Source organism: Oncorhynchus gorbuscha, linkage group LG16 (genome assembly GCF_021184085.1).
Source record: "Oncorhynchus gorbuscha isolate QuinsamMale2020 ecotype Even-year linkage group LG16, OgorEven_v1.0, whole genome shotgun sequence".
Lineage (NCBI taxonomy): Eukaryota > Metazoa > Chordata > Actinopteri > Salmoniformes > Salmonidae > Oncorhynchus > Oncorhynchus gorbuscha.
Genome location: NC_060188.1, coordinates 17,403,881 through 17,692,238, shown reverse-complemented (window position 1 = coordinate 17,692,238; position 288,358 = coordinate 17,403,881). Strand labels below are relative to the sequence as shown.

The 288,358-nt window shown below is 43.9% G+C and overlaps 11 protein-coding genes, 1 non-coding gene and 1 pseudogene across 24 annotated transcripts; 9 read left to right on the top strand and 4 right to left on the bottom strand.

Annotated features, from left to right (window-relative positions):
• Positions 1 to 8,881: 8,881 nt before the first annotated feature.
• On the bottom strand, positions 8,882 to 24,392 carry LOC123999497 (protein Hook homolog 2-like). 3 transcript variants are annotated; one of them, XM_046305354.1, is made up of 23 exons: positions 24,155 to 24,392; positions 23,246 to 23,328; positions 22,267 to 22,339; positions 22,060 to 22,110; positions 21,729 to 21,861; positions 21,334 to 21,401; positions 19,470 to 19,532; positions 19,196 to 19,276; positions 17,103 to 17,266; positions 16,862 to 17,002; positions 16,548 to 16,749; positions 16,315 to 16,425; positions 16,057 to 16,144; positions 15,846 to 15,912; positions 14,868 to 15,005; positions 14,115 to 14,202; positions 13,659 to 13,664; positions 13,479 to 13,513; positions 13,290 to 13,372; positions 11,756 to 11,859; positions 11,485 to 11,592; positions 11,326 to 11,401; positions 8,882 to 11,164 (listed from the first exon to the last, which is right to left on the bottom strand). In XM_046305354.1, the coding sequence occupies exons 1-23, from the start codon at positions 24,197 to 24,199 to the stop codon at positions 10,911 to 10,913; spliced, it is 2,262 nt and encodes a 753-aa protein (XP_046161310.1). In that variant the 5' UTR covers positions 24,200 to 24,392; the 3' UTR covers positions 8,882 to 10,910. The 3 variants fall into 3 exon arrangements, with proteins under 3 accessions (XP_046161310.1, XP_046161311.1, XP_046161312.1); XM_046305355.1 differs by having other exon boundaries at positions 11,330 to 11,401; positions 24,155 to 24,390; XM_046305356.1 differs by lacking the exon at positions 13,659 to 13,664 and having other exon boundaries at positions 11,330 to 11,401; positions 24,155 to 24,389.
• Positions 24,393 to 77,505: 53,113 nt separating this feature from the next.
• LOC124000711 (transcription factor jun-B-like) lies at positions 77,506 to 79,352 on the top strand. Its single transcript, XM_046307283.1, is given in 2 exon segments — positions 77,506 to 78,361; positions 78,364 to 79,352. Coding segments are annotated over 2 exon segments (978 nt in total). The 5' UTR covers positions 77,506 to 77,865; the 3' UTR covers positions 78,846 to 79,352.
• A 10,745-nt stretch (positions 79,353 to 90,097) lies between these two features.
• LOC123998714 (riboflavin-binding protein-like) lies at positions 90,098 to 97,435 on the bottom strand. The gene is made up of 6 exons (XM_046303810.1): positions 97,270 to 97,435; positions 96,306 to 96,513; positions 96,046 to 96,139; positions 95,719 to 95,847; positions 95,493 to 95,589; positions 90,098 to 91,745 (listed from the first exon to the last, which is right to left on the bottom strand). Exons 2-6 carry the CDS (start codon positions 96,466 to 96,468, stop codon positions 91,380 to 91,382), a joined length of 849 nt encoding a protein of 282 aa, XP_046159766.1. The 5' UTR covers positions 96,469 to 96,513; positions 97,270 to 97,435; the 3' UTR covers positions 90,098 to 91,379.
• An 18,657-nt stretch (positions 97,436 to 116,092) lies between these two features.
• On the top strand, positions 116,093 to 194,276 carry LOC123998812 (microtubule-associated serine/threonine-protein kinase 1-like). Of its 5 annotated transcripts, none has more exons than XM_046303983.1 (27): positions 116,093 to 116,897; positions 125,273 to 125,301; positions 154,253 to 154,350; positions 154,471 to 154,546; positions 155,130 to 155,202; positions 157,404 to 157,640; positions 158,013 to 158,222; positions 158,817 to 158,918; positions 165,131 to 165,263; positions 165,370 to 165,437; positions 165,843 to 165,919; positions 166,106 to 166,314; positions 166,439 to 166,577; positions 166,703 to 166,835; positions 167,464 to 167,629; positions 167,743 to 167,844; positions 168,106 to 168,228; positions 180,438 to 180,547; positions 181,993 to 182,153; positions 182,317 to 182,588; positions 182,687 to 182,917; positions 183,129 to 183,358; positions 183,546 to 183,668; positions 189,927 to 190,063; positions 190,199 to 190,386; positions 190,508 to 192,163; positions 192,710 to 194,276. In XM_046303983.1, exons 1-27 carry the CDS (start codon positions 116,859 to 116,861, stop codon positions 192,751 to 192,753), a joined length of 5,166 nt encoding a protein of 1,721 aa, XP_046159939.1. In that variant the 5' UTR covers positions 116,093 to 116,858; the 3' UTR covers positions 192,754 to 194,276. The 5 variants fall into 5 exon arrangements, with proteins under 5 accessions (XP_046159939.1, XP_046159938.1, XP_046159941.1 ...); XM_046303982.1 differs by having other exon boundaries at positions 125,270 to 125,301; XM_046303984.1 differs by lacking the exons at positions 116,093 to 116,897; positions 125,273 to 125,301 and adding exons at positions 148,104 to 148,311; positions 148,922 to 148,948.
• A 288-nt stretch (positions 194,277 to 194,564) lies between these two features.
• Positions 194,565 to 206,069, top strand: LOC123999059 (cysteine protease ATG4D-like). Of its 2 annotated transcripts, XR_006832386.1 has the most exons (12): positions 194,565 to 194,772; positions 197,360 to 197,600; positions 197,689 to 197,772; positions 197,903 to 198,076; positions 198,233 to 198,509; positions 198,599 to 198,666; positions 198,760 to 198,908; positions 199,014 to 199,092; positions 199,179 to 199,255; positions 199,534 to 199,653; positions 200,139 to 205,624; positions 205,661 to 206,069. XR_006832386.1 is itself a non-coding variant. In XM_046304414.1 (11 exons), the coding sequence occupies exons 2-11, from the start codon at positions 197,366 to 197,368 to the stop codon at positions 200,322 to 200,324; spliced, it is 1,449 nt and encodes a 482-aa protein (XP_046160370.1). In that variant the 5' UTR covers positions 194,565 to 194,772; positions 197,360 to 197,365; the 3' UTR covers positions 200,325 to 206,069. The 2 variants fall into 2 exon arrangements, 1 of the variants encoding a protein (XP_046160370.1); XM_046304414.1 differs by having other exon boundaries at positions 200,139 to 206,069.
• Positions 201,881 to 207,721, bottom strand: LOC123999060 (galactose-3-O-sulfotransferase 2-like). The gene is made up of 3 exons (XM_046304415.1): positions 203,675 to 207,721; positions 203,075 to 203,389; positions 201,881 to 202,877 (listed from the first exon to the last, which is right to left on the bottom strand). Exons 1-3 carry the CDS (start codon positions 203,791 to 203,793, stop codon positions 201,968 to 201,970), a joined length of 1,344 nt encoding a protein of 447 aa, XP_046160371.1. The 5' UTR covers positions 203,794 to 207,721; the 3' UTR covers positions 201,881 to 201,967.
• LOC123999037 lies at positions 207,237 to 221,620 on the top strand (annotated as a pseudogene).
• LOC123998649 (transcription activator BRG1-like) lies at positions 219,292 to 237,966 on the top strand. Of its 5 annotated transcripts, none has more exons than XM_046303715.1 (31): positions 219,292 to 219,466; positions 222,655 to 222,912; positions 223,099 to 223,234; positions 223,951 to 224,376; positions 224,622 to 224,720; positions 225,019 to 225,575; positions 227,643 to 227,816; positions 227,930 to 228,103; positions 228,261 to 228,308; positions 228,648 to 228,778; positions 229,017 to 229,071; positions 229,522 to 229,785; positions 229,981 to 230,144; positions 230,386 to 230,452; positions 230,597 to 230,707; positions 230,829 to 231,071; positions 231,168 to 231,281; positions 231,383 to 231,490; positions 231,618 to 231,704; positions 231,824 to 231,870; positions 231,988 to 232,154; positions 232,418 to 232,581; positions 232,784 to 233,050; positions 233,487 to 233,564; positions 233,838 to 234,056; positions 234,172 to 234,434; positions 234,581 to 234,686; positions 235,948 to 236,049; positions 236,262 to 236,400; positions 236,863 to 236,999; positions 237,306 to 237,966. In XM_046303715.1, the coding sequence occupies exons 2-31, from the start codon at positions 222,697 to 222,699 to the stop codon at positions 237,336 to 237,338; spliced, it is 4,896 nt and encodes a 1,631-aa protein (XP_046159671.1). In that variant the 5' UTR covers positions 219,292 to 219,466; positions 222,655 to 222,696; the 3' UTR covers positions 237,339 to 237,966. The 5 variants fall into 5 exon arrangements, with proteins under 5 accessions (XP_046159671.1, XP_046159670.1, XP_046159669.1 ...); XM_046303714.1 differs by having other exon boundaries at positions 228,258 to 228,308; XM_046303713.1 differs by having other exon boundaries at positions 219,293 to 219,466; positions 234,578 to 234,686.
• Positions 237,967 to 244,464: 6,498 nt separating this feature from the next.
• LOC123998650 (low-density lipoprotein receptor-like) lies at positions 244,465 to 255,930 on the top strand. 2 transcript variants are annotated; one of them, XM_046303717.1, is made up of 18 exons: positions 244,465 to 244,720; positions 249,481 to 249,606; positions 249,731 to 249,853; positions 250,031 to 250,408; positions 250,533 to 250,655; positions 250,764 to 250,886; positions 251,071 to 251,190; positions 251,557 to 251,682; positions 252,503 to 252,674; positions 252,828 to 253,055; positions 253,169 to 253,287; positions 253,403 to 253,542; positions 253,668 to 253,809; positions 254,091 to 254,234; positions 254,367 to 254,597; positions 254,738 to 254,812; positions 254,930 to 255,093; positions 255,243 to 255,930. In XM_046303717.1, the coding sequence occupies exons 1-18, from the start codon at positions 244,663 to 244,665 to the stop codon at positions 255,273 to 255,275; spliced, it is 2,625 nt and encodes an 874-aa protein (XP_046159673.1). In that variant the 5' UTR covers positions 244,465 to 244,662; the 3' UTR covers positions 255,276 to 255,930. The 2 variants fall into 2 exon arrangements, with proteins under 2 accessions (XP_046159673.1, XP_046159672.1); XM_046303716.1 differs by having other exon boundaries at positions 254,349 to 254,597.
• A 7,371-nt stretch (positions 255,931 to 263,301) lies between these two features.
• Positions 263,302 to 268,503, top strand: LOC123998928 (protein KRI1 homolog). The gene is made up of 19 exons (XM_046304171.1): positions 263,302 to 263,478; positions 263,786 to 263,862; positions 264,031 to 264,136; positions 264,259 to 264,364; positions 264,454 to 264,514; positions 264,601 to 264,650; positions 264,797 to 264,887; positions 264,989 to 265,066; positions 265,158 to 265,264; positions 265,395 to 265,527; positions 265,619 to 265,714; positions 265,818 to 265,988; positions 266,079 to 266,154; positions 266,249 to 266,367; positions 266,511 to 266,664; positions 266,790 to 266,920; positions 267,404 to 267,468; positions 267,578 to 267,673; positions 267,775 to 268,503. The coding sequence occupies exons 1-19, from the start codon at positions 263,394 to 263,396 to the stop codon at positions 268,262 to 268,264; spliced, it is 2,292 nt and encodes a 763-aa protein (XP_046160127.1). The 5' UTR covers positions 263,302 to 263,393; the 3' UTR covers positions 268,265 to 268,503.
• LOC124000956 lies at positions 267,125 to 267,222 on the top strand. Its single transcript, XR_006832719.1, has one exon. It is a non-coding gene; the product is annotated as a Z30 small nucleolar RNA (small nucleolar RNA).
• Positions 268,504 to 268,642: 139 nt separating the features above from the next.
• LOC123998930 (kinetochore protein Spc24-like) lies at positions 268,643 to 272,632 on the top strand. Its single transcript, XM_046304173.1, has 6 exons — positions 268,643 to 268,780; positions 270,008 to 270,176; positions 270,279 to 270,423; positions 271,620 to 271,724; positions 271,864 to 271,940; positions 272,068 to 272,632. The coding sequence occupies exons 2-6, from the start codon at positions 270,023 to 270,025 to the stop codon at positions 272,172 to 272,174; spliced, it is 588 nt and encodes a 195-aa protein (XP_046160129.1). The 5' UTR covers positions 268,643 to 268,780; positions 270,008 to 270,022; the 3' UTR covers positions 272,175 to 272,632.
• A 977-nt stretch (positions 272,633 to 273,609) lies between these two features.
• Positions 273,610 to 278,484, bottom strand: LOC123998929 (sphingosine 1-phosphate receptor 1-like). The gene is made up of 2 exons (XM_046304172.1): positions 278,318 to 278,484; positions 273,610 to 276,577 (listed from the first exon to the last, which is right to left on the bottom strand). The coding sequence occupies exon 2, from the start codon at positions 276,297 to 276,299 to the stop codon at positions 275,094 to 275,096; it is 1,206 nt and encodes a 401-aa protein (XP_046160128.1). The 5' UTR covers positions 276,300 to 276,577; positions 278,318 to 278,484; the 3' UTR covers positions 273,610 to 275,093.
• Positions 278,485 to 288,358: the final 9,874 nt, after the last annotated feature.

Genomic DNA, 288,358 nt, shown 5'->3' with positions numbered 1-288,358 from the left:
TGAGATTGTTTGTGTGTATAGTCGATTACTGGAGATTTGATGAAGTAATAATAGTAATAATATACAAACTTGCACACCCAAACATAGACATATGTAAGGGGTGAAAAAAGTATCCTGAGTTGGTCACTTTATGGAGTATATAGAGTCAGAACATCTGTTTTCTCAGCCACTGCCTGTCACCAAGGGAGTACACCAGGGCTCGATCCTATGCCCCACACTCTTTTCAATTTATATCTGCAACATAGCTCAGGCAGTAGGAAGTTCTCTCATCCATTTATATGCAGATGATAAAGTCTTGTACTCAGCTGGCACCTCCCAGGATTTTGTGTTAAATGCTCTACAACAAAGCTTCCTTCGTGTCCAACAAGCTTTCTCTACCTTTAACCTAGTTCTGAACACCTATAAAACAAAGGTAATGTGGTTTGGTAAGAAGAATGCCACTCTCCCCACCGGTATGACCTCTGAGGGTTTAGAGCTTGAGGTAGTCACCTCATTCAAGTACTTGGAGTATGACTAGACGGTACACTGTCCTTCTCTCGGCACATATCACAGCTGTAGGCTAAAGTTAAATCTAGACTCGGGTTCCTCTTATCGTAATCGTTCTTCTTTCACCCCAGCTGCCAAACTAACCCTGATCCCTGATTCCTACCCATGCTAGATTACAGACATAATTTATAGGGTACTCTCGTGCGGCTAGATGTGCTTTACCATTCGGCCATCAGATTTGCCACCAATGCTCCTTAAAGGACACATCACTGCACTCTATACTCCTCTGTAAACTAGTCATCTCTATACACCCATCGCAAGACCCATTGGTTGATGCTTATTTATAAAAACCCTCTTAGGCCTCACTCCCCCCTATCTGAGATATCTACAGCAGCCCTCATCCTCCACATACAACACCCGTTCTGCCAGTTACATTCTGTTAAAGGTCCCCATTGCACACACATCCATGGGTTGCTCGTCTTTTCAGTTCGCTGCAGCTAGCGACTAGAACGAGCTGGAACAAGCACTCAAACTGTTTATCTCAATCTCTTCATTCAAAGACTCAATCATGGACACTCTTACTAACAGTTGTGGCTGCTTTGCATGATGAATTGTTCTCTCTACCTTCTTGTCCTTTTTGCTATTGTCTGTGCCCAATTCATGTTTGTACCATGTTGTGCTGCTACCATGTTGTTGTCATGTGTTACTACCATGCGGTGTTGTCATATGAAGCTGCCTTGCTATGTTGTTGTTTTAGGTCTCTTTTTATGTAGTGTTGTGTTGTGTTGTCTCTTGTCGTGATGTGTGTTTTATATGTATTATAATTTTTAAAAATCCCAGCCCTGTTCTTGCAGGAGACCTTTGCCTTCTGGTAGGCCTTCATTGTAAATAAGAATGTGTTGTTAACTACATTTACATTTACGTCATTTAGCAGACGCTCTTATCCAGAGCGACTTACAGTAGTGAGTGCAGACATATTTTCATATTTTTTCAAACTGGTCACCCCGTGAGAATCGAACCCACAACTCTGGCATGGCCACCGCCATGCTCTACCAAATGAGCCACACAGGACCATGTTAACTGACATGCCAAGCTAAATAAATGTTCAATAAAAATACAAAAATGGATCATTTGACAGAGATAAGGTTAAAACATTACATGATTGTCTATACAGGGTCTGGGAAATAGTCGCACAAAAATATTGGCATATGTCCACTTTGGGTAAAAGTAAGGGGAAGTGATTTACCCCCTAACCAATAGAACTATAAATACATGGGATGCCCTCCGTCCTGGTAATACATTTTGAAACAAAACCTATGCTCTGTTAAATAGTACCATTGAAATGTTGAACATGTATAGATTTGGTTTTAAACTTAAGGCTATAATTTATTGTAGTCCCGATGGGGTTTTTGTTGATATTCTAAAGGTTTGCGTTCTAAACCAAATCGTGATAGGCCAAATGGAAAGTGTCTTTCTTATCTACGCCACCTCAGGCGCCAAACATATTATGGACAGAGAGCGCCATCTACAGGGGACTGGTGGATAGTGCCAGGCATGATATGATAACGAAATCTCGTCTCGAGAGCTACTTTAGAAATGTATATTTCCCCTTCTGAAATTGGCCGATGTAGTTTATAAATTCGGAGCATTACATAAAATAGACATTTAATGAGTCTGAAGCAAATAGTGAATATCCAACGGAGTTTGGTTATTTTATATATAGTAAATGTTGGAGTGGATTAAAACACAAATTATTAAAAAGTGGAGGGAGGACAGTGACCTCCCTTTTAACATAAATTATCATGTTTGTTTTGTCTATATTTTAAAACTTTTTGTTCACCTGGTAAAGTAATGTTAGACAGAGAGATTGTAGAGGGAAACAAGTATTTGAATGGAAGAGAAATGTACAGGGTGATAGTGATTAACCTTTTTTCAGGGCTTCTGAGTTAAAGTAAACAGATATGTAGACTAGGAAAAGTAACAAAGAAAGTGGGAAAGAAAGGAAATGGGAAGTTAACTAGAAAGTAAAATAGAAAATAAGAATTCAAATGTTTAATTGCTTGGACAGATTAAGATTTAACAACATTTTTATTTTCTCCGTCAGGAGAGGATGGGGTGTCCCTATCTCTCCCTTTAAAATTGTTCCATTATTGCAATAATTAATAAATATCAAATAAAGATTGATTGTTTGAAGAAATGACAAGTCTCTCTCACTTGACTAGAATTTCCACGACACTATGTACACTAAAGAAGCCAATCTTACTGAAGCGCCTTATTCATTTCACTCTCTATTGGTCTCACCCTGGATCCATCTTCCTCTTATACTCTCTTCACTGCTGCAGCATACAACACCTTCTGTACTACTCTGACCCTTGCAAATTTACACACAGCTTTTCCCACCAATACTACATATTCCCTTGTCTCATGCCCTCCTGCACACTAATCACATCTCCTTCCTACACACTGCTGCAACATTACCATAAGCTTGGCACCTAAAACACTAATGGTTTTGGGACAAAAGCGGTCACGAAATAACTGACATTTCCTAACTTGACTTTGTCGAGTCAATACTTCATCAAAACTCAGCAGGATAGACCGTCTTCTCTGTTTCACAACGCTCTCCACTGGGCTTGCGTTGCACCAAACGGCGGGTGCCAGAACCTAACGCCACCCCAGTTAGCGCTCCATTGAAAGAAACCCTGCTCCCGAGAGCAAAGCAAGTCACAGGTCTTTTCACGAGTCCACTTCGAGTTCCTTTCACAGATTCAACAGTCCCCAACCCCTTCTCCACCCAACTTGACACCACATATGGATCAGCCAAAAGGAAAATATCTCACTCGCACTGGGCCAGAATCATTGGGGCGAGGCTCGAACTCGGTGGTCTTCACCACACCTGCCACCGCAGGTAATTCACCCTCACCCTCGTCACATTCAATTTGAGCTACCAGGGTATTTTTAAATAGTTTTTGTACTTGACGCCAATCTTCCACACCATACCGCTTCCCTAATGTCATTTCCTTCTTCCTCGCTGTCAATATCCACATCTTCACGATCTTTCCACTCCTCCATACACTGTCAAACTGTTCAAATGGTTACTGTAACCATGTCGCATCAACTCAAAAAGCTCTTCACCTCAGTCACGTCAATCGTCAGTTAGCCTAGTAAATTAATGCATATGTCATCGTCTACCGCACTGGAGGCCAATTTACAAAAACAATATCCTCATCACTAGCTTTTTCAAATACAGGTGTCCCCATTTTATTTGTAGTGCAAAATACTAGAATAGACTGGACTACAAACTTGTCCTTCACATATTTCTTTTTATATAACCTTTTATGCACTGATTAAAACGTTATACAAAGAAACAGACAGATATAAAAATAAAAAACACAAAGCCCTTCACACCATGCATGCTAGAGTTACAAAACAAAGTGTTGAGTCATTCATTTAGGAGGGTGTTTTGCTTTTGCCTGACACTTCAGCAAATGGTTACAGTGTCTTAGTACAAGGCGTGGAGATGGGTTGCATGGTAGGTCTGTCCGGGCCGGCCAGGTAGGTCCGTCCAGCCTGATAGCTAAGTATCTAGTACCAGTCGGCCGGCTGGTCCAATCCGGCTGACCAGTCCTATCTATCCGGACCTTATTTTGTAACAGTTGGCCGGACAGATTGGATTAGATGGTCCACCTGGCCGGACCTAGCTATCTGGCTGACCGGACATAGCTATCTAGTCGGCCTGCCTATCTGGTTCTATCGACAAATAAAATATCCTTATCATGCTTCCACCACCTACTAACGTTGTTCAAGATGTACCCAACATGTTGAACATCTCAATCTAAAATCATGGGCATTTATATAGAGTTGGTCCCCCCCTTTGCAGCTATAACAGCCTCCACTCTTCTGGGAAGGCTTTCCACTAGATGATAATTTAATGTAGTTATTTTAAAAATTATGCAAATAGTGGTTTAGTCAACTAAATGTCCTTTTATTTTAGTCACATCACATTTGTATTGCCTCATTAACTTATAGTAAGCATAAACCACTTACTTCCATGTGCACATACATAGCCTTGCCCTACCAACATATATTTCTGCTGTTGAGTAGGATGTTATGCAGAAAAATGACAAACATAAGAATACATAACAAATTCAGCCTACGAAGATACTGCACATTACATTTTTTAAAACTGAAACACGCTTGACAGTAGCAAAATCACCAGTGTTACAGGATTTGGTTTTTCCATTTCATATTTAAAGGTTGGACATTAGCAAGTCGGGTGCACCGATTGGTGTCACCTTTGTTAGTCAGTCTGTATTACACCTGTGCTGGTTGGTCATCTCATTAGAAGGAAGGTGTTCCACCTGTGCTGGCCTAGGGGCTATTTAAGAATGGCTGGCCCAGCATTCCAGTTGTCTTGCGAGACCTCCCTATTTGATTTGATTTCTAGACAAACAATCCTTTATCTGATCTTCCCTGATTTCGTTGTGCTTCACCTTTTTTGGCCAGTTTGGATTAGTCGGCCCAACAGGTAGGTAGGTCTGGCCGACTGGTCCTACCTATCTGGCAGGCAGGACCTATGCTATAAAATCTCAGCAAAAAAAAGAAGCGTCCCTTTTTCAAGACCCTGTCTTTCAAAGATAATTAGTAAAAATCCAAGTAACTTCACTGCTCTTCATTGTAAAGGGTTTAAACACGGTTTCCAATGCTTGTTCAATGAACCACAAACAATTCATGAACATGCACCTGTGAAACAGTCGTTAAGACACTAACAGCTTACAGACGGTTGGCAATTAAGGTCACAGTTATGAAAACTTAGGACACTAAAGGGGTCTTTCTACTGACTCCTAAAGAAAGCTGCCCAGGGTCCCTGTTCGTCTGCGTGAATGTGCTATAGGCATGCTGCAAGGAGGCATGCAGATGTGGCCAGGACAATAAATTGCAATGTCCGTACTGTGAGACGCCTAAGACCGTGCTATAGGGAGCCAGGATGGACAGCAGATAGTCCTCGCAGTGGCAGCCCACGTGTAACACCTGCACAGGATTGGTACATCCGAACATCACACCTGCGGGACAGGTACAGGATGGAAACAACTGCCCGAATTACACCAGGAATGCACAATCCCTCCATCAGTGCTCAGACTGTCCGCAATAGGCTGAGAGAGGCTGGACTGAGGGCTTGTAGAGCTGTTGTAAGGCAGGTCCTCACCAGACATCACTGGGAACAACGTCGCCCATGGGCACAAACCCACCTTCGCTGGACCAGACAAGACTGGCAAAAAGTGCTCTTCACCGGCGAGTAATGAGCGTTATACAGAGGCATGTACTCTGGAGCTGGATCGATTTGGAGGTGGAGAGCCCGTCATGGTCTGGGGCGGTGTGTCACAGCATCATCGGACTGAGCTTGTTGTCATTGCAGGCAATCTCAAAGCTGTGTGTTACAGGGAAGACAACCTCCTCCCTCATGTGGTACCCTTCCTGCAGGTTCATCCTTACATGACCCTCCAGCATGACAATGCCACCAGCCATACTGCTCGTTCTGTGCGTGATTTCCTGCAAGATAGGAATATCAGTGTTCTACCATGTGCAGCGAAGAGCCCGGATCTCAATCCCATTGAGTACGTCTGGGACCTGTTGGATCGAAGGGTGAGGGCTAGGGCCATTCCCCCCAGAAATGTCCGGGCACAGATGTGCAGGTACCTTGGTGGAAGAGTGGGGTAACATCTCACAGCAAACACTGGCAAATCTGGTGGTCCATATGGAAGAGATGCACTGCAGTACTTCATGCAGCTGGTGGCCACACTAGATACTGACTATTACTTTAGATTTTGACCCCCCCTTTGTTCAGGGACACATTCAATTTCTGTTAGTCACATGTCTATGTAACTTGTTCAGTTTATTTCTCAGTTGTTGATACTTATGTTCATACATTTACACTAAGTTTGCTGGAAATAAAACGCAGTTGACAGAGGTTTCTTTTTTTTGCTGAGTTTATACACAAAAGTATGTGGACACACCTTCAAATTAGTGGCTCCGGGCCATTTAATTTGTAAGTCGCTCTGGATAAGAGCGTCTGCTAAATGACTTAAATGTAAATGTAAATTTAAGCCACACCCGTTGCTGACAGGTTTATAAATTCGAGCACATAGCCATGAAATCTCCATAGACAAACATTGGCAGTAGAATGGCCTAACAGAAGTGCTCAGGGACTTTCAACGTGGCACCATCATAGGATGCACCTTTCCAACAAGTCTGAGATCACCATGGACAATGCCAAGCGTCGGATGGAGTGGTGTAAAGGGTAGGGCCATTGGACTCTGGAGCAGTAAAAACACATTCTCTGGAGTGATGAATCAAACGTCACCATCTGGCAGTCAGACAGCCAAATCTGGGTTTTGCAGATACCAGGAGAACGCTACCTGCCCCACTTCATAGTGAATAATGGTCTTGGGCTGTTTTTCCTGGTTCGGGTTAGACCCCTTGGTTCCAGTGAAGGGACATCTTAATACTACAGCATACAAATTACATTCTAAAAGATCCTGTGCGTCCAAGTTTGTCAAAGGCCCTTTCCTGTTTTAGCATGACAAAGCCCCTGTGCAAAGTGAGGTCCATACAGAAATGGTTTGTTGAGATCAGTGTGGAAGAACCTGGCTGGCCTGCACAATCTGACCTCAACCCCATCAAACACCTTTGGGATTAATTGGAATGCAGACTGCGAGCCAGGCCTAATTGGCCAACATCGGTACCCAACCTCACTAATGCTCGTGGCTGAATGGAAGCCAGTTCATTCAGCAATGTTACAACATCTAGTGAAAAGGCTTCATAGAAGAGTGGAGGCTGTATAGCAAATGGGGGGACCAAGTTCATATTAATGCCCATGATTTTGGAATGAGATGTTTGATGAGCAGGTGTCCACAGTTTTGTAGTGTATATTGCCAGTGCCAACATTTCATACTGCAAATGTTGGTACTGGCTTTATATCATGTCTAAAAGACACTGTCCATTTCCAATATATTTAAGCAGTGATTTACCATCATCAAAATGACAGGCTGAAATCAACACCAACAAACGAGGGAGAGGAATCTCTAGCACTGTTAGGCCATCCAGAGTTCAACGGGTCGGCGTTTCAGCAATGTAACAGCATGTCCAATTAGTGATGGTAAATGCCCATTGCGATATGTCCATTACATTTACAGTATATTGCCAGTTTCAACATGTTATACTGCAATTGGACAGTGTCCATTGCCAGTATATTTGAATAGGGATTTACTATCACAAAATGGACAGACTGAAATGACCACCTAAGAGTGAGGGAGAGGAAACACTGTTTGACTCATACTGTATATTGTTAATGGACATGTGTGATGTTGCTGGATATTGGGCGGGAACTGGAACACGCTGTTGTACCTGTCAATCCAGAGCTTCCAAACATGCTTAATGGGTGACATGTTTGGTGAGTATGCAGGCCATGGAAGAACGGGGACATGTTCAGCTTCCAGGAATTGAATCTACAGATCCTTGCAACGTGGGGCCGAGCATTATTATGCTGAAACATGAGGTGATGGCGGCTGAATGGCACAACAATGGTCTCAGGATCTCGTCACGGTATCTCTGTGCATTCAAATTGCCATTGATAAAATGCAATTGTGTTCATTGTCCGTAGCTTATGCCTGCCCCTACCATAACCCCACCACAGGGCACTCTGTTCACAAAGTTGTCATCAGTAAACTGCTCACCCACACATCAACATACACGTGGTCTGCTGTTATGAGGCCTGTTGGACAGACTGCCAAATTGTCTAAAACAACATTGGTAGAAAAATGTACATTCAATTCTCTGGCAAAAGCTCTGTAGGACATTCCTGCAGTAAGCATGCCAATTGCACGCTCCCTCAAAACTTGAGACATCTATGGCATTGTGTTGTCACAAAACTGTACATTTTAGTGGCCTTTTCTTGTCCCCAGGACAAGGTGCACCTTTGTAATGATCATGCACTTTAATCAGCTTCTTGATATCCCACCCCTGTCAGGTGGATGGATTGTCTTGGCAAAGGAGAAATGTTTACTAACAGGAATGTAAACAAATTTGTGCACAACATTTGAGAGATGTGCGTATTGAACATATGGGATCTTTTATTTCAGCTCATGAAACCAACACTTTGCATGTGGCGTTTATATTTGTTCAGTAGAGTTTAAGCCCTTTAACTGCATGTCCAATTTGTGAAGGTAAATACCAATTGTAATATATTGCTAATGGACAGTGTCAAGTTATACTGCAATTGGACAGTACATTGACAGATTTCCAGTCACGACAACGACAGGTTGAATTGCGCATGCCCCATCTCAGTACTAGAACATAACAGTTCAGTTGGAATGTTGATTTACTACTTTGAAATTAAAAGTCAGACTTCCTGATTTAATACCAAATAAACACCAAATCTACTTAAAAGAGTAAAACACTAAGTGAAGTTAAATGTACACACAGTTGTGGTTTCATAGCCTGGTAAATAACATTGCACAGATAGTTACACACTTAAGAGGGTTAGGTACAAGTCATAGAGAGCAGTTTGGGTACCAAAAAGAAGTTCCATGTTTAAGTGGATACTGTCAAAGTAATCAGATAGATGTGTTCAACAATAGCACTGTTCTTCACAGGTTCATCTTGAGAAAATGATAGGTAAAAATGTACATAAATTCAGTTGTAAATAATTCTGACATTAAAAGAGCACACATTGTCTGTTCATTAGCTAGGCAAGTTCCAGTGTCAGCGAACAGAAGCGTCTATAGTTGAGTGTTTCTGCTGAGAACGAGAGAAAAGCTACATACCATTGCTACCTTGAAACCTTATTTCCCTTCAGGATTACACAGTAACAACCTCCAGTGTGGCCAGATTTCCCCCACATATCCATTAAATGTGAATCAATAACCCCACATTCTGGTTCTCACAAGCACCAGCATTTTCCTACATTCACATCAGTCTAAAGTGATGTGTGCAACCAATTATAATTCTTAAAAACACCCTGTAACTCTTTAGAGGGGATAAATTAAAGTTAAAAAGAACAACATCTAGTCCATCATTCAAATAATAAATTCCCATATTACAGCTTTAAACAAAACCTTGTTCAATAGTCTGTGTGAATACTACCAGTCAAACGGTCCTGACAGAAGAGGACCCATATATTCTAGTCTTTCTGAACTTCTACCATTACACGTGAACACCACACAGGAATTTGATACAAAAGTCTTTAAAAGTAGATCGGTTAACAGAGGAAATTAACCATAATCAAAAGGGAGGGAGTGCTTTTCTGTACATTATTATACAGACTAACTACAAAATGCAGAGGTTCATTTAGAAAAAGAAAAAAAATGTCAAGAAAGCTATTCTTCCTGCTCTTCAAACAATAAAACAACTCATAACAAATTAAGAAAAATCAAGTAGATGATACAGCTTGAAAGAGTAAACACAGAGAAATAAAGAGGTCATGACTGTGTGTGCAGAGAAAATGTGTTCCTCTCATATCTAAGACGTATTATTGAGCTCTTCTAGATCAGGGGCGCCAAACCCATTTTTCCCCGGGGGCCACATTCAGTCTTCAACAACATTTCCTCGCCATCAAAATTGGCAAAAAGTGATGCTCCCTGACTGTCATTTTGATGATTATTAGTGAGCTGGACAGTCAATAAACTGTATGAATGTAAGTCCATTATCATTTCTACAGTTTCAAACTTGGTTTTAATCATTGAAAAATAATAGAGTACACACCCCCCCCTGGATCCAGATGACACCCCTGTTCTAGCGCTTCACCAGTCTCTCTCCCCAAGTACATTTAAAAGTGTCAGAGACACAGCACAAGACAGAATCTCCAAATGACTTGGGCACAAATTAATACAAATCGCACAAATTCACCATGATCTCAACCCATAGGTCTCTCTTATTAGTGTTTCTATTTCAGAGTAAGAGGATAATATCTATTTAGCCTGGCAGTGGGCTGGACAATAAGGGTAAAAATATATAGTAGTAGTAGTAGTAGGGGGAAGGTAAAGACCCCTGCCCTATTGACAGCAGAAATCATCTCTTTCCATCTCGGTCATCATTGTGGCCTTTCAAAGCATTAATTTTCATAATGTCCTAATCTAAACCTTAAGAAAACATCAAATACATTATAGCTAAAAAGAGGGCTTGAAAGAAATGGAGGGACTGAATGACAAACATTGTCTAAGAATTCATTGACAAAGGATTAGTCACTCAGCTTCTTTCTATCCACTTCATGTTCCTTCATTCCAGCTCTCATTTAGACCCAAGACTCATCTTTGTTCAAAAGTCCTGGCAGCTTTGAAAGCACTTGAAGGTGCATTAAGTAGCTCTGCATTACGGACACTCCAGAAAATCATGTAATAGAGATGCCCAGCAGGGAGCAGCAGCAGCAATCGTCACAAAACACCAAGAGGAGAAGGCATCAGAGCAGTGAGAGTGGGAGTACGGAAGAAGTGAACACTAAGATATAGACAATGTTTTGCCTCATTTTCACATCCTCCCCCAGAGTTGATATGTCTTATCTGGGCTGGTGGCGGGCTGCGAGGCCTCTCCTGGCGTGGGTGGACTGCCTCTGCTGGGCCAAGAAGGACTGGGCCTGGTTGGACGGACCCGACCGCTCTCCCACCACCTTCTGATGCAGGGCCATACCCTGGGGAGGGAGACAGAGAAATAAAGCCATAAGACAGGTAAATGTCTTACTACCATAAAAACCAAGACTATTATACAAGTCATTGCACAGCATTGTAGCACCTATCATGCCAACTGCTTTAATACTATGTAGATTAGGCAGATACGGAGAGGTTTACTTACTCACCATGTTGTACCAGGCACTGATGAGGAGTTTCTCCTCCTGGTCATGTCTGGACCTGCTCTTCTCACAGTCATGCTGCACACAGGAGTTGTTCATGCATATGGAGGGTCAGAAATGCACTACTCATCTGCATCTCGTCAATGTAGAGTGGCTCTTACCTCCAGGTGCTGGATCTTCCGGTCTCTCTCAGTCAACTGGTTCTTGAGGGCCTGAACATCAGGAGACACAGTCAGAGGCGGCTGCTTGGGGTCCAGAGTCTTGATCACCTTCACAATGAACACAAACACACATATACTTGGTGCGGAAATTCTCAACTATGTCACAATGTGCATGACAATCTTTGACGATATCTGCAACTCAGATTTAAGGCAGCGGCCAAGCACCGTGGTGCTGTACTGATGAGTTTAGTGTCAGGCAGTGTTGACTGACCGTCCTGGCCTTCTCCACATAGCGCTTGTAGCGTTGCTCCATCAGCTTCATATCCTCATCCTTCTTCTTCAGGATCTCCTGCAGCTCATCGATCTTCTTCGCCACTGACAGGAGGGAGGTTGAAGAGGAAATATTAACGGCATTTTCAGGCGCTCCGCACTGCTAAAGCTAACTCTCTCTCCTCTGCTCTCATCCTTCTAGACCTATCGGCTGCCTTCGATACTGTGAACCATCAGATCCTCCTCTCCACCCTCTCCGAGTTGGGCATCTCCGGCGCGGCCCACGCTTGGATTGCGTCCTACCTGACAGGTCGCTCCTACCAGGTGGCGTGGCGAGAATCTGTCTCCTCACCACGTGCTCTCACCACTGGTGTCCCCCAGGGCTCTGTTCTAGGCCCTCTCCTATTCTCGCTATACACCAAGTCACTTGGCTCTGTCATAACCTCACATGGTCTCTCCTATCATTGCTATGCAGACGACACACAATTAATCTTCTCCTTTCCCCCTTCTGATGACCAGGTGGCGAATCGCATCTCTGCATGTCTGGCAGACATATCAGTGTGGATGACGGATCACCACCTCAAGCTGAACCTCGGCAAGACGGAGCTGCTCTTCCTCCCGGGGAAGGACTGCCCGTTCCATGATCTCGCCATCACGGTTGACAACTCCATTGTGTCCTCCTCCCAGAGCGCTAAGAACCTTGGCGTGATCCTGGACAACACCCTGTCGTTCTCAACTAACATCAAGGCGGTGGCCCGTTCCTGTAGGTTCATGCTCTACAACATCCGCAGAGTACGACCCTGTCTCACACAGGAAGTGGCGCAGGTCCTAATCCAGGCACTTGTCATCTCCCGTCTGGATTACTGCAACTCGCTGTTGGCTGGGCTCCCTGCCTGTGCCATTAAACCCCTACAACTCATCCAGAACGCCGCAGCCCGTCTGGTGTTCAACCTTCCCAAGTTCTCTCACGTCACCCCGCTCCTCCGCTCTCTCCACTGGCTTCCAGTTGAAGCTCGCATCCGCTACAAGACCATGGTGCTTGCCTACGGAGCTGTGAGGGGAACGGCACCTCAGTACCTCCAGGCTCTGATCAGGCCCTACACCCAAACAAGGGCACTGCGTTCATCCACCTCTGGCCTGCTCACCTCCCTACCACTGAGGAAGTACAGTTCCCGCTCAGCCCAGTCAAAACTGTTCGCTGCCCTGGCCCCCCAATGGTGGAACAAACTCCCTCACGACGCCAGGACAGCGGAGTCAATCACCACCTTCCGGAGACACCTGAAACCCCACCCCTTTAAGGAATACCTAGGATAGGATAAGTAATCCTTCTCACCCCCCCCTTTAAGATTTAGATGCACTATTGTAAAGTGACTGCACTATGCACTATTGTAAAGGTGAATGCACCAATTTGTAAGTCGCTCTGGATAAGAGCGTCTGCTAAATGACTTAAATGTAAATGTAAGCTTGAAAGTGCTCTTAGATTGATACTATTTGATAGCACTGCTCCCAAGGGCAGCAAATGAGAGACTACTTACTGTTGCCGTCCGCTTTTGGCTCCAGGTCATCAATGACCTCTCTCTTCTTCTGCAGGTCTGAGTGGGCCTCATGGAGCTTCTCCCTGGGACGAGGACAGAGGAAAAGCCGGACGTGTAAGAATCTACAGAGCGGTAATAATACTCCCTTCACAGGTGCAGTGTGCAAGCATCAGTGATAATAGTACTCACAGGTGCTCCTCAAGCTTCTTCTTCAGCAAGGAGGACTGAACGGAGAGGAAGAAAGTCAGTCAACACTCAAACTACAGAGAAAAAGACTTCTGTCAGACAGAGACACAAATAATAAGCATAATACACAACTGAAGTAGTCAAAGTCAAATCAGAGCCCAGGCAGGGATGGGCTGTACTTACGATGGCCTGATTGGCCGAATGTCGGTCGGTGGGGGAAGGCGGAGAGACAGAAGGGTAGGCGTTAATGGTGAATCAACACAGCAAACAAGGGTTAAAGTTCCCACACAAAATCTCAGAGAGCAGTCACAGGCAGGCAGTCAACGGAGGGGAGAGAAGGATACAGTCTACAACAGTCCTCAAGGACTATATTGAGGTCTAGGTCTCTTTTTCCAATTATAATGACTACAAAATAAATGATTAAAAACAAAAAAAAACATACTTGAACTAAGATGGTCAACCGATTAAGAGAGATGGGTCCTTTCATTCTTGATTCCTATACATTTTCAGTATACTGTCGTCTTTGATTGGAGAAGACTGGCTCCACTCAGTGATTGGTATGGACAAGGTAACAGGAGTAACAGGATGTTTAGAGGAGCAGGAGAGGGGTAAATGAGGAGGGTCTGTCTCTCCACTCACATCCTCAGCCTTGCTGCCCTGCTCCTGTAGAGCCTTCTGGAGATCCTCCACCTGGGACCGCAGCTCAGAGATCTGCTGCTGGTTCAACCTGGAAGGAGGAGAGACAGAACAAATAAGAAAAGCAGGAGGGAGAGAAGGGGAAAGGAAGAGAAAATGAGGAAATTATATTAAGCTGGTTTTGATGAGTGAGTGGGAGAGGCTGGCGATGCATGCAATGTCACATCAGCCGCTGCATTAGTCCACTCTAGAGGTGTCCCACCCACCCACTCCCCTCTGTGTGTTGTGGTTAATTAGGGGAAGACGGAGCTACTTCAGCCATACTCCACAGCTCAGGAAGCTCTCATCCTGCTGCTGAAGACGGCTGCCTGCCTCCCACACTCTGGATCTATCGTCACACACACGATCCACTCAGAAAAACCGCCCACCCACACACGTGCGCTGTACGGACAGCCGGGGGACAATCTGGCTCATTGCTGTCCATCCTCTGCTCCGGCCCACACAACACAACACACAGACCAGAGTAAGCTGACATTTAGCTAGATCGCTCCTCCGTTTAGCCAAATGTGAAACTCATAACAGAAACTCTGGCAATATATACTGTGACTAATATCGTCACGGACTGACCTTGATACATACAATCAAATCACAATGTGCATAACTAAAAACGCTTTATTTTACTTTTGTGGATGAGATGCAGTGGTATTCGTATAGAACGTATCTTTTATTTTTACGCATGCCTACACACACACACACCTGTTTTGTGTCTCCAGGGTGTTCTGGCTGCGTTGAGACTCCTCCAGCTGACCCTGTACCTCCACCAGTCTCTGTCTGTAGCTCTCCTCCTGGACACACAGCATCTTGTTCTCACTCTGCAGACGCACCACCGTCTCCCTGTGGAGGAAGCAGAAGGGATGAGGTCAAAGAGAGAAGGCAGGAAAGTGGGGCAGAGAGGCAAAGGTCTGTACACTACACACCAACATAAGTATTCAACTCCACCTCAGCCAATTTAACAGCGGTGCCATCTGACAGAGCCATTCTATTCATGGAGCCAATGGCACATTCTGGTTCTAAAAATAGTGTGGCTGAGGAATAAGACCTTTGCCATTTATCACAGCTGAACACTAGGTTTGGGCGGATCCAGATTTCCATATCATTCCTGAAGCATACCGAAGTACTAGCGAATTCCCATAGCGAACGTTAGCTAAATGCTAACAAGCGCAAGCGAACATAAACTAAAAGCAAAGACAGTTCTATAACTTTATGAGCTGGGTTCTATCTCAAAAGGCTACTCACACTTAATCTAGGAGGGGATTTATTGTCTCTGCTGTAACCAAGAAGCTTGATCTTGCAAGCTAGCCACCTACAGCTAGCAGGTTAGCAAACCAAATGCATAGCTGGAGAAAATGTTTTTGGCATTAAAGATCGTTAACGTATAGATATATTTACCTGGCAAACATTAGGAGAGAATTTAAAGTCTAACTTGATCAGCTCTTGTACTGCGACAGTGGACGTCATGAAACTTCAGTTTGATCCACATGCGCTTAATAAACAAATATACCATGTGACTGGCTCAACTGAATTGTAGTTTAAAAATAAAACAATCTAAACACCCCGGTACCGCCCAAGCCTACAGTTGAAAATGAGCAATTGAATTCTGACACCACTGTATGTCTATTGATAGGTCAGTTAGATAACACCTAACAGATGAATCTTTCACTCAGTCTCACATACTTGAACTCTGTGGGCATCATCTCAGAGGCCAGGTTTCCCACTGTGCCAGAGTCCTCACATAATCCACCTGAAGGGGAGAATATATCACATTTGTTTTCACAGTAGTCTTATCAACTGCCACAAAAGGTCAAACAACCCACCTCTACCATCTTGTCATTTAGAAAAACAAAGGCTGAAGGTTCAGGATGTTAGCTGTGTCCATTGGACTCACCTGGTTGATTGAGGCCCTTCTGTTGGACCTGTGCACACCTGAGCTCATCATTGGTTTCCCGCAGTGTGTCTCGCTCTGAGATCAAACGCTGGAAAACACATTGGGATAACGTGGGGATTAGACTGCACTCAATCTGATCCTACCAGAAGTGTTCAAAGTGACTGCCTCAGAATTTCAGAGATTTTAAATCCACATCATGCCCTTTTAAGTAATAAATCTTTGTCTGGAAAGGAGTCGTCCCCGGCCATCCTCTCTCACCTCTTTCTCCTTAAGCAGGGCGTCATACTTGTCCTGAAGGTTCTTGTACTCAAACTGCCACTTCTCAGCCTTCAGTGCCTCTGACGAATGCTTGGTGTGAAGCTCATGGACCTGACAGCAGGGAGGCAAACACATTCAGGGTCTGAAGAGAGTTCATACCATCATGTGTCATACACACATCCATCTCCACACCTTTGTTAACCCTCCCCCATTCTGTAGCCCTCTCTGCCCACCTGTCTCTTGTAGGTATCCAGCTGGGTGCGGACTGAGTTGGCCCTGCGTAGCTCCTCCTCCAGCTCACATGTGCGCTGCATGTAGACAGTGTTGCGCTCCTCCAGCAGACGCACCTGTCTGCGCAGGTCCCCCAGGTCCTCCAGCTTGCGCTTGTACGTCTCTACCAGCGCCTCCAGCCGGCTCACTCGGTCAGACGAATGCCTGTAGGAGGGGAGAGGGTGAGATGGGGAAGCCGTTTTGAGGATGGGACAGGAAAGGAGAGAAGGATAGGAGGCCACAGACTGCTGAGAGGCTGCTCTCCCCCTGGGCTCACCGGAGGATGTCCATCTCATCTTTGAGAGACTGGGCCTCCTGGGCGAGGCTGGTCAGTTCATCATTACGGTGAGTGAGGTCCAAAACGTCACGCTCCAGAATCTCCCCTCGCACACGCATGTCATCTCGGCTGTTCTCTAGTCTGTCACAAACAGGGGGCAAACAGAAAATGCTAAATTAATTGTATCAAAAGAGTAGAATGCATTTAGTTTGGAAGTTTGTGTTGAGGATATGACTGTGACCTGTAATTCTCCTCCTGTAGCTGCTCCATCTGGCTCTGCAGCAGCAGCAGCTTCTTGCCAGTGATGGTGGTAGAAGCATCCTGTGGGTCACTGAGGCTGAGCTTCTCCCTCAGGGACTGTGTCTCCACCTGCAGGGATGACTTCTCCTCCAGGACGGCTGCCAACTGAGGACCAAACACACACACAGACATAGTCAGGGGTGGAGTGGCAGAGAGAACCAGACAAAGTTGCATGTAACAAAGGCTAGAGAGGGAGGAGACCTAGAGACAAATGAACAAACAGTCACACATTGAGTCATAGAAAGTGCTGAGCACAGAAAAAGGACACACTTCAAAATGCAGAACACCGCCAAAAACCCCACATATTTACTCATAATATAATAATAATAATATAATATAATAATAATAATATAATACTAATAAATAACAATATAATTTATGCCATTTAGCAGACGCTTTTATCCAAAGCGACTTACAGTCATGTGTGCATACATTCTACGTATGGGTGGTCCCAGGGATCGAACCCACTACCCTGGCGTTACAAGCGCCATGCTCTACCAACTGAGCTACAGAAGGACCACAATAGAAAAAATAGAAAAAAGACACTCCACAAATGCTGAAGAAAAAAGAAGCACACTCACATATCCAGCAATAGACACTGTACATTGCTTGCAAAACATGCAATGTTTTCCCATGAGGGTTGGTGGTAACTTCACATGCACAAACATCAACACAGTTAGTCAGCTGGTCTGCTATGTTCTCAGTCGGGTGGGCCACTTTCTCAATGGAGCAGTTGTTAGCATTACCCCTCAAGGAGGGGAATAGAAAACCAGATGTCTGAGTCAGTCTGACTAACAGTTACAAAGTGGGGAGACTGGGGAGTGGGCTCAGAAAGGGATGTTGATTAAGGATTCAAGCTAGTGAGGCTTGATGAAAGATTAACTATCCTTGGGGTTATCATGGACAAGAATGTTGGTTGGTGGTTTAGGGTAAAACACCCACCCTGAATATGTTTGTGGGTTAGGCAAGCAGGCATGCCAATATTAAAAGGGGGCGTCTATTACTAACCTGTTGGACATCGTTCCACTTTGAGCACAGCAAAACTCTACACTGAACTTTAAGGACAAATGGCTTGCTTTAGCATCATACCAGGGAGAAAGTCAAGAACTACATAAACTACTGAGAATTTCTTAATGTGTTTAATGTTTACATATTAAGAAATATGCTGAAAACATAAGTGGTAATTGCCTTCTAATCCTAAATACTATACAATGTAATTATTGGGGATCAATGACTTAAGTCTTTGTACCCAATGACATTGCCTAATCAGAGGCAGCATTAACAGCACAGTTAGCACTGTTTCATAGAGAATAAGAGGATTCTAGTACCCAAAAGCCCATTTTAGAATGTGTAGAGCCAATGAGAACTTTCACCATTTTGAAGTAGTCAACTGGGTGTGGCTTCCTATTGGTTAAGAACGGATCACATAATTCCATCCAGGACATCAGGAAGGATCAGCCATTTAATTATTTGTGAGCAACAATTCCATAACTGCAGGTGGCAGTACATCGCCCACCGTGGCTTTATACCTGTTCAAACAACACACTCCAGGTGGCAGTATGCATCATTTTAGTTTGTTTACCAACTCAGAAGTAGTAGAACAAAATTGACTACTTCAAAATCAGCGGAGGCTGGTGGGAGGAGCTATAGGAGGACAGGCTCATTGTAATGGCTGGAATGGAATGGCATCAATAATATGGTAACCACATGTTTGACTCCGTTCCTTTAATTCCATAACAGGCATTACAATTAGCCCATCATCATATAGCTCCTCCCACCAGTCTCCACTGTTCAAAATGGAGATGGCTTCAATGGTGCTGGCTGTGCACTAACAGAAGCCATAATGGGACAGATACAGAAAAAAAGTGTCCCATCACTCTCTATGCACCGTTTACACAACAAAGCATCAGGGGGAATCAGTCAGACTGGACAACAATCCTCAGCTAAGCGAATAAATAGGGTCACTTCACTCATGGCAAAGAGCTGCAGATACACCATCAACATGCTAACTAACAAACAGTCCCCTCTGCCCACCTGGTGCTCCAGGTCCCGACAGCGCTGGCCCAGATCCTCCTTCGCCTCCACCTCCTCACTGAGAAAATAATACTTCCTGGACTGCAGACACGGAGAGAGGCACAAGGAAGGTTATAGACAGCACAGTGAGAGGTAGAGAACGAGAGAGAGCGAGAGATACCACGAAAGACAAGTATATGAGACGGCAATTGAGGAATAGCGATAAAACCAACTTGCAGGGGAGTGAAAGTTTAATGTATTCAGAGAAGCAGAGTAAGAAGTGAGCGGGTCCCACCTGGTAGTCGAAGTCCCCGTAGGTCTCAGGACTTCCTGGAACAGTTGGCTCTTTAGCTAGGAGCTACACCACAACAAAACAGTCAATTGCTGGTTCAAACTCCAGAAAAGACAGATCACATGGTGAAACCCATTGTCAATATAGAGGTAAGCAGGACAATAAGTCAGCTATTGCCTGTTTTAGTGTATATTGCTGTTAAATACAGAAAGGTTTCAGGGAGCAAAGAATTGTGCTTGAACAGTTTTAGACAAAAATGTTGAGAATGACACAAATATTAATTTTCAAAGTCTGCTGTCTCAGTTTGTATGATGCCAATTTGCATATACTCCAGAATGTTACGAAGAGTGATCAGATGAATTGCAATTAATTGTAAAGTCCCTCTTTGCCATGCAAATGAACTGAATCCCCCAAAAACAGTTCCACTGCATTTCAGCCCTGCCACAAAAGGACCAGCTGACATCATGTCAGTGATTCCCTCGTTAACACAGGTGTGAGTGCTGACGAGGACAAGGCTGGAGATTACTCTGTTATGCTGATTGAGTTCAAATAACAGACTGGAAGTTTCAAAAGGAGGGTGGTGCTTGGAATCATTGTTCTTCCTCTTTCAACCATGGTTACCTGCAAGGAAACATGTGCCGTCCTCATTGCTTTGCACAAAAAGGGCTTCACAGGCAAGGATATCGCTGCCAGTAAGATTGATTTATGTACAAGCATTTATCGGATCATCAAGAACTTCAAGGACAGCGGTTCAAATGTTGTGAAGAAGGCTTCAGGGCGCCCAAGAAAGTCCAGCAAGTGCCAGGACCGTCTCTTAAAGTTGATTCAGCTGCGTGATCGGGACACCACCAGTACAGAGCTTGCTCAGGAATGGCAGCAGGCAGGTGTGAGTGCATCTGCACGCACAGTGAGGCAAAGACTTTGAGGATGGCCTGGTGTCAAGAAGGGCAGCAAAGAAGCCACTTCTCTCCAGGAGAAATAACAGGGACAACAGGGACTGATATTCTGCAAAAGGTACAGGTATTGGACAGCTGAGGACTGGGGTAATGTCATTTGATAAATACCCTTTCCAATTGTTTGGGGCATCCGGGAAAAAAGCTTGTCCGGAGAAGACAAGGTGAGCGCTACCATCAGTCCTGTGTCTTGCCAACATTAAAGCATCCTGAGACCATTCATGTGTGGGGTTGCTTCTCAGCCAAGGGAGTGGGCTCACTCACAATTTTGCCTATGAACACAGGTTTGAATAAAGAATGGTACCAACACATCCTCTGAGAGCAACTTCTCCCAACCATCCAGGAACAGTTCGGTGACGAACAATGCCTTTTCCAGCATGATGGAGCACCTTGCCATAAGGCAAAAGTGATAACTAAGTGGCTCGGGGAACAAAATATCGATATTTTGGGTCCATGGCCAGGAAACTCCCCAGACCTTTCTTCCCATTGAGAACTTGTGGTCAATCAAGAGGCAGGTGGACAAACAAAAACCCACAGATTCTGACAAACTTCAAGCATTGATTATGCAAGAATGGGCTGCCATCAGTCAGGATGTGGCCCAGAAGTTAATTGACAGCATGCCAGGGCGGATTGCAGAGGTCTTGAAAAAGAAGGGTCAACACTGCAAATATTGACACTTTGAATCAACTTCATGTAATTGTCAATAAAAGCCTTTGACACTTATGAAATGCTTGTAGTTATACTTCAGTATTCCATAGTAACATGTGACAAAAATATCTAAAGCAGCAAACTTTGGGGAAATTAATATTTGTGTCATTCATTCTCAAAACTTTTGGCCACGACTGTAGGTGTAATCTCACAAAAGGACAGACATATCTACAAAGAGGATAATATCAAAAAGACTGATCACTCACCTCCTGTATGGCGGTCATGACAACATGCTGGACAGACTCCTCCAGGGTTATTATCTGCTGGATTTGCTCTATGAGAAAAAACACAGGAGGAGTCCACTGAATATCACATTCACATCTGACAGTCAGACACTCAAACACACTGCTTTACACACAGTGCAACAGTTTCTCCTGCATTCACATCAAACCCACTAGCTTGTTCATCTGAGGATCACATTGTCTTTTAAAACTCTGTTTTATCATAATATGTATACAGTACATGGTTGGGGCTTTGTAGGAACAAACCAATGAATGCTGAGTTTATCAACTCGTGATAATCAGGTCATTGCATTAATCCTGCATTTTCTCTATAGGTGATTTCCTGTTACCCAGCATGGCCTCTAGCCCAGCTAGCTCACCTTGCTTCTTCTCACAGCTGACAGCACAGCCAAGCACCAACTGCACCAGCTTCCCAAGTTCAGTCACATCTCCAAACTCCCCAATCAGATTGATGTCTGGCAGGTGCACGTCTGCTACCTGGTGGCCAAGCACCTGTTCATAGAAGGATGGAGACAATGGGGATTGTGAAAAAATATATGCATTGAGCAATGTTATTTCAAATGGACTAAGACAGATGCAAACACTGAGGAACAATTGGAGGAGATTGAGCTCTTAAAAGAAATGCTGGAAACGTGCATATACCATCCATCCCTTCCTTCCGATCTTTAATGAGGAAAAGCCTTTACTCACATCATGGTAATACTCAAGCATGCTCTGAAGAATCTTCTTCAGGTTGCTGACCTGGAGGAAAATGAAATAAATCTGAGCTGGAGAACACAGGCATCTTTGCCTTGGTGAAAATACACCATCTTTAAACAGTAAGGCCAGTGGTCACTCTAGGTTGCCTAGGTGACAACATAGAAGGATATAACACAGTGCCTCTATCTCATACTGCACCTTGAGGCGCCAGTTGGCCTCACTCTCCTCCTTGATCCTGCCCAGCCATGCCTCATTAAACCAGGAGGGGTCTCTGTTAACGAGATGAAACACTTATCAAGACATATTCTAGGGACATACAACACACAGGAAGCCACAGGGCAGAGTATTTCTAAACTGGAAAACGCAAACTCCCTAATGTGACACTCAATGAATGTCACAACAAGCAAGCAATCATTGGAAACTTGCTTGAGGCCAGAATTGCCATGACCCAATTCAACGAACCTTCAGATAAAAGCACTTGCTTGTTTCCAGTTCGATACATTTCTATGTGTGTGTGGACAGAAAGACACAAATACTACAGCAGATGAGGTATGAAGGTAATTTGGCTTGGACAGACAGTACCCTTAAATGGACAGGCCCTTGCACAAAATCCCACCTGGGCACAATCTGCAAGACCCAGGCCTTGAGAAATATGGACCTATTCCTTATCAAGCGTAGGAATATAAATAAAAACAGACTAACAGCCCATCCTCTACCTTTACAAAAAGGCTTTTGAATAGATGATTGAATTTGCTCTAATCAGATTCTACTCAAAGTAGTTCAAGGCCCAGAACAAAATGTCAGTGTGCAACTGATAAGCAAATCGGTCTGTGAATTGAGAATGACTGGGATTGAACGTACTCCACAAATCTCTTACTATTGCCATTTGCTACTGTGACAGGGTAATGGGTTCTGCAAGTAAGGACCTTTTTCTGCGTACACATGCTAGTCAGAACTAGGAAATTCGGAAATGTACAACTCTCTAACTGGTTGCAGTTATACATGTGCCACGTTCATCGTATCAGCAAGTCAGACATTTCTGAGTTTCCTAGTTCCGACTAACATGTGAACACTGCATACATCTCCCAGTTCTCCTACGCTTAGTGGTTGTCTACTCTTGTGTTAACCCACCACCACCATCAACCTCAAAACACACAAAAAAATGTTGTGCCCTTACATCCTGTGTAGAACGTGTGCAATAGCCACTCCGCTCATCAGGTCCTGCTTGCTGGTGCATGAAGGCACCTGAAATGTCTGTAGCTGGAAGGGTTGGACATGATGAATGAACAGAAAATGTGTTAGTGTGTCATTTATTATACTTCACGTCAATCAATTAGAAATCAACTGATCGAGAAGAGGAACAATGCAAATGCTACTGCCAACACGTTGGGCAAATTGCTTGCTATTTGGGGTTTTAGGATGGGTATCTATTAAGCACTTTTTGACAACTGTTGATAAAGAGGGCTTTATAAAATACATTTGATTGATTGTGCGGTCTAGAAGTGCTGGAAAGCCATTCTACTAATGTGCTGTACAGCTAAAGTGTTTGCTAACCACTAAATGATAGACCTCAGCTAGCGACTTAGCTGGCAATTTGTTTGTAAGAGATCATTACACATTTCTAGCTAGTTTTAATATAGCCTAAACAACCTATATTTGGAGGGTTCATGCCTGAGTTTTTCAACTATGTACCATCTTAATGGTACTTATCGTGGAGTTGAGAAACTTAGAGGCTAGCTAGGAGTGTGAATGGCTTGCTGGGGCTTGGCTAGACCTTCGTACTGATTGCATAAGATAGTGGCTAGCTCAGTTGCTGGCTGGAAACTTTGGAGCTTGTCCAAGACGACCATTTCTGATGTTTACAGTAGACCACCAAAACAATTTAGTTAGCTTTATTTGACAGTGACAGCTAGTTAATTGTTATTTTTATTTGAGCTGGTTCAAGGCACTACTAACTATAAAATGCCTAGTTACATTTAATTGTAAAAACACCTAATTTATTTTCGCTAACTGCAAGCGAGAGGTCCTTTTGGATGACGACCGGCTAGCAAGACTTCCCAGTTCCCTATAACTTTGTAAAACTTACCCAATTTAGTAACGAATCGCATAGCTTTGCTTTATCCAGACTCATTTTGGTTTGTTTGACCGACACTCTGCAGTTAGCACACTAGCAATCGATTGGGAGACTTTCAGCTTCAAGTTTATTTTTAGCTTGCACTATCACGTCAGCAAACCATGGCCTCCTGTTAGCTAGCTTGACTTTCGCGTTTTAGCTCCATAAACCATACGAATGAGACTCCGTATTAAGAACATTGGCATGGCAACAGATGACCGTGTTTACGTGTTGTTGTCACAGAGTTTCTAAACCCAGAGACGCGCGCAACCTACTTGTTAACAAAATTAAGGAAGTTTCCTTTAAAATTATTCATAAATATTATCCTGCCAACCACTATATGAAGAAGTTTAAGGAAAACATCAACTCAAATTGCTCCTTTTGTAATGACCACCCAGAAACAGCTGTGCATCTTTTTTGGCATTGTATGCATGTAAGAGAACTGTGGCAAGACATCAGTAGGTTTATAATTGAACACATTTATGAAGATTTTACACTATTGTGGAGAGATGTACTGTTTGGATTCTTTACATACAATAGAAATAAGCGCAGTCATTTTTACGTAATTAATTTCATTATTCTTTTGGTCAAATTTCATGTACAGAAATGTAAATTTACAAACAGAAAACCAGATTTTCGTACCCTACAAAAATAAATTGAACTGTATTTTAAGACGGTTAAATGCTCTACTAACAAAAAAGCTGTTAGAATTGTAAGTATATGCATGTCCCTTAAGGTCCTTGTGTAATTGTAATGTGATATTGTACCCCCTAGCTCTATTGTCTATTGTTTGTAATCTATGTATGCTTGTGTTCCCTCATGTGCTTTATGTATTGATTTGATATTGATAAAAAATAAAATAAAAGCACGCAACATCGCGAGACTTCCGGAACGCTTAGGAAGCAGACCAGGCCAGTGTTTGAGAAGTGACAAATTATTCCTTAGTTGTTCATTTTCTCTAAATCTAAAGGCACAACCTAGATTCGAGACAATGTACTAAGTATTTGAACATGTTATTACTCCAACCTCATGAAAGTGACAAACGGACAGGTTTAGATTTATTGCACATGCGCAGCTTGGCGCGAGACAACCGTTACGCCCTATTACGTATTTCTGCGCATGAGCAGTTGTCGTGGTCACGTGCTAGTTGAAACGATGAAACTCTGATATTTCTAACATACTGATTCGTTGAACGCGGCACGTGTATAACTACAACCAGTTAGGAGGTCGGACATTTCCGAGTTTCCGAGGCCAGACGAGCACTTGCACGCGGCACCAGCTATCCAACGTCGCCATGACATCGCCGACCAGCGTGATCAGGGGATTCTATTTGTTGTTGTTTCGCCTGTATGTTGCTCAAAACAGAGCGCGGTATTTTAGAGATAATTTGTGGGTGTTATGTTGTGTATGTTTCGAAAACCTTTTGAGCATGCGTTTTTGGAATTAAAAAAGGAATTTGTTCGAAAATGTTCCACAAAAGAACAGTAGATGGCTCAAGTTGACAAAATGACACAGAACTGAGGAGTGAAGGTGTCTCGAGTCCTAACAAAATTTATCATGTAGCTAGCCTAGCATAAACAAGTAAATAAATCAATTACGTTAAGCAATTAAAATAGAAAAACACTTCCCTCCAGTTGAAATATAAAAATGTAAAAAATACAATCTCACATTGTCAAAATGTGTTTATCTAGTGGCTGTAAAGTAAAGACACATTATGTATCACAGCAATTAGCCCAATGGTTTCACAATTATTCCAGGGTCTAAATTCACTGTGCCTAAATGATGATATATAGAGGCCATCTATTCTAGGCATATGCATAGCTCTCACATTGATCTGACTCCTGAGAAAATGTGCTTTATCAGCTCTGTGAAGGCCTCCCAGTGTCATAACATGCAGACATACACTTATTTTCCTAAGTACTCTATCTCCCTGTTAACACCTCTTCCTTCTCGCTCCAATACTCACAGTTCAACCTGATGTATTTGCCAACTTCCTATTTGCTCTGGCCAGCCCAACAAGTCAGGCTTCCTCCATGGCCCACCCACTGTAGGCTACCTGCTCTCTGAGAACACCTACCTACAGTGGCTTTGCGAAAGTATTCAAAAATCCCCCCTTCCCCCAAAGTCAATACTTTGTAGAGCCACCTTTTGCAGCAATTACAGCTGCAAGTCTCTTGGGGTATGTCTCTATAAACTTGGCACATCTAGCCACTGGGATTTTTGCCCATTCTTCAAGGCAAAACCGCTCCAGCTTCTTCAAGTTGGATGGGTTCTGTTGGTGTACAGCAATCTTTAAATCATACCACAGATTCTCAATTGGATTGAGGTCTGGGCTTTGACTAGGCCATTCCAAGACATTTAAATGTTTCCCCTTAAACCACTCAAGGGATGCTTTAACAGTATGCTTAAGGTCATTGTCCTGCTGGAAGGTGAACCCCCATCCCAGTCTCAAATCTCTGGAAGACAAAACAGGTTTCCCTCAAAAATTCCCCTGTATTTAGCTCCATCCATCATTTCTTAATTTCTGACCAGTTTCCCAGTCCCTGCCGATGAAAAACATCCCCACAGCATGATGCTGCCACCACCATGTTTCACTGTGGGGATGGTGTTCTCGGTGTGATGAGAGATGTTGGGTTTGTGCCAGACATAGCATTTTCCTTGATGGCAATAAAGCTCAATTTTAGTCTCATCTGACCAAAGTACCTTCTTCCATATGTTTGGGGAGTCTGCCACATGCTTTTTGGTGAACACCAAACATGTTTGCTTATTTTTTTTATTTTAGCAATAGCTTTTTTCTGTCCACTCTTCCGTAAAGCCCAGCTCTGAGGAGTGTACTGCTTAAAGTGATCCTATGGACAGATACTCCAGTCTCCGCTGTGGAGCTTTGCAGCTCCTTCAGGGTTATCTTTGGTCTCTTTGTTGCCTCTCTGATTAATGCCCTCCTTGCCTGGTCCATGAGTTTTCATGGGCGGCCTTCTCTTGGCAGGTTTGTTGTGGTGCCATATTCTATACATTTTTTAATAATGGATTTAATGGTGCCCCATGGGATGTGCAAAGTTTCTGATATTTTTTATAACCCAACTCTGATCTGTACTTCACAACTTTGTCCCTGACCTGTTTGGAGAGCTCCTTGGTCTTCATGGTGTCGCTTGCTTGGTGGTGCCCCTTGCTTAGTGGTGGTGTTGCAGACTCTGGGGCCTTTCAGAACAGGTGTGTATAAATATATATTTAAATGTATTTGGCTATGGTATATGTACACTTCCGACTTCAACTGTATATACAGTGCCTTGCAAAAGTATTCGGCCCCCTTGAACTTTGCGACCTTTTGCCACATTTCAGGCTTCAAACATAAAGATATAAAACCTTATTTTTTTGTGAAGAATCAACAACAAGTGGGACACAATCATGAAGTGGAACGACATTTATTGGATATTTCAAACTTTTTTTACAAATCAAAAACTGAAAAATTGGGCGTGCAAAATTATTCAGCCCCCTTAAGTTAATACTTTGTAGCGCCACCTTTTGTTGCGATTACAGCTGTAAGTCGCTTGGGGTATGTCTCTATCAGTTTTGCACAGTTTTTTCCCATCCCTCCTTGCAAAACAGCTCGAGCTCAGTGAGGTTAGATGGAGAGCATTTGTGAACAGCAGTTTTCAGTTCTTTCCACAGATTCTCGATTGGATTCAGGTCTGGACTTTGACTTGGCCATTCTAACACCTGGATATGTTTATTTTTGAACCATTGCATTGTAGATTTTGCTTTATGTTTTGGATCATTGTCTTGTTGGATGACAAATCTCCATCCCAGTCTCAGGTCTTTTGCAGACTCCATCAGGTTTTCTTCCAGAATGGTCCTGTATTTGGCTCCATCCATCTTCCCATCAATTTGAACCATCTTCCCTGTCCCTATTGAAGAAAAGCAGGCCCAAACCATGATGCTGCCACCACCATGTTTGACAGTGGGGATGGTGTGTTCAGGGTGATGAGCTGTGTTACTTTTATGCCAAACATAACGTTTAGCATTGTTGCCAAAAAGTTCAATTTTGGTTTCATCTGACCAGAGCACCTTCTTCCACATGTTTGGTGTGTCTCCCAGGTGGCTTGTGGCATACTTTAAACAACACTTTTTTATTTTATATCTTTAAGAAATGGCTTTCTTCTCGCCACTCTTCCATAAAGGCCAGATTTGTGCAATATACGACTGATTGTTGTCCTATGGACAGAGTCTCCCACCTCAGCTGTAGATCTCTGCAGTTCATCCAGAGTGATCATGGGCCTCTTGGCTGCATCTCTGATCAGTCTTCTCCTTGTATGAGCTGAAAGTTTAGAGGGACGGCCAGGTCTTGGTAGATTTGCAGTGGTCTGATTCTCCTTCCATTTCAATATTATCGCTTTCACAGTGCTCCTTGGGATGTTTAAAGCTTGGGAAATCTTTTTGTATCAAAATCCGGCTTTAAACTTCTTCACAACAGTATCTCGGACCTGCCTGGTGTGTTCCTTGTTCTTCATGATGCTCTCTGCGCTTTTAACGGACCTCTGAGACTATCACAGTGCAGGTGCATTTATACGGAGACTTGATTACACACAGGTGGATTGTATTTATCATCATTAGTCATTTAGGCCAACATTGGATCATTCAGAGATCCTCACTGAACTTCTGGAGAGAGTTTGCTGCACTGAAAGTAAAGGGGCTGAATAATTTTGCACACCCAATTTTTCAGTTTTTGATTTGTTAAAAAAGTTTGAAATATCCAATAAATATCGTTCCACTTCATGATTGTGTCCCACTTGTTGTTGATTCTTCACAATTTTTTTGTTATATAATATTATAATATAATATAATATTTTTATATAAAAAACAGTTTTATATCTTTATGTTTGAAGCCTGAAATGTGGCAAAAGGTTGCAAAGTTCAAGGGGGCCGAATACTTTCGCAAGGCACTGTATATACAGTTGAAGTCGGAAGTTTACATATACCATAGCCAAATACATTTAAACCCAGTTTCACAATTCCTGACATTTAATCCTTGTAAAAAATTCCCTGTTTTAGGTCAGTTAGGATCACAACTTTATTTTAAGAATGTGAAACGGCAGAATAATAGTAGAGAATGATTTATTTCAGCCTTATTTTCAACCTTTCATCACATTCCCAGTGAATCAGAAGTTTACATACACTTAATTAGTATTTGGTAGCATTGCCTTTCAATTGTTTAACTTGGGTCAAACGTTTCAGAGAGCCTTCCACAAGCTTCCCACAATAAGTTGGGTGAATTTTGGCCCATTCCTCCTGACAGAGCTGGTGTAACTAAGTCAGGTTTGTAGGCCTCCTTGCTCGCACACGCTTTTTCAGTTCTGCCCACAAATTTTCTATAGGATTGAGGTTAGGGCTTTGTGATGGCCACTCCAATACCTTGACTTTGTTGTCCTTAAGCCATTTTGCCACAACTTTGGAAGTATGCTTGGGGTTATTGTATATTTGGAAGACCCATTTGCGAAAAAGCTTTAACTGATGTCTTGAGATGTTGCTTCAATATATCCACATAATTCTCCATCCTCATGATACCATCTATTTTGTGAAGTGCACCAGTCCCTCCTACAGCAAAGCACCCCCACAACATGATGCTGCCACCCCCGTGCTTCACGGTTGGGATGGTGTTCTTCGGCTTGCAAGCCTCCCCCTTTTTCCTCCAAACATAATGATTGTCATTATGTCCAAACAGTTATATTACTGTTTCTTCAGACCAGAGGACATTTCTCCAAAAAAGTACAATCTTTGTCCTTATGTCCTTATGCAAACCGTAGTCGCTTTTTTTATGGCGGTTTTGGAGCAGTGGATTCTTCCTTGCTGTGAGCGGCCTTTCAGGTTATGTCGATGTAGGACTCATTTTACTGTGGACATACTTTTGTACCCGTTTCCTCCAGCATCTTCACAAGGTACTCTGCTGTTGTTCTGGGGTTGATTTGCACTTTTCACACCAAAGTACATTCATCTCTAGGAGACAGAACGTGTCTCCTTCCTGAGCGGTATGACGGCTGAGTGGTCCCATGGTGTTTATACTTGCGTACTATTGTTTGTACAGATGAATGTAGTACCTTCAGGTGTTTGGAAATTTCTCCCAGGGATGAACCAGACTTGTGGAGGTCTACAATTTATTTTGTGAGGTCTTGGCTGATTTCTTTTGGTTTTCCCATTATGTCAAGCAAAGAGGCACTAAGTTTGAAGGTAGGCCTTGAAATACATCCATAGGTACACCTCCAAATGACTAAAATTATGTCAATTAGCCTATCAGAAGCTTCTAAAGCCATGACATCATTTTCTGGAATTTTCCAAGCTGTTTAAAGGCACAGTCAACTTAGTGTATGTTAACTTCTGACCCACTGGAATTGTGATACAGTGAATTATAAGTGAAATAATCTGTCTGTAAACAATTGTTGGAAAAATGTATTGTGTCATGCACAAAGTAGATGTCCTAACCGACTTGCCAAAACTATAGTTTGTTCACAAGAAATTTGTGGAGTGGTTGAAAAATGAGTTTTAATGACTCCAAACTTCTGACTTCAACTGTATATATACACACATATATATTGATCATGTGACAGATCATGCACATGTTTATCCTCTGTCCGTTATAGACTACATTGCTACCCACCATCTACCAATATAGTCTCAAAAGAATGTGTTTAGATGTTATGAAGATAAGAGTATGATAAGAGTATGAGACCTGGGAGGAAGTAAGGTTCATGGCTGGGGGTTCAATGGTTTAGTCATCCACTGAGGGAGGGGTCTGCTGAGGATATTGGTGAGGCATAAGAGGAGGTTGACTATTTTTGGCCCGCTCCCCCTCCTTCACTCTAATTCTTTATACTTGTTCTTTCTTTCCTTATTCCCCAGATGTGTTTCCTTCCTGAAAGTCAGAAAGCAGTACTTCTCCTCTTTTCCGACCCCAGTCTGACGCACATGCATCCTCCAGTGAGGTGGGGAGGGGTGGAGGTGGGGAGGGAAAACAGAAAAAGATTGGGTAATTATATATATTTTTTTAAATGTTGTGGTTTCTTCGGTTGGAAAACTATTTGGTGATGGTTCCTTATTCACACTTCACGGACCTACATACTTCATGGTTTTCACATTATTGCCTTTTCCACACAGGTTTCAGTAACTTTATCCATGGCATAGACACACATAGACGCACATGATTCAGAATTCTTCTGTTGAAGTCTATCATAATGTCATGCTGATCTGGCACTGGTGTATAAGAAGAATAAAGAGCAAACATCTTAGCTCTCATGTTCTCCTTCATGTATTTAGCCTATCCCTGCACATGAATTAAGTTTATGGTCGTGAGAAACAATAGCACACTGCGCCTTTAAATAAAGGAATGTGAACAATCCACTGCTGTGCCCAAGCATTGGGGCTGGAATTTTTTGGAATGTTGTCAAAGTTTCATCTCCCCACACAGCTCTTTACCAGGCCAGGTGTTGGAAAGGCAGGAAAACAAAACTGAAAAGAGGGAATAGAGCAGTGAGGGTGAAAGAGGGAGTGCAGGGTTAGTGAGAGATACACAGAAGTCCAATTAGAACCCAAGCTCTCTAGACATGAAGTCATCCAGCCTATATAGTTCTACCGAAAATACATAAATGGGAGGGAAAAACCTGACTGAGATTTACTGCTCCTCCTTATCGGCCGTCTGCTGGGCCACTGACTGTAGTGATGCCTGTAGAACATCGTTCCGGGAGTAGCTAGTCTATACTTTATTATTGTGTAGTTCAGCCCTGTCTGGTGACTCAGTGATGGGTCAATGTAGTTTGGACCACTGAAGTTTTGTTAAAGGTTATGTTATGTAACAAAGATGAGATGACCCTCAATGTTATTGAAATAGATCTCGCTCTATGCAACAGCCACAATATACCAACCTCCTATTATAAAGCATGATCCACAGCATCAAACCAAGGGCATTAGCACTGGGTAATACCCTGGATTCAACTAATTGATGTAAGAGTACAAGTCTATCACTCCCATAGCATCTGGACATTAAAAACTAGGTGGGCCTCATTCCACTCACCTAGTTTTACATACAGAAAGACCATTTTGGTTGGCATTGCTAAGTGTAAAAGTCTCTCTCTCTCTCTCTCTCTCTCTCTCTCTCTCTCTCTCTCTCTCTCTCTCTCTCACAAACAAAAACACTCCCATGCAGAGGCAGCACACGGCCAGTGTAGGGTGAGTCACAGTGACCTGGCAGAGAGTGCCTCCCCTTGGGTGAGTCCTTACATGCATCCCTGTGATTATGGCCAAACCCCCTGAAGGCATCAGGTGGGCCTTCTCTCTGGGCAATGTGAGACCGCCGCCCATTGTTAGGTGCACAATGCTGAGCTCACTTGAAAGGTGATACAAAAATTCTGCAAGATGAAAAGGGTTTAGCAGTGTATATCAATTGATAGCTGTTTTTGGCCCCGTTCTCCTCCTTTATAGTGTTGTTGTGTTCCTGTTGTAGTCTAATATGACACCAGTATCGTATGGTTAAAAACATTTTCATGTTGAAGCGTATGCTATCAGGCATAGCAATCCTACACAAATCATCGCTGCATGCAGAACCAACTTTGTTTTGCTGCTGACAAAAGATATGCCTACAGTCCTCTCACCAGAGCCCCATACAGGGGCAGACTGGCCAACTGGCATTTCGGCAAATGGGCCAGTGTGGGGACCACAAGAAAAAAAAAGGTCCGGTATGTTAGAAATACCGGAGCCAATTTCTAGTCCCAATCCCCCCCTGGCACCATGGACACAGGATGGTTGACCTCCCTCCTCTGGAAAAAAGCATCTTAGTTCTGCACAACAAATGAAGAATATATTATACAACCACTATGTAATGTATAATGTATTTAACAATCTATAGGCTACATTATGACAAGACTGTTTTACATTTAACTGGCCCTCTGCATTTTTTCCATGTTGAATTTAGGCCCACTTTTCATGATATAGGCTGATCAGGTGAATCCAAGTGAAAGCAATGATCCCTTATTGATGTCACCTGTTAAATCCACTTCAATCATTGTAGATTAAGAGGAGGAAAAGTTTAAAGAAGGATTTTTAAGACGTGAGACAATTGAGACATGGATTGTGTATGTGTGTATGTGTTCAGAGGGTGAATGGGCAAGACAAAAGACTTAAGTGCCTTTGAACGGGGTATGGTAGTAGGTGCCAGGCGCACTGGTTTGGGTGTGTCAAGAACTGGAAAGCCGCTGGGTTTTTCATGCTCAACTGTTTCCTGTGTGTATCAAGACTGGTCCACCACTCAAAGGACATCCAGCCTACTTGACACAACTGTGGGAAGCATTGGAGTCAACATGGGCCAGAACGCTTTCGGCACCTTGTAGTCCGTGTCCCAACAAATTGAGGCTGTTCTGAGGGCAAAAGGGGGAGGGCAACTCAATATTAGGAAGGTATTTCTAATGTTTTGTGCACACAGTATATACAGAATGTCTTCAACTACAAATAACAAATGCTTGAATCTTGCTAAGAGGAGCTTGGGGACACTGTTTTTCAATTGTAATAGATGTAGTAATTGCAGAGTAAGACTAATAATAGGCTAGACTCCACCTGAACCTGTTTCTCCCAGCACGTGGTGAAATACTGCAAACACACACGTCGCCCACACAGCCTAAACAATGAAACACCCTGTACCACCCTGCACCAGCCTGCACCAGCCTGCACCAGCCTGCACCACCCTGCACCAGCCTGCACCATCCTGCACCAGCCTGGCCCTTGCCCTTTCAGACACATTCCATACGCCCTTTAACCAAATTATAGAGACCATTGAGATTGCCTGGTGGCATGGTTGGGGCCGTGAACCTGGGGATGTGTGCGTTTGTGTTGCTACGTGACTGTGCTTGCCGGCATAATGAAGTACTGTACCAGTAAAATTAAACACATCAAAATGGTGTGGAGAAAGTGGGAAATGATTAGCTTCCACAGTGTGACAGTGAGTGTAATTGTGTGTGTATATGTGGGGGTTGGGGGACAGGGGTTAGGTTTAGAGTTAAAAGTAGGTTTAGGAGTTAAGGTTAGAATAAAAAGTCCTCATAAGTATAGTAATACAGAGCTATGTGCGTGTGTGTGTGTGTGGTTACTTATCTATAAATGCAATCTCTATATGGTGTGAGACCAAATTCTGAAGATTATTTTCAAAAAGAGCCTGCCACACCTTCAAGCTTGCACAACTTCCCAATTTTTCTTGTCCACATTCTCCACAGACACACACACTCATATTCAGCCGTTTACCCTGCTGCAGATGGCTGCAGCTCTGCCAATTGATGCCCTTCCCTAACAACCTTAATTATACAGCAGGACTTGAGCTCTGCTTGTCAACAAGTGTGGCTTCAGAGTGAAGACACAGCCCTTCACCCAGAGTGACAAGCCACCTGACTCAGCAATCTGGCCCTGTTTACTGGACCTGTCCACCACAATCAACACGCCTGCATCTGGCCTGACTTTTAACCCTGTGAGTGCCCTCTCCCCTGTCCCCCCTCATCCTCATCATAGAGTCCACACAGAGCTGTCACACAAAGGACACACACACACATACATACATACTGAGAGAGAACTCTATAACTGAGCGGTCACACAACACACACACACACACACACACACACACACACACACACACACACACACACACACACACACACACACACACACACACACACACACACACACACACACACACACACACACACACACACACACACAATGTACAGGCAGGTCTGATGGACACTTGGACCATACAGGATGGCTAATTCTAGCTTTGAGCCTGTGTAGGCTAGTACTAATACATAACGTGAATATTTAGGAGACTTGTCTTGAGAAACGCTCCAGCCAAAACGTTGACAATAAAAAGCATTCCGTTTTGCATTTTCTTTCCTATACAGCCGAAGGGGAAATATTTTTACTCTGATGCACTGATTTATTATTTTTTATCATTGATATATACAAAACGAAGGAGCTGATTGTGGACTTCAGTAGACAGCAGAGGGAGCATGCTCTCATCTACATACATGAGGCTGCAGTGGAGAGGATCAACAGCTTTAAGTTCCATGGTGTGCACATCACTGGCAACCTGAAATGGTCCATCCACACAGTCTGGTGAAGGTGCAACAGTGCCTCTTCAACCTCAGGAGGCTGAAGAAATTCAGCTTTGTCCCTAAGCCCCTCCCAACTTCTACAGATGCACCATTGAGAGCATCCTGTCGGGCTGTATCACTTTCTGGTATGGCAATTGCACCATCCGCAACCGCAGGGTGGTGCAGTCAGCCCAACTCACCACCGGGGGCAAACTGCTTGCCCTCCAGGACATCTACAGCACCCGGTGTCACAGTAAGGCCAAGAAGATCATCAAGGGCCTCAGCCACCCGAGGCACGGCCTGCTCACCCCGCTACCATCTAGAAGTCGGAGACAGTACAGGTGCATCAAAGCTGGGACCGAGAGACTGAAAACAGCATCTATCTCTAGGCCATCAGACTGTCAAATACTCACTCATTAGCCAGCCACCGCCCAGTACCCTTCCCTGAACTTAGTCACTGTTACTAGCCGGGTACCATCTAGTACTGTACTCTGCAACTTAGAGACTGATGCCCTATGTACAGTATCAGTCAAAAGTTTGGACACACCTACTCGTTCAAGGGTTTTTCTTTATTTGTACTATTTTCTACATTGTAGAATAATAGTGAAGATATCAAAACTATGAAATAACACATATGGAATCATGTAGTAACCAAAAAAGTGTTAAACAAATAAAATTATATTTTATATTTGAGATTCTTCAAAGTAGCCACCATTTGCCTTGATGACAGCTTTGAACAATCTTGGCATTCTCTAAACCAGCTTCATGAGGTAGTCACCTGGAATGTATTTCAATTAACAGGTGTGCCTCGTTAAAAGTACATTTGTGGAATTTCTTTCCTTCTTAATTTGAGCCAATCAGTTGTGTTGTTTTAATTTTTAATTTTTAATTTCACCTTTATTTAACCAGGTAGGCTAGTTGAGAACAAGTTCTCATTTACAACTGCGACCTGGCCAAGATAAAGCATAGCAGTGGGAACAGACAACAACACAGAGTTACACATGGAGTAAACAATAAACAAGTCAATAACACAATATATATATTTTTTAAAGAGTCTATATACATTGTGTGCAAAAGGCGTGAGGAGGTAGGCAAATAATTACAATTTTGCAGATTAACACTGGAGTTATAAATTATCAGATGGTCATGTGCAGGTAGAGATACTGGTGTGCAAAAGAGCAGAAAAGTAAATAAATAAAAACAGTATGGGGATGAGGTAGGTAAATTGGGTGGGCTATTTACCGATGGACTATGTACAGCTGCAGCGATCGGTTAGTTGCTCAGACAGCAGATGTTTAAAGTTGGTGAGGGAGATAAAAGTCTCCAACTTCAGCAATTTTTGCAATTCGTTCCAGTCACAGGCAGCAGAGAACTGGAAGGAAAGGCGGCCAAATGAGGTGTTGGCTTTAGGGATGATCAGTGAGATACACCTGCTGGAGCGCGTGCTACGGGTGGGTGTTGCCATCGTGACCAGTGAACTGAGATAAGGTGGAGCTTTACCTAGCATGGACTTGTAGATGACCTGGAGCCAGTGGGTCTGGCGACGAGTATGTAGCGAGGGCCAGCCGACTAGAGCATACAGGTCGCAGTGGTGTGTGGTATAAGGTGCTTTAGTAACAAAACGGATGGCACTGTGATAAACTGCATCCAGTATGCTGAGTAGAGTATTGGAAGCTATTTTGTAGATGACATCGCTGAAGTCGAGGATCGGTAGGATAGTCAGTTTTACTAGGGTAAGTTTGGCGGTGTGAGTGAAGGAGGCTTTGTTGCAGAATAGAAAGCCGACTCTAGATTTGATTTTAGATTGGAGATGTTTGATATGATTCTGGAAGGAGAGTTTACAGTCTAGCCAGACACCTAGGTACTTATAGATGTCCCCATATTCTAGGTCGGAACCATCCAGAGTGGTGATGCTAGTCGGGCGTCCGGGTGCAGGAAGCGAACGGTTAAAAAGCATGCATTTGGTTTTACTAGCGTTTAAGAGCAGTTGGAGGCCACGGAAGGAGTGTTGTATGGCATTGAAGCTCATTTGGAGGTTAGATAGCACAGTGTCCAAGGAAGGGCCAGAAGTATACAGAATGGTGTCGTCTGCGTAGAGGTGGATCAGGGAATAGCCCACAACAAGAGCAACATAATTGATATATACAGAGAAAAGAGTCAGCCCAAGAATTGGCACCCCATAGAGACTGCCAGAGAACCGGACAACATGCACTCCGATTTGACACACTGAACTCTTTCTGCAATGTAGTTGGTGAACCAGGCAAGGCAGTCATTCGAAAAACCGAGGCTACTGAGTCTGCCGGTAAGAATATGGTGATTGACAGAGTCGAAAGCCTTGGCCAGGTCGATGAAGACGACTGCACAGTACTGTCTTTTATCGATGGCGGTTATGATATCATTTAGTACCTTGAGCGTGGCTGAGGTGCACCCGTGACCGGCTCGGAAACCAGATTGCACAGCGGAGAAGGTACGGTGGGATTCGAGATGGTCAGTGATCTGTTTGTTGACTTGGCTTTCAAAGACCTTAGATAGCCAGGGCAGGATGGATATAGGTCTGTAACAGTTTGGGTCCAGGGTGTCTCCCCCTTTGAAGAGGGGGAAGACTGCGGCAGCTTTCCAATCCTTGGGGATCTCAGATGATATGAAAGAGAGGTTGAACTGGTAATAGGGGTTGCGACAATGGCGGTGGATAGTTTCAGAAATAGAGGGTCCAGGGTCCAGATTTTCAAGACCAGCTGATTTGTACGGGTCCAGGTTTTGCAGCTCTTTCAGAACATCTGCTATTTGTATTTGGGTAAAGGAGAAGCTGGGGTGGAGCTGTTGGCCGAGGTTGGAGTAGCCAGGAGGAAGGCACGATCAGCCGTTGAGAAATGCTTGTTGAAGTTTTTGATTATCATGGATTTATCAGTGGTAACCGTGTTACCTAGCCTCAGTGCAGTGGGCAGCTGGGAGGAGGTGCTCTTGTTCTCCATGGACTTTACAGTGTCCCAGAACTTTTTGGAGTTAGAGCTACAGGATGCACATTTCTGCTTGAAAAAGCTGGCCTTTGGTTTCCTGACTGACTGCGTGTATTGGTACCTGACTTCCCTGAACAGTTGCATATCGCGGGGACTATTCGATGCTATTGCAGTCCGCCACAGGATGTTTTTGTGCTGGTCGAGGGCAGTCAGGTCTGGAGTTAGTTCTGCATTTTTTAATGGAGCATGCTTATCTAAGATGGTGAGGAAGTTACTTTTAAAGAATGACCAGGCATCCTCAACTGACGGGATGAGGTCAATATCCTGCCAGGTCGATTAGAAAGGCATGCTCGCAGAAGTGTTTTAGGGAGCGTTTGACAGTGATGATGGGTGGTCATTTGACTGCGGACCCGTAGCGGATACAGGCAATGAGGCAGTGATCGCTGAGATCCTGGTTGAAGACAGCTGAGGTGTATTTGGAGGGTCAGTTGGTCAGGAAAACGTCTATGAGGGTGCCCTTGTTTTCAGATTTAGGGTTGTACCTGGTGGGTTCCTTGATGATTTGTGTGAGATTGAGAACATCTAGCTTAGATTGTAGGAGTACCGGGGTATTAAGCATATCCTAGTTTAGGTCACCTAACAGAACAAACTCTGAAGCTAGATGGGGGCGATCAATTCACATATGGTATCCAGGGCACAGCTGGGAGCTGAGTGGGGTCGGTAGCAGGCGGCAACAGTGAGAGACTTATTTCTGTAGAGAGTGATTTTTAAAATTAGTAGTTCGAACTGTTTGAGTATGGACCAGGAAAGTATGACATTACATTACAGGCTCTCTATACAGTAGACTGCAACTCCCCTTTGGCAGTTCTATCTTGACGGAAAATGTTATAGTTGGGTATGGAAATCTCAGAATTTTTGGTGGCATTCCTAAGCCAGGATTCAGACACAGCAAGGACATCAGGGTTGGCAGAGTGTGCTAAAGCAGTGAGTAAAACAAACTTAGGGAGGAGGCTTCTGATGTTGACATGCATGAAACCAAGGCTTTTTCGATCACAGAAGTCAACAAATGAGGGTGCCTGGGGACATGCAGGGCCTGGGTTTACCTCCACATCATCCGCGGAACAGAGGAGGAGCAGTATGAGGGTGCAGCTAAAGGCTATCAAAACTGGTCGCCTAGAGTGTTGGGTACAAAGAATAAAAGGAGCAGATTTCTGGGCATGGTAGAATATATTCAGGGCATAATGCGCAGACAGGGGTATGTTGGGGTGCGGGTACAGCGGAGGTAAGCCCAGGCACTGGGTGATGATAAGAGAGGTTGTATCTCTGGACATGCTAGTTGTAATGGGTGAGGTCACCGCATGTGTGGGAGGTGGGACAAAGGAGGTATCCGAGGTATGAAGAGTGGAACTAGGGGCTCCATTGTAAACTAAAACAATGATAACTAACCTGAACAACAGTATACAAGGCATATTGACATTTGAGAGAGACATACAGCGAGGCATAAAGTAATCGCAGATGTTGATTGGGACAGCTAGCTAAAACAACAGGTGAGACAACAACCGCTAATCAGCTAACACAACAACAGCAGGTAAAATGGCGATGACTAGGCAGAGAGGGTCGGATTAATTACACACAGAGCCTGAGTTCGACGCTGGGGCCGACAGATAAAAAATAAATAAACAGAATGGAGTACCGTGATTAATGGACAGTCCAGCAGGCATCAGCTATGTAGCCAAGTGATCATAGTGTCCAGGGGGCAGCAGTAGATCGAAAAGGGAACCTGCCACTACGTTAGCAGGCGACAAGGCGTTTAAAGTTAGTAGCCCTCCGACGGAGGCCGGTTGAAGGCACAGCAGATGGAGTATTCGTCGGCAGACCAGTCGTGGTGGTGCGGTGGGGCGCCGTGTCGACAGAGAATCCAAGCCAGATGGCGAAAGAGGTATTGTAGAATTTAGTTTGCTGTCCGGGAGATGCGCCTGGATCATGGCTAACTGGTGCTAGCTTCGTGGCAGTGGCGTTAGCCACTATAGCCAATCGGTAGCAGTGGTAATCCGGTGACAAGGTCCAGAGTTTACAGCAAGGATCCGGTGGAGTATCGGGCTCTAGCCGTGTATGAGTGGGGTTCGGGTGAACAGCTGAGTAGGCCGGGAGGTGGGCCTCAGGGATAACTTTGGTACTGGGTGCCATGGTGAGCTAGCTAGCTGCAAGCTAGCTGTGAAGATCAGAAGTAGTGGTCCAGGGATTCCGGCAGGAATCCAGCGTTGTTGTGGAGAGACAGTCCGATACTAGTAGACTGGTGAGTATTATCCAGGCTAAGAACAGGGCTGGTATCTGTAAAGGTAAAAGCCGCTAGCAGTGGCTAACAATGACTGAATAGCTAATTAGCTTGTTAGCTTCTGGAGGTTCTTGAATGTGTTCTAAAATTTAAAATAATAGCGATACCGTATCACATTGGGTGAGGCAGGTTACCGGAAGGTATAATCGAATTAAAAATCGAAAAGAGATTGAAAATAAAATTGAAATATATATATATACAACAAATACGAAAAATACAAAAGTACACGAGACACGAACTTCCGGCACCGACAGAGATGGCCGCCTCGCTTCGCGTTCCTAGGAAACTATGCAGTTTTTTTTTTTTTTTTACATGTTATTTCTTACATTGGTACCCCAGGTCATCTTAGGTTTCATTACATACAGTCGAGAAGAACTACTGAATATAAGATCAGCGTCAACTCACCATCAGTACGACCAAGAATATGATTTTCACAAAGCGGATCCTGTGCTTCTGCCTTTCAACCAGGACAACGGAATGGATCCCAGCCGGCGACCCAAAAAAACGACTCCGTAAAAGAGGGAAACGAGGCGGTCTTCTGGTCAGACTCCGGAGACGGGCACATCGTGCACCACTCCCTAGCATTCTTCTCGCCAATGTCCAGTCTCTTGAGAACAAGGTTGATGAAATCCGAGCAAGGGTAGCATTCCAGAGGGACATCAGAGACTGTAACGTTCTTTGCTTCACGGAAACATGGCTCACTGGAGAGACGCTATAGGAGGCGGTGCAGCCAGCGGGTTTCTCCACGCATCGCGCCGACAGAAACAAACATCTTTCTGGTAAGAAGAGGGGCGGGGGTGTATGCCTTATGGCTAACGAGACGTGGTGTGATCACAGAAACATACAGAAACTCAAATCCTTCTGTTCACCTGATTTAGAATTCCACACAATTAAATGTCGACCGCATTATCTACCAAGAGAATTCTCTTCGATTATAATCACAGCCATATATATTTTCCCCCAAGCAGGCACATCGATGGCTCTGAACGAACTTTATTTGACTCTTTGCAAACTGGAATCCATACATCCTGAGGCTGCATTCATTGTAGCTGGGGATTTTAACAAGGCTAATCTGAAAACAAGACTCCCTAAATTGTATCAGCATATCGATTGCGCAACCAGGGCGGGAAAAACCTTGGATCATTGTTATTCTAACTTCCGCGACGCATATAAGGCCCTGCCCCGCCCTCCTTTCGGAAAAGCTGACCACGACTCCATTTTGCTGATCCCTGCCTACAGACAGAAACTAAAACAAGAAGCTCCCACGCTGAGGTCTGTCCAATGCTGGTCCGACCAAGCTGATTCCACACTCCAAGACTGCTTCCATCACGTGGACTGGGATATGTTTCATATTGCGTCATATAACAACATTGACGAATACGCTGATTCGGTGTGCGAGTTCATTTAGAACGTGCGTTGAAGATGTCGTTCCCATAGCAACGATTAAAACATTCCCTAACCAGAAACCGTGGATTGATGGCAGCATTCGCGTGAAACTGAAAGCGCAAACCTCTGCTTTTAATCAGGGCAAGGTGACTGGTAACATGACCGAATACAAACAGTGCAGCTATTCCCTCCGCAAGGCTATCAAACAAGCTAAGCGTCAGTATAGAGACAAAGTAGAATCTCAATTCAACGGCTCAGACACAAGAGGTATGTGGCCAGAGGGTAGTGAGGTCTGCACAATGCTTCACCGGGGGCAAACTACCTGCCCTCCAGGACACCTACACCACCCGATGTTACAGGAAGGCCATAAAGATCATCAAGGACAACAACCACCCGAGCCACTGCCTGTTCACCCCGCTATCATCCAGAAGGCGAGGTCAGTACAGGTGCATCAAAGCTGGGACCGAGAGACTGAAAAACAGCTTCTACCTCAAGGCCATCAGACTGTTAAACAGCCACCACTAACATTGAGTGGCTGCTGCCAACACACTGACTCAACTCCAGCCACTTTAATAATGGGAATTGATGGGAAATGGTTTAAAATATATCACTAGCCACTTTAAACAATACTACCTAATATAATGTTTACATACCCTACATTATTCATCTCATATGTATACGTATATACTGTACTCTATATCATCTACTGCATCCTTATGTAATACATGTATCACTAGCCACTTTAACTATGCCACTTTGTTTACATACTCATCTCATTTGTATATACTGTACTCAATACCATCTACTGTATCTTGCCTATGCTGCTCTGTACCATCACTCATTCATATATCTTTATGTACATATTCTTTATCCCCTTACACTGTGTATAAGACAGTAGTTTTGGAATTGTTAGTTAGATTACTTGTTGGTTATTACTGCATTGTCGGAACTAGAAGCACAAGCATTTCGCTACACTCGCATTAACATCTGCTAACCATGTGTATGTGACAAATAACATTTGATTCGATTTGAAACACACGATTGTGACAAGGTAGGGGTGGTATACAGAAGATAGCCCTATTTGGTAAAAGACCAAGTCCATATTATGGCAAGAACAGGTCAAATAAACAAAGAGAAATGACAGTCCATCATTACTTTCAGACATGAAGGTCAGTCAATGTAGAAAATTTCAAGAACTTTGAAAGTTTCTTCAAGTGCATTTGCAAAAAACATCAAGAGCTATGATGGATCTGTCTCTCATGAGGACCGCCACTGGAAAGGAAGACCCAGAGTTACCTCTGCTGCAGAGGATAAGTTCATTAGAGTTGCCAGCCTCAGAAATTGCAGCCCACATAAATGCTTCACAAAGTTCAAGTAACAGACACATCTCAACATCAACTTTTCAGAAAAGACTGTGTGAATCAGACCTTCATGGTCGAATTGCTGCAAAGAAACCACTACTGAAGGACACCAATAAGAAGAATAGACTTGATTGGGCCAAGAAACACGAGCAATGGGCATTAGACTGGTGGAAATCTGTCCTTTGGTCTGAGGAGTCCAAATTTGGGATTTTTTATTCTTTGTGAGATGCAGAGTAAGTGAACGGATGATCTCTGCATGTGTGGTTCCTACTGTGAAGCATGGAGGAGGAAGTGTGATGATGTGGGGGTGCTTTGCTGGTGATACTTTCAGTGATTTATTTAGAATTCAAGGCACGTTTAACCAGAATGGCTACCACAGCATTCTGTAGCGATATGCCATCCTATCTGGTTTGCGCTTAGTGGGACTATCATTTGTTTTTCAACAGGACAATGATCCAACACACCTCCAGGCTGTGTAAGGGCTATTTTACCAATAATGAGAGTGATGGAGTGCTGCATCAGATGAACTGGCCTCCACAATCACCAGACATCAACCCATTTGGGATGAGTTGGACCACAGAGTGAAGGAAAAGCAGCTAACAAGTGCTCAGAATATGTTTCAACTCCTTCAAGACTGTTGGAAAAGCATTCCAGGTGAAGCTGGTTGAGAGAATGTCAAGAGTGTGCAAAGCTGTCATCAAGGCAAAGGGTGAATCTCAAATCTCAAATATATTTTGATTTGTGTAACACTTTTTTTGGTTACTACATGATTCCATATATGTTATTTCATAGTTTTGATGTCTTCACTATTATTTTACAATGTAGAAAATAGTAAAAATAAAGAAAAATCCTTGAATGAGTAGGTGTGTCCAAACATTTGATTGGTACTGTACGGTACTGTCACTTTAATAATGTTTACATACTGTTTTACCCACTTTATATGTGTATACTGTATTTATAATCAACACATCTTAACAAAACATATTTGCTGTAGGAAATTAAAATTAAAACATTGATGTTCTGTCCTCCTCTATCCCAGCCTCTCCTCTCTGTTTGCCTGACTTGTTTGGCATCCTTCATTCCAGCTGTTCTCCAGATGCAATGTGGGAGGCCGGGGCTGCCTGCCCACCTGTTGCTCTCCCATCTATCTGCCTTTAGCACTGTTAACAGACCAGTCATTGTCTAGGCCTGGGGGTGCAGGGTGTCCTGTACCTCCAGACACTGATCCACTAAGACAGCGTCTAGTGACTGATCCAAGACCAGGTGAATTGCTGTCCACTCCGCGCACCCACACAGTGGGGGATGGACTGCTCCATTGACTGACATGGCAAACAAGTGACAGACTGACTGGTGACCATACAGACTGAGTGACTGCTGAGTCTCTCCTTCCAGCACAAACTCCTGTCATGTTCTAAACACATTGCATCAGTTTTCGTATCCTTTGAAGATGTTCAAGTCATGGTTACTGCCCTCAAATAAAGACGGCATAGGGGTAGTCAAAGAAGAATACTGTACAAAGAGGTAGTCAAAGAAGACTGCATAGAGGTAGTCAAAGAAGAATACTGTACAAAGTGGTAGTCAAAGAAGACTACAAAGAGGTAGTCAAAGAAGACTGCATAGAGGTAGTCAAAGAAGAATACTGTACAAAGTGGTAGTCAAAGAAGACTACAAAGAGGTAGTCAAAGAAGACTGCATAGAGGTAGTCAAAGAAGAATACTGTACAAAGTGGTAGTCAAAGAAGACTGCATAGAGGTAGTCAAAGAAGAATACTGTACAAAGTGGTAGTCAAAGAAGACTACAAAGAGGTAGTCAAAGAAGACTACAAAGAGGTAGTCAAAGAAGACTGCATAGAGGTAGTCAAAGAAGAATACTGTACAAAGTGGTAGTCAAAGAAGACTACAAAGAGGTAGTCAAAGAAGACTGCATAGAGGTAGTCAAAGAAGACTACAAAGAGGTAGTCAAAGAAGACTACAAAGAGGTAGTCAAAGAAGACTGCATAGAGGTAGTCAAAGAAGAATACTGTACAAAGTGGTAGTCAAAGAAGACTACAAAGAGGTAGTCAAGTAAGATAAGGATAGGAGAGTGCAGTAGAGCTGAGTAAGCAGGTACCCTCTGGAGGTGTTTGGAAAGGTTGGTGTTAGGATTAGAGCTTTGTTGAAAGCATGACCCCTGTGAACTTTCAACCTTTAATTCTCTGCAGGGCAGAGAAAAGCACACCTAATCTCAGGCAGCTCAACCTCACTACTCCACCACTCCCTATCACAATGCATTGCTTTTGTTATCTGTGGGGTGGGCCCTGGCCTTCAGTGTTCACTGATAAACAATACTTTGGTGTGTAAACTGCAGCCTAAAGTAGGCTACTGTACCTAGGCCCAATGTAATGGAACCTAATAACGCATAGATATCTCTTATGTGCATTTATTGGTTTAACATTGACTTGAAGAGTCAGCATGCCTATATACTGTATTAATATCTCATAGGCATCCGTATACATTTCTGTGATAAATAAATGTGTTATAAATGCCCATTGTCATCCATTGACATATCCCATCCAGACTCTCTCACCACTCACACAATGGAGAGGAAAAGTCCCCCAACTTCACAGTAGCTCTGGAAATGCCTGTTTAATTATGCCTGTTTTAAGAAAAAAACATGTAGGGCAACTGGACAGGATCCAATTAACCAAAAGCTAATTAACTAAAATTGTCTTATTAATGGTTATATGAACCAGTATAACCAGTATAATAACATAACCCTTTTTAAAAAGGTGGTAAATTAAGTTTTGGCAGTTGGTGAGCCCAGCTAAAGAAAAGCCAATGCTCTGGTTTTGGGTCCAAAACAAAAAGATATGTCTAACAAGCCTTCCTTCCCCCGCACTGTTAACAAACTTTCAAATGGCCATGTCCACAATTACCCATTCGCCTGAAGGAAAGATTAAACAGCCACACAGACAAACCCAGAGCCTGACCCCACAGCCTGTCAAAAAAAGATAAATGCCTGGGACTGGGAGAAAAAAAAAGGAAACAACATTCCTGTTCCCGTAAATCGTGAAGGAGGAGGGGGATTTTGGGAAGTTCGGTGAGTCATCACTTTTTCTTTTCTATCGGCGGTCCCCTCGGCGTTGGTCCACAGACTCTGAATACCTCCACTACAGTTTTCCCTGTCTTGCTTTGCAGCAGGCCGTATCGAATTTTGACAAGCGACTCACACGGTGCTCGTCCTGTGTTTGCAGCTGCCTAGCCGGCTGTGACTGCTGGCGGGAGCTCTTTGAAGTGTAGAACAGAGCAAGTAGCCTAGCAATCAACACTGAAACTTGGTTGGATAACAATAATGACCTCTAGCAGCTAGAGTGACCTGAAAAGGCCCCTAACTGCTACTGAACTATCATTTATTGTCACTCCAACCTGTCATTGAATGTGGTAAGTGTGTGCCAAGTGCTTGTCTAGACAGGGTCAAGAGGATATTTAAAACATGGTGGAGGTAAAACATGGTGGAGGTAAAACATGGTAGAGATAAGAGCGTCTGCTAAATGGCTTAAATGTAATGTAAATGTAGGTAAAACATGGTAGAGGTAAAACATGGTAGAGGTAAAACATGGTGGAGGTAAAATATGGTAGAGGTAAAACATGGTAGAGGTAAAACATGGTGGAGGTAAAATATGGTAGAGGTAAAACATGGTAGAGGTAAAACATGGTGGAGGTAAAACATGGTGGAGGTAAAACATGGTGGAGGTAAAACATGGTAGAGGTAAAACATGGTGGAGGTAAATCATGGTAGAGGTAAAACATGGTAGAGGTAAAACATGGTGGAGGTAAATCATGGTAGAGGTAAAACATGGTAGAGCTAAATCATGGTAGAGGTAAAACATGGTGAAGGTAAAATATGGTAGAGGTAAAACATGGTAGAGGTAAAACATGGTGGAGGTAAAACATGGTAGAGGTAAAACATGGTGGAGGTAAAACATGGTAGAGGTAAAGCATGGGAGAACCACACAATGGTAAGTATTTATATATCTCATGTAGAGAACCACATATTTTATTGCCATTATTTCCTCTATTTCTGGACAGCCTTTCTGTTTGACCATTCATCCACCCTCAAATTGGTTCATTTCACAAATGGTCTGACATCATTCTGCGGTTAGGTTTTTTTTCTCCCACAAGGACCCCTGGCCCCCTGCAACCACACAACACCCTCACCCTCCAATTAGAGAACATTTAGCCTGCAAACCAAGCACCTCTCCCCCATCTTCAATATATGGGACATTTATCACTCTTTAATGACAGACTCCGCAAGGGATGACGTCACCGTCCACAACACACCAACATACAACAAAAGGGCCCCGTCCCACTCTCCCTTCTGCTTCACCACAGTGACCTCACATGATGGATCGGCTTCAGTCTCACTGGACTCTTTGTGCCACAGTAACCACTGTGGTATGTGGCCCATGAGGCCACACTGCTGCTGCCACTGATGAGCAACACTGAGCAATAATAACAATTGGAAAGAAAAAGCCCCACTTCACAGCCACGGTTGTTAGGCTACCATGAAAGTGTCATCAGGTAGTTGATATAAAACAGAGATACTTCTAGGCTATGTTAAGTGCATGGTCTTCATTCGGCTGGCTGAGCTGTTTATTAGTGGTGGGAGTAAAGGCCTGTGTTTGTCAGTTGTGTTGTTGTGATGTGGGCCCATGCTCTCTCTGTGTCGCCTGCCTGTCAGGCTCCATTCGGCTGGCTGAGCTGTTTATTAGTGGTGGGAGTAAAGGCCTGTGTTTGTCAGTTGTGTTGTTGTGATGTGGGCCCATGCTCTCTCTGTGTCACCTGCCTGTCAGGCTCCATTCGGCTGGCTGAGCTGTTTATTAGTGGTGGGAGTAAAGGCCTGTGTTTGTCAGTTGTGTTGTTGTGATGTGGGCCCATGCTCTCTCTGTGTCGCCTGCCTGTCAGGCTCCATTCGGCTGGCTGAGCTGTTTATTAGTGGTGGGAGTAAAGGCCTGTGTTTGTCAGTTGTGTTGTGATGTGGGCCCATGCTCTCTCTGTGTCGCCTGCCTGTCAGGCTTCATTCGGAGGGTTGCCATTTGCTGTCGCAGGCCGTTTGTTCGTCATCAGTCAAACGCACATTGTGTTCAAAACAATAGCTGTCATGTCCATGCAAACCCTCCCTCCCCCTCTGTTGCTTTCACTTAGGAAGACAGGCGTAAAGTCACTTCCACACACTAATACATGAGCTGCTCTTTTCTGATTAAGATTAAGATTAAAAAAAAAACACACACACACACACACACACACACACACACACACACACACACACACACACACACACACACACACACACACACACACACACACACACACACATCATCAATATGTTTTCGTTAAACCACAATACACATCTCATAGCAATTACACACATAACTCCTGTTCAGTTTCCAGGGAGACTAAATAATTTTTAATAGCGTTTCTGTTAACGTGGTCCCCGGTGTAAACACACTGACACATACAGTATTTCAGTCAAGCACACAACTACAAAGACCTTCCATTTGAAACAGAAAAAAATAAACAACCTCAGCAGTGATTTATGAAAAACAAACTGCTTTACTTCTCCAAACCCCTGGTGTGGTTTTCCTTCAAAAGCGGCCTAGCGGGCTGACTCATTGACTGAAGTGCAGCGGATTTCCACATCCATTTAGTCCCGTTCCACTGAAATAATGCAGAAAAACAGGGAGCATAACAGAGGGAGGAAGAGATTGGCTGGATCTGGAAGCCATTAGCAGCTGGCAGCTGTGGCCCGGTGCGGCTGAATCACAGAGAGAAAGAATGAGAGATGGAGGGAGGGATCGGCACATGATTGCCATTATGATTTTAATATCATTCTGTGTGTGTGGATCGTTAGATCGTTATTTGCAGACTGGTTATTTTGCAGCAAGGGGGGAAGAACAGGAGGTGAAGAATCTAAACGTCTGGGACTAATCGCCTTTCTTTTTCAACTCTCGCTGCCTTGCCCACATTTCCACTGTCGAGTAATAAAGCCTTATCGGTCTGCATATCTGTTGTCTCGGTTCCGTTATCTCTCTCTTTCACGCTTCCTTCCTCTAAGCGTGCAGATACTACCGCCCCCCTCTCTGCCACCAGTATACTCTGATGGCACTTCTAGAATAATTTTCAAAATAAACATAATTGCTTTGAGACACATTTGGGCACAGATCCAACACTGAATTGTAGTTTTTTGTTAGACTGAGTGAATGGATCTAACCCTGGGCAGCCACAGACAGATTCCCCAGGAGCGAGTCCTGCTATCATGGGTCTGGCCTCTGGTCTAGCCGTCATGTCCATGAAGAGGCCCCCAGCACGAGGTGGTGGCTAGAGTGGGATGGGATTTTACTCATGACTCAGCCACACGAATCACAAGGGATGCTCAGTGTCCGACTCACCAAGAACCAAAAGCCACAGACAAACATCCACGCAAACCACACACACGTCCATAGATATTGACGCACACACAGACACACACAGACACACACGTACACACACACCCTGTGTGATGTGATTGACAGCAGCATTTGAAAACCATGCCAGTTATGTGGTGTGATTGACAGCCGTGCAAGGAGGACAGTATTCCTTACCCTGGCGCTGCTGCTCTGTGTCAGACTCCATGGGGAAATGTTATGTTCTGCTCTTATTCACGCCCACACACCTACAGACAGAGAGACACTGTAGGAGCAGTCTAGTTTTGGGTGAGAATGTGAGATCTAGACGCAGAAATAGGGACAACCCCATCCCCAATCAGGTTATTTTTTTTCTATCAGGTGGTTCACTCTCAGGAGAAGAACCATACTCTACAAGAAAGTGAGAATCAGTTACTTCATCAGTAATGTTCTACTAACACTTTCTGTACAAGTGCATTGATGGAAGTACATTGCATCATTCATCTAACAGTTTGAGGTGATTACAGATGTAGGATCTTAATTTGAGACAGTTTGCTACTGCAGGAAAATAATCCTGCTGCAACAGGAAATGTGAATTGTAATTCTTTGTTTTTTTGTAAGGTTTGACACATTTTTCGTTAGGGCAAATCAAGCCAGAAATGTTAAAGTGGAGGTATTTTTAAACATGGAATACACTAGGACGTTAGGAAAAAGTCCTGGAACAACAGGTTGATCAAATTAAGACATGGAATCTGTATACATGTTTATCATCCACACTCTAATACAGCACACCTTGTAAACTGTTACGATTTGATTGCTAATATTTCCATTGTGCAACTGTGATGGCCTCTCAGTCTAGATGCAGTGTAAATCAATAACTTGATACTGGTCTGATTCCAACCACCCACAGGATACTGGGCTTATTTTCCGATTGGTCTGGTCTGGTTCCTCATGTGAAAGAGATATGTGTTGGACTACAGCAGAGTTGTAGTGTGGGTGGTTTTGGCCCAGCGTCTCCTCTCCCTCTTCCCCTGTGGTCTGACACACCTGTAGTCCATCAGGTCAATCAGGAGAATATGGACATCACAGAGGGATTTCACCTTGAGATGAGTAACTCTCTTCTGCCTGCGTGGAAAGATCCCATTTCTGTCTGCCTCTATGTGAGGCCCTCCTAACTGTCACAATGACATTAGTGGTTATTAATCACCCGCTTGGCTGTTTGTTAAGACAAAAAGGACGAGGCGGGTGGGTGGGAGGACAGGTCATCAAGCATGTATGATGACCTGGCTTAGAGAGTGACCATGGAATATAAAAAAATAAAAGGTTTTACACAACACTTCCTTTCAAAGTATTATCATTAGCTCCTTGGTCATGGAATGTAAGCAGAAATGTGTAGTGTTGCACCCATGTAGGATAAGCTTTGAGGTGTAAGATGGGATGATTGGAGATGACTTTTTGAGTTCAAGATACTGATGCTCAACACTATAATACACACGCCACTGTTTTTGTTTTTATCACAGATGAACTTCACATGTTATCACCCTGAGGTCAGAGAGATGTCATACACTTTAAACGGATACTGGTCATTTGCAACAGACTTGCTTTTTTCTCAAAGGAGATTTATTGTTGTCTGGTCACAGACCTTAGCAGGTGAGGACTGTGTTTGTTTTCTGAGTGACACAAGGAACACTACAAAGGGAAATACCCCAAGTTATTAACAGGAAGTTATAACACCTTTGCTTCCATGTTAAAGTTCAGCAATATTGGTATTTCCTGTAGATATCACATACCGTACCATAACCATAAAGTACAATATAAGCTTACTGGATTCGCTCAAGTACATCTAAATACAAACACATATGGTTTGAAGCCATAAAGCTCATTATTGAATGAATGGAACGACATGGTTGGCAAAGACACTGACCACTTCACATGACTAACACCATCTGGCTCTTCCTTCCTCTCAACTCCTTAATGGAAATTTTGTGTCTGAGTGGAATGTTTTTAGCCTCCTAATATGTATCGTTAAGCCATTTCCCCTTGCTAATTCAAACAAATCTGAATGGTGAGGTCACAGCTTCCTTGCCTTGTGGTTTGGGAGGCGATTGTGCAACGTTTCTCACTGACGTACAACTTGTACTTAATGACTTGATTTGCTCAAAACGCCTGCCCTCCTGTGTGTACGTGTCTGGCTGTAAGTCTCTTGTAGAAGCACATTCAAATTGCTAGTATCACAGGATGCATCACCTTTACACCCCAAACAGACAAGAGACATGACAATATATTTGTGATTTAAATGAATTCACACAGTTTAGAAGACTCAGCAACAGGTTTGGGCAGAGAGCACTGCAAGCATGTAACCTCCTGGGCAACCTGCCACAGCTGCTGTTCCAGAACCTGTCTGGTAAATTCACTATGACTGGAAGAGGCTCTGACCAAGATAGGCTGAGAGAAAATGAGTCTGGATGGATGCCCTTTGACAGGTGGAGAAATACAATGACAGGAAGAGGAAAATACAATGACATTGTGTGGGAAAGTCCACACACTGTAGGCGAATGGCCACATTTCTCATTGGAGGCTTTGCATTCTGATTTCACCCCAAGGGAACAGACACAGATTCACCCATGTGTTAGCCATCTATCGGACACTTTTTGAATACACAGTTATTATATTTCAATGCAATGATTGGAAGGTGATATCTGATATGGTTGTGTGATGGTTAGATGAACTATGGTATGTATCAATTAATTGTATTTTCTGATTCCAAGCATTCCTTGTTCTCTCTTTCGCTCTGTGTGTGTGTGTGTGTGTGTGTTCAAACTAAGTGTTTGGGTGGGGCTGGATAGATTCACACATGTTTTTCCAGGCACAGGATCAAAGTCAGTCAGGTGGCCTGACTCTAGCTAGCTTGGGGGTTTATATGTCATTTTGAAGGAAATAGAGAATGGAAAGAAGACCAGGCGAACTCACAGGTCCCTTTCATGTTGGTCCACAAAACAGTTAACAGACTGCACACTCATGAATAACATTTTAGTAACGAGTCATGTCAAAGCCTGAGACTCTAGTTTTCTGGACACTATAAATGATATACAGTATACACACACTCAACAAAAATATAAAATGCAAGATGCAACCATTTCAAATATTTTACTGAGTTACAGTTCATATAATTCATTAGTCCCCAATCTATGGATTTCACATGACTGGGAATACAGATATGTGTGGATCAGAAAACAAGTCAGTATCTGGTGTGACCACCATGCAGTGTGACGCATCTCCTTTGCATAGAGTTGATCAGGCGGTTGATTGTGTCCTGTGGAATGTTCTCCCATTCCTCTTCAATGGCTGTGTGAAGTTTCTGGATATTGACAGAAACTGTAACACTCAGTGAAATATGGCAATCCAGAGCATCCCAAACATGCTCAATGGGTGACATGTCTGGTATGTAGGCCATGGAAGAACTGGGACACGACGCCATTTTTATTTTACCTTTATTTAACTAGGCAAGTCAGTTAAGAACAAATTCTTATTTTCAATGACGGTCTAGAAACAGTGGAGTTAACTGCCTTGTTCAGGGGCAGAACGACAGATTTGAACCTTGTCAGCTTGGGGATTCAATCTTGCAACCTTTCGGTTACTAGTCCAACGCTCTAACCACTAGGCTACCTGCTGCCATCTGCCTGGTACAGTTGAAAACGGGATTCCTCTCTAAAGAGCACACTTCTCCAGCATGCCAGTGGCCATCGAAGGTGAGCCTTTTCCCACAGAGGTTGGTTACAACACCAAACTGCAGTCAGGTCAAGACCCTGATGAGGATGATGAGTACGCAGATGAGCATCCCTGAGATGGTTTCTGACAGTTTTTGCAGACATTCTTCAGTTGTGCAAACCCGCAGTTTCATCAGCTGTCCGGGTGACTGGTCTCAGAAAGTCCCGCAGGTGAAGAAGCCAGATGTGGAGGTCCTGGGCTGGCATGGTTGCATGGGGTCTGTTCTCTAAAATGACGTTCGAGGCGGCTTATGGTATAGTATTTAAAATTAAATTATCTGGCAACAGCTTTAATGAACATTCCTGTAGTCAGCATGACAATTGCATGCTCCCTCACAACTTGAGACATCTGTGGCATTGTGTTGTGTGACAAAGCTGCACATTTTAGAGTGTCCTTTTATTGTCCCCGGCGCAAGGTGCACCTGTGTAATGATAATGCCGTTTAATCAGCTTCTTGATATGCCACACCTGTCAGTTGGATGGATTATCTTGGCAAAGGTGAAATGCTCACTAACAGGGATGAAATACAAATTTGAGAACAACATTTGAAATAAAATAAAAATTGTGTTTGGAACATTTCTGGGATCTTTTATTTCAGCCCATGAAACGTAGGAACAACACTTTACATGTTGTGTTTATGATTTTACTCAGTGTACATACATACAGTGCCTTGCGAAAGTATTAGGCCCCCTTGAACTTTGCGACCTTTTGCCACATTTCAGGCTTCAAACATAAAGATATAAAACTGTATTTTTTTGTGAAGAATCAACAACAAGTGGGACACAATCATGAAGTGGAACGACATTTATTGGATATTTCAAACTTTTTTAACAAATCAAAAACTGAAAAATTGGGCGTGCAAAATTATTCAGCCCCATTAAGTTAATACTTTGTAGCGCCACCTTTTGCTGCGATTACAGCTGTAAGTCGCTTGGGGTATGTCTCTATCAGTTTTGCACATCGAGAGACTGATTTTTTTTCCCATTCCTCCTTGCAAAACAGCTCGAGGTCAGTGAGGTTGGATGGAGAGCATTTGTGAACAGCAGTTTTCAGTTCTTTCAACAGATTCTCGATTGGATTCAGGTCTGGACTTTGACTTGGCCATTCTAACACCTTGATATGTTTATTTTTAAACCATTCCATTGTAGATTTTGCCTTATGTTTTGGATCATTGTCTTGTTGGAAGACAAATCTCCGTCCCAGTCTCAGGTCTTTTGCAGACTCCATCAGGTTTTCTTCCAGAATGGTCCTGTATTTGGCTCCATCCATCTTCCCATCAATTTTAACCATCTTCCCTGTCCCTGCTGAAGAAAAGCAGGCCCAAACCATGATGCTGCCACCACCATCTTTGACAGTGGGGATGGTGTGTTCAGGGTGATGAGCTGTGTTGCTTTTACGCCAAACATAATGTTTTGCATTGTTGCCAAAAAGTTCAATTTTCCTTTCATCTGACCAGAGCACCTTCTTCCACATGTTTGGTGTGTCTCCCAGGTGGCTTGTGGCAAACTTTAAACTACACTTTTTATGGATATCTTTAAGAAATGGCTTTCTTCTTGCCACTCTTCCATAAAGGCTAGATTTGTGCAATATATGACTGATTGTTGTCCTATGGACAGAGTCTCCCACCTCAGCTGTAGATCTCTGCAGTTCATCCAGAGTGATCATGGGCCTCTTGGCTGCATCTCTGATCAGTCTTCTCCTTGTATGAGCTGAACGTTTAGAGGGACGGCCAGGTCTTGGTAGATTTGCAGTGGTCTGATTCTCCTTCCATTTCAATATTATCGCTTGCACAGTGCTCCTTGGGATGTTGAAAGCTTGGGAAATATTTTTGTATCCAAATCCGGCTTTAAACTTCTTCACAACAGTATCTCGGACCTGCCTGGTGTGTTCCTTGTTCTTCATGATGCTCTCTGCGCTTTTAACGGACCTCTGAGACTATCACAGTGCAGGTGCATTTATACGGAGACATGATTACACACAGGTGGATTGTATTTATCATCATTAGTCATTTAGGTCAACATTGGATCATTCAGAGATCCTCACTGAACTTCTGTAGAGAGTTTGCTGCACTGATGAAAGTAAAGGGGCTGAATAATTTTGCACGCCCACTTTTTCCGTTTTTGGTTTGTTAAAAATGTTGAACTATCCAATAAATGTCGTTCCACTTCATGATTGTGTCCCACTTGTTGTTTATTCTTCACAAAAAAATACAGTTTTATATCTTTATGTTCGAAGCCTGAAATGTGGCAAAAGGTCGCAAAGTTCAAGGGGGACGAATACTTTCGCAAGACACTGTATATTATGCAGTCCAATCTGTTAATGTACATAGATAGCACTTGATAAAACCCAGTATTTAAGACTGCTATTCTCAGTGACAGAATCTGATTATATGATGTTCCATATGCAACCATTTCATGCCAAGAGAGCGAGAGAAGTGAAAGGGATGGTGGGAGAGAGTGAGAGGAGGACTGGGGGTGTAAGAGGAGGAGGCAGGAGGAGAGAGAGCAGGGTTGCCAGGTCTCTAAAGCCGGTCTGTAATGGCTTGCGTCAGTCAAGCTATTCTCAGGCACAGATGCACGCAGGTACATGCGCACATGGGTATGAACACACACACACACACACACACACACACACACACACACACACACACACACACACACACACACACACACACACACACACACACACACACACACACACACACACACACACACACACACACACACACACACACACACAGCTGTGCATGGGGGAAATATCCCTCTATATCCCTGTCAAAATCAAATTAGATTCCACCACCACTGTGGTCTTTTTTCCTTCCTCCATTTTAACAGTCTTTTTTCCCTCCTTCCTTACCTAACATCTCTCCCACGCCACTCTGCAGACCCTTGGGGTGTTGCCCTGGCAACAGCTGCTTCCTGTTTGTCTGTCTGTCTTTCCACAGGGGAGGGAGTGGACATTGATCATTAATGACCATGGGAGAGGAAAAGGCCTGGGGTATAGCATTAACTCCTCCAACCTGTGATGTAACATGTCCACTATCTCCCTTTAGGGTTTTCAATTGTAGTCTGTTATTCCTTAAGCTACCCTGGGTCACATATTTCATTACCATAGTGGGCATTAGCTGCTGTTTTTTTATTGGGGCCATCTGATGAAGCCAGTTAATGAGGGCTGTGATCCCTGACCTCTGTAAACATGGTTAATATGAGTTTTACTGACCTGTGAACACGGCTGCTCTCTTTGCCTGATTACTGTGAAGAAGGTCAATCACGCCAGCCATGCATAATGAGGCCTCAGAGCTAAGAGCAAAGGCAATTTATCTAATTGCCTCCACTGGTTCCCTTTACGATATGTTTAAAAACACTAGGAGATTGATAATAAAGCCATACTTTATGAAGCTTGATGTACTTATACTATGCTCTACTCAAGAGACCGTGTTTCAGTCAGGGTCGTAGTCCATTCCATAGAAATCCTAACCAATTCATATTAATTAATTCCCTTCATTAAAATATAAGGGAATACATCTAATAAATCCTCATGGTGCATTATGGGCAATTTTTCACTCATGAATTGACTGGAGCTGAAGTGGAATTGACTTTAACTCCTCTTGTCTCTGCAATTTAAAACAGACTTCAACAGGAACTAACTACCACAAATTGTTGCACCACCATCAAAGCAGTGTTGCTGACAAGACTGTGCTTTAGAACAAGGCAAGTTTCTATGGGTTTGCATCTTCCTGACAGCTGGTGAACTCTTAAAGTGGCAGCACACGGCGAAGGCTCCGTGCAGGATTTTCTCCACACTACAATGAGATGTCAAATCTGTCTTGTCACCACTTGAGAGTGAATTCCATGCTTTGTGAGTGGAGGATGTCAAGTCAAAAAGATAAATGCACTTTAGCTGCAGATGAAAGAGCTTTGAAGTAATTGTCTCTGCAGTGAAAAATCCTAAAATGACACCCGCTGTATTTGATTAAGCATACCATATCAAGACTTCAACCCTCATAACAGTGTTTGATAAATGTTTGGAATGACATCAAAACACTTCTCCCAAGGCTTTTGTATCAAAAGAAGCCAGTCAGTTAAAATCCCAGTGTTTGGTGACAGGAGGTGTGTAACCATTCCTTGACCAAACAATAGTTTCTTCTTGAGAAATGTCTCAAATTCATAACACAAGGTGAGCAGCGTATGTAGGACAGGTATCCAATTTCATGCCTGTTTGTTCTTTTCTCCCTCACAAACTACCAAAAGATAAAAAAAAGTAGAAAAATAGAGATAAAGAGAGTGAAAAGAGGGAGACTTCAAAGTGGGAGAAGAATTTCTTTAAACAGAGTTCTCCAAAGACCACATCAAACAAGGGAAGCCGAATGGGGGGAGGGAAAGTGTGTGTGAGGGGGCTGGCATCATAACATTGCACAACCTTGCAGAGCTGCATCTAGGCTACGCTAGTCCCTGCCGAGCAAGCAGACGAATAGAGCTCGTCAATTCTGATAAAGCGTTTAGTGTGTGTCTTTTCTTTCTTGTTCTGGGAGGCCCCTCAAACACCCAGAGTGCACTTCACCACAGCGGCTGCCAAGGAGACGATCAGAGGGTGGCCTTGCAGCCCACACACACACACTCACGCACACTCACCTACCCCATTAGGGCTCCATTGTACGCACATGCACACACACTCACACACACAAGCAGCACACACACACGTCAAACCAATGCTCTCTTATCTTGTTTAAAAGAGTGATGGTATTGATCGTTGCACACAGATATTTACAACACATTCTATTCCAAGGGTTCAGTACACGCCCACACACTCTGTCCCACTGAAGCACACACATACACACCACCCCTCAAACCAAACACACACACACCACTCCTCACACCAAACACACACAACACACACATACACAAAACTCCTCACACCAAACACACACACTATGTAAAAACAACATTCTTTTTGTTCTCTTCCCCCCAATATTTTCTACTGCTACTTACATCTATTTAGCTCACATGTGCATTACATGTAGTTAGATAATTATACGTACAGTATATTCCTAATCTCCAAGTGCTAGATTTTCACCTGCAGCAGCCAATCTTGACATTTCATGGGAACCCACTAATATCGTCCATGGCCAATACCATAGAATCAGCTCCAATACAAAGACCCATCGTTGAACAGGACCTGACTTTTGACCTATGCTCACCAAGCCTACCAGGGAGATTCAGCATGGGGTTTTCAGTCTGGTTCTGTGAAAATGGCAATGGAAAAAGGCCATTCAAATTAAACTGGTCTGAATAGAATACCATGTCAACCCACGGTCTGTCTGTCTGTCAGCCTGTCTGACCCTGTGTCTGCTGTCCTTCCTCCTGGTTTGGTGTCTCCTTGCCCTCTGGCAGAATACCCATTGTGTGTGTGTGTGTGTGTCCCTCCTCCTCTCTCTCTCTCTCTCTCTCTCTCTCTCTGTGTCTGACTATCTGTCTGCCCCTGGGGCTTTTCAGACTTCCTGGTTTCTGGTTATTGTGATGCCTCTCTTCCTTTCTAAGCTATCACAGCATCAGCTGGTGGGAATCACAACCAGAAGCAGGCTAAAGTCCTCCCACAAACTCTGGGTAAAAACCTGGTTAAATACCTTCCAGGAAAATCTGCTTTGTATTTTGTTGATTGCGTTCCCTATATTACCCACACATTCACAGATACACAATATACATTTACGTGTGTCGCTGTTGGCCACATTTACCCCACACACACACACACACACACACACACACACACACACACACACACACACACACACACACACACACACACACACACACACACACACACACACACACACACACACACACACACACAGGATATGATTAAAATGTGCGCATCCTATTTGACCTCTCCACATCCTGTGTGAGTGTGGCAACACTGCTGCGGCACAGGAAGTGTCCTCTGTAGAGAGTAGGACATGGGGGCTTGTGGGGATATGGTGGGGATTAAGACATTGAGCTGAGTGTACAATACCTGAGAGAGAGTAGTCAGTGATAATGTGATAATGTTTGATAGAGCAGATGACTTGCCGCAGGACATGGCCCCTCTCTGTGATCCTGATTGGATGTGCGGCGGTGTGAGTGGCTTCAGGGGGCTTCATGTTTGCAGGAGGGAGGACACCTGCGGAGTCCACATGGTTTCCAAGGGCCTGTCTAAGTAGCTCCATGCACGCACCAGCTTCATGTGCTGTGAGGCATAGTGGATGTGGTCAGTCTGGGCACACTGTGCCTCTGATGGCTGGACCAGGGCTGTTTCTGGGATGGCAGGGCCAACTGAACCCAAATCAGTGTTTCAAGGAGCCTCATAGTGCCAAGTGCAGGTGCAGGTTGTAAAAGAGAGAGAGGGCGAGAAGGAGAGAGAGTAGAAGAAAGAAATGGGCAGAGAGGGATAGAGAATAAGAGAGAGAACGGAAGAAAGAAAGAAAGAAAGAAAGAAAGAAAGAGGGAGGGAGGGAGGGAGGGAGGGAGGGAGGGAGGGAGGGAGGGAGGGAGGGAGGGAGGGAGGGAGGGAGGGAGGGAGGGAGGGAGGGAAGAGAGTGAGGCCTGTCATTAGAGTGAACTCTGAGTGGGCCGATTACACTCAGGTGCTCTTTAGGGCTCGTTAAGAGGGAGCTGTCTGATGTGGCCTGACAGGACAGATGCTCTACGCAATCTGAGCCTCACGTCTGGAACACAGAAAGACAGGCACGACAGCACACTGTCCTACAGGGACAGAACTCACCTATGAGCTGATGAGCTGATTGGGGGCGGCAGGTAGCCTAGTGGTTGGAGTGTTGGGCCAGTAACCAAAAGGTTGGTGGCTCGAATCCCAGAGCTGACAAGGTAAAAATCTGTTGTTCTGGCCCTGAACAAGGCAATTTACCACACACACAAACAGGATGTGATTAGAATGTGTGCATCCTATTTGCCCTCTCCACATCCTGTGTGACTGTCCAGGGGTAGAATGACAGATTTTTACCTTGTCAGCTCGGGGATTTGAGCCACCAACCTTTTGGTTACTGGCCCAACGCTCTAACTACTGAGCTACCTGCCGCCCCCAATCAGCTCATAGGTGAGTTCTGTCCCTGTAGGACAGTGTGCTGTCGTGCCTGTCTTTCTGTGTTCCAGACGTGAGGCTCAGATTGCGTAGAGCATCTGTCCTGTTCCTAGGCTGTCATTGTAAATAAGAATTTGTTTTTAACTGACTTGCCTGTTAAATGAAATAAATACCCTCATAGCAACACTTCATACTTTCATGTAGGTGCTTAATAATACTCACCGGAATACTTGAAGATTTCTTAAATGGCATGTATAAATTAATAAAGAGCACTTCTTGATATTTAGTTTGAGGTCTGAAATCTTCCGAAATGTCTGTCTCTTATGCTATGACCAATACTTAGTGTAAACATATGTATAGTTTATAGCCTCATAAGATCGTTCTTTTCTCAAATAAGTGCAACTGTGGGTGAACTGCAGTGTGAGAGTCATCTGAAGAACACCTGTGTGGATTAATGGAGGCTGCTGAGTATAAAGGCTGGAATGGAATAAATGGAACGGTATCAAACACATGAAAATCCCCCCCCAAAAAACGTGCCTGATTCCATTCCATTGACTCCATTCCAGCCATTATTATTAGCTATTGTCCCCTCAGCAGCCTCCACTGGTGAGGAGACACCTGCATGCAATCATCTACAACATCTGTGCTTGGAACTGAGTCAGCATAAAAAGACTAATCTAATTATCAACTGAAAAGTACTGAATGAGAAAACAGTTTTCCCCATACTGATATACCAGGCATATTCACATCAAAGAGATAGATTTAGTATTTAGGTATCATACATGGAAATGAGTCACAGGTTTTGAATACCATGGTTTTGGCAGAAGCCGTAACCAGATAACATCAAATAAACTAAGACTTGGACTGTCATCACACGGGGCATCTGTAAGGCAGTCTGTTACATGAGTAACTGCAATTGTGAGCAGTCAGGTTTTTGGGTGGTGGTGGAAGAAAATACATTTAACTGTTTAAATGCTGGTTGGAACTAAGCAGAATGTGGTCTCCTTGTCTGAAACTTTCTCTATCCTCCCGTCACTGTTTCGGGGCGTAGCTGTATGTCAGTTGGTGTTATTGAGGTTCTCACTGACAATCCTATCATAACCACACCACCATTTAGTAGACAGTCAATGGACTGGTGCATCACAAAGACGATGTGATGAGAGTACAACTCTCACTATTAGTCATTATTACAGTGGGAAAGTACAAGGATTTAATTAAACTAGTGCTGCTTTGTAAATAGTTTAATTGCGTTTTCATTAATAGGCCTGCAGTACAATATTTATTAGCAAATAATTCAGTGCTACTTCTGGTATTTTTATTTATTTATTTTATTTCACCTTTATTTAACCAGGTAGGCCAGTTGAGAACAAGTTCTCATTTAAAACTGCGACCTGGCCAAGATAAAGCAAAGCAGTGTGACAAAAACAACAACACAGAGTTACACATAAACAAACCTACAGTCAATAACACAATAGAAGAAAGAAAAAAGGATTTCAGTATTACTGTACTGAAATAAATATAAACGCAACATGCAACAATTTCAACAATTTGACTGAGTCACAGTTCATATAAGGAAATCAGTGAATTGAAAAACATTAATTAGGGCCTAATCTATGGATTTCATATGACTGGGCAGGTGCACAGCCATGGGTGGGCCTGGGAGGGCACAGGCCCACTCATTGGGGAGCCAGGCACAGCCAATCCAAATGAGTTTTTCGACACAGAGGGGCTTTATTACAGACGGAAATAATAATACTCAGTTTCATCAAATGTCCGGGTGGCTGGTCTCAGATTATTCCCACAGGTGAAGAAGCCAGATGTGGATGTGGCGTGGTTACACCTGGGCTGGCGTGGTTATACCTGGTCTGCGGTTGTGAGGTCGGTTGAACGTACTGCCAAATTCTTTAAAAAGGCATTGGAGGCAGATTATGGCAGAAATAATAACATTACATTTTGGTGGACTTTCCTGCAGTCAGCATGACAATTGCATGCTCCCTCACAACTTGAGACATCTGTGGCATTGTGTTGTGTGACAAAGCTGCACATTTTAGAGTTGCCTTTTATTGTCCTCAACACAAGGTGCACCTCAGCACAAGGTGCATCTGTGTAATGGTAATGTTGTTTAATCAGCTTCTTGATATGCCAAACCTGTTGGATGCATTATCTTGGCAAAGGAGAAATGCTCTCTAACAGGGATGTAAACCAATTTCTGCAAAAAAAAACTTTTAAAAAAGCTTTTTGTGTGTATGGAACATTTCTGGGATATTTTCTCTCAGCTCATGAAACATAGGACCAACACTTTACATGTTGTGTTTATATTTTTGTTCAGTATATAACGAAAAGTTATGGATCTTCAAAGGGATTAAATGTAGAGTCCATGCATCCGGTTCTACAGAAAGCAGGACTCTGGATGTGTGACGCAAGTAAGAGTTGTAATTATTATCATCAGTCCCTGAAGTAGGCTATTTTCTCCAACCGGAATCAGAAGAGTACAAACACAGTACAAACATGAATATATACACTGTCCCATAGAGAGACCCAAAAATAGAGCTCATCAAATGCTTTTGGGTAAAAGGATGCAAGAACGATAGTGGTTGATTTATTTCCATATGAGAACAGCAGGAATATAATTTCAGTCACCTTTAAATAACATCATTCACTTTCAGCAGAGAGAGAGTGAGAGGAGGAAGACATCTTAGAGAAGGAATCTGAGATGGTTTAGAGTTGTATTTTTTTTGTGCTTGTGCTTGTGCTTGCGTGAGAGAGAGAGAGAGAGAGAGAGAGAGAGAGAGAGAGAGAGAGAGAGAGAGAGAGAGAGAGAGAGAGAGAGAGAGAGAGAGAGAGAGAGAGAGAGAGAGAGAGAGACCATCAGTATTGTGTGTCTTTTAGAGACAGAAAACAAAGAACATGTTGTGGGGCAGCTGTGTGTGCATATGCAGGAGGATGCTGAGGGAGTTTGGAGACCACCTACACTCCCACCTGCTCAGCCTTTTAGAGGGGCCTCTTCAAACAACATAAGGGTCATTATAGATGTGAGCCTCTAGCCGCCAGGCATTGTTTAGCTATTTCTGTCCGCTCGCCTTACACTGAAAGATCCACCAGAGCCCCATTAAAACTGAGGATAAAAATGAACAGCTAGAGAGACAGCATTACTGTACCAGTACATCTTGTAGGGAAAATGTGAGCTGGCAGTGTTTTTTACTGAAAGAAAACTGGTTTGCTTTTAGTGTAAAATATTTTGGATCATTCAAATCAGATGTACATCTTATTTGGGTTGAATATAATGACAACCTTAGATACATCAAACATGTCCAGAGGTAAAACATAATAATGCTTCGATGAATTAGCATGTTTTTTTCTATATGTTCTTCAGATGTTTGGAAACCTCTTTATGCAGAATACAGTAGAGAGGGACACACAACAAATAAATGAATGATTAATTGCCAATCACAGCTCACTATCCATGATGACACGTAAACACTGTGTTTGATAGGCAATGAGAAGATGACTAACTTAACTTTCAGACTGAGGGATGAGTGGAGGTTCTGTCTCTTCTTCAGGGAAACCAAGTTGAGGAGGCTTTTGACGTCGCAGAGACCTTAACAAGCTTTTCTGGTGTGGTAGTTTTTCCTGTGGTGGGAGTTTTTATATTGTGGTAGTTTTTCCTGTGGTGATAGTTGTTTGTATGTTACGGTCTGCTCTGGTCTATTTAGTTTATAACATTTATGAGGGCAGTTGGGAGAGGAAGAAGGCTACAGGTACCTGCCAAAATAAAGGAAACACCAATAAGTGTCTTGATAGGACGTTGGGCACCACAAGCCACCAGAAAAGCTTCAATGTGCCTTGGCATAGATTCTAGAAGTGTCTGGAGGGATGCAATGCCATTCTTCAACGAGAAATTCCATAATATACTGGAAAAAGCCTTCTCAGAATCTCCTATAAGTGTTCAATTGGGTTGAGATCTGGTGAATAAGACACACACACACGTTTGGGTTTACTATCCTTGTGGAGACCTAGAATGTATTTTCATTCAAAATCCTATCCCTAAACCTTCAACCCTAACCCTACCTCCTAACCCTAATTGTAACCCTAAACTGAAACCTAGGCCTAAAATCTTTGTCCTGTGGGGACCTGGGAAATGTCTCCACGAGGGAGAATTGTCCTTGTTTTATTATTATTATTATTTATTTATATAGTAATACAAGCGCACACAGACACACTTTAAACCCCACATGCGCCTTTGAAACCCCTCTTTTAAAGTCACTGATATCTCTTCTTCTAGCCATGGTAACCAAAATAATGGGTAAGTGGGCATTTTTATACATGAGCATGGGACGTTAAGCATGAGACGTTAATTGCTTAATTAACTCAGGAACCACACCTGTTTGGAAGCACCTGCTTACAATATACTTTGTATCCCTCATTTACTCAAGTATTTTCCTTTATTTTGGCAGTTACCTGCCAAATGTGATTGTACATTATATATGTTATGTATTACTGTGGCCTATATACAGTGCATACAGTATATGCTGTATGTAAAGGACTTGTACTGGCCTCCAAATGTCCAAAACCAAAATATTTGCCACAAGTAAACAACGCACAAACACTTCAATTGTGATTTGTGCCAAAACGAGACCATGAAATTGCCAGAGAGAGTATATTTGGAGCGGAGCTTCCTAAATGCACTACTTAAGGTAAAATGTGAGGTAATTACCGTGCCACACACAGACCGCAGACTGCTAATTGAGCTGCATGTGGTAGTCCCAGTCCGTCTCCACCCTACAGAATCTCCACCGCTGTAAACACCAACCTTGGAGGGTAACCTTCACAACATCACCTCACTGAACCAAAGGCTCTGCCCAGGACTATCGTCTGATGTGAAATTTGAAAAAATGGAACATTGTGAAAGGCACAGAGTGGAGATGAGAGCAATAATTCTGAGCTTTAGTTTTTATGTGTGTTTGTGCTTGCGAAGCAGCAAATGGGTATATGCGTGTGTGGGTGTGGGAGGGGAATGGATTGTTTTTTACATGTACTACTTTACTTGAGGACAACCATGTCTGGGCTTGTTTAAGACATGCTCAATTCAAGGCCTTGGGAATGACACTCGGTTACAAAATCACACACGGCTCCCTTGGGCTTTTCAGGAGTTTCAGACGTGGCCAAAGTCAGATTTTTTTGGTTTTGTGTGTTGGCAAAAAAAACATGAGTGCTTTTGCCCCCAGAAACCGCTGGCACTGTGGTTCCATGTATAGGCCTACTGTTTCTAAACTATGATATTTTGTGAGACATTTCATTGCACATTATGTTTGTGGAATAATAAACTGAGTAATATGCCTGTCTTTAGATGTATGATGTGTTTACATTTGTTTTGAGTTTCCGGTTACAATGTGTGTGTGAGTTGTAACTTACTCACTGCACCGTCATCCCCTCTCACTCGTTATCGCTCCCTCTCCCCAGCCAATGACGTCTTCCCTTTGAAGGTCATGACCTCAAACTCTCTATCAACCATGAAGGGATTCCCTGGCCAGCAGGTCAATGCTATGATGATGAGTTAACACTGCCAACTTTCCACAGCAGCTCAGCCAGTTCAGACGGCCAAGGTGAGATATCAGGAAACAGACCAGACTCTGGGAGTGGATGTGACTCCACTAAACATCAACAACGGCTGACTGAGAACGAAGCCTCTCCACAGCGTGCCACAGATTGATCGTCAGGTCACACATACATTTTTGATTTGTCTAAGGGGCTCTTTGAGTTTTTTTTAAATTTATGAGATTTGGTTTGTAATGAAAGCCGTAAATCAGTAGGCTGCTGCTTTGAAAAGTGCCTGGGTCGGCAGAACCTCCTGAGGGAGAAATAACTCCCAGAGTGCTGTATAAATTATGTTATTATAAAACCCCACTTTATGAGCACCGTATGACCTGACATGGCAATAACCTTGTGGCATTCACTTTTAATAAAAAACAAAGGTTCATTTCAGCCATGTGGAAGATAGAGAACTAGCTAAACCAAACAGATGACATTCGTGCCGGGCCAAACCGTAACTAAGTGGACCAACTCAAAGGAAATCACAAAGAACCCAGAAAGAGTCAGCAGAAGAATAAGACAGAGATCAAACATGCGATTGGATTTGGAGGGAAGAGAAAAATCATCTTATCTTTGATTTGTCTTTTCTATGTCATGGGAACAAAATCTCGGCTCTCTCTCTCTCTCTCTCTCTCTCTCTCTCTCTCTCTCTCTCTCTCTCTCTCTCTCTCTCTCTCTCTCTCTCTCTCTCTCTCTCTCTCGTTCTCTCACTCACACACACCTCTATCTCTCTCACATGCATGCACACACACAGAAAAATCAGGAGACAATTGTTTTATCATGCCATGCTCGCTCACCCCCTCATTCCCGTGTTACAGTAAATGTTCCCTTGCGCTACAGGCTCTTTGCCTTTTAACTTGTAGTTCTGTATAGGCCAAGCTCATTAAGAGCACATTCAGCCTTCATTATAATGATTATACACCACTTCACTAACAGAATAATGAACGGAGAGAGCGCTACACGATAGAGCAGAGGAGGAGGGGGTGTACAGAGCCATGAGGTAAAGAGAATGTGTTGACCTCTGGTGCTGACATCACTGACCCCCACCTATAGCTGACTAACAGAACCTCTCCGTCCTGGTTGGCCGAGCAGAGGGACGGTTACCCTGGGGCATGCCCCCGATACCCTGGCCAACTACCTGACTCACTTCTCCTACAGGCTCCTTTAGGTTGAGAGAGCTTGGCGAGTGTGGTACTATGCAAAGGAGAAAGGCTGGCTAGATTTAGCTTTGCCCCATTAGCTGCTTTAGCCAGTGCTAAAGCATGGGGCTGCATTTCTGCCCAACAGGCTTTTCCCCTTTTATCAAAAAGATGTGAGCAAAAGGTTGTGACAGGCCTAGAATGGGCTGCAGAGGCTGCTGGTCTCCAGGGGTAAAGCCTGTCTTGTCCTTTCCTGACTTAAACAAGACTTGACTTTGCAGTAGTTGAACCTGAGAATTACAGAATCATGGAACCACCCATGAGTTAGTAAGCACGGTGAACGGCTGAGCAGATGAAACCGGGATTCTCTCGACAAGTGTTCAAGCTGTTTGGGTCAACAGTTTGGACTTGAGAAAAACACCATTCTAACCATCATGTGATGTTGTTGATGATGATAATGATGATGGATGGTTCTATTTATAGCCTCACAACACTGACCACAGAAGACAACAACAGCATGAGAGGCCCCATTGTGTCCTAATGGGAGAATCACCTACTCAGTCAAGAGTCAGCAGAGAGGGCATTCACAACCCCCATCCAACTAAGCATGTCTTTCTTTCCCTCTCTCTTCCCTCGCTCTCCCCTCTTTCCCTCACCACTCTCTTTTTACTGACTGGGTGTTCTGCAGAGTATGAAGGACAGTGAAAAGACTTTGAAGACTTGTTAGTATCAGGGCTTTGACCTCTGATTGGCACAGACTCCTCCAGACAGGGTGAGTCAGAGAGCGGGAGCTTCCAGCCAATCAGAGCCCAGGCCCGTGGCTGAGGCTGTTGTGAGCCGGGACTGACAATAGCAGGGTTGTGAGGAGGTGGAGAGGGACAATGGGATGGTTGTGAAGAGGTGGTGTGGAGGGCTGAAGACTCAGATCAGTGCCTTATTGTGAGAGCCTGCGTTGTCTGGGGTGCCTTTGGAAAAGTCCCAAATTCCCCATTTTCCAGGGATTTCTTCCCCTGGAGGTAATATTGCATAACATGGAGAATGGAAAAACTGAGGAAAAGAGTTATGCATGTCTACCTACTGGTTAGTAGGCTAGAGGTTATATCCAATATTATCACTGTATATGCGTCAATGACTATTAGGCTGATCCTAGTTCATGTTTTTCTCACAACCATTGTAAAGAAAAAAACAGATATTGTAATAGTTTGAACTATAGATAACTTTTGAGGTGAATGCTAACATGGACAACATCACACAGTCTCTCCATATGGTGGCAGTGAGCAAAAGCCCCGTTGCTTAGTTCATCATAGATAATTACACTCCTTGTAATAAAGCTCTTGAAAATGTCAACACAATAAAACAAGCAGATGTTATCATGTGCAGGAGTCATTTTCAATACTGAAAAACAATATATGCAGAAAGGAAATAATGATCACGTTATCCTCCTCTTTCCCTGCAGATGTTCACACAGCTGCATGGGCATCTGTTGTAACACATACTGTTGTACACACACTCCAGCCAATCACACACACACACACACACACACACACACACACACACACACACACACACACACACACACACACACACACACACACACACACACACACACACACACACACACACACACACACACACACACACACACACACACACACACACACACACACACACACACACACACTTTGAACTCTTACCGTAAATGACTTACACACCCCACCCCTTAAGGCTTGCCTTTCCCAAACTCACCCAGGAGAAACAGCAGGTAACGTTGAGTTGGCCTTCATCCATGAGATCCCAACCGTGTAAATCATGTTTCTTCCCAAGAGGCCTGCCACTCCTACCTCAGAGAGTTTACAGAAAAACACAATTACACATTGGCATAAGACAAGTACAAACACTGATAAAATAGAATAGAGATCTTCAGAAAGACACATTATAAAAAGGGTTGTTGAATCCAATCTCTATTGTAAACAGAGGTGGGGCTGATGAAGCACATTGTTCTGTTATAATGCTTTTTATTACAAGGGAGGGTGGTGTCCCTCTTGCACACGTTCATCCATCTTCCCCTTGGATAACCTGGGAGTGTTTTAGAGTAAGGTGTGGCAGTGGCATCATGTACTCTCATAGGTGTTATGAGAAACACTCACTACGCGGAACCCCACTGGGCTGCAGTCAATGCCAAATGCCACAGGAGCTGAGGTCCAAACTCTACCACAATGATGCATTAAACCAAAACCAACCTGACCAGAACTAGCAGAGACAGAATAGAATGTATGAGGGAGGTGGCAGTTTGGGAGTGTTAACGTTGCCAGTAACGGTTTTCCTCTGTTAAGGTCTATTCCCATGGATACTTACAAAAAGGCAGACTCAATAATAGTATTTAAATACTTTAAAATTACCAGAAAGACAGCCATTATATGGGCATCATTCAGGATACGAAATAAAGCAGTGGCAAGCCACAGCCTCAAGTTTCAGCATGGGCTCTGGATAATTCCATTTCAAGTGTCACGTAAAATCATGACAATAATGTGCAGTTTTTGAGTTTGTGTGCTAACATGACACAGTGATCAGTTATCCTCTAGCCTCGTGAGAAGTTGTACCACAGACTAAAACATGACAACAGTATTTTCTTAACAAATATATGTGCTGACTGTGCCATTCACATTAAATACATGTTGACGCAGGTTTCCTGTTTCTGGTTTGTTCCAAGACGGTAATTGTGTTGAAAGCTTAACCCAGCCCCTTCGCTCCAGCACAGCTCTACTAACCCGTGTGAATGAGGGTGTCAAGAATTGGGATATCAATACAACACAGAAATCTAGGTGTGAATATGCTTAAGATGAGGGATATGGATTTTTCAAGTAAGCACCTGATGCATGTATGAGTTAGTGAGGCAAAGCGGTTACATTTCACTGTCAAGTTCTTTGAACCACAATGTGATCTGCAGGTTTGAGCCGTGTTTGTGTGGGCGATGGAAAGATTACACACAAGAGACAAATGCACCCTTCTCATCAACCAAAGCTGGTGCACTGTGGGGGGAATCACATTTCCCTCCTCTCAAAATCCACTGAGTTGGGATGGGGAGTAAACAGAAACTGATCTGCAGAAACACAAATCAAATGTGGTTTATTGGGACAAACTAAGGGTCAAATTCAACCTGAGCACTGGAGCAATTTATGGAACAAGATTCTGCTTGTAGCCTGGCTTATCTTCCCATTGTTTGACATTGCCTCTGAATCCAATCTATGATGAAAGGAATAGAACTCGTGGCAAGATTCCAAATGAAACCCATCTGCAGGACAAAAAGTTCTAACACAGCAGGCTAGATGGAGTTATTCATTATATTAGTTACAGGTAGAAGGTGTCTTTTAGGTGATGGAGAGTGGCAAAAAAAACTATCCCATTCTCACACAGTCAATCAGCTCACACAGATACAATGACTCTGCTCTGTGTGACACTGACCGGTGGAGAAACCAATTAAACCCCAACAGTTGAGAGAAAGGTTGACTCCCTATGATCCTCGACTCCTGGGACAAATTGTATCCCTCTCTGAGCAGTCATGAAAGACATACAGGGTATTCGGAAAGTATTCATACCCCTTCCCTTTTCCACATTTTGTTACGTTACAGTCTTATTCTAAAATGGATCAAATAAAACATTTTCCACATCAATCTACACACAATACCCCATAATGACAAGGGAAAACAGGTTTTTGGACATTTTTGAAAACAGAAATACCTTATTTGCATAAGTATTCAGACCCTTTGCTATGAGATTCGAAATTGAGCTCAGGTGCATCCTGTTTCCATTGATCATCCTTGAGATATTTCTACAACTTGATTGGAATTCCTCTGTGGTAAATTGATTGGACATGATTTGGAAAGGCATACACCTGTCTATATAAGTTCCCACAGTTGACAATGCATGTCAGAGCAAAATCCATGCCCCGAGGTTGAAGGAATTGTCCGTAGAGCTCCGAGATAGGATTGTGTCAGGGGAAAAATCTGGGGAAGGGTATAAAAAATATCTGCAGAATTGAAGGTCCCCAAGAACACAGTGGCCTCTATCATTCTTAAATGGAAGAAGTTTGGAACCACCAAGACTTCCTAGAACTGGCCGCCCGGCCAAACTGAGCAATCGGGGGAGAAGGGCCTAGGTCAAGCAGGTGACCAAGAACCCGAGTTCCTCTGTGGAGATGGGAGAACCTTTCAGAAGGACAACCATCTCTGCAGGACTCCACCAATGAGCACTTTTTAGTAGAGTGGCCAGATGGAAGCCACTCCTTAGTAAAATGCACGACAGCCCGCTTGGAGTTTGGCCTGAATGCCAAGCGTCATGTATGAAGGAAACCTGGCACCATCCCTACGGTGGCAGCATCATACTGTTGGGATGTTTTTCAGCGGCAGGGACTGGGAGACTAGTCAGGATCGAGGGAAAGATCAACGGAGCAAAGTACAGAGAGATCCTTGATAAAAACCTGCTCCAGACTGCTCAGGACCTCAGACTGTGGTGAAGGTTCACCTTCCAAAAGGACAATGACCCTAAGCACACAGCCAAGACAACGCAGGAGTGGCTTTGGGACAAGCCTCTGAATGTCCTTGTGTGGCCCAGCCAGAACCTGGACTTGAACCAGATCGAACATCTCTGGAGAGAAAATAACTGTGCAGCAACGCTCCCCATCCAACCTGACAGAGCTTGAGAAGATATACTGCTATACCCAAAATGGCGTAGCAGTAGGACGTGTGTGTTTGTCTTTGTCTTATCCCGTGTAAATTGCCAGTCTTTTTCGTATATATCTTAATCTCACTTTCTATCTGCGAACTAAATATACTTTCCTGCAACCCGCCTCACCCAATGTGGCACACATCTGCTATTTTTATTCCTTATAACTCGAACTTCCATCAGGTGCTAGCCAGCTAACTAGCTACTAGTCTTTGTTAGCCACGGCTAGCGTTCTTCACCTTTTTCCCGGTCACCAGCCAGCCAGCCTTAGCTCGAACAACACGTGCCTGTCTGCACAGCGTGATATCAACCCAGAGCATATTGGACTGCTTCTCTCTACCACATCACCGGATTCCTGCTGCTCTGGATCATTGCACCAGATCCTCACAGCTAACTAGCTGAAAACGAGTGGCTACTGTTAGCTAACGCCACTGTCCCTAAGCAAGCACCAGCTAGCCTTGAGCTAGGCCCATATACCAGCTAATTCTAGGGCTTCAATACCTCCTTTGCCAATTGGCCTGGACCCATTATTGTCAACACGAAGCCCCGCCGATCCAGCACGACTGGACTGCTGACGTGATCGCCCGATGTGGTCTCATCAGGGTATTCTGTTACAATGTCGCCGAAGAACCATGTACTAGCCCCGGCCCACTAGTTTTTCTGAACGCTGTGTCCCCTGCTCGCCTAGCGTAGTAGTGACTACCGAACGGCATCCTGACTCGCCTATTGCTGCTCTTTTGACCCCATGATCACTCGGCTGCACAGCTGATGCCCCCTGGACTGTTTCAATAACACGGTACCTCATTTTGTTTACCTGTCGGCCCCAGCCTCGAACTAAGGTCCTGTATGTACTTAACTGACCCGCTCTGCCCATTCATCGCCATTTACCTGTTGTTGTCTTAGCACTCCTGATCAACACCTGTGTTTGCTTTATGCCTCTCTCTAATGTAAATATGCTTTGGCTAATGCTGTGTTGGCTAGTTCTTATTATTTTATTTCACTGCAGAGGCCTCAGTCCCACTCAAAATGCCTTAGATAGCTCTTTTGCCCCACCCCACACACATGGAGACCTCACCTGGCTTAACTGGTGCCTCGAGAGACGAAACCTCTCTCATCATCACTCAACACCTAGGTTGACCTCCACTTTACTCACATCCTACCATACTATTGTCTATACATTATGCCCTGAATCTATCCTACCACGCCCATAGATCTGCTCATATTATTCTCTGTCCCCAGCACACTAGACGATCAGTGCTTTTTCCTTTAGCCGTACCCTCATCCTATTCCTCCTCTGTTCCTCTGGTGATGTAGAGGTTAACCCAGGCCCTGTAGCCCCCAGGGCTAGGACCCTGATGTCCTAGCCACATCTGAATCCTGGATTAGGAAGGCTAACAAAAATTCTGAAATATTCATCCCCAACTACAACATTTTCCGCCAAGATAGAACTGCCAAAGGGGGTGGAGTTGCAATCTACTGCAGAGATAGCCTGCAGAGTTCTGTCATGTTATCCAGGTCTGTGACCAAACAGTTTGAGCTTCTACTTTTAAAAACCACCATTCCAGAAATAAGTCTCTCACTGTTGCCGCTTGTTATAGACCCCCCTCAGCCCCCAGTTGTGACCTGGACACCATATGTGAATTAATTGTCCCCCATTTATCTTTGGAGTTTGTACTCTTAGGTGACCTAAACTGGGATATGCTTAACACCCCAGCCATCCTACAATCTAAGATAGATGCCCTCAATCTCACACAAATTATCAAGGAACATACTAAGTACAACCCTAAATCCGTAAACACGGGCACCCTCATAGATATCATCCTGACCAACCTGCCCTTTAAATACACCTCTGCTGTCTTCAAACAGGATCTCAGCGATCACTGACTCATTGCCTGCATCCGTAATGGGTCCGTGGTCAAACGACCACCCCTCATCACTGTCAAAAGCTCCCTAAAACACTTCAGCGAGCAGGCCTTTCTAATTGACCTTGACCTCATTCCATCAGTAGAGGATACCTGGTTATTCTTTAAAAGTGCTTTCCTCACCATCTTAAATAAGCATGCCACGTTCAAAAAATTTAGAACTAAGAACAGATATAGCCCTTGGTTCACTCCAGACTTGACTGCCCTTGACCAGAACAAAAACATCCTGTAGCATACTGCATTAGCATCGAATAGCCCCCGCGATACGCAACTTTTCAGAGAAGTTAGGAACCAATATACACAAACTGTTAGGAGAGCAAAGGCTAGCTTTTCAAACAGAAATTTGCATCCTGTAGCAAACTCCAAAAAGTTCTGGGACACTGTAAAGTCCATGGAGAATAAGAGCACCTCCTCCCAGCTGCCCACTGCACTGAGGCTAGGAAACACTGTCACCACCGATAAATCTATGATAATCGAGAATTTCAGTAAGGATTTTTCTACGGCTGGATATGCTTTCCATCTGGCTACCCCTACCCCGGTCAACAGCTCTGCATCCCCCGAAACAACTTGCCCAAGCCTCCCCCATTTCTCCTTCACCCAAATCCAGATAGCTGATGTTCTGAAAGAGCTGTGAAATCTGGACCCCTACAAATCAGCTGGGTTAGACAATCTGGACCCTCTCTTTCTAAAATTATCTGCCGCAATTGTTGCAACCCCTTTTACTAGACAATTCAACCTCTCTTTCTTATCGTCTGAGATCCCTAAAAATAGGAAAGCTGCCGCGGTCACCCCCCTCTTCAAAGGGGGATACACTCGAGACGCAAACTGTTACAGACTTATATCCATCCTACCCTGTCTTTCTAAAGTCCTCGAATGCCATGTTACCAAACAGATCACCGACCATTTTGAATCCCACCGTACATTCCCTGCTATGCAATCTGGTTTCTGAGCAGGTCATAGGTGCACCTCAGCCACGCTCAAGGTCCTAAATGATACCATAACCACCATCGATAAAACACAATACTGTGCAACCGTCTTCATCGACCTGGCCAAGGCATTCGACTCTGTCAATCACCGCATTCTTATTGGCAGACTCAACAGCCTTGGTTTCTCAAATTGTCGGTACCTCTTTTTGTCTCTATGGGGGTTCCACAGGGTTCAATTCTCGGGCCGACTCTTTCTTTGTATACATCAATGATGTCGCTCTTGCTGCTGGTGATTCTCTGATCCACCTCTATGCAGACGACACCATTCGGTATACTTCTGGCCCTTCTTTGGACACTGTGTTAACAAACCTCCAGACGAGCTTCAATGCCATACAACACTCCTTCCATGGCCTCCAACTGCTCTTAAATGCAAGTAAAACTAAATGCATGCTCTTCAACCGATCGCTGCCCGCACCCGCCTGCCCGTCTAGTATCACTACTCTGGACGGTTCTGACTTAGAATATGTGGACAACTACAAATAGCTAGGTGTCTGGTTAGACTGTAAACTCTCCTTCCAGTCTCACATTAAGCATCTCCAATCCAAAATTAAATCTAGAATCTGCTTCTTATTTCGCAACAAAGAATCCTTCACTCATGCTGCCAAACATACCCTCGTAAAACTGACTATCCTACCGATCCTTGACTTCGGCGATGTCATTTACAAAATAGCCTCCAACACTCTACTTATCCATTTGGATGCAGTCTATCACAGTGCCATCAGATTTTGTCACCAAAGCCCCATATACTACCCGCCACTGTGACCTGTACGCTCTCGTTGGCTGGCCCTCGCTTCATATTCGTCGCCAAAGCCACTGGCTCTAGGTCACCTAAAAGTCTTTGCTAGGTAAAGCCCCGCCTTATCTCAGCTCACTGGTCACCATAGCAGCACCCACCCGTGGGACTCGCTCCAGCAGGTATATTTCACTGGTCATCGCCAAAGCCAACTCCTCGTTTGGCCGCCTTTCCTTCCAGTTCTCTGCTGCCAATGACTGGAACTAATTGCAAAAACCACTGAAGCTGGAGTCTTATATCTCCCTCACTAACTTTAAGCATCAGCTGTTAAAGCAGCTTACCGATCATTGCACCTGTACTCAGCCCATCTGTAAATAGCCCACCCAACTACCTCATCCCCATATTGTTATTTATTTTTTTGCTTTTTTTATTTCCTTACCTCCCTAATCTTACTACATTACTACATTTTAATACATTTGCAAACATTTCTAAAAACCTGTTTTGCTTTGTCATTATTGTGTGTTGATTGATGAAAAAAACAACAACAATTTAATACATTTTAGAATAAGGCTGTAATGTAACAAAATGTGGAAAAAGTCAAGGGGTCTGAATACTTTCCGAATGCACTGTACATAAGATGAGAAAGGGCAATAGCGCTGCTACAATTGGAAAACATTGAATTATTCATTTTAACTAATTAATTACAATTAAACAAGACTCATGTGGTACATTAAATCAATTGATAACCATGAACTCAGTAAAGGAGTTGCCTTCCAACAATACAAAATGTAGCTGAGAAATTTTAGCTTTCATCTAAAATTATTCAAACAAAAAGTCCCTAGCTCTCAGACGGATGAGCTTTATACAACAGGAATGTTGCTGGAATGAGGTTGAGGGGGGCAGCTTCCCCGTTCTCTCAGAGGAACTAACGCGTCGGCATGCCCAAATATGGAACGCGGATTTTCTCTTCAGAACTAAATACTCGATCCAACATTAGTATATCAATATATATATAGTTAATACATGGTGTACATTATGTGGTCTCCACGGTTACGTTAGCCCCATCGCGGCATTGTACATCACATTTGGACACGGAACAATCAAATATAATTTCAGCAGAAAATTAGGCTAATAGCTATCCATGCTACATGCAATTCATCAAACAAACTTGCTTTAAAATTAACAAGTGAATTGCAACTAATTGTATATGCCTACAAAATATGGCGTCCACATAATATGTAGGCCTAGGCAGCGCAGTTCAGTTGTCTGATGGACAATGCCTATCAATTTGTAACCATGTAACAATGTGGACCGTGCAACATCACAGTAACGTAGTCGTAGTGTAGTTACAATATAACAGTCAGATCACAAAACAACGTATATCAACAGCCTACAAACATGTTGACACATTAGTCTACACGTCCTTGTGTATTAGTCTGCACAGCGATTTCAATAAATTAGGTGAAGAATGTATAGAAGTATATTCTTAATACAGCCCTGCTTCACTGTTCACTTTTCTTGCCTTCATGAGCCTGTTAACGATAGGTTTACAATCAAAGTAGTTCCTGGCAATCGCGTCATAATCATGACGTTACGTTGTTGGGCGTGCACAAATAGTTTCTATCCAATCAATTCCCTTTGCCAATCTTGACAGCATACATGTGGGCTGATTCGTTTTCCATCGCCAGTGCACCGGGTGGGAGGAGATTTTATTAACGGACCAATGGAATAGTCTAAAATACACAGACTACGCTCACCCGTGGCACCGGGCCATGCAACACGAACTAGCCCAATGTTTGGTGTGTATATAAAAAGGCATGTTACAAGCTGCTCACTCAGAGTGAATTTATCATATAGAACAACATACCCTGAACGCAACCTTATGTGTGGGTATAAAGGTTTTTCTTTTAGAAGGTTGAAAAAGATCGCTCAAGACATTGGACCACGACAATACTGCGGTCATTCATCCGTTGACAGCCTTCGTGGACCACTGCTCTGTTCTACATCTTGGATTTTCCCTCACTTTTAGAAGTTAAATTCTTTTTAGTTTTGAACTTGGGTCATTGCTGAAAAAGAGGGGTGCTTGCGTTGATGCGCAGGCCTACGTTTTGCTGACACCGTCATTTGTTGACCAATATCCTGAGACTGTTTAAACAACTGGTAAGCTCACTTTCCTACGACTTTATGTCTACAAAAATGGAGCAGCCTTTTTATCATGACGACTCTTTTACCTCGGCTTATGGCCACTCTGATGCTGGATTGCACGACTACAAACTCCTAAAGCAGAATATGAATTTGAACATGACAGAGCCATATCGCAACCTCAAGTCTGACTTGTACCAAGCAGCGCACCAGGACGTCGGGTCACTGAAGCTTGCTTCCCCTGAACTCGAAAGGCTTATCATCCAAAACAGTAACGGTATAATTACTACTCCCACCCCAGGCCAGTACTTCTACAACCGGAGCATCACTGATGAGCAGGAGGGCTTTGCGGAGGGCTTCGTGAAAGCCCTGGACGAGCTCCACAAGATAAACCATATGCCCATGGCCCCGCCCAACGTGTCTATTGGAGCGGGTGGTGTGACGACCTGTTCGGCGGCGGCCTCTAGTGTCTTCGGCTCCTCCCTGCAGCCCGAGCCTCCAATCTACACAACACTGAACGCTTATTGCCCAAACACTAACCCTCTTCTACATCCAGTTACCCCAGTACCACTATCAACTACTTACCGCCGCACCACCAGCAGAGCCATCACCCACAGACGTTGACGCACGCGTCACACCCCTTTCAGTACTCTCTACCTGGCGCTGGGGTCCATCCACAGCGCCTTGTGGCTTTCAAAGAAGAACCACAAACCGTCCCTGATCTACACAGCAGCGACGGTTCCCCACCAATGTCCCCAATCGACATGGAAAACCAAGAGATAATCAAGGCCGAGCGGAAGAGGCTTAGAAATCGATTAGCAGCAACCAAATGCCGGCGCCGCAAACTGGAGCGCATCTCCAGGCTGGAGGACAAGGTGAAAGTTCTGAAGTCGGACAATGCTGGGCTCTCCAACACAGCGAATGTGCTTCGTGAACAAGTCGCCCAGCTCAAACAGAAAGTCCTGACACATGTTAGCAGCGGCTGTCAGCTGATGTTGACGAGCAAAATGGAGGCATTTTAAATGGAGAGGCGAGGGCATTACGCAGAGAAATTCATAATTTAGAAGTGACAACACTGGAGGAATGTTCTACATGAACCGCACTGGAGGAGGCCATATACCGGCAGGCTATTGTTGGTAATGACGATACGGCTGCAGGCTGTGTAGGCTGCTCTCATTTCGGGTAAAAGACTGACAAATGGTACTTCCGGATGCTGGACACCGCACAAGGGACCATATATCCATATACATGACAACAGGAACAGCATCCAGACTGAACATAGACACTGACACTGAGTGACTAGAAAAACAAACCAGAGACCACTTGATAGGCTGGTTTTGATACCTAATCAATGGAAATGTTATGGTATTGTTTGTAATTTTGCATATCGTCATGCAATGCTGCATTCATTAAATGTTTAAGTTATTGTTTGCCAGGTTGATCCTGACAAATTAATATTTTTGTCATGTTTACAATGTATTTTTTATTTGTGCGATGTATATTTAAGTAAAGTCTCATGTTCAAAACGATTTTGGCTTCATGTTTGTCTATTGGTGTCATTATGCCATTCATGGTGTTTGATAAAAAATGCGACATTGAAACTATATTGGTCGTTGAAGTATGATGGCTATATGCGCAGAGGATTTACTGAAGTCTAGTGTTATGCATAAACAACCACCTTACGCGTGTGAATCAAATGGCTAGTTTTCATTGAAGATGGGTTTAGGTCATGCTCCTTTACAATGAGAGATTCGATGCTATTAGACTACATTCAGGCCTTCATGTCCAGAACGTCAGCGCGTTACCTTTTACGCACAGCGTGTCCATATAAGGACTCTTCTGGTAGAGATTACGTCACTGTGAGCGAATCTTTATGGGAACTCCCGCCTTCCTCGCAAATTGGTTTCATTACACTTTGTATCAATAAGATGGTTTGGCACAATGGAATTTCCAATATTATTATTGAAACTACCTGGCGCATAGGGTCATTAAGTACTGAGCTAAGGAGCATAACAAGGATAAACTAACTTTGACCAGATATGGGCTTGGCACAGTCATAATTTCGCAAGGGTGATCAATAAATAACTACAAAGTTCAGCCACTAACTTGACTATTTTAAATTACAGTATGTTGTATATACATTTTTCATATGGCATGAAGTGGTCAACCACTAGACAAAAATATTCAGTCGTCCCATATTCAAGGTGTCTGTCCTCAGTCCATCAATTCTCTAGTTGAATCATCTATTTGTATAAAGACTTATGGCCACCAGCTCATTCTGGGCACATTGTTTCCCATGATGCCTAGCCAGGGTAACTTAACATGGTGGTTGCGTACACACCACAGACAGTTAAGACAGATTCGGGTCTTTATATTTGAATGAGTGCACATGGAAGTGACAGTGGCCTTTGGAATGCCGGGGGTGTTTAAAGATGCCACACCGCTTGGCAGAACAGTAGAAGCGAGTGGGCATCTGGTGTGTTAGCGCATCTGTGTGTATGGATGGGTTGAGTTGGCATTGCCAAGGACAAGAACATTGTGGCGACATCAGAAAAATATGTGAGGCCCTATTCTCTTTGAATTGAGTCAGGGATATAGGGAAAAGTCCCAGTAAAGTCGAGTTAATTGAAGATTAGTCATCATACATTATCTTCTTATCCAAACAGTTTTTTAAATTCAAGCCCTTCAAAGTTGGCAACAGTTGCAACTCCTGTTGTTTTGCGGTCTTTGGCAGACAGTGGAGTTATTGAGTATGCACAAGCTGCTCTCAGAAAAACAGGAGGGGAATTCTGTCCTGTTAAGCAGTTAATGATGTAGGCTACAGCAGCCAGCTAGGCAAACAACCCAGCCAGCCTGCTCTCCACATCCTTCAGCACACTTGAGAATAAAATAAAATAAAACCACTTCAAAAGAATCGCTGAACGCTGGGGTTTTGACACACTTTCTCACCTCAGCTGTTTTGGAGAGAGGTTAACACTTTAAAAAAAAATGATGCCCCAATATGGAAAATATCAGCTACGACACCTACGTGTATTCCATTTGTGTATCTTTCAGTTGAAATAGTCCTACTAGTATTCATAAAAACAAGTGCAGTTTCCACCATTTCAATGTTTTAGTACAAAAAACTTGTGTAAGATTTAATTATTTTGATTTTGTTATAACACATACATAATTAAAATGTGATAGTCAAGAGCTAAGGTGTCCTAATTTAACACTTCTCTTTCCTATACCAATTTCTTGTACTCTTCTATTGTTTTCACTTCTCGACACATTGGTGGGAACGTAAATGTTCCATTGCCAGATGGAACAATGTTTTTTGGATACTTGATTTCTCAGATCCCACCAAGGGGGAAATACATAAAAACATGGTGTTAACATGGTTATTTATGTATAGGCCTACACAACATGTATAAATACACACGCACAACCTGCCCATTTCAGCTTCTCGCTACCACAGTCCACAACCAACCATGTCTGTGGGAATATCTGTGATGCAAGTGATGACGTATGAAGATCTGGGGTGGGTTTATTTTCCTCCCCTCTAGCCCCCGTTCACTCCTACGGGCCTCACTCTCTCGCTCCATCTCCCACATTTCTCTCGCATCATACATATTCCTCCCACCTCACCATGGCCATCTGAGCTTCTTTCAATAATTACATAACTCATTTCCGAGACATTTAGACCTACGTAGGACAATGCAGATTGAATGGGATTTTGCATGCTGAATGTCTATCTAAAAGGCGACATGGGTCTTCAATAGGAATAATCTAAAACACTACTACAAACTTTTTCCATCTATCTCAAACCGAGGGAGGTAATCCCATAATCTTTTAAAGACAGTCAATTTGTGATAAGTAGGAGTCTACATAATGTCTGGTTTCTCAGTCCCATGTGTCACCAGAGGAGTGAGTTAAGTTGTAATAGAATGGAGGTGATATGCAGTGTACACTGTGCAGCTCACCATGAATGACCTCTGGAACACAGGGAACAGATTATAACCTCTTCTGAGACATGCAGGGTTCACTATCACCCTGGGAGATACAAGAAGCAGTTTCGTCATAACAAGTGGGGTCATTCAAAAATAGAGAATGTTTATAATCTATTACAATATAAACTCTTTAAAAGGGCAACTACACTTCCTGATCTGGCCTCGTTTTTAGATTACCATAGGTTAATTAAGAAATGCCAGCGGCCATGACTGAATTCAAAACATGAGTTGATATCAGGGTGTGGTTTGATGTGGGTGTCTTGTGTGTGTGTGTTCGCAGGTGGGAAGAGTTAACCAAACTATTTTGCCAATTAGCGGACTGTCAATAAATTACACAATGTAAATACAAATATTTTCATGTTGTACACCTGTTAGTTATCATCGTGTTTTACATTTTTGTATTATCATTTCTACAATTTATAGTTGGTTTGAGGTATTTAAGTCATTGACATTTGCAGCTATTGGATTTTTTACATATTGTCCCATGTACATTGTGTAATTTAGCCATGGTCCCTAACTAGCCCCATTGGTACAGCATATCCAAAGGCAACCCAAGCACAGGCATTACAATCTGGTAACTTGCAGCTGCACTCCGAATTAATGATTACTTGTGTACTGCCAGCTGTGGGCAGGATTGAAACAAACCCAACCTTAATTTACATTGTGATGCAATCACGACCACAAGTCCCACAAAACTCAGTTTTAGATGAGACTATGACCAAAATGATCCTATTTACACATTACACTAAATTTAGACAACAGACTGAATGTTTATGACTCGATGCCACTTAGGCTGTTTTCTAAATAAGAAGTTGTTTTTTAGGGGCAGTTGCTCTTTAAAACGAATTTGTTTTTATTGTATCAATTAACAAAACCTATACAAAACCAATGTGTTCCAGAAAAACAGTGACATTGCTTGTTGAATATGTGCATAGCACCATCTAGTGGTTAGTAACTAAAGCTTACTATTAACTCTATACCAGTGTTTATGTCATTTTCCAATATAAAAATACTGAATAAAATACTTGGTTTTAAACTATATTTTCTTTAAAAAGGCAAAAGCAACTTCCAAATGCCTCATCACTACAAACAAAACTAGAGAACAATTTAGCTAGAAATTCTGTTTTTTTCTTAACACCCCTGTTCATACTCACATGGCACGGTTTGAATTGTAATCAAAACAAATCAAATGTTATTTGTCACATGCACCGAATACAACATGTTTACCTTACAGTGAAATGCTTAATTACAAGCCCTTAACTAACAATGCAGTTTTCATAAAAATATGTGTTAAGTAGAAGTTAGATAAGTTAAAAATTAAAAAATAATTTGAGAACAGCAGTAAAATAAGCCCCGTGATGGAATCAACATCAAGCCTAATACACAAATGATATATACTTTTCAAGAACTCTCACAAAACACATCCTCACTGACAGTGTAGTTGACACAGAATCAATGCGATCAGCAGACTCAGTCAGTCAGCGATCCAGCTAACAACAGTAAGTGCTCAGTTAGTACCCTGTATAGACGTAGCACCTCTACGGAGATGTGGATGGATCAGTTCTGTTTGGAGAAAAACTCCTTGCTCTTCTGGATGTCTGGGACGATGGTGTCTCTCCCTGGTCTCCTTCCGGCTGGGCACACTGTAAAGAGAAACAAGTCACACATCTGCCCTGTGACCATACAGTGTATATCAAACACATTTGCTCACTAAATGTACTGTATATTCTAATAAGAATAGGAACTGAGGTGAAGAGGGGCTAGAGGTCAAGTAGCACTAGAGTGCATACAATGGAGGTCTATTGGTGTCTAACAATATGAGTCTCCTGCCATGTCCTAAGATGTCAGCACATGCTACTCTAAATCCCCAACCTGCTCTCTGTCCCCTCCTCCTCTTACCCTCTCCAAACTTGTCAGTGTGCTGGAAGGCCTGCACCAGGCACAGTGTCTCATCCACAGAGCACGCTACTGGCAAGTCATTGATGGGGATCTGCCTCAGGATTTCCTTGTCACCAATCAGAAACAGACCTCTGGACAGTAGTGTCATGACGTTGGCCTGGGGGTAGGTTTATGACAGTAATAAATACTCCCCCCCCCCTTTTCCTCTCTCTACCCTACTGATGTTACATTTTCAAAACCCTTGGTTAACATAGATATTCTGGGAACATCAGAAGGTGGGGGGAAATTAACTATATTCTGGTAATCCGACCAATTGAACATATGCAGTGGTACTAATGAATATGATGTCAGTTCGGTTGTCATCTGAGACATTCTCATCAATGATAAGATGACATAAACTCTACAGTGGAAAGTCTACACATCAGAGTTATCGGATTCACATGGAATTGTTGTTCAATGTAAATGTTTGAATATTAAATGATTTGTGATGGGATGAAATGTGATTTTAGCTTCTAAAATGTGAGATTTGGGTTTTCATAAGGTGAAGGGACATGGGCTATAAAACTTTTCAGACACGCCCTCCTCTTCCTTCCTATATAAAGCCTTGACGACAATATAACCTCCTGTTCCGAGGATGTGAGGATGACGGTCCGATGTAGAATGGTTAAGATAATAACTACAGAACGAAGCCAACATCAGCGTGAGCTTTGGTTAGAAATGGTATGAACTTTGAACTCTTATTCACTACAGAAGTGATACCTCCTAGCCGTTGAGTTAGCATCAGGCGCTGCAAACGAGGGTTTGGAGGAAACAGACAGAGTATCCTGTCTACCCCACAACAACGTTACTACAACGGATTCAATTTAACAGCAGAGACATTCTTCAAAGGACGAAGGACTCGGTTGGGCAACACGGCCTTCCATCTACCACCAACCTACCGAACCCCAGCTCAGAGTAAATATTTATTGCATTTTCCTTTTCCAAATGGGCAGTCATTTAGAATGCATAAGATACTGTATTTACGATAGCACAGCTTCGCCCTTTGTTCCTCATTCTTCCTGCTCTTTCACTCAAACCAAGCCCCTTTTCTTTTGTGTAACAAGCTGTCATATATGTTCCGCCCGTTAGGGACGTTTTCCTTTATGGCGTAATTTGTAATCAAGTTATGATTTAATTATGTGTAATTCTGTGTGATTAGTTAGGTATTTAGTAAATAAATAATTAAACCCAATTTTGTATTGCTGGTTCAACTTGTTAGCCAGGGTTCGTGCAGATAACCAAGAATTTACAACTTTCAGATGAGACTGAATTAAGATGACGATTAATATTGACTGCTATTGATGTAAAATATTACTAGGTCTTTAAGAGTTTATTCGGAAGATAACAGCTCTATAAATATTATTTTCTGGTGCCCGACTCTCTAGTTAATTACATTTACATGATTAGCTCAGGTAATATTCATTATGGAGAAATGATTTTATAGAATAGCATGTCATATCACTTAATCCGGCATAGCCAAAGACACGACAGTAGGGAGGAAGATTAGAACAGGTAAAGGGTTGAGCATATAGACTAGGCCATTACTGCTGTCAGAACACGGACATAGTAATAAAGTTGATCAACAACTGACCAGTAACTAAAAGCTGAGGAGATGCAAATCCCGCGAGAATAATCTGTCTCAGCTTTCTGTAAGTGAAGAATTTGATTGACGTTATCAATCGCGGAAAATGAATATCACAGAGTTTCTAAACCCAGACACACAACATTGCGAGACTTCCGAGAAAATGACCACGCAGACTAGGCGGGGGTTTGAGAAGTCAATGAGAGAACTAAAACGTTCTTCCTTAGTTGTTAATTTTCTAAATCTGAAGGCACAACCTAGATTCGAGTCAATGTCTTAAGTAATTTAACATATTATTACCTGAACTTCGTGCAAGTGTCGAACTGACACATTTACATTTTCGTCAAAAACATCTTTATATTCAAGGTGTGCCTTTGAACTGACGGCATGCACATGCGCAGTTTGGCGCGAGAAGAGCGTTAGACCCGGTTTCTGCACATGAGTTTAGCTAGCAAATGTCGCTATGACATCGCCTACCAGCGTGATCGGTATTTCTGTTGGAGAAGTAGTTTCTGCCAATCTTCCTACTGTAGGTTACTGTCTTTTTGGGGGATATGCCACACTCATCCTAATCGGTACTAGGAAACTCGGAAATCCGACTTGCTGATTCGTTGAACGCAACACGTCTATAACTACAACTACATTTAACAAAAATATGAATGCAACATTTAAAGTGTTGGTCCCATGTGTAATTAGCTGAAATAAAAAAATACCAGAAAACCTCAATGCCGCACAAACAAGTCAAGGACCGGTAGGATAGTCAGTTTTACGAGGGTATGTTTAGCAGCATGAGTGAAGGATGCTTTGTTGCGAAATAGGAAGTCGATTCTAGATTTAATTTTGGATTGGAGATTCTTCATGTGAGTCTGGAAAGAGCGTTTACAGTCTAACCAGACACCTAGGTATTTGTAGTTGTCCACGTATTCTAAGTCAGAACCGTCCAGAGTAGTGATGCTAGAGGGGCGGGCAGGTGCGGGTTGATCGGTTGAGGAGCATGCATTTAGTTTTACTTGCATTTAAGAGCAGTTGGAGGCCATGTAAGGAGTGTTGTATGGCATTGAAGCTCATCTGGAGGTTTGTTAACACAGTGTCCAAAGAAGGGCCAGAAGTATACCGAATGGTATTGTCTGCGTATAGGTGGATCAGAGAATCACCAGCAGCAAGAGTGACATCATTGATGTATACAGAGAAAAGAGTTGGCCTAAGAATTGAACCCTGTGGCACCCCCATAGAGACTGCCACAGGTCCGGACAACAGGCCCTCCGATTTGACACACTGAACTCTATCTGGGAAGTAGTTGGTGAACCAGGCGAGGCAGTCATTTGAGAAACCAAGGCTGTTGAGTCTGCCGATAAGAATGCTGTGATTGACGGAGTCGAAGGCCGTGGCCAGGTCGATGAAGATGGCTGCACAGTATTGTCTGTGTCTTTAGTTCAGATTATTTGTTTTAAAAATTCTATATGATCTATAGGCTTAGAGAGCTTCATAAGCCATTTATTGAATTGTGTTGTTTGAATAGTGTGAGAAGACCACAACATTGGTGAGAATCACAACATAGGGTACAACATCAATTCTAGCTCTTAAATGCATATTTCGGTATTTTGGCAGAGTCAAATGAACTCATGGATACCATTTTTATGCCTCTGTGTTCAGAATAAAGGAAGTTAAGAGGTAGTTTCGCACGCCAATGCTAACTAGCGTAACTAGTGTAAGTCTATGGGTATCTGCTAACATGCAGTAGCCTATATTGGATGTACAATTTTCAATTGCAGTACTATTTCATCTGCAGTTATTATTCGGTTATTTGTTCTGTTACCAATAATATTTAGATGTTAAATGTGTCTTCTGTTACAATTATTGTGTCTCATCTTTGAACTTTTAGGACAGAGACTTCAAAACCTTATTCCATATGATTTATTTTTTTGACTGTCTTTTTTTGTTGCCATTTATGAATGTGTAATTCAATTTGTTTCTATGGACAAAAGTAGTAAAGGCCAAATTCAATATCAAATTCTTAATCAAATAGCAAAATGATCCATGGTATCAGCGGCTTAGACTTTAAGAAATAAAGCATAGACAGGCCTAATGATTTTGAACAATGATTTGACGAGCAATGTATTCTACTGCTGGAGTTCAATGACACTGCCCCCTAACAATATTTTTAATAAAGCGCACAGGGGAAAAAACAGGCCTGTCAGAACTTAAAGACCCACTGTGTAAAATGATATAGAGCTACAGATAACTGCCAAAATAAAGGAAACACCGCCAACATAAAGTGTCTTAATAGGGCGTTGGGTCACCACGAGCAAGAACAGCTTCAATGCACCTTGACATAGATTCTACAAGTGTCTGGAACTCTATTGGAGTGATGCAACCCATTCTTCCACGAGAAACTCCATAATTTGGAGTTTTGTTTATGATGGTAGAAAACGCTGTCTCAGGCGTCACTCCATAATCTCCCATAAGTGTTCAATTGGGTTGAGATCTAGTGACTGTGGCGGCCATGGCATATGGTTTACATAGTTTTCATGCTCATCAAACCGTTCAGTGACCACTCGTGCCCTGTGGATAGGGGCATCGTCATCCTGTGGGGTCATAGCTATGGTAGACAAAATAAGGACGTGCCCAACATTTTTATTCATGACCCTAAGCAGGTGGAAAGTGTTAAGTTCCTCTGCGTACACATCACAGACAAACTGAAATGGTCCACCCACAGAGACAGTGTGGTGAAGAAGGCACAACAGCGCCTCTTCAACCTTAGGAGGCTGAAGAAATGTTACTTGTCACCTAAAACCCTGACAAACCTTTACTGGTGCACAATCAAGAGCATCCTGTCAGGCTGTATCACCGCCTGGTACGGCAATTGCACCGCCCTCAACCGCAAGGCTCTCCAGAGGGTGGTGCGGTCTGCACAACGCATCACAGAGGGCAAACTACCTGCCCTCCAAGACATCTACAGTACCCAATGTTACAGAAAGGCCAAAAAGATAATCTAGGACAACAACCACCCAAGCCACTGCCTGTTCACCGCTACCATCCAGAAGGCGAGGTCAGTACAGGTGCATCAAAGCTGGGACCGAGAGACTGAAAAACAGCAATCACTAACTCAGTGAGGCTGCTGCATACATACAGACTCATATCACAGGCCACTTTAATGAATGGATCACTAGTCACTTTAAACGAAGCCACTTTAATAATGTTTACTTATCTTACATTACTCATCTCATATGTACATACTGTACCTTATACCATCTACTGCACCATGCCTGTGCTGCTCATCCATATATTTATATGTACATATTCTTATTCCTCTCTTTAGATTTGTGTGTATTAGGTAGTTGTTGGGGAATTGTTAGATAGTACTGCACTGTCAGAACCAGAAGCACAAGCATTTCGCTACACTCGCATTAACATCTGCTAACCATGTGTATGTGACCAATATGATTTGATTTGATGGTGCAATGTTAAATGCTTAATTTAACTAATTACCACACCTATGTGAAAGTACCTGCTTTCAATATACTTTAAATCCTTAATTTACTCAAATATTTCCATTATTTTGGCAGTTGCCTGTACATTCTGTTTATAATCTCTCTATAATGTACTGTACATGGGCAGAAACAGGATCTATCAATCCTAGGAATTATACAGAAGAAGGAAGGGATGAGAGTGTGCCTTTATAATGTGCAGGAGAATTGGAGTGGGTGGAGCAGGCTGTGTTTTGCTGTCTATCCTTTAGGCAGCAGAATTGGAGAAGGTGGAGCAGGCTGTGTTTTGCTGTCTATCCTTTAGGCAGCAAAATTGAAGAGGGTGGAGCAGGCTGTGTTTCGCTGTCTATTCTTTAGGCAGCAGAATTGGAGAGGGTGGAGCAGGCTGTGTTTTGCTGTCTATCCTTTCGGCAGCAGAATTGGAGAGGGTGGAGCAGGCTGTGTTTTGCTGTCTATCCTTTAGGCAGCAGAATTGGAGAGGGTGGAGCAGGCTGTGTTTTGCTGACTATCCTTTAGGCAGGAAAATGTCAAGTAGTACATTGTGGTATTATTGATATGACTATAATGACACACAACTTTATTGTATTGTTTGTATTAGCCTCCTGCAAGTGCACACACACATTTTATTTATTTGACTTGACAAATAATAATATTAAACTTGACAAGTCAGTTAAGAACAAATTCTTGTTTACAATGATGGCCTACCCCGGCCAAACCTGGACGATGCTGTGCCAATTGTGCGCCCCCCTATGGGACTCCCAATCACGGCCGGTTGTGATACATCCTGGAATCGAACCAGGGTCTGTAGTGACGCCTCTAGCACTGAGATGCAGTGCCTTAGACCGCTGCGCCACTCAGGAGCCCCGAAAAAAAACCACACACCCACACCCACACACACACTGTGTGGTCTCATACTGCTAATTTGAGTGGGGCATTATTATTTTAAAACAACCATATTGAAGGCTGGTGGTGTGGTGCCTTTGTAATTTGAACAATACATACAGTATTTACCACATACTATATTTATTCACTCCCATAATCAAACTGTCAAGCTGTCTGCCAGCTTGAGCTGGAATGGTGAGAACATCAGAGGTGGACTGACCCTGCGACCATGTTTGGTGATGACATCATCCTTAAAATACACAGCGTTTTTATCCTGAGGTGACAGGTCAAACGGTTAGATAGTGCTAAATATGGAGAACACAGAACACATATTTGCTATGTCTTTTGATCTGGCAATGGCTCTAATAACAACACAATAGAAAATACCAATGGAATGCGTTTGAAATCCAGTGTTTATTGAGGATGTCAAGAAACAAAAGAACCCCAAATAGGTATTCATGTCACACTCAGACAAACAGGTTCCCTTTTGGTCCTCCCTTCTATAGACATTCTATAGAGTTTGGCTCTAATTCTACTTCACAGCATCTTGAATGGCATTGCCTGAATAGAGTTCTGATGCATTATCATACTAACACAAAAGCCTTACTGGCATGAGTCATGTTTCTACATCAGCAGTCTAAGTCTGTCCTTTGCGCAGATTCTCTTTCTGAAATTCAAGACTTCCTCCAGCTATATAAAATACTTCATCATTTTTAACAGCTGACTGACTCCTATGGTTGCAGGATGGCAACCACTCTAATGATGTGGCTGTGCACCACCATCACAAACACCCTACTTCCCTCCTCCACTATCAAACATTTCATGACAAGAAAACAGATTACGTTATATCACGATAGTAAAATATGCCAAGCATGTTGACAGTTGTACAGGTATGTCTAAAAAAAGGTGTGTAGGATTGAGGAATAGAGGAATTTTGGACGCTTCAGTATGGATATGTATATATCTCCTGTATGCCTAGTCTGATGGTAAAGTTACACAACTGCAGTTTAGAAACTACTGCAGTCCACTGATGGGTAAACACAACTCTACAGTATGATATGTACCGAGGCAGTCCCAGGCACCTCACAAGATGATAGATATTTTCATTTGTAGGCCTACTAATGTAGCTGCAAGACTGCATATGTTTATAATCAGCTTACATGACTGACAATTACATGCCAAACATTGATGGCGATCATGAATGGTGTCACCTGTTTTAGCAACTACTTTACTTTATTACATTTACTTTTACAGGGACAGTGGACATTAATCAACATTACTACTGTATAAATGTGCAAGTTTTAGCTAGCCGGCTCATTTTCAACTGCAGTCCCTGGGCCAAGTACCATGTAACAACAGACTGTAATACAACATGATGTCATACACTTTGATTGTAGCTGTTGATTGTTTAATCTTTCAGAATAATGTTACGGTCAATGTAACTATTCGTACATTATTTACACAGTGTTAAGGGCATGTCATGTCATAATGATTTATATGTTTGGTATTACTTCAAAATATGGTGCGTCTCTAAGCAACATTTGATTGATGGGTTATAATGGTGCGTAATGATGAGAGGTACAGTATGTGAGGTAAGGTTAGTTATAGGAGCAAGATATGACAACCCCAACTTGGGGACATAGCTACAGATTCAGAGATCAGATTCTGTCAGTTCATCTACAGCCCACTCCCACTACCCTCCACATCATCCACCACGACCGAGCGTTTCCGCATCACAGTGTTGCTCCTCCGCACCTGCAGGGGCAGTGTGGCAGACTTGGTCTTGGGCTGCTTGTGGCAGGGGGCACGGTACTGAGGCAAGCCACTCTTGGTGGTATCCAGCTCCTCTGGGTCTTCCTCCAGGGCCCTGAGGGCAGAGATCACCTCCCTGTCCGAGGGGCTGAGGGTCAGACATCCACAGGGACGTCCACCATTACCATTGCTAATACCCTCACCCCCCTCCCGTTCCTCCTCCTCATCCTCCACCGTCATGAAGGCGTCCCCCCACAGGCTCTCACACAGGTCCCGGCCGTGCTGGTACATCTGTGGTAGCAAAGAGCAAATCATTGGAGGTGTAGTTTGACATTAGATTCAATATGACCCTTATCTTCTCTGTGTGTTGCAAATTATACCTCTGATTAAGGCACTCGTTTTAATTGGGATAATTGATTACACAAAGATGTACCTTTTCTGAAAAAACAAAGCATTTGCCAGGCAGCAGCTGCCACTCCCACCTCTCTCTCACCCATCCATTAGTGCCCTCATCATACAGAGAAAGGCTTTTGGAGACATGGGGGACCAGCACACAAGGTCATGCTTCATCTGTCATCTAAAAGCCAGCTGATTGAGGGAAATAAATATGTTTTCCCCTTCACTTTAATCCAAATTCAGTTTTTAGGGCCAAAAAAAACATAATGAAGTCTAAGCCTACATTTCTCAGAAAAGCTTGATATTGGAAAAGCTTATTAGTAGAATGGTAGACACCGCGGGTCTACACATTTACAGATGTAGGATCTTAATTTGATCACTCTTTTTTGCTGAGAGTTTTCCTGTACCGCCAGCGGTGGGGGCTGTGCTTTGGCCAAGTGGGTGTTTTTTTTAACTTCCTGTTTGGCCCTGGCCCTCCCTCCCCCTATCATCGGATGGGGCCACAGTGTCACCTGACCCCTCCTGTCTCAGCCGCCAGTATTTATGCTGCAGTAGTTTATATGTCGGGGGGCTAGGGTCAGTTTGTTATATCTGGAGTATTTCTCCTGTCTTATCCGGTGTCCTGTGTGAATTTAAGTATGCTCTCTCTAATTCTCTCTCTCGGAGGATCTGAGCCCTAGGACCATGCCTCAGGACTACCTGGCATGTTGACTCCTTGCTGTCCCCAGTCCACCTGGCCGTGCTGCTGCTCCAGTTTCAACTGTTCTGCCTGCGGCTATGGAACCCTGACCTGTTCACCGGATGTGCTACCTGTCCCAGACCTGCTGTTTTCAACTCGCTAGAGACAGCAGGAGCGGTAGAGATACTCTTAATGATCGGCTATGAAAAGCAAACTGACATTTACTCCTGAGGTGCTGACTTGCTGCACCCTCGACAACTACTGTGAACATTTGAAAATCTTGGCCATGTTCTATTATAATATCCACCCGGCACAGCCAGAGGAGGACTGGCCACCCCTCATAGCCTGGTTCCTCTCTAGGTTTCTTCCTAGGTTTTGGCCTTTCTAGGGAGTTTTTCTTAGCCACCGTGCTTCTACAACTGCATTGCTTGCTGTTTGGGATTTTAGGCTGGGTTTCTGTACAGCACTTTGAGATATCAGCTGATGTAAGAAGGGCTATATAAATACATTCGATTTAATTTGAATGCAGATGAGCTTTCTTATTTAAATGAACTGATAACCCATTCTAACACACAATTATATTAACAGTATTACACTTTTCATGTTGCCTACTTTTGGCCAGATAATAGCTTAACCACAGCTCCAGCTACATTATGGGCTAAGCATTTAAATCCTGTTGCTGAATTATTATTTTGCTGTGACATTATAGGTCAAATTAAGATCCTATATCTGTAAGCTCTGATTCTCTGGGGAGTGAGTCATCACCACTTTGTAAGAAGTGCTACCGTTACAACTCTCCTCTCTCCTCCCTCTCCTCTCTCCTCCCTCCCCCTCTCCTCCCTCCTCTCTCCTCTCCCCCTCTCTCCTCTCTCCTCCCTCCCCCTCTTTTCTCTCCTCCCTCCCCCATCTCCTCTCCCCCTCTCTCCTCCCTCCCCCTCTCCTCTCCCCCTCCCCTCTCCTCCCTCCTCTCCCCCTCTCTCATCCTGTCTGTCTGAGGGATAAGAGATTCATCCCAATAAACGTCAACCTGCTGTTATCGCAACACAGGCTTGCCAGTCTGTGTGCATGTTAGTGCAGAGTCATTGCCCACTTCAGAACCAGTGTTTGAGTGGAGAGCGTGAAGAGAGTGTCGGTTTCCTTGTTGATGATGTTAAAAAGCCACAGAACATTTCTGTGGCCAGTGAGGCGATGGAGAGGAGCCAGCAGAGCTTACAGACGTTGAGGGAGAAAGCCAGAGAGGATCCTGGGAGAAGGGCCAGGGGGACGTTTTGATGGTTTGTACGTCTGTGTGCATGTACAAATGGTTTTGTGTGTGTCTAGCTTATGTGGGAATGCAGTATGTGCATGTGTTTGTTTGTGTGTGTGTAGCCTATATGTGAGTGCAGTAGTCAACGTGTAAGTGTGTGTGTTTCCGTGTATTTATTTGCAGCCTGCCTGTGCTGTGTACAGTGGCCCTGAGGCAGACTGAGGCATTGTCAGCTCGATAAGAGAGGACATGTGAATGGCTGAGGTGCAGTTAGATTCCCAATTCCTTTGTCTGATGAGGAATCAAACTGAACATTCCATTCTAACCTACAAACTGTTTACCTCAAACCTGTTTACTATCTTTGTTAAAATAATTGTTTTTTGAACAGCTGAAGATCATTCAAAGAGCCGTCATTAAAATGCCTGGACACAACTTGCTTCCAACCTCATTTGAGTTCCATTGCGTCAGTTGCTCTTAAGCAAAGGGTCAAACTAATGAATAGCATAAATCTGTGAACATATTTTTATTGTGTTAACAATATTTCTATTAGATGTGAGTTGTTTTGTTCAAACATTCTGACTCCTCCTTTTGGGGTCTTTTGAAGGTCTCCGTATAGCAGGACCCTCAAATTCAGAACAGCTTAACTTTAATTGAATGGCCTCACAATAATTACGTTTTTATTTGGTATATTTGTGGTTCCCTGACCTGCCTCTTCCACATAAACATATACACACTCCTGTCACCTCTCATCATCACATCCAACCACTGATTATGTGTGTGTGTGTGTGTGTCAGAGGGAGATGGTGTGGGGAGCTATAGGAGGATGGGCTCAGTGTAATGGCTGGAATGGCTGGAATGAAACCATTATTTTTTCATGTGTTTGATACCATTCCATTCATTCCAATACAGTCATTACACTGAGCACGTCCCCTTACATCTCCTCCCATCAGCCTCCTCTGGTGTGTGTGCATGTTTGTGTGTGACTGGGAGGTTCACAGTTGGTCCCAGCTGTGCACAAGCCCTGGGTCACTCTGCCTCTTTTTATATCCTCCTCTGTCCAGTGGAGCAGTACAGAGCAGAGCCCAGGGGCGGACTGGCCATCTGGCATTCTGAACAAATGCCAGATAGGCTGGACCATTTTTTATCACATTGGGCCTGTCTAACTTGGATTTTTTGGGCAAAATAATCATTATCTGGCTAATAATGGGGGCCTTGAGGAAAGAAATGGGCCGGTGTGGGGGCCTCAAATTAAAAACAATGGGCCAGTGTGGGGCCCTCAAGGAAAGAAATTGGCAGGTTTGTTAGAAATGCCAGGGCCAATTTCTGGTCCCAGTCCGCCCCTGGCAGAGCCCCTCCTTTATTCCACTGAGCCATGCTTTGTGTCCTTAACCCCTCACTGACCACTGAGACCAGCAGTACCAGTACAACTAACACTGACTCAGCTATACTACCATGATTATTTGCTATGCCAGGTGTCCTTGCATGCCAGGTTTCTCTATCTTCCTACAGCTCTATCATAAGAGACACAGCTGGAGAACGAGACTAGGACGGTTCTTAACTTCCTCAAAGAAACGAATCGTTGAGTCTAAATATCTCTTTAAAAAAATACATATATATTTATAGCAAGGTTAAAACACAGCTCAACACAGCATTACAGCCAACTCAACATGGCTCCCTCCCATGAGACTGGCTGCTGCCCATCCAATCAACAGCCTACCTGCTGATACGGCACACAGTTCCCAGTGCAGTTCTGTCCTCTGGGGTCTCTGGCCCAGTTACGAGCACATGTCATGTCCATCCGGCAGGCCTCATACCTGAAGAAAAATGTTATGTTGCAATGACCAGATGACAGATCAACATGTAATACTGCTGGATGATGTGATTAGCGCAGAGCCTTCACTACAGTTTACATTGGGGACCCTAGATTATTGTAGTGAGCTCACCAGTCACGGCAGAAGCTGTGGCACAGTGGCACGGCCTGCATGGAGGACTGGAGGTGAGAGTGTGGCCAGCGGGCTGCATCAGGGGAACAACGGTAGAAACAGGTCACACGCTTCAGGAAGTCCTCACACCTGGTCATAGAGATGGATGAGAGAGAGAGAGAGAGAGAGAGAGAGAGAGGGAGGGTATACCACAGCATGTAACTCTCTCTTTGCTCCAGCAGTGCAATGGTTTTGTCTCTGTTGGCTATTGGCTTTGATGTGATAGATTGGAAATATTGGTTATATCAGCTAGTCATGATCAAAGGCCGCTGTAAATCGCAGACTTACTTCGGGCTCAGTTTCCCACACTTGTCCCAGGGGCTGTTCTTCTCACTGGTCATGGGATTAAGATCCTGGATGTCATCCTCTGAACAACATGCATCTGATGAGAGAACAGATATGGATAGATTTATGACCATGGGGAGACACCTCATCTCATAGGAGGATTGAGGATTTAGATAGCAAACTTCCAACAGCAATTTTCTCTCTGTATCATGGTTTGACCGATGCATGTTGTTGTCTTTAAAAAGCACAGTGCTCTCACTCACTCTCAGCATAGATTGTGCACTCTTTCAGGTGAGGTTCCTGGCTGGGCGTGGTCTTCTGTCTACCGTCCTGTAGACACGCCCCCTCCAAACACAAAATGCGACCAATCAGGGTAGCCGCTAAATATGCACAGACCAATGGCAGGAAGTTTGACGTGATAGCCATTTCTTCAACCTGCGATACGTTCAGCTAGCCGGCTATAATCAGGACCTTGGACAGCGGAGCGGGAGACAAGCGGGTTCAGTGAACCATACAATATGAAGACCAGTTTTTTAAATAATGTGACATTTGAATGTTTCCCTATTGCCTATAGCACTAAAGAGAATGTTTCCCTCAAAAAGGAATAAGATCAACCACCACTGATCAAAAACTGTGTAGTCTGTCCGTAACATAGTTTGAATTCAATGACGTGCCGTGGAGCATCTAGAGGTTCAAGGATTGGTGTGATGTATGACACAGCCCGTGAAATCTTAAGCTATAGCCTATCTAGCCATTGGATAACGCTAGGCATGCATAACAAAACCTGATTAAATCCTAAATATGGTATTTTCTTATGAACTTCCATTTAACTATTTTATAGAACACGAGTTACAGCCATGTTTAACACATTTCAGAGTTTACTAATCGCGTTGTTAGATGTATAACAATGTAGGCTACTTATTGTAGGTCGTCTGTATGTAGGCTATCAGCTACAAACCTACAAATGACTGACTTTCTTTCAGTAAAACGATGACCATACCTGACAAACTCAACTATCAACTAATAATTTCACAACAAAATAATTAAGATTTGAACAAATGCAAAGATAGGCTACTGTAAACCATGTTTGATTAGCTTTAAACAAAATAACGGCAATGGCAAGATTTAACACCAAAACATCCCAACTGCGTAGTTTGCAATCTGTGTCCATATGTTTATTTTCCACTATCGACAAAAATACTTTACTCCTCGCCTGCCTTAGCCTACCTGTCGGTGGGAGAAAACGTTTTCCTTTTGATTCTGCTTGGTCTTGTGCGACGTGTCTCCTCAGCTTTGGAATCGTCGTCGAATCAGCACCACTCTACGCAGCTCTTCCTCCGGGCTGAATGCTTGTTATGATCTCTTCTTCCCAGGGGCAGCACGACAGTTTCTCACTGGTTTAACTGAAGGACATCTAAGCCCCTGGCCACCTCCCCCACCTCCTCCTCCGACCTCCCGCTTGCTGGTAATCCATATCACACACACACACACACACACACACACACACACACACACACACACACACACACACACACACACACACACACACACACACACACACACACACACACACACACACACACACACACACACACACACACACACACACACACACACACACACACACACACACACACACTAATTTATATCATATACATTAGAAAGATATGTGTGGAGGTATTCCCATCCAGTATTGTATCATGTAATATGATTTGGCCTGAGCATATTATGTCCAGGTAGTGTCATTCTGTATGAAACACCAGTTACTGAAAAACACCAGGATATGATTGTCATTGGATTCATCAAATTGATTGGGTCCTATATGAACATGTTGGCGCGGCGTTGTCCTTGGTATAAGTGCATCCTCCACAAGTGCTGAGTCACCTGTCCTCCCCTCCTCCCACAAACCCAGAGGTCAGGGCTTTGTGTGAAGGGGAGGTGAAGGATGAGATTTGATACTGTATGATATGCTGAGAGCATTGGAATACATCTCCCTTCTGACAACCATTGCCCCACAAATAACTTCAATCTGCCACTTGCAGCAAAATCCGCACTCCATTTATTTTTGCAATGAGCCATACATTTGTTCCAATGTTTTGATGTTTGGGCCTGTGTGACCTACTGTATGTTGGTGAAAATAGAGATCCGAACAGACACTTTGCCCAGTGCTCATCCTGTCCTGTACTCTTGTCCTGTAATCTCTCACCCCCTCAGACCCGGGGTGCCAACTAATCCCTGCCCCAGACTCCCTGTGTCGTCACTAGCCTTTTGGCCTCTTCACAGCAGATGGAGTTCCTTGTGGCCTAGATACGATTGCCTAAAACCAAGAACCTGAAATTATATAACAATAAGATATGACAATGAGATATGACAATAAGATATGGCAGTAAGATAATGACATTCTGATCCATTGACATTATTGGGTTTGGTAGCATTGGTGTGCAATACCTTGAGTCTTATATAAGTCCATTGTACAGTATTGAGTTCAAGTGTATTCATAGAAGAAAAGGATGGAGCTTCATGGAGCAATAACACATAGTAGACCTATAGAATGCCTAGATTCATATCATCCTATAGGAGGAGGATTCTACAGATTTGCCTCACATAAGCCCAAATTCATCAGACAGTTTCATAATCAGGGGATGAGGTGGCGAGGGGCAGACAGAAACAATTTCCATTTGGCTATTAGAAGGTGAATAATGATATCCTTTGTGTGGGAGCTATTCAGGGACCAATGAAATGGGGGACAGAGATTTGCATTGCTGTGAACTGTTGTTTTTAATTAACCGCGAGGTTGCCGGGAACCAGTCCTAGAGTTGGCAAACAGTGTAACGATCCTTGTTGTCTCGCTAATTGCAAGACATTCTTTGCTTTGATCCACTGACCCATTTCTTAGGCTTTTGTTTTCTGATTGGTTTAAGAGTGGTGGAAAACTAAAGGGTAAGACAACTCAAAATACTAATCTCATAGTCCCCCTTTTGAATTTCCAAACAAATAAAAAATATTTGTGTAGTCTGTGTTGCTTTGCAGAGGCTGTGTAGTGTGATTATGTAAGCTAAGAGAGGCGACACACAATCTGACCTCTCACGCAATGACAAGTGAAACACAGACGGATTGGAATTCCTTGCCAACAGAATGTGGCCTGAGTATTACTTCCTGAAGACTGGACCCTAGAAATAATCTGAAAAATATTATGTGAAATTACAGAATATTGATAGCGTTACTGTCACACCCTGACCATAGTTTGCTTTGTATGTTTCTATGTTTTGGTTGGTCAGGGTGTGAGCTGAGTGGGCATTCTATGTTACATGTCTAGTTTGTCTAGTTCTATGTTTGGCCTGATATGGTTCTCAATCAGAGGCAGGTGTTCGTCATTGTCTCTGTTTGGGAACCATATTTAGGTAGCCTGTTTGGTGTTGGGTTTTGTGGGTGATTGTCCTTGTTACTGTCTCTGTGTTACTTTGCACCAGTATTAGGCTGTTTCGGTTTTCGTGTTACGTTTATTGTTTTTGTATTTGATTCGTGTTTACTTTGTTTCATTAAACATGGATCGCAATAGCCACGCTGCATTTTGGTCTGACTCTCCTTCACATACAGAAAACCATTACAGTTACATACTTTATATGATCAAAAAAAGAAACTCGTTATATACAGTGACTTCGGAAAGTATTCAGACTCCTTGACTTTTTACACATTTTTGTAGGTTACAGTCTTATTTAAAAAATATGTAGTTTTTTTTACTCAACAATCTACACACAATACCCCATAATGACAAGACAACAACAGGTATAAAATGGTAATATCAAATTTACATAAGTATTCAGACCCTTTACTCAGTCTTCTTGGGTATGACGCTACAAGCTTGGCACACCTGTATTTGGGGAGTTTCTCCCATTCTCCTCTGCAGATCCTCTCAAGCTCTGTCAGGTTGGATGGGGAGCATTGCTGCACAGCTATTTTCAGTTCTCTCCAGAGATGTTCAATCGGGTTCAAGTCCGGGCTCTGGCTAGGCCACTCAAGGACATTCAGAGACTTGTCCCGAAGCAACTCTTGCCTGTGTGCTTAGGGTCAATGTCCTGTTGAAAGTTGAAGCTTTGCCCCAGTCTGTGGTCTTGAGTGCTCTGGTGCAGGTTTTCATCAAGGATCTCTCTGTACTTTGCTCCGTTCATCTTTGTCTCGATCCTGACTAGTCTCCCAGTCCCTGCCGCTGAAAAACATCCCACAGCATGATGCTGCCACCATCATGCTTCACCGTAGGGATGGTGCAAGGTTTCCTCGCGAAGTGACACTTGGCATTCAGGCCAAAAAGTTCAATCTTGGTTTTGCAAAACTCCAAGCGGGCTGTCATGTGCCTTTTACTGCGGAGTGGCTTCCATATGGCCATTCTACCACAAAGGCCTGATTGGTGGAGTGCTGCAGAGATGGTTGTCCTTCTGAAAGTTTCTCCCATTTCCACAGAGGAACTCTAGAGCTCTATCAGAGTGACCATCGGGTTCTTAGTCACCTTCCTGACTAAGGCTCTTTTCCCCCGATTACTCAGTTTGGCCAGGCAGCCAGCTCTAGGAAGAGTCTTGGTGTTTCCAAACTTCTTCCATTTAAGAATGATGGAGGCCACTGTGTTCTTGGGGACCTTCAATACTGCAGAAATGTTCTGGAACCCTTCCTCAGATCTCTGCCTCGACATAATTCTGTCTCGGAGCTCTACGGACAATTCTTTCGATCTCATGGCATGGTTTTTGCGTTGACATGCACGGTAATCTGTGGTGTGTGCCTTTCCAAATCATGTCCAATCAATTGATTGAGGACAACATCCTCCAGCATGACCGGTTTGGCGGTGGGTCAGTCATGGTGTGGGGTGGCATTTCTTTGGGGGGGCCGCACAGCCCTCCATGTGCTCGACAAAGGTAGCCTGACTGCTATTAGGTACCGAGATGAGATCCTCAGACCCCTTGTGAGACCATATGCTGGTGCGGTGGGCCCTGGGTTTCTCCTAATGCAAGACGATGCTAGACCTCATGTGGCTGGAGTGTGTCAGCAGTTCCTGCAAGAGGAAGGCATTGATGCTATGGAATGGCCCGCCCGTTCTCCAGACCTGAATCCAATTGAGCACATCTGGGACATCATGTCTCGCTCCATCCACCAACGCCACGTTGCACCACAGACTGTCCAGGAGTTGGCGGATGCTTTAATCCAGGTCTGCGAGGAGATCCCTCAGGAGACCATCCACCACCTCATCAGGAGCATGCCCAGGCATTGTAGGGAGGTCATACAGGCACGTGGAGGCCACACACACTACTGAGGCTCATTTTGACTTGTTTTAAGGACATTACATCAAAGTTGGATCATCCTGTTGTGTGGTTTTCCACTTTAATTTTGAGTGTGACTCCAAATCCAGACATCCATGGGTTGATCAATTTGATTTCCATTGATAATTTTTGTGTGATTTTGTTGTCAGCACATTCAACTATGTAAAGAAAAAAATATTTAATAAGAATATATAATTCATTCAGATCTAGGATGTGTTATTTTAGTGTTCCCTTTATTTTTTGGGGCAGTGTATAATTTAGGCTGTAAATTAAGGTCACAACAACCCGTTTGTAGAGCATGGCGCATTGGTTTGAAGCCCAACTGAAGCATAATCTAATGGCAAGACTCCCACCCTGTGGTTGTACTATGTTATTACACTTTGTAGGGTTATGCTCAGCCCGATGACCTCAAAAACACCTGAGGTCCATCAGGCCTTCATGAAGAACATAAAAAACAAACCATAAAATAGTACGTTAACATGTCATGCTCAATAGTAGGAGAGGGGTTAGGAGAGACACTTTTTAAATGGTTCAGTATAACGTTGAAATACATTGCTGTGTTAGTGCTCCCCACGAATTGGGAAGAGGCGCCCCGGGGTGCAATGTTCCAACCCCGCCTCTTGAAGTGGGTGTCGGAGCCAACGACGGATTGTGAGATGTGATCAATGTCTGCTCTCGGTGGTGGCTGAAGGTTTGTGGAGTGTCTGGACTGAAACGCTTCTTTCTTAGAGGCCTACCGGATTAGTAGCTCACCTGGCTAACTTGTAGACAGACACCTGTTCAGGACGGATGTGCTTCTAATGCTGCGTTAATGTCATGTCGGACTGATCGGAGAAATTACTTGTCAAATTCGGAGGCGTTGACGTGCTCGGGGTTCGGACAGTACGCAAGAACCATTCTCACGATTGACAGCAGAAATCGTGTTGACCGCGTAAACCATGTTTGTTGCCATTTTCAGTGGTGCATGCTGTTGGAAAGATCGCAGTCCAGACATCATACCATCATATATTGCCGCCTCTCCTTCCAGTTCTCTGCTGCCAGTGACTGGAACGAACTGCAAAAATCTCTGAAACTGGAAACACTTATCTCCCTCACTAGCTTTAAGCACCAACTGTCAGAGCATCTTACAGATTACTGCACCTGCACATAGCCCACCTATAATTTAGCCCAAACAACTACCTCTTTCCCAACTGTATTTTATTTATTTATTTATTTTGCTCCTTTGCACCCCATTATTTTTATGTCTACTTTGCACATTCTTCCATTGCAAAACTACCATTCCAGTGTTTTACTTGCTTTATTGTATTTACTTTGCCACCATGGCCTTTTTTGCCTTTACCTCCCTTCTCACCTCATTTGCTCACATTCTATATAGACTTGTTTATACTGTATTATTGACTGTATGTTTGTTTTACTCCATGTGTAACTCTGTGTCGTTGTATCTGTCGAACTGCTTTGCTTTATCTTGGCCAGGTCGCAATTGTAAATGAGAACTTGTTCTCAACTTGCCTACCTGGTTAAATAAAGGTGAAATAAAATAAAATAAATATAAGTGCATTTTTCCCAGTAGGAAGGATATATTTAGAGTCCCCGACATGATTTGAACGCGGCATAACTAACCCATTGTTTTATGTCAGATGGCGTCACTCCTACGCAACGCGTGCCCCTCAACCGATATCTTGCTGCGTTCAATACAACTCAGAACTCGGAAACGTAGAAATGTCCGACTTGGAAACACGTGGAAAGATGAGCTCAGAGTTTACCAATTGGAAAGTATCCGAAAAAAATCAACCAATATCAAAAAACAGACCCACATTTTAATTCAGAAGTTCAGAGTTTCCGAGTTGTCTAGAAAGTACCATTTGTGCATGTGAACTCAACACTCTATCTGATGTAAGACTATGCTTCTAACCTTCTTGTCGTATTCAAGACAAGTTGCCTCGGAACTCGGAAACTCCCTACATTTCTGACTTGGAAACTCATAGAAAGGTGAGGTTCGAGTTTCCCAATTGGAAAGTGTCAGAATCAACCAATAGGAAGTGCAACACAATAAAATGTACTAGCTAAGCACCCTGGCCTGCTGCGTTGACAGGATTGGTGACAGATAAGCCCGTGTCTGGACATGTACAATTGCCATCGGCTCCTTAGCAAAGGATCGAAAGGTTGTAACTGCATTAGAGAGTCCTGCCATGCCAAAGAGGTGCTATCCATTAATCTATTTTCTGAAGAAAAGTCCCACCCAACATTATACTGCCTCTACTCCAGTACCTAAATCAGGACCCGTAGACAGCACCACAGCCTTCCGAAAGAGCCTGTGACCTAACAACAGCAGGTCAGGCCAACCTAGCTCTGTTTAACCCCCCACTCAATGGGGCCAAGGCCTATACTAACTTACCTCCCATTCTTTTCTTAATGGGATTGCCTATATACTGTCTACTGTGTCTCTAAACAACCAACAGGGATATTATTGGACTCTGTCTACAACAGAGCATATCATATGGTTACATGGATGAAGTTTGTTTTCAATAAAACAATGTATCTGTATAAATGAGAGTGGGGGAAGCAAGGCTTTTTCATTGTCTTTTTCATCTTCTTTTGGCATCCATCCAGCCTATGACTTGGCTGGGGGAGGCGGTAGACATTTTACGCTTTCCAAGAGTATCTTTTTTTATTTCCTTTCCGTGACAGACAGGCTCAGAGAAAGATGGAGTGATGAACAGAGAGAAATAATCAGATCTGATTTCAACAGAGTTGCACTGACACACACACACACACACACACACACACACACACACACACACACACTCACTCACTCACTCACTCACTCACTCACTCACTCACTCACTCACTCACTCACTCACTCACTCACTCACTCACTCACTCACTCACTCACTCTCTCTCTTTATTTTCATCACTCCCAACACACCTTAATGCCTACAGAAATTTGGTGACATTTATGCACCCACGGGGTTGTGACCGTTATTTGAGAGTATAGCTCCAGAGTGTCTGTCTGTGTGTACACACAGGGAAGATACACTGAGTGTACAAAACATTAGGAACACCTGCTCTTTCCATGACATAGACTGACCAGGTGAATCCAAGTGAAAGCTATGATCACTTATTTATGTCACCACTTCAATCAGTGTAGATGAAGGGGAGGAGACAGGTTAAATAATATTTTTTTGAGCCAATTGAGACATGGATTGTGTATGTGTGCTATTCAGAGGGTAAAGAGTCAAGACAAAATATTTAAGTGGCTTTGAACGGGGTATGGTAGTAGGTGCCAGGCGCAACGGTTTGAGTGTCAAGAACTGCAAAGCTGCTGGGTTTTTCACACTCAACAGTTTGACATGTGTATCAAGAATGGTCCACCATCCAAAGGACATCCAGCCATCTTGTCACAATTGTGGGAAGCATTGGAGTCAACATGAGCCAGCATCCCTGTGTAATGTTTTCGACACCTTGTAGAGTCCATTCCCCAACAAATTGAGGCTGTGGGGGTGTAACTCAACATTTGGAAGGTGTTCCTAATGTTTTGTCCACTCAACGTAGCTTGCATGAGACAGTATGCAGACAGATTCATGTTTGTATTACGAGCAGTCTCTGCACTCAATCTCGTCTCCTGTAGATGGATTGGATGGGAGCGTCCTCTCGTAAGGCACTGTTTGTCCCATAACTCTACCTTTACATTGACACCCCAGAGGGAACAGATAAATACACCACACTGACCTACTACTCTTCCGTGTCTGCAGCGCTGCCTTCTCCGCAGCGTGACCAGCCGTATGCATGCTGATCACACTTTGTTTTGTCTTTCATCATCATTCACTGTTGTAGACGAGGGGCAGGCTGTAACCACTGTTAATGAAATAAGTGGAACCGGAAAAAACCTTGAGAAAGACTTGTTTCTGATGGAACACCCCTGTGACCTATGTTCAGTGGGTCAGTGGGGCATTACCACTTCTAAGCCTGTTACTGCAGCAGGGTACTGTTTTTCTCACGCCGTCACACGCTCTCTAACAGATTCACACACTGACCCTCTGCTTCTATTTAATAGGCTTAGTTGGACAGGAACAGACTGTGAGTGTAAAGCCTGCATGTATGTGTGTGAGTGTGACAGGAGGTGTCCAGGGAGACCATAACTCCAGCTGTCTCTGTGGTCATCAAATCAACAGAGAAGTAGTACATCCTATATACATGCTGTGTATGACATCTATTCTGATCGCCATGTTTCACTCACAGTGCCTGCAGAGCCACTTGGCAACAGTGCTAAACATTGTTTTCTACTCCACAGGGACACACACACTCACACACAAACACTGCACTAAGACATTAATCTATCTCAGTTTGCTCTCTGAAAACACTTTCTTCTAATGACGTTTGCTGTGTCTGTCTTTGTTGTTGCCTGTTATCTCTGGTATATTGTGTACTGCCTTCTGCCTGAGCTAAGTAACTATGAATTATACATGAAAATGAGTTTCTCTTCAGAAGTTGGCTTAAAAGAGTGACAGAAAAACCTCTCTCATAAGTACAGTGCCTTGCGAAAGTATTCGGCCCCCTTGAACTTTGCGACCTTTTGCCACATTTCAGGCTTCAAACATAAAGATATAAAACTGTATTTTTTTGTGAAGAATCAACAACAAGTGGGACACAATCATGAAGTGGAACGACATTTATTGGATATTTCAAACTTTTTTAACAAATCAAAAACTGAAAAATTGGGCGTGCAAAATTATTCAGCCCCCTTAAGTTAATACTTTGTAGCGCCACCTTTTGCTGCGATTACAGCTGTAAGTCGCTTGGGGTATGTCTCTATCAGTTTTGCACATCGAGAGACTGAAATTTTTTCCCATTCCTCCTTGCAAAACAGCTCGAGCTCAGTGAGGTTGGATGGAGAGCATTTGTGAACAGCAGTTTTCAGTTCTTTCCACAGATTCTCGATTGGATTCAGGTCTGGACTTTGACTTGGCCATTCTAACACCTGGATATGTTTATTTTTTAAGCATTCCATTGTAGATTTTGCTTTATGGTTTGGATCATTGTCTTGTTGGAAGACAAATCTCCGTCCCAGTCTCAGGTCTTTTGCAGACTCCATCAGGTTTTCTTCCAGAATGGTCCTGTATTTGGCTCCATCCATCTTCCCATCAACTTTAACCATCTTCCCTGTCCCTGCTGAAGAAAAGCAGGCCTAAACCATGATGCTGCCACCGCCATCTTTGACAGTGGGGATGGTGTGTTCAGGGTGATGAGCTGTGTTGCTTTTACGCCAAACATAACGTTTTGCATTGTTGCCAAAAAGTTCAATTTTGGTTTCATCTGACCAGAGCACCTTCTTCCACATGTTTGGTGTGTCTCCCAGGTGGCTTGTGGAAAACTTTAAACTACACTTTTTATGGATATCTTTAAGAAATGGCTTTCTTCTTGCCACTCTTCCATAAAGGCCAGATGTGTGCAATATACAACTGATTGTTGTCCTATGGACAGAGTCTCCCACCTCAGCTGTAGATCTCTGCAGTTTATCCAGAGTGATCATGGACCTCTTGGCTGCATCTCTGATCAGTCTTCTCCTTGTATGAGCTGAAAGTTTAGAGGGACGGCCAGGTCTTGGTAGATTTGCAGTGGTCTGATACTCCTTCCATTTCAATATTATCGCTTGCACAGTGCTCCTTGGGATGTTTAAAGCTTGGGAAATCTTTTTGTATCCAAATCCGGCTTTAAACTTCTTCACAACAGTATCTCGGACCTGCCTGGTGTGTTCCTTGTTCTTCATGATGCTCTCTGCGCTTTTAGTGGACCTCTGAGACTATCACAGTGCAGGTGCATTTATACAGAGACTTGATTACACACAGGTGGATTGTATTTATCATCATTAGTCATTTAGGTCAACATTGGATCATTCAGAGATCCTCACTGAACTTCTGGAGAGAGTTTGCTGCACTGAAAGTAAAGGGGCTGAATAATTTTGCACGCCCAATTTTTCAGTTTTTGATTTGTTAAAAAAGTTTGAAATATCCAATAAATGTCGTTCCACTTCATGATTGTGTCCCACTTGTTGTTGATTCTTCACAAAAAATACAGTTTTATATCTTTATGTTTGAAGCCTGAAATGTGGCAAAAGGTCGCAAAGTTCAAGGGGCCGAATACTTTCGCAAGGCACTGTAAAGTGTTTCTTTTGTTTACCAGAATGTCCCATGAGTAAAAAAAAGAAAAAAGATTGTAAGACCCCAACGTGACCAGGGCAAATCCTGCCTTGAAATCCCCTGTCAGTCAGGAACAAGGACTAATTTACCTGGATTTCTAATACAGTTATCTGGCACATATGGGTTTACGGTTACCGTCTGCGGTTCTCTCAGTTACAGTAAAAAGAGTCTGATCCAGGAGAATATCTAGCTACCCAAAAGAAAGAAGCCATGCCATGGTCATAAGGCCAGGCTGCCCACTAGTCCCTGGCTGGTTGGTTGTGAGCCATTTGAGATGTGTGTGTGTGCGCCTGTGTCTGTGTGTTTGACCAATCATCTTAGAGTGGCTGTCCCTAACAGTGGGTGATGACTGTGGTGCTGATCAGAGCTTACAGTAATGGCATCCTGCTGGGCTCATCCATTGGTTTAGCAGAGGGGACTCACCTCCTGACTCAGACACAGACACGCTGACCACACAGATTACCCACCATGCCTTCTGTCATCATCTAGTAATGACGTCATCTTGTTAGTGCTCAGGTGGGGGATCTTCTTAATGCTTGGGTGGGGGGACATGTGCGTGAGAGAGAGAGAAAGAGAGAGAATGACAGAGAATGACACAGACAGACAGACAGACAGACAGACAGACAGACAGACAGACAGACAGACAGACAGACAGACAGACAGACAGACAGACAGACAGACAGACAGACAGACAGACAGACAGACAGACAGACAGACAGACAGACAGACAGACAGACAGACAGACAGACAGACAGACAGACAGACAGACAGACAGACAGACAGACAGACAGACAGACAGACAGACAGACAGACAGACAGACAGACAGACAGACAGACAGAGAGAGAGAGAGAATAGATAGGATACTGTTTACTGTGACTTTGATTTGTTAGTGAATCTATGATGGGGCAGTGTGTCACCTGCAATTGCATAATACAAAGCAGGCCAATCCAGATCTGACTGTACCACCATGAACAATAACTGAAAGTCTGCCTGAAGATTGGTTTACATTAAACTGCTTGATCCTTTTATTGCCTCATGGATTTCCTATGTAAAATATATTGTCAGTCACTTCTCACTGGGAGAAGGCCAGCATCGGTCCACTCAGTGCTGTTAAAATAGGTGCGACAACTTTGCTGCACTGTCACGTCACCACTTGGTGGCAGTCGCACAGTTGGGTTTTATTACAGTGAAGCTGGTCTTGTTTACCAGACTCATGTCCCTCCACAGCGGCTGTGGTATGAAACTATAGTTCACCACCTCTTCAAAATCTAATAAAATGAAACTACTCATTAGGAATAATCGTATTGAGTATAGAACAGTCTGGTCTAAGGTTACAGTGGTTTGGGAAAGGCAAGGAAAAGAGAAACAAGTAAACTGATGTTCCTATGGGAATGTCAATGGATGGTTCAGAGAGGAAGAGGGAAAAATAACTGTCAACATCAGTGGTGTTTTTATCTCTGTCTATTCTCCTCTCCTCCCTCTCATCCCCTCGTTTATGTGATGTTTACACTCCTCATGCCTTGGCATTGGAACAAGCCCCTTGTGTGGCTGAATGTGTTCTCTGAAGTCCAGAGCCACGTCTGTTGCCTCTTAATGATGATTCTCTGGGGATTCTTTCCACGCAGGCGGTGTGTGTGTGTGTGTGTGTGTGTGTGTGTGTGTGTGTGTGTGTGTGTGTGTGTGTGTGTGTGTGTGTGTGTGTGTGTGTGTGTGTGTGTGTGTGTGGAAACTGTGACCCACTTATTTGGCATCCGTCTGCTTACTCTGCCATAAAGGCCTGATTGATGGAGTGCTTCAGAGATGGTTGTCCTTCTGGAAAGTTCTCCCATCTCCACGGGGGAAGTCTGGAGCTCTATCAGAGTGACCATCAGGTTCTTGGTCACTCCCCTAACCAAGGCCCTTGACCATGCGGCCAGCGCTAGAAAGAGTCTTGGTGGTTCCAAACATCTTCCATTTAAGAATGATGGAGGCCAATGTGTTCATGGGCCCTTCAGTACTGCCAAAATGTGTTGGTACTCTTCACCAGATCTGTGCCTCGACACAATCCTGTCTTGGAGCTCTACAGAGACTAATTTGACTTCATGGCTTGGTTTTTGCTCTGACATGCACTGTCAACTGTGGGACCTTATATAGACAGGTGTGTGCCTTTCCAAATCATGACCAATCAATTGAATTTAACACAAGTGGACTCCAATCAAGTTGTAGAAACATCTCAAGGATGATCAATGGAAACAGGATGCACCTGAGCTCAATTTCGATTCTCACAGCAAAGGGTCTGAATACTTAAGTAAATAAGGTATTTCTGCTTTTCTAAAAAACAGTTTTTGTCATTACGGGTTATTGTGTGTAGATTGATGAAGTAAAATGTGTATTTAATCCATTTTAGAATAAGGCTGTAATGTTACAAAATGTGGAAAAAGTCAAAGGGTCTGAATACTTTCTGAATGTACTGAATGCCCACCAGGCTTTTACCTGCCGTGCAGGGCATCTTGCAGGGTCTATCAGTCAGACGAGTTAAAGCAACAAGGAGCAATAATCAATACAGTACCTGCAGTATGTCTGAAGGCACCACAGCAGTAGAGATGCCTGAAGATTTCACTGAGTGGAGTGGATGAGGTGCTACAGGGTTTGGGTGAGGGACTGGCTTCCTGATAATGGCTTACCTGATTGTGTTGTGAGTGTTTGTCTCTGTTAGGTGGATGCTGGCTGGATAGAATTAGAACATAAAGAGCAGCCATCAGCATTAGGAAAGCGTGCCAGCCAGCAAGAAAGCCCTGATGGTTGCTATTTACAGTTTTTTTGGATTGCTTACACACTAAAATGAAAAGTAGTACACTATTAGCAAAACCTTACACTCAAGAAGCAAAACATCAGCCCATATTTGCACAACTATAAGCACATTGTCAATCTCACATTTGTTGCAAAACTCTACACACAGTGATTTGCAAAACACTAAACACACTTAACATACATTACACACAAAAATCTATCATGAAGTCACGTCCTTGCAATACCAAAGCACTGACTGTCAGATTACCACACCGTCCAACCAATTGGTTCAACACAGTCATCAGGTGTACAAACACTCGTTTGCTTAATTGTAGACACACCAATCAGGTGTATGAGCACTATAAAAAGCAGCAGGTGAGTTCATCGGTCTTCAAGCACAATGGAAAGAGTCAGAGAAAGAGTAAGACGAGGAGGAGGAGGACGAGGAGGAAAAGGAGGAGGAGGAGGATGAGGAAGAGGATGAGGAGGAGGATGAGGAAGAGGAGGAAGACAAGAAGGTGCTCAAAGAGGACCGACTCTGACAAATGACATCCGCGCAACATTGGTTGACCACGTTGTCAACCACGGCCTGACACTGAGGGAGGCTGGACTGCGAGTACAGCCAAATCTTACAGTGGCAAGTGTGATGAGAACATTTAGACTGGAAAATAGGTATTGTAAAAATATCATCATATCAAAAACATCTGCACGGTTTCAGTAACTGCTTACAGTACTGTATTCTATGCACTATCCTCACTTCTGTTACCTTTTCCTGTGAAATTACTGTACTATTGTATACTGAGTTTTTCTCTACACAGGATTGAGGGTCAGGGACGACAAGGGGGAAGGCCTCCTATGTTCACAGAACAGCAAGAGAGGGAGATAGTAAACATGGCTTTGACCAACAATGCTATAACACTCAAGTAGCTCCAAGCTAACATTGTCAATAACCACGCCATTTTCAACGATATCCATCAGGTCTCAACATCAACACTGGCACGCACCCGAAAAAAATACATATTCAAATGAAGCAAATTTATCGAGTGCCTTTGCCTGACACTGTTTTTCAGAGAGTTTTATGAATGGATGGAGAGGAGATCCAGCATGAGTTCATTTACGTAGATGAGGCTGGGTTCAACCTGACGAGAACACGGAGGGGAAGAAACATCATTGGCCACAGGGCTGTAGTCAATGTCCCAGGGCAACGTGGGGGTAATATAACACTCTGTGCAGCCATTACACAGAATGGGGTCCTCCACCGCCATGCCCATATGGGCCCTTACAACACAGCACTCATACTTACATTCTTGGACCAATTGCACAACATAACGGCAGCAAATCAAATCGATCATATGCAATACATTGTTGTCTGGGACAATGTGTCTTTCCACCGCTCTGCTCTGGTTCAGAACTGGTTTCAGCAACATCCACATTTCACCGTCCTATATCTTCCACCATACTCTCCATTCCTCAACCCTATAGAAGAGTTTTTCTCGGGATGGCGGTGGAAGGTATATGATCTCCGTCTCCAGGCTGAGGTACCCCTCATCCAAGCCATGGAGGAGGCCTGTGACCAGATGGAGGTAGCAGCAATGCACGGATGGATTCGTCATTCAAGACGTTTCTTTCCAAGGTGTCTTGTTAATGACAACATTGCCTGCGATGTTAAAGAAATTCTCTGGCCAGATCCAGCTAGGCGAAGAGACAATGTCTAGGTATTTTTTATTTGATTTTTTTGATCTTACAATGCGTAAAGTGACGTTTGGTTACAGTATTATGAATCTCCATGTCAACATTTTGGGCGTGTTGAGAAATACATGAGTTTCTTCAGTCTGCAACATTGGTCTTGTGTAGTGTTTGGTGAATTTACATTATATTTGTACTTTGTTGATAGTAGCCTACTCTAATCATAGGGAAGTAGAAGTGCTAAAAGTGTTTTAGGTTTATCACAGCAGAGTGTAACTCGTGCAAACAGAGTATAGTAATGTGAAACGTGTGTGTTTCATATGGTAACAAAGTGTGGTTTTTAAAAAGAAGTGTATCGTTTTTACAAGAGTGTTTAATTTTGCAAAGGATCTGTAGTGTTTTGCTAATTGGGCGTGTGGTTGTGCTAATTGGGCGTGTGGTTGTGCTAGTGGTTGTGCTAATTGGGCGTGTGGTTGTGCTAATTGGGCGTGTGGTTGTGCTAATTGGGCGTGTGGTTGTGCTAATTGTGTGTAGTGTTTTGAAAACACGGGCCCTGTTTTGAAAATCGTGCTTAAGCAATAAAAAAACTGTAATCAAATTAATCAAAGCCTGCTTACCACAGCCTTTCTCCATGATTTTGCATTATGAGCACAATGTACTAATTCAAGTGGCATCACAATTCTATGTGGAGAAGTAATCTGTTGAATACATTTAAATTGGTTACAGCATATTTGTTTGGACGGGATGGTCTAGCTGGACTGTGTGTGTGGTGCAGTGTTGCTGGCTATGTCTGGGCTGAGGGTGAGGTCATCATTGCGTGGGCAATACACTCGGACCGACCATATGTTACATGAAAACAGCGTGAAAGTCCTAATCCTTGATCCCAAAGCATTACGCAACATCTCTCTGCCAAAGGGCAACCCATCTGTCCCATCATCCCAGGCAAACAAATATGATGGGAGGAACTCATTATAGTAGATCTGTAGATCTATCCAATGGCCAACTGTCCAAGGGCAAACATTGGCCATTGTTTGTGCTCCTTCTTTTCACTCAGGTCATGCACAGTCTGACTGTCCGTTTCAGTTTGTTCACAAATGTTGAGGGCACCAAACCACGAGTAAAACATTCTCTCCACTCAAGCATTTTTCTGATGGAGAGAAACATTCAAAAGTTTCAGCTCCCAGCCCTCTAGTCGTTCATGCTAATTTATTATGCAAAAAGTGGATGACAAATGTTTGAGATCTAACCTGTTTGCTGCACATAGGCCGATTGATCAATAACCAGGACCTAACGATATTGGAAATGGGCCAGGAATGATCAGTCGTACCTAGGGGGGTTAAATCCTGGGTATGCCATGCATGATAAAGATGATCCATGCTTGATCAACAGCGGGTCAGTAGACTTACTGGATTCCATTTGCATGGTCTCCTGATTTGAGCTTTTGAGACCAACATACACCATGAACAGATATTGCGAAAGGATAAATATCTACAGTACCGGTCAAAAGTTTGGACACACCTACTCTTTCCAGGGTTTTTCTTTATTTTTTTACTATTTTCTACATTGTAGAATAATAGTGAAGACATCAAAACTATGAATTAACACATATGGGATCATGTAGTCATGTTTGGCCCTGTCCGGGGGTGTCCTCGGATGGGGCCACAGTGTCTCCTGACTCCTCCTGTCTCAGCCTCCAGTATTTATGCTGCAGTAGTTTATGTGTCGGGGGGCTAGGGTCAGTTTGTTATATCTGGAGTACTTCTCCTGTCCTATTCGGTGTCCTGTGTGAATCTAAGTGTGCGTTCTCTAATTCTCTCCTTCTCTCTTTCTTTCTCTCTCTGAGGACCTGAGCCCTAGGACCATGCCCCAGGACTACCTGACATGATGACTCCTTGCTGTCCCCAGTCCACCTGGCCATGCTGCTGCTCCAGTTTCAACTGACCTGAGCCCTAGGACCATGCCCCAGGACTACCTGACATGATGACTCCTTACTGTCCCCAGTCCACCTGGCCATGCTGCTGCTCCAGTTTCAACTGTTCTGCCTTATTATTATTCGACCATGCTGGTCATTTATGAACATTTTAACATCTTGGCCATGTTCTGTTATAATCTCCACCCGGCACAGCCAGAAGAGGACTGGCCACCCCACATTGCCTGGTTCCTCTCTAGGTTTCTTCCTAGGTTTTGGCCTTTCTAGGGAGTTTTTCCTAGCCACCGTGCTTCTACACCTGCATTGCTTGCTGTTTGGGGTTTTAGGCTGGGTTTCTGTACAGCACTTTTTGATATCAGCTGATGTAAGAAGGGCTATATAAATACATTTGATTTGATTTAGTAACCTAAAATATATTTTATATTTGAAATTATTCTCCACCCTTTGCCTGGATGACAGCTTTGCACACTCTTGGCATTCTCACAACCAGCTTCATGAGGAAGTCACCTGTAATGCATTTATATAAACAGGTGTGCCTTGTTAAAATTAAATTTTTGGAATTTCGTTCCTTCTTAATGCGTTTTAACTACTCAGTTGTGTTGTGACAATATAGGGGTGGTATACAGAAGATAGCCCTATTTGGTAAAATACCAAGTCTATATTATGGCAAGAACAGCTCAAATAAGCAAAAAGACATGACAGTCAATCAATCGGGAACATTTTAAGAACTTTGAAAGTTTCTACACGTGCAGTCGCAAAACCACTAAGTGCTATTATGAAACTGGCTCTAATGAGGACTGCCACAGGAAGGAGACCCAAAGTTACCTCTGCTGCAGATAATTAGTTCATTAGTTACCAGCCTCAGAAATTGCAGTCAAAATAAATGCTTCACAGAGTTCAAGTAACAGACACATCTCAACATCAACTTTTCAGAGGAGACTACGTGAATCAGACCTTCATGGTCGAATTGCTGCAAAGAAATCACTACTAAAGGACACCAATAATAATGAGAAACTTGCTTGGGCCAAGAAACACAAGCATTGGACATTAGACTGATGGAAATCTGTCCTTTGGTCTGATGAATCCAAATTTGAGATTTTTGGTTCCAACCACCATGTCTTTGTGAGACGCAGAGGAGGTGAACAGATGATCTTTGCACGTGTTGTTCCCAAGGCGAACCATGGAGGAGGAGGTGTGATGGTGCTTTGCTGGTGACACTGTGACTTATTTAGAATTCAAGGCACACCTAACCAACATGGCTAACACAGCATTCTGCAGCAATACGCCATCCCATCTGGTTTGTGCTTAGTGGGACGATAATTTATTTTTCAACAGGACAATGACCCAACACACCTCCAGGTTGTGTTAGGGCTATTTTACCAAGAAGGAGAGTGATGTAGTGCTGCATCAGATGACCTGGCCTCCACAATCACCTGACCTCAACCCAATTGAGATGATTTGGAATGAGTTGGACCGCAGAGTGAAGGAAAAACAGCCAACAAGTGCTCAGCATATATGGGAACTCCATCAAGACTGTTGAAAAAACTTTCCAGGTGAAGCTGGTTGAGAGAATGCCAAGACTGTGCAAAGCTGTCAAGGCAAAGGGTGGCTACTTTGAAAAATCTCAAATCTCAAATATATTTAGTTTTGTTTAACACTTTTTTGGTTACTACATGATTCCATTTGTGTTATTTCATAGTTTCAATGTGTTCTCTATTATTCTACAATGTAGAAAATAGTACAAATAAAGAAAAACCCTTGAATGAGTAGGTGTGTCCAAACTTTTGAGTGGTACTGTATATCGTATACAATGTACAACATTTTGATTGTAAAGCTGGTAAAAAATAATGACAATGCATTGGCTCGCAGTAAAACTATCTAAACGCTAAGGCACTCATTCGTAGCCTACGTGGCGCTGTCCATGGTCCGGAATGACCAGTATGGCCGTTCGCAAGCATGCGGTTCTCGTCGTTGCCCAACAATGAAGTAGTTCACCCCATATTATCATTTTTATCCCCCCCATTTACCTGTGGCGAGGGGAGAGGGATGTTAAATTCATCACACTGGCCCGGTTGCGGATTGCGCGTGGAGGAGGGGCGTGAGGGAATCCCGGGCACGGAAGGGTTACAGATATCGCGCTATTGTCGTCCGTTATCAAAGGAAGTGAAGGTGGAATAATGAATGGACCGCGATATGCAGCCAGGGAGAAGAACATTCTCTCGAATGTTTAAAGGTTGAGCGGAACGACGATGTGTTTTGTTATGTCATGGACTGTTATTGCCTTGGGAGTCCAAAGAAGTGGATGGATTCCTGGGCGAACCAGCGACAATGTCAACGGGACTAACTGAGCTCGAGGAAGCATCTTTGCACGTCACGCACCGTTGTTCAAGCAGCATCAACCGCGAAATGAACATTCTGGTGTGTTGTGAACATTTAATGCTGTAGGTGTAACTTATTTTAGACCCCGCCAAAGAATTGGTGCAGTAGACTATATTGCAAGTGAAGTCTCTAAAGACATTGTTGGTGGTGCACAAAGATGCTCGAAAAACAACCGGAAGAAGTGAAGGTGACAGTCGACTATCAACATGGGGATTTATGAGTCATTGACTTAATCATTTAATTAACCTATAGGCTACAGCGGAATAACTTTATTTTAGAGACGTAAAAAGCCCGAAGACCCTGCTCTTTTCAGATTCTACAGGACATCCTGGCATTTGGTGGTTTTCAAGCGGTTCCTCAACGTGACACTACACGCGCACTGTGAGCTTTGGCTCGAAGTGAGCAACGCCGCCGTCTCGGCTGTGTTATTTGAGTGAGAACCGGACAGCCAGTGGATGCCGCAGAGTTGTTTGGGTCGAAACCGAAACAAGTGAAGGGTCAGGGGGCTGTTTTGGGGAATTCCCCATCCGACTGCGCCTTATTACAACATGGATGACTCGGGGATAATTCGGCGTCGGAGGCTGCAGGTGAGGTCCGGGTGTAATGTGTTTGATAGTATTTCTAATTGACAGTTAGTTCCATGTAGGCTACACTCATGTCAATAGAAATCGTACAGAATGTGCCATTGAGTTGAGATTATGTTCAATACAATTTTTAGGCTAATATGTTAATAGCCAATTACCCACACACAACATCCTTTTTAGAGCACGTTATAACAACTGTGTTATGCATTTATGACTTCATATGCTCAGCTGCAGAAATCTTGATTTAATGTATCTCAGCAGAGGTCATATTCATAAGATACTTGGCGACTCTATGTCTATAATGCCATTCAAGGTAATATCTCCATAATGAAAATGTACCGCCATGCATATTGATATAACATGTTCATATTACTGAAGCCGACGTGTTCATCCATTATGAAGTAGCCTGGTTAAGTACGGGTCACCCCTCCCCCTTGGAGTGTGATTCAGTCAAGTGAACTGAGCTGAGCGGCCAGCCAGGCGGGCAGAGTGCCTTAGGGCCTGATTAGGGCTGGGCAGTATAGGGATGAAGAGGAGGGAGGATAGAGAGCTGGGAATGGAGAGACTGGGGTTGACCATTACTCAGTTTCTTTATTGTGCTGGGAAAATCCACCTCATGGCATCTTCAACTCTCTCAATTCCATCATGTGTGGTGGGGTCTGTGTCGGTGCACATATGCTTGACTTCACAGTATTTTATTTTTTTTATTTTACCAGGCAATTCAATTAAGAACAAATCATTAATTACAATGATGGCCTGGCAAGAGTAAGTAATGTAAGACTAAATGGACAACACAGACAGAAGACACTGGCAACAGCACAAACACAACAGCAAACAAACAGTGGATGTGTGTGTAAAGTAAAACATAGGGCAAAGCAAACTAGTGACAACTAGAAACATCTACATGTCTCAACAACAAGCATGAGTCATGAATGTGCATAAGGAAGATGTGTGTGTATGCCAGTGTGCTTCTCTCTGTGTGTTTATGAGGATGGATAGTGTCTGGATGACCATCCTTCAGATACATCCAACAGCTGATCTCCCTGGAGTCTCATCATCCTAGCCACTCTCACAACCGTTAGTGTCTGTTTAAAATTCCCTTTCTGGCGCATCTCTCATCTCTCTGCGCCATATGGTGACACACCCCACTCCCACAGAGGGCAGGTCAAAGGCCAGCCCCATAATGCACTGCTTCAACATGACTAACATGAAACAAACATCTTTGTATCTGCTCCACACTATCCCTCCAGCCTCCACACACACACACACACACACACACACACACACACACACACACACACACACACACACACACACACACACACACACACACACACACACACACACACACACACACACACACACACACACACACACACACACACACACACACACGTATATACATGTACAGTATGTACAGTAGCATACAGCGGAAGGACCGACCTGAATAATGTCCCGATCCTTTCCCCTGGGTTATTCCTTTTGAGGTTTTGTATTCACCATGTGTGCCAGCCTGTCCTGTCGTGTTTTTGACATGACACTTCCATACTACAGTCTGTTTCACTTGTCATTCCCCTCACAGACAGTTTCTGTTATTCCCTGTTTGGACCCTCGCTTTGGGTCCTCTATCATCTGCATGACAGAAGGACACACACACACACTTCACACACGTCGAGATCACACAGGAGCCATGCTCGGCAGACACGAGCAGGAACACAGTCTACGCTCGTGCCACACACACACACACACACACACACACACACACACACACACACACACACAGTCCCTCCTCCGCCAGTGGTCTAAGGATGAGATCTGAGTCCCACAGGGACCACACAGTATGTGGCTTCCTTACAAGGTGAACGGTCCATAACGGATTATTCATACAGCTGGAAGGAGCCGGCGCTGCTCGCTCGTTTTCTGAGGGACCTGAATAATGTGTGGGTTATTGAGGATTGTGTGCCAGCCAGTGGGGATGACATGACACTTCCATACTACAGTTTCACCCTCCTCCCCAGCCACTTTCCATCTGTCAGACATAGTACGGTTAGCCAATCACTGACACTGACTGAGGCGATGAGTAGGCCCCTGTCTAGGTTCTGATCAGCCCCCCAGACTCACTTTCTCACCATTGTCCTTCGTGTGTCCACAAAATGATGGGGCCAGCGGTGGTGTAGCTGTGGGCAGGGAGTCCAGCCGGTACTGTTTCATTACAGCCGGGGACATTTCTCTTCCGGCTCAGACAGGAGGAGCTGAAGGGCATGACGTCAGACGACCATTTATAGTGCTGCTGTTTCTCCTATCTCGGGAAGCATGGCAGGGTCCGGCAGCAGCATTACTCTCAGCCTGCCTCTGTCTGATCCTCATGGCTGGCTGGTGTCTTAGCCAGCCCATCTCATTATCAGAGAGCTTCACAGAGATTACTGCCAGGAAGTGGTCTGGGGGAAGATAATTAAAGTAGCACCATATTGCTGATATTGAGGTGTTGTACAAAAGCTGAAGAACATACGTTCATCCAGGTACTTTTTGCAGGTTCTGAAGTTCTAGGTGAATTTATGTTTAATAGAAAGGAAAACACTGCCCACTGCTGCTCATGCTCCCTGGGGATTTTATTACTACAACGTTTCGACCATTAGGTCTTCATCAGCATCCATATCCCAGCTGGGGGTGGAAGGTTCTATATACAGGGCTTTCAGAATGCATTCAGACCCCTTGACTTTTTCCACATTTAAATCGTTTTTCCCCCTTATCAATCTACACACAATACCCCATAATGGCAAAGCAAAAACAGGTTTTTTGAAATGGTTGCTAATTTATTAAAAATGAAAAACAGAAACATCATATTTACACAAGTATTCAGACCCTTTACTCAGTACTTTGTTGAATCACCTTTGGCAGCAATTACAACCTAAAGTTTTCTTGGGTATGACGCTACAATCTTGCCACACCTGTATTTGGTGTGCTCTGTCAGGTTGGATGGAGAACGTTGCTGCACTGCTATTTTCAGGTCTCTCCAGAGATGTTAGATCGGGTTCAAGTCCGGGCTCTGGCTGGGCCACTCAAGGACATTCAAAGACTTGTTCCTAAGTTATACTTTTTTTTTGCAAATGTATGTTAAAAAACTCAGAAATACCTTATTTACATAAGTCTTCAGACCCTTTGCTTTGAGTCTCAAAATTGAGCTCAGGTGCATCCTGTTTCCATTGGTCATCCTTGAGTTGTTTCTACAACTTGATTGGAGTCGAGCTGTGGTAAATTCAATTGATTGGACATGATTTGGAAAGGCACACATCCTACTATTTAAGGTCCCACAGATGACAGTGAATGTCAGAGAAAAAACCAAGCCATGAGGTCGAAGGAATTGTCTGTAGAGCTCCGAGACAGGATTGTGTTGAGGCACAGATCTGGCGAAAGGTACCAAAGCATTTCTGCAGCATTGAAGGTCCCCAAGAACACAGTTGCCAAGCTTGTAGCGTCATACCCAAGTAGACATGATTGCTGCCAAAGGTGCTTCAACAAAATACTGAGTAAAGGTTCTGAATTCTTATGTATATGTAATATTTCCATTTTTTTATGACATTTGCATACATTTCTAAAAACCTGTTTTTGCTTTGTCATTCAGGGGTATTATGTGTAAGTTGATGAACAAACAATTTCATCCATTTTAGAATAAGGCTGTAACAAAACAAAATGTGGAAAAAGTCAAGGGGTCTGTAACGTCGTTCGTCTGTTGAATGAAGAGAGTCAGACCGAAATGCAGCGTGTAGGTTATTCATGACTTTAATGAAGGAATTGCGGTACATGAAATAACTGAAATACGAAAACAACAAACGGAACGTGAAACCTATTACAGCCTATCTGGTGACTACAACACAGAGACAGGAACAAACACCCACAAAATTACAACGCGAAAGTCAGGCTGTCTAAATACGGTTCTCAATCAGAGACAACGACAAGCACCTGACTCTGATTGAGAATCGCCCCAGGCAGCCAAGCCTAACTAGACACACCCCTAATCAGCCGCAATCCCAAATAATACAAACCCCAATACGAATACAACATATAAACCCATGTCACACCCTGGCCTACCCAAACCTATACCAAAAACACAAAATACAATGACCAAGGCGTGACAGGGTCTGTCATGCCCTGACCTTAGAGATCCTTTTTATGTCTCTATTTTGGTTTGGTCAGGGCGTGAGTTGGGGTGGGCATTCTATGTTTTTTTTGTTCTATGTTTTCTATTTCTGTGTGTTTGGCCGGGTGTGGTTCTCAATCAGAGGCAGCTGTCTATTGTTGTCTCTGATTGAGAACCATACTTAGGTAGCCTTTTCCCACCTGTGTCTTGTGGGTAGTTGTTTTCTGTTTTGTGTTTCTGCACCTGACAGGAGGACTGTTTCATTTTCGTTCATTCTCTTTGTTATTTTGTTTTGTGTTCAGTTTAAATAAAAATAACATGAACATTTACCACGCTGCGGCTTTGGATTGATGATTCCTCTTCAAATGCACTGTACATCACAATCACTGGTATTCTATAAATTAGGATTTTTTATTGAAAGGATAAAACTCCTTGAGATGCACCATCCCGTGTTGAAACGGTCACCAGGCACCACGTTCTGCTCTGGGCTGAATACACAAGTATACTGTGGTGCATCCGGTGGAACAGTGACTTATAACTGAGAGTTCAACCTCCCCCTGGACCACAGCATAGTATACTGTACTGTACACAGCATTACAATCAGGCAATATAAACATGGACCTGAACTGTATTTGTAATGCTGCCAACCACAGCAATCACAGGACAATACAGTCTATTTGAATATTCATAGACATTTGACGTATGTTTTGTCATTGTGTCCCAAACATCCCAATGTGGTTGCGACTCAAAAGGACCATTTAGACTCCTCAATCCACAGTGCAGAACCTTCTGGAAGAGCAGTCATCCTCGTCACAGAGAGGAGGTAAATATAGAGCATAATTGTTTTGCTTTCAAATCTGTGATCAGTCAGTGGGCACAGTACGGTTGTGACAGAGCTCCATCTGTCGTCAATCCGCTCCAGATCTATCAGATTCAGAGCACCAGTCTCTACCGTCAGCCAGTCGCTGTGCTTTTAGTGTGTTTAACATTCAGAGAGCGGAAACTCAATTACAATCTCTTTCATTAGTCTCAGCTTCCTGGATTGACTAAGTCAATGACACAATGGCTGGCCATCGATAAAGTCTATATTTCAGTGTGACATGAGTTTCTCCCCATATGGCCTGACAAAGTGAGAGAGCATTAAAATATTGGTTCAACAATGAAAATCATGTTGTTTGTCAGGCAGTTTGAGGGGGTGACCTTTATTCATTGCATATTTTTTTATTCGAAAACATGACATTATAACTTACATTATCTGACATTCTCATGCAAATCTAAAGCAAATTAATAATCAGGAGGGGAGGCACCTTTTGCTGGTATAAAGGGTTTTGGAGACAGGCGCAATAGTTTTTTTTAATACACCCAAAACAAACACGTATACAAAAACACTGGGCTGTACCCAAACAAAAGAGCGATGGTAAACCTTGTTGACCGACACAGGACAATGCCCATAATACACAATATATATAACACACAGCATAACCGCTGCACCAACGCACAGGCACTCACACCACCAACGGACATGGGAACAATAACCGACCCCCCAATGGAAACCAAAGGACACATATATACAAATACTAATCAGTGGGAATAGGGGACAGGTGTGCATGATGAAAGTTTTGGAGGGATCCGTGACAGCAATTTACATTTTGAAATTTCAGACTTGATTTTCTCTTGCTTAAAATGTATCAACCCCAACAAACATTCCCATTAATTAGAATCAACATAATAATTCACATTTCCTGTAGCTGCTGGATTATTTTCCTGATGTCCAAATTAAATTTAAATGAATTTTCCAAATGAAGATCCTACACCTGTAGGGCCCTGTCCATGGTTCTGATTCCTTCCTCCCAGACAAATAGAAGGTCGCATTCTCTTTGATGCACCACATTGTTCTCTTTGTTGTCTAGACATGCCTCAGACAGGCCACAGCAGTAAAGGGCCCTACTGAGGACATCAGACAATGAGCAGACTCATTTTGATTAAATGCCGCAGTCGGCTTAGTGCATCCTGCTTTGTTCCTTTGGTTTCATACCTCTATATTCGGAAGGTTTTCTCTTCATTCTTTCTTACTCTAACTAGTCTGCACTTGTAGTATAAAAAGATTTCCGCTCTTTGTGTGTCAAAGCAAACTAGATAATCATGTTATGAGAGGTTACATGACCTGGATGAAAAATGATGTGCAATGGAGAGTATCTATTGAAAGTGCATTTCAGTACAGGCATAGACTCAATATGGATCTATGCCACAGCTCTTAAAGTGGCAATTATAAAGTGATTCACTGGTATGTGCAGTATGACAGGTACGAGCCGGATAGCTTATGATGTTGTGTCTGAGATATGTTCATACACCTTCCACATTGCTAGACTCTCTCTGCACTGTCTTCCCTCCATCCACACTTTCAAGTAATGTACAGAGCTCTGATGGCTCAGGATCAATTAGTCTGACCAATGGAGGAGGAGTGAGGAGGAATCAATAGGTTGAATATTCGGTCATCCTTGGAAAGAGGAAGTTGTTTCTATTAACATGTAAACACATGGGAGGAGCTTAACATACACCAACAACTATCGATGACCTTCGGCTTGTGCTGGGTGTAAAACTCATGTGAGAATCTGACCTTACAATGGTGAGGTTACTTCTCTTTTGATCCAAAATGATTTATTTCATATTTACTCCTCAATCAAGGTTCTGCCTTCTCTCCCAAGTATCATAGCTTTTACCAACTCTCTCTGGGGTAAGACTAAATCTGTACACACACATTATTCAGTCTATTTCCTATAGGGATGGGAAAAAAATTGATACAGTTACATATCACAAACATTATTTTTGGATGATATTAATTATTAATTTGTAATAATAGAAAATAATACAAATAATTGTAGGTAGAGATAGTCGGCTGTAGCTGCGCCAAAACTCTGGTATTTTTCATCCTATAGCTTGTTCTCCACCTTCCTTTTAAATAGTGAGCCAACATTATTTCAGCAGTTTTATTTCCCATACAGATCAAAACTCATTTTATCATGCTCTCTCGTCTCTCTGCAGCAGACATATAGTGAGCAATATGTTCGCAACATCAAATCGCAATATAGAATCATGATAATTCCAATACATATCGTATCAGCTCCTAATATTGTGATGATATTGTATTGTGAAGTCCCTGGGAATTCCAAGCCCTAATAGCTTATAGTATACATGTAAGCACACACACACACACACACACACACACACACACACACACACACACACACACACACACACACACACACACACACACACACACACACACACACACACACACACACACACACACACACACACACACACACACACACACACACACACACACACACAATCCACACGTTAGTTTTATTTTCCTGGCATTGTTTCCAAATGCTAAACCAGTGCCTCAGTTAGAAGCATTTCAGAGAGAGAGAGAGAGAGAGAGAGAGAGAGAGAGAGAGAGAGAGAGAGAGAGAGAGAGAGAGAGAGGCGCTTGGCAGTCGGCGTCGCCGGTCTTCTAGCCATCATCGATCCACTTTTCCTTTTGTTTTGTCTTGTCTTCCCACACACCTGGTCTCAATTCCCTCATTGCATGTTGTGTATTTAACCCTCTGCCCCCCCCCCCAGGTCTTTGTGCGGAATTGTTTATTGTAAGTGCATGTGCACGTTTTCTCTGGTGCGCAACGGGTTTTGTACCCATTTGTTTGTTGTTCTGGTTTCCGGTGATTTTATGATTAAGACTGCTCCGTTGATTACCCAGTTTTGCTCTCCTGCGCCTGACTTCCCTGCCACTAGTTGCGCACTCCCTTACAGAGGGAACGGTAGAGAGAGTGTTGGTCCACTTCAAAGCACTGGTCCACATTGCTGAAGTACACACTCACATATACAAGCACATAATGCACTTACCCATCCTCTCTGTTCGGCTGTTTCGTGGTATCTTTCCCCCAACGGAATTCACAAACAAAGACACACAGAATACCATGTACTGTGTATATTAATGTCCTGTATATGTGAGTCTTTATAGCAGAGGCAAGGTCCAAGTGGACTAAGAGACTGAAGGGAGGTGTCAAGTCATAACATTCCATTGCTTAGCTTATGTACAAATGTGGTGAGGTGACGTACAGGGGTTTAGTTGATGTCTGTTTCTCTGCTTCTAACCACCTCGTAACCTGTGAATCCCTCTAATGTTACCAGTACCTGATCTCTGTTGTCCTCTCTTTTTCTGCCTTTCTTCCAGAAGGATCTGCCACTGCCCCGCAAGAACAGCAGGTTAGTACATCGTCCCTCCCTCCTGGCCAACTGGGCACTCCCTAAGAAACACACCAGGAGCCAGGGGAAGTGTGTGTTTGGAAACAACAACTCTTTTATCAGACGAGGGCTCTACTGTCCTGGTTGGAAGATTTCATCCCTGTTGAATCCCTGTTAAGACATGATTAGCATTTCAACACCCTATTGTGGGTTTGAGGATACTTGAGAGGTACTTAGAGGGGAATTAGAATGAATGGAGGAGGCAATCCTGCTGTCTGTCTGGGTAGACAGCGCTCTGTGTCTGATTGCTTTCCATGGTACTGAAACACTTCGTCCTCTTTCTTTGTCTGTCTCTCGTTCTGCCTCTCTCGCTCTGTCTCTCGCTCTGCCTCTTTCGCTCTGTCTCTCGCTCTCTCTCGTTCTGCCTCTCTCGCTCTGTCTCTCACTCTGCCTCTCTCGCTCTCTCTCGCTCTGCCTCTCTCGCTCTGTCTCTCGCTCTCTCTCGCTCTGCCTCTCTCGCTCTGTCTCTCGCTCTGTCTCTCGCTCTGCCTCTCTCGCTCTGTCTCTCGCTCTGCCTCTCTCGCTCTGTCTCTCGCTCTGCCTCTCTCGCTCTGCCTCTCTCGCTCTGTCTCTCATTCTGCCTTTCTCGCTCTGTCTCTCGCTCTGCCTCTCTCGCTCTGTCTCTCGCTCTGCCTCTCTCGCTCTGTCTCTCATTCTGCCTCTCTCGCTCTGCCTCTCTCGCTCTGCCTCTCTCGCTCTGCCTCTCTCGCTCTGCCTCTCTCGCTCTGTCTCTCATTCTGCCTTTCTCGCTCTGTCTCTCGCTCTGCCTCTCTCGCTCTGTCTCTCATTCTGCCTCTCTCGCTCTGCCTCTCTCGCTCTGCCTCTCTCGCTCTGTCTCTCATTCTGCCTTTCTCGCTCTGTCTCTCGCTCTGCCTCTCTCGCTCTGTCTCTCATTCTGCCTCTCTCGCTCTGTCTCTCGCTCTGCCTCTCTCGCTCTGTCTCTCATTCTGCCTCTCTCGCTCTGTCTCTCTCGCTCTGCCTCTCTCGCTCTGTCTCTCATTCTGCCTTTCTCGCTCTGTCTCTCGCTCGCTCTCTCGCTCTGCCTCTCTCGCTCTGTCTCTCTCGCTCTGTCTCTCTCGCTCTGCCTCTCTCGCTCTGTCTCTCTCGCTCTGCCTCTCTCGCTCTGTCTCTCATTCTGCCTTTCTCGCTCTGTCTCTCGCTCTGCCTCTCTCGCTCTGCCTCTCTCGCTCTGCCTCTCTCGCTCTGCCTCTCTCGCTCTGTCTCTCATTCTGCCTTTCTCGCTCTGTCTCTCGCTCTGCCTCTCTCGCTCTGCCTCTCTCGCTCTGTCTCTCATTCTGCCTTTCTCGCTCTGTCTCTCGCTCGCTCTCTCTCGCTCACCCTCCTTCTCACACCCTAGCTTGTGTGTGGTAGGGAAACAGCTCCAGTGTGTTATTGTCTGTGTCAGCAAGACAAAGATATGGCTGAAATGATTTATTGTGTTAATTAAATGTTATAATAAGTTAATAATGTGGTAGATTAAGCTTTTATCATTATATCATTGTGTGTGTGTGTGTGTGTGTGTGTGTGTGTGTGTGTGTGTGTGTGTGTGTGTGTGTGTGTGTGTGTGTGTGTGTGTGTGTGTGTGTGTGTGTGTGTGTGTGTGTGTGTGTGTGTGTGTGTGTGTGTGTGTGTGTGTGTGTGTGTGTGTGTGTGTGTGTGTGTGTGTGTATGTGCATGCTTGTGTGTGTTTATAATCACAGCATACAGAACACAGACCCAAGCAGTCTCTCTGTGTAGTCTCTGTCCCTACTTCCATCCAGTCCCTCTCTCTGCCTTTCTTTGTAACCCCTCTCTTCCCCCTGCCCATATCACCCACACCATACCCATGGGAAATAAACCAGGAAATGAACCTGGGGACTGTGCTGACCTCTGACCTCAGTGACCACTGGTCATCTCCTCTATCTTTCCCTCACAGTGGTATTCAGCTTTCATTTTGTCCCCCATTTAGTCATCAACTCTATGCTCTCCTCCGGAGATGTACCATCTGGGTTCATTCTGTCTCAGTCTGGTTCCCATTCTAGGCCTCCCTCCCCTCAGACCAGTATCATCCATATCATCCATTATAGATGAGCTCACTGGAGTAGGCCTCACATTCATCTACTGCCTTGATCTATTCATCTGGATGTGGTGTCTCCTCTATTGTTCTCAGAAGGCTTGTATTTATCAGCACTTTTGTGGTTTTACATTTGCTTGGATGAATTATGGAATGGATGTGCACATATCTAATTTAAAATATCTGTTTTTTGTTATGCACAACACGTCCACTTGTATACACACATATTGCAGATAAACACACACACCTCTACCACCTTCTAGCATCAGCTTCAATTAACAAGCTCTGGACTTCTTTGAGAGTATTCTCCTCCTCCCTGGGATAATGAATTCATCATCCCTTCCCTTGCCATGGCCTTTACCCTTGAGACACAATCCACAATTCCCTGTCTTCTTTTTTGTTCCTATTTAAAATCAAAGACAGCCTCCCTCCCTCCCTCCCTCCCTCCCTCCCTCCCTCCCTCCCTCCCTCCCTCCCTCCCTCCCTCCCTCCCTCCCTCCCTCCCTCCCCCTCCCTCCCTCCCTCCCTCCCTCCCTCCCTCCCTCCCTCCCTCCCTCCCTCCCTCTCCTTTACTGTCGTTTGTCTACCGCCACATCACTCAGACACCGGTGCACATCTAAAGGTTGAGGGAGCGTTTTCGATGACATTTTCAAGGGACCCTGCTGCTTCCTGACTCTCACTTCTCAACTGCTCTCGTTGCTTAGCATTACGCTAAGCTACCCTCCCTACGCAAGCAACATGTTCCGACGCACCAAAAGGTACAATATAAAACAAAGGGCACTGTTAAATAGGTCAGTGTGTCCTGAGGGGTGGGGGATTCTGTCTTTGTAATACGTGATGTTGTTCCCTGTCCTCCCTTTTGTTTTTATCCTTCCCTTATCCCTCCCTCTCTCCATCACCTCATCTATCTGTGTTTCTCTCCCTTTCTGTGTTTGTGTATCAGCTAAGTGTACATTAGGAGGTGGTTAGCATTGACAGTGCGACTGATGTGTTTGTGCTTATAAGGTCACCGAGTGTGTGTGTGTGTGTGTGTGTGTGTGTGTGTGTGTGTGTGTGTGTGTGTGTGTGTGTGTGTGTGTGTGTGTGTGTGTGTGTGTGTGTGTGTGTGTGTGTGTGTGTGTGTGTGTGTGTGTGTGTGTGTGTGTGTGTGTGTGTGTGTGTGTGTGTGTGTGTGTGTGTGTGTGTGTGTGTGTGTGTGTGTGTGTGTGTGAGTGTCCATCTGGTTTTGTATTTCTGCCCAGTACTGCTGAGTGAGGCTGTCGAGTGGCTTAGATTAGTGTTTATAAAGATTGCTGTGTCAGGGGTTCTACGGACATCCTCTATGTACCAGCTAAGATAGGACTGTAATATTATTTGAGGCTTAATATAGTTTTTACTAATCATTGACTCAAAAAAGGAAAGTTGACTGTTTGATTATATCCATGGCTCTGTTTGAATCAGGTTGACTCAGTGATGCTGAGATAAACTCTTTGTTGAGCGATGACTGTAAGGGAATACGTACAGTTGAAGTCGGAAGTTTACATACACATAAACTACTCCACAATTTTCTTGTTAACAAACTATAGTTTTGCCAAGTCGGTTAGGACATCTACTTTGTGCATGACACAATACATTCTTCCAAAAATTGTTTACAGACAGATTATTTCACTTATAATTCACTATCACAATTACAGTGGGTCAGAAGTTTACATACACTAAGCTGACTGTGCCTTTAAACAGCTTGGTAAATTCCAGAAAATTATGTAACGGATTTAGAAGCTTCTGATAGGCCAATTGACATAATTTGAGTCAATTGGAGGTGTACCTGTGGATGTATTTCAAGGCCTACCTTCAAACTCAGTGCCTCTTTGCTTGACATCATGGGAAAATCAAAATAAATCAGCCAAGACCTCCACAAGACCTCCACAAGTCTGGTTCATCCTTGGGAGCAATTTCCAAACACCTGAAGGTACCACGTTCATCTGTACAAACAATAGAATATAAGTATAAACACCATGGGACTACGCAGCCGTCATTCCCCTCAGGAAGGAGACGCATTCTGTCTCTTAGAGATGAACGTACTTTGTCGCGAAAAGTGCAAATCAATCCCAGAACAACAGCAAAGGACCTTGTGAAGATGCTGGAGGAAACAGGTACAAAAGTATCTATATCCACAGTAAAACGTGTCCTATATCGACATAACCTGATTGGCCGCTCAGCAAGGAAGAAGCCACTGCTCCAAAACCACCATAAAAAAGCCAGACTACGGTTTGCAATTGCACATGGAGACAAAGATCATACATTTTGGAGAAATTTCCTATGGTCTGATGAAACACAAATATAACTGTCTGGCCATAATGACCATCGTTATGTTTGGAAGAAAAAGGGGGAGGCTTGCAAGCCGAAGAACACCATCCCAACTGTGAAGCAGGGGGTGGCAGCATCATGTTGTGGGGTGTTTTGCTGCAGGAGGGACTGGTGCACTTCACAAAATAGATGGTATCATGAGGATGGAAAATTACGTGGATATATTGAAGCAAGGAGGCCTACAAACCCGACTCATTTACACCAGCTCTGTCAGGAGGAATGGGCCAAAATTCACCCAACTTATTGTGGGAAGCTTGTGGAAGGCTACCCGAAACATTTTACCCAAGTTAAACCATTTAAAGGCAATGCTACCAAATACTAATTGAGTGTATGTAAACTTCTTACCCACTGGGAATGTGATGTTTCAAAATAAAATATGAAATAAATAATTCTCTCTACTATTATTCTGACATTCCACATTCTTAAAATAAAGTGGTGATCCTAACTGACCTTAGGCAGGGAATTTTTACTAGGATTAAATGTCAGGAATTGAGAAAAACTGAGTTTAAATCTATTTGGCTAAGGTGTATGTAAACCTCAGACTTCAACTGTAGCTCTCTGACACAGAATATTATAAAACAGTTAGTTCTAGCCATGATCAACATCATTTTGCTTTATTCTCAGAGAAGTACTCCTACTGTGCCCCAGTCCCTCTGACTCACAATGACTTCATTCTCTCCTGCTGATTGGCCAGGGATTAGGCTGCCTCTGGCCTGTTATTAGTGCAGTTTTAACACACACACCAACACACACAAACACCCACCAGACAGAAAATACTTGACTTAGTCAGCATGTTGATTAACAAGAATTCTGTTATGCTGATGGTAGTAGTTTCAAATGAATTTGTGTGTTCAATCATCTCATAGTGCCCCTATATTATTATTTTCAAACACGTCTATATTCCCATTACACTGCAGTGTAATAGATCTATCGGCCTGTGTTACCATTTTAAGTTAGCAGCTAAGTTATCAACATGATTCCCTATTTGTTTTGAATGGACATGCCATTATCACACTACATTATCTTCAAGTCACATCCTCAAGTCAAAGTGGCTTGAGGAAGTGAGGAGAGAGAGTGAGGGAGAAAGAAAGGGGTAGAGAAAATGAGAGCGGGAAAGAGAGGGAGTGAGTCAGAGCACAGGGCCCAGGGCCCAGGGGTAATATCTCTATCTCAGCCTCCATCAAGGACCAACACACTGGGGTTATGTGAGCAGTGAAGACATGCACAGGCCTCTCTCTCTTTCTCTTTCTCTCTCTCTCTCTCTCTCTCTCTCTCTCTCTCTCTCTCTCTCTCTCTCTCTCTCTCTCTCTCTCTCTCTCTCTCTCTCTCTCTCTCTCTCTCTCTCTCTCTCTCTCTCTCTCTCTCTCTCTCTCTCTCTCTCTCTCTCTCTCTCTCTCTCTCTCTCTCTCTCTCTCTCTCTCTCTCTCTCTCTCTCTCTCTCTCTCTCTCTCTCTCTCTCTCTCTCTCTCTCTCTCTCTGTCTCTCTCTCTCTCTGTCTCTCTCTCTCTCTCTGTGTCTCTCTCTCTCTCTCTCTGTCTCTCTCTCTCTCTCTGTCTCTCTCTCTCTCTCTCTCTCTCTCTCTCTCTCTCTCTCTCTCTCTCTCTCCTGTCTCTCTCTCTCTCTCTCTCTCTCTCTCTCTCTCTCTCTCTCTCTCTCTCTCTCTCTCTCTCTCTCTCTCTCTCTCTCTCTCTCTGTCTCTCTCTCTCTCTCTCTCTCTCTCTCTCTCTCTCTCTCTCTCTCTCTCTCTCTCTCTCTCTCTCTCTGTCTCTCTGTCTCTCTCTCTCTCTCTCTCTCTCTCTCTCTCTCTCTCTCTCTCTCTCTCTCTCTCTCTCTCTATCTTTCCCTCTCCTTATTTCTTTCTGTCTGTATCCAGCTCTTTACAGTTTAAACACGAAAGAGAGGATGGCAGAGAGAAAGAGAGCTCGTGAGCGAGAGAACATCCTGGGATGAGTGTCCATTCAGCTGTAGTCAAGCACATGCGTGCACACAAGTCTCTCCTCTTTTTATGTGGGGGTGTGTGTGTTTCCGTGTGTGTGTTAGCTAAATACAGATGTAGTGGGTGGGTGTGTTCAGGATGGAAGGAGTGAGAGGTAAAGAAGATAAAGAGGGAAGGAGTGATAAAAGGAGAGATAATGAGTGTTGAGTGTCGTCCCTCAGGTGCTGGGCTCAGGTGTACCTCATCACAAAAATGATCAGAGCGAAAACAACACGTCTCCATTCCCAACCCCTCCCTAGAACACACACACACACACACACACACACACACACACACACACACACACACACACACACACACACACACACACACACACACACACACACACACACACACACACACACACACACACACACACACACACACACACACACACACACACACACACACACACACACACACACACACACACACACACACACACACACATACCACCCTCTCTAATGGCCACACCTAAACCCTTACAAACAAACAAGGCCATCAGACCCACTATTACACAGTACTTAAAGGTAGACTCAGTAATATGAAAGTGCAGAAAGTAAAGAGCGTAGTGGGTCAATTTTCACAACATCTAAGAGCATTGAACCACAAGGCTTCTCCACTGTTTTGGTGCCCTGGCTGCCATGTTGTTCACAGTGTGAAGCGAACCCGTGCTCATACGCAGATACTGTGTGTGACTGTGAGAGTGAAGTCTCGCATCTTATTTATCTCAATATATCTTCGGTGCTGCTCGTGGCAATGTGATTTAGCTGAATCTACCTTCAACCAATACCACACATATCACACATCGAAGGAGGTAAGTGGGGTGTCGAGATACCTGGGCCAGACCAAAGAATCCGTCCTTCTGAGTGGTCTCCTGTCTCTCAGGGGATGTTTGGACTCAATAGCAGTAGCTTTGGTGGAAGTGGTAGCATTACTCCTCTCTTAGAGTAAAAATCCATTCTGTGGAGTAATGGGGCTTTTATTCTCTTTGATCTTCTTTAGTCCCGTCGGAGCCTGACTTCAGTTCCAGGAAAAGTCTACCCCCAATACTGAATCTGAAGAATGCCACTCTTGACACTGTCCTGTTTCTCTGTCAGCCTCTATGTTTCTAGACAAAATAAGGGATCTTTGTTAATCAAAGACAATAACAAGAAGCTAATGTTTTATCTCTGAGACTGCAACGTCAAAAGCTGTTCTAGCTTTGAAGTAAGCGCCGAGACCCGTGGTATTCAATGTTGGGGTTATAATTAAAAAATAATAATAATTAAGTGAAGATTATTGTATGGGACAATTATACAAACGTTTTTGAGAAAGATCATTTGAAAATTGTTATTTTATTGAGTAAATGTATTTATTGGTTTTTTTTTGTTGGGGGGCGAAAGAATAGTTTGAATATCACTGCCCTAGACACTGATCTACAGTCAGTTGGGATTCCCTTAACTGGCTATCGCCCCCACAGTAGTATGGCATTGGTTGAAGCTCAATGTTAAATTCAGGTACACAACACACACCCCGCCTCTGGTCATGACCCATCTGGGTTGTTAGAATTAGGAAAACAATCAAATGTCTTGTCCCTCCCTCCCTCCCTCCCGACCTCCCTCCCTCCCTCCTTCAACATCTAGGAGTCAGATAAGACCAAGACTACAGAGTCCATAAAGTGATTATTAGACTTGCTTTTGGACTGAATATGTTTGTAGGGGCAACAGTTTTGATTAAATGTAGAATTTATCAATCTCATGTGCTCGTTTCTGTCCATTAAGAACCGATGATGTGCTACTCTTTTGTTATATTTCTGACAACGCTAACACCCAGCTAGCACAGTGGATCTGGGCTGATTCCGTCTGAGAGTCGGGCACTCGACTGAGAGTTAGACTTGGCCGACGTCATGTGGCCCGAGTCTGGGCTGCCTTCGGCAGTATTACTTATGGCTAGGTTGTGGGGATTGAGTTCGGGACAATTTGGCCCAAATATATTACTTGGGGCTCGGGCAGATTGAGGCTACTCTCTGGCAGATGATTACACAGGCTGCTTTATATAATTAACATTTATTTATTTATTTATTTTTCCATATTTTCTCATTGTTTCTGTGATAAATTTAAAAAAAAATTTAAATTCTTTAAGTAGTATTTTATAATTTTGATACTTTGTGCAAGACAATTAAAACCTTTGTGGATGGGGCCTCCTGAATGGTGCAGAGGTCTAAGACACTGCATCGTAGTGCAAATTGCATTGCTACAGATGCTGGTTCAATACCCATGCCGGCCGTCACCGGGAGACCCATGAGGCGACACACAATTAGCCTAGCGTCGTCCGGGTTAGGGGAGGGTTTGGATGGCCGAGATGTCCTTGTCCCATCGCGCTGTAGCGACTACTGTGGCAGGCCAGGCGCATACACGGTCACCAGGTGTATTGTGTTTCCTCTCACACATTGGTGCGGCTAGTTTCCGGGTTAAACATGCATTGTGTCAAGAAGCAGCGAGACTTGGCTGGGTTGTGTTTTGGAGGACGCACGGCTCTCGACCTTCGCCGCTCTTGAGGTCGTTTGGGAGTTGCAGCGATGGGACAAGACAATTGGATATGATGAAAAGGGGGTAATAAATCAATTCAATTATTTAAAACAATTGTGGATGGGTCTAATTTGTATGTATAAAATGACTAAATCAGGTCATTTTTATACATTTATTTACAATTGCATCGAGCCGCTTCTGGAGGGATTCTGGTAAAATGCCGGCAAAGTAGTCTGAATTCCGGTAGATGGAAACATCGGGACGATTCTGGTCAATCATTCATTTTGATTTCCGGCCGAGTCCGACACCCGATTCCGAGCTGATTCAATCAGTTATGGCCTCCCGGAAAAGGGCCGCTTCTGGGCAGATTTCTCATTCCTAGCTGGGCATCTTTTAAGCCGAATTTCAAGAGTTCTAAAACCAGACCAAAGCACTTGGATTGCTCAGCAACAGCGCTAGTAGCTAGCTTTCACCAGTCGGATGAGAGACAAGCTACAAGCAAAGAAAGCTTGCTATATTTTGCTATGGAAGGTTTTTCACATGGCTGAAGTCATCTGTGTAAACTGTTGACCTTGAAACTTGCATGTAATCAGAGCACAAACAAATAAGCACAAATAAGATAGCAAAAGTCCTTGGGTGCTATTGCCAGTTAGCTAGCCAACTAATGTTAGTCAGTAATGTTAGCTAACTAGCTAGCTACAAGCTAACAAGGCTTTAACATTAGCTGTATGGACTGATCATGAACCGGCACAACTCAATGTTGACAATATCTCCCACATAGCACAGCTAGCTCGCTAAGTGAAGTTCATTGTCAACACCAAACCTTGGGAAACTGCCACGCTGGAGAGACTGGAGAGACCAACTCTAAACTCTCAAGGAATACGTTGTTGCCCTCATCCATCAAATGCACTCCATCCCTACGGGACATCCCAGGGACACACTGCTTATCAGGGTGGCGGATTGTGTTCCCTGAAATGCATACACCAGATGATTGATAGACTGCCGGGCCCTCTCTATGCACTTGTTTATCCTCTGGCCCCACTGGAACATCCAGCTCCTCCACTGCGCGATATCAGAGAAGACCACCATTGTCCCGGGAAACATTTGGATGACCAGAAGTAGGATGTCAGGGGGAGAAATAGGATGTCAAGGGGAGAAGTAGGATGTTAGGGGGAGATGTAGGATGTCAGGGGGAGGCGTAGGATGTCAGGGGGAGAAGTAGGATGTTAGGGGAGACGTAGGATGTCAGGGGAGACGTAGGATGTCAGGGGGAGAAGTAGGATGTCAGGGGGAGAAGTAGGATGTCAGGGGGAGAAGTAGGATGTCAGGGAGAGAAGTAGGATGTCAGGGGGAGAAGTAGGATGTCAGGGGGAGAAGTAGGATGTCAGGGGGAGACGTAGGATGTCAGGGGGAGCTGGCGCAGAACACAGAGCAGTTTGTGTCACTTCTTGCACTTTGTGCCTTGCTCTCCGAGCCACCTAATGTGACAGTCAAGACTGTATGTGAATAGTTCATTGGTAGGCTATATGTTGATTATTTGTATATTTTCCAGTAGCATGATAGATTGTCTTGTTAAATAAGATCAGGGTTATTTTTCCAGTTTACTCCATATTGGATTAAATGTATTTTTCACTTCCCTCTGGAAAATCAGCTGTTAATATTAAATGAATACTAATAACTACATTATTTCTGTTGCCATTTGTCATTACTGTGTATTTTTACTTTACTTGTATTGCTGTGTTATGGTGCAAAAACTATTATGTCTACATACACTGAGTGTACAAATGGACACATTAAGGACACCAAAGTTTAGAATGGGCTCCAGATTGGTTCAGCGGTCTAATGCACTGCATCTCAGTGATGGAGGCATCACTACAGACATCCTGGTTTGAATCCAGGCTGTATCTCAACCAGCTGTGATTGGGAGTCCCATAGGGTGATGGCACAATTGGCCCAGTGTCGTCCTGGTTTGGCTGGTGTAGGCCGTAATTGTAAATAAGAGTTTGGTCTAAACTGACTTGCCTAGTTAAATAAAGGATAAATAAATAAAATATATATATAAACAAAAACTTCCTAATATTGAGTTGCTGTGGGTGTTTGATAAGGTTTAAATTCTAAGCAACCTGCATACACATTGTTTGAAGTACAACAGACCAATGTAGCTATTGTATTAGGTCAAAGCTGTGTGCTGAAAAGCCTTGGTAGAGCATGGGTGGAGTAGGAATTGTAGTGTCCATGAATATCCTTTCTTTTTCGGCTTCAGACCAATGCCTACTTCTTACTTAAAAAGTTTGTTTTTGTTTTGAACAGTTATAAGGATTTGGGGAAGGTGAGCTGATCCTAGATCTATGTCCCAGGGCATCTTGTATGAGGTTCTGGGGAAGGTGAGCTGATCCTAGATCTATGCCCCAGGGCATCTTGTATGAGGATCTGGGAAAGGTGAGCTGATCCTAGATATATGCCCCAGGGCATCTTGTATGAGGATCTGGGGAAGGTGAGCTGATCCTAGATCTATGCCCCAGGGCATCTTGTATGAGGATCTGGGGAAGGTGAGCTGATCCTAGATCTATGCCCCAGGGCATCTTGTATGAGGATCTGGGGAAGGTGAGCTGATCCTAGATCTATGCCCCAGGGCATCTTGTATGAGGATCTGGGGAAGGTGAGCTGATCCTAGATCTATGCCCCAGGGCATCTTGTATGAGGATCTGGGGAAGGTGAACTGATCCTAGATCTATGCCCCAGGGCATCTTGTATGAGGATGTGGGGAAGGTGAGCTGATCCTAGATCTATGCCCCAGGGCATCTTGTATGAGGATGTGGGGAAGGTGAGCTGATCCTAGATCTATGCCCCAGGGCATCTTGTATGAGGATCTGGGGAAGGTGAGCTGATCCTAGATCTATGCCCCAGGGCATCTTGTATGAGGATCTGGGGAAGGTGAGCTGATCCTAGATCTATGCCCCAGGGCATCTTGTATGAGGATCTGGGGAAGGTGAGCTGATCCTAGATCTATGCCCCAGGGCATCTTGTATGAGGATCTGGGGAAGGTGAGCTGATCCTAGATCTATGCCCCAGGGCATCTTGTATGAGGATCTGGAACTTGTGTCTCAACTTGTGTCTCAGCTGTAAGAGGGTCAGTAGAAGGTGACTAGGCTCTGTTTGACTTCTCTGGTGGTGGTAATGAAATTAGGCCACACAATTTGACATTTAACACACAGCATCCTTATGTGGTCCAGTGGAGATGTGACAAGGCTGTGTTAGCCAGAGCTCTGCTTGAGGGCTGGCATGTCCATTTCAACATCCGTCAGTGTTTAAACTCTCAGGGATAATAATGCCACATCCATCATCTGTATATAAAGTGTAGACATACAGTAGGCTGGGACAAAGTCCCCTCATATATAAAATATACTGTCCATTTTCGCACCTTTATCTTTGTGTGTTTTTAGGAACTCTCAGCTCCGTATATCCATTTCAGTAGCAGTATTTCAGTAGTCGTGTAGACAGTTTTCCAGGCTGGGATGGCATCGCCTCTCCTCGGGTGTCTCTCCAGATTGGGTTGCTGTGATGTGCTGATGCTGGCGACTTTGTCTCAGCCCATGGAGGTCAGGAGGAGAGGATGCTGGGAGATGGAAGGAATGTGTGATTTTGGATTGACTGAGAATATTCTTGATGGCTCTAGATGGGTATAGCTGTTGAGTGTCAGGATAGAGGACAAGACAAGGCACTCTCTTTTTCAATGTAATATTCTTCTCTCTACCCTGGTTTTCTTTGATTGGTATGTCATCGAATGTGGTCACATAGTGTAGCCTATACAGTACTATCACAGATATAACAGATGTTTCACCAGATGTATAAATCTGAAGCATACGGTTGGAATTTCCACTCACCACCAAATATGGTGATGAGAGGAAGCCTACTGGCCGGCAGTGGGAGAAGATGTAACAAGATGGGTTTTGGCTGACATTATGCACATTTTCTCATAGATGAAATCTGGACTAAGTTTTGTAGACTTTACCCTTTGCCAAAGTTTAGAAAAAATTGAATTGTTTAGGGAGTGGTCGAAATGTACACAATTGTTACCTGGCGGAAAATGGGGGAGGGTCATGCTTTTATAATTTCAGTCAGGGGGAGGGTTTAGTATTTTTCTATTTTGTCCAGAGGAGGGTCATGTAATTTGTAATCAAAGGCACTGCGATGCTAGAGGCGTCACTACAGACCCGGGTTCGATCCTGGGCTGTATCACAATTGGGCGTGATTGGGAGTCCCATAGGGCGGTGCACAATTGACCCAGCATCATCCGGGTTAGGGAGGGTTTGGCTGGGGTTGGCCGTCATTGTAAATAAGAGTAAAGATTATTGTTCTTAACTGACTTGCCTTGTTCAATAAAAAAATACCCAAACCTATTGCAATAGATTCGGGGATGAGCCAGATATATGTTTATTATTTTCACTGCCGAAAATGATTAGCTCAGTGCTTACAGTGGCACAGAAAGGTCTGGGTTTTGATGAATAAATTCAGTGGAGTGGGTGTGTGTTACGGCTATCGTCGGAATGAGACCAAGGTCCTGCGTGGTAGGTGTACATTTTGAATTTATTAAATAAAGAAGGAATAAAGAATAAATGACACGTAAAGTATTGTAGCGCTAAACCAGCAAATAACAAAAACAAGATCCCACAACAGAAAGAGGGAAAGGGCTGCCTAAGTATGATTCCCAATCAGAGACAATGATAGACTGGTTGGGAACCATACTCGGCCAAAAACAAAGAAATAGACAACATAGAATGCCCACCCCAAATCACACCCTGACCTCACCAAATAGAGAAATAAAACGACTCTCTAAGGTCACGGCGTGACAGTGTGTGGTTTCGGTTTAAGCGTCTCTTTTCCAAGATTATAAGGATAAACATTTAACACGATGGGCCAGAAAAGGTTGAATACATTGGTCATGCTGTCAATTCACTTCTTGTCACACCCTGGTCATAGAGAGGCTTTTATTCTCTATTTTGGTTAGGCCAGGGTGTGACGAGGGTGGGAATTCTAGTTTCTTTATTTCTATGTGTTCTGTTTCTATGTTTTGGCTGGGTACGGTTCTCAATCAGGGACAGCTGTCTATCGTTGTCTCTGATTGGGAATAGTCGTGTCTTTGGCTATGCCGGAGTAAGTGATATGACATGCTATTCTATAAAATCCTTTCTCTGTAATGAATATTACCTGATTGAGCTAATCATATGAATGTAATTAACTAGAGAGTCGGGGCACTACAAAATAATATCTATAGAGCTGTTATCTTCCGAATAAACTCTTAAAGACCGAGTAATATTTTACATCAACAGCAGTCAATATTCATCGTCACCTTAATTCAGTCTCATCTGAAGGTTGTAAATTATTGGTTATCTTCACGAACCCTGGCTAACAAGTTGAATCAGCAATACAAAATTGGGTTTAATTATTTATTTACTAAATACCTAACTAATCACACAGAATTACATATACAAAGAATGAATCATACCTTGATTACAAATTACGTCATAAAGGAAAACGTCCCTAGCGGGTGGAACAGATATGAAAGCTTGTTACACAAAAGAAAAGGGGCTGGGTTTGAATGAAAGAGCGGGAAGACTGAGGAACAAAGGGCGAAGCTATGCTATCGTAAATACAGTATCTTATGCATTCTAAATTACCACCCATTTGGAAAAGGAAAATGCAATAAATATTTACTCTGACCTGTGCTTCGTTAGGTTGGTGGTAGATGGAAGGCCGTGTTGCCAAACTGAGTCCTTTGAAGAATGTCTCTGGTGTTCAATTGGATATGTTGTAGTAACGTTGTTGTGTGATAGACGGGATACTCTGTCTGTTCTTTCCTAGCCTGCGTTTGCAGCTGCTGTTGCTAACTCAACGGCTAGGAGATATCACTTCTGTAATGAATAAGAGTTCAAAGTTCATACCATTCGCAACCAAAGCTCATGCTGAAGTTGGCTTAGTTCTGTAGTTGACATGTTAGTCCTTTTAACGCAGAGGCTGCAGACCTCACGTATTTGGAACCGGAGGTTATATTGTCTTGAAGGCTTTATACAGGAAGGGAGAGGAGGGCGTGTTTGAAAGGTTTATAACCCATGTCCCTTCACAGGGGCGGGTCACTGATTGAGCAGAGCCCTAACCTTATGAAAACCCAAATCTCTCATTTGGAAGCTAAAATTATATTTAATCTCTTCACCAATAATTTTATATTCAAACATTTAAATTGAACAACAATTCCATGTGAATCTGATAACTACAATGTACAGACTTTCCACTGTAGAGTTTATGTCATCTTATCATTGATGAGAATGTCTCAGATGACAACCAAACTGACATCATATTCATTAAGTACCACCGCATATGTTCAATTGGTCGGATGACCAGAATATAGTTAATTTTCCCCACCTTCTGATGTTCCCAGAATCTCTATGTTAATCAAGGGTTTTGCAAATGTAACATCAGTAGGGTAGAGAGAGGAAAAAGAGGAGAAGAGGTATTTATGACTGTCATAAACCTACCCCCAGGCCAACGTCATGACAGAATCATACTTAGGCAGCCTGTTTTGCCACCTTAGCTGTGGGTAGTTGTCTTTGTTTGTGGCCTGTATAGCTGAAGTAAGCTTCACGTTCGTGTCCTTATTCTTTGTTTTGTTGGTGACATTTAGTAATACAAATAAATGTACCATGCTCACCATGCTGCACCTTGATCCGGTCATTTCCACCCTGATGACGATCGTGACACTTCTGCCTTGTTCAAAACAACTGGAAACTCGGAACTGTGAAATCTCAGACTTCAGTGCGTTCAAGACAACTGGGAACTTGGAAAAAAATGAACTGGGAAAATACGTTTTGAATAGTCATCCAACTTGGAATTCCAAGTCTGGAACTTGAACCTCTTTCTAGAGCTCCAACCTGAAGATCACTAACATCATGAATCGACTTTGTTTTTTTTTCTTTGAGTTTTCAGTTGTCTTGAAAGCACCATAAATCCAGAGAATGCCAGACTTTGATGACAAAGTTTGATGAAAAAATTTGCCCACAAAGGACCTCCTCGCCACCCTTCTGTTCAAGTGAGCATAGCACAACATGGTGAGTTCTGTCACGATAGTTATAATGAGTGGACCAAGATGCAGCTTGGTATGGTTCCATCCTCTTTATTAGGTAGTGAAACTCAAGGAAAACAAGAAAACGCAAAACGAAATGTAAAGCTCAGGTATTGCTCGCAGGCAAATCTACATAGACAAGATCCCACAAAGCACAATGGGGAAATGGATACCTAAATAGGAGCTCCGATCAGAGACAACGATAAACAGGTGCATTTGATTGGGAACCATACCAGGCCAACCTAGATGTATAATTCACCTAGATAACCCACCCTTCATCACACCCTGACCTAACCAACATAGAGAATAAAAAGCTATCTATGGTCAGGGCATGACAGTACCCCCTCCCCCCCAAAGGTGTGAACTCCGGTCGCAAAACCTGACTCAATAGGGGGGTCCGGGTGGGCATCTACTGTCGGGGGCGGCACCGGTGCGGGGCGAAGTACCCACTCCGCTCGTGGATACGTCATCGGAGGAACCGGACCGTAGATCGTCGCCGGGGACTCCGGACCGTGGATCGTCGCGGGAGGCTCTGGACTGGGAACCCTCGCAGTTGGCTCCAGACTGCCGACCGTCGCCGGAGGCTCCGGACTGCCGACCGTCGCTGGAGGCTCTGGACTGGGGACCTTCGCCGGATGTTCCGGACTGCGGAACTGTCGCCGGAAGTTCTGGACTGGGAACTGTCGCCGGAAGCTCTGGACTGGGAACTGTCACCGGATGCTCTGGACTGGGAACTGTCGCCGGAAGCTCTGGACTGTGGAGGCGCACTGGAGGCCTGATGCGTGTGGCCGGTACAGGTGGCACCGGGCTGGTGACACGCACCTCAGGGCGAGTGCGGGGAGAAGGCACAGGACGTACTGGACTGTGGAGGCGCACTGGAGGCCTGAGGCGTGGGGCTGGTACAGGTGGCACCGAGCTGGTGACACGCACCTCAGGGCGAGTGCGGGGAGAAGGCACAGGACGTACTTGGACTGTGGAGGCGCACTGGAGGCCTGATTCGTGGGACCTGTACAGGCGGCACCGGGCTGGTGACATGCACCTCAGGGCGAGTGCGGGGAGGAGGCACAGGACGTACTGGCCTGAGGAGGCGCACTGGAGCTCTGAAGCGTAGAGCTGCCACAACGCGTCCTGGACAAATGACCACCTTCGCACGGCAAGTGTGGGAAGCTGGCACAGGACGCACTGGACTGTGAAGGCGCACTGGAGACACAGTGCGTATCACCGCAAAACATGGTGCCTGACTGGTCACACGCTCCCCATGGTGAATACGGGGAGTTGGCTCTGGTTCAAAACATGGCTACAGCGCGTAGAGCCGGCGCAGGATATCCTGGACCGAGGAGGCACACTGGAGTCCAGGCGCGCCGAGCTGGCACAACCCGTCCTGGACAGATATCCACTTTAGCACGACAAGTGCGAGGAGTTGGCACAGAACGCACCGGGCTGTGAATGCGCACTGGAGACACAGTGCATATCACCGCAAAACATGGTGCCTGACCGGTCACACGCTCCCCATGGTGAATACGGGGAGTTGGCTCTGGTTCAAAACCTGGCTCCGCCAACCACCCCGTGTGTCCCCCCAATTTTTTTTTTGAGGCTGCCTCTTTGGCTTCCGTCGTGGCTGCGAACCCCGGTGTCGTCGTTGTTCCTCCCTCGCTGCCTCTGTCTGATCCCATGGAAGGCGATCCTTTCCAGCCAGGATCTCCTCCCATGTCCAGGACATGGAGTACAGGGAGAATACTGTAAGAATGGCTCATGTTCTGAATTCTGTTGCTGTACATTTCAGAAGTGCTGAACAAATAGTTATATTGACTACGTCCATCCTAGCTCGCTCATTAATGTCTTAATCGAAATTACGGATGGCCTCTTATCCGCTCATCGTCCCCTTATGTCATAGTTTGTACGTCTAAATTACCAGTAGAAACCACATTTGTTTAAGCAAGTCTGCAGAGCTTTATGCTAGAAGCAAGCTATAAAATGCAGGGGAAAGACGTGACTCCGATGATGAAGGGATATCTTTGGTTTGTTTCTATGCCATTCAGAGGCTGCACTACAACATTCTATAGCCGAGGAGACAAAACATGTACTTTTCTTAGGAAGTAATGTGTGATTCTGTCACTAATTGACGATCAACATTTCAACAAGCTATTAAACAACATACCAGTGGTGGAAAAAGTACCCAATTGTCATACTTGAGTCAAAGTAAAGATACCTTAATAACAAATGACTCAAATAAAAGTGAAAGTCAGTAAAATACTAGTTGAATAAAAGTATAAAAGTATTTGGTTTTAAATTTACTTAGGTATCAAAAGGAAATGTAATTGCTAAAATATACTAAAATAAGTATCAAAAGTAAAAGTATAAATCATTTTACATTCCTTATATTAAGCAAACCAGACAGCACCATTTTCTTGTTTTTTATTTTATTTTACGGATAGCCAGGGGCACACACCAACTCTAGGACATAATTTACAAACAAAGCATGTGTGTTTAGTGAGTCCACCAGATCAGAGGGACTAGGGATGACCAGGGATGTTCTCTTAATAAGTGCATGAATGGACCTTTTCCCTGTCCTGATAAGAATCCAAAACGACTACTTTTGGGTTTCAGGGAAAATGTATGGAATAAAAAGTACATTACTTTCTTTAGGAATGTTGTGAAGTAAAAGTGAAAGTTGTCAAAAATATAAATAGTAAAGTAAAGTACAGATACCCCCCCCAAAAAAACGTTTATATTTAACTGTTTCGCTGCCAGACAAGGCTCTGCTGATAGCCAGGTATAGTATAGCAAGTATATTTTACTTAAGTACTTTACACCACTGTGGATTTCACGTGACTGGACAGGGGCCAGGTGGGAGCCAGGCCCAGCCAATCAGAATTAGTTTTTTTCCCACAAAAGGGGATTATTATAGGCAGAAATACTCCTCTGCAGTTAATTTTTTAAATTTTATTTAGATTGAAATAATAATGAAATGAAAAATGCCTTATTAGGATATACAGTCATTCTACAGAGCCTTTGAATGTACTTTTAGAAACATCAGTTGTAACTGGTTCTGTTGTTGCTCAATTTTTACAGTTGATAGACAACTTCAGCACTGTTCCAAACTTAGACCATCCTCTTTTTTAAACATTAGCCTGTTTAGAAATCACAACCTCTCCGGTGCTGCAGCATGCGCTCATTACTTGTCATGCGCTGTTGTGCTATTAAAAGATTCTGCTTGTTTCCAGTCATGTAAAATAATGTAGAATTGCATGAAATGCTTTTATAAAAGGCTATTTTTTTCTCAGACCACAAATAAGATGATACATTCATGCAGTGTTTTAATTATAATGGAGATCTTTTCACAGCTACCCTTGTCCGCGGTGTAATGTGAATCAACAACCTTCTGGCTACTTTGCCATGTAGGCTAATGCTTACAAAATGAAGGACAGTTTCTAAAACTGCATATCTAAAGGCTCTGGTCTATGCTAGGAGTGCGGGTAAATGGTAGGCATGTCCTCTTCTATCCACTATTATTTTGGGTCTAGGGGAGGGTCACTTGATTATTTTCAAAACTTCGGGTAGGGTCGGGCAAAAATATATTTTACTGAAGGGAGGGCCATCCATTTTCATTTCAGAGTGGTCTGATTTTCTTCAGGTATCCCTCATTATAAAAAACGTACAGTCCCTTAGAAGGGTTGCAGGGGTGAATTTAGTTATTGCACACACACACTTCGCAGAGTAGGTGTTCCCGAACGGGAATATGCTAATACGTGCTCGGCCACGCCAATATAATTTCGCTAGCTCGTGCTTGGCTCTGCCCACCTCCATGCTTGTTCTGCCCACTATGCTTAATTTGCTTACAATGGAAACGACAGACTGTGGTCTATCTTGGGTGAGTTACAAAAATCTTTGGTACTATTGTAGAAATGGTTTACACCATTTAAAAAAAACATCTTGATGCACCCACATCATACATTCACTATATTTTGTTCTTTCTCTCTTTCACATTATTGCTTCTCCTTTGTCATTTTATTTTCATCTCACATGGTCTGTGAAATTGAATAACTACGGAGTCGGGTGTCTCTCTCCTCTGTCTCCTCTCCTCGTCTCACTGGTCACCCTCTCTCAACTCTTATCTGTGTCTCTCCTGATGCACATTGCGTAGCAACAAGCCAACATGTGATCTGAGCCCACCGCTCTGTGCTCTCTCCTCTCCATTAACTCTCTCCTCTACCTCCTTCCCACCTCTCCTGTACCCAGTAGTCTCCTATTCTACCTAAATATCTCTTCCCTCCTTTCCTCAACTAATATCTCTCCTTCTCCACCCATCGCTCACGCTACCCTCTATCCATCTTTCCCCTCCTTTTCTCTACCAGTCTCAGCTCTTCTCCACCCATCTCTTTCCCCCCCTCCTCTATCCATCTCTCCAGTGCCAGATGTAAACACCTGCTGTATCTCAACTCAACCTCAGCTTCTCTCTTTCTTGCTCTCTCTCTCTCTCTCTCTCTCTCTCTCTTTTCCTCCCTCCATCGCAGCTCTGTGTGTCTCTCTTTCTTTCTCTATTACACTTTCTTGCATTCTTTTTGTCCTTCAGAATATAGTCAATTTCAAATTTGTCATCTCATCCATATAAATACAATATTGCACCTGCCTGTTTGTTAGCATGGAGGGAGACATGGTTTGGTATGGCTGCATCCCTTGTTCTCAATTTCCGCCTGAAGACATACCCTAATCTAACTGCCTGTAGCTCAGCCCCAGAGGCAAGGATATGCATATTCTTGGTATCATTTGAATGGAAACATTCTGAAGTTTGTGGAAATGTTAATTGAATGTAGGAGAATATAACACAGTCGATCTGGTGGAAGAAAAGAGAAAGAAAGAGCATACGTTTTCTGTTTTTTATTGTTGTAGCATCATCTTTCACATGTACTAGAATAGCCACACAGTCAGATAGGATGTTGGAGATAATTTTGATGGATAACACAAGATGGCAACTGTAGGTGTGCAAAGTTTCCGACTGATAACTTCAGGAATGGGTGAGCTACATGACCTTTAGCATGAAGTAACCCAGGTGTCCCACACAAGTCACCCAAATGTACCCGAGTGGCCGAATTGGTGAAATTACATATAACTATATACAACAGTGCAAATAACTATATACTGTACAACATATCAAAAAGCAATTCTCTAACACACAAAAAATATCTAAAAATGTTTTAAAAAATATTAGATTTTGTAAAAAAATGTATACAGGAGACCCTTTGGAAGTCCTCTACACAATATTTTGCTGCCTGTGCCTTGTCCCATAGCAGTCTCTTTCCAATGTACAGCAGAGGCAAACTGAACAAGTGGTGCAGGTCATGTGACACAGAACACAACGACGCCTCCATGCTGTGCCCTTTTGGCCCTGAGGCACTGTCATGCCTGCAGTAATGAACTGTGGCATATGAACACCACTGGAGGCAGGAGTAGAGGGGGCAGAGGTAGAGAAGGCAGCTTGGCACCGGGGGCTCCCTGTCGGAGTCGCTATCACTGTGAAAGAAAACATTTAAAAAATATTTATATTGTATGAGCCTTTTATCATTACATAAAATAAACAGATATGTATTGTATAGAGCAGAGGGAACATTCACTAAGGTGAAGTGCTGTTCCATTCAACTCTGGCCATTGTTGTGGGCCTGCCCTCCCCCGAACAGCACCCAATGGCTATTTCATATGGAAATGGAGAGGAGTAGCAGGCGCAGTGGCCATGTGTGTGTTTGCTGTCCTACTCCATTCCATTTGAATAACAAATTTAAAATATATATATCTGACATGGAATATATATAGAATATAAATATATATATATGTATGTGTGTTTATATATATATAAACACACATACATATATACACACACACCCAAACAAACCAACAAACACACACACACACACACACACCCAAACAAACCAACAGACACACACACACACACCCAAACAAACCAACAAACAACACACACACACACACACACACACACACACACACACACACACACACACACACACACACACACACACACACACACACACACACACAGGTTATGGGCCGTACACATACATACACACACACTATAGCCAATGTGTACTTTACACATTTCATGACACATTTCATTGCAAATTGCACAAAAAAATACATATATACTGTATATTTATATTTCATAAAACAGCATTAGCACTTACCCGTCCAGAAGTACGTCCTGTCCTTGCAGAAACAGCTCCTCAGCTCCTGTTTGAATCATAACCCTCAACGATTCCTCAAACAAAAAATCAGTCTCACTTTCCCGATCAATCTCTTCCATAATCTGGTGCAAATCTGTATACTTGGACTTCGCTTTTCCTGATTTATTCGCCATGATGTCTTCAATGAAATCATTGAAAAAACACTTTCCAAAATACTACTTTCCAAAATACTGCTGTGGGTAGCAAGCGTCACTGCAACTACTCTGATGGTCAAGGCGAGAATGGAGTTCGTTACGCGTGTGTTTACAAACAGGGAATGGTGGTCCAACCCATAACCATCACATACTGGCGTTTACCTTAGCTCATTGGCTATCTACCCTGCTAGATTTCAAGAAGATCAGTGGTCATTGGGCAGAAATACAGTCAATCAACAAAGCTTCGCTAAAATTACTGGTGCGCAATGAAGTCATTGCTCGTTGTCTTCAAATCAGTTAACTTCGGTCAATACTCCCTGCAAAAAAAAGCAATCACGTTTGGCTGTGTTGCAAACATCCAGAGGATTGCACTGAAACCAACCATGACTAGATAAAGGATTGTTTACTGTGTGTAATTACGTTGAATGCTCTGTAAAAAGTTGATAGAGATGGAATTCGTGGCACAAACGGTTTACAAAATATTTCGATTTAGGCTATAAAAAGGGATTTTATCAAAGAAAACGGCACTTCATTTGATCACTGGGACCCTCAGGAAGAGAAATAAGAACAAGATATCAGAATGTAAGTCATAATTTTACCTTCAGATGTGAATGTGTAAAAATTGTCATGGCAGAAAATGTTTTTTGTTGTTGATCGCTCTTCTCTGTAATAGCTGTTTTAAATCGGAAAACGTAGTTTGATTACCAAGATTCTAATCTTTTGAAGGGTGTAAGACTCTTGCGTTTTCAAGCATATTTAATGTTACGACGTTGTATTTTTAGTTGTCACTCTGAAATGTCCCCTGATGTTGATCCCTGTACGGGGATCGCAGCCATAGGAGGTTTTAATGAGGTCTGTTCCCTCTGCAGAGGATAAGCATAAATAAGGTGACGAGGGCTCCTATTTGTCATGCATTTTGTTCAAGCAGAAGGGCCTGTGTTTTTTTGTGAATGTGTGTGTTCGCTATGTTTCCATTATAGTGTGTGTGTGTGTGTGTGTGTGTGTGTGTGTGTGTGTGTGTGTGTGTGTGTGTGTGTGTGTGTGTGTGTGTGTGTGTGTGTGTGTGTGTGTGTGTGTGTGTGTGTGTGTGTGTGTGTACAGCACTTTGAAAGAACTGGGTCATGTTTACCTTACACCTGTGTAACAGTGTTACTGCCGTCCCTCTCCTCGTCCCAACCTGGACTTGAGCCAGGGACCCTCTGAACACATCGACAACCAGGTAAACAACTACTTCAAGGTCTCAGAGTGAGTGACGTCACCGATTGAAACACTACTAGCGGGCACCGCTAACTAGCTAGCCATTTCACACTGGTTACACCTGCAAGGATGATGAGCACCACTGGGAGAACATCCTCCCTTTCCCTACCTCATTTCTCTTTGTCTCTCTCTCTCTTTCCTCCCTCCTTTTTTCTCTTCCACATGATTTTATTTTCTCTATCCATCCCTTTCTTTTCTTGCCCTTGTTCTTTTCCATGTCTTCTCCCCACCTATATTTCTTTCTCCATCTCTCCCTTCCTTTCCATCCCTCCAAATGTATTATCTCCTCTCAATCTCCCTCCGTCCTCTTCAGTGAGAAGCCCCAGGCAGTGAGCAGCCTGTCAGCTGGGAGGTTGTGTGGAGTCAGCCGGTTCAGTCCAGCCTTAGTCACTGGGGCTGAAACAAACAGCCACATCTCCCCACTGTCCTGTCTGCCTGTGACCCTGAATGAGCAACCAGAGAATGGGTCTGGGCCCCAAGGCCATGGGGGACTGGTCCTAAATTATAAAGCCATTACACCAACACTAATTGCCCTTTAAATAATGAGTAAGGGGTTGTACTGATGGTGTTGAGGTCAGGGCTCTGTGCAGTTCAATCATGTTCTTCCACACTGATCTCAACAAACTATTTCTGTATAGACCTCGCTTTGTGCACAGGAGCATTGTCATGCTGAAACAGGAAAGGGCCTTCGACAAACTGTTGCCACAAACTTGGAAACACAAAATCATCAATCAGGGCGGCAGGTAGCCTAGTGGTTAGAGCGTTGGGACAGTAACCGAAAGGTTGCTGGATCAAATCCCCGAGCTGACAGTCTGTCGTTCTACCCCTGAACAAGGCAGTTAACCCACTGTTCCACGGTAGGCCGTCATTGTAAATACGAATTTGTTCTTAATAACTGACTTGCCTGGTTAAAAAAAACTGTACATTTAAAATGTCATTGTATGCTGTAATGTTAAGATTTCCCTTCACCATGAAAAACAGCCTCCTCCACCACATTTTAAAATTGGCACTATGGGGCAGATAGCATTCTCATGGCATCCCCTAAACCCAGAGATGTCTGTCAGACTGCCAGATGGTGAAGTGTGATTGATTCATCACTACAGAGAATGCGTTTCCACTGCTCCAGAGTCCAATGGCGGCGAGCTTTACACCACTCTGCACGTGGTGATCTTAGACATGTGGTGGCTGCTCGGCCATGGAAACCCATTTCATAAAGCTCCCGATTAACAGTTCTTGTGCTAACGTTGCTTCCAGAGGCAGTTTGGAACTCATTAGTGAGTGTTGCAACCAAGGACAAATCATTTTTACGCACTACACTCTTCACCACTCAGCGGCCCCATTCTATGCACTTGTATGGCCTACCACTTCGCAGCTGAGCCGTTGTTGCTCCTAGACGTTTCCACTTCACAATAACAGCACTTACAGTTGACCGGGGCAGCTCCAGCTGGGCAGAAATTTGACGAACTGACTTGTTGGAAAGGTGGCATCCTATGACGGTGCCACGTTGAAAGTCTCTGAGCTCTTCCGAATGGGCCATTCTAATGCCAATGTTTGTCTATGGAGATTGCATGGTTGTGTGCTCGATTTTATGCACCTGTCAGCAACATCTACTCATTTTGAGGGATGTCCACACCTTTTTGGCCATGTAGTGCATCTTAAATTGCATGTGTGTACGTTTGCATGCGTGCCTTTGTGTGCGTGTGTACATATATGTGTGAACACTTAGCCATATTTATTTCCCACGGCATTGAGAGTGCATTTATATCCTGCTAGTCTGAGAACCACAGAAGTAGAATCTCAGCCAGTGAGGCTCTTTGTACTCTGGGTTTCTCACTGATGCCTCTGAGCGCCCTGCACTCCTTTAAATAGCCCCAGTTGCTGAAGAAACAATTAACCACAAACGTGATGAAAGCCAGGTGAAACAGTGTTTAATGTGCTCGCCGTCGCTTTCTGGTCCCACCATCATCTGCAGTGCAATGAAACGTTAATTAATACGTCTCCAAAGCCTCTCCCTCACGTTGAATTAGGACTGAATCTGGAGAGGCCCGGTGCTGGGGATGAGGGCCACAAATTAGGATTACAGAGGCATCCATCAGTAGCAAAGACTAAAGAGTTGAGACCTTAAATGACCATAACTATAAGCTTGATGACGGATCATATTTTATAGGAAAGGTAATGAAAACAAAAATGAATGAAGTCACTCTGGTTAGTGGTTGGGGATATTTGGGTTTAGGCTAACAGCTGGTTTTGTGATCAACTCTGTATCAACATTCTCAGTAATAACCACAAGCACAGGAGTACAATCTTCACAACTGAAACAAACAGATAGAGCAAACACAGGGGTTGATTGAACTGATTTGTTGCAGAGTCATGCTAATCATTAGCATTACCTGCAGCCTGACTAGACTGTCTGTGATTGGTTGCTAGCAGCACTCTGTTTCTGTCTCCCAATGGAATAGAGGAGGTTGTCTCTGCGACTGCCTCTGTGTCTGTCCGACTGGGTGATCCTACAGTCAGCTCACGTCATGACTCAGCAATCAGCCTATTAGTCCCAGTGACTTTGCATTTATTCAGACGGAAAAACACTCTGAAACAACGTCAAAGAAACTGTGTGTGTGGCGGTGGGGTGTGGTGAAAGTGGGGGGGGGGGGCTGTGTATGTGTGTAGTCAAGGAGAGTTCCTCTCACGTATCTGCCTGTGTGCTGGGAAAGGCTGAATGTATATGCCTGGTGCCCTAAATTGATGACATATGTCGTGTAGCAATAGTTGAGTGAGGATTAGAATTCTTCTCGGGTCCACTCAGAATCCGAATACCCAAGATCTGACCCGAGACATAGTTGTGTTCTGTGGGTGTCACTGTACTGTAGTCTGATACCCCATTTCATGGGTGCACACTCTATAGGCAAGGCTGTACATGTGCATATATTTATGCCACCAATTAACTGTTTTTTTACTGTTTATTGTCAAATTAATAAATTATTGTATTTATTTTTAAGTTATATAACAACATTCCAACCTTGTTTAGCATTAATATCTAGTCTAAATATGGCATTATTCCACTCTGTATCTGTTTTGGTCAGTATTAATTGGGGACTTTACTTTTTAAGGCGAAGCAAAAATTCCACTATTGTGGCTAATCCTTATTGTGGCTAGCTTCACACAGGTGTGGGACACAACTGCTGCCTCTCTGCTACTGCCCAGTCGGAAGGAAGAAAGAGTGGGAATTGCACCTCGGTGGAATTGCACCACTGTTGCACTGGTCATCAACATCGGCTTGTCGTTGAGTTAGCAATTGGATTGTCACGGTAACAGTCAACCATCAGACCGAATATGGATGACTATTTAAATCAAGTGTTATCAAGTGTTACTTGATGACATCATGACAACTTGGGGTCAGTGGGTTCAGAACAACAATGACAAAAACTGTATACAGAAAAATACCCAAAAGGGCACTTGAGGAGTGGGATGGCCAAGGGGACGTTGCTCTGACACAGGTAGACCCCCCCCCATCTGTGCCACTGGTATAAAGTAGCTTCTCTGGTTCCCCACATGGTAGGAGCTCATCCTCCCGTTAACCAGACAGGCATTAACAAAGTATAGACTATCCATGGTGCTGAAATTGTGACATCTATTCGATGATGGGCTTTCTGTGGTAGCAGAAAGGAATGTAGCCTAGAGCTTTAGCTAATGGATAAATGTTTATTGGTAGGCCTATTTGGTCATCCTTTCTTCATGTTCACATTTCACGACACTATACATGGTGTCGCAATGCTGCCATCTTTAGACTGCTTGCTGGCGGCAATAATGTAATTACTTGTTCAGTAATTAATGTTGGAAATTCAAACATTGCAAATTGTTAAATAACTTTTTTGATGCAATTTATCTCTTTCAATAATATGTTGAAGGAGAATGAGAGACACAATTAAATATGTTGTACAATTGCTGTATTTGAAGCACCATTCCCTTCTGCCCAGTTTCCCGGATGTTGCTAGAGCAATCAAGCTGTTTTTACCAACCCTGTAACTGTCGCTTCTGCAGAGAGATAGTTTTCTAAACTTAGACACATGAAGAGCTAGGCCTGCCTGAGAACCATTAGGCTCCCGGTCTGATGTGCGCTTTTGAACACGTGAGTAAGCTTCATTCATTGCTCTGGGGCCGTCGTAGCCTTGATCATGGAATTTGTTCACTGATATCCCCTTACTTTCAATCAGTTAAATGTTGTATTGTTCAAGGCTTGAGGCAATTTTTGGGAAGGAAAATCTTTCCGCGCTACAGAGGGCTACACCGGTCCGCTAATAAAGGACTAGTAAAGGCCCAGTGCGCCATTTTTGTGAAGAAATGTATTTTTTATTATTATTATTTATTATTTTATTCAGAGTTTTTATTTAGGGGGATTTTCAGCACCCTCAGCACCCCTAATTCCTGCGGCTATGGCAACAGGCATGTCTGTATAATCTCTACCCTGTGTGACAGAGGGTAATGTGGAAAAACAGCAGGACTCTTCTCACATTCACGTGCTATATGGAACTAGGAATATCTTTCTAACTGGTTGTAGTTATACACTTGCCGTGTCCCACGAATCAGCAAGTTGGACATTTTCGAGTTTCCTATTTCCGACCAGCATATGAACGCAGCATCTCTCCTCCTTTCCTTGACGGTAAAGCCAAGCCACACTGACTGACTGGTAGTGCATACAGTGTTAAAGAGGAGTGGATGGGGCAATATGTCATAGAGCTGGTGATGGAGCTATCTGAGTGTGTTTCAAATGGATCTGAGCTGTGGGCTTTTAGAGTGCCATTAAAGAGGCCTCGTGCCATTACTAAGAACGCCTGTGTGTGACTCAGATAGAGTCATCATGTGTAGTACAACATGGAGGAGAGTGTGTGGAGTGGAGGTTCCAATTAGGATTGAGGTTCTCCCATTGATTTGAGAGGATCCTGTTGTCTTCCCTCTCTCTCTCTCGCTCTGTATCTCTCCCCCCTTCCTACTATTCACCCTTATCTTGCATAAGAGGAGACGGCTGGGGATTGATGGCAAATTGAATGTTCTTTATCGTCTTGTTCCTCCTGCAGTGAGCCCTGCATACACACATGTCCACACACACAAACACACACTTGAACAAACTAAACCACAGACAAACACACACACATACTTGCAGTAACACACTCTATCTTTTATGTACCACACTAAACCTTCACAGAAGGTCTCCTACTAATACATAATTGTTCATAAAACTCCCTCTATTTGTCTTTCTCTGTGTTTCCAGTTGTCGTACCAGTAACAGGAAGAGTCTGATCCTGACCACCACCTCCCCCACTCTGCCCCACCGCCCACACTCTCCTCTGCCCCTCCCTGGACACCTCGGTACGTACTACAGCCATCTCGGACTGGAAACATCTTACTGTAAACATGTCATTATAGAGTACCTCTCCTCCTCTTTCATGCTCTGTCTGTTTCTCTATTCCCATTCCTTTATGTTTCCAGGAAGTAGCCCTCTGGACAGCCCACGCAACTTCTCTTCCAGCACCGCGGCACACTTCTCATTCGCCTCCTCCAGAAGGTAACAGCTCCCTGACACTGTGTACGCATGCGTGTGTATGTATGTGAGAGAGGGAGGGAGAGTTGAATACCTGTTAGATGCAGGTCTAGCACCTCCCAGTGAGAATGATCACACCTCTCAGAGTCAGTGGTGAGAGGAAGCCAAAGAGCTTAGCCAGGAGGTAGGAATGTGTGTATATATGTTTGAGATACACAACAACATACACATGTGAAGAGGTCCAATCCAGTCATCCCTTCTCTTCCCAGTCAGTCAGTCAGTCAGAGTTAGAGGAGCAGAGGCATGAGCAGTAATAGCTTTTTGTACTCACTGTTCATGTTTATCAAATCTTTCTGCCAGTCTGTCACTGCAGCATGCTGCAGCCCCATATAAACACAATGGCCAGGCCACTCCACTCAATTCCCTCTCCCTTCGGATGGCTCTTATGACTAACACAATACGGTGGATCAGTTGTGTCATACAGGGTGCAGGCGCCGCCTCATTCGCATATTTCCATATTAGTTTGATTGGTGGATGCATTGAGGATGTTGGGCATAAGTCTGATGCTCTCAGGTTTATTACTGTACATTGTCTTTCTCCTCTGAAGGGCGGATGGTCGACGATGGTCCCTGGCATCTCTGCCCTCCTCTGGATATGGCACCAACACGCCCAGCTCCACGGTAGCACAGATTTATCCTGCTTTGTCTGACTTACTTCACTTTCTCTGTCTCCTTTCTCTTTCTAACACCATGGCACACTCTTACTGTCTCTGTCTCCTTTCTCTTTCTAACACCATGGCACACTCTTACTGTCTCTGTCCCTGTCTCCTTTCTCTTTCTAACACCATGGCACACTCTTACTGTCTCTGTCTCCTTTCCCTTTCTAACACCATGGCACACTCTTACTGTCTCTGTCTCCTTTCTCTTTCTAACACCATGGTACACTCTTACTGTCTCTGTCTCCTTTCTCTTTCTAACACCATGGTACATTCTTACTGTCTCTGTCTCATTTCTCTTTCTAACACCATGGTACACTCTGACTGTCTCTGTCATTGCTTCAGGGTCTTCTCCAGTTTCTCTCTCTCATTCACACACTTATAGACACACACACATACCGGCACAAACATCATCTCTACCCACATTTTCTCTTTCTTCGATTCTCCTCCCTCAGGTCTCTCTCTCTCTCTCTCTCTCTCTCTCTCTCTCTCTCTCTCTCTCTCTCTCTCTCTCTCTCTCTCTCTCTCTCTCTCTCTCTCTCTCTCTCTCTCTCTCTCTCTCTCTCTCTCTCTCTCTCTCTCTCTCTCTCTCTCTCTCTCCCTCTCTGTTTTCCTCACTTATGTAACACAACATCAGAGGCCTGGGGACTGCTCTCGTCTGGCCAGTGAGAGAGGGAGGAACAGATGAGGGTAGCTAGATAAGAACCAGACCGGTGGGATAAGAGAGGAGAGTAGAAAAGAGGAGAAAATAGATAGCGCAAGTACATGCTGTTCGGTGCCCAATTCACCACAGGCTCTATTTAGCTAAATACCCCCACTGGAAATAATGCATCAACAAACAACACATATATATCTGAATAAGCCCAGACATGGAACTTAGTATGGAGCTGGCAGGGTGGCTTCAAATCAAACTTTATTTGTCACATGCGCCGAATACAACCTTATCGTGAAATGCTTACTTGCAAACCCTTAACCAACACAATGCAGTTCAAGAAAGAGTTAAGAAAATATTTACCAAATAAACTAAGTGTATAAAGTAACACAATAAAATAACAATAACGAGGCTATATACAGGGGGTACCGGTTAGTTGAGGTAATTTGTACATGTAGGTAGGGGTAAAGTGACTACGCATAGATAATATACAGCGAGTAGCAGCAGTGTACAACACAAATGGGGGATCAATGTAAATAATCTGGTGGCCATTTGATTAGTTGTTCAGCAGTCTTATGGCTTGGGGGTAGAAGCTGTTAAGGAGCCTTTTGGCCCTAGACTTGGCGGTCCAGTACCGCTTGCCGTGCGGTAGCAGAGAACATTTTTTTGGCTTTCCTCTGACACCGTCTAGTATATACAGTAGGTCCTGGATGGCAGGATCCTTGGCCCCTCTGTAGCGCCTTATGGTCAGATGCCGAGCAGTTACCATACCAAGCAGTGATGCAACCGGTCAGGATGTTCTCAATGGTGCAGCTGTAGAACCTTTTGAGGATCTTGATGCCAAATCTTTTCAGTCTCCTGGGGGGGGAAAGGGTGTTATCGTGCCCTCTTCACAACTAGTACCAGTCCTACCACAGAGTCCCCTCCTCTCCCCTGGGACTGAGTCTGATCATGGCTATGGTGGAGACAGATCCATTTGGGAGTGAAAACTGTGCTTTTTCAATACCCTGGCAGACATATTGAGAAAGCAGCATCGATGAATAACAGAACATTTATAACCATGAAATGCAGTGACAGAGATAATCTTCCCGTCCTTCCATCCATCCATGTCCTGATTGTTTTAAGCAGGGATGCCAATTGGGATTGATTTGGGATTGAGCCTGTGGTTAGTGGTGAATGTCAAGTCCCATTGCTTTGACTCAGCAGGTAAATGAGTCTGTGTCTGAAAGGGACAGATTAATGTAGCAGACCCTGGTGCTGTGCTCACTTCATTAATGTCTCTCTCCGTCTCTCGGAGGTGAGACAGATGGATGAGGTTAACTGTCCCCACTTCCCAGTATAGCCACTACCAGAGCCACCAGAGAACATGATTAGCTATGGTTCTGGCCAATACAAAAACTGGATTTCATGTATGAGAGACCATCAATTGTCTTCTTCTTTTGTCTTCTGTCCAACACCTCCACTCTTCCTCCCTTCTCTTTCTCCTCCTTCTCTCTCTCTTCCTCCCCCTCCAGTCCTCCAGCTCATCTCAGGAGCGGCTGCACCAGCTGCCTTTCCAGCCCACCATGGACGAGTTGCACTTCCTGTCCAAGCACTTTGGCAGCACGGAGAGCATCACCGACGATGATGGGGGCCGCTGCTCACCACACATGCGGCCGCGCTCCCGCAGCCTCAGTCCTGGACGCTCCCCCTCCTGCTATGACAATGAGATCGTCATGATGAACCATGTGTACAAGGAGCGCTTCCCCAAAGTAAGACACACACACACAGACGCACATCCACACACACACACAAAACATAATTGTCTCTCACACTTTCAAGTGCAAGTAAGGATAAGGATTGGTTATAGCACACTGGTATCAAAAGGAAGCAGGTTATGGTGTTTGCTCAGTGTGGTACTGTATGTCATAGAAACTCTCTTCTATGGAAGTTGAGGGGAAACGAGGCTGTCTCCTCTCTGATTTGTATGTCTGATTTGTATGTCTACTTTTAAACAGGTGGAAGTGAGAATGATGGAAATATCACGGGTCAATGGAGCGAAACTGAACTATTTCAGTTTTGAATGTAAAATATGAAATGGGTAAAACTCTCCTAACTCTGTTTCCTGTATCTCCCTCTCCCAGGCCACGGCTCAGATGGAGGAGCATCTAGCAGAGTTCATCAATGCCTTCTCCCCTGAGAGCGTGCTGCCGCTGGCCGACGGGGTCATCAGCTTCATCCACCATCAGATAGCAGAGCTGTCCAGGGACTGCCTGTCCAAAGCTCGCGAGGGCCTCATCACCACTGTCTACTTCTTTGAGCTGCAGGAGAACCTGGAGAAGCTGCTCAATGACGTGAGTCACAGAAGCACTGCAACTATAGGCTAAGATGTCATGATAGGTGCCAGGACAGGTCAGTTCTGGGGTTATAGAGCTGCCCATAAGCCACTCTTATGTTGCAGTGTATAACATCAGCATAGCCCTGAGTGGAATTGTTGAATGGGAGCCACATTGTCTCAATATCGGGCTCTTCTCATGTCTGGGTGGCCTAGCTGCAGGCTGCTGAGAGGCACATTTAGTTCCTATCATCTCATTTCAAATGACAGCACTACGCCTTTCAGAAGGATAAGAATGAGTAAAGGAGTAAAATAAGGCTAATTGTGTAATAGTGTGTGTGATTTGTGTGAGCAGATAGAACCTATCACGGAACTTCCTCTGTATCCCTGGTTTGGCGCGTTGATTAAATCGGTCTGATTATTTTGGGTTGCCAGTATTCTGTTTGATTGGATTAGTTTTGACTGGAATATGACTGTTCTCACATCCAGCGCTGCTGCCAAGCTTAGATTTATTTTGTATTTTTCTTTCTGTCGCTGTCTCTCTCTCTACTTCTCTCTCTCCCTCAACCTTTCTCTCTCTCTCTCTTCCTCCGTCTATTTCTCTCTCCCTCAGGCGTACGAGCGATCAGAGAGCTCAGAGGTGGCCTTCGTCACAGAGCTGGTGAAGAAACTCCTCATCATCATCTCTCGCCCAGCAAGGCTGCTGGAGTGCCTGGTGAGAACAGAAAACAGAACTCTGAACACAATCACAGTCATGGTAATGGTCATGAGAGTGTTCACAGTCATATTCACGGTCCATGGCCCCACTAATTATTTAACAGACCATATCCCTGGCCTGAACCAAAGACAAATTCATTTCCTTAAATAAATATGAGCACAAACAGTCATTAGAAACATTTAAACAGGGGGTTTATTACACAGTAGGGCAAAAATACTGAGCTCCAACTAAGCACCTTGATAAAAGGCCCAATCTGACTGGCTAGCCATTCCATTTGCATTTAGATTAAAATTCCAGTTGCCTTGCTACAGTATTACAAATACCAGCGGCCCCCTGAAGTCCTGTCTGAGTCTCACAGACCGTGACTGTGTCATTTAAAGTTTGAGCCTGTGTGTGTAGCCCAGACTGACTCAGGATCTCTGGTAGATCAGGAGATCCTGTCCTCTGGGTGAACGCAGCCAGCAGGCCTCATGAACTTGGCTTCCATCCAACATTTTTATGTGCGTAAAGGACATGTTGGATAAAAAAAAATTCACGACAGGCCTGATGGAATTTTTTTTCAGTGAACCTTCCAAATGTCGACCAAATAGAATACGTTAGACAAGCCCTTACAAAAAAAAGATTGCAATTTTGAAACTGCAGTAGAAGTGTAGTAACTGCAGTTGACTGTGGTGTTTTAGACGCAATAATTGCAGAATAACTGTAGTGTACTGCAGTTGAACTGCAGTTATACTGCACTCTAATTGCTAAATTACTGCTGTAAATAAAACAGTGGTATTTTGGACGCAGTATTTGCAGCATACTGTAGTTATACTGCACTCTGACTCTTTTATGCTCAAATTTTGAAATAACAACCCATCAAATGGAAGTGAACTTAGAGTCTTGCAATGACATGTGTATGGTCCTCCCACTACAACTCGTCAGGGAAGCATGCAGTTTATTAGGCGACAGATTCAATAATTTACGATGAACTTCACAGGGTGGTGAAAGTGCAAGGTCATGATCTAGATGCTCCTTTCCAATAAATATCGAGGGTCTTATTCTGGTGACATCATCATCGATGCAATAATCAATAATCTCATCAACTCAATTCTGGACCTCGAAGCCAGTTCTACTGCATTACTTTCATTGTTCCCCTCTAATTAGAGACTGATTTATACCTGGGACACCAGGTGAGTGCAATTTATTATCAGGTAGGACAGAACACCAGCAGGCTCCTGGCCTCGTAGGTTAAGAGTTGAATACCCGTGATGTAGGCTATGCGTGTGCGCTAGCCAACAGCGTGCAGGGCGCAGAAATAGTACCGTGCCAATACCAGAGTGGGTACATTTACATTACATTTAAGTCATTTAGCAGACGCTCTTATCCAGAGCGACTTACAAATTGGTGCATTCACCTTATGAGATCCAGTGGAACATTCACTTTACAATAGTGCATCTAAATCTTAAAGGGGGGGGGGGGAGAGGGAATACTTATCCTATCCTAGGTATTCCTTAAAGAGGTGGGGTTTCAGGTGTCTCCGGAAGGTGGTGATTGACTCCGCTGTCCTGGCGTCGTGAGGGAGTTTGTTCCACCATTGGGGGGGCCAGAGCAGCGAACAGTTTTGACTGGGCTGAGCGGGAGCTGTACTTCCTCAGTGGTAGGGAGGCGAGCAGGCCAGAGGTGGATGAACGCAGTGCCCTTGTTTGGGTGTAGGGCCTGATCAGAGCCTGGAGGTACTGAGGTGCCGTTCCCCTCACAGCTCCGTAGGCAAGCACCATGGTCTTGTAGCGGATGCGAGCTTCAACTGGAAGCCAGTGGAGAGAACGGAGGAGCGGGGTGACGTGAGAGAACTTGGGAAGGTTGAACACCAGACGGGCTGCGGCGTTCTGGATGAGTTGAAGGGGTTTAATGGCACAGGCAGGAGCCCAGCCAACAGCGAGTTGCAGTAATCCAGACGGGAGATGACAAGTGCCTGGATTAGGACCTGCGCCGCTTCCTGTGTGAGGCAGGGTCGTACTCTGCGGATGTTGTAGAGCATGAACCTACAGGAACGGGCCACCGCCTTGATGTTGGTTGAGAACGACAGGGTGTTGTCCAGGATCACACCAAGGTTCTTAGCGCTCTGGGAGGAGGACACAATGGAGTTGTCAACCGTGATGGCGAGATCATGGAACGGGCAGTCCTTCCCCGGGAGGAAGAGCAGCTCCGTCTTGCCGAGGTTCAGCTTGAGGTGGTGATCCGTCATCCACACTGATATGTCTGCCAGACATGCAGAGATGCGATTCGCCACCTGGTCATCAGAAGGGGGAAAGGAGAAGATTAGTTGTGTGTCGTCTGCATAGCAATGATAGGAGAGACCATGTGAGGTTATGACAGAGCCAAGTGACTTGGTGTATAGCGAGAATAGGAGAGGGCCTAGCACAGAGCCCTGGGGGACACCAGTGGTGAGAGCGCGTGGTGAGGAGACAGATTCTCGCCACGCCACCTGGTAGGAGCGACCTGTCAGGTAGGACGCAATCCAAGAGTGGGCCGCGCCGGAGATGCCCAACTCAGAGAGGGTGGAGAGGAGGATCTGATGGTTCACAGTATCGAAGGCAGCCGATAGATCTAGAAGGATGAGAGCAGAGGAGAGAGAGTTAGCTTTAGCAGTGCGGAGCGCCTCCGTGATACAGAGGAGAGCAGTCTCAGTTGAATGACTAGTCTTGAAACCTGACTGATTTGGATCAAGAAGGTCATTCAGAGAGAGATAGCGGGAGAGCTGGCCAAGGACGGCACGTTCAAGAGTTTTGGAGAGAAAAGAAAGAAGGGATACTGGTCTGTAATTGTTGACATCGGAGGGATCGAGTGTAGGTTTTTTCAGAAGGGGTGCAACTCTCGCTCTCTTGAAGACGGAAGGGACGTAGCCAGCGGTCAGTGATGAGTTGATGAGCGAGGTGAGGTAAGGGAGAAGGTCTCCGGAAATGGTCTGGAGAAGAGGGGAGGGGATAGGGTCAAGCGGGCAGGTTGTTGGGCGGCCGGCCGTCACAAGACGCGAGATGTCATCTGGAGAGAGAGGGGAGAAAGAGGTCAGAGCACAGGGTAGGGCAGTGTGAGCAGAACCAGCGGTGTCTTTTGACTTAGCAAACGAGGATCGGATGTCGTCGACCTTCTTTTCAAAATGCAGAGAGGGAGGAGGGGGGGGAGGAGGGGGAGGAGGATTCAGGAGGGAGGAGAAGGTGGCAAAGAGCTTCCTAGGGTTAGAGGCAGATGCTTGGAATTTAGCGTGGTAGAAAGTGGCTTTAGCAGCAGAGACAGAGGAGGAAAATGTAGAGAGGAGGGAGTGAAAGGATGCCAGGTCCGCAGGGAGGCGAGTTTTCTTCCATTTCCGCTCGGCTGCCCGGAGGCCTGTTCTGTGAGCTCGCAATGAGTCATCGAGCCACGGAGCGGGGGGGGGGGAGGACCGAGCCGGCCTGGAGGATAGGGGACATAGAGAGTCAAAGGATGCAGAGAGGGAGGAGAGGAGGGTTGAGGAGGCAGAATCAGGAGATAGGTTGGTTGAGGAGGCAGAATCAGGAGATAGGTTGGAGAAGGTTTGAGCGGAGGGAAGAGATGATAGGATGGAAGAGGAGAGAGTAGCGGGGGAGAGAGAGCGAAGGTTGGGACGGCGCGATACCATCCGAGTAGGGGCAGTGTGGGAGGTGTTGGATGAGAGCGAGAGGGAAAAGGATACAAGGTAGTGGTCGGAGACTTGGAGGGGAGTTGCAATGAGGTTAGTGGAAGAACAGCATCTAGTAAAGATGAGGTCGAGCGTATTGCCTGCCTTGTGAGTAGGGGGGGAAGGTGAGAGGGTGAGGTCAAAAGAGGAGAGGAGTGGAAAGAAGGAGGCAGAGAGGAATGAGTCAAAGGTAGACGTGGGGAGGTTAAAGTCGCCCAGAACTGTGAGAGGTGAGCCGTCCTCAGGAAAGGAGCTTATCAAGGCATCAAGCTCATTGATGAACTCTCCGAGGGAACCTGGAGGGCGATAAATGATAAGGATGTTAAGCTTGAAAGGGCTGGTAACTGTGACAGCATGGAATTCAAAGGAGGCGATAGACAGATGGGTAAGGGGAGAAAGAGAGAATGACCACTTGGGAGAGATGAGGATCCCGGTGCCACCACCCCGCTGATCCATGTTTCCGTTAGTGCCAAGAAGTCGAGGGACTGGAGGGAGGCATAGGCTGAGATGAACTCTGCCTTGTTGACCGCAGATCGGCAGTTCCAGAGGCTACCGGAGACCTGGAACTCCACGTGGGTCGTGCGCGCTGGGACCACCAGATTAGGGTGGCCGCGGCCACACGGTGTGTAGCGTTTGTATGGTCTGTGCAGAGAGGAGAGAACAGGGATAAACAGACACATAGTTGACAGGCTACAGAAGAGGCTACGCTAATGCAAAGGAGATTGGAATGACAAGTGGACTACACGTCTCGAATGTTCAGAAAGTTAAGCTACGTAGCAAGAATCTTATTGACTAAAATGATTAAAATGATACAGTACTGCTGAAGTAGGCTAGCTGGCAGTGGGTGCGTTGTTGACACTACACTAATCAAGTCGTTCCGTTGAGTGTAATAGTTTCTACAGTGCTGCTGTTCGGGGGCTAGCTGGCTAGCTAGTAGTGTTGTTTACGTTACGTTGCATTAAAAGAACGACAATAGCTGGCTAGCTAACCTAGAAAATCGCTCTAGACTACACAATTATCTTTGATACAAAGATGGCTATGTAGCTAGCTAAGTAGCTAGCTACGATCAAACAAATCAAACCGTTATACTGTAATGAAATGAAATGAAAATGTGATACTACCTGTGAATGCGACCGGGTTGTTGAGTTCTATTCAGAAGACGTTGGCTAGCGTTGGCTAGCTGTTGGCTAGCTAGCAGAGTCTCCTACGTTAAGGACGGCAAATAGCTGGCTAGCTAACCTCGGTAAATTAAGATAATCACTCTAAGACTACACACTCTAAACCTAAACAACACAATTATCTTGGAACGAAGATACGAAGACAGCAAAGACAGCTGTGTAGCTAGCTAACACTACACTAATCAAGTCGTTCAGTTGAGTGTAATAGTTTTCCCAGTGCAGCTAATCAGTGGACGTTAGCTAGCTGGCTAGTGAAGACTACGTTAGGACGGCGAAATACGATAGTTACGCAATTATCTTTGATACAAAGACGGCTATGTAGCTAGCTGAGAAGAAATTGCTAGGATTAGACAAATCAAACCGTTGTGCTATAATGAAATATAATGAAATTATATAATGAAATGTAAAAAGTTATACTACCTGCGGGAGCGAAGCACCGATGCGACCACTCGCTCCAAACCGGAACACTGGTTCAAATCAATTCAAAGTTTATTTGTCACATGCGCCGAATACAACAGGTATAGTAGACCTTACAGTGAAATGCTTACTTACAGGCTCTAACCAATGGTGCGAAAAAAGGTGTGTGTGTGTGTGTGTGTGTGTGTGTGTGTGTGTGTGTGTGTGTGTGTGTGTGTGTGTGTGTGTGTGTGTGTGTGTGTGTGTGTGTGTGTGTGTGTGTGTGTGTGTGTGTGTGTGTGTGTGTGTGTGTAAGTAAAGAAATAAAACAACAGTAAAAAGACATTTGAAAATAACAGTAGCAAGGATATATACAGACACCGGTTAGTCAAGCTGATTGAGGTAGTATATACATGTAGATATGTTTAAAGTGACTATGCATATATGATGAACAGAGAGTAGCAGTAGCGTCAAAGAGGGGTTGGCGGGTGGCGGGACACAATGCAGATAGCCCGGTTAGCCAATGTGCGGGAGCAGTGGTTGGTCGGCCCAATTGAGGTAGTATGTACATGAATGTATAGTTAAAGTGACTATGCATATATGATGAACAGAGAGTAGCAGCAGTGTAAAAGAGGGTGAGACTCTGATGACTCTGATGACTCACTCGCTATATAAAACATTTGGGGTGAGAAAATCATCCGTAGAGTTGAAAATGTGATGGAAACCCATTCAACTAGTATTTTATATTTGGTACATGCATAGACGCGGGAAGTAGAAAAATCTGAATAATTATTTGAAAAAAATGTCATCAAAAAAGTAGTGCACTGGGCCTTTACTAATCCAGTATTAGCGGACTGATATCGCGTCTGTAGTGCGGCAATAAAATTAGTTATATCTTGATTCAAGCAGTGTTATACCTGTGTCACACTGAATGTGGTCCCCCTGTTCCTCTCCCTCAGGAGTTTAATCCAGAGGAGTTCTACCACCTGCTGGAGGCAGCAGAGGACCACGCCAAGGAGGGACACCTGATGAAGACGGACATCCCTCGCTACATTATCAGCCAGCTGGGACTGACACGAGACCCTATAGAGGGTGAGCGAGAGAATGAGAAAACTTGACTTGTGTTGACTACTGTTGCTCTCTCACTCTATGTATTGCTGAAATGCAGCTCATAGGTACTCCCTCTGTATGTCCCCAGAAATGGTGAACCTGGACAGCTACGACAGTGAGGGACCTCTCACCCCAGAAACAGACGACTCAACAGAGGTGAGAACATTGTCCCTACTCCACCTCTTCTCAGGCCACCCACCATCAACCCCCCTCTCCCTCTGTCCCTTTGGGTTAAGTCAAACTGTAGTCCAAGGTCCTGCTGACTCTAATGAATATGCTTCCTCTATTAATTACTTGGCACAGTGGACATTACCCTACGTAATTGAGTCCATTTGCTTTGATTAGAGTCCGAAGCAGGATATCCTCTAGTGCCTTGTAGCCTTGCAATCAGCCCTCCTTCAACCATCAGGACAGGTACCAAAATTCTGCTAACTGGACAAGAAGTCAGGAAGACAAGGGTAGCACTGGGTGAAAAAGACGACGTCACTCCTGTGGGCCTGGTGTTGGAGGTCTGGCCAGATCCAGTCTCATCTTACCCTACTGTCATGCTCTCTCCCTCAGGGCAAGATGAGAGCTATGAAGACGCCCGAAGAGACTGACTTCCAGACCATAAAGCTGATCAGCAATGGAGCCTATGGGTGAGTGTGGGTGTGAGTGTGGGTGTGTGTGTGGGTGTTCACGCATATGAATGTTACATTAGTACATGTCTCTGAGCCATCTGTTGATGTCCATTGAATGCTTTTAGGAGAAAACACTAGATTTACTCAGTAAAATGTGTATAAAATCAGATTACTAACTGTGTGTATGCGTGTGTGTGTCTCCAGGGCTGTTTACCTGGTCCGTCACCTGGAGACCCGTCAGCGTTTCGCCATGAAGAAGATCAACAAGCAGAACCTGATCCTGAGGAACCAGATCCAGCAGGCCTTCGTAGAGAGAGACATCCTGACCTTTGCTGAGAACCCATTCGTGGTCTCCATGTTCTGCTCCTTTGAGACCCGCAGGCACCTCTGTATGGTCTTGGAGTATGTGGAGGGTAAGTTAACACAATAATATACGGGACACCATTACCTGTCTGTTTAGGACAGGAGCAGCATTTAGGACATTGCTGGTGATGGGAATGTTAGCAGTCAGCCTGATCACGTGTTATCTGTTGCCAGGGGGAGACTGTGCCACCCTGCTGAAAAACATCGGGGCATTGCCTGTGGAGATGGCACGCATGTACTTTGCCGAGACCGTCCTGGCACTGGAGTACATCCACAACTATGGCATCGTGCACCGCGACCTCAAACCAGACAAGTAAGACCTCACTTGGGTTGGCATTGAACAATTATCATATGGGACTCATTGGAGTGAACTCAAAGTTTGATTATATTACAAACACGAAGAGTGTTTCAGGTAACCTTTGACCTGTCTGTCCCCAGTCTTCTGATCACTTCCATGGGGCACATCAAGCTGACTGACTTTGGCCTGTCCAAGATGGGTCTGATGAGCCTCACCACTAACCTGTACGAGGGACACATTGAGAAGGACACCAGAGAGTTCCTGGACAAACAGGTGTGCACTGTATATAGAGCAGAGAAACCCACCACAGTATACACAACCTTGGCAGGCGTTCAAAATGAATTTGCAGTAATGTATTTAAATTTCTACATTTTCCATAACCATTCAGAAAAAAAACTATACCTAATCCATTTTTTATGTATTTATTTCTAGACAAATTAATAAATTAAGGCTGAATTTATAAATGTGTGCATATAGTTGTCAAAGCGTGAAGAAATGAAATGATCAACATCGAACAAAATGTTGATCAAAATGATAACCAAATATGCCTTAGTTATTATAATCAACAGATGTTCAGATGTTTTGTTTTCCCCACCCTTTGAATGGTGCTGCTTCAATTAAATCCCCAATTATTTATTGGCTCGGCTTTCTCACAGCCACAGATCTGTTAGCATTTGACGAATACCCATCTGCACATGAAAACACAACGTCCAAAGCTTTCATGTTTCATCCTGGCATTCTCGCATTGATCCCCTCAGCTTGGCAAAACGTGTATTGGCCACACATGTCTCCTACTCACATTTTGAGAGAGACTGGCCTTAGCATCTCACCAGTAGTGTTTTATCCATAAATATGAATACAGAGCCTCTCATAGGAGTACTGTGGTTCTGCCCTCCATCAGGTGTGTGGCACGCCAGAGTACATCGCCCCGGAGGTGATCCTGAGACAGGGCTATGGGAAGCCAGTAGACTGGTGGGCTATGGGCATCATCCTCTATGAGTTCCTGGTGGGCTGTGTGCCGTTCTTTGGAGACACGCCTGAGGAGCTCTTTGGACAGGTCATCACAGGTGAGAGGTTGGCGGTTAGTGGGTTCATTGAGCAGCATCTTACAGCCATTTTGAAGCCATCTTTCTCACGTCTACATTGTCCAATGCGACTTATCTCTGTCTGTCTCTTGTAGATGACATAGTGTGGCCAGAAGGTGATGACGCTCTTCCTGCCGATGCCCAGCATCTGATCTCTACTCTGCTTCAGACCAACCCACTGGTTCGACTGGGCACAGGTCAGCATAAACGTGCATGTTGACAACATGCTAATATCAGATGTGTGCTGTAACAGAGATGGACTAAACTGCCTATTCATAGTGAAAATATAGATTCACTCTCTCGCTCGCCCTTTCATTCTCACTCTCCCTTTCATTCTCTCTCTCTCTCTCTCTCTCTCTCTCTCTCTCTCTCTCTCTCTCTCTCTCTCTCTCTCTCTCTCTCTCTCTCTCTCTCTCTCTCTCTCTCTCTCTCTCATTCCTTCTCTTTTGCTGCCCCAGGCGGTGCATTTGAGGTGAAGCAGCACTCGTTCTTCACTGAACTGGACTGGAACAGTCTGCTGAGACAGAAGGCTGAGTTCATCCCTCACCTAGAGTCAGAGGAGGACACCAGCTACTTCGACAGTGAGTCTCTCTCTAACTGCACTGCCCCCTGGTCACATGAAGGGGAACTGTGCTGATTTGTTGCATTCTTAATGTATAGAATCACCATAAGGCAGTGGTTTTCAAACATTTTCAACGGGGACCCCATTCTCTTCTCCAGAATTTTTGGGGAACCCATTTTTTTGCAACAGTTTCTCGTGACCCCACCAAACCCCCTAATCTATTGACAATAGCTACAGTGGGGCAAAAAAGTATTTAGTCAGCCACCAATTGTGCAAGTTCTCCCACTTAAAAAGATGGAGAGAGGCCTATAATTTTCATCATAGGTACACTTCAACTATGACAGACAAAATGAGAAAGAAAAAACATCCAGAAAATCACATTGTAGGATTTTTAATTTATTTATTTGCAAATGATGGTGAAAAATAAGTATTTAGTCAATAACAAAAGTTTATCTCAATAATTTGTTATATACCCTTTGTTGGCAATGACAGAGGTCAAACGTTTTCTGTAAGTCTTCACAAGGTTTTCACACACTGTTGCTGGTATTTTGGCCCATTCCTCCATGCAGATCTCCTCTAGGGCAGTGATGTTTTGGGGCTGTTGCTGGGCAATACGGACTTTCAACTCCCTCCAAAGGTTTTCTATGGGGTTGAGATCTGGAGACTGGCTAGGCCACTCCGGGACCTTGAAATGCTTCTTACGGGGGGCGGAGCTAGCATGTTGGAGTGAACGGCTGTGCGTGAGAGGCTCCTGCAACTTTTTTGCAAAATAATCTAATTTAACCTACTTTATGGCACTTTTTACAACAAACGTTTCTTTCTAATACAAGATTGTAACTTTTTATATGAAAATGCCGAGTAATAAGCGACCAAAGGACAATAAATCCACAGCGGAGGCCTACTCCTCACTAAACAATGAGACAGACATGGCGGGAGGCACATGCAACAACGTGACACTTACAGAACTTACCCGTGCTTTGGGGGAGCTACGTGTTGCTATAGCTGAGGATCTTAAGGCCACTATTGCTGAGCTGGACACCAAAATCGAGAGCGTCATTCGAACGGTCGCTTCGCATGGCCAGAGTATTGTGGACCTTGAGAAAGCTTCTGAATTCAACGCTGGTAGGATCGACGAGTTAGAGAAGCTATGCTCGTCATTGCAGGATACTGTGCAGAGGCTTTCTGTGAAAGTGGTGGACCTGGAGGGCCGATCCAGACGTAATAACCTTCACGTTGTTGGTCTGGCAGAGGGGATAGAGGCGGGCTCTCGCCCTACCGACTTCTTCGCCAAGCTATTGAAGGATGCAATGGGATCGGATGTTTTGGATTCGGATCCCCAGCTGGACCGCGCACAGCGCTCCCTTGTCCCAGTGCCTGGACCGGGCCAACGTCCTCGCCCAGTAATAATCTGTTGTCACAGTTTCAAGACCAAGGATCTTATCCTGCGTGAAGCTCGAATGAGGGGCAACCTGTCACATAAAGGGCATCCATTCAGTGTCTATGAGGATTATGCGCCCGATGTGGCAAAGCATCGCGCCGACTACAGAGATGTCATGACCAAACTCTACAAACTCCATCTTCACCCAGCCTTACTCTTCCCTGCAAGACTAAGAATTACCCCGCCTTCCGGTGAGAAGATTTGGCTCTCCTCGGTTTTGGACGCAGAGAAGTTTATCCGGGGATATACACCAATCCCCCGTACAGGTTAGAGTGCCTTGTTAGTGCGTGTTAGGGTCTGCTCATGGACTCGAATCCATACTATACCATATTGGGTGAAAACGTATTAAACGGGCTCAACAAGGGCTACCGAGCATGTAAGACGCTGAGCAGACCAATGGATGGCGGTCAGAGCTCTCATTTAACGTTAAATTCACTTTCATCCCGGCTGTGCTCAGCGATGCATATTTTTTACTTCCAGGTTTGATCACTGACACCTTTGGACGGATATACTTATATTCCCCCACTTTTGTTTTGTTTCGTTATTTATTTTACAATCCTTACATCACTCTTACTACCATACCATTTATTTATTGCTTGCAGGGGACTGGGGGTGATGGTTGGGAGGGGGCAGACGCCTGGTTAGCAAGTTGATGTTTTGTGCCGTTCTGCCTTTGTCTGGCCGTGGGCCTCTCTCCCGACTAGAGTCCCACCGTAATATAATTACTATTTGTACTTTATTACTATTTTCTCTTAGCATTTTAGTATTATGTATGTGTATATTTTAAATCAGTGTAGATTGTTATTCTGGGGTATGAATGTTTGTATGTGTATGTGTGCATATGGATGTATATACATATTCTTTAAATATATATTTTTATATATATGATTTTTTTGTGTGGTTATGTATACATACATGTATATGTATGGATGTGTGTGTGTGTGTATGTATATATATGTATATATGGGTGTGTGTATGTATGTATGTATATATATATGTGTATAGGTGTATGTATGTGTGTATGTATGTGTATGTATATATATATATATATAAGGTATATATTTTTACTTATTTTTTATTAAACATATTTTTTTTATGGGGGGAACGTTTAATTTAACAAATCCTTGTTCCGATCTCCTGACCCACAGTATGTAAAGGTACGGCTGACTAGGTCGGTTGCGGATGGTTTATTTTTTGACCGGCAGTGCTTAGCAATATTATCTTGAGGCTATATCTTGCTTATCTCTGGGATTGACCCAGGATGACGCTTAAATGCGCAATATGTTTAAGTTGCAACTTATTCGGTTTAGGTTTATTAGATGCTAACTGAACACTTAACTTGCGGGAGCCTCCTCAGTTCATATGTTAGTAGAAGTTCTAGGATAGTGAGAGGTGAACGTATAGTTGGTATTTTATTTTTGTTTTACCTCTTGTTCGAGGTCACGCCGTGCTTTTATGGCATCGGCCAGACAATGTGTTTATTATTTTTATTTTTCCTTTTTTTTCTCTCCTGTTTGTACATTCCTGTTAAATGTGGGTTGATGGGGGGGTAAGTGTTGTGGAAATTAGGGGAACAGGGTGGGAAGTAAAGGTGCTGGCAGGGGGAGGGGTGGGTTGGATACTGCTCGGGTGTAGGTGCTACATATGCTGATCGTGATGGTTTGGTGCGCTTTCTTACCTTTTTATCAAGTTACATGGTATGCAGGCCACCATAGGAACTACAAATGAGAGGAGGGTGGGGCTTACATTCACTTCCTGGAATGTCAAGGGTTTAAACAAACCAATTAAGAGGGGCAAGGTCCTAGCCCACTTGAAAGCACTCTCGTCTGATATTATATTTTTGCAAGAAACCCATCTGAAGAATAACTCTCATAGCAGACTTAAGTGTAGGTGGGTGGGGCAAGTGTATCACTCTAACCTCTATGCCTAAACGAGAGGCACAGCGATTCTGGTACGGAAAGGAATTCCCTTTCTACATAAAACCACTATTGCGGATAAAGAGGGTCGGTATGTGATCGCAATAGGAGAAATCCACTCTACCTCAGTAACTCTACTAAATATCTATGGGCCAAACATTGACAACCCCTCTTTTTTCAAAAGAGTCCTTGCCCTGATTCCAGATATCTCCCATACTAACCTGGTCATTGGAGGGGACCTTAACTGTGTGCTAGACCAATATTTGGATAGATCCTCTACCCGGCGAACCCCTACCTCCTATTCAAGCGAATTCTTGAATACCTACATAAAAAATTCAAACTTATTTGATATATGGAGGATCGCTAACCCTACGGGTAGGGAATACTCCTTTTACTCTCATGTTCACAAGGTTTACACTCAAATTGACTACTTTTTGTTGGATGCTAGACTACTCCCCTATACCTGTAATGTGAGGTATCATGATATTATAATCTCGGACCACAGTCCACTCACCTTCTCCCTGAGATTGGGTGACGTACCAAACGAGAGGGTCTGGAGGTTGAATCCTCAGCTCCTCACAGAACCAACATTCTGTGAATATCTTAAAGACCAAATTAATGTTTTCTTTGATACCAACGACAACACAGAGACCTCCCCAGCATTATTGTGGGAAACACTGAAGGCTTATCTGAGAGGCTGTATCATCTCCTTTCAGGCTGCCAGGAATAGGCAAAACAGAGGAAAACTGGAAGAACTAGAGGGACAAATTCACTTACTGGATAGGGAGAATGCTAGCCACCCATCTATGGAGAAACATAAAAAAATTACCTCTTTAAAATTTGAATATAATCAGATTCTCTCAGCTAAAATTGCTAAATCTTTTCTCTATGCCAAGCAAAAATATTTTGAGTTTGGTGACAAACCACACAAATTACTCGCCAGACAACTTCGAAAAAATGTGAGTGACCGAATGATTCACAGGGTTAAATCTGCATCTGGGGAATTACTCTCTTCCCCCAAAGACATCAATGACAGATTCCGGCAGTTTTATGAGACTCTATATACATCTAAAGCGGATCCTAACCCCTTAATTATGCAAACATTTTTGGAGGACTGTAATCTTCCTGCCCTGAACCAGGAAGATTCTAACTTCCTGAATAAGGAAATATCTCTTGATGAAATCTGAGAAACAATTAAATCTCTAAAGAGTGGCAAGACCCCGGGCCCAGATGGATACCCTGGTGAATTCTATAAAACATTCAGCAACATGCTCTCTCCCTAGCTGCACAAAATGTTGATTCAGGCCAATGAGGATGGAGCTCTCCCTTCTACTTTGGACGAAGCGTTCATTACAGTTATACATAAGAAGGGTAAAGATCCAGAAGAGGTAGGGTCATACAGACCAATATCTCTCCTTAATACAGACCAAAAGATTTTAGCAAAAACTCTGGCTAACAGGCTTAGCACTTTAATTGGCAAATTGGTCCATTCGGATCAGACCGGCTTTATCCCTAACAGAAACTCATTCTTCAATCTCAGGCGCCTCTTCAATATTATGTATTCTCAGAGGTTACCCAACGTGGACCTTGCCGTCATATCTCTTGACGCCGAAAAGGCCTTTGACCAAGTTGAGTGGCCCTATCTATTCAAGGTCCTACAGAAATGTAATATTGGAGATAGGTTCATAAATTGGATCCAGCTTTTATATAGGAACCCCTGTGCCAGAATACTCACTAACCAATCATTGTCGCCCCGATTTAACCTCAACAGGGGGACAAGGCAGGGTTGTGCGCTGTCGCCTATGCTCTTCGCCCTAATTATCGAACCGCTCGCTCAGACGATTAGATCTCATGCAGCAATACACGGCTATAATACTAAAGATACTCTAAATAAGATCTCCCTATACGCAGATGACATCCTCCTCTATGTAACAGAACCCCAGGCTAGTATCCCAGCTATTCTTGATGTGATCAATTTGTTTGGTACCTTCTCGGGATACAGAATAAATTGGAACAAGAGTGAATTAATGCCCATACGGTCGCAAAATACCTCCTGGCTAGAACATCTCCCATTTAAATTATCTTCAGAAAAATTTACCTACCTAGGAATTGTAGTTACCAAACAATACTCCTTACTATTTAAAGAGAATTTCCCCTCTCTGATACAAAAACTCAAAGCAAACATACTATTTTGGAGAACTCTCCCAATTTCTCTGCTCGGAAGAATTAATGCCATTAAAATGGTCTTCCTCCCACAACTGCTCTACCTATATCAGAACATCCCAGTATTCATACCTAAATCCTTTCATAAACAACTGGACTCAATTATCAATCCTTTCATCTGGGATTATAAAACACACAGAATAGGTAAAAACACCTCTGTAAATCCAAGATGGAAGGAGGATTGTCTCTCCCAAATTTTATATTTTATTACTGGGCCGCTAACCTCCGCATTGTTACGTTTCTGTTGGATGACGTACTCCCGGCATACAGCTGGCTTAGTATGGAGCGGGAGGAGTGTCACCCCTTCTCTATTGGCGCTGTGATTTTGTCGCCTGTCAATCTGGAGATGTCACTTTATTGTAACAATCCTATAATACATAGCACAGTCCGAATCTGGAAGCAAATTAAAGTCCACTTTGAGCTCAGACCAATGTCATTCATGCTCCCTGTCGCCAGGAATCCCTCCTTTGCCCCTTCTAACCTTGATAACACCTTTGAGCGATGGGGAGAGTTGGGGATAAGCACCATAGGGGATTTATACATAGAAGGGACCTTTGCTTCCTTTGAGCTGCTGAGGGAAACTTATAATCTTCCCAGAAGTAATGTTTTCAGATACCTACAAATTAGAGACTACGTTAGAAAACACCTCCCAACATTTGGGAATGCTAAACCGTCCATGTTTGACAGATGCATAAAAATATGCCCCACCTCAGATAAACTGATATCGCGTCTATATGATGCTTTTCAATCTGTTAGCACACCTTCTACTGATGCCATCAAGGCAAAATGGGAGGAAGAACTAGGGACTGACATCTCAGTGGCAGACTGGGAAGAGAGCTTGGAGTATATCCACACATGCTCCATTAATTCCAGACATCGTCTCATACAATTCAAGGTATTACACAGATTACACTATTCCAAAACTAAACTGCATAGGATATTTCCTGACACATCCCCTACATGTGATAAATGTCAGGTTGCGCAGGGTACACTACTACACTGCTTTGCCCTATGCTCTAGCTTGCATGGTTATTGGTGTGGAATTTTTAGGATCCTCTCTGAAGTTTTGGAGACTTCAATAGATCCAGTCCCACTTCTGATAATCCTGGGAGTATCTGAGTCCCTAAACAGATTAACCAACCCCCAAAAACAACTAATCTCGTATGGTCTCATCTCGGCAAAAAAACTAATCTTGTTGTTTTGGAAAAGGAGGGAAGCGCCCTCTACCAAATTATGGCTCAGTGAATTGGCAAACACTGTACACTTAGAAAGAATTAGATATATTCTGAACAATAAATTATCAACATTTGATAAAATCTGGCAGCCTTTCCTCTCCTACTTGGACGAGACGGCGCTGTGAATTTGTACTTATTAACGCACTCTCAATGGTAAAATTTTAATCTACCTTTGGGCAGCGTGTGCTGGCCCTACCACCCGAGCAGTTGGGAGGGGGGGGGGAATAGGGGATGAAGGATAGGGGGATAGGGGGGACATCTTCCCTCTTTCTTTCTACGTGTCCTTGTTTTGTATGTCGTGTTTTGTATTATTTGTTCTGCACCCAGAACTCTGGGTCTTGTTGTTCCTGTATGCTCTTTTATGTTTAGATAAGAATTGTATACCTGTCATGTATACCTATACACCATTCTTGTGTGTGTTTAATAAAAATATTTGAAACATGAAATGCTTCTTACAAAGCCACTCCTTCGTTGCCCGGGCGGTGTGTTTGGGATCATTGTCATGCTGAAAGACCCAGCCACATTTAATCTTCAATGCCCTTGCTGATGGAAGGTGGTTTTCACTCAAAATCTCACGATACATGGCCCCATTCATTCTTTCCTTTACATGGATCAGTGGTGCTGGTCCCTTTGCAGAAAAACAGCCCCAAAGCATGATGTTTCCACCCCCATGTTTCACAGTAGGTATGGTGTTCTTTGGATGCAACTCAGCATTCTTTGTCCTCCAAACACGACGAGTTGAGTTTTTACCAAAAAGTTATATTTTGGTTTCATCTGACCATACGACATTCTCCCAATCTCCTTCTGGATCATCCAAATGCTCTCTAGAAAACTTCAGACGGGCCTGGACATGTACTGGCTTAAGCAGGGGGACACGTCTGGCACTGCAGGATTTGAGTCCCTGGCGGCGTAGTGTGTTACTGATGGTAGGCTTTGTTACTTTGGTCCCAGCTCTCTGCAGGTCATTCACTAGGTCCCCCCATATGGTTCTGGGATTTTTGCTCACCGTTCTTGTGATAATTTTGAATCCACGGGGTGAGATCTTGCGTGGAGCCCCAGATCGAGGGAGATTATCAGTGGTCTTGTATGTCTTCCATTTCCTAATAATTGCTCCCACAGTTGATTTCTTCAAACCAAGCTGCTTACCTATTGCAGATTCAGTCTTCCCAGCCTGGTGCAGGTCTACAATTTTGTTTCTGGTGTCCTTTGACAGCTCTTTGGTCTTGGCCATAGTGGAGTTTGGAGTGTAACTGTTTAAGGTTGTGGACAGGTGTCTTTTATACTGATAACAAGTTCAAACAGGTGCCATTAATACAGGTAACAAGTGTAACTTCTTCTTAAAGAAGAAGTTACAGGTCTGTGAGAGCCAGAAATATTGCTTGTTTTAGGTGACCAAATACTTATTTTCCACCTTAATTTGCAAATACATTAATTAAAAATCCTACAATGTGATTTTCTGGATTTATTTTCTGATTTTGACTGTCATGAAGTGTACCTATGATGAAAATTACAGGCTTCTCTCATCTTTTTAAGTGGGAGAACTTGCACAATTGATGGCTGACTAAATACTTTTTTGCCCCACTGTATATGTTGATTTTTACATCAACAAATAACCTTCAATAACATTTGAATTAGAAAGATCAGTGCGAAGGCCAAATTACAGAGGAATACATTTTTGAGGCTATTAAATCCTTTCCGTCTTGATGGCATACCGGTAGAGCCTTTAAAAACAAATGTTTTACCCCCTTTTCTCCCCAATTTTGTGGTATCCAATTGTTAGTAGTTACTATCTTGTCTCATCGCTACAACTCCCGTAAGGGCTCGGGAGAGACGAAGGTCGATACCCATGTGTCCTCCGAATCACATCCCAACCAAGTCTTAACACAGCGCGCATCCAACCCGGAAGCCAGCCGCACCAATGTGTCGGAAGAAACACTGTGCACCTGGTGACCTGGTTAGCGTGCACTGCGCCTGGCCCGCCACAGGAGTCGCTAGTGCGCAATGAGACAAGGATATCCCTACCGGCCACTCTCCCTAACCCGGACGACGCTGGGGCAATTGTGCGTCGCCCCACGGACCTCCCGGTCGAGGCCGGTTGCGACAGAGCCTGGGCACGAACCCACAATGCAGTGCCCTAGACCACTGCGCCACCCGGGAGGCCCATACCAAGCCTTTTTGATATACTAAAAGCTCCATTGTTAGATTGTTTTAACTACTCCTATAGAAATTGTAGTCTGTCAGGTACTCAGCAGGAAGGTCTGATTTCGCTATTATTAAAACAAGACCCAGATGGCAAATATAAAGACCCAGTCTATCTACAAAACTGGAGGCCCCTTACACTTTAATGTTGTGATGCAAAATACTTGTGAAATGCATAGCACTCAGAATTAAAAGGGTTTTACCAGGTATTGTTCATCCTGATCAGACAGGTTTTTACATGGACGATACATTGGCGATAATATACGACAACTACTAGAAATAATAGAACATCATGAAACATCTAAGAAGCCAGGCCTGGTATTTATAGCGGATTTTGAAAAGGCATTTGATAAAGTAAGAGTGGATTTTATTTAGAAATGCCTGGATTTTTTCAATTTCTTATAAAATGGATAAAACTAATGTATAGCAACCCCAGGTGTAAATAGTAAATAACGGCTACTTCTCAGAGAGTTTTGAATTGTCAAGAGGAGTTAAACAAGGGTGTCCGCTGTCACCATATCTATTCGTTATGGCCATTGAAATGTTAGCTATTAAAATCAGATCCGATAACAACATTAGAGGATTAGAAATCCAAGGCTTAAAAACCAAGGTGTCCGTGTATGCCAATGACTCAAGTTTTATATTAAGTCTGCAAGCTAGATCTCTTCAATATCTCATTGAAGATAACTTTTCTGTACTCTCTGGAATAAAACCTAATTATGCTAAGTGTACAATATTATGTATTGGATCTTTAAAAAAATACAACTTTTACATTACCCTGCAGTTTACCTATAAAATGGGCTGATGGTGAAGTAGACATACTTGGTATTCATATGACAAAATATATAAATAAGCTCTTCACAATGAATTTCAATAGAAAACTTGTAAAAATAGACAAAATCCTGTAACCATGGAGAGGTAAATACCTGTCTATCATATCTCAGTTTACTCACTTACTTATGGTGTTGCCTACTCCTGATGATTCCTTTTTCAAATCATATGAGGAAAAAATATTTAGCTTTATCTGGGACGCTAAACCAGACAAAATTAAACATGCCTATCTATATAATGAATATGAATTGGATGGGTTGAGATTATTATATATAAAAGCACTAAACATCTCTCTAAAAGCTTCACTTATTCAAAAGTTTTATTTGAACCCTAAATGGTTCTCAAGTAGATTACTAAGAAAACCTCATCCATTGTTTAAAAATGGCCTTTCTGATTAATTGAAAATGATACTTTCTTCAAAGTATCTCTCTTTTTCAAACAAGCATTGCAGAGCTGGCTACAATTTCAATTTCATCCCCCTGAAAAGATAGAACAAATATTAAGGCTGAACTCAAATGTGCTGGTTGGTAAAACACCTGTATTTAAGGGAAAGTTTGAAGTTTGAAAAGGGTATTTTGTTCTTTAATGATATTGTAAATTGGAATGGAAGAGTTATGTCCTTCATGGAGTTAACATAATTGTACGGGAAGATCTGCTCGATCCAAGAGTACAACTAATTGATCACAGCATTACCCCTAAAATGGAGGAGGCAAGGGTACTGGTCTGCGGGAGGGGGTAGGGAACTGTTCTGTCTGCCCAATATAAAGGATCAAAACTGGCGGAGGAATAAAAATAGCATAAATAGAAAAGTATACCAGTTTCATTTGAGGACTAGGATGCTGACAACTGTGCCACACAGATTGCAAAATAGTTGGGAAGAGATTTTTGATGTACCGATTCCATGGTACAAGGTGTATGTATGAGTTGATATATAAAACAAAGCAAGATTCAAGACTTCGTGCCTTTTCAGCTAAAATGATTATATAGAATTCTTGCCACCAACAAAATGTTGAATATTTGGGGAATAAAATCATCGAAGCTCTGCAGGTTTTGTTGTGAGGATACAGATTCAGTAGACCATTTATTTTGGTATTGCCCTCAGGTAGCCTGTTTCTGGTCTCAGGTTCAGGAATGGCTGAAAATGCATAGCATTGATCTAAAATTGACCGTAGAAATAGTACTGTCAGGAGATCTGGAGAGACCGGGTCAGTCAATTACTAATATACTAATACTCTTTGTAAACATATTTATCTTGAACTTGCAATCTGTGGATTCTATTCGATTCTATTCGAAATTGTACGTTAAACATCACAGCATAGTTGAAAGATATGTGTTGCATAGAAACCCGAAGTGGGTGACCAGCAGAGATAGATGGGATGGGCTGAGGGAAGCTGAGGGTTGGGATGTGGAACTGGAGACAAGTGGGAGTGGAGTTGCTGTGCAGGAGATAGAATGATGGTCAAAGATATATATATATTTTTAAGTAAAAACATAATAAAAAGTATACTTGAATGACACTGGGGGGGGGGGGGTAGTGTTTTTACAACTAATGCCGGTTTGCCTGAGGTTGATGCTGTGCAGGTGTTTGTACACATGCATATACACGTACTCTCATTCAAATAAACGCATACAAGAACACACACATACATGTAATAGTGCCAGACATGCACACAAACATATACAGTTGGCTTTGCTGTTATGATTTTAGTTGTCCATGATGTCCTTTGTTTAAATGATTGCATTGGTTGCTGTTTTCATCTGTCTTTTCCTTTTTTCTCTTTAGTTCATTCTCTTGGTTGTTGGGGAATTGGGGAACTGTGGGGAGGATTTTGGAGGGTTCGGGTTCACATTTTTTGGCCTTGTGGGAGATCTGTCAACGTTCCCTTGAGCAGGGCATTAACCCTGGCTGCTTCTGTGTGTCGCTCAAAATGGGAATCTGTTGGATGACTGGTATGATGTAGTTGTTGAGCGGCTTCAATGCAAGTATATTGTATGTTTCGGATATTCAAACAAAACATAAATAAAAAAACATTTGAATCTCTTATCAAAGAAACCAATAAATACATTTACATAATAAAATAGTATTTCTCAAAAAGGTTTACATATTGTCCCATACAATAATCTTTAATCTTTGTTCCTAAAAAATGTTGGTTTGGTCGCAACCCCAACTTTGAATACCACTTGCATAAGGGATAGAGATAAGAACTAGCTGTGTTTGGAGCTTTGAGGCACTTGTCCATGCTATTTGTCTGTTTTCATTTGTATGTGTGTGTGTGTGTGTGTGTGTGTGTGTGTGTGTGTGTGTGTGTGTGTGTGTGTGTGTGTGTGTGTGTGTGTGTGTGTGTGTGTGTGTGTGTGTGTGTGTCATGTCCTCTTCCGTCCCCAGCCCGCTCAGACCGCTACCACCACGTCCACTCTTATGATGAGGACGACACCAATGATGATGAACCTGTCGAGATCCGTCGTTTCTCGTCCTGCTCCCCTCGCTTCAGCAAGGTCAAACTCTACACTTACTCATCTTTACACTTACTCATCTTTAAACTTACCTTAAAACTTCAATTAAACACAGTCTCAAATAGCCGACCTGTCCATTTTTATAGCCGGCCAACGCTACACATTTCAGCTAATAAACACCTGTTTCAAATAAACACGGGGTCTAAATGAATTGTTTACAACATTACCATGAATTACCATTCATTTTTTACATGGTTTAATGTTTAATTTGTTACATTAAATAATTCAGTAATGTCTCGAAAAAGTGATGCCAATCAGCAGTTTTTATCACCAGTAAGAAACTGCTAGCCATTGGCTGCTAACAGATGATAACTGCTAGCCATTGGCTGCTAACAGATGAGAACTGCAAGCCATTGGCTGCTAACAGATGAGAACTGCAAGCCATTGGCTGCTAACAGATGAGAACTGCTAGCCATTGGCTGCTAACAGATGAGAACTGCTAGCCATTGGCTGCTAACAGATGGGAACTGCTAGCCATTGGCTGCTAACAGATGAGAACTGCTAGCTAACTGGCAAGCACAAAAACTGTGCTTGCCAGTTACAGACCCTCCAGAAATCAGCTGTTCACTCTAGTGACGAAAGTAAGAACTGCAGAAAAAATGCACATTCAAAGAGGAGAATAATTATTTTGTCAAGGGTGGGGTTTTTTATACATTTTTATTAGAGGCAAACTAAGACAAAATAAATGTGGCACAGTGTGTGAATGATAGCACATTTGTGCAGGAAATTAAGATATTGATTAAAATACTGGAAGTGAATGCTGGAATTAAACAATGAAGTAAGCAAATGAGCAAACGCTGTGTGCATTTAAGGAAAGAGACTCATGACTCAAATAGAAGCCTGTGTCTAATAAGCGGCTGTTGTGTTCAGTGATTCAAGCAAATAAACGCCTGGGCTATTAATTGATGTTAACGTAAAACCTATACTTCGGCCTAATTGGTTATTCTGTCTTACCTCCCTTCTCCAACACTCCTTGCTGATCTAGATTAACTTGATGCCCCTGATTGTACAAGTCTAGGCCATGTAAACGTACCTTCCCTAAAGCCTGTCAGTAAATCTCATAATCCTAAATTCTCATGAGTCTTTCTTTTAAAATGGTTTCAGTAGCACAATTAGCTTTCACAGATTAGTCAAGAAGGGGAGATCTGAGCAGAAAGAGACATACGTCTGAGCCAAGTGACTTAACGTGACTATCACACATGGTAGACTAAGTCATGAAAGAACCTTTTTGGTAACCTTGGATTTTATTGACACACATGCCTCAGATCTCAGATCTCAGATGCTCAGATCTCCCCTTCTTGACTAATCTGTGAAAGCTAATTGTATCACTGAACCCATTGTAAGAGAAAGAATCAAGGGAAAATGTGTAATTATTCCCTCTGTGGGTGCTGAAAGCTTATTGGTCCTCTCTCTGTTGGGAACTACAGGTGTACAGCAGCATGGAGCACCTGTCCCAGCTGGAGCACAAGCCCCCAACGGTGATCCGGCGGGAGCAGAAGGGCCCCAGGGAGGACCGGGCGGCCAAGAGAGAGAGCCTGGGCAGCCTGACCTTGAGAGATAAGAGCTGGAGGACAGGATCACCTGAGATGTGAGTATGACCACTACTGTACTCTGACTCGTACTAGTGCCCTCTTACCTTGCATAACAAGTAGGAAATGTGACATTGTTGGTCCTCATTATCAAGGCTCTCATTATCATTAGTCATTGTTTGTTTTTATAAATACATTATATTTATGTTGTGTTGTGTGTAGGAAGCGACTGTCATGCTCAGAGTCATCCTTCACTGAGAGTGACTCCAGTCCTCCATCTGGGGCCCGGCGACGCTTTTCTGCCCTCATGGACACTCACCGCTTCGCCTCCCCACTAGAGGCCGATCCTGAGCTGCCAGTGCCCACCAGGCAGCCCCCAGTCAAGGCCAGGGGCACATCTCTGGAGGGGGCCATGGGCACCACATCCATGGGCACTACATCCAGCCAGGGGGATTTTAGGAAGGAAAAGGAGGGCAACGGTTTGACTGCTGGAGGTGAGGGCATTTGGCATTAGATAATGGATGAATCCTGGCTTGACATACACTTTGATACCTACATGATTTTATTCCTCCATCTTTCTGCTCTGCTCCAGACAAGCTTCTGAGGCCAGCTGATGTACCAATGGGAGTCATCCCCAGCCCCAACAGTACTGTGACTGCTGGGGCAACAGAGCCCCAGGGGTCCCGGGCCACCAACGAACTGGTCCTGAGGAGGGTCCGCCACAGCCAGCTCTCAGCTGAGGGAGAGAAACGCAACTCGCGACCCGTGACCAAGGTCATCAAGTCTGCCTCCACCACAGCCCTGTCTGTCATCATACCTACAGGTGAGGAGCTGGAAGGCAAGGGAGTGTGAGAAGAACGGGGCTGTCTGTTGCTAATGACAATATTAATGTTAAACAGTAAAATGGTTAACTGGGCTTGTTATGGAAAATTGTACATTTCTTAAAGACTATATCTATTGCTTTGACCTTCAATTGACTTATTCAGATGTTTTTTCTCACACTTTATTCCTGTGATTCTCTCCCCCCTCCTCAGTGGAGCAGCATGGTATGTCCCCCCTGGCCAGCCCCATGTCTCCTCGATCCATATCCTCCGACCTGTCGTCTCGTGACTCCTCACCCAGCCGAGACTACTCACCCACGGTCAACGTGTTGCGTTCTCCCATCACCATCCACCGCTCTGGGAAGAAGTACGGTTTCACCCTCCGAGCCATTCGAGTCTACATGGGAGACAGTGATGTCTATAGCGTACACCACGTGGTCTGGGTGAGACAGCGATAGAGATGATATGTTCTGTGTTCATTTCTATGAAGAAAGTAGTGTTAAGTAGACATCACTCTATTGAAGAAGTTCTGTATCATAACAAAGCATCGCTACAATTGTAGTGGAAAAAACAGACTTGTCGAATAGCATGATTACTTGTTTGATTGATGTTGATCTGTTTCAATCACAGCATGTGGAGGACGGAGGCCCTGCCCAGGAGACGGGACTCTGCGCTGGTGACCTCATCACTCATGTGAACGGGGAGTCTGTCCACGGGCTGGTGCACACTGAGGTGGTGGAGCTCATTCTGAAGGTGAGAGGAAAGGAAAGAAACAACAGGTGTTTTTTTCTACATTATAGAATACAGGTGAAGCCTATCATACACTGTGTGCACAATTATTAGGCAAGTGAGTATTCTGATCTTATCATTATTTCTATGCACATTTTCCAACTCCAAACCATATAAACTTGAATGCTTTTTGGATGGAATCATTTTCAGGTGATATGTATTTGTGTGATGAGGGAGGGCGTGGCGAAAGTGAATAACACCTTATGTCAAGGTGTGCATATTTATTAGGCAGCTTCATTACCTCAGGTAAAATGGGCCAAAAAAGAGATTTAACTGACACTGAAAAGTCACAAATTGTCAAACGCCTTTCAGACGGATGCAACACTCTTGAAATAGCTAAACTATTGAGGCGTGACCACCGGACCATCAAACGTTTTGTTGTGAATAGTCAACTGGGGCGCAAAAAACGCATGGAGAAGAAAAGGCACAAATGAACTGCAAAAGACTTGATAAGAATTAAACATCAAGCTACCAGGAACCCATTATCCTCCAGTGCCACCATATTCCAGACTTGAGAAGAATTAAACATCAAGCTACCAGGAACCCATTATCCTCCAGTGCCACCATATTCCAGACTTGAGAAGAATTAAACATCAAGCTTCCAGGAACCCATTATCCTTCAGTGCCACCATATTCCAGACTTGAGAAGAATTAAACATCAAGCTACCAGGAACCCATTATCCTCCAGTGCCACCATATTCCAGACTTGAGAAGAATTAAACGTCAAGCTACCAGGAACCCATTATCCTCCAGTGCCACCATATTCCAGACTTGAGAAGAATTAAACGTCAAGCTACCAGGAACCCATTATCCTCCAGTGCCACCATATTCCAGACTTGAGAAGAATTAAACGTCAAGCTACCAGGAACCCATTATCCTCCAGTGCCACCATATTCCAGACTTGAGAAGAATTAAACGTCAAGCTACCAGGAACCCATTATCCTCCAGTGCCACCATATTCCAGACTTGAGAAGAATTAAACGTCAAGCTACCAGGAACCCATTATCCTCCAGTGCCACCATATTCCAGACTTGAGAAGAATTAAACGTCAAGCTACCAGGAACCCATTATCCTCCAGTGCCACCATATTCCAGACTTGAGAAGAATTAAACGTCAAGCTACCAGGAACCCATTATCCTCCAGTGCCACCATATTCCAGACTTGAGAAGAATTAAACGTCAAGCTACCAGGAACCCATTATCCTCCAGTGCCACCATATTCCAGACTTGAGAAGAATTAAACGTCAAGCTACCAGGAACCCATTATCCTCCAGTGCCACCATATTCCAGACTTGAGAAGAATTAAACGTCAAGCTACCAGGAACCCATTATCCTCCAGTGCCACCATATTCCAGACTTGAGAAGAATTAAACGTCAAGCTACCAGGAACCCATTATCCTCCAGTGCCACCATATTCCAGACTTGAGAAGAATTAAACGTCAAGCTACCAGGAACCCATTATCCTCCAGTGCCACCATATTCCAGACTTGAGAAGAATTAAACGTCAAGCTACCAGGAACCCATTATCCTCCAGTGCCACCATATTCCAGACTTGAGAAGAATTAAACGTCAAGCTACCAGGAACCCATTATCCTCCAGTGCCACCATATTCCAGACTTGAGAAGAATTAAACGTCAAGCTACCAGGAACCCATTATCATCCAGTGCCACCATATTCCAGACTTGAGAAGAATTAAACGTCAAGCTACCAGGAACCCATTATCCTCCAGTGCCACCATATTCCAGACTTGAGAAGAATTAAACGTCAAGCTACCAGGAACCCATTATCCTCCAGTGCCACCATATTCCAGACTTGAGAAGAATTAAACGTCAAGCTACCAGGAACCCATTATCCTCCAGTGCCACCATATTCCAGACTTGAGAAGAATTAAACGTCAAGCTACCAGGAACCCATTATCCTCCAGTGCCACCATATTCCAGACTTGAGAAGAATTAAACGTCAAGCTACCAGGAACCCATTATCCTCCAGTGCCACCATATTCCAGACTTGAGAAGAATTAAACGTCAAGCTACCAGGAACCCATTATCCTCCAGTGCCACCATATTCCAGACTTGAGAAGAATTAAACGTCAAGCTACCAGGAATCCATTATCCTCCAGTGCCACCATATTCCAGACTTGAGAAGAATTAAACATCAAGCTACCAGGAACCCATTATCCTCCAGTGCCACCATATTCCAGAGCCGCTACCTACCTGGAGAGTCCAGAAGTACAAGGTGTCAAGTGTTCAGAGACATGGCCAAGGTCAAGAAGGCTGAAACACCACCACCACTGAATAAGATTCACAAGTTGAAGCATCAAGATTGGGCAAAGAAATAGCTGAAGACAGATTTTTCTATGGTTTTATGGAGAGATGAAATGTAATGAAATGAGAGTGACTCTTCATGGACCAGATGGATGGGCCCGTAGCTGTATCAGTAATGGACACAGGGTACCACTTCGATTCAGGCGCCAGCAAGGTAGAGGAGGGGTACTGGAATGGGCTGCTATCATTAAGGATGAGGTAGTTGGACCTTATCAGGTTGAAGATGGACTGAAACTGGACGATACTTTCTTCAATCAGTGGTACAGGAAGTAGTCCTCAGCATTCAAGAAGGCCATGATCTTTACATTTACATTTTACATTTAAGTCATTTAGCAGACGCTCTTATCCAGAGCGACTTACAAATTGGTGCATTCACCTTATGACATCCAGTGGAACAACCACTTTACAATAGTGCATCTAAATATTTTAAGGGGGGAGGGGGTGAGAAGGATTACTTTATCCTATCCTAGGTATTCCTTAAAGAGGTGGGGTTTCAGGTGTCTCCGGAAGGTGGTGATTGACTCCGCTGTCCTGGCGTCGTGAGGGAGTTTGTTCCACCATTGGGGAGCCAGAGCAGCGAACAGTTTTGACTGAGCTGAGCGGGAACTGTACTTCCTCAGTGGTAGGGAGGCGAGCAGGCCAGAGGTGGATGAACGCAGTGCCCTTATTTGGGTGTAGGGCCTGATCAGAGCCTGGAGGTACTGAGGTGCCGTTCCCCTCACAGCTCCGTAGGCAAGCACCATGGTCTTGTAGCGGATGCGAGCTTCAACTGGAAGCCAGTGGAGAGAGCGGAGGAGCGGGGTGACGTGAGAGAACTTGGGAAGGTTGAACACTAGACGGGCTGCGGCGTTCTGGATGAGTTGTAGGGGTTTAATGGCACAGGCAGGGAGCCCAGCCAACAGCGAGTTGCAGTAATCCAGACGGGAGATGACAAGTGCCTGGATTAGGACCTGCGCCGCTTCCTGTGTGAGGCAGGGTCGTACTCTGCGGATGTTGTAGAGCATGAACCTACAGGAACGGGCCACCGCCTTGATGTTAGTTGAGAACGACAGTTTGTTGTCCAGGATCACGCCAAGGTTCTTAGCGCTCTGGGAGGAGGACACAATGGAGTTGTCAACCGTGATGGCGAGATCATGGAACGGGCAGTCCTTCCCCGGGAGGAAGAGCAGCTCCGTCTTGCCGAAGTTCAGCTTGAGGTGGTGATCCGTCATCCACACTGATATGTCTGCCAGACATGCAGAGATGCGATTCGCCACCTGGTCATCAGAAGGGGGAAAGGAGAAGATTAATTGTGTGTCGTCTGCATAGCAATGATAGGAGAGACCATGTGAGGTTATGACAGAGCCAAGTGACTTGGTGTATAGCGAGAATAGGAGAGGGCCTAGAACAGAGCCCTGGGGGACACCAGTGGTGAGAGCGCGTGGTGAGGAGACAGATTCTCGCCACGCCACCTGGTAGGAGCGACCTGTCAGGTAGGACGCAATCCAAGCGTGGGCCGCGCCGGAGATGCCCAACTCGGAGAGGGTGGAGAGGAGGATCTGGTGGTTCACAGTATCGAAGGCAGCCGATAGGTCTAGAAGGATGAGAGCAGAGGAGAGAGAGTTAGCTTTAGCGGTGCGGAGCGCCTCCGTGATACAGAGAAGAGCAGTCTCAGTTGAATGACTAGTCTTGAAACCTGACTGATTTGGATCAAGAAGGTCATTCTGAGAGAGATAGCGGGAGAGCTGACCAAGGACGGCACGTTCAAGAGTTTTGGAGAGAAAAGAAAGAAGGGATACTGGTCTGTAGTTGTTGAGATCGGAGGGATCGAGTGTAGGTTTTTTCAGAAGGGGTGCAACTCTCGCTCTCTTGAAGACGGAAGGGACGTAGCCAGCGGTCAGGGATAAGTTGATGAGCGAGGTGAGGTAAGGGAGAAGGTCTCCGGAAATGGTCTGGAGAAGAGAGGAGGGGATAGGGTCGAGCGGGCAGGTTGTTGGGCGGCCGGCCGTCACAAGACGCGAGATTTCATCTGGAGAGAGAGGGGAGAAAGAGGTCAGAGCACAGGGTAGGGCAGTGTGAGCAGAACCAGCGGTGTTGTTTGACTTAGCAAACGAGGATCGGATGTCGTCGATCTTCTTTTCAAAATGGTTGACGAAGTCATCTGCAGAGAGGGAGGAGGGGGGGGGGGAGGAGGATTCAGGAGGGAGGAGAAGGTGGCAAAGAGCTTCCTAAGGTTAGAGGCAGATAATTGGAATTTAGAGTGGTAGAAAGTGGCTTTAGCAGCAGAGACAGAGGAGGAAAATGTAGAGAGGAGGGAGTGAAAGGATGCCAGGTCCGCAGGGAGGCGAGTTTTCCTTCATTTCCGCTCGGCCTTCCGGAGCCCTGTTCTGTGAGCTCGCAATGAGTCGTCAAGCCACGGAGCGGGAGGGGAGGACCGAGCCGGCCTGGAAGATAGGGGACATAGAGAGTCAAAGGATGCAGAAAGGGAGGAGAGGAGAGGAGGGTTGAGGAGGCAGAATCAGGAGATAGGTTGGAGAAGGTTTGAGCAGAGGGAAGAGATGATAGGATGGAAGAGGAGAGAGTAGCGGGGGAGAGAGAGCGAAGGTTGGGACGGCGCGATACCATCCGAGTAGGGGCAGTGTGGGAAGTGTTGGATGAGAGCGAGAGGGAAAAGGATACAAGGTAGTGGTCGGAGACTTGGAGGGGAGTTGCAATGAGGTTAGTGGAAGAACAGCATCTAGTAAAGATGAGGTCGAGCGTATTGCCTGCCTTGTGAGTAGGGGGGGAAGGTGAGAGGGTGAGGTCAAAAGAGGAGAGGAGTGGAAAGAAGGAGGCAGAGAGGAATGAGTCAAAGGTAGACGTGGGGAGGTTAAAGTCGCCCAGAACTGTGAGAGGTGAGCCGTCCTCAGGAAAGGAGCTTATCAAGGCATCAAGCTCATTGATGAACTCTCCGAGGGGACCTGGAGGGCGATAAATGATAAGGATGTTAAGCTTGAAAGGGCTGGTAACTGTGACAGCATGAAATTCAAAGGAGGCGATAGACAGATGGGTAAGGGGAGAAAGAGAGAATGACCACATGGGAGAGATAAGGATCCCTATGCCACCACCCCGCTGACCAGAAGCTCTCGGGGTGTGCGAGAACACGTGGGCGGACGAAGAGAGAGCAGTAGGAGTAGCAGTGTTATCTGTGGTGATCCATGTTTCTGTCAGTGCCAAGAAGTCGAGGGACTGGAGGGAGGCATAGGCTGAGATGAACTCTTTATGCAGGACAATGCTCCATCACGTGTATCCAAGTACTCCACTGCTTGGCTAGCCAGCAAGGGCCTCAAAGATGCCAGAATAATGACCTGGCCCTCTTCCTCACCCGACTTAAATCCTATTGAGAACTTGTGGGCCCTTCTCAAAGGATTTACAGTGAGGGAAGACAATAAACCTCTTTGAACAGCATTTGTGAGGCAGTAGTTGCTGCTTCAGCGAAAGTTGATTGTGAACAGATCAAGAAACTGACAGACTCCATGGATGGAAGGCTCAAGGCAGTTATTGAAAAGAAGGGTGGCTACATTGGTCACTGAATATTTTTGAAAGGCCAAACTTAGTTAATTGTCATTTTGTGTTACTTGTTTGTTACACTTACTCTAAAAATTGAGAATAAAAAGTGAGTTGAGACAAATTATTTTTGTAGTTTAGTTGCTTAATAATTGTGCACACTAATAGTTTCCTAACACTTATATATTCCCCAGAGATAGACAAACCTCACCATTCCTTTGTTAAACATTCAGGTTTGAGATGCAATAACATTTTGGATTGACTGAGAGCATTGTGTTTGTTCAACAATAAAATGAATCCTGAGGAATAAAATGTGCCTAATAATTGTGCAAGCAGTTTATACTGTACTTTTTTTGTTTCCGTTGTTTCTCCAGAGTGGAAACAATGTGACGGTGACCACCACTCCCTTTGAAAACACCTCCATCAAGATTGGTCCTGCCCGCAAGTCCAGCTACAAGTCCAAGATGGCACGGCGCAACAAGAAGACAGGGGCTAAGGAGGGACAAGAAAGGTACAAGTGGGTTTCTCTGCACAGCAGATGCTACACTATGATTTCAGATGAGCGCTCTAGAAAATCAATGTCATTGACTCTGTTCTTCTAACTCTCTCATCCTCCCACCTCTCTCTTTTCACTTCATACTCCCAGTAAGAAGCGCAGCTCGTTGTTCAGGAAGATCACTAAGCAGTCGAACCTGCTCCACACCAGCCGCAGCCTGTCCTCTCTGAACCGCTCTCTGTCATCAGGGGACAGCCTCCCAGGCTCCCCCACCCACAACCTCTCTGCCCACTCCCCCACACAGAGCTACCGCTCCACCCCCGACTCCACCTACCTGGGTCAGTATGAAGGGCAATACTCTACCTACATTACTGTACAGCACTCCTCTTATCATCTGCACCCTAACATAACAAAATAATACAGTTTGAATTATTGCTATATCTCCTCTTCACTCCTCAGGCAACTCTTCTCAGAGCAGCTCTCCAGTCTCCAGCACCCCTAACTCCCCGGCTGCCTCCCAGCACATGAGACCCAGCTCCCTGCACGGCCTCTCCCCCAAGCTGCACCGCCAGTACCGCTCAGCCCGCTGCAAGTCAGCTGGCAACATCCCCCTGTCCCCCCTGGCCCACACACCCTCCCCCACCACCTCCTCTCCCCCACCCCTGTCTGGCCACACGGTGGGTAGCTCCAACACCACTCAGGCCTTCCCAGCCAAGCTCCACTCCTCTCCCCCTGTGGCCCGTCCCAGGCCCAAAAGCGCAGAGCCCCCCCGCTCACCCTTGCTACAGCGGGTTCAGTCGTCAGAGAAACTGGGCGCGACCCTCCTGCCCTCCTTTTCATCTTCGTCATCAGCTTCCTCCCCCCTTGCAGGGGGGGTGTCAATGCGTAAGCACAGCCTGGAGGTGTCACATGGGGACTACAGGAGGGAGTCTTTCCACTGCGAGCACAGCCTGCAGAGTCTGCTGGAGATGGAAGGAGAGAACGGGCCCGTTCCCCCCTCTCCCTCATCTTCCTCCTCCCCCTCTCCCCCCACGGTTGGAGAGACAGGATGCCTGAAGCCTGTGAGGAGGCTAGGGAGACAGGAGTCGCCCCTGAGCCGGGACACATTGCAGACAGGGAGGGAGAGAGCTGCCCAGACTACAGCATCTGACCCTCACACTGACAGCACACCTGTTAAAGTAGAGCCCAAGACCAGCGCTGGTGAGACAGCTAAGAGATTAACCCCTTGTGAGGCTCTGAATAGAAAAGCTTCCCCAGTACCAGGTGAGGCCCAGCCTAGCCCAGCCTCAAACCTCTCCACTCCAGGGGCCAAGTCCAGCCCAGCAGACAGACCTCTAAGCTCTAGTGCTTCAAGCTCTGAAACAGCCAGTGGAGGCCCTAAACTCACTGAGAGGGCCCCAGTCCAGGCTACATCCCAGAGTCCGCTCTCCCAGGAGCGTAAGCACCAGGCTGTCCGGACAGACACCACCCCAGCAAGCAGAAACCAGGAGAAGAGTGAAGAGAAAGGGAGTGTGGGCCCAGACAAAGTCACTACACAGAGGGCGGGAGCTACAGAGTTGGCCAAGGCAAGTAAAGACACACAGATGGGAGAGAGCACTTTGAAAGGAGGGATGGGTGGCATTGACAAAGCCACTGAGACCAAGGTTAAAGGACCTGCTCCTTCAGTCCCAACCCAAGCGCCAGCCCCAACCCCGGCTACATCCCCTCTTACCATAGGCCCAGTTCCTGCTTCAACAAAATCCAGAGCAGACAAGGTTTCTGTCCCGTTGAGCAGCTACCGAGGGGCCAAGGAGGAGAGGAGTCACCTGGAGGTGGTGGAGGAGAACCCTATGTCCCCCTCCTCCACCGCTGCCTCCCCCTGCTCTAGCAAGTCACGCCCCGTCTCCCCTGGTGACAAGCCAAGCTTTGTGACTCAGCTGACCAGTGTGGCCAAAAACGTGCTGGGGCCTATGAAGATGGGATCCCAGGAAGGGCCCAAGGGTGGTGAGGAGAAACGGGGAAGTTCAGCAGGAAAGTCTGAGGCTCCGTCTGGAGGTAGTCGATGGGGGGCTCAGGGGACATCTCAAAGTCCTTCCGGCTCAGCTCAGCCTGAAAAGGCAAACACGAGGAATTCAGGTAAGCACCACTCCTGATCTGCGAGTGAGGGACCTCTGGGATCTCCCAGAAAATGCCTTTTGGACCGGAATATCATGCCACCATATCAGGCACGGACAGGGCACCCTCAAAAAAGGGACAAAAACATGTGCGCCTAAAGAAACACACACCAAATAGCTAGAAAATACAGACCTGTAGATAAAACAAGAATATGTGGAGGAATGTGCTTTAATGCTGTTCTCAAATGTGTGTATGTATGTACTGTATGTGTAATGTATATAGTAAAAGCGTGTCTTCTTGCATGTTCCACATTGTACATGAGAGATGAAAGAGAATATTTAAAGAGATGGGGAAAAACATCTAACAGACCTGATGGTAGTGAACACTGTGAACATCATGTCAACAGCCCCCACATGTTCCCAAAGTAAACAGCATGTCAATAGGCAGGCTTCTGTCACAGTATGTCACCATGAGGAGCATTACCCATGTCCGTCAACTTCGATGCTATCTTTTCAGTCAGTTAAAATACGAAGATAATACAAAGACCTTGTTCTTTTTCTCACACAGTACCTGGAGAAAAGATTGAGAGAAGAATTGTTGCATTGGTGTAACATGCATTGGTGTAACACATTGAGATGTGTTCCTAACTGGACTAAGATGATGACCTGCTTGCTAAATATGGAACTTGGAATTGTATTGTGTAAAGAAGAGCTGAATGAATTTGTTTGAGTGTTTTAAGGGCTGAGTCCTGGTTGGATTTAGGTGGACTATCTGAACTTGCACAGGGACACTATGCAATGGGATTTTTAGGTATTTTCCTGTGTGTCCCCTACAATGTACCCATGAACGGATGTTAGGGAGTAAGCCAAGCAATAAGCCAAGCAGAGCAGATATTGTTTTCCGAATTGTCTGCATTGACTCCACCCACTGGGCACACAATGGTTGAATCAATGTTATTTCCACGTCATTTCAATGAAATTACGTTGAACTAATATGGGATAGACATTAAATTGACGTCTGTGCCCAGTGGGCATTGTGAATTGTGCAATTATTTAGGTTCTGACATGAATACAGTGCTAATGAATTGAACTAAAGAAGTGGAACCCATATGTCTCTGTGTTAATTAAGTGTAGTCAGGTGATGAAATAGATACTATAGAATGGGAGTCTTCTTTGAGACTTACTCGTACTCTGGCAATGTAGGCTAGAACTCTCTCCCTTTTCAATGTATGCAAAATTAGCCTTGTATAATGTAATGTGCGAATAAAAGTGCCAGTTTTAATTGAGGGATAACATGTTGTTTACAGTGATATGTAATGATATGCAAGTTCTATGTAGAATTCCTAGTGAGATCTGAGAGCCCACCCGAGACCTAGGCAGCGCTCTCCTCAGTGACGTAACTTAATATGTTCATGCCCATACCTGTATCAGACTGCCATCTTGTGGCCATCACAGCATTTGAGGTCAAAATGTAATTTACACATAATTAGTTCACAATTTAATGACACAAGATTAGATTTTATTATTACCCTCATATCTTCATTATGTTCTATTGTAACCATTGTTCCATTCATATAGCTACTAGAAACGTGTTTGTCTAAATACAATTTGAAAACTTTTGTTGTTTGTATTATGACCGATAAAGAGAGCTGTATGGTACAGATACAGTGCTCCTAGGAGAAAACAAACAGCTCTTATTTAGATGAATGCTAGTTAAAAGCTTGTGTTTGTGTATGCGGGGGTGTGTGTGGAAATTGCACTTTATTTTGTGTCAAATGTATTTATCTATTTATTACACTATTTATTGTATTTGATTATTTCTCAAATTGCTCTCAAATGGTTTACTTGTGCATTGTTCTTTGAATCGTTATTTATATCTCTAAATTGTAAAGTCTACAAATGAGAGAATTTACCAAATATGTGTGGTTGTCCTATTTTGTGCAGTTATACTTCTGTCATTCCATAAGAGAGTTGCAATACACCATGGCCTCTGTCCATGTTGACTTATTTGTGAGTTTTGACTTTTTTATGACACTTCTCTCAGTTCATTGTTGTCCATGTTATTTTATTCCCTAGGCACTGTTATGAAACCAATGCAAAAAAAGCCTAAAGAGTAATAAAATACTTAAAGAGAATCCTTAAATTATAATGTACCTGTTTGTGTTCTTGTTGTCATACATAACTTTGACAGACAACTTCTAAATGGATATCAGAGGGGTCTACAGCAGGGCCACGTTCAGCAAAACTTTTCCCAACCTTGCAGATAGACGTTTCATGAATAGAGTAGTACATAAATCCTTATTCTATACGTCAGAGAGGCAATGTTTTTTTTTACGTAGCATATATATATATGAACTTTCCAAAACGTTACGTCATGCAGAACACCCCGCTGTGGACGGAGTAAATAAATGGGGGTAAATGCATAGGGTAAATGAAACGTTGGTCCTTTATTGACTAATCACGCTACCGATTGCCAAGTAGACAAACAGGAAGTCAGGCCGCTAGCTAATCATGGGATAACTTGTTATTGGAAGGCATTTCCAATTCCGACGCTTATTTTATTTTGCTTATTTTGTTGACAGTAAGTAGTTTGTAAGTGAAACATACAAGATGACAGATATGTAAATAAAGGTAAGAGGACAAATTATCGACCAACTATAAAGAGCTCAGGAGAGAACAGCTAATGTTAGCTTGTTTACAGAATATAATAAAGACATGGATGTCGTTGGCTAGCTAGTTAACCCGCTGTCAATTAGTTATTAGCTCACTCACTAGCAAGTCATTAAGCCTGCATTGAGTTCGCTTAAGATTTGAAAGCTATATTTTTACAATGCAACGTTCGAACACATTCAGTCGGCAATAAGCTCGCCAGTGACAAATGAATACCAACGTGCTTGCCAATGTGTTGGAAAACATGTTAACTATGCATCTGTAATGTTGAGACATGTAGTTATCTGAACCCTAGGCGTGTCACTGTAATGTTAGCTGGTTGTCAACACGAATATTATTACTTACGTTAAACAACTCAGGTGCTGACTTATCACACAACGTATCACAGATTGTTAGCTCGCTAACGTTACTGATATACAGTGTATTCTGAAGTATTTCCACATATTGTTACGTTACAGCCTTATTCTAAAATGGATTAAATAAATGAGCTTCCTCATCAATCTACACACAATACCCAATAATGGCAAAGTGAAAACAGGTTTTTCGAAATGTTTGCAAATGTATTAAAAATAAAATACCTTTATTTACATAAATATTCAGACCCTTCACTATGAGACTCTAAATTGAGCTCGGGTGCATCCTGCTTCCATTGACCATCCTTGAGATGTTTCTTCAACTGGATTGGAGTCCACCTGTGGTAAATATCAATTTAATTAGACATGATTTGGGAAGGCACACACTTGTCTATATAAGGTCCCACAGTTGACAGTGCATGTCAGAGCAAAAACCAAGCCATGAGGTTGAAGGAGTTGCCCGTAGAGCTCCGAGACAGGATTGTGTTGAGGCACAGATCTGGGGAAGGCTACCAAAACATTTCTGTAGCATTGATGGTCCCCGAGAACACAGTGGCCTCCATCATTCTTAAATGGAAGAAGTTTGGAACCAACAAGACTCTTCCTAGAGCTGGCCGCCCGGCCAAACTGAGCAATCGGGGGAGAAGGGCCTTGGTTAGAGTGGTGACCAAGAACCTGATGGTCACTCTGACAGAACTCCAGAGTTCTTCTGTGGTGTTGGGAGAACCTTCCAGATGGACAACCATCTCTGCAGCACTCCACCAATCAGGCCTTTATGGTAGAGTGGCCAAACCTGAGCCACTCCTCAGTAAAAGGCACATGATAGCCCGGTTGGAGTTTGCCAAAAGGCATCTAAAGGATTCTCTGGTCTGATGAAACCAAGATTGAACTCTTTGGCCTGAATGCCAAGTTTCAACGTCTGGAGGAAACCTGGAACCATCCCTACTGTGAAGCATAGTGGTGGCAGCATCATGCTGTGGGAGTGTTCTTCAGCGGCAGGGACTGGGAGACTAGTCAGGATCAAGGAAAGATGAACAGAACAAAGTACAGAGAGATCCTTGATGAAAACCTGCTCCAGAGCACTCAGGCCCTCAGACTGGGGTGAAGGGGCACCTTCCAACAGGACAATTGACCCTAAGCACACAGCCAAGACAATGCAGGAGTGGCTTCGAGACAAGTCTATGAATGTCCTTGAATGGCCCAGCCAGAGGCCGGACTTGAACCCGATTTGAACATCTCTAGAGAGACCTGTAAATAGCTGTGGAGCAACGCTCCCCATCCAAGCTGACAGAGCTTGAGAGGATCCGCAGAGAAGAATGGGGGGGGGGGGGTGATATTGAATCCAGTTTAGAATAAGGCTGTAACGTAACAATGTTGAAAAAGTCGAGGGGTCTGAATACTTTCCGAATGCGCTATAGACTAGCCAGCTATAAAATCTTTCTAGCTACATGTGAAGGCAGATGGAGCTCTGTGTGTGTAACTGCATTTTCAGTGTCTCCTGAAAAGAAAGTGCTGTATCACAATTATTTTCCAGAAGATACTGACCCTACCGTTACGATTGTTTAAACTGAGCTGTACTGGGGTCAGAACACAATCATGATTACATTAAAACACTGTGGAGCTAGCTGGAGAAATGGCTCAGAAAGGGATGGGTGATGTCACTGTACTCCAAGTTTTAGCTTTATCCACATTGATGCATCGAGAAGATTGAAATACTGCTAGTTTTCCCGGAAAACTGCCCTTTTCATCCTCATGCTAGCTAGCGTATGTTAGTAATAATACATATCCCATCCCTACATTGAGATTTATATTCTGACCCATATCTCGCACTGACTCCCCATTGTCTTAATTTAACCATGATTGCATTTCGAGCTCAGTGTAAACAAGCCTAACGGTAGGGTTGGTATCTTCTAGCAACAACATTCTAGTCTATCTATTTGAAAGAAACCCATGTTTGAAATTCCTACTGTCATCACAAGCTAGTCACGTGCCCTCAGTCTAACTCACTGAGGGGAATTATTAACATGTGATGCAGTTTAACATACGTTTGTAGCTACTTCCTGGAGAGAAGACTTAGTATAAGCTACTACTATGTTCTGTGCAGCCAATATCTCTCAGCTTACATCTGAGCTTTGTCCCTGAAGGTAATCAAGGTTTCTTCTTAGCTGAATACTCAATGGTGTGTCCACTCTCAGGTTGATATGGCAATAAGGAAACGACCTCCAGACAGTTGGACAAGCCCAGTAGTCATGAACCCCAGTTCTCCCTGTGAGGGCCAGAGCCCTGAGGGTGACCCTCCAGATGATTGGTTCCACCTTTCCACCATGTCTCTGGGAACTCAGGGCTCTGATGGGAGCCGGGATGACCCAGAGGAACCTGAGGAGAGAGGCAGACTCAAGTCCAAGTTGGTGTCGGCATGGAACAATGTCAAATATGGTATATGTGCCTAAAACCTTTTTGACCTAACAGTGACCAGTCACTTATTGCTTGTCATTTTATAGTTTGTTTTCCTTTGCCCATCCAGGCTGGTCGTTCAAGTCAAAGGCCCGCTTCAGCAAGACCTCTCCTCTGACCATGCTTGGACAGTCTTATCTGCTCAGTCATGGAGGTGAGAGATGTTCTGTTGGTTGCGTAACTCCACCCTTTTAAAAAGACCCACACCTAATGGTAAACTGGTATGTAACTGGATTTGAAAAAATTCTATATTCAAGACCAGTGTCTGTCCTTTGTTTTGTCAGTGGAGAGGGAGTGCTTTCGCCAGGCCTTTGCCACTCTGCTGTGGCTGACGTACAGGCGGGGCTTCCCACAGCTGGATGGTTCCTCTCTGACCACAGACAGTGGGTGGGGCTGCATGCTGCGCAGTGGACAGATGCTGCTGGCACAGGGGCTGCTGCTACACCTGCTGCCGCCAGGTAAAAGACAAAACACTTGTGCACGTGGGAGACACACACATATATACATACATACAGGTACATGTTTCCAGCAGCATCTCAAAGTATCTCCTGAGTAACACACTACTACAGTTTATCACTACTTAGCCTTGTCCCTTGTCTCTCTATTGTTGCCAGGCTGGACCTGGCTCTCTGCCAACCATGTGTCCAAAGATGACATGGAGGTACAGGAGTCTCGCTCCTTGGGTCCAGAGGTGACTAAGAAGGGAAGGAGGAAGAGCATAGTGTCCTTCCTGGAGAGCCGGACTGAGGTCACTCACAGACGGGTGGTGTCCTGGTTTGGGGACCATCCCATCGCCCCGTTCGGGCTGCACCAGCTGGTGGAACAGGGCACAAGCGCAGGGAAGAAGGCAGGGGACTGGTACGGCCCCTCCATCGTAGCACACATTCTTCGGTGAGAACTTAGAAGCTAAACCTGCCCCCTCCCAGCCATCTGCATTCCATACAATACCCTTAGTGATGTGGGGTGTCTGTTTGTTTTAGTAAGGCTGTTGACGCAGCATCAGCAGAGGTGTCCAATCTGACAGTGTATGTAGCACAGGACTGCACTGGTGAGTGTTCCCTTGTTATTTAATTCTCACTATTTGGCAGGGTGCCCATCAGACTATAGTAATAGGTGGTATCATTATGTGGTCCCTGTGTAGTGTACATAGATGATGTGGTGAGGCTGTGTGAGAGACCTCTATCTGAGGGCTCCACAGGACCCAGTGCAGCCTGGAAGTCTGTCATCATCCTGGTCCCTGTGCGCCTGGGAGGAGAAGTCCTCAACCCCACCTACATCAAATGTGTCAAAGTATGTGTCAAGTCAGAGTAACATGCTAGAGACATGCACACAGACACTGACAACCACAGAACACAGTGAGAGATTGGTAAATCATTCTTGTTTTTATTTCCATAGAATCTCCTGAGGTTAGAATGCTGCATTGGAATCATTGGTGGTAAACCCAAGCACTCTCTCTTCTTCGTTGGGTACCAAGGTAGGTGTATGGTCTTCCTGTTGTCATTCTGTAATTTTACCTTCCTTGTACCCTCACTCTGACCATGCTCATGTCTCCTGTGCTAGACGAACAGCTGCTGTACTTGGACCCCCACTACAGCCAGTCCACAGTGGATATTACACAGGATAACTTCCCCTTAGAGGTAATGGAAGGCACTCTCTTTCTATTTAGGCTGTCTGTGTTGTTTGCAAACCCTATACATTATTCTATATCCACAACACTAGCCCAGGTCTTAGACCAAGATTGTATCTCGGTCTAGCAGTGTAACACTAAGCCACTTACTTACCGACCTGTCTGTGCCTGTTGGCCACGTTTTCGTGATACAATCAAGATAAAATCTCGGTCTAGAAACTGGGCTACCCTGACGCCACCATCTCTCGCCTTAATGGGGCCTTCTTCTCCTCTCCACTCCCCCTGCAGTCGTTTCACTGTAAGTGTCCCAGAAAGATCTCCTTCAGTCGCATGGATCCCAGCTGCACTATAGGCTTCTATGCCAAGAGCCAGAAGGAATTTGAGTTACTGTGTTCAACTGTTAGCACGGTATGTGGGGGGCACACACACAGGCACTATTGCTGCTACTATTTATCTACGCTATACTGTATATTATTTTTGTGTATATATTTCCAAACATAATTTTTTTTATTTTGTTACTACTTTATTACTTATTGTGAATTCTTTTTATAAATGGGTATTGCTCTGTTGAGGAAAGCTTGCAAGGATGCATTTCACTGTACTGTTTACACCTGGTATCCTGTGCATGTGACTAACTTGATTTTACTTGTGGTGTCCATGTCTGGCTATGAATTTGAACCATGGACAATATGATGTTGTTTACACTTGAGATCAAATATGCATATATGAAGAGTATGCTATATAACTTGTGCAGAACATGTTTTAGTTGCAAGGAGCCAAGTACATTATTGCTTTTACAGTATGTCTGTAATACAGTTAATGGTTAAATTGAGATGAGGGGAAAAATAAGAGCTCTTCTAGAGATGAATGAGAGAACCATCTCTCTTCCCCAGGCTCTCTCATCATCAACAGAAAAGTACCCCATCTTCACCATTGCAGAGGGTCAGGGACCGGATGGGGGGCAGGAGGATGAGAGTGATGCACCCCCAAACTCTATCACCCACATCCTGACCAAGGACAAGGCGAGGCTGCGAAGGACCAATAACAGCAACAGCATGGATGAGTTTGTGTTATTGTGAATTAACATAGCAGGTATAAAAGTTCTAAGCTAGGTTGAATTAGCTGTATCCCTGAAAACCGGAACATCCGGTTGTTGGCAACTCTGCTAAGGGTGCTGTGAACAGACTGACTGAATGTGGCCAGCAGGGAACATAATTCACATACCAACTCATACACACAGTTACTGAACTGAGCTTTATCAGTGGCAGCTACTGACGGCGCACATGCTCCAGCAAACGCCTTTATCCCCAACCTCCACAGGCAATAACCAGGCTGGGTGAGGTGTTGCTGAATAGAACAGGCCAATGACACTATTCTTGTGTATTTATTAGTATGGGCTAATTATTTGATTTAAGGGGATGTGTTTTTATGAATGTAACAATATTTTTTAAATGAAGGTTTTTATATAATTGTTTTTCATTTTAAGGTTTGATATCAGTATGGTTTTGAGGTTCTTACGTTAAATAACCTGCCTTCAACTTGGTTGTTTATTATTCTACATGAAGTCATGGGTGACTCTATGCCTGGCTGAAAGACACTAACTGACCCTATTTCATCATTGTGTAGATAGGCTGCTCATCCCATAGTCCTCTCCACTACAACCTTTTGTTGAACTACTTTGTATTGAGTCTAATGCTGGACAATCTGGGCTCTGAGCTGCTGTTTGACATCATGTGACAGGATGTCTGCTCTCTGAATGGATTAGGAAATTGGATTCCTTAGACCTTGTGATGTGCACATGGAACCGGTGAAGGAATCAATTTGTCTTCTTAGAGATGTGTTGGTTTTCTGTGGTTGAGTGGGGAGAGTATAAAATAATAATTTCAACGAAGAGGAACATTCTGAGCAATATGGGGTTGCATTTGCCCTGTTTTCGGAATGAATATTTTTTTACATGGAAAATGAGTGGCAGAATGCACTCAATAAAAGCTCAGTAACTCAGTCAACTTCATCAGACTGATTTTAGTTTAGGCCATACAAATTTGAATTACACGTTTAACGGATACCCTGCAGTGCTTCTACATTGTTTGTTATTTGGGGTTTTAGGCAGGGTTGATGGAAGGTGCTCTCTTTCTATTTTGTCTGTCTGTGTTGTTTGCAAACCCTATACATTATTCTAAATCCACGACACTAGCCCAGGTCTTAGACCAAGATTGTATCTCGGTCTAGCAGTGTAACACTAAGCCACTTATTTAGCCACTTATTACATGTTTAACGGATACCCTGCAGTGCTTCTACATTGTTTGTTATTTGGGGTTTTAGGCAGGGTTTCTGTATAGCACTTTGTGACCTGCTGCTGTAAAAAGGGCTTGATAAATACATTTGTTTGATACCCCTCTTCAGTTTTCTCCCCACCCCAGAAAATCTTAATACTTTACTGAAAAATGTAATGATTGTAGCTAAAATAATGTCCTCAAGCTTCTAGTAGAGAGCTATGCCACTTCCTCTCAGATTATGGATGAACTATGCCTCTTTTAGCTTCATCTCTTGGTTAGGTCTCTAGGAGTTGAATTAAGGTCGTTGTAGTATTTTAACAAGAACCACATTTAAAAATACATTTGGAAAGAGACCTAACAATGTTAGTATTTCTGGTTTATTGGAAAAATGCATCAAAAGCAGAAATTCTGAGCAGTGTAGTATCTAAAAGGGAAAGTGCTGCACATTAGTCTGTAGGTATGGACCTCATGTCATGGCCATACTGCTGGAAATACAGGTGAGAGTGGTACTGTAGCTCAGGCAGCACTAGTCGCACACAGAGCCCCTCTTCCTGCAGAGTCAGGTTCCCTCGTACCTTGTATCCCAGGATGGTGACTGTGTCGGTCTGCCAGGGCCTGACCAGGTCCTCCAGCTCACCAGGGGGCACTCCTCCTCTGGCCACACACTTCTGTCTGAGCCTCTGTGTGGAGGCCCTCAGTAGGTTCACCTCCCTTTTCAGTCTCCCCAGGCCATACTGCTCAGCTTTCTCCCAGAACACCTGCAGAAATAAGTTGTAGAGCAGCACATCCAGACTGTTCCAGGCCCAGAGCCTGGCCTTGGTGTCGTCCTCTATCGGGGTGATGTCCGAGGGGGCGCGGACATTCAGGTGCACATAGGCCAGCTCCTCAGGCTCCAGCTGCAGCAGAGCCCCCAGGAGAACCAGAGACTCGTCAAAGTGCTCAGCAATCATTACCAGCTGGAATGCCTCCTCCAGCTGAGTCAGCTCCATGGGCCAGGATGCGTTCCACTCTTGGCTGCTGAGGCCCAGGTCAAAGCTCATAGGGTTCCTGGCTAGGCCATTCCCAGGTTCTGTAGGGTCCCAGTAGGACTCTGGGGCCTCCAGGAAGACTGAGAGGGCTGACTTCCTGTTAGCTGTGTCAGCTGCCTTTTTGGCTAGAGTGAAGGCAGGTACAGTGGAAGTGTAGTAGCTGAAAACAGACTCAAAAGTATGTAGAGGATCACGCAGCAGGGTGATATAGATGGTGTTCCTGGGCATCACCTGTTTCACCTGTCCCAGGTCCAGCCGCATGTGGCTGCAGAGCATGTCGAACTGAGAGGAACCCGGTGGCAGCTCATCTACAAAGTCTGCTCGGAACCTGGAGCCATAAGGAAGGTTAAACATGTTAAAGCAGTGAAAGTTATCTGCAGTTAATATCCACCAAATGGAGGGGCTCCAAATGTAGCAGAGACCTGACAGTATATTTGATCATCTGAACATTGCAATAGAACATATCTACTCATCAGATGAATAGAGGTAACTGTATCTTACAGGAGATGGTAGTCGTGCCCATACCTATCTGGGTAGCTGAACTGGTATGCGTAATAGGGGAAGGCGAAAGTGAGGTTCTCCTTCTCCCCAAGGCGGAACATCAGATTCTGAACAGTGCTGCTTCCAGTCTTGTGTGTTTTGAGGAAAGCTACAGGTGGAGGGCTCCTCCTTGTCCTCATAAAGGTGTACCCATTGGGATCTCTTTGATGCTGCAGATTGGGTGTCTGAACCTCCTTCCTGCTGTTAGGGGCAGTGTGGGATGGGACGGGGGTGTTTGGAGGAGCATTGTCGGAAAGTGCTCCCTTCTTCACCTTATGGCCCTTGTGCCCACCATAGTGGCTTTCGACATAGGAAAGAGAGAGGATTTCAACAGACATCTAGGTAAATAAAGTCTCAACAGGACTTATGTAGCTTAGCTGTATGCCATGACAAACTGCTCATTAATCAGTTCTGTATTTGAAAGGTTTTTTTAATCTGTAATGCATTTATGCAAATATATGTAGTGTTTCTCTGGTACATTTTCACAATAACCACTGAGTTAAATCTATTAGTTTTACCACCACCTACAGCTACAGACAGTGCATAATGGTGTGGGGAGAAAGAGAGAGACAGACTGTCCCTTACCTTGGATGCTGCAATGACTGAGTAGCCAGGAGCATGAGAAACAAGGTGACACACAAAGCCATCAGGAGACCCATCACACGGTGTCTCCAAAGTTGGGTGGACAACCAGCGGAGGGTCATCTCCTTTCTGTGGCCCACCCGAAACACTTTCCTCTGGAACCTTCTTCCCTCCGAGCATGGAAAATAGGCTCTGGGACTTTGAAGGTGAGACTGGGTTCCGGAGCTTAAAGAAACTGACAGACCTGACCTCACCCTCTAAGCTGGCTCAGTGAGACGTCACACAGCCAGCCAGCAACTCTCCAGCCAAGAAGCCATGATTGAGTTTTTGACTAACATAAGATTTGAGAATGTCTATTCTCAACCTTTGCTGCTGTTGTGTAAGGTGCAACTGCAATATGACAAGGCTAAATGTCCTTATTCACATGTTAAGAGCAGCAATCACTGTTTTTGTATATCAGGGATGCTAAATACTAAAAGCTAAATTGGATAAGAGACAAGGACATTAAGGAAAATAAATACATACAATAAATGAGATATAAATAAGAACACAAAAATTTCCCAACACAAACAATAGTAAAACCACCTAGGCCTAAATCAAGGTGTGCAACAATGAAAATGTATTTTAAGAATAGCCTACACATCTACAAACAAGTTAACGACACCCTTGTTTTTATGGTATTTCACTATTTTCTTATATGAATGTGTGTGATATGACTGTGGCAAACACATTGACAGTGCTTTTCATTGAAAGGGACTCGACCCTTAATGTGCATTATCATTCAATTGGTTAAAATTCTACATGTCAAGATACTATTGGCTCATAATAAAACTGGTGATAAACGGGTAACCCTTACCCTCCTGTGAGGAGGTCATGTTCGTTACAAAAACGTTGCAGATAGAAATGCCATGACTTAGAAATTCCTGATTTATTTTGTATTTTTAATCCCAGGGCCCGTCCCCGCAGGAGGCTTTTTGGTAGACGTCATTGTAAAAACGTATATGTTCTTAACTGACTTGCCTAGTTAAAGGTTAAATCAAATCAAATAATGTAAAAAGTTTTGTATTGATGAACGCGGTTCCAGTGGTGCCCGACTTCAGGATTTTTGGAGTTGACTCCGACTCCTGTGATCGGAGTTGAAATGAGTCGCCACTTATTCGGCTCTTGCTCAACTCCAAAAACATGCTGAAAAGGATGCACACACATGTACGCACCACCTCATTATTGCAGTCCTAGTAGGAAGATTATATTTGCGTTTCAGAGGACTGGCAAGAGCATGATCCCTACCAGTTGAATATTAAATGACTATTTTGTTTGATTATAGAAGGTGATGTGTAAGTGTAACAGTATAATTTTAAACCGTCCCCTCGCCCATACCCGGGCGCGAACCAGGGACCTTCTGCCCATCGCCCCATCGCTGCGGCCCTTGCAGAGCAAGGGGAACTACTACTTCAAGGTCTCAGAGCAAGTGACGTAACCGATTGAAACGCTACTTAGCGCACACCGCTAACTAAGCTAGCCGTTTCACATCCGTTACATAAGAAGTTACATCTATAATATTTCAGTGATATTTCTGCTGTGTGCAGCCTCCACAGATCCCATGTGATGGATGATACTGCGCACTCGATGCTGTTAAGCCTATTCTTTGAAATGTTAGAGTTTGTGTTCTCCGGGAAATAGTTCCCTCCTGAATTTTAGGAGTCGAAGCTTGACACCAAGGAAAGGGAGTCGACAGGCAAGGAGTTGAGGAATCGATTATTTTGGAGTCGATTATCCACCACTACCCAATTCTCTCCGTGGTTCTATCGAGTCCAAATGCATTTCATTTCAATAACCTGTATCATCATATTTTGTTTTACTGTAAAGCGGACTGGTACTGTAGAGGACTGCTAATTCTTATGTAGGTGACATTACTGCTATTGCATTGTTATAACTGAGACAACACATAGCAACGTATTTTCACAGTAAAGCATGTTGGGTCCCCTACAGGATAGCTCCCACACACACACACACATACACACACTAACTGCCGAGGACACACAGATAAGACATACACCCACACATTGGGAGGAAGAGACACAGCCTTGACTTGCAGACACAAGCACACACACAATCTCCTTCCTAGCCGAACATTGTGCGACTGAGAACAGCCCGACGAGACCCGGAGGAACGACGGACGGCTCAACAGGACCAATCCAAGAAGACAACACCTCAACTGTGGCCAACCAAAAGACTGTGACTTCCAGACTCAACCTACTTTCTGTACTGTACATAACATGCTTGCAATCTGTTATCGGGGCTTCTTTCTGCTGGTTCCTTGTGAGCCAAATGAATGAGCCCGTATACGTTGTACCAGATATCTTTACTCTGAATAAACTGTCGCTTGTCACATAATTGACCACCTTGTCCGAATCGATCCTTGACCGACTCGCCCTATCTACATATCCCATTATCAACAGTACATATGCCAATCTACAAAACAGCACATTTGGCTGTGGTTATTAAACGAGTCAATATTGCTAGTGTTGATAACGGTCAATGTTTTATTTTTACATTGCACATTTTATTCAGATAGAAAAATGCATGTAAACAGAGCTCAATTGCTATTATTATTGTCAATGACTACTATCAACAATGATGCCTCATGATCTTATTTTACTACATGTAATAATGCTGTTCTATAATAATTTGTACACCCCATCCCCCACGTCGACATACTTCGAAAGGACCTACTCGCGAAGGGTGATTTCAATGTAAGTCAGATTCAGGTGTTTTATTGTCAATACTTCGTCGATGTTATCCTTGTTCAGATTAATGATACGTAATTTCACTTTTGGTTATCGTTGGGTTGGGAAGGAACGGTAGTCAGGACCGACATTACTCGTCTCTCTCTGCAGACAGTGGCGACAGACTGAAATTAATACATGTTTTTGGTAAATGTATCTAGTTAACTCGAGCCGGGGTACGGGATGCGGGTTGGATCAATCAACTGAAATATATATATATATATATATTTTTAAACTCTTGCGGCATCTCTCAAGTGAGCAAAACAACGTCATTCACACCATACATTTTGTTAAGACAGCATGTTCGGCTAGCAGAGACCATACCATTAGCCAACTGTCTGGCAGTGTTCCAGTTTATTCGCATTTATTATGTAGAAAACAATGTTTGAAATGTAGCCCATCACATGGGTGAATGGATTCTGATCTCAAACAAATACAGCGTGCATATTATGTTGTAAACGGAGCGAACGGAGGTTGTTTTTCTGCTAGATAGCTTTCTAGTCAAGTTATGCACCACATTAGGTGCCTTACGCGCTGCGTTTTTACAGTGTTATGACCGATAAGGAGTTAACATTATTTTTGTTGAGGGAAATGTTTGGGGTGATCAAATTTGAAGTGTGTGTCGCATCTGGGTGCAGAAGGCTGGGGCGATTGGGGAATGGCGTCCTAGATTTATCAGGAGATATATACTTGGATTACGGAGGACGAATGGAAGGAAAAATAGAGGAAGGTGAGTTTGAATTGGTCAAAAGTGGAGGAAAGGGGAGATGGTTTGTTGAATAATTGTAGAAAGTGTGATCTGTACACTGGATCGAAGACAGGATAAATGAAAGTGATTGAGGGCGAAGAATCGGAGGTGGTAGGTGTGAAGTTCTCGGAGCCAGAGGATTTACACGGAGGGTTAGGATAAAGATTAGTCTGTGACCGTAGGAGTGACATTACGGAAAAAGTGGACCCTTACCTTTTGGCGGATCCATTTTTGTTTTCAGGGTGGGTGAAAATTGAGTTGGGTGGTATGGAATCGGTGAAGGAAACCCGAAGTGGTCTTGTGATTGTTTGTGTTTCTGTGTTGGGCCAGATTGAAGCAGGCGCTTCGCTTCAAAAGTCTGGGGTCAGGTTAATGTGTATTGTTTTGCTCTCAAGCATAGGGCGCCATTAAAAGGAGTGATTACTGGGGTAGCGGTAAATGTGAAAGTGGACAGTCTGAAGCCAGGGGAAGATTCCCGGTGTTTGTGATGCTCTTCGTTTGGTGTGACGCAGACCGTGTGGCTTGAGTGGAGAAACAGAGGAGTCGTTGAATGAGTAGGTGTGTCTAAAGTTGCACATTATGGGGAATATTCAGAGGTGGATACTTTCCTTGGGAATTAATATTAATACCATTTAAATATAGATGTTTTCTGCATTGGATATATTTACCATATCATATGGAGACAAACATTAACCGTTTACCTTAAAAGTAGACCTAATTACAAATTATTCAAGCCTTCCAATATAAATAATAATAAAATATCCCCAATGATCCATCTCATCTCCCAAAAACGTTTTCAACATACATCTTTAAAATGAAACTAAAACTTTGGTTGTCTTCCTCTCAGGCTTCCATGTCTTCTCCCTGGATCTCCTCAATGTTCACCTCTTGATCATCAGACTCTGAGGCCTCATCTTCACTGTCACTTTCCAACCTGGTTGAGGATGGCTCATTGTCAGGCTCAAAAAGCCTCAAATTTGCCTGGATGTCCACCAATTTTCTAACCCATGTATTGGTCAGCCTGTTGCGTGCTTTGTTGTGTGTGTTTCCAAACGAGGACCAGTTGCGCTCTGAGGTGGTGGCTGTTGGTGGGATTTGGAGGATAATGGAGGCAACAGGGGAAAGAGCCTCAGATCCACAAAGACCCTTCCACCAGGTGGCTAATGAGATATGTTGGCACGACTGCCATATTGCATCTCCATCCCAAAGCCCTTGCTTGGAAATGTACTTTGCCAGACTGCCAAGAACCTTGCCATCATCCAGGCCAAGGTGGCGAGACACGGTAGTGATGACACCATAGACCTTGTCGATCTCTGCACCAGACAGAACGCTCTTGGCAGCATACATGTACGCTACGGCGTGTATGGGCCTCAGGCAGAAGTCCTCATGCTTTTTGATGTATTTCAGAACTGCAGTTTCCTCTGCTTGGAGCAACAGTGAAGTGGCAGGGCAGTATGGATTTTTTCTCTTACATCTGCAAGCAGAGTCTGAACATCAGACAGAATGCCATTGTCTCCCTCAAATCTCCTATATGTTTCAGGCTGCTTACCACTCTCCCAAAATATATCATCCAGGAGGATCCTCTTGATGGGGCTGTCCATATCGGCAGACTATGATATGGCCATTTCTTGGAGAGACTCCTTCCCCTCCAGGACTGTCCAACATGATGACAACACCACCCCAACGGGTGTTGCTGGGCAGCTTCAATGTGGTGCTGTTATTCTTCTCACTTTTCTTGGTGAGATAGATTGCTGCTATAACTTGATGACCCTTCACATACCTAACCATTTCCGTGGCTCTCTTGTAGAGTGTATCCATTGTTTTCAGTGCCATGATGTCCTTGAGGTGCAGATTCAATGCATGAGCAGCACAGCCAATGGGTGTGATGTGAGGGTAGGACTCCTCCACTTTAGACCAAGCAGCCTTCATGTTTGCAGCATCGTCTGTCGCCAGTGCAAATACCTTCTGTGGTCCAAGGTCATTGATGACGAACATTCAGAAATCTCTTTCAATACACATTGCCTGTGAGCATCAGAGATGAACCAGTTGGCCAGATGCACTTGGCCAGATGATTCTGCATCTGTGTTGCAGTCTTCACATATGATTTGGCACGCTATTTGCAAATGTACACAACTTTTCCTTCTGCGTTACCTGCAGTGAAATGTCTCCACACATCAGATGGTGCCCGTGGCATTTTCCTGTAAAGATTAGAAATAAATAGTAAAAAAACAATTACAATTCTTTACAATGTAAAGATAAATAGTTAAGCAGTTAGATTAAATAACTCCTTTTGTAAGATACATGTTTTAAAATGAAACATGTATGGAAACAGGTGAATTAGCAGCTCAAGCGAGCTAAATCCCACATGGTAGCAAAAACTAACTAGCAGAAATTGTTAACAAGTTAGAAATAATTTAAATACATTTTTCTGTAGGCTACAATTTGCTAGTTAACAAAAAAATATTCACCCCACCCAATATTGTAATCAAAACTTACCAGAAAGCATGTAGTCCTTAGATCAGACAGTGTAGTAGTGTGGGCTGAATAGCATCTCATTAGTGTGCACGATCTTGAGAATCAGCTCTACATGTGATGGAAGAATGCACTGTGCATGCAGAGGGTTGCAATTCCATTGAATTGTGGATAGGTTATCCAAAATATGCCATAAGACCTAGAATTGCCATGTATCCCACAAAAAAAGGTTCACTGTTTTAAGCTAACTTCTTTGATGAATTTAAGCAAAATTCCCCAAATTCCTGGGCTTAACTTCACAGGAAAAAATTCAGGAAATTTACCAGAAAGTTTCCAACCCTTTGCAACCCAATATATCGTCAACAGTATCCCGATATGTAATGGTATTAATCCCCCCCATCACTAGTACACATTACATTTTACTCCCCACCGCTGGGTTGGTTTGTTGTAAATAGTGGTCAGTATCTCATCTGCCATTTGTCCTCTGCAGAGTGGAGCTTGGTGCTGTCACATTCTCAGACTCACTTGAGAAATGTCCACCCCGGACACCCCAGGAGCCATGAGGGGCCCCAGCCTTTCCCCAGGATCTGCTCTTGGCATGATGGGACCCAGCCCAGGTCTCCCAGCCTCTGGACACTCCCACCCACAACAGGGGCCCTCAGGATATCCTCAGGAGAATATGCATCAGATGCACAAAGTAAGACAGAAAATGGGCATATCCATAACTGTAATGTATGTTAAATGTCTGCTATGGTCTGTGGTACCATTTTATGATACTTTTTTTGCATTAATCTATTCATCCTTTACTGTACATAAGAAATGTATGTGCTGTCTAAGTAGGACATGCTTATGTCAATGTATTAATGTGTGTTGTCTTCTCCCAGCCTATGGAAGGCATGCATGAGAAGGGCATGTCTGATGACCCTCGCTATGGACCAATGAAGAGCATGGGCATGAGACCAGGTGGAGGCCACATTGGAATGGGACCCCCTCCTAGCCCCATGGATCAACATTCACAAGGTACCATACCATGGGGTACTGATTAGATTGGATAGAGGAAACATTGACTCTGTTATTGAAGATGCTTTACACAAAAGGCTAATGATCTAAATATGGTGCTTATGATTTTAGACTTAAGCATAAATGTTTTTAAAGCTGATTACCCAAAAAGATAATGCTAACTCGTGTAGACTTGTGTGCACTTGTACTGTGAACTCAACCAGCTAGTTTCTCCTCTTTCACTTCTGTCGTTTTGTTGGGTAGCGTGAGCAGCAGACGCTAAGTGGAGGGGTGGGGCATGAGGCTTCCCCTTTCAGACAATGCTGGTGGCAGCTGTCTGCTACAAAACTACTCAGTCACCAAGGAGAGAGGGACAGAGGGGCTGTTGAAATACTGTAACACAGAAGAGGGTGTTTTTCTGTTGACTCTTCTATCCTGTATTGATTGGTGACAAATCAAATTGTATTCGTCACATGCGCCGAATACAACAAGTGTAGACCTGGCAGTGAAATGCTTACTTACAAGCGCTTAACCAACATGGCAGTTAAGACCATACCTTTATATAAAATAAAAGTAAGAGATAAAATTAACAAATAATAAAGAGCAACAGTAAATAAAAATAGCGCGGCTATATACAGTGGGTACCGGTACAGAGTCAATGTGCGGGGTTATTGAGGTAACATGTACAGAGAGCGAGACTCAGCTGTAATGTGTACATGTGACGAATGCCTCTAACCCCATTACAGGGGCTGAGTCACTGGCTTATTGGTGCTCCTGAGGTGCTGACTTGTGGCACCCTCGACAACTACTGTGATTATTATTATTTGACCATGCTGGTCATTTATGAACATTTGAACATCTTGGCCATGTTCTGTAAAAATCTCCACCCGGCACAGCCAGAAGAGGACTGGCCACCCCTCATAGCCTGGTTCCTCTCTAGGTTTCTTCCTAGGTTTTGGCCTTTCTAGGGAGTTTTTCCTAGCCACCGTGCTTCTACACCTGCATTGCTTACTGTTTGGGGTTTTAGGCTGGGTTTCTGTACAGCACTTTAATATATCAGCTGATGTAAGAAGGGCTTTATAAATACATTTTATTTGATGTCTGTTAGAGACTGATTTGTAACGTGTTTGTATCGCCAGTCCAGCTCAATCATAAGACCAGTCTGGATTTGATTAACATTTCTTCTGGTCTGTTAGCATCCATTTCGCCACCATGCCCTACCATTCCCAGGGAAGATGACTTTTCTCACCTGTGCTTCTACACTTGCATTGCTTGCTGTTTGGAGTTTTAGGCTGGGTTTCTGTACAGCACTTTGAGATATCAGCTGATGTACGAAGGGCTATATAAATACATTTGATTTGATTTTGTCTCCTCCCCAGGCTACCCCTCTCCACTGGGGAGTTCTGAGCACTCTCCCAACCCTGTGCCAGCCAACAGCCCCCCCCCTGGCCCCATGATGCCCTCTGGCCCAGGTGTCCCCATGGAGGGCGGTGACCCCCAGGCCATGGGCCAACAGAGCCTCGGTGGTGTCCTGAGTGGTGGTTCTGTGCCAGGTGGGGTTGGGCCTGGTGGACCCACCCCCTTCAACCAAAACCAGCTGCACCAGCTCAGGGCCCAGATCATGGCCTACAAGATGCTGGCTCACAGCCAGCCCCTACCAGACCACCTGCAGATGGCTGTGCAGGGCAAGAGGCCCATGCCAGGGATGCAGCAGCAGCCAGGGATGCCCGACATGCCCCCTTCCTCTGGGCCTGGAGCGGGGCCTGGACAGCCACCAGCAAACTACAACAGACCACTTGGTGAGTGGGGTAGGCACATGCAAGTTTATGCTACACAGCCTGTTAATGAGGTTTGCAACCCTATGAATGACACAAATGCACATAATTACAGTCAATCACACACAAATGCTGTCTGTCTCAAATAAATCATTTGAATGCTTAACAACGACCCCTGGTGGTGAAACTACACACACATGCTCTCGGTTCAGGCACCATTTTCTACGATAACTAGACTTCAGTAGGCATGAATGCCCAGGTAGTGTCTGATCATATCTAATGTCATCTTGCAGGAATGGTAGGCCCAAACATGCCTCCTCCAGGACCCTCAGGTGTTCCTCCTGGTATGCAGGGCCAGCCCACCAATGGACCCCCTAAACAATGGCCCGAAGGTGAGCCTCAGCTTGACCCCTGGGCAGTGATTTACCTGTGTGTGAGAAGGCATTAGTCTGTAGTGTTTTTAGTCCTTGTTCTTCTCTTTCCTGTGCTGATAATTTCACCAGACCTATCACAAGGTTAGTAAGTAAGAATTTGTTCTTAACTGACTTGCCTAGTTAAATAAACTAAACAAGGAATACACGCATATTTAAAGATAATCATTGCACACCAAAACACTGTGGAATTAATGGTAGAACTAATAACTCTTTCAATGCCATGTATTCTAGGGCCCATGGTGAATGCTGCTGCTCCATCCAGTGCCCCCCCAGATGCTGATTCCCCCTCAGCCCACTAGCAGACCCTCGCCTGCTCCCCCCTCCCCCCAGCCCCCACCCATGGTGCTGCACCAAAAACAGAACCGCATCACGCCCATCCAGAAGCCCCATGGCCTGGACCCAGTAGAGATCCTCCAGGAGAGAGAGTACAGGCTGCAGGCTCGAGTGCTGAGGCACGTAGCGAGTAAAAATCGTCTGTCCTCCGTTCCAACACTCACTACCGAGTTTCAAACTGCCTCTGGAAGCAACGTCAGCACAAGAACTGTTCGTCGGGAGCTTCATGAAATGGGTTTCCATGGCCGAGCAGCCGCACACAAGCCTAAGATCACCATGCGCAATGCCAAGCGTAGGCTGGAGTGGTGTAAAGCTCGCCGCCATTGGACTCTGGAGCAGTGGAAACGTGTTCTCTGGAGTGATGAATCACGCTTCACCATCTGGCAGTCCGACGGACGAATCTGGCTTTGGCGGATGCCAGGAGAAAGCTACCTGACTGAATGCATAGTTCCAACTGTAAAGTTTGGCGGAGGAGGAATAATGGTCTGGGGATGTTTTTCATGGTTCGGGTTAGGCCCCTTAGTTCCAGTGAAGGGAAATCTTAACGCTACAGCATACAATGACATTCTAGATGATTCTGTGCTTCCAACTTTGTGGCAACAGTTTGGGGAAGGCCCTTTCCTGTTTCAGCATGACAATGGCCCCATGCACAAAGCGAGGTCCATACAGAAATGGTTTACTGAGATCGGTGTGGAAGAACTTGACTGGCCTGCACAGAGCCCTGACCTCAATCCCATCGAACACCTTTGGGATGAATTGGAACGCAGACTGCGAGCCAGGCCTAATCGCCCAACATCAGTGCCTGACCTCACTAATGCTCTTATGGCTGAATGGAAGCAAGTCCCCGCAGCAATGTTCCAACATCTAGTGGAAAGCCTTCCCAGAAGAGTTGAGGCTGTTATAGCAGCAAAGGGGGGGACCAACTCCATATTAATGCCCATGATTTTTGGAATGATATGTTCAAAGGGCAGGTGTCCACATACTTTTGGTCATGTAGTCTACACAATTGGCTGGGGGGGTTAGATCAGCTCAAATGTTACAGATAGATTGTGGCTTCTATCAGTGTAAATATCTGCATAATTTCCAGTCCCACATATATTTTTTGGTTGTGTGTGTATCTATATATATGTGTGTGTGTGTGTGTATATATATATATATATATATATATACACACACACAGTACCAGTCAAAAGTTTAGACACCTACTTGTTCGAGTTTTAAAAAAAAAGGTACTATTTTCTACATTGTAGAATAATAGTATAGACTTAAACTATGAAATAACACATATGGAATCATGTAGTAACCAAAAAAGTGTTAAACAAATCAAAATATATTTGAGATTCTTCAAAGTAGATGACAGCTTTTCACACTCTTTGCATTCTCTCAACCAGCTTCATGAGGTAGTCACCTGAAATGCATTTCAATTAACAAGTGTGCCTTGATAAAGTTAATGCGCTTGAGCCAATCAGTTGTGTTATGACAAGGTCGGGGTGGTATACAGAAGATAGCCCTATTTGGTAAAATACCAAGTCCATATTATGGTAAGAACAGCTCAAATAATCAAAGAGAATTGATAGACCATATTTACTTTAAGACATGGTCATTCATTAGTTACCAGCCTCAAAAATCGGCAATTAACTGCACCTCAGATTTTTTTTCACCTTTATTTAACCAGGTAGGCTAGTTGAGAACAAGTTTTCATTTGCAAATGCGACCTGGCCAAGATAAAGCATAGCAGTGTGAACAGACGAGTTACACATGGAGTAAACAATAAACAAGTCAATAACATAGTAGAAAAAAATAATCTATATACATTGTGTGCAAAAGGCATGAGGTAGGCAATAAATAGGCCATAGGAGTGAATAATTACAATTTAGCAGATTAACACTGGAGTGATAAATGATCAGATTAACATGTGCAGGTAGAGATACTGGTGTGCAGAAAAGTAAATCAAATAAACAGTATGGGGATGAGGTAGGTAAATTGGGTGGGCTATTTACCGATGGACTATGTACAGCTGCAGAGATCGGTTAGCTGCTCAGATAGCAGATAGAGATACTGGTGTGCAGAAAAGTAAATCAAATAAACAGTATGGGGATGAGGTTAGGTAAATTGGGTGGGCTATTTACCGATGGACTATGTACAGCTGCAGAGATCGGTTAGCTGCTCAGATAGCACATGCTTAAAGTTGGTGAGGGAGATAAGTCTCCAACTTCAGCGATTTTTGCAATTTGTTCCAGTCACAGGCAGCAGAGAACTTGAAGGAAAGGTGGCCAAATGAGGTTTTAGCTTTAGGGATGATCAGTGAGATACACCTGCTGGAGCGCGTGCTACGGGTGGGTGTTACCATCGTGACCAGTGAACTGAGATAATGCGGAGCTTTACCTAGCATAGACTTGTAGATGACCTGGAGCCAGTGGGTCTGGCGATGAACATGTAGCGTGGTCCAGCAGACTAGAGCATACAGGTCGCAGTGGTGGGTGGTATAAGGTGCTTTAGTAACAAAACAGATGGCACTGTGATAAACTGCATCTAGTTTGCTGAGTAGAGTATTGGATGCTATTTTGTAGATGACATCGCCAAAGTCAAGGATAGGTAGGATAGTCAGTTTTACTAAGGTAAGTTTTGCGGCGTGAGTGAAGGAGGCTTTGTTGCGGAATAGAAAGCAGACTCTAGATTTGATTTTGGATTGGAGATGTTTGATATGTGTCTGAAAGGAGAGTTTGCAGTCTAGCCAGACACCTAGGTACTTATAGATGTCCACATATTCTAGGTCGGAACCATCCAGGGTGGTGATGCTAGTCGGGCGTGCAGGTGCAGGCAGCGAACGGTTGAAAAGCAGGCATTTGGTTTTACTAGCGTTTAAGAGCAGTTGGAGGCCACGGAAGGAGTGTTGTATGTCATTGAAGCTCGTTTGGAGGTTAGATAGCACAGTGTCCATATAAATGATTGCAGCCCATATAAATGCTTCACAGAGTTCAAGTAACAGACATCCCAACACTGCTGCACAGAAACCACTACTAAAAGACACCAATAAGAAGAAGCGACTTGCTTGGGCCAAGAAACACGAGCAATGGATATTAGACTTTGGAAATCTGTCCTTTGGTCTGATGAGTCCAAATTTGAGATTTGTGGTTCCAACCGCCGTGTCTTCGGGAGATGCAGAGTAGGTGAACGGATGATATCTGCATGTGTGGTTCCCACTGTGAAGCATGGAGGAGGTGGTGTGATGTGGGTGTGCTTTGCTGGTGACACTGATTTATTTAGAATTCAAGGCACACTTAACCAGCATGGCTAACGACAGCATTCTTCAGCGATACGCCATTCCATCTGGTTTGCGCTTAGTGGGACTATCATTTGTTTTTCAACAGGACAATGAACCAACACACCTTCAGGCTGTGTAAGGTCTATTTGACCAAGAAGGAGAGTGATGGAGTGCTGCATCAGATGACCTGGCCTCCACAATCACCCGACCTCAAACCAATTGAGATGGTTTGGGATGAGTTGGACTGCAGAGTGAAGATAAGCAGCCAACAAGTGTTCAGCATATGTGGGAACTTCTTAGACTGTTGGAAAGGCATTCCAGGTGACTACCTCATGAAGCTGGTTGAGAGAATGCCAAGAGTGTGTAAAGCTGTCATCAAGGCAAAGGGTGGCTACTTTGAAAAATATTATATATTTTGATTTGTTTAACACTTTTGGTTACTGCATGATTTCATAGTTTTGATGTCTTCACTATTATTCTACAATGAATAGTACAAATAAAGAAAAACCCTTGAATGAGTAGGTGTGTCAACTTTTGACAGGTTTTATGTATATAAACATTTTGTTATATATTGTCCGTTTATTATTTTCCCATAACCCTACCACCCCTCCCCTAATTGTATTAAACTAATGGACAACACTTAGGCTTCTACTTACAGCTTATACATACTATATCCTCTACATTTTACAGACACAGTACATTTTACGTTATCTTGTTTTTTTGTTATTTTTAGTCTCAACCTTCAGCTCCTCAACCCCTCCCATCCATCTCTGAACACCATCCAGTTTTAATATCTATTTGCCGTATTTTTCAACCTGACTGATGTTTCACAAAAGTTCAGAACCTTTCTATTCTCATAGTTTCAACAGATTGTAAATTAAATATAAACATTTTTGCTTAAGAGTATTATTGATTGATTGATTAACTGATTTTGCAAATTATCCAGCAGTGCTACTTGCAGAGTGAGATCCAGGTAAATGTCACAGGTTTTCTATGGAGCCAGATAGCTGCCAAAAGGTTTAACGTACGTATCGTTAGGATCGTAAGAAAATCCATACATAAATTATTAGGATCGTTAGAAAAGCCATGCGTGAAATGCAAACGTGAAATTTAATCTGTGAACATAGAAACACCATGTTACGATTACGGACTAACATTTTAGGCTTGAACAAATCTTGTTGAAATTCTGACATACAATAATACCTTTCAGAGTTTTGGCAGTTTCATCGCACCGTCAAAAAAAAACGTACACCAAACAGCCTGTGAGGAGTGCTGCACGAACAAGTATAACACAGTGAAAAAAATAATAAGAAATTGAAGCCGGAGATACCGGAAAGAGTTATCCTGCACGTTTTCAAGTTAAAAGTCTCCATTCTCTATTACTCCTCAGTTGAGTTTACTTCACATTTAGGTAGCTAATGTAATGGATTTGTTTGCCAGCGCGTGTATTATGCCTACAACAGTGAAGTTTCAGTTAGCTAGGTGAATCAATACAGCATGGGCATATTTCTGGGTGTCGTGGACATCCCCATGCATGCACCTTATCAACATATGACTAATTAGTACTGCACCATCCCATTCTCTGTCTGCAATCATAACCAGTTGTATGTACCAGCAATAATGAAACGTAGATGTTTGGTGAATCTATGAATTATGTATGACCACTGGAGCCTTTGCCACTCAATATTATTTTTAGAATACACTCTCATTAACATCTGCTAACCATGTGTATGTGACAAATAAAGTTTGATTTGGTCTGAGTTGTAATAGGAACTAAATCAAAGAGAATAGAACAGTCTTATATGTTTGTTTATTGAAATCCATGTGTGTATTCAAAAGTATCTCAATTCTCAAGTCACCTATTTTAATAAATCAATGTTTAATTTAGGCCTATCCAAATAAAACAATGGGCCAGGTATGCAATGTAGGCTATAATTTTGGTACTGGTGTCTTGCGGAATAATTGTAGGATTCTATTTGTGTTTTATTACTGTTTTTATTGTAGGCCTCCCCTTAAAAAGAGACCCTAGATCACAGGCCTCTAAATATAGCCTCTAAATACATTTTCAACAAAATAGTTGAAGGCCAATGGCTAAAACAAGCCTACAATACAGGTTGGAATTCGCAAATACAACAGTCAAAATCACAAATACTGGAAAAAGTGTGATTCATTAGGTTACATGATCACTACAGTAGCCTCGTGTGGCTGTAAAAATATATTATGCAATTATATGTCCATTAAATAACAGACATATTTAGATGGTGGAATAGGCCTAGCCTAAATCATATTTACTTTCTATTTTGCGCCATCTACTGAGTGGCGAGCCCGAGTGCCGCTGCGGTCTAAGGCATTTACATCTCAGTGCAAGAGGCGTCACTACAGACACCCTGGTTCAAATCCAGGCTGTATCACAACCGGCTGTGATTGGGAGTCCCATGGGGTGGCACAATAGGCCCAGTGTCGTCCGGGTTTGGCCGTCATTGTAAATAAGAATGTATTCTTAACTGACATGCCTAGTTAAATAAAATAGAAACTAGTGTTGATATCGGCAAATGCTTTTTTGACATTGCACATTTTATTCAGGCAGAAAAAATATATGTAAACAGAGCTCAATCAATTTAATTGTTACTGTCAATGACTACAATCAACAAGGACCGCTCATCTTATTTTACTACATGTAATAGTGCTGTTCTATAATAACTTGTACACCCATCCCCCACGTCGACATACTTCGCACGCATTCTTCTCTGCAATGGGGCCTAGACTGGGCATGCGTTGATTTTCCAGTAGTTCATGGGGGATGAACGTGTAGGGGGGGGGGCGCTCTTGTATCACCGTTGCTGTAGTGAAGGCCGTTCCTTGGCGATACAATCAGACGAGAAGTGGGGGTGGTGAGAGAAAAAATGCTAACAGGCTAGGTCGCTCTTTGTTTCTGGCTAGCGTTGGAAATCTAAGGGACCTATCGGCGAAGGGTGATTTCAATGTAAGTCAGATTCAAAAGTTGTATTTTTTTAAGACTTCCTCGATGGTATCCTTATTCAGCTTATTGTTACATAATTTCAGTTTCTTTCTTTTGTTTATCGTTGGAAGAAACGTTAGTATCTAGACCGACATTTTTTTGTCTTGTCTGCAATGCAGACTGGCGGCAGAGTGAAATGAATGAATTGTGTTTTTTGTAAATGTATCTGTCTAGCTAGAGCGGGGGTACGGGATGCAGGTTGGATCAATCAACTGAAATGATTATTTAACTTTTACTCTCTTGCTGCATCTCCAAAGTCAGCAAAATAACCCAATTCTCACCATACATTTTGTAACGACAGCATGTTCGGCTAGTAGAGACTATACCAGCTAACGTTAGCCAACTGTCTGGCAGTGTTTCTTTGTTTTTAGTTTTCATGTTATACATTTATGTAGCGAGAAAACAATGTTTGTTAGCACATCACATGAGTGAATGGTTTCTAACCTGTGTTGTAAACGGAACTGAGTTACTATACATAGCTAGCTTTCTAGCCATGTCAAGCTATGCTAACTACACCGTACACCACATTAGCTTAGCATCCGTTAACTGTTTTTTTCTAATGTTGGTTAGTTAGCTTCTATAACTAAATATTAAGCAAGTAGTTAACGAAGTCTTTAATTAATTAGTTAGCTACCGTAATTCAATTGCTACGATTACCAACTGCAACCGGCAACTATGTTCCACTAGCTAACTAAATATCCGTGTTTTACTAAAGCTAGCTAGCTTAAGTCAAGTCGCCGGTAGCAGGGTTTACAGTATCAAGCTACTACTGTCTCACCAAAGAGAATGCATCACTCCTTGGACATAACTGTTAACATAATATCTAGTGAGGAGGAACGACAATAGATTCCACTCTCAATCGTTTAAATAGCTAGCTATAACGTTACTCGTCTCACTAACATGAATGTCATGATGTCGACAACTTTAACCACACATCATGGTTGCTGTTTACCTTTTATGTTTATTCTGTCGGGAGTGTATGGGGTTCTTTTTATGCATGCAGCTGCTCCTGGGCAGCATCGTCTGAATCACCTCGTCTGAGTGTAAGATTTCCAAACAAGAACTCTCCTCATTCTGTCAATCGCCACACACTGGAAAAACATATTTAGTCATTGGAGCATATTTCTGTCCAACTATCTATGTGCAGTTATTATATTTGAGGAAAGCAATTATTAATAAAAGTATACCATTTATAATGTATTTGTGATATGGGTTGTATTATCAAAGGCGGACCACTTCATGTAATAATCCAGAGGTTTTTAGGTAGGCCTGTACAAACTGAAGATAAACAGAACATTGGTGTCTTTAAACAAATCAAATGCTTCATAACGAACAGGTGTAGACTAACTTCCCAACAATGTAGAGAAAAATAAAAAAAATAATTTGAGGAATAGCCAAAATACACAATGAGTAACGATAACATGGCAATATACACGAGGTTCCCGTACCGAGTCGATGTGCAGGGGTACGAGGGAATTGAGGTAGATAGCTATGTACAAATAGGTAGGGGTAAAGTGACTAGGCAACGGGATAAATAATCCGTAGCAGCAGTGTATATGATGAGTTGGAGTTAGTGCTGAAGGGGGTCAATGCAGACAGTCTGTGTAGCTATTTTGTTAACTATTTAGCAGTCTTATGGCTTGGGGGTAGAAACTGTTACGGGTCCTGTTGGTTCCAGACTTGCCATGTTGGTACCACTTCCCATGCAGAAGCAGAAAGAACAGTCTATGACTTGGGTAGCTTGAGTCTGACATTTTCTAGGGCCTTCTTCTGACCCTGCCTGGCATAGACGTCATGGAATTCAGGGATGTCGGCCCCTGTGATGTACGGTGCCTTACGCACTACCCGATGATGCAGCCAGTCAAGATGCTCTCAATGGTGCAGCAGTATAACTTTTTGAGTATCTGAGGGCCCTTGCCAAATCTTTTCAGCCTCCTGTGGGGGGAAGAGGCATTGTCGTGGCTTCTTCGGGACTGTGTTAGTGTGTGTGGAACATATTCATTCTTTAATGGAGTTGTGTGCGGCCATGCAGTGCTGGCTCAACAGGGAGTACAAGAGGGGACTAAGCACACACCCCTGGGGGTGCCCACGTTGAGAGTCAGTGTGGCTGATGTGTAGTTGCCTACACTCACACTTTTGTCTTAAGGTGAGAATGCTTGGGCTAATATCTTGACAAAATGAGCCACCTTGTGACTGAAGCAGAAACTGTCTTTCAAATAAACTAACTCAGGAGATGTGTGCACTGTGCTTTCAGGTTCTACCAGTCTAGTGTCTTAATTTCTACTTGTTTCTTATCCTACTTGTGTACATTTGTGCCAGGTGTGCATATTAACACAAAACATACTCAAATGACTACAAAAAGGCTATCTTGAGAATTGGATCTTGTTATTCAAACGAACTGGTGTATTTTGGGTAATTTGGGCACATCCGAGAACCCAAAGCTCAGAGAACACAAAGTCCATTTGTGGATGATGGCTACATAGAGATCATCTGGTACGCACTAGGGCTGGGAATTGCCAGGGACCTCACAATACGATATCACGATACTTAGGTGCCGATACATTATTTATTGTGATTCTCATGATTGTATACACACAGATGCGCGTGACTCTTGGCTGCAGTAAGAATCTGTTACCATCTGCGCCCATTCAATATAGCCAAGATTTATGTTTTGATTCTTACTTGAAAAGTTGCTAAGATTATATTTGGTTGTCGTCTTTGCAAAATAACTATTTTGGATGCATCAATTGTTAGCTAGAATCCTAACGCCCATTGATGAATGCTGTAGCAAAAGCTAGCCAAAGAGCCATTTTACTGGTTGACGTTGAAGTATTTAAGTATAATGCAGTTGTTTTGTGATAATGACACAATTATTATATTAAGCAGGATATTTACACGTGCCTTAAAATCCTATTATAATACCATATGTCTGCTGTGGAGGGACAAGAATCATTAGAAAACATGTTTTTTTGATCCATCGTGGAAATAAAATTGCAACAAAAAGCCTCCCTTTTTAAAAAGATCATGGACAGCAAGCTTTGAAGGAAAACCACTGGAGATTTGGTGCAGGTACAGCCAACTAATGCAAACAAATATTGCGAAATTTGTAAACAACTGAGCACAGTATCATCTGTAATTTGTCCTCTCTGCAGAGTGGAGCTTGGTGCTGTCAAATTCTCAGACTCAGCTGAGAGATGTCCACCCCAGACCCCCCCATGGGAGGGACGCCTCGGCCGGGCCCCTCCCCAGGACCGGGGCCTTCTCCAGGAGCCATGAGGGGACCCAGCCCTTCCCCAAGCTCTGCTCATAGCATGATGGGACCCAGCCCAGGTCCCCCAGCCTCTGGACACTCCCACCCACAACAGGGGCCCTCAGGATATCCTCAGGAGAATATGCATCAGATGCACAAAGTAAGACAGAAAATGGGCATATCCATAACTGTAATGTATGTTAAATGTCTGCTATGGTCTGTGGTACCATTTTATGATACTTTTTTGCATTAATCGATTCATCCTTTACTGTACATAAGAAATGTATGTGCTGTCTAAGTAGGACATGCTTATGTCAATGTATTAATGTGTGTTGTCTTCTCCCAGCCTATGGAAGGCATGCATGAGAAGGGCATGTCTGATGACCCTCGCTATGGACCAATGAAGAGCATGGGCATGAGACCAGGTGGAGGCCACATTGGAATGGGACCCCCTCCTAGCCCCATGGATCAACATTCACAAGGTACCATACCATGGGGTACTGATTAGATTGGATAGAGGAAACATTGACTCTGTTATTGAAGGAGCTTTACACAAAAGGCTAATGATCTAAATATGGTGCTTATGATTTTAGACTTAAGCACAAATGTTTTTAAAGCTGATTACCCAAAAAGATAATGCTAACTCGTGTAGACTTCTGTGCACTTGTACTGTGAACTCAACCAGCTAGTTTCTCCTCTTTCACTTCTGTCGTTTTGTTGGGTAGCGTGAGCAGCAGACGCTAAGTGGAGGGGTGGGGCATGAGGCTTCCCCTTTCAGACAATGCTGGTGGCAGCTGTCTGCTACAAAACTACTCAGTCACCAAGGAGAGAGGGACAGAGGGGCTGTTGAAATACTGTAACACAGGAGAGGGTGTTTTTCTGTTGACTCTTCTATCCTGTATTGACTTGTGTGACAGAGGGCGAGGCTCAGCTGTAATGTGTGCATGTCTGTTAGAGACTGATTTTTGTAAAGTGCTTGTTTCGCCAGTCCAGCTCATAATCATAATGCCAGTCTGGATTTGGTTAACATTTCTTCTAGTCTGTTAGCATACATCGAAATTGGTGTCAGAATGGATCTAGCCATTTTATTGGTAATTCAAATCAGTTTCCCACTGTTCTCAGATAAAGGGACAGCCATGCCCTACCATTCCCAGGGAAGATGACTTTTCTCACCTGTGCTGTTGTCTCTCCTCCCCAGGCTACCCCTCTCCACTGGGGGGATCTGAGCACTCTCCCAGCCCTGTGCCAGCCAACGGCCCTCCCGCTGGCCCCATGATGCCCTCTGGCCCAGGTGTCCCCATGGAGGGCACTGACCCCCAGTCCATGGGCCAGCAGAACCGTGTTGGGGTCCCAGGTCCAAGTGGTGGTTCTGGGCCAGGCGGGGTTGGGCCTGGTGGACCCACCCCCTTCAACCAAAACCAGCTACACCAGCTCAGGGCCCAGATCATGGCCTACAAGATGCTGGCTCGCAGCCAGCCCCTACCAGACCACCTGCAGATGGCTGTGCAGGGTAAGAGGCCTATGCCAGGGATGCAGCAGCAGCCAGGGATGCCCAACATGCCCCCTTCCTCTGGGCCTGGAGTGGGGCCTGGACAGCCACCAGCAAACTACAACAGATCTCATGGTGAGGAGAAGGAGGGGGGGTGTACAAGGTTATGCTTCACACTCTGTCAATGAGTTTTGCAACCCTATGAATGACACACAAATGCTGTCTGTCTCAAATAAATAATTTGAATGCTTAACAACGACCCTTGGTGGTGAAACTACAAACACATGTTCTCAGTTCAGGCACCATTTTCTACGTTAACTAGACTTCAGTAGGCATGAATGCCCAGGTAGTGCCTGATCATATCTAATGTCATCTTGCAGGAATGGTAGGCCCAAACATGCCTCCTCCAGGACCCTCAGGTGTTCCTCCTGGTATGCAGGGCCAGCCCACCAATGGACCCCCTAAACAATGGCCCGAAGGTGAGCCTCAGCTTGACCCCTGGGCAGTGATTTACCTGTGTGTGAGAAGGCACTAGTCTGTAGTGTTTTTAGTCCTTGTTCTTCTCTTTCCTGTGCTGATAATTTCACCAGACCTATCACAAGGGTTGGCTGTCATTTTAAATAAGAATTAGTTCTTAACTGACTTGCCTAGTTAAATAAACATTTATACACACATATTAAAATGAAGTAATACACACGTATTAAACAGATAATCATTGCACCAAAACACTCTGTGGGATGGTAGAACTAATAACTCTTTCAATGCCATATATTCTAGGGCCCATGGTGAATGCTGCTGCGCCATCCAGTGCCCCCCAGAAGCTGATTCCCCCTCAGCCCACTGGCAGACCCTCCCCTGCTCCCCCCTCCGTGCCCCCTGCTGCCTCCCCGGTAATGCCCCCCCAGATTCAGTCCCCTGGGCAGCCCCTCCAGCCCCCACCCATGGTGCTGCACCAGAAACAGAACCGCATCACGCCCATCCAGAAGCCCCGTGGCCTGGACCCAGTAGAGATCCTCCAGGAGAGAGAGTACAGGCTGCAGGCTCGTATCACTCACCGTATCCAGGAGCTGGAGCATCTACCAGGGTCTCTGGCCGGAGACCTGCGCACCAAAGCCAACATCGAGCTCAAGGCCCTGAGGCTGCTAAATTTCCAGAGACAGCTGCGTCAGGAGGTAGTGGTGTGTATGCGTCGTGACACGGCCCTGGAGACGGCCCTCAACGCTAAGGCCTACAAGCGCAGCAAGCGGCAGTCCCTCCGTGAGGCCCGCATCACAGAGAAACTGGAGAAGCAACAGAAGATTGAACAGGAGCGCAAACGACGCCAGAAACACCAGGTACACAGAGGGGTCGGGACAGAAACACCAGGTACACAGAGGGGTCGGGACAGAAACACCAGGTACACAGAGGGGTCGGGACAGAAACACCAGGTACACAGAGGGGTCGGGACAGAAACACCAGGGACAGAAACACCAGAAACACCAGGTACACAGAGGGGTCGGGACAGAAACACCAGGTACACAGAGGGGTCGGGACAGAAACACCAGGTACACAGAGGGGTCGGGACAGAAACACCAGGTACACAGAGGGGTCGGGACAGAAACACCAGGTACACAGAGGGGTCGGGACAGAAACACCAGGTACACAGAGGGGTCGGGACAGAAACACCAGGTACACAGAGGGGTCGGGACAGAAACACCAGGTACACAGAGGGGTCGGGACAGAAACACCAGGTACACAGAGGGGTCGGGACAGAAACACCAGGTACACAGAGGGGTCGGGACAGAAACACCAGGTACACAGAGGGGTCGGGACAGAAACACCAGGTACACCGAGGGGTCGGGACAGAAACACCAGGTACACAGAGGGGTCGGGACAGAAACACCAGGTACACAGAGGGGTCGGGACAGAAACACCAGGTACACAGAGGGGTCGGGACAGAAACACCAGGTACACAGAGGGGTCGGGACAGAAACGCCAGGTACACAGAGGGGTCGGGACAGAAACGCCAGGTACACAGAGGGGTCGGGACAGAGGCGCCAGGTACACAGAGGGGTCGGGACAGAGAGGGGTCGGGCGCCAGGTACACAGAGGGGGTCGGGACAGAGGCGCCAGGTACACAGAGGGGTCGGGACAGAGGCGCCAGGTACACAGAGGGGTCGGGACAGAGGCGCCAGGTACACAGAGGGGTCGGGACAGAGGCGCCAGGTACACAGAGGGGTCGGGACAGAGGCGCCAGGTACACAGAGGGGTCGGGACAGAGGCGCCAGGTACACAGGGGGTCGGGACAGAGGCGCCAGGTCGGGACAGAAGCGGCAGGTACACAGAGGGGTCGGGACAGAAGCGCCAGGTACACAGAGGGGTCGGGACAGAGCGCCAGGCACAGGGGTCGGGACAGAGGCGCCAGGTACACAGGGGGTCGGGACGGGCCAGGTACACAGAGGGGTCGGGACAGAGGCGCCAGGTACACAGAGGGGTCGGGACAGAGGCGCCAGGTACACAGGGGGTCGGGACAGAGGCGCCAGGTACACAGAGGGGTCGGGACAGAGGCGCCAGGTACACAGGGGGTCGGGACAGAGGCGCCAGGTACACAGGGGGTCGGGACAGAGGCGCCAGGTACACAGGGGGTCGGGACAGAGGCGCCAGGTACACAGGGGGTCGGGACAGAGGCGCCAGGTACACAGGGGGTCGGGACAGAGGCGCCAGGTACACAGGGGGGGGACAGAGGCGCCAGGACACAGGGGGTCGGGACAGAGGCGCCAGGTACACAGGGGGTCGGGACAGAGGCGCCAGGTACACAGGGGGTCGGGACAGAGGCGCCAGGTACACAGGGGGTCGGGACAGAGGCGCCAGGTACACAGGGGGTCGGGACAGAGGCGCCAGGTACACAGGGGGTCGGGACAGAGGCGCCAGGTACACAGGGGGGTCGGGACAGAGGCGCCAGGTACACAGGGGGTCGGGACAGAGGCGCCAGGTACACAGGGGGTCGGGACAGAGGCGCCAGGTACACAGGGGGTCGGGACAGAGGCGCCAGGTACACAGGGGGTCGGGACAGAGGCGCCAGGTACACACGGGACAGAGGCGCCAGGTACACAGGGGGTCGGGACGGGACAGAGGCGCCAGGTACACAGGGGGTCGGGACAGAGGCGCCAGGTACACAGGGGGTCGGGACAGAGGCGCCAGGTACACAGGGGGTCGGGACAGAGGCGCCAGGTACACAGGGGGGTCGGGACAGAGGCGCCAGGTACACAGGGGGGTCGGGACAGAGGCGCGCCAGGTACACAGGGGGGTCGGGACAGAGGCGCCAGGTACACAGGGGGGTCGGGACTGAAGTTCACAATCTTGTGCCTCCAGTGCTTTGTGTTGTATTGTATAGACACTAATATTCTGAGGTTTTTGTGTAGGAATACCTTAACAGCATCCTGCAGCATGCTAAAGACTTCAAGGAGTACCACCGCTCCATCACAGCCAAGCTCCAGAAGGCCACCAAAGCTGTGGCCACGTACCACGCCAACACTGAGCGTGAGCAGAAGAAGGAGAACGAGCGCATTGAGAAGGAGAGAATGAGGAGGCTGATGGTGAGTGACCACACAGCTGCGTGCTCGTTTATACACTCACTATTAAATAGCCATATATCTACTCTCACACCCAATGCCTCTAACACCTGTAGTCAATGTGTGTCCTTCCCTAGGCTGAAGATGAGGAGGGCTACCGTAAGCTGATTGACCAGAAGAAAGACAAGCGCCTGGCCTACCTGCTGCAGCAGACAGACGAGTACGTGGCCAACCTCACCGATCTGGTCAGAGCCCACAAGGCTGATCAGGCCCTCAAGGATAAGAAGAAGAAGAAAAAGAAGAAGAAGAAGGTGAAGAATGAGGCCAAATGTTGAAAGTGCATCTTTCTGAAGTTCCATTTGTTTTATTGTGTTACCTTGTGTTTTACTGCAATATGCGGCCCCCTGTGTTTACGTTGTTGAGCCTGTCATTGTAATATGAGAAACTGATATTCATGTTCCCTAGAAGCCAGAGAGTGGGGAGGGCCAGCCTCCTGCCCTGGGACCCGACGGAGAGGTGAGTTTCAGATCCCAGTGAAAGATTTGGTCCGATAAAATCCAGACAATAATTTCCCCCCCAAGATTTTTTTACAAAGTCATCTTCTCTGCCATTAGTTCGTGATGAACAATATAATGAATGAATGTAAGCCCCATCACTCAACATTTTAACTAATAGGCCCTTTTCATGTCTGGTAATAGGCCATTTGCCTCATGATGTAGCATTGTTTCTAGGCTCCCTGTTTTTCACAAGGCCACAGGAATACTTGTTTAATTTACTATGAAACGATCATATTGACAGGCAATATATCACACAGTTTCCAGTCAATTTCTCACGCGCTCCCTCTTCCACTCTCAGCCTCTGGATGAGACCAGTCAGATGAGTGACCTGCCTGTGAAGGTGATCCATCTAGATAGTGGGAAGATCCTGACGGGGCTGGATGCGCCCCGGGCTGGCCAGCTGGACACCTGGCTGGAAATGAACCCTGGGTCAGTTAAACACCGCTAGCTAGAAGACACGCTTGTTTACCCAGACTGTGGGAATAATAATAATAATGACGACACGAGCCTGAGGAGTGTGAAATGCCATTTTCCTTGGGAAAGGATGAACATTGTACAATTCTAAATGCCTTTCACACTGTTGCTTAGCCATCGGTACATAAACACTGTCGTCTCAAAACAATTTCATCGGGCATCACAAATAATCATTTGAACTTTTCTCCTGCAGGTATGAAGTGGCTCCTCGTTCAGACAGCGAGGACAGTGGCTCAGAGGAAGAGGAGGTATGTACCTTAGAGACCGCAATGCTCTCCTTACCCGCCACTTTCCCCTCTAATATATGTATATCGTAAACCTCAAGTCACCTTTAAATAAATGTAAGCAGACCGCCGTGGATGAGACCTTGCGTGTGGAGTCTGTTCAGAGACAGCCCACAGCAAGAGTGGTACATCAGATACTAGGCCATTGCCAAGCCCAAACTAATGTAACCCTTTCTCTGCATTGTGTACTATAAAGCTTATATTAATGTATTGTGCTGTAAATATCTTTACTGGATCTTTTCCAGATAAATCTTAATCCTGACCAGTTCGTGGGACAAGCCGTGTTCTAGTTTCCATAAAGAATATTTTATTCCGATTCGATAACGTCTTTTGACTTGACCTTAGCTGAGACAGTTTGAGCCAGGCTGTGTGGCGTCTGTATCTGAGTCCATCCTCTTGCTCCGCACCCCTCAGGAGGAAGAGGTGGAGCCCCAGCCCTCCCAGGCTCCCACTGAGGAGAAAAAGAAGATCCCAGACCCCGACACAGAGGACGTGTCCGAGGTCGACGTCCGCTACATCATCGAGGGAGCCAAGCAGGATGTGGATGATGAGTATAACAGTGCCGAGGCGGCGTTCGCCCGAGGCCTGCAGTCTTACTATGCTGTGGCCCACGCCGTCACTGAGACGGTGGACAAACAGTCCACACTGCTGGTCAACGGGCAGCTCAAACATTACCAGGTACACAGTCTACCCACGTCACAGTCACGTGATTTCACATACACAATGCATGCTGTAGTGTTTCATTACCTTTCACAATGCTTACAAGAAGTAACGAGGTCAAAAAAGAAGAGATGACACATGACCAAAGCCATGTGTACCTGATGACCATGTGAGACAGTAGAATGACTGGTTTGTGTCCCTTTCTCCTCTAAGATCAAGGGCTTGGAGTGGCTGGTGTCTCTGTACAACAACAACCTGAATGGGATCCTGGCTGATGAGATGGGTCTGGGCAAGACCATCCAGACCATCGGCCTCATCACCTACCTCATGGAGCACAAGCGCATCAACGGCCCCTTCCTCATCATCGTGCCCCTCTCGTGAGTCCCTCTGCCTCTCCTTTCCTCTAGTCACTTCTCTGCTCCTTTATAGACCGGGACTGATGCAGTATTTCTGTTGTTTCAATCGAGATGTTCTGTAATTATACAGATACAAGCCCAGAAGGGCTGTTCTAGGTATTTTCCACAGTCATGGATATTTTTGCCTTGTTTTATGTCAGTGCGACCTTGAGGTGGACAGAGAAAGTATGTTTATCCATTTTTCACCCGTCTTTCTTTTCAGAACTCTGTCCAACTGGGTGTATGAGTTTGATAAGTGGGCTCCAACGGTGGTGAAAGTCTCTTACAAAGTGAGTAGCCCCTTTTCAACCCTTCTTCCAGGGTGAAGTTTGACAATTGCATAGTAGGTGGTCCGCATGTACATGTGAATATCCTTTGATTATAGTGTTCTGGAGATGTAAAGTTGATGTGTGTTCTACCATGTCTCTGTCCAGGGCTCCCCACAGGCTCGCCGGGCATTCCTCCCCATCCTGCGCAGCGGCAAGTTCAACGTACTGCTCACCACCTACGAGTACATCATCAAAGACAAGCAAGTGCTGGCTAAGGTAGGGACCCACCTCTTCAAATCACCCTGTGCACTGCCTTAGAAATGTCCCTAGTCAGACAGGTGAACCTATGGAAACTTCCATTTCATCTTCTCACGCCACTTTACTCTTTCCCTCTCAGCTGCGATGGAAGTACATGATAGTGGACGAGGGCCACCGTATGAAAAACCACCACTGTAAGCTGACTGTGGTTCTGAACACCCACTACCTGGCCCCGCGGCGTCTGCTGCTGACCGGCACCCCGCTGCAGAACAAGCTGCCGGAGCTCTGGGCCCTGCTCAACTTCCTGCTGCCGACCATCTTCAAGTCCTGCACTACCTTCGAGCAGTGGTTCAACGCCCCCTTCGCCATGACCGGAGAGAAGGTGAGTTAGTCGGGCCCGTGGAGAGGGGTGTTCTGGAGACATTGGGGTCATCATGGCTGGACTCTTAACCCCCCCCTCTCTCTCTCTCGACCCCAGGTGGATCTGAACGAGGAAGAGACCATCCTGATTATCCGTCGTTTGCACAAAGTGCTCCGCCCCTTCCTGCTGCGCAGACTGAAAAAGGAAGTGGAGTCCCAGCTGCCTGAGAAGGTCTGACTCCTGTCAATCACTTGGCTTTCAGTATCCAAGGACAATGAAGATCAATCAATTGATTCTTTGATTCTTTCTGTTCTCTCGTGTGTGTTCCCTAGGTGGAGTATGTGATCAAGTGTGACATGTCCGCCCTGCAGAGAGTGCTGTACAGACACATGCAGGCTAAGGGTGTGCTGCTCACCGACGGCTCTGAGAAAGACAAGAAGGTAAGGAGGAGTAGAGAACCTCCTCACTGCTCTCCATACACCCCCTAACAACTGACTGGGGGTCAGTTATACTGGGCTGTTTAGATGGGTACTACAGGATGACTAAGTGCAGAGTGTTGTGTTTCAGGGTAAAGGAGGCACCAAGACCCTGATGAACACCATCATGCAGCTGAGGAAGATCTGTAACCATCCCTACATGTTCCAGCAGATCGAGGTACAGTGCAAAGGGCCCACCTCAACTCTTCCATGAATTGAGAAGAGATGTTGACTGAAGTGTGAGATTGTTTATAGCTTCTTATTTTAACTGAAAAGTTGTGATTCGTCTGTTCACAGGAGTCCTTCTCTGAGCATTTGGGATTCACTGGAGGCGTAGTGTCTGGGTAAGCAAATCATCTGCTGACGTTGCATGTTGATGCTTCATGGTGCTGTGGTTGATCTTACTATGTGTGGCGCGTTCCCTCATCCACCCCTCTGTTCTCGTCCCCTGCCTCCTCCAGACCTGACCTGTACCGCGCCGCTGGGAAGTTTGAGCTGCTAGACCGTATCCTGCCCAAGCTGATGGTCACCGGCCACAAGGTCCTGCTCTTCTGTCAGATGACTTCCACCATGACCATCATGGAGGACTACTTTGGCTGGCGCAACTTTAAGTACCTGCGTCTGGACGGTGAGAGGCGGGATAGGAGAGTTATTTTGGCTGGTGCTGGGAAAATAAATTCAAGACAAATTCCAGATGTATTTTGTACTATGAGAAATACAGAACTATGTGTAGGGTTTGTTTTGTACTTGTAGTATGCAGTTTATTAGAACACAATAGCTCAACATTGTGATGTGGGGAGGCTGGTGTACGTTCACGAGCTCATGTTACTTGCATCCCTCCTGCTGTTGTCCTGGTAACTGGTAACTAACACCATTGGTCGTTGTCCGTAGGAACCACCAAGGCTGAGGATCGTGGGATGCTTTTGAAGACCTTCAATGACCCTGCGTCTCAGTACTTTGTGTTCCTGCTCAGCACCAGGGCCGGCGGGCTGGGCCTCAACCTTCAGTCTGCTGACACTGTGGTCATTTTTGACTCTGACTGGAATCCACATCAGGTTCAGCTCATTACCCTCTACTTTCTACTGTAGTATTATGATATAGGAATCTCACTGGAGTTATTGATATATATTTAGAAAACAGCTAGGATTAGTGGCTATTGAGGTGATTTTGTGAGGTAACATAGCCAACTCCCATGTCCAGCCCTCCCCCTAACTCTGATCACTCACCCCTCTCTTTCTCTCTCCCTCCCCTGTACAGGATCTGCAGGCCCAGGACAGAGCCCACCGTATCGGGCAGCGGAACGAGGTGCGTGTGTTGCGTCTCTGCACCGTTCAAAGTGTGGAGGAGAAGATCCTGGCGGCGGCCAAGTACAAGCTGAACGTGGACCAGAAGGTCATCCAGGCCGGCATGTTCGACCAGAAGTCGTCGAGTCACGAGCGCCGTGCCTTCCTGCAGGCCATCCTGGAGCATGAGGAACAGGACGAGGTCGGGGCCCCGGGGGGCTGGCGCGCTGGCGGAGCGTTGGTGGGTGTGATCATGACCGTCCACCACACTACCCAACCACCCACACGCCTCCATACCATTTAACATTTTCTTTACTTTTCTCTCCTCCTCTCTACCTTCTGGATTTAGGGGCTGTTCCTTTTTTGTAGGTTTGGTTTCTCCTCTTCCTGCGTTTTCTTTAAAAATGCAACTTTATTTATTTAATTAAGCTCTTTTTCAATAACAGAACAGACTTCCAGCTAGGACGGCTACTATCTATACAGTTAGTAGGAGCAGTGGTTTCCTGGTAGATGTATGCATCACACGTATTGTAGGAGATTTACTCCAATACATCATGTGCTACATGTTACAATGCACTTTATATGATACTAACATAACTGTTAAGCATTCAAGAATTCTAGTTCAGAGACTGAGGCACCACTAACAGCCCTGTGTTCACCCTTTCTATTGTCGACAGGAGGAGGACGAGGTGCCTGATGATGAGACCGTCAACCAGATGATTGCCAGGAGCGAGGAGGAGTTTGACCAGTTCATGGTCAGTCCCATAGTTCTTCAGGATTTTCAGTAATGTAGTCTGAGTCTTGCTTGAGGCAACTGGAGGCTTCACGGTCAACCTCTAGACTGAAGACTGCCCTGTTGGAGGCTTCACGGTCAACCTCTAGACTGAAGACGGCCCTGTTGGAGGCTTTGACACAACCTCAAGTCTGATAAAATGACATCCATGCATAGACTTAAGATGGAAATCTACCATTCTTCAACAGTTTTTTTTTTTTTTCCTCTTTTCTTACATTGTACCTCCCCCCTCCAGCGTATGGACCTGGACCGGCGTCGCGAGGACGCCCGCAACCCCAAGAGAAAGCCCCGTCTGATGGAGGATGACGAGCTGCCCACCTGGATCATAAAGGATGATGCCGAGGTGGAGAGGCTCACCTGTGAGGAGGAGGAGGAGAAGATGTTTGGTCGCGGCTCTCGCCAGCGCAAGGAGGTGGACTACAGCGACTCACTCACAGAGAAGCAGTGGCTCAAGGTCAGCTATCCAGCTGTTGTAGACAAAAAATAATTTAACTAATAATTGAAAGTCCTATAACTGAGATCTATCGTCTATGAACTGCAATGCTGATGTGTGGTTCCCCCTCCAACAGGCCATAGAGGACGGTAATCTGGAGGACCTCGAGGAGGAGGTGCGTCACAAGAAGACGACCCGGAAGCGCAAGCGAGACCGTGACGACATGCCCGGCTCGGCCACGCCCAGCTCCAGCGGCGGTCGCAGCCGTGACAAGGATGAGGAGGTAAAGAAGGCCAAGAAACGTGGGCGCCCTCCGGCTGAAAAACTGTCCCCTAACCCCCCATCCCTCACCAAGAAGATGAAGAAGGTGGTGGACACTGTCATCAAGTACAAGGACGGGTGAGTTGGTGAGCTCCTGTGTCTGGATGATGGTCAGAACATGACAACATACACAAACACAACCTGTTTTGTCATGTAGTGGTCAGAGCAGAGCATGTTGAGGTGGACTAATCCCGGAGTTTCCCTGTTCTCCTATTTCACAGCAGCAATGGGCGCCAGCTGAGTGAAGTCTTCATCCAGCTGCCCTCCCGCAAGGAGTTGCCTGAGTACTACGAGCTCATCCGCAAACCTGTCGACTTCAGGAAGATTAAGGTATGGGGCTAACCCCTTAATATATCGGTTATAAGACTAAATCAAATCAAACTTTTTGTCACATGCTCCGACTATAACAAGTTTAGACCTTACTGTGAAATGCTTACTTACAAGCCCTTAACCAACAGTGCAGTTCAAGAAGAGTTAAGAAAATATTTACCAAATAAACTAAACTAAAGTAATAAATATAACAATAAAGAGGCTATATACAGGGGGCGCTGGTACCGAGTCTGTGTGCGGTGGTACAGGTTAGTTGAGGTCATTTGTACCTGTAGGTAGGGGTGAAGTGACTATGCATAGATAATAAATAGTGAGTAGCAGCAGTGTACAAAACAAATGAAATGAAGGGAAGGGGGGGGTGTTAATGTAAATAGTCAGGTGGCCATTTGACGAACTGTTTAGCAGTCTTATGGCTTGGGGGGGGTAGTAGCTGTTAAGGAGCCTTTTGAGCCTTTTGATGTTGCCTGTAATCCATTACTTCTGGTTGGGATCGGTACGTACGGTCACTGTGGGGGGGACGTCGTCGATGCACTTATTGATGAAGCCGAAGAATGAGGTGGGATACCCCTCAATGCCATTGGATGAATCCCGGAACATATTCCACTCTGTGCTAGCAATTAGTCCTGTAGCGTAGCATCCGCGTCATCTGACCACTTACGTATTTAGTGAGTCACTGGTATTTCCAGCTTTAGTTTTAGCTTGTAAGCAGGAAGGTAGAATTATGGTCAGATTTGCCAATTGGAAGGCAGGGGAGAGCTTTGTATGAATCTCTCTGTGTGGAGTAAAGGTGGTCTAGAATTATTAATTTTTTCTCTGGTTGCACATGTGACGTGCTGGTAAAACTAATTTAAGTTTGCCTGCATTAAAGTCCCCGGCCACTAGAAGCGCCGCTTCTGGATGAGCATTTTCTTGTTTGCTTATGGCCTTATGGAGTTTGTTGATTCCGTTCTTATTGCCAGCATTGGTCTGTGGTGGTAAATAGAAGGCTACGGATAATATAGATCAGAACTCTCTTGGTAGATAGTGTTGTCTACAGCTTATAATAAGGTACTCTCCCTCAGGCGAGCAATACCTCGAGACTTCTTTAATATTAGACATTGCAGGAATCGACTAGGGAATCACATTCAGTAAAACAGTCCTTCTGGGAGGTTAGGGGACTGACCAGTCACATCTAGCTGTCTAGTTCTGATCTTTTCAGTCCTGTGTTGTTCTCTACTGGTCTGATCACTATTCTGATGTCCTCTCCTCTGTTCCCCTCCAGGAGAGGATCCGCAGCCATAAATACCGCAGCCTGAATGACCTGGAGAAGGATGTGATGCTGCTGTGTAGTAACGCTCAGACCTTCAACCTGGAGGGCTCTCTGGTGAGTGTCCGGCAACAGGGAGGGAGGGAGTGAGTGGAGGACAGACCGTTGTTGGGCATGATAAGACAACGCTGTGTGGGTGCTGGGATATGGAGGGCCTTTTACAGCCCAATGTATTACAGATCTGAGGAGACTTGTCACAACCTTTTTATGGTGAATTGAACCTTTCATACTCTGAAGTAACGTCTCTCACCCCCCCCCCCCCCCCCCAGATCTATGAGGACTCCATCGTACTGCAGTCAGTCTTCACCAGCGTCCGGCAGAAGATTGAAAAGGAGAAGGAGGAGGAGAGTGAGGGAGAGGAGAGTGAGGAAGAAGAGGAGGAGGTGGACGAAGGCTCTGAGTCTGAATGTGAGTGTTACAGTATTTACATATGCACTTAGTGTCATAGTCCATTGTTAATAAGGCAATCTGCAGCTCAAACAACAACGCATCCCACCCTCCCCCCCACCGGTGTTTGGTAAATAGCTGGCTGATGGGGCTGTTGAAACCACTCTCAAATTCATAGACTGAGCTATGAATACATAATTATAGTTTTAACCATGTTTTGAGGCTGTACAGTCTTTGTTTACTATTACATTGTTTACAAAGGAGAAAAACAATATTATATTTTGGGTTCTGGTGGAATGTGACAATTTAACTTTAATTCTTCAAGAATCAATGGGTGTAAATTCATTTAAAAGTCCAAAAATAGATGTTGCAATCAGGGATTGCCCCTTTAAACTATTTAATCATATGTTGTACTTTTGAGGAATTGTATACTCAAGGATTTGTGTCCATGCTTCTTTCTTTATCTCTCCCTCTCTCTTTTAGCTCGCTCAGTGAAGGTGAAGATTAAGCTGGGGAGGAAGGAGAAGGAGGGCAGAGGGAAGGGCCAGCGCCGGAGGGGCCGTGGCTCCCGGGCCAAACCTGTGGTGAGCGACGACGACAGCGAGGAGGAGCAGGAGGAGGTGAGACACGCACGAATACATTGAGACACTACTTAACTGTCAATTTAAACTTCCTATCGAAGTGGTCTACTGTACTGACTGAAGTTGACCTCTTCTAAGCTCTTTGCACAGAAGGCTGTCATGCAACACTGATTAACGTATGTAACTCAGAGCAACAGTATTTAAAATATATATATATATTTAACACTTACATTTGTTTTCAGAAATGTTTTCTTAAACGTCTACAGTGTACTAGGCTGGTGATCAACAAGCTATGTTGTATTGGGTTGTAGGATTAAGTGTTTTTTCTTCTGGCTTCTGTTTCAGGCGGGTTCGGTCAGCGGCAGTGAGGAGGACTGAACTGAACCACTCCTGTTCTGTGAGGACCAACGGCCCACTGACACCCTTGACTGGAACTTATATATTTTACCTAGATTCTATAGCAGGGAGACAAGCCAGTGGAGAGGGGCCTAGTTTTACCTAGATGAGATGATTTTTAGTGAGAGAAATGTATTCCATAATTAAAATACACCATCAATTTAAAAAATAAAAAAAAGTATAAAAAAATTACACTTACATATTTAAGCAGGCAATCCTGGTATGAATAGCTGGACTGTATGTCTTTTTGCCTTGTTGTTTTCTCCTGAAAGTGATTTAAGGTGGACCAGGTTTGATTAGCAGACTGATCGTGGACCACAGGGAGAGTTTGCTGACTTTAAGTGAGTTTGTTTTGTTTCCTTTGAGATGGAGCTGTGTGACCGGAGTCTGTGGTTTCTAAGTCCCCTGAATGCATGTCGTTTGGTCTGTGGAAATGCACCTGGGTGTGTCGTTCTATTATATCTGTTTAATTTAAGAATACAAGTGAGATAACGGTACGTTCCCCCTTAGGCCTTCCTCCGGCTACGAGTGAGAAGGGAAGGGCGGGACTCTGTCTCACGTCTGTGTCACTGGATTCCAAAAAGTACAATAAAGGCGTCTCGTAATTAAACTTTCCTCTCTGCTGTTGTCTTTATTCACTTTATTCACTACACATGAGTGATTGCTGTATCCTAAATGTGCTGAAAGGAATGAACTTGTTAAGCCATCTTTGACTAACTGTAGTTATCTTGTATGTACACTAGATGGCCCTCTCACCTTGACCAGATAACAGTACTGAATGCCTCTGGATGAAAAGCCATGGGTTGAAAATGTAGGTGTTTTGTTGATGTTTAGGTTGAAGATTTTCTCCTTGAGTCTGAACTGTAAACATGCTGACCACTAAATGAACGCTAGTTTGCTATGAAAAACCAAATTATGTATTTTAGGCCACAGTGCTTTTAAAGGCTTGTAGCACTCACACAGTTGTATTTCAAACAATGTTACTCTGGGCTTGTGTGAGATCCTGCCAGGGCTTCCATGCCTCTGATCTCAGATACACATCAGTTTCTTCTTCCTCAGGTCACTCATTGACCCTGCTGTTTTTTCCCACTCCCCCTCACACTGCTTTGTTCCAGATGTGGCCTCATGTCATAACACCTGGACAAATGTGTGTAAAGTCATTTTTCAGTGGAACGTTTTTGAATGGATCTGCAGTTGTCTGTTCTCTCAAATGCTTTGTCAACTCCTTTTAAGTGACTCTAAAGAGCTACCGTCACCGCATTAACCATGATGGCAGAGATTCTGACTGCACTGAGGCCAACCTCTGACTAGCCTTCTTATTATCCTATGTGTATATATAGGTTAACATGGCCGGTTTATTTTGGGATTTAAATAAAAAAGGTCATTGATCAGAAATACATTCCAATAAGAAAGCTTTGCTAGGAGGGATGATGGTCAGGAGTGTTGAAGTTGAGGTGAAATCTGAAGAGATGGAAGATGGGCAAGAATGTGGTGGTTGAAACCAAAAGATCAGTGTACAGGATTAACAGCTAGTGCACCACAGGGGTGGAAGGACCAAGTAGCCAATGGAACAGTTCCTCTCACCGCTCTGTAGGCAGGCAGAGGAGACGGTCTTATGAACAAGGGGTGTGTCATGGATGTGAGCTGTCTTGAGGGGTTGAGTGGAGGGCAAGGCAGAGGGGCTGCAACCAGTGGTTATATGTTTCAACATGTATCTGCACAAGTTGTCTCACATTGTCATGTCTCCAAGACTCGTGACATACGAGAGAAAGCTGGATAGCAAGGTTCCAACAGAAGTGACCTTGAGTGTTGGACACAAACTCTCATTTGAGGACAATGTAGTCATTTTACTATATATTATTCAGTATCCACCCAATGTATCACTTATCTCTGCCTTATCCAATTGTCCAAGGGCAGACCATTGTAAAATAATACTAAAAGTGGTATGCTTCCCTCCAATTAGAAAACTATGCTTTTGTATTGAGATATTAGAGCCATGTGTTTTCTGGTGTTTGATAGTTAAGTCTTGGGAAATAAATAATGGCAGTCCTTCTAGTTGGTTGGTGATGGATTGCCCTGTTGTCTATACTGATGTTTTGCTAGGTGAAGGCCTCCACATGGAACATCAGACTAGATAGTCTACATGCCAAGAACCTAGTGCTTTCCTCATTTTAATTTACTATAGTACATCTAGTGCAAGGCACCCAATGTCTACGCAGCTTCCCAGGTCTGTCAAGATGGATCTCTGGGCCAACAGGCTCTACTGCAGCTGGAGGATCCTGATCTGACTCATGATGACTCTCTTGTGAGGGAGAAAGGACTCTCATTCCCAGCCAACCCACTGGACACACTGGTTGAATCAACGTTGTTCCAATCTAATTTGTCAAGGTGTGATGTGGAATCTATATGGAAAATACATTGGATTTGAAAAAGGTCATCAATGTAAACTGTTGTTTTGAGGGTGAAATTTCAACCACTGGATTTTGTTATCATGGTAACCAAATTCCAAAATAGATTAAACTTGTATAAACTATGTAGAATACATTTAAAACAATGTCAGATCTTCAAAGTTATATCCACTATCAGAAGAGAAAACAGGCTGGTCAGAAGCCCTTACTGGAGAATTAATATGTCTACAGTTACCCTTTGGTCTCCCATCCAGGGCTTTAACCAGCCCTGCTTCACTATCTTGGTTGTCCCTGACTACTACCAATGTGCTATTGTGGGAATGATTGTTGAGGGATCTTCGCCTGAAAAATGAAATACACTTAACAGAAAAACGCAACATGCAACAATTTCAAAGATTTTACTGCGTTACAGTTCATATAAGTAAATCAGTCAATTTAAATAGATAAATTTGGCCCTAATCTATGGATTTCTCATGACTGGAAATACAGATAAGTATCTGTTGGTCAAAGATACCTTAAAAAAAGTAGGCGCGTGGATCAGAAAAAAAAGTCAGTATCTGGTGTGACCACCGCCTCATGCAGCGCAACACATCTCCTTCTCATAGAGTTGATCAGGTTGTTGATTATGGCCTGTGTAATGTTGTCCCACTCATCTTAAATGGCTGTGCCAAGTTGCTGGATATTGGTGGGAACTGAAACATGCTGTCGTGCAAGTTGATCCAGAGCATCCCAAACCTGCTCAATGGGTGACATGTCTGGCGAGTGTGCAGCCCATGGAAGAACTGTGGCATTGTGTTGTGTGACAAAACTTCACATTTTAGTGGCCTATTATTGTCCCCAGCACAATGTGGACCTGTGTAATGATCATGCTATTTAATCAGTTACTTCAAATTTATGCTACAACTGTCAGGTGGATGGATTATCTTGGCAAAGGAGAAATGATCACAAACAGGGATGTAAACCATTTAGTGCACAAAATTTGAGAGAATTAAGCTTTTTGTGTGAATGGAAAATGTATGGAATCTTTTATTTCAGCTCATGAAACATGGGACCAACACTTCACATGTGTGTTTATTTTTTTATTCAGCATTGCTAACAAAATCATTCCAAAGGGTAGGTTTAACAGAGCAAATTAAATGTGACCATACTTTATCACTCATATTCTCCTGAGTGGCGCAGCAGTCTAAGGCACTGCATCTCAGTTCTAGAGGCATCACTACAGACACCCTGGTTTGAATCCAGGCTGTATCACAACCAGGCTGTGATTGGGAGTCCCATAGGGCGGAACACAATTGGCCCAGCGTTGTCTGGGTTTGACTGGTGTAGGCCGTCATTATAATAAGAATTTGTTCTTAACTGACTTGCCTAGTTAAATACAAAACAATATACAGTTGAAGTCGGAAGTTTACATACACTTAGGTTGGAGTCATTAAAACTTGTTTTTCAACCACTCCACAAATTTCTTGTTAATAAACTATAGTTTTGGCAGGTCGGTTAGGACATCTACTTTGTGCATGACACAATACATTTTTCCAACAATTGTTTACAGACAGATTATTTCACGTACAATTCACTGTATCACAATTCCAGTGGGTCAGAAGTTTACATACACTAAGTTGGCTGTGCCTTTAAACAGCTTGGAAAACTCCATAAAATGATGTCATGGCTTCAGAAGCTTCTGATAGGCTAATTGGCATAATTTGAGTCAATTGGAGGTGTACCTGTGGATGTATTTCAAGGCCTACCTTCAAACTCAGTGCCTCTTTGCTTGACATCATGGGGAAATCAAAATAAATCACCTCAGAAAAATATTTTGTAGACCACAAGTCTGGTTCATCCTTGGAAGCCATTTCCAACTGCCTGAAGGGACCATGTTCATCTGTACAAACAGTAGTATACAAGTATAAACACCATGGGACCACGCAGCCGTCATACCGCTCAGGAAGGAGAAGCTTTCTGTCTCCTAGAGATGAACGTTCTTTGGTGTGAAAAGTGCAAATCAATCCCAGAACAACAGAAAAGGACCTTGTGAAGATGCTGGAGGAAGCAGGTACAAAAGAATCTATATCCACAGTAAAACGAATCCTATATCGACATAACCTGAAAGGCTGCTCTTCAAGGAAGAAGCCACTGCTCCAAAACCGCCATTAAAAAAGCCAGACTACGGTTTGCAACTGCACATGGGGACAAAGATCGTACTTTTTGGAGAAATGTCCTCTGGTCTGATGAAACAAAAATAGAACTGTTTGGCTGTAATGACCATCGTTATGTTTGGAGGAAAAAGGAAGAGGCTTGCAAGCCGAAGAACACCATCCCAACTGTGAAGCACAGGGGTGGCAGCCTCATGTTGTGGGCTGCTTTGCTGCAGGAGGGACTGGTGCACTTCACAAAATAGATGGCATTATGAGGATGGAAAATGATGTGGATATATTGAAGCAACGTCTCAAGACATCAGTCAGGAAGTTAAGCTTGGTCACAAATGGGTCTTCCACGTGGACAATGACCCCGATCATAATTCCAAAGTTGTGGCAAAATGGCTTAAGCACAACAAAGTCAAGGTATTGGAGTGGCCATCACAAAGCCCTAATATATAATATAATATATATAATAATATATATCATTTAGCAGACGCTTTTATCCAAAGCGACCTACAGTCATGTGTGCATACATTCTACATATGGGTGGTCCCGGGGATCGAACCCACTACCCTGGCGTTACAAGCGCCATGCTCTACCAACTGAGCTACAGAAGGACCATGACCTCAATCCTATAGAAAATGTGTGGGCAGAACTGAAAAAGTGTGTGTGAGCAAGGAGGCCTACAAATCTGATTCAGTTACACCAGCTCTGTCAGGAGGAATGGGCCAAAATTCACCCAACTTATTGTTGGAAGCTTGTGGAAGGCTACCTGAAACGTTTCACCCAAGTTAAACAATTTAAAGGCAATGATACGAAATACTAATTGATTGTGTGTAAACGTTTGACCCACTGGGAATGTGATGAAAGAAATTATAGCCGAAATAAATAATTCTCTCCACTATTATTCTGATATTTCACGTTCTTAAAATAAAGTAGTGATCCTAACTGACTTAGGAAGTTTACATACACCTTAGCCAAATACATTTAAAATCAGTTTTTCACCATTCCTGACATTTCATCCAAGTAAATATTCCCTGTCTTAAGTCAGATAGGATCACTACTTTATTTTAAGAATGTGAAATGTCACTGTATCTGCTCCATCAGCATTCCAACAGTGGGAGCAGTGAGGGCAGCACAATTAGTGACAGTCTCATTAGGCACTTCTGTGGTTCTCCTTTGCACAGTTTCAGAAGCTTTCATGCCCCATGGCGGGCTATTCAAGGGCCGGTCACTGAGAGGACCCACTCTCACCAGAGGGCAGAGAGTTGTGTGACTGTCAACTCCTATTATTGGTCTCAAATATTAGGTCAGCTTTCTCAGAATCCCTGTGAAGGAAATACATCTCAATCCTGGAGTAAAAATAAATAGCAATGATTATTTTGTAAGGTATTGTAACATGAAATGTAATTGTTACTCTTTCATCTTGATGTAGTGTAGTATGATCCAAATCTGCCTGACATAATCTTGATTACATCTGTGTTACCACTCCCTGTTACTAAATAAAACTCCATTGCTTCAGAAAGAGAGGGTAATAGCTATAGAATTTGCTGTCATCATCAAAGCCTTGGCTTTTCCTGCCATCTTATTTCCAGCTACTGTGTGTAGCTAGATCCTCAACTCTGATGTGAAGCCACTATTAGATTACAGTTTTTAGCTTGTTCTATTTGGTCTGAAATAGGATAGGGAGCTGTAGTCAGTTACTGGTTGACAGAGGCATGGCAGGATGTCATACTAATACTGGTCGGTGCAGCAGACCCATGAGAACTAGAGCAGTCTGACTTCTTGTTTTGCTATGATTTGTGTTGTCACGTGTTGCCGCTCTGACCACGAGGGAAAAACACAGTCGTTTGGCTGTGGTGTTTTTGTCTTTTGTTTATTAAGAGATGGTGCGTCATTGCACACTGATGGACATTGGATAGATCAATATTAAAAATAGAGCAAGTACAAACTAGATGAGAATTAGTCATCAAGGCCATCATGATAGACCTGATAACATGTTCTGTGCTTATTGTTTGGTTCACTAACATCCTATTTATTTTTCTTCTCTCCCCCCTCTCAGTGCTGTTGTATTTCATAGGGACAACCTCGAGGAACCCCAACAGCCTATGTCATTTTCTGTTTGTGTCTGGATTGAGCTGAGTCATGAAAATGTACAGTTTTATCAAAATGTCACAAGATAGAAATGTAGAACCTATCACTATAAGAATCACCTTTATAGTTACCACTTTTACCAACTCCACGGAAAATCAAGGAAACATGTTTTGACCAAAACTTCAAACAATCTTTATCTATTGTTTTGACCAGGGAGATCCTGCTTTTGAATACTTAGAAGCGCCTGTCAGAATGAGCTTATAGACAAAGTGTGTGTGTGGGGGGCTTTAAGAATAAACTCAAGGGTTAAACAGTAGTAAAATAGAGCGTCTGAAGACACGCCTTTCGGTAATGAGGCTCTATTCCAGAGATCACACCACTCCAAACCCCGCCCTACGCTTCTTGGGCTCCTCCCATTCCAACCCACCACTGGAGCACATTGAAATTGCTCTGATATTGCCAAACATGATTACACTGTCAGGGCATCTTTGTCTAACCTCTCGTCCCAAGCGCATCTGAATCCAGAACATAAGAGCAGAGGAACTGAACATCTTGGAAGCATTGACTTTAAAATAAAACAATCGTTTTAACATTGTTATAGCTGTATCATAATACCTTATTGACAGTCAGAGTAAAGTGTAAATCATTTAAAACATTTGGCTGCAGACTATGGGGCGGCTGCTGTGCGTGCTGTTGGTGTTCCTGGCTTGCTGTGTTGTCCAAACAAGTAAGTATCTTTATTCTAACAGGTCTACTCTAGTGTATCATTAATTTAGGAATAATTCCCAATTCATTTGGTTTATTTGTTATTTGTTCCACTAATACATAGTGGCAAAGTAAGTATATTTTTAAACACAGCCTACCTTCTTGTTAAATATTATGTCTATCGTAAATTATCAAGTTATCAAACGATTTTAAATGTTTAAATAGCCCACTCTTGGACATCGCCTGACGCATCACGACGGGGGAGGGGGCTTGTTATTTGTAGAATGTAGGTCAAATTTGTGATGCATCTTGAAGAAGCTGCGATACTGTGCAACACAAATAGTTTCTTATTATTATCAGAACACAATGCGTAGGCGAGTATTTATTTTGTCATTGCACTCGCATTTACCTTTAGATACATGTACATTATCTATTTTTACCGGAATTTTTCTGAATGAACTACGTTAATAGCCCCTGATTTGTTGTTGGCCATGAGATTCCGTGGCCAATCAGATTTAAGAATGTGCAACAAGACGTTTCCGAAAGCTTGCTGTGGAATTGGAGCCGGGCGAGGCTAAAGGATGTTTGTGCATGCTGAGAACAGCGGCAGTTTACAGTTTTGCACTATTGTGCAATACTTTTTTGTGCAAGACATTTAGGCTATTGTTATTTTAAAGCTTTAATCCTACATCCATTTCAGGATTTATAAATTAATTGGATACTACGGGATTTTGCCAATGAGGCCATTATGGTGGCCAGTATGAAGGACGTTTGAGGTAGTTTAGCGAGCCAATGCTAACTAGCATTAGCGCAATGACTGGGTATCTACCTAATTATATATACACCTATTGAATATAATTTGATTTAATAAGAACATATTCTTATTTACAATGACTGCCTACCCTGGCCAAACCCAGACGTTGCAGGGCCAATTATGGGGCTCCCAATCATGGCCAGCTGTGATGCAGCCTGGATTCGAATCAGGGACTGTAGTGATGCCTCTAGTACTGAGATGCAGTGCCTTAGACCACTGTGCCACTTATACATACCTAATGAGCTTAGTCCAGCTGTTGAACCCCATCAGAACCCAAAATATAAGCCCTCCAATGTTTGTAAACAATTTAGGCTAAATAAAAAAATAAAAACCTGCATAGTCTTAACGTGGTTCAAACTATAATGTTGATATCCTGGATGGTCAGTCCTTGCATCCATAGTCTGGCTCTGTCTTTGAATTTGAGAGATTACTTTTCTTCAGGCCCATCCCTCAGCTTTTTACCAAAACAGGGGTGGGGTTTTGCTCTATTGTTTCAACTGCTCATTCTAGCTTTAATGTGCAAAAATCTCCCAAATTCAGGTACAGCAGATTAGCAAGGCTACATAGCAAGGCTGCCATAGACTATATGTGTTCTCAATAGACTATATGTGTTCTAATCAACTGATGTAATAACCAGTCACATTGCAATCTAGATTCTCTGTTGTTTACTCATGTTTTTGACCCTTTCATGATGTATTGATGGCCCTATGGCATCATTGTGGTGGGCCGCCTTGAGAATTAAAGTAATCCCTCTTGCCCACCTCCACAAAGCAGGACTTTTATGTATTTCTCCTGAGGCAACATTCCAACGTATTGGTTCAACACCATCTGCCCTGTATGCAATAACTTCCAGTGTTAGTGATGGGGCCAGTATGGAAATGTTTGGGAAAAAGTGCCAGGAACATGTTGGAACTGGCTCTCACACTCCTATCCATTGACACAACAGAGTTGTGTTGTTGTGAGAGCATCAGCAGTCTGAGAGCATCAGCAGTCTGAGAGCATCAGCAGTCTGAAACAGTTTGTGCTCATTCTCACATTGTCCATTGTGTTTTCAGGAGGAGCGGACAGCCCTCATATTTCGCAATCCGTAACGTGCAGATATATTGAGAATGTGACAACGAATGGGAGACTCACACTGGGAACTTGATTCAAACTCTTTGCAAATAATCATAAAGAATACCATTTTTGCCTTGACATTTTCTGAGGAACTAAATGGAGAGTGCTGAGCGATAAATAAAAGTAGTTGCAGAATGACATGCCCCATCTCAAAAAATATCTGTTCCACCACCTATTTATAAAGTGCTACTGATTAACTGTAAGCCTGTGCAAATCACTTTATCATGCTATCTGTGAACCATGTCCATGCCTTCTAAGTGTCATATGAAGAGATTTTTGACTTTATTAGCCAGCTTCAACAGCTCATCAAACAGTGGGCAGAGCTGTTTCCTCTCCTCCAGCTTGTCCTGATAGAGAACGGAAGATCAATTAAACACACCACACATCAGAGGACAGACAAACAAGTATTCCACGTTACATTTCTCCCCAAGGTTAATCAGTAAACCTTGTCAGTCCGAGCCTTTGATGGACTGAACTTTAAGCCTAACCAAATGTTATTGAAGGCAGGGCATTCGCCTGCATCTGACCATCACTTCTCTCTGGGAATGAGGACAGGTGGATATGATAAAGAGAGAGAGAGAGACTTTGATAGCTTTTGATTAGAGATTTCAGGTATTAAGTCAATATACTCACCTGGCCCTAGAGGGTCATATTGTGTGAGTTACTAGAACCCAAACTGTTTTCCAAAGGATGGCAGTGGGAAATGTGATCACATCTGGGTATTCTTTTATGTTCTCTCTCAGTTGTGTGGATATTCATTCACTTGTTGGTTTGCTCTTATTTTGTGGCTAGTCTTGTTCACTCACGAGGGAACTCTATAGATAAGACAACCAGGTAAGATAAGATTAAAGTCACTCATGATAAAAACTTTAAATAAAGGGACTGCACATGGAAGAGGATCCCACCAATACAGCTGCTCATAGTACACTCTGGGTCCAGAACTGGAATGGCAGTAACCTGTTCAGCTGTGGAGACATTGTGAATGAGGACATTAACTTCTCATGTTCATGCTGTTTGTTCACAAAGACATATCTGTACTAGATGGCCCCATTTAATTTCCATCCACTTTCCCAGATCTGCTGTTGACATCTGTTGAATAGAACAGAACAAAAAGCACAGTTTATGACCAAAATATCTCAGTAAAGAAAATGTAAGCCAAACTATGGGCCTTCTTCCAATGAGCATAAATTGTTAAATCTTTCCAAATTCCCTTATTTACTTCCTTGAAATAACACGGTAGTGCAATTCAGTAGGTATTATTGTTCCTGAAACTGAAACCGTTGGTGAGAAACTAAAGGTTCACCTCACACTGGAACTGTCCTGTTTTGAAAATCCATCCTCAGTGGTCAGTAAAAAGAGTACCTAGCCCACTATTGTCTCTTCTGTTACTATCATGCAAACATTCCGCTTGATCCAATCAGCTACCAGTGATGTGATTCAAGCTCCTCCCTCTGGTCAAGCTTCTCCCCCTGGCTCCTATCAGAAACAGGTGTCCATCCAGTGTTTTGAGGCCTAAGTGCAGGATAAGGAATTCCCAGTGGCATCTGGACACTGCTGTGAGTCATCTCTGTGGCCAGGGGCACTGATGTACAGTACAGTGTCTTAATTGGTTCTTCCAGTTCACTAACTAGGGTGATTTAGATAGGGGGTTGGGTGGAGAGCTGTAGGAGGTCTAGAAGGTCTTTGTTTGATGGATGAAGAGCATTCAGAACTGCATGGAGGATAATGAAGATGTTAAGGAGAACATAACATCAGCCAGTAATTTATGTCTACAATCTCTTGTCATTTGTCTACAGTCATCACCAACCAATTACTGACAAAAATCTACATTCTCCACTACCAATGGCAGGTGTAAACGTTAGTGTGTGAGTGTGTGTGCATGTGTCAGTGTGTTTGAGTTGTAGATTCTCCACATTCCTCCTCTATAGGCAGGTTGGAATTTGCATGTGTATGTGTCTGTAAATGTATATGTGTGTATGTTGAGGGATAGGGTCATAATGGGCCTCTCCCACCCATCCCCCTGCCTCTTTGTTGATGTGTTACCAGCATCCCTGCCATAGCCCACCCCCACTCACTGTCACATATGACTGCAAGCTGGGAAATGAGACCCACCAGAATCAACCTGCTCTGGCACTTTTGTTTTAACTCTACACATTCTGATTTATGATCTGCTCAAGTATTTGCCTCAGATAACATCCACAGTTACAGAAAACAGACACTTTTTTCCTTTTCCTGTAGTTTATTATGTCAGGATACAGGTGTTGAAATAATGTGTTGTGTTTTTGACTGACCTGACAGTATGTAGATGATAAAGCAGAGAAATACCACTGGTTGTCCTATCCTGCTTGCCACGCAACCCCTCTCGGGAAAGCGTCTGATTTGTGTACTTTGCCAGGAGTACAAGTACCAGATCAGTGTGCAAGCACTGACCTTTATTTAACCAGGCAAGTCAGTTAAGAACAAATTCTTATTTTCAATGACTGCCTGGGAACAGTGGGTTAACTGCCTGTTCAGGGGCAGAACGACAGATTTGTACCTTGTCAGCTCGGGGGTTTGAACTCACAACGTTCCGGTTACTAGTCCAACGCTCTAACCACCAGGCTACGCTGCCGCCCCAGTGTCCTCTCGGGAAAGAGTCTGGTTTGTGTGCTTCCCAGAAATAAATAGAGCAGCAATTGGTTTCATTCATGAGAGATTTATTGTCCCATTATACAATGGATCCGGGGTTGTAAATGTTGGTCAGTTAAATGCTCCTTTGAGCTTTAAGCACATTTAGATTTTGAGATTTTGCTGTTCACCAGAATGAATAGTCATGGACTGACCGTGTGGGTACGTGTGTTTTTCCCTTATAGACGCAGAGACAATATGCGGGACCAGGCAGTTCCTGTGTGGGAACGGGAAGTGTATTACGCTGAGATGGGTGTGTGATGACACAGATGATTGTGGAGATGGAACTGACGAGCTCCCCGGAACCTGCTGTGAGTAACACATACTGCTGTAGCTAATAGGAATACAATAGAGGATTGAACCACACTTCTAGTTCAACATATTTTTCAGTTTCAGTAACTGATGGTTGTTCTCTCTTTTCGGTTGCACCTGTAGTGGCCAGAACATGCGGAACCACAGAGTTCAGCTGTGGTGGACATCTGAACCAGTGTGTTCCCAGTACATGGCTCTGTGATGGCAAAGCAGACTGTGAGAATGGAGCTGATGAGGAGAGCTGTGGTGAGTGGTCCTGTCTTCTCCACTCTCTATTGTACCTTTCTCCCCAACTTACCTCCCAACATTTCCCCTTCTCTCATCTACTCTCTCTTTTCCCTCTCAGTCCCATTCTTTCCCAACTGATATAAGCCTGACAAAAGAGGCTCCCCTCTAACACACTCATCTCTGTTCCTCCCACAGCGCCCAAGCACTGCACAGATAACAAATTCCGCTGCAGTAACAGCCAGTGTGTGTCGGCCTCTTTTGTGTGTGATGAGGAGTTGGACTGTGATGATGGGAGCGACGAGGCTTCCTGCCCAACCACCACCTGTAGCTCCACCTCCTTCCAGTGCAACAACTCTGTGTGTGTGCCGCGCCTGTGGGCCTGCGACGGAGACGCTGACTGCTCGGATGGCTCTGACGAGTGGCCCCAGAACTGTGGGACGCGAGACCCTGGGGGTGCCCCCAAGCCCTGCTCCCTTCGGGAGTTCCAATGTGGCAGCGGGGAGTGTATCCACAGCAGCTGGAAATGTGATGGAGGATTCGACTGCCTGGATCGCTCTGACGAGACCAACTGTAGTGAGTACATTCCCTCTCTCTTATTGCTTCTGTTAGCTATATTCGCTTTAATATTTTCCGTCTTTAATATGTAAATTGCATATGAATTTTTGACTGACCTCTCAATCTCTCCTTCTATCCATAGGTCGCCTCACCTGCCGCCCCGATGAGTTCCAATGCGGTGATGGCACCTGTATCCACGGCGGTCGCCAATGTAACCGCCAGTACGACTGCAGAGACTTGAGTGATGAAATGGGCTGTGTCAATGGTAGGCTCTTGCCCCACATAAAGCTACTACCCCTGCTTTTACTACTGTGACCTACTGGAATGGTAATAATTCCTTTGTGTTATAGTCACACTCTCCTCTCCTCCACAGTGAGCCATTGCAAGGGTCCCACCAGGTTTAAGTGCCGTAGTGGGGAGTGCATCAGTATGGAGAAGGTGTGTGACAAGCAGCGTGACTGTAGGGACTGGTCAGATGAGCCTCTCAGGGAGTGTGGTGAGTATGAAGATGGAACATGTACTTAGGGGGAATATTGTTTTGCCTATGGTTAGCTTCTCACGTAAAATGAGTTGGATGGAAACCATGGGAATGCTATCTAGCTGTGGTTGCTGAAAGAAAGAAGGAGTTGTGGACTGGTGTGTTGAACTGTCACTTTTCTCTCCTCTAACCCTCCCTGCAGATTCCAACGAGTGCCTGTACAACAATGGCGGCTGCTCACACATCTGCAATGACCTGAAGATCGGCTATGAGTGCCAATGCCCCACCGGCTACTACCTGACGGACAAGAAACACTGTGAAGGTAAAACTCCATAACTCTATAGCTGCATGTGTGTCCACAGAGCCCAACAAGTTGGCTCAATCAGCAGCCATATTGGATCTGATGTCCTTGCCAATGTGGACTTCAGACTGTACATCCTTTTGGCCTAGTGCCAGGCGATTTGCCCAGTGATACCTTTGCCTTAGTTCAACCCTGTATGGCAGTGTAAGCTGGTGCTATTGGGGTGAGAAGGTCTCTGTCCTGACTGGATCACTTCCTTGTGGGGCCATGATGACTCAGTGCTGTTACTGTCATACACCCTTTGTCTGACACTACGCCACCATTTACCTTCTCCAACACTGTGCCAGTTACATAGACGTCATATCTGTCCTGTACCTCTTCCCACAGATATCGATGAGTGTGCCAACCCAGATATCTGTAGCCAGATCTGTGTCAATCATATGGGCAGCTACAAGTGTGAGTGTGAGGAGGGCTACCAGGTTGACCCAGCCACTAAAGCCTGCAAGGCCATCGGTAAGTATTGGACCTAAGAAAGTGTTATGTGAATTTTGTTATCAATGTTCATAAACTTCAATTAATCTACTCAGTCTGCAACCCAGAGTTTGTAAGATTCTGGTTGATTGAAGCAGACAAGAGTCCCAGCTTACAAAAATCAAAGTGTTTATTCACGAGAACGTTCTGAAGTCCATTATACAAAGACATCCATTTTATAGCTGCGCACATACTTCCACACAAACAGTAGGTATCCTACACACATACATACACACAAACAGTAGGTGAGTTTTATCCTTCTCCATAGTTCTCACCCCTGTGTATCACTACCCAGCCGACAGTTCCATTCCCCCGAGATTAGGGAAACCTTGAGAAGTACTCCCTATGCTATCATATCGCTCAAATTACCTGGTAAAATAACAGATAAAAACATAAAAAATAAATAAATAAAAATACATTTCCCAGAGGCCTTGCCAGGTCGGTCCAAACACAGTTGAATTGTTCTTGTTTTTTGTCTTCGGCACACACATAGAGGTTCAAACCCTAAACTACGCCTTGCTCAGACAGTCTGTGTTTTCCCACTATACAGATACATTGTTTAATCTAATTCTGACTAAAACTACACACATCATCAGATTATAATTTTATGATTCTAATCCATTTCATACTATTATAAGGTTTCAGAGTGGAATTATTTAATCATTATCTTTCACCATATACCTTATTTTATCAGAAAGACTGAATGCTTACTTTGTTCATGTTTTGATCAAGTTTATTTTTATATTTTCATGGGTCATGCATTGCAGTTATTGGAACGATACTCTCTCGTCTGATCACACAGGCACTGTAGCCTATCTGTTCTTCACCAATCGCCATGAGGTGAGGAAGATGACACTGGACAAGAGTGAGTACACGCGTGTCATCCCCCACCTGAAGAATGCAGTGGCTCTGGACATGGACATGGTTGCCAAGGAGATTTACTGGTCTGACCTCTCCCAGAAGAAGATCTACAGGTGAGCAAAGCTTCCATGTTACCTTTATCCATAGAGCCCTGTTGTATTCCTATTGCTCCCAGTGATATCTTGATGAGGATGATGATTAGAATTACGTTGATGGTATAATAAATATATTTTCTCTCTATTTTCCACCCTTCTCCTACAATCCAGCACCTCAATGGACTTGGCTGCAGACACAGCGCAACACAAAGTTGTGATTGACAGCGACATCGAAGCTCCGGAGGGCATCGCCTTTGACTGGGTCCACGGCAACATCTACTGGACCGACAGTATCCGCAGCAGCATCTCCGTGTCAACCGCCAACGGGAGCCGTCGCAAGACTCTCTTCCGGAATGACCTGGCCAAGCCCCGCGCTATTGTGGTCGACCCCCACAGCAAGTAGGTCCCACACTGGCTTCAGGAATTAGCATAATGACTGAAACATTGAGCCTACACGGGATATCTGTTGAATGATGACATGCTTCAATAAATGTGTTCTGCTGCCCTCATAGCTTCATGTACTGGACTGACTGGGGAACTCCAGCCAAGATTGAGAAGGGAGGTCTGAACGGAGGAGACCGTGCTGCTCTGGTCACAGACGACATTGTGTGGCCCAATGGAATCACCCTTGGTGAGCACTTTCATAACTTACCTTTGTGTGTGAGGGTGCGCATGCATAATTGTGTGTGTGTTTCTACATGGTCACTCTGGTCTGACTAGTTTCTCTTGTCCTATCCCCTGGTCAGACCTGCTGAACCAGCGGCTGTACTGGGTGGACTCCAAGCTGCACACCCTCTCCAGTATCAACGTACAGGGTGGCGGCCGAAGGACACTCATTATAGATGAACACAGGCTAGCCCATCCCCTGGGCATCACTGTGTTTGAGGTGAGTGCCAAAATTACAACTTTAACTTTTAAATGAAAATAAGTCTGAAAATAACCATATATATTTCAAATGTTTATGCAGAGATTAGAAATGTTTAAATTGAGTACTGTGTATTCTGTGTGTAGGAAAGAGTGTTTTGGACAGATGTCAGCAACAATGCCATTCTGAGTGCCAACCGTGTGACAGGCAGGGACATCAAGCCTGTGGCAGAGCACCTGGTATCCCCAGAGGACATTGTGTTGTACCACAACCTCAAACAGCCAACTGGTATGTATATCAGGTCTCTCCGATTTTTAATATTCCCATAGTTAGTTAGGTCAGTAATTTGTTTATGCAAGAGTAGCCTTGGAGTTAGGCACCAATGGGTTTTGGCGTGACGGTTGCACCTCAGGGATGCATTTTATTCTAAGTGCTATTTTTGTGTCTGGAGCCTCAGACTATTACAATTAAGTTGCAATGCTGCAGTAGCATAGCAATAGCAATGTGCTTTCTATTGAGACAAACCAGTCCTCAGACTTAATCCCCTCCTCCCCTCTGCCCCACTCCAGGCAGGGACTGGTGCAAGGTGGCCAACGGAGGCTGTGAGTTCATGTGTCTGGCAGCCCCCCAGGTGGGCCTACATTCCCCCAAGTACACCTGTGCATGCCCTGACAACATGCTGCTGGCCAAAGACATGAGGAAATGTGTACCAGGTATATATCTAGCTAGCACCCTCAGCCTCTCTATGTAGCATAACACAGGGGAAATATATGATCCCTTGCTTCCTGTATAATATCTAACCTAAGTGTTATCTGTATATTGACCAGCTGCACCAACACCTGCAGCTCCAGTCAAGCCCATTGTTCCCGCCTCCAACCCCCCACCGGCACCCGTCCGCACCTCCACTGCACCTCCAGCCCGCACCACCACTAAGGCCCCCATCATCACTACAACAGTTACGCCTGCGCCTCCCCGCACTACCAAGCCTGTGCCACGCAACCCCCAGCCTGCCCAGCCAGATAGACCCAGGATCCCCCAGGCTCAGACTACCACAGTGCCTCAAGTCACCACTCAGGGTAAGCATGACTTAAATGTGTGCTCTCATTAAATGCAGGAGTTATCAGCAATGAATATTTTTAAAGGTGAGACTTTCCTGGAACATCACACTTTGACATGGTGTATCATTGGACTAAATCTGTCTTGTTTTGCCCTTCAGACATCCGCCATGAATTTGCTGCTATACCCACAGTCCCTTCAAACCCTGCAGCTTTATACATCGGGCTGCCTATAGGTAAGATGCTTTAACATCACTGACTGTTAGCATGATTATTACACGCCAAGGATTTAAAAAACCCACTTTAGCATCAACAAATCCCCTCTGACCTGTATGTCTCTCTCTGTCTCTCAGCCATTGTGTGTCTGGTGGCCTTTGGTGCCATGCTGCTGTGGAGGAACTACAGGCTGAAGAACACCAACACCATTCACTTTGAAAACCCAGTCTACCAGAAGACCACTGAAGACCAGGTGCACATATGCAGGAGCCACAGTCCAGACGGCTACTCCTACCCACCGGTAAGAGGCCAATCTGTCATACACACTCAATCTCAATGTCACTTGGAGTATGCTAGTGTTTTTGTATTAGCATATGTAGCCTATTGTATGTTGTACAGTAGCTGTAGGTCAGTGACCTAATGTATTCCTCTTTGTTTCCTTCCCCTCAGAGACAGATTGTGAGTCTTGATGATGAGGCTTGACCGTAGTGCTGCCGTTCCCTGCCAACACAAACGCTTTAAGAGGAGAGAGCAGAGGAGTAAGAGAAACATTTTATATAAGCTACCTGGACAATCTTATTTATTTATTTGAACCTCAAAGACATAAGAAGGCAGAGAAAGTGTCATACCGCTGACCAAACCACTGTGTGCTCAAAGACAAATGGAAGCTCTGGAAAGAAAAGCAGGAAAAGGAGGAAGATTTCTCATTCATGTGTCTTTCTTGCCCATTTGTGCACAATCCAGAGCCATAAGAGACCATCAACTCATCTCCACCAAGCTTGAGTTTTTTTGGCTCATTCTACACCATAGTATTTTTCTCAGAGACTATTTGTCTGAACTGTGAAATGTCCTACAAATAGAAGACTGTTCAGAAGTTGAACCCCATTATGAAAGAACAGTAATGTAATTGTAATATTTGAGTGTTTTGTGTTTGTGAAGAAGTGCCCTTGATATATGAGGTGACTGCAACTTTATTTAACAGCACTTAGAATTGAGAAAAATCTCTCTTTCTTGTTACGTACAGTAGGGAGAACAAGTATTTGATACACTGCCGATTTTACTTACAAAGCATGTAGAGGTCTGTAATTTTTTATCATAGGTACACTTCAACTGTGAGAGACGGAATCTAAAACAAAAATCCAGAAAATCACATTGTTTGATTTTTTAAAGTAATTAATTTGCATTTTATTGCATGACAGAAGTATTTGATCACCTACCAACCAGTAAGAATTCCGGCTCTCACAGACCTGTTAGTTTTTCTTTAAGAAGCCCTCCTGTTCTCCACTCATTACCTGTATTAACTGCACCGGTTTGAACTCGTTACCTGTATAAAAGACACCTGTCCACACATTCAATCAAACAGACTCCAACCTCTCCACAATGGCCAAGACCAGACAGCTGTGTAAGGACATCAGGGATAAATTGTAGACCTGCACAAAGCTGGGATGGGCTACAGGACAATAGGCAAGCAGCTTGGTGAGAAGGCAACAACTGTTGGCGCAATTATTAGAAAATGGAAGAAGTTCAAGATGGCGGTTAATCACCCTCGGTCTGGGGCTCCATGCAAGATCTCACCTCGTGGGGCATCAATGATCATGAGGAAGGTGAGGGATCAGCCCAGAACTACACGGCAGGACCTGGTCAATGAACAGAAGAGAGCTGGGACCACAGTCTCAAAGCAAACCATTAGTAACACACTACGCCGTCATGGATTAAAATCCTGCAGCGCACTCAAGGTCCCCCTGCTCAAGCCAGCGCATGTCCAGGCTCGTCTGAAGTTTGCCAATGACCATCTGGATGATCCAGAGGAGGAATGGGAGAAGGTCATGTGGTCTGATGAGACAAAAATAGAGCTTTTTGGTATTTATTTGACCTTTATTTAACTAGGCAAGTCAGTTAAGAACAAATTCTTATTTTCAATGACAGCCTAGGAACAGTGGGTTAACTGCCTGTTCAGGGGCAGAATGATAGATTTGTACCTTGTCAGCTGGGGGGTTTGAACTTGCAACCTTCCGGCTACTAGTCCAACGCTCTAACCACTAGGCTACCCTGCCGCCCCATCTAAACTCCACTCGCCGTGTTTGGAGGAAGAAGAAGGATGAGTACAACCCCAAGAATACCATCCCAACCGTGAAGCATGGAGGTGGAAACATCATTCTTTGGGGATGCTTTTCTGCAAGGGGGACAGGACGACTGCACCGTATTGAGGGGAGGATGGATGGGGCCATGTATCGCGACATCTTGGCCAACAACCTCCTTCCCTCAGTAATAGCATTGAAGATGGGTCGTGGCTGGGTCTTCCAGCATGACAGCGACCCGAAACACACAGCCAGGCTCCGTAAGAAGCATCTCAAGGTCCTGGAGTGGCCTAGCCAGTCTCCAGACCTGAACCCAATAGAAAATCTTTGGAGGGAGCTGAAAGTCCGTATTGCCCAGCGACAGCTTCGAAACCTGAAGGATCTGGAGAATGTCTGTATGGAGGAGTGGGCCAAAATCCCTGCTGCAGTGTGTGCAAACCTGGTCAAGAACTACAGGAAACATATGATCTCTGTAATTGCAAACAAAGGTTTCTGTACCAAATATTAAGTTCTGCTTTTCTGATGTATCAAATACTTATGTCATGCAATAAAATGCAAATTAATTACTTAAAAATCATACAATGTGATTTTCTGGGTTTTTGTTTTATATTCAGTCTCTCACAGTTGAAGTGTACCTATGATACAAATTACAGACCTCTACATGCTTTGTAAGTAGGAAAACCTGCAAAATCGGCAGTGTATCAAATACTTGTTCTCCCCACTGTAGAATTCAGAAATTAGGTATTGTAAATAACGTAGGTATTTATTTTACTTATGTCCGAGACTGACAAAATGTTGAGAAATAATGAGCAGATCATATCATTTACTATTTCTAGACTCATTTCTTTGTTCCTGAATTGTTTTAATATCAAAACCTGACTTAAACTAACACCTGAGCCACTTGTTGAAATGAAACCCTTTGATAGTGAATGTTGTCTTGAATTCTATACATGAGCCAATTTAACCTCTATAACATCACCAGACAGGGACAAAGTCAAATCATAGCTTTTTATACCAATCGTCCACATTGCCTCAGTAGTGGAGCACTATCCAAATGGACGGTTAAACACACTGACACTTATACTGTATGTCTATGTTCCTTGGTAACACTATTGCTGTCAATTTCCCTAATATGGTGTTTAATTGCAAGCCAAGACAGTAGATTTAGGACAGTCTGTCTGAGATGTATCTTTCTCATTTTCTCCCTTGTCTAACTTTCTGTCATCCACTCATTCTCAAGCTTCCTGTCCAACTGTGTGAGAGCAGTATATAATTGTGTAATTCTTCTATGACAGAAAGCCTTAAAAAAAAATGGTTTACGGGACCATGTGACCATAGGAGCCATGTTCATTGTTCATGTGTCATGCAACAGTAGTACACAGACTACACTCTTAGAAAAAAAGGGTGCTATTTAGAACCTAAAAGGGTTATTGGGCTGTCCCCATAGCAGAACCCTTTGAAGAACCCTTTTGGGTTCCAGGTAGAACCCTTTCCACAGAGGGTTATATGTGGAATCCAAAAGGGTTCTTCCTGGAACCAACAATGGTTCTACTATGGGGACAGCTGAACCATTTTCAAACCCTTTTTCTAAGAGTGTAGCATATCATGTCTTCATTCAGGTTCAGAAACACAAGTTGCCTTTTAATGGTTTTCACAGCATTGTTTACTGGAGAGAGAGATTTATTTGACTAAGTAAAAACTGATTATGACAGTTCTAGGTACTGAAATAGAAGCCGTCCAAGTGCATTATATATCATGCTGCTAACCTTTTAACCAGATGATTTATTCAAATACTAATGATAGTGTTGAGGTGGCTTTAGACCACAATGTTTGACACCTCTTTCTCTGAGGTCAGAGTGAAATGAATGTGTCTAACTGTTTACAATGAAATGTGTTTGACCTTGAGGATGTCACAGTGTTATAGGTATTAGACAGACAGAGAGTTTGGGTAATTATATATGGCCTAAGTCTAACAAAGACATTATTGTTGAGTCAGTGAAAGTGTTTGTTTATGTTTCCTTTTTTAACGTGGGGTTGGGACTAAACATATTGTTTAATTCAAGAGCCATATGGAATAAATCCAGAAATGTGTGTTAACTAACATCAACAGTGCAAATCATGAATATGTAAATATTATGTTCATAATGTATTTGTAAATATTCATAACAAAAGGTGGTCATGACGTCCCAGTGTAGAATTTGTACACCGTTTGTACACCGTACATTTGATGTACATAAAAAAATGCTTATTTATTTTAGAATCATTACACTGTGAATGGTACTTTACTTGAAGCCTGAAGTTTTGGTCTGACAAGCCTTTTTGTGTTGTAAATGTGTCATACATACACAAAATACAAGTTACAAGTTAACTGTGTTAATTGTGTTCGCTGCCTTTGGTTTTCCAGAATGATTCAATATTGAGATGCTTTAGTAGTTTCAAAATAGTCACCTTTCACATAGATCTATCTATCTATTATATTCCATCAGATTTTTAGCACTAATTTGAGAATTAAATGTTTCCAGAATTACATTTCTTTAACCTTTTAGATAATTTAGGATTAAGGGCACTACCAATGGCCATTAAATTAGCATGGATGACTAAAGCATATATTATTATTATTATTATTATTACCAATGTAGCAGGATGACAGCCTGTTGAATAACATAAACGTTCTGTAATTCCTGACAGAAGCATGGAAAATATGATGTATTTATTTATGAAATTGTATGATTGTAAATACACAAATCACACAGCTGTTTTATATTTCCTGACTATGTTGATTTATTGTGTTTAATTATATGGACTCAGACGACTGATTTTTAGTGTGAGCTTGTTTTTGTCTCAAAGAAAGAAAAAGGAGCACTCTGTTTCTGCACAGATCTGATTATTTATTGACGGGACGTAGGCCTACTTTTTGTTCAAGCTGGGAGGTAGTGTATATGGGGACTTTCTTTCCATATGTAGACTGCAATATCTCATCCATCTTCATGTCATATTGCCACGAGCTTTCTGGTCTACAAAGTAATAATGACACCCGTTTATGTCAAAGCTACTGCACAAGAACACTTCAAGAGAACACTTTTCACAGCACACATCTCCAACTGAAACAATTTTTGCAGATTGTGGTGGCAGCCTTAAAAAAACAGTGTCCAGGAATAACAGGAACAGCATCCAAGAAAGAAATGAGGTCTCAGGCTATATCGCTCAAACTGTCTATGTGTCCTGGCAGCAGGCTCCCTACTGTAGACAAAGTTCAAGGCTGTGAAGGGAGGATAAATGATAACGTACCAAGAAAACACACACACACACACACATCCGTACCTATGCATATACATTAAATACATAAAAAACATACAAACCCACATACATCTCCATTCTATTCAGGTTGTGACTCTGGCTGCCATTGTGAAAGATGGAAAATTAGGGAAATAAGGAGAGTCCCCATCCATATTAGACTGTCATGGGTGCTAACTGACCTTGGACATTAGATTATGTTACAGTAGGACAATACTGCACACGCTTAAAGATAAAGTAGATGCTGGGTTTGGATCACTGGCGGAATAATGTTAACCAGCTGTCAGTAACTAGGACACTTATTCAGCTGGATATTTAGCCTCCTTTTGTTTGATTACTCTACTTGTGACATTCATCCAAACAAATAACTGCTCCCCGGAATATGACTTCATTTCCTAACACAGTGTCCTAGACTGGTTGTTTTTGTTGGCATGACGCATTTTTGAGGCAAAGAACCTGGGGTTGTCCTTAATCATTAACATAACAACATGAGTTCAGTACAGCTGAACTGGAGCTGGAGTTTATTAGAGGTACAGCAGAGTGTAAAACTGTAACAAACTATCAATATGGGCAGTATCCTTTATACTGGTATTCAAACAGATTGGTGTAATAAACCGTTTATATCATCAGTGTAGTTAATATGAAATACAACCTATCTATATGGAAACATATTAACCATACTCTCTCATTTTACGTAAACATTACAGAAGAGATAAATGGTGAGGCCATCCTGAGTTTTTTTTGTGTACATTGAATATCTGCCAATATTCTATGCAGAGGTTGGACGTATTCTCTTTTCCCAGAAGGGGAAGCAGTGAGCGGGGGGTGGAAATAGGCCAGGGAAGGACACTGCTTCCTTCTGAAACCTGTTGATGTTTTGTCCATTGTTTACCTATATATCATGACATTTTTAGGTGAGCCCTCTCACGTAATAATGACATGATACAGTGTTATTCTACACATCAGAAAGCATTGATTTGTAGTTTTGCTTCCAATTAAATTATTCATCCCATCTTGATCTATTTTCTTCAGATGAAGACAATCTTCATCTAATTTTGAACATATGCCAGGTCAGGTGAGAAAAACTCCTGAGCCACGCGGTAGGCTATTATAAAATGATACATAAATTACACCAGTTTGGTGCCTTTTGAGATGTGTAACTTGGTTAAAAAAAAATGTTTGAATTCACTTAATTTTAATATTCTGCGATAAAGAGCACATGTTCAACTTAATAAAAAACAAGTTTTCACAACTTGAGGTTCAAAAACGAAATTACTACAGTATGTGGCACTGAGTCCAGAATAAAGTTACAGGGTTGAAGTTTTCATCTTTAATTAGCCATACATACCCTTGTGATAGGGGAAAAGGAAGCTTGTTGCGTGCCACAGGGAGGTGCAATTGAATACAAGCATCAGAAAAAAAAGAAATTGTTAAAACATTTCTAGCTTGTTTATCCATGGGTAACAGGGTTGACTGGTATGCTCGAACCACTCAGTTTCTCACAACAAAACACCAGAAAATGGCCAACTATTTGACCAACTATTTGACTATTAGATGTCAAGTAATAGTTTCACCATATTAAAATGAGAATTCAGTTCACGTAATAGGGTTGACCTTAAAATGAGGGACATTTTTTTTAAACCTTAAAATGAATGACTAATCACATTAAATAAATATTGATCTTCAGAAATTACTTGGTGAAAGCAGCAAATTAACTGGGGCTTTACAATGATGGTGAAAGTTATAGAGGGTGCACTGAGGGACATGTCCAAATACTGCATTTTCTCTTCATTTATATGAAAAAAAAATCTGATTTATTGAAGTATCTATGTGGTCTATATTAAAGAGCACTTCATTAAATATAACAAGCTTTAAAAATGTAACATTGGTGCACAATTTCTACTTAAAACATCAAAGGGATGCAAAAAGGCACTCATTTCGTGAAACGACAGAGTTATATTGCTATCACCTCAGACCGCAAATAAACACCTTCCTCCTCTCTGAATCCCACTGCAGCCTCACTCCCTAGAGCCCTCCAATACCTGGTCTACTATTCAAGACATGAGGTGAATGAAACTACTTAAAGTCATGAATCATTCCAGAAACAGTCTCTTTATCTCAGGCACTATTATTTGCTTTAGGTGGGATGTGTTATTATTTGACAGACTCGTTTGACAGTGGTGATAAGCTACATAGATTGGCAAAGAATTGCAATGTGAACATCACTGATCATTTATTGTGGGGCCCAGGGAGATGCAGACATGACTCAGAGTAGCTATGTACAAAGAACAAACAGCAAAGAGAACATGGGTGATAATTGATGCCATGTAAGACCATATACTAGGTTGTTGTTTGAAAGGATCTGAGTAAAGCCCAATTCAGAGAGGTCAGAGCCACAGGAATGTTGAGGTGACAAACATAATATCTTGAGATTATTTGGGCATAGGCCTAACTCGTCCAACTAGACAAAAACAGAACATTATATTGATGAAGTATAAAAAAGGAATAGTTGTCTCGGGTAAACTGGTAAACGGGTGTCTTTGACCTGTTCTTTCTGAGTTAGATAATTGGAATAATGAATTCCATTACTGTTTTTAAAATACATTCCTAAGTCTTGTGTAAACTATCCTCCCAGTAGACATTATCTCCTGTACTTTCACTGTCTGGTTACCTTATGACATTTTAAAAAACATAGGGATGGACCAGCATGGTGCATATGGGCCTATACGTATTGACAATTTGTACTAGAGCGCCCCCAGCTGTGCTACTGAGTCTCATTCCAAAAACATTGTGATGGGCTACTACACACACAAACACAAAAACATGAAATAGCTACAGAGTAGATTGTATCAGACGCACACATTGCTACTAGGTTGGAGATTATTACTAAACATAAATTATACTAATGTTCTTACTAACACAAAAGGCAAAGCCATCAATGCTCTCAAACTAGGACCCTTAATTTGAATTGGCAATATATTTCTAAGAAATATTTTGTGATTTAAAAAAAAGATATACCAAAAATAATTTTATATTGGCAACAAATATATTTGTTGATAAAACGTACATATTTTCTAAACCTATGTATGCTTGATCCTCGTTTGGAACTCTGACCCTCCTCTCAGGAAACCACGTGGTAGTTCTATACATGCTGCTGTGGATGTTAGCATCATGAACAGATTTCACTGAATCCTTTTCCCGATAAATATTATCCAGTTCACAAGTAATCATGTCAGGCAAATCGGATTTCAAGATTAATTCAAAGTTTGCAGAGAAATATGACAAATATAGACAAAAAGAAGAGTTACAAAGGCGTAAGTGTGACTTCCCAAGCTTGTTAGCTAGATGGCTAGTAAGCCAGCCGTCATGTTAGCTAAAGTTATCATTTTCAACTTGCTTGCTAACTTTTGATCCCATTCTCACTTGAAATTAATCTTATTCTGTAATTTATTTAACTTACATATTAATACGCTCAGAAGTTAACTCAGCCATTTTTGGTTATAACTATGTAACGTTAGCTAGCATGTCCAGCTAGATAGCAATTTAGTTCTGTCTTGTTTTCCTGGTGGAATGCTTCCAAAACATTGAATGGCTTGTCATGTTCATTATTGATTATTTCAGTGAAAGACAAATATGGCGACCAAGCTGATGAGAGTGAGTCTGGTTCAGATTCAGAATCAGATGATGATAGCGAAGTGGTAAGTGCTATTTCTGTATCTAATTTGGCTAGCTATATCGTTTCAAGTTCGCAATACAAACACTGCGATGGTGTTCTGTTTATGGTTTGTCAGTGTTTTTGGCCCTACCTTTGTGTCCTTGACCTGTATATTTGTAATTTCAATGCAGACTGATGTGTGTCTTCTTAGGAACTTGACCCCAAAGTTGAAAGGGACTTCTACAGAACATTGTCTCTGCTGAAGAAGAAAGATCCTAAGATCTATCAGACTGATGCAACATTCTACACGGTGGAAGGTATGTCATCAGTCAGTGTGTCTTGTTGTTGCTGCAACTGATTACGGTATGACAGTTTGATTCTGTGTTGCTTGTTTGTTTAAGAGGTGTCTTTCACCACGCAACTTTTCATTCTTAATCAGATGCATCCATTGAGGATGATGCCCAGCCTTCAACTTCAAAGAAAACCACAGAGAAGCCAATGTATCTGAAAGACTATGAGCGAAAAGTTATCTTGGAAAGGGGAGGGTGAGTGAGCTGCAGTGTTCCTACTGTGCATATCTTTGTATCTCATTTTGGGCAAATGGTTTGACAATAACAATTTGTCTCATTCCCAGTAAATATGAGGATGAGGATGACGAGGAGAGTAATGATGAAGAGGCTGCAAAGAGGAGAGAGGCATGTTATGATACATTGTTTGACACATTTACACGGAGGTATGTCACGATAAGTCATGTATTGTTTGCCTTTGCTTTCTTTGACAGAGAGCTGCATCTCCGAGTTACATCCAGGAGCAGAGAGAATTGAAAGAGAGGTAAGGGTTAAATTCTCTCATAATCACTGTGTAATCACAACCTTTGCCCTAATGAACATGGTGTATTTACACAAATAAATAAACTCTTGTTTTCTGTATTTTATAACTGTCTTTGGAACATAAACACTGTGTCATGCTTCCACCAGCTTCCGTAAATTCATACAGGACAGTGATGAGGAGGGCAGTGAAGAGGACTTTCAGCTGCTGAAGAGGAGGAGCAAAACACAGGAAGAGAAGGTCCGTGGGAACCGGTGCCTGACTTTGTCTTATCATACAGTATAAAGCACTGCAGAGAGAAACATTCTATTCCTCTAACCTGTTATCTTTCTACCCAACAGGATAAAGAGGAAGAGGATTATGTGGACTGGCTGAAAGGCCAGGCAGAGCTGGGGGGCCCAGAAGAGGTGCAGGACATGGTGAGTGATGGAGAAACTGTTGGATTAGAGGGCAAGAGAGCGATATGTAATGACCTGTTGTGACTGAAATATGTGCTGTGTGTTGAGACAGAAATACTTGAGGGACTATTGGAACGATCCAGAGCTGGATGAGAAGGAGTGTTTCCTTAGGGATTTTGTCCTGAATAAGGGCTACATGGAGAAAAATGACGTGGACGGGTAAGAGTTATTTACACAAGTTATTTTATGTCTACACATATGTTTTGTCCATGTATGCTTTCAATTGTAATTGTAGAGCAGTGCTCAGCACCGCTCTGACTGTGTACTAACCTGCCAAGGCTGTGTGCAGGATCCCCAGCTATGACGAGGTGGTGAATGATGACGTGGAGGACTCAGAAGAGGATGGGGAGTCGTTCTTGGAGCGCCAGGAGGACTTTGAAAGACACTACAACTTCCGCTTTGAGGAGCCTGATGCCCAGAAGGTGGACTTTCCCGTCTCTACATGCACATGTCTGTTTGTATGGTGTAGTGTATGTACCTTGGTCTCATATAGTATCTTATTGTTCCTTACAGATCAAGACTTACCCCCGTACCATTGCCACCTCTGTCCGCTCCAAAGACGAGCGCAGGAAGCTCAAAAGGGAGGAAGTGAAGGATAGGAAGAAAAGGGTCAGTAGACTCTCTTTTAGTTAATCTTATACATCACTCCATCCCTTCCTCATTTCTCTCACTCTCCCAACAAACTGACCTGTCACTCTTCTGGCCCCTGCAGGAGAAGGAGCAGAAGCACGAGCAGCTGAAGCAGCTGAAGAACCTGAAGCGTAATGAGATCATGCAGAAACTGCGGCGGCTGCAGGAGCTGACAGGCAACGAGCAGCTAGCCTTCAGTCAGGTGGACCTGGAGGGAGACTTTGACCCCCAGCAGCATGACCAGCTCATGCAGGTGACCACTCAAACACCTCAAGAAGAGAAAAGGATTGTAAATAAAGACACTCCTCTTATTGTCTCTCCCTGTATTTTTATCTTCTTCCAGAAATTCTTTGGTGATGAATATTATGGAGAGGAAGAGGGGGAGAAGCCCCAGTTTGAAGTTGAAGAGCTAGAGGGTGGTAAGTCACTCGTTACTGATTTTATTATCTCAAGTAGAATCTAATACTTTAGAATCGGTGGCATTGTAATAAGGTAGCTTTCTCTGTCCTGTAGAACACTGGAACTGGGACACATGGACAGGAGAGGGTGGAGAAAAGGAATATGGTGGTGAAGAAGAGGAGCATGAAGGAGAAGAGTATGACCAGCCAAACTGTGAAGATCCAGACTTTATTGTGAGTTCCTCTAATATGACCATCACTTCAGCATTGCCTGCAGACCTTAAGAAACACATTTAGTGGCGGCTAGTCAGAAATAAAGGTCTCATTGATGTTTGAGATTGTATGTGACTCACTCATCTGAATTCTCACTTGACCAGATGGATGCAGACTACGATCCCAGTCAGCCAAGCACCTCCAAGAAGCAGAAGAAAAAGGAGAAGATGAAGGTAGATGCCCTGCTGATGGGAAAGAAGAGAAAGAAGTCTCATTTTGCTGAGGTCATTACCCAAAACAAGCCTGTGTTTGACCCCCGTAAGTCTCAGGAGGTTCAGCACCATGAATCTTGGGTTATTTTCCATAACCTTGTAGATTCTGTTTGATGTACTATAGATATTGAGACTGAATGCTCTTTCATGCATCCATCCTTTGTGTTTCAGAGGAGAAGTCCTTTGAGCAGTACCTGGACGAGTACTATAAGCTGGACTATGAGGACATCATAGACGACATCCCCTGCAGGTTTCGCTACAGGCAGGTCCTGGCCAATGACTTTGGCCTGTCCACTGACGAGGTGAGACTGGGAGCCCTAGTCCCTACTAGGTTGTCTCAGGGTTGGGGTCAATTCAGGAAGTACACTAAAATTCTAATTATTATGCTTTTCAATTAGAAAAGTTTGGAGTTTGGTTAACTTTTTTAGTTGTCTGGAATTTAAATCTAATTTACCCCCCCCAACCCTGGGTTGTGCTATAGTGTAGTACTGTACAGACCCAGAATCCTGCACTGATGAGCTGAGATGTGACTGACCTGGTATTGCTACCCTCCGGGGACAGCTCTGACCAGGGCATGACTTCAGTTAATCTTCTCTCTGAGCAGACGAGGATGAGGAGACAGAATGATAGAAAGGGAAATGCTTGTATGCACCGAGTTATCAACTTGCTTGGAGCCTTATCTGCACAAATTAGGTTTAAAGTCATTTCTGTGGATTTAGCATTTATGTTTAAAGTGGCTGTATGAATATGTTACTATTACAGAAAGTAACTTGTTCTTCCCTCAGATACTGGGAGCAGATGAGAAAGAGCTGAACCGCTGGGCCTCGCTAAAGAAGACCTGCATGTTCAGGTACTGAACCTGGTCTCAAAACAGTAGGCATTTACTAATCAGCTACTTATGGGGAAAATGGTCTTTCAGATTTTTCCTTTTTTATTTTTTTCTTCAATCTCCTTTTCAGGTCTGACAAGGAGGAGGTGAGTGATTTGCAGAACTACAAAATCAAAGGACAAAATGTGAAGAAAAAGATAGAAGTCTTGAACTCTTTCTATGCTGAGTGAGTATTCTACCATATGCAGATTGGCAGAATATGTTCTCTAAGAAATCTGAAAACGGAATTATCGTCATTGACCAACTTGTGCTCATATTTCTTTGCAGGGAGGACAAAGCAGAGGGCAAGACTAAAGTGGGTAAGAAGAGAAGAGACAGGATGAAGAATGCAGAGAAGGATGACAAGGATCTGGAGGATGATGATGATGAGGCTGGACCCAGTCAGGAAAGCTCTGCATTGGACTCTGGTGAGGTGGTGGTAGTCCAGGCACTGAGAGAGGCAGGAGACCAGGAAGAGGAGTTCCTGGTACCCAAATCCAAGAAGTTGAAACTGGAGCAGGAAACAGTTGCTTCCACTCAGGAGACTGCCAACACAAGGACTGAAAGACCAAAATTGCCCAAGAAGAAAAACAGGCACCCAGGAAGCCGCCTCATGTCGGGGAAGGGGCCCTTCAGGGTGAAAATGGGTGGGCGAGAGTTCAGCGGACAGAGACTGAAGGCCTATGGACTGAATCCCAAGAGACTGCACTTCAGGCAGCTTGGCAGGCAGAAACGAAAGGCTCAAGAGAAGACTGAGAAGCAAGGGATCAAGGAGTGAGGGATCCCTTGCAGGGTCGTTACAATACTATAAATCATTGGTTCCCAACCAGGGGTACTTGGGGTATTTGAGAATAGACCATAGGTCTACTGGTTAAATGCAGTGCAGTGCAAAATTCAGTTGGTGGTACAGTAATCGAACAAGGTTGGGAACCACTGCTATACGTTGTTCGTCTAACGAAAGTTAAACTCTGTGGGTCCATCAGGTTTCATTGTGTAAAATAAATCGTGCAATCATGACTTTGGCGCCCCCATGTGGATCTATCCAATCACAACGCTGGATATTTTTGGCGCTTTCTATTAATTCGATATTTTCAATTGTATCTACTTATTGTGTATGTGAATAAATACTTTACATGTGTCCTGTAATTTAGTTGTTTGTTTAGAAACAAAAATTCCGTCAGGCACTTTCGCTGGCACCTCATGTTAGCGCGCGCGTTCGCAGGACAACTTGGAATTACGGAAACGACTGAAGTGAAGCAAAACTCAGTGGACTGTTTACATTCGGCAAAACACGGTAAGTCAAGCATTTTACAACTTCTTAAACGTATCTAATTAAGATGTTAGTAACCGTAGCTGTCGTCGAGGGTCTGGGCATTAAGTTGAATGCTGTTTTCAAGCAAGAGCCTCTGCAGCTAACCTTAGTTAGTCATAGCGTTTTATTTTGTTGACCGTAGGCAGCAAACAATTTTAGTGGTGACGCACCAGCTAACGTAAACTCACCCCGTTCGGTACAAATGTGCGCAACCGCAACATTCAAACGAGGCCACAAAGAAAACTAGTGTGACTTGACGTCAAAATCGGGGGTGTGAACTAGGTTCACGGGGCAGGGTAGCCTAGTGGTTAGAGCATTGGACTAGTAACCGAAAGGTTGCAAGTTCAAATCCCCGAGCTGACAAGGTACAAAATCTGTCCTTCTGCCCCTGAACAGGCAGTTAACCCACTGTCATTGAAAATAAGAATTTGTTCTTAACTGACTTGCCTAAAATAAAGGTTTCTATTCATTGGTATGGTAATGGCTCTATAGTATTGGAGAAAAGTTGAAAAAACGGACCCTCCGTTACATCTTGACGTGTCATGTCGTAACGTACAGCACGCATAAAGCAACATTTTCTGTCTTACAATCTCTCACCACCTGGTGTAGCACTTCTATCATCCTTTAAAAACAAGAAATGCACAATGACGGGGGTAAGGGGGGCGATATGATGCGATCATCATTCTCAAAGCCGCTGTTCACTTCTAAGATCACTTTAGCACCACCCTAAAAACATGATTCAAATTCGACACAAACCTTCAAATAGGTATGTAATGACACTATATTAACTATTTTTATAGTGTTTTATTTACATTTTAGAGGAGATAGGTGATAAGTTGGACAGATCGAGTGGGGAAAAAAAGCCATTTTCCCACACAACATCTCTCCTTCTCACTATCACGCATTAGTTTCGCTTTACCACCCGCCATTTTTTTAAAGACCCGATGGGCTCATTGCCTTGTTGAATTATGCAGAAACGGGCAGCGTTTATGTCATGTAATTGATTATGTTGGAAAGGGGAGAAATTGTGCTTTACAATGGTATTGACATTACAGTTGATCTGGAAGTATTACGTTTTTGGGGCGCTAAAATAAGGGCAATTGTACGGACCAAGGCGATGTACGAGTTGTACGAGTTGACGTGAGTTTAAGTTAGTCTGCTCTAGAACAGGCAGTAATTTATAATCTATTTCTACTAAAATTTCCACAGAAAAGACGTGTCACCATGCTTCAGGACGTTATGGACACGGGAGAGTCGATGGTCAAAATACTGAAAAGCAGCAAAGCTGACGATGAATTAAGAAAAGTGAGAGAAAAACAGCAGTCTTTCTTTGAGCGACACATGGACACGATGAAAACCATCACACTGGTGTTAAACGGTAAGGAAAAATAATAAACTTGTAGATCCTATCATATGATAACTTACTTTCTTTCCATACCTTCAAGATATATAGCCTAATCTTGATCGCCATTGTCATCAGGTGTAGTTCAGTGTGAGGATGAGGCGAGCCAGAAGCTGCTGGCCATGGAGGGCCAGAAGAGCCAGGCAGAGTGGGAACTGGACAGCCTGGAGCAGGAGCTGCAGCAGTATACAGCAAGGAGCCTGAACATGGACTCAGAACTACAGTATCCTTCACTCAGTCATGCTCTGTGTACCCCTCCTGTCTCAGCCTCCAGTATTTATGCTGCAGTAGTTGATGTGTTGGGGTGCTAGGGTCAGTTTGTTATATCTGGAGTACTTCTCCTGTCCTATCTAGTGTCCTGTGTGAATTTAAGTATGCTCTCTCTAATTCTCTTTCTCTCTTTCTTTCTCTCTCTCTGAGGACCTGAGCCCTAGGACCAAGCCTCAGGACTACCTGACATGATGACTCCTTGCTGTCCCCAGTCCACCTGACCGTGCTGCTGCTCCAGTTTCAACTGTTCTGCCTGTGATTATTATTATTCTACCATGCTGGTCATTTATGAACATTTGAACATCTTGGCCATGTTCTGTTACAATCTTCACCCGGCACAGCCAGAAGAGGACTGGCCACCCCACATAGCCTAGTTCCTCTCTAGGTTTCTTCCTAGGTTTTGGCCTTTCTAGGGAGTTTATCCTAGCTACCGTGCTTCTACACCTGCATTGCTTGCTGTTTGGGGTTTTAGGCTGGGTTTCTGTACAGCACTTTTTGAGATATCATCTGATGTACGAAGGGCTATATAAATACATTTGATTTGATATTGATAAATGTATAATAAATAATTGATAAATGTACTGCAATTGGTGCTCTCTAACGTGCACATGAATACTGTGTTGTTCAGATAATACATATAGGGAGCAGTCACATTCTACCCAGAGCTTGTCCATTGCTGCAAACTGACCAGGCTGCCATCCATTGCTGAAAGTATTTTGAGATTTCAGTTTATATGCCATACAGTGAGTATGCAGAGGATCCTCCTGGTGACTAGCGCGGAAGTGTGTTAAAATCTGAAACAACCCCTTTAAATCAGCTGTTTTCTCGAAAGAGAAATGCATGCACACATTTTTTTAAATAAAAGAAAAAAGCGACATAGATTTTATCTACCAGCTAAATGTTTTCATCACGTTACACTTATTTTTGGACTCCACCCCTGTAAATGTAATTTGCCTGATGACATACTAGTGGACAAGGATTATTATTTAATACAAGCGCATTTGTTTCCTCACCTCTGCTCAATTACCTTTGACCTTTTTCAAAATCAGGCAAGGAGAGGTTGGAGTTGAGGATGGAGTTGAGGAAGCGAGGAGTCGAACAGCCCAATTGAGATTCTCCCCGTGTTGGTTTCCTTGACCTGGTCCTCAGGTTCCTGCAGAGGAAGCTGGAGAGTCTGCGTGACTCGGAGCAGGAGCTGCAGACCTTGCAGCAGGAGGTTGATGATGACACTACGGAGGTCATCCCATCAGCCATGTGAGTAGGACTAACAGCATACTGAAATAATCACTCCCAACACCACACGAGCCCACCACACTAAACCATGATAGTTGGTGAGCATTGATCTCACATCATGAACAGCATGGTGCAACTTGACAAACTGTTCATTCTGCAGATACGTGGCCCAGTTGTACCACAAGGTGACCAAGATCAAGTGGGAGTATGACACGGAGCCACACATTCTGAGAGGAGGTATTTGTCACTGCATAACTGTTTTTCCATCACAAAGTCACAAATGTGGAATTCTTGTTTAATTGCTGGCTGATGTGGGTTTTAGTTGCGTTTAACTAAAGTATGAGTGTACTTTAATCCCTTTCAGTGCACTATGGAGCTGACCTGGCCACACCAATCAACATAGACACCTCTGTGCGGTCTCGGTGTTCAGTCAGTGATGAGCTGTGGAACTTTGTCAACACTGAATGGTAGAAGAGATCAAAGGAAATTGCCATATTTGTCCAGTAGTTGTTTGTCCTGTAGTTGGATTGTCTAGGTGTTGTAATACATTTGTTTTATACTAAGATTGTATTCCTATTGTTGGTATTGACTTCCATGACATTTTGTTATATTGAATAAAGTAGTTTTCCTAAACATCACATTTCAGAGAACACTTATTTGAGTAGTAACCTATAACCCTAGCTTTTATTTGTATCTACTTTCACCATAGTCATTATGATTTTTATAAAGACTATTTTCTCCCAATAGGTCATTGCAAGCCCACTGCTTTTTGATACAGCACTGAAATTACTGTATTGAAAAGTTGGGTGCTGCTTACCTTTTTAATGCAATAAATGTCCAATGTGATGGTGTGCTTATGCAACAGACAGTATTCTGTACTGCGTTGCAGCAACAACAACAACAATTAAATAACTTTTATTTGCATGTGAGTTTCTGGAATGGTAATTGTTATTCTTGGTAAATGCTGTTCCTCCATGGGCTTTCCATGTCTAAAGCAAGGAGGATGCACAATTGGCTAGTGTTTCTGAGATTTTGGTTGAATAAAAATATAATTGTAACTGCTGCAGTAATAATGTGTTGCTGTTATTAGTTGTCAACCCATTGAATTTTCCTAATTGGCAGGGCAGAAAGCCTGATGTGAGGGATGAAAAGGGCAGTTCTTTGCTCACACACAATTTATGCAACTTTTACCATTACTCTTCATTGCACGTCCCACACGTTTTGTAAATGAGTCATTTTTATTGCCGATGCCTAGGTAGGTTTCTGGCAGTGTAGCATGTGGTGAGTAGTTGATATGATACAGGGTCAACAGGGCGGGGGACAGGTTTCGTTTGGATCTCAACTCATGTAACCTCGTCAGCTGGTGGTTTCTTGTTGATAATCTTACTGGAAACGGGGCGTCAAGTATATTGTCCCCAATGACTGCTGCCTTCTCTATGTGTTACCACAAGCGCATGTCTTCTTGGGTTGTTGCTTGTGGTATGGATTTGGTGCACTGGGTTAAGTGGGGGGTTTGTCGCGTGTGCTTGTGTGTTTACTTCGATAACTTCAGCATCGATCAGACATTTACATTTTATTGTGATATACAGTACATCGTTTCTTTGGCATCTGTCTCTGCTCTATCGTGGGAAAATACACCTTGGTGTATATGTATATTTTGGAGACTGATCCATCTTCTCAAGTGAATTAAGTTGACATTTGCTTATCAGTGTTTATGCACTTTTCAGTGTTGAAGTATATGGTATGTGATGACTATATAGGTCAAAGCCTTTTATAGCTGGTGGATGATGGGAGTGTAAGCTTCCTGTGAAAGATCTGAAACATCGCACTCACCACATTGACACTAGCACTTTCATATTATCACACATGAGGCCTCTGGCTTCACAAATATTTGGTGAGAGGAAATAACTAGATTAAATGTTATTTGTATGGATGTTTATTCTGCAAAACAATGACCAAAAATACTTTTTTTGTAGATGTTGTTCACATACATTTATATATCGTTTGAATGTACATATAAAAAATTGGCAGTGGCCTCATAAATTAAGTTTAGTTCAGAATAAACAAAATACAGATACTATAGTTCATTTTATTTACACAATATACCGTATAGTACAGTAAGACCGATATATCTTCTTTTTTTTTCATTTGTACATTTATCTACAATGTGAAAGATTTCAATTGCTTGCTTTCAAACATCACTGCTGTCACAATGGAACGTTATACATGGAACCCCAAGCATTTGTGGTTTGTCTTTACTAATGTCTATTAACCACTGTTTACAGAAGGTACACCTAACACTTCATTGCATGAGAGGGATATTCTCCAGCTTGTTCAGGAAAGTTCTGAAGGCTATTGTTTTTGTGAACAGGCTGTGTTCAATGTGTTTTCCATACTTTGAGTCCACAAAACCAGAGCTGTCAATAAGCCTAATCTGTCATTTTAATTGCTCTCAATCATGTCTGCTGCTACGTGTGTTTTAGAGACCTCCAAAGATGTGCAAACCAGAAGAGGCATCAATGTGAAATTCTCTGTGTGTCTTAGCCACCAAGCCTCTAATGTTGGTCTGCGAACCTCTACCCAGAATTCCAGATGACAAAAATGACATTTTTGTTTTGGGTGTGGATGCTTCATGTTTTAACTACATGTCATTATGTTTGTATTATGTATTTTCTCTAGAGGAGATATAAGGATGAGCCTTAGCATGACTCAAATGTATACTTTAAATATGGGTGTGACTCAAAATAAAAATGTACTGAATGTGTTTTCAATGTTTATGTAATAAAAAACATGAATAACGTTAATTTCACAGCTGCTGGTTGAGTGGTTCTCCTTAACTACCGGTAAATGGTCAATTCAAAATACTGCTACAAACATGAATCCATTCCTTCAAGGAGGGTTTTTCTATTCTGCAGTTTGGATTATCGAAGATGAATGCTGAGATACAGTAAGAGAAAAGGAATTTCACTGTATGAGAACAGCATTAATTCGTTTAATGCTTCGCGCCGAGGAGTAAAAACCAACAAGGTATTTATTTCTCTAACACTGTGACTGAGGTTTGACTTCCTTACAATAGACCGACCAGTCTTTAAGTGGAAACCCCCAGCTTATCTGTCTAGGAAGAAAATGCCAGACCAGGGGAGGAAGGCAAAACATAGGACAATGGTGGGTTCCGCTGACGTTCTCTACCATTGAGGTGAGAGGAAGAGTATTACTTCCTCCTTGCTTGTAGTTCCATTTACAACCCATACGTAACATGTAGTAGTCTCACAGCTGTAAGATGGTGCCGAAGATTGGTCCAGTCAAGGGGGTCTCCAGAACTCTGCTCTTACTGTAATTGGACAATTAATCATTATTACTGCTGAGTCACATTGGGCCGTCATGGACAAGTCATGTCTTTGACATCTTGGGGTAGATTGCTTTAATAGTGGAAGGGGTGAAGTTGGCAGAGGAGACTGTGATCTCCAGGCCCTCCAGCCTATGGGAGGGTGCCTCAGTCTTACTGGTACTGCACTCTAGGAAGGGCACACCTATCTTCTTCACCTGGCCATCCTTGGTGAGGAGGCAGCGTCGACACAGCAGCCTCAGGATGGCCCTCCTCATGTCCTTACTGGTCAGGGTATAGATGATGGGATTGAGGAGAGAGTTGAACATGGCGATGCCCAGGAAGTAGTCTGCCTTGAAGAGCACCTGGCAGCTCCGTGCCGGGCAGCAGAAGTCCAGCAAGAGGAGGATGAAGAGAGGCAACCAGCAGATGATGAAGACGCCCAGCACGATGGTGACAGTCTTCAGCAGGGCCATGTACTTCTGGGACTTGCGGGCCAGGCCTTTGCGCTGCGGGCCAGAGCCCAGGTGCTTTGTGTTGGACCTTACAGTGTGGAAAATGCGCACATAAAGCACCACGATGGCCAGCAGCACAGCAGTGAACACGGTGATGAAGAAGAGGATGTAGCTTTTGGCGAAGAGCGGCAGGACGGTGGAGCACTGGTCCAGACGGCCCATACAGTTCCAGCCCAGGACGGGCAGAACCCCCAGGAACACTGACAGCACCCAGCTGGCCCCGATCAGGGCAAACATCCGGCCTCGCTTGGCCCCCTGGTAGGGCTTCATCCTCACCATGGTGACGTGGCGCTCAATGGCGATGGCCAGGAGGCTGATGACGGAGGCGGCCAGCGTTATAAAGACCCCCCCCTCCCTCAGGAACCACAGCACAGGGGTCATCTTTAACGTGTTAGCCCCTGAAGTTACAATGTTCACCATGTAGGTGAAGCCTGCTAGCAGGTCTGAGAGTGTTAGGCTGCCTAACAGATAGTACATGGGCAGATGGAATTTCTTATTCTTCCAGATGGCCAACATCACCACAGCATTCTCCAGCACTATGAGCAAGCAGATCAGCAGGAAGGCTATGGCCTCTGGCTTTAGTCCATCCTTGTACTTGTTCTCCTTCAGTTTGCCTGTGTAGTTGTAGTGTTCTCTGATGACAGCATTGCTCTGGTACTCGCGGAACATCCGGAGCAGGTACCCTACCGAGGGGGTCATGGGAACCACAGTGGGGGCAGCAACAGCAGCGTAAGCAGCATGCGATGCTTCTTCCATTGGTATTCTGGGAATGTTGCTTTCTTTTTAGCTGACAATATGCTTTCCACTCTGCGTCACATAGTTCTTAGGCAGTCCATAATTCCATATGTTAGAAGTGGGGAATGTACATTCCTTAGGAAATCTATCTTTGAATGTCGTTTCTGACAGATAGATCAGTCCAGTTTTTTGTATTTAGTATAAGAATGGATGGTAATAAGAATCCTCAATGTGATAGCCTTTTCCAAAACTGGGCAATGCATGGACAATCCACTGGATGGCTCAGACAAGCAAGAAACCTGGAAACAAAATAACAGTATTGAAATATAGTATAATAGCCTATATATCTGTAACAACACACATATGTAAAGAAGGGGGGGGGCGTACATTCCTCATTAATCTTGTAATTAACAGTACCTGTCTTTGTTCAAATTCTGATAGAATGTTTCTGAGTATGAAACTAGCAAAGACTCCACAGGTACCTTAAAAATGAGAAATTACCAAGCTAAGGCGCCATTAAAAAGACATAACAACAGAAATCCCAATATTAGCGTTTTGACCTGGAGAAACTTGGCCTATTATGTCACTAATTCATATTAATCTTTAGCACATTTATCTTTATCATCCAGCTCAGTTTTTTTGGCGGACAAAAATGTCATTTTGTCTGTGAACTTTGATTAATTATCTTGATGCACACATGAACAGAAATGTAGGTACACTCACATACAATATACACATATACTTCCACTGACACCCCAACACACACATGCACACCCAAACACACATACAAACACTTTTTGTATGCACTAAATCTCTTGCACTGACTCTATACACACACACACTGGACTCTACAATCACACATACTTGCACTAACACCTCAAAACACACACACACACAATACATATGCCCACACATCATAAAACGCGCACACATGCGTACTCTCTCTCTCTCTCTCTCTCTCTCTCTCTCTCTCTCTCTCTCTCTCTCTCTCTCTCTCTCTCTCTCTCTCTCTCACACACACACACACACACACACACACACACACACACACACACACACACACACACACACACACACACACACACACACACACACTCACACTCACACTCACACACACACACACACACACACACACACACACACACACACACACACACACACACACACACACACACACACACACGCTACTGTCTATTTACTGTCTATTATCTATCCTGTTGTCCAGTCACTTTGTCACTTTACCCTTACCTATATTTAAGGTGAAATATATACACAGCTACGTCAATGACCTCTTACCCCTGCACATCGACTCCGTACAGGTACTCCCTGTATAGCCATTTTATTTTCACTCGTTATTGTTATTCATTGAGCACTGGGTATTTATTCCTTGTCCCACTATTTCTATTTCTATTTTTTTTATCTTTAAGTCTGCATTTTTGGAAAAGGACCCGTAAGTAAACATTTTAGTGTCAGTCTACACCTGTTGTTTACGAAGTATGTGCAAATACAATTGTATTAAATTGTATTTGAGGCACTATTGCCTATCTGTTTGAAACATAGCATATGATAAAACACTACTTCAAAATTATTATGGATTGGGTATTCAAATGTATGAATTAAGTTACGTTTTTTAAATAATAAGTTATTCAAGTTATTTATTATTTAATAATAATTTAAGTTATTCAAGTTTTTAATTATTTCAGAAAAATAACAAGACAACACTGAAATCTGTTGTTTTCATCAACTTATCAGTGGGCAAGTATAGGCTACAGGCTTGTATCAAAATTGTGAAGCTAAATATCTGGATTTTCCACAACATTGTTGAATTTCTCAAATATAAGACACATTAACCTGTCCTTGCTTTAGCCTAGTTATTATATGCCATCAAATTATAGAATTTCGATCAACTGTCTAAAACATCATAATATATGTTGAATAAATAAATACCAAACAAGTATCATTCAAATATCTATAAAAACGAAAAATACCCCGTACAAATATAAGTAGGCTATTACACAAATATAACTGCAAAGACCTACCTTTTAAAAGTTGAACTTTGCATGAGAACGTGTTCTTATTTTGCGCAGTTGTCTTTCGTTGAATACAGTACGCTCTCACTGATGATCAGACGTGACAGATTGTGATAAGAGAAAATAGACTGGTGCGAGACTCGACTTGAAGTGGGCTGGGCTGGACTCTGCCCTCCAACGCCCAGCCTTCCTCTCTACCTCTCCTTTAATTGGCTTCTGAAGTCGTAATAACTGTAGGTAAATAAATTGCCCGAGGTGGCTTGGAGATGAAATAGCATTACTCTCTCGTTTACAATTAATTCAGGAATGCAGTGGGAGGCATTTATGATCTGTTTTGGCTACAGGCAGAAGCGCATGCTGTAAGGTATAAAGGTGCATTCTTTCTAGGTCAATGCCATCTGATATGTTTTTGATCGGTGGTTGTAAAATGGATCACTATACTACTTCCCAACCTGGTCTCAGAGCATTTCATATGATTCTGTACATAAATACATCACACTACATTTAGTCTATGTTACGTTTCGTATGGTATGTATTAATTTGTGGATGTCCATCATCCATTTCGTATCATAAGTCCCCAATTACAATTTGTATGATATGTTATAAATTTGCAAAATGTACAACATGTTACGAATTTGCAAAATATATGATATGTTATGAATTCCAATTTGTTGTGGCTAACATTAGCTAGGTGGCTAGGAGGCTAATATTAACCTTAGCTAGCTGACTAATGTTAGCTAGGGGTTAGGGTTAAGGTTAGGTTAAGGGTTAAGGTTAGGTTAAGGGTTAAGGTTAGGGTTAGGGGAAGGGTTAGCTAAAAGGGTTAAGGTTAGGGTTAGGGTTAGGGGAAGGGTTAGCTAACATTCTAAGTAGTTGCAAAGTAGCTAAAAAGTAGAACGTAGTTGAAATGTTGCTAATTAACTAAAATGCACAAGTTTTCCGCGATGAGATTTGAACACGCAACCTTTGGGTTACTAGACATTCAAGTTATATGCTCGACCAATCACTGATTCAGTGATTGATTTATTTAAGTTGAAGGCATTCAGTTGTGCAACTGACTAGTTACCCCCCTTTCCCTCCTCTAATTTTGCCTTAAGTTACATTCTGTCTCATGTAACCATACCAAGCGTAACATATCATACTATGTAAAGTGTTGGTCCCATGTTTCATGAGCTGAAATAAAAGATCCCAGAAATGTACCATACGCACAAAAAGCTTATTTCCCTCAAATGTTGTGCATATATTTGTTTACATCCCTGTTAGTGAGCAATTCTCATTTGCCAAGATAATACATCCACCTGACAGGTGTGGCCTATCAAGAAGCTGATTAAACAGCATGATCATTACACAGGTGCTCCTTTTCCTGGGGACAATAAAAGGCCACTCTAAAATATACAGTTTTGTCACACAATATAATGCCACAGATGTCTCAAGTTTTGAGGGAGCATGCAATTGGCATGCTGACTGCAGGAACGCCTCCAGTGTCGTTTTAGAGAATTTGCCAGAACATCCAACCGGCCTCACAACCGCAGACCACGTGTAACCGTGCCAGGCCAGGACCTCCAAATCCGGCTTCTTCACCTGCGGGATCATATGAGACCAGTCACACAGACAGCTGATGAAACTGAGGAGTATTTCTATCTGTAATAAAGCCCTTTTATGGGGAAAACTCATTCTGATTGGTTGGGCCTGGATCCCCAGTGGGTGGGCCTGGCTCCCAAGTAGGTGGGCCTATGCCCTCCCAGGCTCACCCATGACTGCGCCGCTGTCCATTTATTTCAATTCACTGATTTCCTTATATGAATTGAAAGTCAGTAAAATCATTGAAATTGTTGCATGTGCGTTAATTTTTTGTTCAGCATAATTTGAGGGTCCAGATTTACTTTTACTATGTTACGTCTAGTATATGAGACCAGACTGCACTTCCTACAATGATATGGTACTTACTTTTTAAAGTTTTATTGGTTTACTTCTTATATTTACTCACATTCTGAATGAAAATGTGGACCATGGTTAATTTTTTCATGATTTGGACAATGCTCTCTGTCAGTTCCCACACCTCAATGCGTACAGAGTATGTAGACCTTCCCTCATAACCGCACATGCTTCTGAGGATGGGGAGGATGATGGAAATACAACAATATGTGCACTTTGTGCGGTTGTGATAAATTACTACATTAGTATGTGGATATTACTTAAAGGGTGGCTGAGTGGCTGGATCCTACTTTCTCTAAACAGGAAGCTGTCTCATTGTGCCTAGAAGGGAGAGGGATTTCCTTGAGAAACACCTATGAAGTCATAGTAAGACGGATTCGACACTGACACAGTGCATTCCAGCTTGACGATGAACACACTGTCCTTTGGGAATGCAATGCCACCTTATTCATTTCCAGTTACAAGAGGACTCATAATACGTTGTAAACAAATCACGTTTACCAAACACACATACATTGTTTTTGTTACTGCATGAGACATGATACTCTTTTTTAGTCGATTGGGTTCCATTCCTCTGACATGCTCCATCACCTTCTAGAGGCTAAATCTATTTAAGCAATTTTTCTCTGTAATGCTGTTTTATTTAACTGTTGAGGAAGCATACTTCTCACGTCAGCTGCTTCTCTGGAGTTAAACTATTTATTTTCTTGCCACTATTAAGTAATTTTCAGTTGGCCCTGCAGTAGAGAACTGGTGGTAAACCCTGACTTGTCCTTCCTGTCTCAGTTGTCCCCTAGCCTAAGGCCCACCCAGTGGCTGCTTGCTAAGAAGGTGATCCTCTCCATGGGCCTGTCACCCGAGGGGCAGTTAGCCTCCTGCTGTGACACTATCTCACCATATCACCCTCATTAACACACAAAGAGTAGACAGAATGACACCCGACTCAGCCCAGCTGCTTCCCACAGTAGGAATCTACTCAGTTCCCCATTATTCTCCTTCAGGTCTTGTGTCTGTCCTCTTCATTAGTTGCCCATCGCCCGTAGGGAGTATAGTACATGCATGAAGTGCTTTGAATTTGGATGATATATTTCTGTGACGTTGGTCTTGTAATGAGAAAGTCAATGGGAGTAAATATGAGTTTTTAATGTATCTGTTGTTTGTGTGCTCTGTGTGTTGTTGTCCTTTTAGGGAAGGCACGTTGCCAGTGTGGCTGTCATGTCTTGACTGATGAGCCAGAAATTCCCCCCAAAAAGAGGGTCCCTGTTGATCAGTCTGATAATTCTGCTTGTTTCATAATGATACAGGATCATTTCTCTCTTACTATTTTGTCCATTGGGGGATGTGAGAAAGCCAATCACACCTCAGTGTAGCATTGCATTCTGAGACTATGACAATTTCCTTTGGCTGCAGCATTTCAGCGCTAATCCAGTTGACGAGCAACATTCTCACCTCAGAATAATATTCTCACCTCAGTTAAAATAGCACAGTGCCTGCCGTACATATTGTATGAAGGACCGTGAAAAGGTCATGAGAAAAGCAATCACACCTTCCCACTGCTTAGAATGGTGTTTCGTTAGTGTGTTTATCCAATCAAGAGCGTGTTAAATATCTTCATCCTCTGATTCAACGCTGACCCCTTCACTTCACAGGGTCAAGAGAACAGAGGATAAAAGTGAGGGGTTAAACAATATTTAATCTGGATGACACTGGTTGAACTCAAAAGGACATGTCTTCTCATCCATCCTTTGGCTCACCTCAATCAGCCTTTAAAAAATATATATATATATTTTATTTTTACCTTTATTTAACCAGGCAAGTCAGTTAAGAACATATTCTTATTTTCAATGACGGCCTGGGAACAGTGGGTTAACTGCCTGTTCAGGGGCAGAACGACAGATTTGTACCTTGTCAGCTCGGGGGTTTGAACTCACAACCTTCCGGTTACTAGTCTGACTAACTGGTGTCTGTATGTAGCCTCGCTACTGTATGTAGCCTAGCTATTGTATATTGCCTCGCTACTGTATATAGCTTTTTACTGTTGTTTTATTTCTTTACTTGCCTATTGTTCACCTAATACATTTTTTTGCACTATTGGTTAGAGCCTGTAAGTAAGCATTTCACTGTAAGGGCTACACCTGTTGTATTCGGCGCACGTGACAAATACACTTTGATTTGATTTCCCTTACACCCCTACTTGTACCACACTATCTTATTGGCAGGATTCATCACAATACATACAGCATGTAGATGCAAGCCACAAGATCCACATGAGCAGAAAGTGTTTGCACTCTTTCTCTCTTCTCTCTTTCTCTCTCAGTTAAATGCAAAGTGTCATATTTCAGATGTACAGTAGGTTGAGAGAGTGACTGTTTTTTAATTTGGAAGTTGTTGAGTTGGGCGGCTTGTTGACCTGATGTTGCACAGCAATTGTTGTATTAAGTGTATGGGCCATAGTCTCTACTCGCCTGTAGGTCTGTAGCTTTGTGTGTTTGAAATTCTCAAGTAGAGCAGAATGTCAAATTGCTGTGATCCAGACTTTTTGTTTTTATAAGGAAACACACTCTTGAAGTTTAGCCTTTGTGTGTAAGCCAGGCAGACTTTATAGAGAAGGGTGGTGCAATAAAACAGAAATTACACTGGAATGCATTCATTTATTTCACTGGGTAAACAAACTTGTTTTAATCTTTTCCCATGTACATTTTTCCTCTTTTTGAGTGGAACAGGAGATGGAAAACGCTTTGTTCAGTTTGATGTTGTCGTTGCAGTCAGCGGGGATTGTCTGGGACAAATAAACAACAGGAAGAGGCTCCCATTTAGGAACAGTTTGATTATACACACACTCTGCAAAATGTGAATGTGACTTTGTCTATGCATAAACACAAACATCCTCAGCTTTTATCTAAACCTCTACAAATCCTCACTCTGAAGCTGATGTGCATTGCTTTTTCAATACAAACCCCTACCACAGAGATATCACCCTAAAAGTGCAGTGTCAACACATTTTCCCTGCTGCTGTGTCTCGTCTATCAACATAATATAACAAAGCATTCCAGGTCCCCTTTTCACTGACGTAGCAACCTTCTGAAACACTACATTCTAGAGGTTGGTTTGGTCCCCAGCCCCTCCCCAGGCCTTAGGATAAAAGGTTTTACTGACAATGTTACACTTACTGTCACTTTCAATTCTCAGGTTCCCTAGCTGGCATCATGTTGGATGACCTAACATTTTTGCTCATGCAATTACATAAGTATTTTTCCAGGTTAGCTGTTGCTGAGTGTGATTTGAATGAAGAGTCTTATAAAAGCCTGTTTTGTTCCTCAAAGCCGCACTGAATCGTGGTTTGGGATGAGTTCATCGTTGACAGAGGGATGGAAGAAAGAACATTCCCATAGAGAAGGGGAGAAGGGGTGGGGGTGTAACCGTTCTGGGTGAGTCATGTGAATGAGTTAGGTCTTTCACCAGATTTATTCTAACTTTTTCAATGACCAATACGCACCAAACAGCCCACCATGTCTTAGTCAGGAGTCAGATTCTGGGAAGAGCCACCCTCGCTTCCACACAGAGGGGGCAGCCATGTTGGAGGGGGGCGGAACCCGAAATGAAATGGTAAACAGTAAGACTCTTTTCATCAAGACGATGAGAATATTCAGCATCCGACCCTGGGACCCTGGGACCCTTTCCAGTTTTGATGTTCCCCTGGTACACGATAAAATAGTGAATGTGTATTCATTGAATGAATGAATACACATGAATAAAGTTGTCTTCATTTTTCCTCTGGTGAACTCCAGAAATAATGAGATCTAGCCCCGGGGTTCATACTCTCTTCCTGTAGAGAGGAGGGCATACCCTCTGACCACATCACCTGTGTGTTAGCTACTGAGGTACAGGATATGGGTCATTGTAGCAGTGTCTCAATGACACCTTTTATGGGTTTGGGGGAAGTAATATAATATCTCTGATTTGTATTTAGGATAGATTCTGGAAGTGTACAGACCTAATATGTAATGTAAAGCCATTCTAAGAAGCACACGTCAACATTAAAAATCGTTTTTTTTCAGGCCCATTGTCTGAATTCAATTGCTGTACCTAACTACGACCACCCACAGGCCAGTCATCGTCACAAACATCACGATACCCTAATCTATTGTATAACCTTTCTACCTCCATAAAAAACAAGACCATAAAGTTGAACCTACAGTGTCAGAAGTGAGCCGGACTGGAGTGGCTGGCTTCCCGAGAGGAAGGTTAATGGTTAAAACATGTGTAAAGGCTGATAAGGCAGAGCGATACTACTGCCATGCTGCCCTGGAGTCTTTTTCTTCCCTTGTTCCGCTCTTTCTTTTGATTTGGATGTGGTTTGCTTCAAGCGTTTTGACTGTTGATACGGCCCTGTTCAATTCAAGTCGGGGTGCAGTGTAGCATAACTAACAATGTTTTGAGACAATTTAAGTGTTCCTTCTTTTATTCCCCCTATGCCTTTTGGTGTGTTTATTAGGGTTAAATTAGCACAGTGGAGGGAAACCAGCCCACTGATTCTCTCAAGTGAGGGTCCATGGTGGTGCTGGAGATTACTCAGGTTGTATGCCTGCACAGTTCTCTCAATCAAGGGTATGGATGTTTACATATAAGATGCACTTGGCTCAACCCGTACTCACCTGTGGTGAGGACGTTTGGACAGTAACCTCTAAAGTATGATGGGATCTGTCATTTCACGAGCAAATAAACAAACCTAATATCTCTAATAAGTCATGATTATCAAACCATCATTGCACTAAATCAAATCAAAGAATAAACAAGAAGTTTGTCTCTTGGACTATGTTTCTAAGGATGGGATTTCCTTAGCTCAATCCATGCAAACCAGAAAATAGGCTAGATTTAAACCCGTCTGAGTGAGAAACTAAACAAATCTATGAGTTTGGTTACAGCACCCAGCTATCATTAGACGTCTCACTTTATGTCTTCTTCCACCCCCCTCGCCTATATGTTAAATATATGTTCCGTATATTGTTTCATGGCATTCCCTAAAAGCGGAACGTAAAACCCTTAATTATGCGTGTGCTCTGTCTGTGTGGTACGGGCCGCTCTGGGGGAAACCAGGCAGCTGTTAGAGTTACCCAGACCATCACAGAGGTTCTGCCGTGCATGTTCCACTGATGCTCAGCTTAACCCAAACCAAAACTATTGTTGTCTCTGCTTCTCTGATTTCCTGCACTACGTCTCACATAAAAGAGAGAGTAATGTTTGACCTTTCACTGTAGTGAAGGGCTTAAATTGGACTTACAACCCAAAGGCCTTATATTTTATTTTAAAAACTTGTGAATCTAACTTTGACTCTTGTTAGAATATAATTAAAACCTGACATATTTTAGTAAGATAAGATAATTTGTCAGTGCATGCTGCCTGTGGTGCTGATAACCCCCATCACTACAGGAAGTTAATTGTCCTGCCTTTTGTGACTGTGTTGTCATTGGCTGACAATAACCCTTTAGAACCCATTACTGTAGATCTAGCCAGCACAATCTGGAGAACACAGTCTGAAGATTCAGACATGGGCCTGAGTTTGATGGGTCTCTAGCCATATCTGTATCCCTGCCTCCCTCTCTCTACCCATCACCAGCGATTAACCGCCCGGTCTTGGGCTACACAAACCAGGACCGGTAACTTCTTATCTGGGTCACGGCGGTAGTGGTCTGTGGCAGTCTCTCTACGATCATGTATCATGTCAAGTCGGTGCGTGTTGGAAACAGGCATCAAAGATGGGAAACAGCTGTGGGGCCTAGTTGCCGGTGGTGATAGTGTGTACGGTAACTGTGAAGGGCATGATGGTGACAGTGCTCAACACATGGCAGCAAGGGGACATCAACACCACACTGTGTCTGCACTCTGTCTGTGTTACCGTATGGCTGTGGAGCTATGTGAGGTATTCCGCTGTAAAACGTATCCAGGAGACAAGGAGTAGATGATTTCCAAACTCCTGTCTCCTGCACTTTGTAACTGTAGCCCTGGAACAGCCCCCTCTTCAACCCAGGAGAGGGTTTCACATCCCCAAATCCTACCTCATCCACACACAGGGACAAGGAATTACAGCGCAGGCTCATATTGGCTTATGCTCTTTGTTGATGTTCTATGGAAATGAGTAACATGCCTTTCTATTCAGGCTCAACCCTCTGTTTATTTTGATGAGCTGTCTAAATTGAGTTGAGAGATGTATCATTTTGTGGGACGGCTGATTATTTGGACACATGGTTTCTGTTATCGTAAACATGATTACCCGTATGGATTCCATGTTCTTTATGTGTGATCCCCTTGGAAGGTTTACAATATCCTGATCTTCTGTTCATTTAAACCAATTACCACAAGTCATTCCTGTGTGCATCACATGTTTATAACCCTGAAAAATGGTCCGACATGGTGTTCATGTTAAATTATGTTAAAAACATTAAATGGGGTGACTGTTTTAAAATGTAGGTTTTATTGGAAGACTTAATGGGGGACTGTTAACTAGAGGGAAAGCAGAGCCCTGTTTGGATGCCAGTGGTTTTCATAAGCTGTCCATGGTTCCAAACCTCCAAACCAGCGCTAGCTGGAGGAATGTCAGTCTCCTCACAAGTGTTTTTATCATGGAGGATTCTGACCCCAATTTTATTTTTATTTTTTATTTTTTAACCTTTATTTAACCAGGCAAGTCAGTTAATTAAGAACACATTCTTATTTTCAATGACAGCCTGGGAACAGTGGGTTAACTGCCTGTTCAGGGGCAGAAGGACAGATTTGTACCTTGTCAGCTTGGGGGTTTGAACTCGCAACCTTCCGGTTACCAGTCCAACGCTCTAACCACTCTAACCCCTGCCGCCCCAAAGAGAGCAACAGCAGGACCTGGTGAGCACATGTTACTCTGGACTGCATGTACAATAGGCCACATGGTACAGAATGTACAGGATTGACTGGAGGCCCTCTGAACATTATGGTAGTAGTGCTGGGGGATACTGGCCTACTAGAGCCCCCCTGCCCCCTTCACCCTCCTGCCCGAGACAAACATAATTGATGGCCACTGAGTCACAAACAGATGTCATTCCCTGGTGCAGTGAGCATGGACATTGACACAGTGACATATAAGGGCTTAAACCGTGCAATGGGGGGCACACCTGTGAAATGAAAGGGCTAATCTGGAGTAATGAGTAGCAGGCCAGTTACAGAGGACAAAGCCTTGTTGTTTTAGAGGCCTAGCCGCTCTTTGTGCCAGTAAAAAAGGGAGAGCATTTCGAGGAGAGGTGAAATATTTACACTAGGCAGCAGCAGCCAGGGCTTTATGAGGTGCACTAGCTGGACCATGTGCAGGGCTGCAGATGACCGGAGGTATTGTAGAACAGCTCTGGTTTCCCATAAACCTCTGTTCTGATCCACGATGTGTCCTGTGGCTGTCTTTGGCCGGTATAAGACTCTGGGGTTCATGAAATGCTCGAGGTGCCCTTGAAGTACAATAGAAAAAACCTTCACATACTGTACAACACGTACAAGGTACAGGGCAGCAGCTACTGTAGTCAGCATAGAGCTGAGTGCAGTACAGGGTTTAATAATTGTGATAACCTGAGAAAAGGATGTAATTTCAGCACTTTCAAATGAAGACAACAAAAAAATTGCCTGAGTCTGAGACATTTATCAGTGTGCAATAAAACCTATTCAGCACATTGACCTTAAAGAGCGACTGCACTTCCTGATTTTACCTCGTTTTAGATTTGGTTCACTAAGAGATGCAAGTGGTCATGACTGAAATCAAATGGGAGTTGGCTTTTGGGGTGTGGTTTGATGTGGGAAGAGTAAGCCAAATGATTTTGTCAATTAGCTTCAGCCGGTGTCACGGCCATTGAAAGAACTGGACCAAGGTGCAGCGTGGTCAGCGTACTTATTCCCATTTATTTATATGACGCCGACAAAAACAATAAACAATCCAAAAACCAACCGTGAAGCTTAAGGCTATAGGGCCAACAAACAAAGACAACTTCCCACAAAGACAGGTGGGAAAAAGGGCTACCTAAGTATGGTTCCCAATCAGAAACAACGATAGACAGCTGTCCCTGATTGAGAACCAAACACCAAAATCATAGAAAACACAAC

Excerpts from the sequence above, each read along its gene's own strand:
- LOC123999497 (XM_046305354.1), bottom strand. The coding sequence starts at position 24,199 with ATGAGTCTGGATAAAGCAAAGCTATGCGATTCGTTACTAAATTGG. Across the intron at positions 22,111-22,266 it reads AGGCCAACTGGCGCCTCAAG|GTCAGCAACCTGAAGAAGAT; the intron begins GTGCAGTATGAG and ends ATTTTCCTCCAG. Across the intron at positions 17,003-17,102 it reads CTACAGGAGGAGAATTACAG|ACTAGAGAACAGCCGAGATG; the intron begins GTCACAGTCATA and ends TGTTTGTGACAG.
- LOC123998714 (XM_046303810.1), bottom strand. The coding sequence starts at position 96,468 with ATGGCTATCACGTCAAACTTCCTGCCATTGGTCTGTGCATATTTAGCG. Across the intron at positions 95,848-96,045 it reads TGTGGGAAACTGAGCCCGAA|GTGTGAGGACTTCCTGAAGC; the intron begins GTAAGTCTGCGA and ends CTCTATGACCAG. Across the intron at positions 95,590-95,718 it reads CACAGCTTCTGCCGTGACTG|GTATGAGGCCTGCCGGATGG; the intron begins GTGAGCTCACTA and ends ATTTTTCTTCAG.
- LOC123998812 (XM_046303982.1), top strand. The coding sequence starts at position 116,859 with ATGGATGACTCGGGGATAATTCGGCGTCGGAGGCTGCAG. Across the intron at positions 165,438-165,842 it reads AAACAGACGACTCAACAGAG|GGCAAGATGAGAGCTATGAA; the intron begins GTGAGAACATTG and ends TCTCTCCCTCAG. Across the intron at positions 190,064-190,198 it reads GCTAAGGAGGGACAAGAAAG|TAAGAAGCGCAGCTCGTTGT; the intron begins GTACAAGTGGGT and ends TCATACTCCCAG.
- LOC123999059 (XM_046304414.1), top strand. The coding sequence starts at position 197,366 with ATGGCAATAAGGAAACGACCTCCAGACAGTTGGACAAGCCCAGTAGTC. Across the intron at positions 197,773-197,902 it reads TTATCTGCTCAGTCATGGAG|TGGAGAGGGAGTGCTTTCGC; the intron begins GTGAGAGATGTT and ends TTGTTTTGTCAG. Across the intron at positions 199,654-200,138 it reads TGTGTTCAACTGTTAGCACG|GCTCTCTCATCATCAACAGA; the intron begins GTATGTGGGGGG and ends TCTCTTCCCCAG.
- LOC123999060 (XM_046304415.1), bottom strand. The coding sequence starts at position 203,793 with ATGACCCTCCGCTGGTTGTCCACCCAACTTTGGAGACACCGTGTGATG. Across the intron at positions 203,390-203,674 it reads CAGTCATTGCAGCATCCAAG|CCACTATGGTGGGCACAAGG; the intron begins GTAAGGGACAGT and ends CTATGTCGAAAG. Across the intron at positions 202,878-203,074 it reads CAGTTCAGCTACCCAGATAG|GTTCCGAGCAGACTTTGTAG; the intron begins GTATGGGCACGA and ends TTATGGCTCCAG.
- LOC123998649 (XM_046303711.1), top strand. The coding sequence starts at position 222,697 with ATGTCCACCCCAGACCCCCCCATGGGAGGGACGCCTCGGCCGGGCCCC. Across the intron at positions 231,705-231,823 it reads ACATGTTCCAGCAGATCGAG|GAGTCCTTCTCTGAGCATTT; the intron begins GTACAGTGCAAA and ends GTCTGTTCACAG. Across the intron at positions 234,435-234,577 it reads GTCATCAAGTACAAGGACGG|CAGCAATGGGCGCCAGCTGA; the intron begins GTGAGTTGGTGA and ends CCTATTTCACAG.
- LOC123998650 (XM_046303716.1), top strand. The coding sequence starts at position 244,663 with ATGGGGCGGCTGCTGTGCGTGCTGTTGGTGTTCCTGGCTTGCTGTGTT. Across the intron at positions 244,721-249,480 it reads TTGCTGTGTTGTCCAAACAA|ACGCAGAGACAATATGCGGG; the intron begins GTAAGTATCTTT and ends TTTCCCTTATAG. Across the intron at positions 254,598-254,737 it reads GCCTCAAGTCACCACTCAGG|ACATCCGCCATGAATTTGCT; the intron begins GTAAGCATGACT and ends TTTGCCCTTCAG.
- LOC123998928 (XM_046304171.1), top strand. The coding sequence starts at position 263,394 with ATGTCAGGCAAATCGGATTTCAAGATTAATTCAAAGTTTGCAGAGAAA. Across the intron at positions 263,479-263,785 it reads AAAAGAAGAGTTACAAAGGC|TGAAAGACAAATATGGCGAC; the intron begins GTAAGTGTGACT and ends TGATTATTTCAG. Across the intron at positions 265,989-266,078 it reads AGCATGACCAGCTCATGCAG|AAATTCTTTGGTGATGAATA; the intron begins GTGACCACTCAA and ends ATCTTCTTCCAG.
- LOC123998930 (XM_046304173.1), top strand. The coding sequence starts at position 270,023 with ATGCTTCAGGACGTTATGGACACGGGAGAGTCGATGGTCAAAATACTG. Across the intron at positions 270,177-270,278 it reads CATCACACTGGTGTTAAACG|GTGTAGTTCAGTGTGAGGAT; the intron begins GTAAGGAAAAAT and ends CATTGTCATCAG. Across the intron at positions 271,725-271,863 it reads GAGGTCATCCCATCAGCCAT|ATACGTGGCCCAGTTGTACC; the intron begins GTGAGTAGGACT and ends TTCATTCTGCAG.
- LOC123998929 (XM_046304172.1), bottom strand. The coding sequence starts at position 276,299 with ATGGAAGAAGCATCGCATGCTGCTTACGCTGCTGTTGCTGCCCCCACT.